This window comes from Carcharodon carcharias, chromosome 3 (genome assembly GCF_017639515.1).
Source record: "Carcharodon carcharias isolate sCarCar2 chromosome 3, sCarCar2.pri, whole genome shotgun sequence".
Lineage (NCBI taxonomy): Eukaryota > Metazoa > Chordata > Chondrichthyes > Lamniformes > Lamnidae > Carcharodon > Carcharodon carcharias.
Window position 1 is genome coordinate 47297027 of NC_054469.1, and position 288358 is coordinate 47585384.

The 288358-nt window shown below is 43.6% G+C and overlaps 1 protein-coding gene across 9 annotated transcripts; it reads left to right on the plus strand.

The window, feature by feature from the left end:
• Positions 1–35708: 35708 nt before the first annotated feature.
• Positions 35709–240430, plus strand: nrp1a (neuropilin 1a). 9 transcript variants are annotated; one of them, XM_041183365.1, is made up of 18 exons: positions 35713–36193; positions 36363–36751; positions 39321–39495; positions 88827–89008; positions 105957–106184; positions 137782–137937; positions 144674–144840; positions 157162–157320; positions 170461–170605; positions 173229–173560; positions 175110–175254; positions 181231–181323; positions 183620–183679; positions 231288–231458; positions 233265–233536; positions 234359–234455; positions 235780–235833; positions 237517–240430. In XM_041183365.1, exons 2-18 carry the CDS (start codon positions 36682–36684, stop codon positions 237801–237803), a joined length of 2793 nt encoding a protein of 930 aa, XP_041039299.1. In that variant the 5' UTR covers positions 35713–36193; positions 36363–36681; the 3' UTR covers positions 237804–240430. The 9 variants fall into 9 exon arrangements, with proteins under 9 accessions (XP_041039307.1, XP_041039306.1, XP_041039299.1 ...); XM_041183367.1 differs by having other exon boundaries at positions 181231–181302; XM_041183366.1 differs by having other exon boundaries at positions 36366–36751.
• The last annotated feature ends 47928 nt before the right edge of the window (positions 240431–288358 follow it).

Genomic DNA, 288358 nt, shown 5'->3' on the forward strand with positions numbered 1-288358 from the left:
CAGATTTTTTTTTAATTCAAGTTTTACCATCTGCCGTGGTGGGATTCAAATCCAGGTCTCCTGAACATTACCCTGGGTCTCTGCAACACTAGTTCAGTGACAATACCACTATGCCACCACCTCCCCTTTACTTTTCGATCAACGTCACATAACTGATATAAAAGCAAAAAACTGCGGGTGCTGGAAATCCAAAGCAAAAATAAAAATACCTGGAAAAACTCAGCAGGTCTGGCAGCATCTGTGGAGAGGAACACAGTTAACGTTTCGAGTCCGTATGACTCTTCAACAGAACTAAGTGAAAATAGATTATCACAAAACTGATTATCTGGTCATTATTACACTGCTGTTTGTAGCAGCTTGTTGTGTGCAAATTAGCTGGGGCATTTCCTGCATTGCAACAGTGACTACACTGCAACAATACTTCATTGGCTTTAAAGTACTTTGTGTGACCTGGTGAATGTGAAAAATGCTATATGAATTACAAGCCTTTTTAACTTTTTCTTCAGCTTTTATTCCAATCTGAGGTAAAAGTCTGTGCTTGGGACGATTCGCTTAACCAAACAAATGAACCGATCCCATTGAACTCATCTCTATTTTAACAGATGTGTGTCCTGGAACTTTCAAAGAAATTATACTATCATGTAGTTTTACCTTAAATTTTTGTTCATATTTTAAGTCTGCATACCAGATCTGTTTCCTGTTTGTTTCAATCTGCCTTTCAATTCTGTAGTCCTGGAACAGAAATTAAGGAACTTCCATCACAATAGGCCAAATATGTGACTTGAATTTAAACTTTAGCCATGACAATAAGTCAAATTCACATAGATCTCGTTTTCAGACCTTGCTGCCTGGTTATACTCACTTACAGTCAGTTTGAGTTAAAATAATGGAAAAGGAACTATAAATGATCACGCTAAGCATTTTAGGCTAATATATGCACAGTGAATTTCAAGGCTTTAACAAGAGCATACGGTGTTGTCTTTCTCGCTTGTTAAAACCATACAGCCTATTCTTATTTTTTCCGCTTATTTTTCATTATCTCCAGTCCACCTTGTTTTCCTTTCCTACCATTACATACGACCATCAAATCTGGAACTATAAAGTGGGATTTAACCAGACTGCAATGTGTGTAAATGCTAGAAAATTCGCACAGTTCACAAGATCTATATGAATCTGGCTTATTTTGATAGCTATAGTTTAAATTTAAATAGCATCTGTCTGGCCTGATGTGATGAAAGTTCTTCATTTTATATTGCTTTCTGTTTTTCAACTTACCCTAGTCCCCTTGGGCCCTGTTAAAAATTCCATCGCAAATTTATGGTATAGTATATTCAAACTTAGCTTTTTTTTTACTTATTTTTCTTTCTCTCCTGTTTTTTCCTGTTCTTCTGCCATTTCACAGCAATGCCATTCATCTGTCTAAATGGGACTGTATGTCTGTTGGTGATCATTTTACTTTCTCGTAAGATAATTCCTACCATGCATTATGAATGAATACATAAACAATTAATGCTTTCATGAAGCCATTAATTCATGTGGTACTTTTTTTTAAATATTAAGGGGATTATTTATCTCTGGGCCTTCTATTGATTGATTGGTCTAATTAGCCACAAAACAGAGATGATGAATGATTTTGTAACTTCTTCGCATACTTTACAAAATCACTTTAGATATTAGCCAGGTGAAAGGTCATTGCTAAAGCACACAAAATATGTAGATTGAACTTCAATGTTTGTAGTTTTGTAATGTCTAAAATTTAAATGAGCTCTTTCATTAGATCATCTAATTTCTGGCACCACACTTTACACATATATATCTGTATAAAATATGTATTATATATTTGTTTGTTCTGGCATTCTTCCATCAATGAAAGATGGTGCACATGCATCAACAGTTCCATTTCAGATGCGGTGTCTTCCGAAGCCACACCTTTGCTGATGACTGAAGAGGCCAACCCTTGAGAGGCAGATTCTGTCACGAGTGCTGCACATGAAGCGACCAAGTTTCATTGTGGGTTGTTGTTTCCGTCGTTGGCGTCAGTTGCCAAGCTGCTGTAGCCACTGGTCATCGTGGTGGTGCCCATCAGCCCACAGGAGATGTTGCCATTTTCCTCTGTCTTCAGCTACTCACTCCCAGGTGAGATAGTCCATGTTTAGGGCCTTCTTGTCACGATTGCACCCATCCTTGAAGCAGAGCTTTTGGTGTTCTGGCTCCAGCTACCTTCCCATACAGAAAGTCCTTGGGTATGCAACTGTTTTCTATCCTGTGGACTTGCCCAAGCCAATGGGGCTGCTTCTGTCTAATGAGTGCGAACAAACCTGGAAGCTCTGCTTTTGAGAGGACAGCCGCATTGATGGCTTTGTCCTGTCAGGAGATACCCATCACGCACCACAGATAGTGAAGATGGAAATAGTTGATCTTCTTTTCTTGGTAGCTGTAAGTTATCCATGTGTCACAGCCATACAACAAGGTCCTGAGAACACAGGCCTTATAGACCACCAGCTTTGTCCTAAGGGTCAGCTTCCATGTGCTTCTTGTGAGTCGGTCAAATATGGTAGCTGCTTCCCCTAAACACGTGTCAAGTTCTGCATCAAGGGATAGATTGTCTGTTACCGTGGACCCAAGGTAGCTGAATTTGATAACCGCCTCCAGCAGGGGGTCGTTTAGTGTGATCAGGGGCTGAGTTGCAATACCTTGTTCCATGATCAGTTTGCTCAACACTTACAGTGAGGGAGAACAAGTCACAGGCATAGGAGAGACAGCCTTTGGATCTGAGTTTCCACATGGGTGACTAACATGGCATTGTCAGCGTAAAGATCTCTGATCAGGATGTGGCATGTTTTTGTCCTTGCTTTCAGTCTTGATAGATTGTAGAACTTGTCAATTGATGTAGTATGCAAGTAAATACCTTCCATTTCTGCAGGGAAGGCAAAGGTCAGGAGTATGGAGAAGAAGGTGTTAAACAGTGGGGGCTAGGACACAGCCCTGTTTCACTCTATTGGTGAAGTACTCACTTACAGAAATAAACAGATGTCCCACTGGGCTGAACACTACTGCGAGTTATATTCCTGTGAGAGTACTCCTGTGGACATCTCCCAATCCATGTTTGGCACTCTCCCGCAGCTTCCTGTCACAGATGAGTTGGATGAAGAACCCTCATCAGTTGAATTCAAGAAGGCCATGGACAGCCTATTGAACAGAAGGGCACCTGGCAAGGATGGAATCCATGCCTGAGTGCTCAAGCATAGGAAGTCCCATCTATTGCTATGCCTTTATGACTTTCTCCTTCTCTGCTGGAAGGTAGGCTCCATTCCACAGGTGATGCAAAAATCATCACACTATACAAAAACAAAGGCACCTGAGGAGACTGCAGCAACTACAGGATCATCTCACTCTTTAGCGTCACTGGGGAGGCCTTTGCTACGATCATTCTTAAAAGACTCCTACTTGCAGACTGAGGATAACCGGAAGCACAGTGCAGCTTGAAGATGTACTGTGGACGTGATCTTCTCCACATACCAGCTACAAGAAAAATGTAGGGAGCAGGGTAGACCTCTTTGCCTTTAGCAGATCTCAACAAGGCATTTAACACCCTTGGCAGAGGAGGACTCTATAAGAATTTGGGGAAAATTGGCTGTCCAGCAAAGATCCTCAGTCTCATCCTACTCATTAAGTTCCACCCCATCCTTGAACTAAAAGTTTAACACTTAGGTCCATTATGTGGCTCAAAAGAGATTACTTCAAACAGTTGTTTGTATTCTTAGTTCAACTAAAGAGCCTGGAGAAACAAACAGAGGGATAAAATAGACAAATCAAAGACAACCGACTATAGATTATTAATTGCAGCCTTGAATAGGCTATACCATAAATTTATGCTTGAATTCCTAACAGGCCCAGTGGTGCATAGACAAGTCTGAAAACAAAAAACAATATAAAATGGAGAATTTTGTTTACATCAAACCAGATCAGTGCTACTTAAATTTAAATTTTGACCGTAAAAATAAGTCAAATTTGCAAGATTGACATGAACTGTGTGAGTTATCCAGCACTTACACACATTGCTGCCTGGTTAAATTCAACTTTATAGTTCCAAATTTGATGGATGATGTAGCTATAACATGGTAGAAAAGGAAAACAAGGTAGACTGGAGAAAATGAGAAATGAGCAGAAAAATAGGAATAAGCTTAGGGTGAAAACTGATACAATGTGCTCCAATGGAGTATATATATACCTGTTAAAGTCTTAGGGCTAAAAATTTGATTGTGCTAGTTTTCTGGCCAATTGCAGCATACGCATGAGGAAAAGAGAACAACCCACACCAGTGATGTGGAAACATCATCACTTAGTTCAAAACAAAACAGAATTACCCTGGAAAAACTCAGCAGGTCTGGCAGCATTGGCGGAGAAGAAAAGAGTTGCTGTTTCGAGTCCTCATGACCCTTCAACAGAACTGAGTGAATATTAGGACAGGGGTGAAATATAAGCTGGTTTAAGGTTGGGGGGGTGGTGGGGGGAGAGAAATGGTGGTGTGGTTGTAGGGACAAGCAAGCAGTGATAGGAGCAGATAATCAAAAGATGTCACAGACAAAGGAAAAAAAGGTGTTGAAGGTGGTGATATTATCTAAACGAATGTGCTAATTAAGAATGGATGGCAGGACATTCAAGGTACAGCTCCAGTGGGGGTGGGGTGGAAAGACTAGCAGGGCATACAAGATTTAAAAATAATGGAAATAGGTGGGAAAAGAAAAATCTATATAACTTATTGGAAAAAACAAAAGGAAGGGGGAAAAAAATGGAAAGGGGGTGGGGATGGAGGAGGGAGTTCAAGATCTAAAGTTGTTGAATTCAGTATTCAGTCCGGAAGGCTGTAAAGTGCCTAGTCAGAAGATGAGGTGCTGTTCCTCCAGTTTGCGTTGGGCTTCACTGGAACAATGCAGCAAGCCAAGGACAGACATGTGGGCAAGAGAGCAAGGTGGAGTGTTAAAATCGCAAGCGACAGGGAGGTTTGAGTCACTCTTGTGGACAGACCGCAGGTGTTCTGCAAAGCGGTCGCCCAGTTTACGTTTGGTCTCTCCAATGTAGAGGACACCACATTGGGAGCAATTATTTCAATATTTGTATCGTCACCAGCTCAGCTATTAGTACTGTCCATAACTCAGAGGATGGTATAGAATTGAGATCTGCAATTGATGAGTCACCAGGCACGATTGGGCTACAGCTAGATCAGGTGGGAAGGGCAGCTTCTGTGCCAACTCCCTCGAGGGTGAGTCACAGAAGAGTTCTGTTTCAGGGGGCCAAAATGGGGGCTTTGCTGGGGTGGTATCCTAGGGAATACTGATGAACATGCACGCCGAGATGCTTGGTGCATTGGCAGGCTTGCTAGACAGCCTCTTGTTACTGTCAAGGAGGAGTCCAGCTCCAATATTGGGCAGGAGATCGCACAGAGCTTGCAGCTCATCCTTTCCACCATGGAAATGATGGCTAACACCTTGACTGCGCTAGCAGACCCAGCTGAACCAATGTCTGGTGGTCACTGTCTCAGCTTCCACTACAGCTCAGGCAGAAGCTGCCCAATGTCTCAGTGCTGCGGTGAAAGCTTAGACTGAGGCCATGAGATTCAAGCTTGTTGTTATCATGGCTGTGGATCTCAGTGCTCCCACAGGAGCCCAGAAATCTGTCCTTCACCAGATCACTAATTGCTGAGGCACTGCCTCGTGGGAATAGCAGCAGTGGTATGGTGCACAAAACTGCTCTCTGCTCTCAAGGTGACACCATTCATGCTCCTACCACTGCCGTTCTGCTAGTGTTCTTGCTGTTGGCTGTTGTCCCTCAGCCAGCCAGCCCAGACTGCTGCCTCTCATGTCAAGGTGGTGCAATCCAAAAGCCAGGCCCTCAAAGCCCAGAGCTGTTGAGGTTGCCCTGCAAGGTCATCTTTGGTCCTCTCTTGTGATGATCAGCAGCTTTGCAGTGGCATACTGCAGCTTGTGTGTAGGAGCAATAGGACAGACAAAGACAGGCACAAAAATAAAGCGCAAAGAGAAGCAGTTCATTTCTGTTTGCATCAATGGATGTGTTGTTGGATAAAAATGTTATGGAAAGGTTTTTACTGGTGGCTTTTATTGTTGTTTGATGGTAAAGGGAACCCTGTGATGGGGTGTGTTCGATGCATGCAACAGTGGGCAATGGTGGGTGGTGTGAGGAGGTTGTACAACTGAAATTGGAGCCTGATAATCCACTCTCTAACAGCTTTTCTGTCTTCAAGGGGTCCAGGATGATTCCACCCTGCCTCTTCCTCTTGGTCCTCCTCCTGTGCCTCCTCCTCCTAGGTTGCCCTCTGAATTCCCTGGAGGTATGCCTACCTTATGGCAAAGCTGTGGAGAATGCAACAGACCACCACAAACTTTAAGGCCCCCTCCTGTGTGTACTGCATGATTACCCCCACCATGTGGTCAAGCCATTGGAAGCATTGTTTGAGCAGGCTATTTGCCTCCTCAATGATATTAGAAGAAACTCCATGGCTTTTCTTGTACACTTGCTCTGCTCCTGGGGGATGGTGGAGGAGGATTATCAGCTACTTACAAAGGGAGTTAGTTCTTGTTCCCGAGCAGCCAGCCTCTGGTTCCTCCAGGAGGCCCAAGGACAATGGGTAGGGCTAACTGGCAGAATATGAATGCATCGCGGCTACTGCCAGGATCTAGAGAGGTCACTGACATGGTATATTGGGAGTGGTAGCACGCCAACTGCACATGTACGGAATGGAAACCCTTGAGATTCCTGTACCTCACCCTGTTAACCTGGGGGCCTGCAAAGCCATATGTGGGTAGTCAATGGTGCCCTCTGCCATGAGGAATCCTGTTATCCTTGTAAAGTCATGTGGCCTTTCATCCTATTTGTCCCACCTCAGCGAAAAGACGAACTGTGCTTGTTTGGAGTGGAAGGCCTCCCTAACCTCCTGCATGCAGCAATGGATGTCAATGTCAATGTTCCCCACTCCTGCCTGGAGGGACCTGGAGATGTAAAAATTTAGGGTGACGGGGCAGAGTGGAGGGGAGTTGGGCATTCATGGTCATTGGCAGGGCTGCCCTGCCCTGCCCTGATGTGAGACTCCTGGTTGAGTTGAAGGCACTGTCACAGTTCAACGACAACCTCTTCGATGACCCTGAATTGCTCCTAGGTAAGATATAGGTCAGAGAAGTGCCTTTGAAAAACCCCAGATGGGTAGGGCCTTCTGTGTCAAGCCCTCCTCCTCCCCCTCTACTCCAATTCCTGACAGACCAAGAGGCACTGCCACCACAAGCCCTATCCCTGGGCCAGGTTATTCCTTTGTCCTCCGTGACTGTAAGCACCAACTTTCAAAAGTCAACCCCAAACACACAGCACAGTGTGTCCAAAAACCCAGCCTAGGCATAAGCAAGTCAAAAGCACCTTAGCTGCAACTTGTTGACTGGCCTTTAAATAGCACTGGTACAGGGCCCCTGATGGAGCTAAACCATTGACTGTTGTTGAGTGACATGAGAAATTTTTCAATGGACTTGGTGGTCCAAATTTGAAAAATGGGCTTTACATCAGCTGGTAGGACTGTATTACATTAGGATATCACCAGTTTCATTGCTTCTGGTGGTTTTAGGGAATGCTTGCATGAGCGCCTCACTTAAGATGGATTGCCATGTGGTGCTTCTGATCCAAATTTCCTGCCCTTAATATTCATTGTCGACATAATAGCTCATAGACTCTTAACATTTTCATTTATAGCTCATTTTCTTGCCATTTTAACAGAGGTGTCGCTACCTGTGGTGTATACTGCTTAGGCACCATTAAGCAGTCTCATAGAAATCACTAAGAAGTCTTTATTAACATTAATGAGCTATGCACATATTAACAGTACAGGGTACAGGTGTGGGCAGCTGCTGCATTTCGAATATAATAAAAAGGTCATTATATTGTGGAAGCTTTTTATGGACACAGGGAAAAGCTAAGCTTACAATTACTGTTTAACATTATTTATAAGGCTAACATAGGCAAACTTCTGCAAATGAGTTAACAGAGAATCTTTATGTGGTTCATGGTTTTGTGCTAATATTAGGAAGGTGACTTGTTAAAGGCCAGGCAACATGTGATTAAAGGCCAGGCCACACTTGTTATTTTCCCCCAGTTTGTGACCTTATTGATTACAAGTATTGTGAAAAGTTGTTTGCTTAAAACTCAAAGTAAGGTCAAAAGATAATGTCTTAATGTAATGCAATTGATGATTGCTGTTTGCTTAGAATATCATTGAATAAGTAGAAATTCAACAGTTTGCAATCACCCTTACGCAATTGTTGTTTGGTGGTACTGGGGACAGATGGGGGAGTTTGCTGAAGCAAGCAGCTCCAGAAGGAGATTGGCCAAACTTGCAATTGGGACCTTCCTGCTCTAGGGAGGGTTGCCAGGGGTGAAATGAGCTAATCATGGACCATCACTATCAGAGACAGGAACTAAACATGGACTATCAGGATCAGAGAAAGGAGCCAATCAGAAAGTGTGAACATGGCAAGGCAGGAAGCAGGGGCCTATTAAAGCACAGTGTTTGTTAAGCTTAAGGCCACCTCTACAGCCGGACAAGGAAGCAGGATAGCCTGGTCAGTTATCTGAACAGAGAACGGACAAGGATGGATCAACCACCTGATCCTGTCTGTTATCAGGGAAACCAAGCAACTAAGGCATGGGGTGAGTAGTCACTGGTATAAAGTATTACTGAATTGTCTGTAACAGAAATCAAATAATAAAGTGCAATTGTTTTGGGCGAAGTCTCGAGTTTTGGGTCATTGATATCCAGAGTAAACCTTCGAAGCCAGGTGGTAGGAATAGCCTACACAGGTATGGAGAGGACTCCATGGCATGTCCTTTCATGTTGCTACCTAGCGCTACAGTTCTGACCTAAACTCTAGGTCAGGTGCCTTATTACATTATCAGCGGACAGTACTGTACTCAGTCCCAAGTTAACCCTTAATGTACCGGATCTTTCTACCATACTTAACATATTAATTAAAAGCTTATTTTCTTGCCATTTCAGCAAAATTATTAAGTCATTAATTAAAATAGCAGACAAAGAAGCGACATCTAAACACGTTATGCATCAGCATGCTAATATTTGCACAGGCAAAGTATCTCTGACTATCAGAGTAAATTCACTGGTTCTGTGTTCCCTGTGGGGCCATTGTTTGAAGAGACTGTGGGTCAAAGATAGAACTGCAAGAAAGAATTCCTGATGCTCTGAGCTGGTCTCCTACTTGATTGTAGCTTTCCAAAATCAGTGAATTTACCCTACAACCTTTTGAAGTCAACCTCTTGTACACTTTGATGGCAACCTATTCCAACGTGGGATTGTTATGGCACAGTGGATGGTAAATGCTGAGCTGCTCAAATCCCAGAGGGAAACTTGAAGCAGCTGCCACAACTGTTCTGCAATTTATATTTTTATTTTGAGATGAGTGCCTTGAATTCAGCAGTGATAAGACCATCGAGTCTTAGAGGTTTTTTTGCAAAACTAAATTAAACATTTATTAATAGAAGAAAAGGTTTTAAGTACATACGCAGGTCTACAAATTACTACTATAATAACTTCTAAATCCCCTAATAATCTAGCCCCCAGTTACACCTCCATTCAGGCAACAGTAAAACAAGATAGATTTCAACAGACCCAGGCAAAGAATGCAATACCCTGGACAGGGATAATCACAATGAGTTTTCTTTGCTTTGGTTCCTGTAGACAGCAGCTTGATGCATAGAAGCTGGAGGTTTTTCACACTTGTTAGATCTTAGAATTCCTTCTCCTTACACATAATTTCATCTCCTTTATACAGGGTTCTCTCTTTTTAATATAAATTCCATTGTCCCAATATGTCTTTGCAACTTTACTTTTTCCATAATATAAATCTTCCATAGTACTCATGTTATCAGAAATCTTTGGGAAAAATAAACACACTATTTGACTTAGCCTCTGTTGGCTAGGTGTTGACACTTTAGCATCCCTTTGAAGTTCACAACTCCAGTTTATCTAAAAATGCAAATTTTCCTCATACCTTACATTCTAAACTTCAGCCATGTTTATGCATTTAGCATTTCACTAGCTTCTCTTTTGATAACTCAAAGCTCTAAACAAGCTGTCTACAATTCAATCAAAGCCCCCACACACACAACCTCACACAGGGAAACTAATCCAAACACCACTATTAATCTACCTTTACAATAAATTGCAATAATATTATGAAAATTATTACTCTTTTCATGACAGGAATAATAAGGTGCATTTTCTCAGTGTAAGTTAGCAATCAACTTATTTATTCTCACAATTTCAACAATAATCTATTGACTATTAATATGACACTAACTCCAGTTTCCCACCCAAATTTGTGAGTAAACTTCCTTGTGGTACTGGAAGAATTAATTGTTCCAAGTATATATTAGTTAATCCTGTTCAGTCTTTAAGTAGTACTGCTTTATGTAACTTTAAGTATTAAAGTATTACACAATATGTATCCGAATAGATAACTTTTTGCAATAGAACATACTCTTTTTAAGTGTACATTGTTGAAAAGTATATAAGAAATGTGAAAAACCCATTATACTCTTAATATAAAAGCATGATAGAGGCCAAATGAGAGAGATAAAGCAGGGACTAAATGATAGTAAATTACTTGCATGTGGAAAGGAAATCTGAGTAAAAGTGAGACCAAGAAAAAGATGGGAGTTATAAGCAAGACATACAAGGTACAGCTTAAAACCTTAAATAAACAATAGACAATTTGGTAAGACGGCTCTCCTGTTGAATAAATAAATAACCAGTCTAATTTATAAGAGAAGTGTAAGTATGGTGATTACTTTTATACATGTGTTACTAATGCTCTGTTATCACTGCTGGGGAATTCAATCAAGTATTTCTGCACTTAGTATGACACTGTAGTTTAGAAATTATTGTTGGTGATATTAGTGGATGAATGCTTAATGTGTTTGGTGTCCCCCTGCCATTTTAGTACAGGTGCTGATATATTTATTTTAAATAGAATTGCATCCTGACTAAAGTTGCAACCAAAGGCTGCATCAAGTGTTATCTGCTGCTCATGCCTAGGCTCATCTCTTATTTTAACGCAAACCCTCAGCTGAGTGTTTCCAGCATTTTCTGTTTCATTTGAAAGGGTGGTACTTTGGTTGAAAATTGCACTCCAGCAAACAGGAGGTTTTAACCCATCCTGTTTCTTCAAAAATGATTGCAATGATAAATGATGCATGGAAATATAAAGTTACAGCACATTTTTGAAAATTTACTAGAAGGGTTTAAATCTATACATCCTAATCGATATAATCATTAAATATGTTATTGTGCACTCCATTCAGGTCAGAACACTAAAAAAATTCATTGCTTGAATCAGTAAAGTCAAAATTGACTGACAGAAGCATTGTCTGCTTTCTAAGAGACAAAAGCACTTTTTGAAATTGCTGCTTGGTGTTTTCTTTTGCACTCCCTCAATCTTTGATATATATGCAGCAAAGGCTGATAGATTCACTTCATGATCCAAATGGGGAATGTTGTCTTATGTTAATTAATTATACCACTCCTATAAATTCTGCATGCCTAATCAGCTTTTCCTTGAGATCAAAAGTATGACGAGCTTTGAAATTTCTCCAGCTCAGTCTGGCTTTCTTTATCAATCAGCAAAATGTAGCCTTTATTACCATCCCCCAAACAGTGCAGGCTATCTACTCAATTTTCATACAAAAAGATTGCAAGAGCTGGAGAAAAGAGAGAAGAATTTTCCATGTGAGAAAAGGTAACAAGTAGAAATATAATATTAAAGTAAAAAACTACAAACAAATCTGGTGAGAGGCTAATTATCCATCACATTCATTACATTTAATGGGGTGAAATGATCTGAAATATTTTTACTGTAAGTTTTATGCTTTATTAAATCTTGTAGTACGAACAATAAACCTATTCACGCCTTTTAACAAAAATGGAATTGTGATGCTTTGTTTTGTTTGAAGGTGAGTTTCTTTCATTTAGGACATCATGTATAAAGAGAGATTGGCATCAACTTGAATCAGTATAAGCTAAACTGTATATTATCTGCCAGGTTTTTATTGATGGTTACCTATATTCATTTCAGGCACCAGTGATATCAGATTAACAGCCAGAAGTGTGAACTGAGTATTGCTGTCTTTCCAAAAATACAGAAGAGATTCAAATGAGGTATATGAACCTGATGTCAATCTTGTTCTTTGTAGCTTTGCACAACTACGAGGCTGGTGGCTGCTCAGACGATCGATGATTGCAAAAGAAAATTGGATGGGCACTTGAAGGGGAACAAACTTGTAGGGCTATGAGGATAGAATGGGGGAATGGGATGGACTGGACTGCTCGACAGAGCACCGGCATGGACTTGATGGGCTGACTGGCCTTTCCTGTAATGACTCTATGGGCTGGATCTAATGTAGCCGGTCACGGCGGGACACAAGGCTGCTGGACCTACTTAATTGTGGGAGAGGCCACACATCAGTCTCCTGGTGGCAGGAAAACCTACCATGGTTAAGTTGGAGGCTGGAAGGGGCCTGTGGAAAGAACTCTCCCATTTGTGGTGAGATATAAATCAGGCTCATTTTTGAGTCAATGGATACCAATTATCTCTGAGCCCACCGGAATTTCGTGGTGGCTCAGGGATTGCATGTGAATGGTATGGCTTTCCCATGCCTCCAGAAAGCTGTCAGGCTGCAGCCTTCTGGGTGGGATGGGGGGGAGGAGGTTAGGGTCCCTCTTTCAAAGGCACTTAATGCCTGATCAAGGGGCTCGGCATCAGGAATGGGGGTGGGGGAACACTGAAAGCCAGCTCCCTGTCCTTGCCTCCAAACTCCCTGCCCCCTTTTTCAGCAACCTGTTTAATATGCCTTTAAGGGATAGCAGCATGACATCACTAGAAGGGAAGTGCGTCATGTGATCCAGCCTTAGTTTCAATTTTGCTTTTGAGCCGAGCATACACAAACAGCCCTGCTGCTGATGTCTTCAAGCTTTGTACCTATGTATAACTTCTTATGTGCCTAGTCTAAATAAATGAACCCACAATTTGTTAACCCAATGCCTTATGAGTGATTGGTGCCTTTATATTATTATAACAATATGACACAGCCCACTTCCTGTGATGCTGATACCGCCCTCACTTACCTGAGTCCAGGGATCCAGTGGCAATGTCCCCGCAGCAATAGCGGCAGCAGCCACGCTCCCAGTGGTGCTGATGATCATCAGCCTCTGATTAGCTGATAGCTCTCAGCAAGCAGGATTTCCACTGCAAGGGTCCTAGGTCCTGGGGAAGGCCTGACACTGCTCAGTAAAGTGCCTGACAGGCATTAAATTCAGTCAGGCACCCCCCTCAGAAGTGATGCCAGTCTCCCACTGGTTCTCCAACTGTGGGCTGGGCTCACGTCAGTTCCATGAAACTTCACCCTATGACTCGATGGTCCTAAGAAGTTCATCCCAGACTCTGAATGTAGTAAATAACTGAGGACCAGTTATTTTTTGATTGTAAACTGTAAATCCAATTGAAAGTTTTATGGAGCCATCAGAACATTAATAAAGCACAGATTGAGAATTGGCATTTTTGGCCCTGTACAAATATTGGCCCCAAGAAGGGCTTTAGCCCATTTATTTAATATCCTACAGGAAAGGTCTGGAAAATCTCTTCTTAATCCCTAAGTGGGATAAAAATATCCCTGTAGAATTTCTAATTTCTATTTTCTATCTCTGTTATTAAATCCTGGCTAGTTTCAAAAGTCAGCACAGCAAAAATGTATCAATACTTCTTAAAAAGCAACACAGAAACAATCACGCTTTATAGAGTATTTGATTATCTTGTCTTTATTTATCCACATTACTTATCAAAGACTTGGGAGAAGGGAGAACTGTTAGTAACATCAACTAACATGGAGCCAGGAATGGAAATTAGTGCAGAGCAACTTGGTGGGTATAAGGTTAAAGGAGCAGGAGAAGGCCTCATGGTTGAGATGAGCTTAGAGAGAGCACAGTTGAAGATAGGAGAGAATCTAGAAAAAGAAATAAGACTAGAACTAAAGCTGAGGAGCAGGGGCAGCTCAGGAATGGTCTCAATCTTCATGATAACGAAGTTCATGAGATCCTTGCACTTATTGTTGGAGTTGAGAATGGAGAACAAGGGGAAGAGTGCTTTAAGTGGAAAAGAGAAGCCAGAGGTACCTTTGCATTCCTGGATGATCTTTGAACAGTGAGTAGTTTTGGCAAAGGAGAGCAAGGCTTGATAGTGCTTTATGTGGTCCAGCCACAACTGGTGATGAATGGTTAAAACTGTTGTCTGCCATTGATGTTCATATCTATGTCCTTTTGACTTAGGGGAATGAGAATATAACGGGGATTGACCAGAGTGAAAAGAGTAATGGTTTTGATGGAGACAAGGTCATCAGGGGTGGAGGTGAAAGTGTAATTGAGCAGATTGATAGCTGCGGAAATGTCATGATGGATGAAGGGGCAAAGGCCCTCTTGAGGGAGAGATTTTCCATGGGCAGGCACAAAAGGAAGTGGAGAGTGGGAACGGGCAGGGGTTATATTAGTGGAGAGGTGTTCAAGGATGTAATCAGAGATGGGAGTAGTGAGGCCACATGAGATAGCAAGGTTAAGCAGATGGCCATGAATATGAATAGGGGAGCTCATATGGAGGGTGAGATTAAGTGAGGATGGGAGGGCAGTGAACTCAAAGGAGAGAGATTATGATGACTTGAGATGGAGGTTGGTGCAGAGGGTGAGGGAAGAAAGCTGTGAAACCATCACAGTGAGCAACTTGGTGTGACACTTGGTTGGATGGTTGAGAACAAAGATTTTAAATTAACGGCATGAGGGATGGAATAATGTGAGATGATCAAGGAAGGAGAAGTTTCCAGAGGAATGGGGGGATAGACCAAGGTGTGATTTATTGATAAGGCTACACTGCCATGAGGCAGTTTGAGTGGAACAAGTGTTAGTATAGTCAGGTAGGGAGGGTTCATTAAGGGACAAAGTGTCATTATCCCTCAGCTTGGTCTTTTTTAAAGCCATGATGTTGGTGTGATCCAATACAACAAAATCGCTAAATCCTTCAAATTTGCCATTATTACCCTTTTACTCAAAAGCTTATCCTTGCCCTCTTTGACCTTGCAAACCAACTTATAGCCTCCCTTTTCTCTCCAAAGACACTGAACATGTTGTCACTCCCCAAATCCGTCAGCTTCATTTGTACAATTCCATATTCGATTCCCTCCAATCAGATTTCCTTCCCTGCTACAATACTGAAACTGCCTTTATCAAAGTCACAAGTGAGATTCAATGTGACCGTTAACAATGATAATCTACCCCTCCTTATCCTTCATGAACTGTTTGCAGCATTTGACATGGTTGACCACACCATCGTCCTCCAGTCCCTCTCCTCTGTTGTGAAGATGTTTGGGACTGCTCTTGTTTGGTTCCCTTCTTATTTATCAAATTCAAGCTACTGCCTTCAGTTCTTGCCAAAAACTCTGTTCGCTGGTCACCAATTCCATACCTCTCCCTGGCAACTGTTTGAAGTTGAATCATGCCATTCACAACGTTCGTGTTGTGTTTGACCTCAAGGTGAGCATCCCACCGCATATGCATTCTATTACTAACATTACCTACTTCCACCTCTGTAACATGGCCCAGCTCTGCCCCTGCCACAGTATATCTAAGTCTAAAATCCTCATTATAGGGCAGAATTTTCCCAGAATTGCATTAAGTGCGATAGGGGGCAGGTAAAATGGAGTCCTACCCACTGACGAAAACAACGGGTTTTCATGCCACATCGTCCTGAGCCTGCCTCGTTATTTATTCACTCCCCTGAAATGTGCCGTTTCCATGGCAAGCGAGCTCTCATTCACCCGCCTGCCATCACCCTGCTGTTGCATCATGCCGACCGCCATCTTTAAAAGGCAGCCGCAAACAAAACACTCATTGTCACCAGCTCACCACCGCTGCTTAAGAGACACGGCCAGCAGAGGAAGAAAGACTGCAGCCCCCCCATTTCAAGGACGGGTCCCTCGAGCTGGATGCTGTGGAGGCCCAGCGGGATGTGCTCTACTCTGGCTCTGGCCGCAGGATGGGCAGCAAAGTCACCAACCTGGCTTGGGAGGTAGTGGCAGCAGTGGTCAGTGCAAACGCCCTGCAGAGGAGGACAGCCACCCAGTGCCGCAAAAGGGTGAATGATCTCCTCCATTCCGGCAGGGTAAGTCACTCTTTTTATCACTCCCAACTCACACACTCACAAACCCATCACACATCCACAGGGCCCTCAATCACTGCCAGTACAAGGGACATCACCGTTCACTCTTTCACACACACCATCATTGTCCTCATCCCATCCATGGGACCACTCACCACCTACACAGGCCAGGCATACTTATTATCTGACCCTGCAGGCACCCTGATACATTCTCCCTATCTCTATCCATGCAGGACAAACTGGCACACAGCAGGATGGAAAGGTTGCAGAGAGGTGGAGGGATGCAGGTGATCAAATTTTTTTTTAATGTAGAGGTCTACGGTACAGAAAAAAGCCCTTCGGCCCATCAAGTCTGCGCCGGTGAACTATTCTAATCCCATTTTCTAGCACTAGGCCCATAGCCTTATATACCATGGCATCGCAAGTGTACATCCAAATACTTCTTAAATATTATGAGGGTTTCTGCCTCTACCACCCTTTCAGGCTGTGAGTTCCAGATTCCCACCACCCTCTAGGTGAAAAAATTCTTCCTCACATCCCCTCTAAACCTCCTGCCCCTTACCTTAAATCTATACTCCCTGGTTATTGATCCCTCTGCCAGGGGGAAAAGTTCCTTCCTCTCTACCCTATCTATGCCCCTCATAATTTTATGTACCTCAATCATGTCCCCCCTCAATCTCCTCTGCTCCAGGGAAAATAACCCCAGTCTATCCAGTCTCTCCTCATAACTGAAACTCTCCAGCCCAGGCAACATCCTGGTAAATCTCCTCTGTACTCTCTCTAGTGCAATCACATCCTTCCTATAATGCGGATTCCAGGACTGCAAGCAATATGCTACCTGTGGTCTAACCAGCGTTTTATACAGTTCCAGCATAACCTCCCTGCTCTCATATTCTATGCCTCAGCTAATAAAGGCAAGTATCCCGTGTGCTTTCTTAACCACCTTACTTACCTGTCCTGCTACCTTAAGGGACCGGCGGACATGCACACCAAGGTCCCTCTGATCCTCGGTACTTCCCAGGGTCCTACCATTCATCGTGTATTCCTGTGCCTTGTTTGTCCTGCCCAAGTGCATCACCTCACACTTGTCCAGATTAAATTCCATTTGCAGCTGATCAGTCCACCTGACCTGCCTGTCTATATCCTCCTGTAATCTAAGGCTATCCTTACTATTTCATGTCATCCGCGAACTTACCGATCAACACTCTTACATTCAAGTCTAAATCATTTATATATACCACAAACAGCAAGGGACCCAACACCAATCCCTGTGGAACCCCACTGAACACAGACATTCAGTCACAAAAACACCCCTCGACCATCACCCTCTGCTTCCTGCCACTCAGCCAATTCTGGATCCAATTTGCCAGATTGCCTTGGATCCCATGGGTGCTTACCTTAGTTATCAGTCTCCCATGTGGGACCTTATCAAAAGCCTTGCTCAAGTCCAAGTTGACTACATCAAATGCATTGCCCTCATCTACACAGCTGGTCACCTCTTCGAAAAATTCAATCAAGTTGCTCAGACATGATCTCCCCATAACAAAACCATGCTGACTATCCTTGATTAATCCCTACCTCTCCAAGTGTAGATTAATTTTGTCCCTCAGAATTGCTTCCAATAGTTTCCCCACCACTGAGGTTAGACTGACTGGCCTGTAAGTTCCCTGGTTTATCCTTTCCTTCCTTCTTGAATAACGGTACCACACTGGCTGTCCTCCAGTCCTCTGGCACCTCTCCTGTGGCCAGAGAGGTATTGAAAATTATTGCCAGCACCACTGCTATTTCTGCCTTGCCTCATTCAACAGCCTGGGATACATTTCATCCAGGCCTGGAGATTTATCTGCTTTTAAGCCTGCCAGACCACTTAGAACCTCTTCCCTTGCTATGCTAATTTCTTTAATTATATCACAGTTCTTCTACCTGATTTCCATACACACGTTGTCCCTCTCACTTGTGAACACCAACACAAAGTATTCATTTAGAACCCTACCTACGTCTTCCAGCTCCACACACAAATTACCACTATGGTCCTTAATGGGCTCTACTCTTTCCCTAGTTATCCTTTTACTCTTAATGTTCTTGTAAAATAACTTTGGATTTTCCTTTATTTTACCTGCCAATGTTTTTTCATGCCCCTTTTTGCTCTCCTGATTTCCTTTTTAAGTTCCCTCCTACACATTCTATACTCCTCCAGGGCCTCTGCTGTGTTGAGCCCTCGGTATCTGCCATAAGCCTCCCTTTGTCTTTTTATCCAATCCTGTATATCCCTCGACATCTAGGGTTCCCTGGATTTGTTGGTCCCACCCTTTATCTTCACTGGAATATGTTGGCCCTGTACTCTCCCTATTTCCTGCTTGAATAAATCCCACTGCTCTGATGCAGATTTACCTAAAAGTAGCTGCCCCCAGTCCACTCTGGCCAAATCATATCTGATCTTATTAACATCGGCCTTCCGCCAGTTCAGAACAGCAATCCTGCCCCACTCTCAACCGTGTCTCTGTGACAGCAATGACATCATACTTCCATGTGTCCATTTGTGCCTTCAAGTCATCTGCCTTATTCGTCAGACTCCTTGCATTAAAATAAATACCATTTAACCTTGCCAAACTCCCTTGTACCTTAACTGATCTATAATTTCTATGCCTTCCAGGCTCACTTGCTCTCTCTTCTAATTTTGGCTGTGCATCTCCCCCTGCTAAACCTCCTCTCAGGATCCCAACCCCCTGCCAAGTTAGTTTAAACCCTCCCCAACAGCACTAGCAAACCTTCCCATTCCCATTCTGGTTCAGGTGCAACTGGTCCACCTTGTACAGGTCCCATCACCCCTAGAAACGGTCCCAATGTCCCAGAAATCTGAAGCCCACCCTCCTGCACCATCTCTCCAGCTACGCATTCATCTGGAGTAACCTCCTATTTCTCACTCACTAGTGCATGGCACTGGAAGTAATCCAGAGATTACTACCTTTGAGGCCCTGTTTTTTAATCTATTACCTAGTTCCCTAAATTCTGCATGCAGGACCTCATCCCTCTTTCTACCTATGTCATTGGTTCCAATATGTACCACAATCTCTGTCTGTTTGCCCTCCCCCTTTAGAATGCCCTGCAGCTGTTCAGTGACATTCTTGACCCTGGCACCAGGGAGGCAACATACCACCCTGAAGACAAGTCTACAGCTACAGAAACGCCTGTCTGTTCCCCTTACTATCGAGTCTCCTACCGCTATTGCTTTTCCCCTCTTTTTCCTCCCCCAACCGTGCAGCTGAGCCAGTCACAGTACAATGAGTGTGGCTGCACTCCCCAGAGGAACCGTCACTCTCACCATTTTCCAACACAGAAAAACGGTTCTCGAGCGAGATGCACCCTGGGGGTTTCCTGCCTGCCACTTTTCTTCTGACTGATGGTCACCCATTCCTTCTCCGTCTGCACTTCCGTAAGCTGTGGGGTGACCACGTCTTAAAAACGAGCTACCCACGAAACTCTCAGCCTCACAGATGCACCTCAGTGCCTCCAGCTGCCGCTCATGCTCTGAAACTCGGAGCTGAAGTAGCTGCATCTGGTGGCACTTCCTGGACAGGTGGTCGGTCAGAGTGCAAGGAATGTCTAGGACTTCCCACATGTTGCAGGCGGTACATAACACGGGACTGAGCTGCCCTGCCATGCTTCCAGTTGAAAAACCCCCCCTTACTTTAAGTTAAATACAGTAAAAAAATGTTAAATTACTTATGTAATTTAACATGAAAAACACTTACCCACTACTCACCAATCAGCTCTCACCTTTGTGTTGACCTCACTTTTTGAAGCTTCCTCGCACTCGTGCTGATTCTGATCTCTTTGCCGCTCTCTCGCGCTGTCTTGTGATGTCAGTCTTGTTATGAGAGATTTCGAAAACAGAGCCATCCAGTTGGCCAGCGATGACTGGGACCAGTCCTGTGCTGACCATGAGGTTGGCGGTGCTCTACCTAGTGAGGATCCAGCAGTGTAAGATCCATCAGACAACCATGCTGTGAGTGATGTGTCCTCTTTCACAGGCCACTGCCATGCACTAATTATCTCCCGTTGCTTTCGCAGGCTCATCTGCCAAACACTCTAGTCCATGGCCCAGGGCCTCCAATCAAGCCCCAAAGAAACCTCTGAAGAGGAATCTGAAGGCACCCTTCCTGAAGTCATGTCACAGTGCTGACCCATACCTTCCACCAGCACAGAGACACACCTCGGTGGGACATAGCTTTAGAGTAGCCCCGGGATCACAATCTGGTGAGCACATTGCACCTTCTGATCCACAGCAGGCAGCGGCAGGGACTTCCCAGGTCCCCAGCACTTAGAGGACTGCTGAAGGCCAGAACGTTGCTGAGTCTGGGTCAGATGACAAGCCTCAGGACTTGGTCATGTCACAGTTGCTGGAGCTGCAAAGGCAAGCTCGGGAACATCAGGAAGGGATGTCCACTGCACTCCTCAGATTGCAAGACATGACGGAGGACTCTGTCTGTCTTCAGGCTGAGATGATAGCACCAGCATTGCAACGCACCAAGGTCAAAACTGGCAGGATGGCAGCCTCCATGGAGACCTTGGTCCAGGACTTCGCTTCTCCACTGCTGCAGCAGGTTAACTCCATCGCTGATGCCATAGTTGACTTCCAACAGTGTGTACAGGAAAGGGGTGTTGGGCAGCTCGATCTCACTCCAGCTACCCCTTCTGCTCATGGAGTCAGCCAGGGGCCCTCAGGCATAGGAAGGAAGATCAGCAGGTGCAGACTCCGGGGCCATCCACCCAGCTGACTATGGGAGTGACCAGCCCATCCGAATCCCCTCTTCCTGTGACCTCCACAGCTCCAGCTTCACAGGCCGAGGAGAGTGCCACTGCCACACAGCAGGACCCTGAAAGCAGGCAGGAGCCCACCAAGCCGAGGTCATAAGACACAGTCAATAGGCTGCCTCCACCTCTGCTGTGGATGTTCAGGGTGCACCAAGACGTAGCGGCAGGGCTACGAAAGTTAGGTAAAAGTAGTTGCACAGCCTGGCCATGTGTGTTGATCACTTGTACATACTGTTCACTATTGTCAATAAACTCCTAAGAATATCTCCCTGCCTGTTCCTTGTTCTGATGAGCAGTGTTCGTGTTACTCAGATGTGAAACCTTTCTGCACAAGATAAAGGCAGGTGCCTCAGTGCAGAGCCTCTTCCCTGTGTTCTATACAGCATTCTGACCACAGTGATGGTCCAGCCTCACACTCCCTGGAAACATTACTGATGCCTGCACCTTAGCGGTGCTGGTCATTGCTGCCAGAATGTAGTGAGCAGACATCAGAGTTCTCTCATTCTCTTGTTGTGCTCTCAGCACCTTTAAGGTGCGGCTGGCCCCCACCACAGCAATATCTGCGACCAGTGATGCTGTGCAGTAGCTCCTGAAGGGCTGAGGTGCTGAAGGCAGACACAGCATCAGATGAATCTAAAGTTTCATGGCTGCGTCTCTGAGATGGCGCTGGTCATGGAGCACAAGCGAGCTGCCCTTGGCCAGACAGGAGTCAGACATTCTCAGAGGCTATGTGAAAATCTATGGAGTCTCCTCACTGCCTGTCGTCATCAACCTCCTGCAATCAAGCGACTATTAGGACCTCCAGTACATCTCCATGACAGGAGCATTCTCACCAAATGTATGGCGCTGCCATAGGCCAGACTGGAACCAAATGTTCACAACTACAATGTGAGGGTTATGGGGACACCTCATTGCATGTTGTTATCACCCTCCACAAATCTGGCAACTACTAGGGCCTCCTGAGTGTGCCTACCTCATCTAGCCAGCGCAAGAGCCTCATCCCCGTCAACGTCACCACCGAGGGCCCCCTCATTGTCATCGCCATCGGCGTCCTCCTCATCCGAGGAGACCTCCACCTGCTGTATCCCCTCCTCAGCCAGCTCCTCTCCCTGTTGCAGTGCCAAGTTTTAAAGGACGCAACAGATGACGAAGATGTATGGCACCCTCTGCGGACTGTACTGCAGGGCTCCACCGGACTGGTCCAGGCACTGGATCTGCATCTTCAGCATCCCAATGGTCTGCTCTACTAAGTTGTGAGATGCTGCATGAGTCTCATTATAGTGTTACTCTGCTGCAGTCTGAGGCCGCCGCACAGGTGTCATCAGCCACGGCCTCTGCGGGTAGGCCTTGTCACCAAGGAGTCAACCTTGAAGCCTCTCTGGACCTGGGAAGACTGCAGGGATCTGCAAGTGACTCAGGATGTATGTGTCGTGTATAATCTCTGGAAACTGTGCGCACATCTGCAGGATGTGTTTCTGGTGGTCGCATACCAGCTGCACATTCAGTGAGTGGAAGTCCTTGTGGTTGATGAAGTCCACTGAGTGTAGAGACAGAGATCCGAGCACCACATGAGTGCAGTCAATCACACCCTGCGCCTGTGAGAATCCTGAGATCAGGGCGAATCCAATGGCCCTTGCATCCTGGCTGTCCCGGTCCAGGGGGAAATGCACAAAGTTGTGTGCCATGGAGAAGATGGCATCTGTGATCTCATGGATGCATTTGTGGGTGGCAGATTGTGAAATCCCACAGAGGTCACCTTTGGAGCCCTGAAAGGAGCCACTGGCAAAGAAATTGAGCACCGTGGTCACTTTCACAGCCATTGGCAGCGGATGCCCTCCATGTCCCCTTGGCACCAAGTCCTGCAGTAAGTGGCAGATGTGAGCCACCAGACAGCTAGACATGCACAATCGTCAGCGACACTGGTTCTCAGTCATCTGCAGGAATGGCAGGTGGCGTCTATAAACCCTGGCTCGCTGTCACTCCTAGGCAGTGTGTGTGGGAGCCCCATCATCCCCGTCTTGATGAGGTTGGTGCTCCAGGCTTTGCGCAGCCTGGAGCCTCAGTGGCTCTCTCCTCAGCCTTCTACAGTCTCTGTAGGCCACCAGGCATCCTGGAGGATCGCAACCTGCCTTTATGCCGTCGTGAAGCAGGTCACACCACATTTTCCATACACACCACATATCACACCCACCAGCAGTGGGCTGGGAAAATTCGGCCCTATGCCTTTGTCACCCCTAGATTTGACTATTCCAATGCTCTCTGGCTGGCCTCCCATCTTCTACCCATGCCTAAACTGGCGCGCATTCAAAATCTGCTGCCTGTATCCTAACTCATAGCAAGTCCCACTCACCCATTACCCCTATGGTTGCTGACCTACATTGGCTCCAAGTCCAGCAATGCCTCAATTTTAAAATCTCATCCTTGTTTTCAAATCTTTCATCATCTTCCACTGCCCATCTCTATAACCTCCTCCAGCCCAGGATCTCTACACTTATCTAATTCATGTATTTTAAGCATCTCCGATGTTTATAGATACACCATTGGCTGCCTCGACACAACGCTCTGAAATTCCCTCCCTAAATGTCTCTCTCCTCTTTTAAGATGGTCTACAAAACATATTTTTTTGACCAAGCTTTTGGTCATCTCTCCTGAAATCTCCTTCTGTGGCTTGGTGTCAAATTTTGATTGAGAACACTCCTGTGAAGCAATTTGGAATATTTTGCTATGTTAAAGGTGTTTTATAAATGCAAGTTGTTGTGACTTCCTGAACCATTTCCGATAAGAGCATAAGAATAAGCAAAATAAAAAGGCAATTGAGATTTGGCTGCTTTAGCATTTATGGGACTTCAATTAAAACTGCTACGAATGGACACTTTTCTTAATGGATTTATAGCAAAAACACATTACAAATCTTTTAATGAACAACAACCCAAAAGCATTATCCCTAAGAAAGTCAACATTGACAAGAGAGTTTATAAGAAAGTGTTTAACTATTATCTGTATTGATCCTGCACTAACAGCATATAGTAGTGTGATGGTTTGTATGGCAATAGCAGCTTCTCCAAAGTAATGAGTATGCAATCGATTGTAATTGGAGGTCGGTTGCATATGCATTGATTAACCAAGTTGAAAGTAAACAGCTATAATTGTAAGGTGATCATAATTGTCACTCACTTTTTTCCGATTGTGCTTGGTTGTTTTCTGATCAACTGCTTTCCTGGTGTTTCCAACTGTAAATGTTCACTGGATAAGGATTGTGATCACCCATCATAAACAAATTATTCTTCGCAAATACTAGTTTTTGAATTCTTGCAAACAGTGAGGCATGAAAGAAACAGGCTGTCATTTTATATGTTTATGATACTAAACAGCGTTTATGATGCAAATGAAATTTTGCACCACCACAATTTAAAAAATCAATTTTATGAATGAATGTAACACCTGCACTAAGATTTAGCACTCATCAGTCTAGAAGGGGCAAAACTCCAAATATTTTTGGCAGTGCTATTCCTTCAGCACTTATCAAATCATTTTATTATTTTGGCAATCATTGGTAATCATTTCTGATGGCATGTATACTGAATCTTCTTTGGCACAGTGCAAAATAAAACGTTCCTAAATTCTGTGCAAATCAAACCCACACAGACAAAAGGGTTTGAGGTTTTCCCACTTTGTGTTTCTAGAACATCAAAGAGGGCTGGTTGTCAGCCTCCATGAGATTGTTACTTGAACAGCATCAGAAAAGTTGCTGCTGCTTAAGGCAGGTTTATATTTTAATGTAAGAAACACCAGCATTGTCCTACTACAACTCAAGATATTAAATCAATCCAACATTTCCACAATACTACCAGTAATAAATTTTCATTAATTTCTTATCCAGCCTTTGATCCCATCCACAGAATTTTAAATGTAGATTTAATCATCACTTTGGTTGTTGGAACATACGTTAGACTATGGAAAATCTATGATTTGCCTATTAGACCCAAATGCAATTTCTTTAAGCCTTTCCATCAAGCAACAGTGTCAATTTTCTTGCAACTTCTTATGCCATCAATGTATCTATAAATAAGTAATGTATATAATAGTATTTCTTATTATTCTGAATGCTCAACATAATCAGAGTTTTTATTGTTAGACTGTGGGTAAGACAGAACCATACTGTGACATTTAACTGGATATATCTTGGTAGAAAAGCTATAGACAAAAACGTCCAGTAGAAATTTCTAATCACAAATGAACTGAACTAGCCAGACCAAATATAATCAGAAAAATCAAAGCTAATTGCACAGAGGTAAAGAACAAGTTCATTTTTTTTATTTCATTTAATTTAAATGAAAATAGATATTGTAAAAATGAAGTCAGGAGGAATCATTGATGGAAATGTGACAGAAGAAACAAAAATGTATTGACATTTCATTGGCTTCCAGTGATGATCCTATTGAATGTTAAATAATTAGCAGAAATTTAATTTGGCACTTCCTCTGAAATTGTCAAGAAAGGCAAATTAAATTTGTCACCATCTCCGGCTACATGGCAGCCTTCACCAGTTACCACTTCCTCTGGGCAAGGGCAGGAGTTCCATTTTTTTTTCCATTGGCAGCTACGTTATTTATCAACCTCAGCAGCTTGTTCCAAATTCTGAACTTCAAGAATTATCAAACAAGCTTTATTCAGTTCTACTTGTTCTCATTATGCAACTTACTCGTAAAAAAACATAATAATTTTCACACAGAAGAAGTGTTAGTGCATTAATTCACACATTTTAGATACCGTATTTCTGGACATTTTGAAATAGTTTGAGATAATTTTTCCTCAAGATGGCTCTTATAGTAATGATTTCCACATGCTTAAAAATTGGTTGTCAGGTTTTAAAACTCTTGTATGCATCGGATAAGTGGAAAGTGGAAATGTACCTATTTATTTATCGGTCAGAAGTTGGGTATGTTGCAGCAGTTGACTTATCTCCTTACTCTCCAAAGCCTCTCCACAACATTTAAGGCAGAAGCCAAGAATAATGTGGAATACTCTTCAATTGTTTGCATCAGTGTAGCTTCAACAACATTCAAGATGTCAGCTAGGACTAAGAAATCTGCTTGATTAGTGCCCATTCACTTATTTAAACATCCACTGCCTCCACCATCAGCATATTGTGGCTGCAGTATTATCTACAGGATGCACTGCAACAACTTGCCAAGAGTTCTTCTGTAGCAGCTCCCACACCCTCATCTATCACCATCTAGAAGGGTAAGGTCAGTAGGTGCTTGGGATCATCATCACCTCCACATCATTTTTTAAAATTTATCCATGGGATGTGAGTGTCACTAGCTAGGCCAGCATTTATTGCTCAACCCTAATTTCCCTTGAGAAGTTGGTAGTGAGCTGCCTTCTTGAACAGCAGTTCATGTGGTGTGGGTACACAGACAGTGCTTTTAAGGAAGGAGTATAAGGATTTGACCCAATGACAGTGAAAGAACTGTGATATATTTCGAAGTCAGGTGGTGAGTGACTTGGAGGGGAACTTCCAGGTGGTGGTGTTCCCATCTATCTGCTGCCCTTGTTAGATGGTGGCAGTCATGGATTTGAAAGGTGCTACCTAAAGAATGTCTGAGTGAGTTCCTGCAGTGCATCTTATAGGTGGTACACACTGCTGCCACTGTGCATCAGTGGTGGAGGGTGTGGATGTTCGTGGATTGGGTAACAATCAAATGGGCTGCTTTGTCCTGGGTGGTGTCAAGATTCATGAGTGTTGTTGGAGCTGCACTCATCCAGGCAAGCGGGGAGTATTCCATCACACTCCTGACCTGTGCCTTGTAGATTGTGGACAGGCTTTCGGGAGTCAGGAGCTGAGTTACTCACTGCAGAATTCCTAGCCTTTGACCTGCTCTTGTAGCCACAGTATTTATATAGCTAGTCCAGTTCAGTTTTTGGTCAATGGTAATCCCCAGGATGTTGATAGTGGGAGATTCAGCATTGGTAATGCCATTGAATATCAAGGGGCGATGGTTGGATTCTCTCTTGTTGGAGATGGTCATTGTCTGGCACTTGTGTGTCACGAATGTTACTTGCCACTTGTCAGTCCAAGCCTGGGTATTGTCCAGGTCTTGCTGCATTTGGACAAAGGCTGCTTCAGTATCTGAGGATTCGCGAATGGTGCTGAACATTGTGCGATCATCAGTGAACATCCCAACTTCTGACTTCATGATGGAAAGAAGGTCAATGATGAAGCAGGTGAAGATGGTTGGGCCTAGGATACAACCCTGAGGAACTCCTGCAGTGATGCCCTGGAGCGGAGATGATTAACCTGCAAAAACCACAACCACCTCCCTTTGTGCTAGGTATGACTCCAACCAGTGGAGAGTTTTCCCCCTGATTTCCATTGACTCCAATTATGCTAGAGCTCCATGATCCCACAGTTAGCCAAACGCTGCCTTGATGTCAAGGACAGTCACTCTCACCTCACCTCGGGAGTTCAGCTCTTTTGTCTATGTTTGAACCAAGGCTGTAATGAGGTCAGAAGCAGAGTGACCTGGTGAAACCCAAACTGAGCACCAGTAAGCAGATTATTTCTAAGCAAGTGCTGTTTGTTGGCACTGCTGATGACCCCTTCCATCATTTTACTGATTATCAGGAGTAAACTGATGGGACGGTAATTGGCTAGGTTGGATTTGTCCTGCTTTTTGTGTGCAGGACAATTTTCCACATTGCCGGGTAGATGCCAATGTTGTACCTGTACTGGAACAGCTTGGCTAGGGGCACAGCAAGTTCTGGAGCACAACTTTTCATACTATTGCAGAGTATAGACAGGGCCCATATTCTTTGCACTATCCAGTGCCTTCAGCAGTTTCTTGATAGCACATGGAATGAATCGAATTGGCTGAAGACTGGCATCTGTGATGCTGGGGACCTCCAGAGGAGGTCAAGATGGATCATTTATTCAGTACGTCTGGCTGAAGATTGTTGCAAATGCTTTAGCCTTATCTTTTGCACTGATGTGCTGGGCTCCTCCTTCATTGAGAATGGGGATATTTGCAGAGCCTCCTCCTGCAGTGAGTTGTTTATTTTCCACCACCATTCATGACTGGACGTGTTAGGACTGCAGAGCTTATGCCTGATCTGTAGTTGTGGAATTGTTAAGCTCTGTCTATTGATTGCTGCTTATGCTGCTAGGCACTCAAGTAGTCCTGTGTTGTAGTTTCACCAGGTTGACACCTCATTTTAGGTATGCCTGTTGCTGCTCCTGGCATGCCCTCCTGCACTCTTTATTGAACCAGGATTGATCCCCTGGCTTGGTGGTAATGGTAGACTGGGGGATATGCTGGGCCATGAGGTTACAGATTGTGGTTGAGTACAATTCTGTGACTGAAATGCCTCATGTTTGCCCAGTTGAGTTGCTAGATCTATTCAAAATCTATCCCATTTAGCACAGGGGTTATGCCACACAACACGATGGTGGATATCCTCAATATGAAGACGGGACTTTGACTCCACAACGACTGTGCGGTGGTCACTCCTACTGGTACTGTCATGGACAGATGCACCTGTGGCAGGCATGTTGGTGAGGATGAGGTCAAGTATGTTTTTCCCTCTTGTTGGTTCCCTCACCACCTGCCGCAGACCCAGTCCAGCAGCTATGTCATTTAGGACTCGGCCAGCTTGGTCTGTAGTGGTGCTATCAAACCACTCTTGTTGAATGACATTGAAGTCCCCCACCATTCTACGTCCATGCCACCCTCAGTGCTTCCTCCAAGTGGTGTTCAACATGGGGGAGCATTGATTCATCAGCAAAATGAGGTTATGAGAAGAGGATGTGGTAATCAGCAGGAGGTTTCCTTACCCATGTTTGACCTGATGACTTGAGACACCATGAGGGCAGAGTCAATACTGAGGACTCCCAGGGCAACTCTCTCCTGACTGTATACCACTGTGCCACCACCTCCGCTGGGTCTGTCCTGCCGGAGGGGCAGGACATAGCCAGGATGGTGATGGAGGAGTCTGGGACATTATCTGTAAGGTATGATTCCGTGAGGATGACTATGTCAAGCTGCTGCTTGACTAGTCTGTGAGACAACTCTCCCAATTTTGGCACAAGCCCCCAAATGTCACCAAGGAGGACTTTGCAGGATCGACAGGGCTGAGTTTGTCTATGTCGATGCTGGGTGGTCTGTCTGTTTCATTCCTTACTGACATGCATCTTGAGCATATATTGCCATTCCTTCATTGTCACTGGGTCCTGGAAATCCTGCAGCTGTCCACGGGGCAGGCCCACCGCCACCCTCTCAAGAGATAGGTATTAAATGCTGGCTTTCCCAGCAACACACCCAACAAAGAACAAAGGTTACCTCTCGCCCTTGTCTGCTGAAGGTACTGACTTTGAAACACAGTTTCATCAGCAACTGACTGCATCCTCGTCCCTCAGCCAAGAGCCCAGGCTTCATGTGCCAGCCTAGAATGTGCTGTAGGTGCAGCATCCAGAAGACATCACAGCCGTGCCAGATCCTGTTCTCAGCAGTTATACTATAAATATACTTTCCAGCAAGGATCACTGCATAATGATAGGGCCAGGAGTCTCTGGCTAATAGTCTTCTACAGGGGTAGTAAGGCTAATTGTACCACTCCCCAATGCAACCATAACTGACAGTAGTGAACTCCTCTTTCGGTCGGGAATCGAACCTGGTCACTGTGACTCAGTACCACTCCAGGAAATGTATTCACTTACTGAGCCTGTGGGTGAGCTAGAGGAAATAGATTTCACGCTTAAGGTGAGACTGTACCATTTGAATTCCAAGATCGCGTCCAAAATTTCTGATAGTCATCTGCTATTTTACATAATATTTCGTTCTACAGAGATCTGAAAGGAATGTGGGTGAAAGTTAAGAATATTGTAAACAAAGGTGCTGGGCATCTTTTGGAAGTCTAATGACATGAAATGACAGACAAGATGAGCGAAGAATTTGACAAACATCCACGAGAGATCAGGTGGAATTCAATGGCAGTTCTAGTCATGCGCTGAGAATAGGCATTTCCCTAAACAAGTATCGTAACTTGTATTTGTGAAACACTTTTCACAAAGCATATGTTCCAACATTCCTTGTGCAAGAGAATCCGATACTGAGCGGTATTGTGAGGGACCACGATATTTACTGTGACTGGCAGACTGGCTTAACCTGCCGCGGTGCACCTCCTGTTGGCTGCTACTGGAAGCTCTGCCGGGCGGGTTCCTGGGGAAGATTATAGCTGTTTGGCCTCACATCAGTAAAGGAGGTTGGGGACGAGGAGGGAATGCCCTGGAGTAAGGCGCAGGTCACATTTTTTGGAAAAGTGAAATAGTTTGCCATAACATTTTAATGTGTTTTTAAACTTTACAATTGCTTCTCAGGTAGGATATAATGAGTATTATCATCAGTGGAACAGGTTGAAAGCGTGCATGGGATTGTCCCTTGCTGCTGTGATCAAATCCTTGTTTCGCAATTGAAGTTGGCTGAATGCAGTTTTCTCCGTTGTTCTGACTCCCCTATACCACCCTCACCACCAACCACCTCTTCCCCCCACCCCCCCCCCCCCCACCCCCGCAACGCATAAGATGGAATATTTCGCTTCCATTCCGCGCTCCCTAACTAGGAGTCTGTCTATTAAGAGGTGAACATGCACCCGACCAGTGCCAGGCTGGAGAAGTGCAGCATGCAAATGCTTTTAAGATTCTGGACTAGTACAGTATTGTACTGTGTGTGTGTGAGAGAGAAATGTGCATAGTATTAGTGTGTTTGTGAAGTACCTAGAGGATTAGTGTGTGAAGTGTGAAAATCAGCGTGTGTGTGTGTTTGAAGTATGCATAGTAATACTGTGTATGTGAAGTATGCAAGGTAATTCTGTGTGCGAAGTGGGCACATTAATTTTGTGTGAAGTGTGCCCAGTAATACTGTGTGAAGTGTGCGCAGCAACACTGTGAGGGTGAAGTGTGCACAGCAATACTGCGTGTGTGAGTTGTGCACTGAACGGTACGTGTATGTGTGAAATATGCACAACGATACTGTGTGTGATGTGTGCACAGTAATACTGTGTGCTTGAGATATGCACACTAATGTTGCATATGTGTAGTGTGCACAGCAATACTGTGTATGTGAAGTGAAGTAACACTGTATGTGAAGTGTACACAGTAATTGTGTGTGTAAAGTGAGCACAGTAATTATGCATATGAAGTGTACACAGTAACACTGTGTGTAAACTGTGCACAGTAATACAGTGTGTGAAGTGTGCACGGTGATACTGTGTATGTGGAGTGTGAACAGTTACATTGTGCATACATGAAGTGTGCACAGTAATACTGTGTGCTTGTGAAGTGTGCACACTAATACTGTGTCTGTGTGAAGTGTGCACAGTAACACTGTGTATCTGTGAAGTATGTAGAGTAATACTGTGAATGTGAAGTGTGCACAATAATTCTGTGCGTGTGAAGTGTGCACAGAAATACTAGGCTGGATTTTCCACACCCGTCTGCCGCCGCGATCTTCTGATGATGCCGCAAGTCAATGGACTTCTGGCTGGGGCCCCGCCTCACCTGTGGTGGGTCCCGCCCACGACGGGGCAGGAAAATTCCAGCCACTGTGTGTGTGTGTGCGTATGTGTGTGCGTGAGTGTGCACAGTAATAATATGTATGTGAAATGTGCGCAACACAGTTTGTGTATGTGTGAAATGTGCACAGTGATACTGTGCATGTGAAGTTTGCACAGTGGTACTATGTGTGTGATGTGTGTACAGTAATTCTGTGTCTGTGTCTGTGTGTGAATTGTGCACAGAAATACTATGTGTATGTGTGAAATGTGCACGGTGATACTGTGTATGTGAAGTGTGTACAGTAATACTGAATGTCTGAAGTGTGTACAGTAATACTGAATGTCTGAAGTGTGTACAGTAATACTGGATGTCTGAAGTGTGTACAGTAATACTGTTTATGTCTGAAGTGTGTACAGTAATACTGTGTATGTGAAGTGCATACAGTAATATTGAATGTGTGAAGTGTGCACAGTAATACTATGTTTATATCTGAAGTGTGTACAGTAATACTGTGTATGTGAAGTGAGCACAGTCATTGTGTGTGTGAAGTGAGCAAAGTCATTGTGTGTGTGAAGTGTGCACAGTAATACTGTGTGTGTGCATGTGTGAAGTGTGCACAGTAATACTGTGTGTATGTGTGAAGTGTGTACAGTAACACTGTGTGTATGAAGTGGGCACAGCATGATGTAAGTGTGAAATGTGCACAGTGATACTGTGTATGTGAAGTGTATACAGTAATACTGTGTATGTGTGAAATGTGCACAGTGATACTATGTGTGTGTGAAGTGTGCACAGCATCTGTGTGTGTATGTGTGAAGCCTGCATAGTAATACTGTGTGCTTGAGATGTGTGTGTGGTAATACTGTGTGTGAAGTATGCACGGTAATACTGTGTGTGTGTGGTGTGCACAGTAATACTGTGCATGAAGTATGCAGAACCTCAGTGTCTGTACATGTGAGGTATGCACGGCAATACTGTGTGTGTGCGAAGTGTGCATGGTAATATTGTCTGTGTGAAGTGAGGTGAGAGTGACTGCCCTTGACATAAAGGCTGCATTTGACAGTAGGGCATCAAGAAGCCCTAGCAAAACTGGAGTCAATGGGAATCGGGGAAAACTTTCCGCTGGTTGGAGTCATACCTAGCACAAAGGAAGATGGTTGTGGTTGCTGGAAGTCAGTCATCTCAGCTCCAGGACACCACTGCAGGAGTTCCTCAGGGTAGCATCCTGGACCCAACCATCTTCAGCTGCTTCACTAATGACCTTCCTTCCATCATAAGGCCAGAAGTGGGGTTGTTCGCTAATGATTGCACAATGTTCAGCACCATTCATGACTCATCAGATACTGAAGCAGTCCATGTCCAAATGCAGCAAGACCTGGACAATATCCAGGCTTGGGCTGACAAGTGACAAGTAACATTCATGCTAGACAAGTGTCAGGCAATGATCATCTCCAACAAGAGAGAAACTAACCTTTACCCCTTGATGTTCAATGGCACTATCATCACTGAATCCCCCACTATCAACATCCTGGGGCTTACCATTGACCAGGAACTGAACTGGACTAGCCATATAAATATTGTGGCTACAAGAGCAGGTCAGAGGCTAGGAATCGTGCAATGAATAACCCACTTCCAGACTCCCCAAAGCCTGTCCATCAACTACAAGGTACAAGTCAGGAGTGTGATAGAATACTCTCCACTTGCCTGGATGGGTGCAGCTCCCACAAAACTCAAGGACCTTGACTCCATCGAGGACAAAGCAGCCCGCTTGATTGGCACCCCATCCACAAACATTCACTCCCTCCACCACTGACGCACAGTAGCAGCAGTGTCTACCATCTACAACATGCACTGCAGGAATTCACCAAGGCTCCTTCGACAGTACCTTCCAAACCTACGACCAATACTATCCAGAAGGACAAGAGCAGCAGATAAATGGGAACACCGCCACCGGGAAGTTCTCCTCTAAGACATTTACCATTCTGACTTGAAAATATGTCACCGTTCCTTCACTGTCACTGAGTCAAAATCCTGGAACTCCTTTCCTAACAGCACTGTGGGTGTACCTACAGCACATGGACTGTGGCAGTTCAAGAAGGCGACTCACCATCTCCTTCTCAAGGGCAACCTAGTGTGGGCAATAAAAATGCTGGCCCAGCCAGCTAAGGCCAGATCCCATGAATGAATTAAATAAACATGTTCACAGTAATGTGTATGTTGTGTGAAGTGTGTGCAGTAATACTATGTGTGAAGTGTGCACAGTAATAGTGTGTGTGTGTGAAGTGTGCACAGTAACATTGTGTGTCTGAAGTATGCACGGTAATACTGTGTGTGTGTGAAATGTGCACAGTAATATTGTGTGTCTGAAGTGTGCACAGTAATACTGTGTATGCACATACCGCATGTGTGAGTGAGAAGTGTGCACAGCATCAGTGTATGTGTGAAGTGTGCACAGTAATGCTGCATGTGTGTGAGAAGTGTGCATCGCATCAGTGTATGCGTGAAGTGTGCATGGTAATATTGTGTGTGTGAAGCATGCACAGTAATAATGCCTGTGTCTGAAGTGTGCACAGTAATACTGTGTGTGTGAAGTGTGCACAATATCAGTGTGTGTATGTGTGAAGTGTGCACAGTAATACTGTGTATGTGAAGTGGGCACAGCATGGTGTATGTGTGACATGTGCAAAAATGATATTCTGTGTGTGAATTGTGCAGTCACACTGTGTGTGTGAAGTGTGCACAGCATCTGTGTGTGTATGTGTTAAGTGTGTGCAGTAATACTATATGTGTTTGTGAAGTGTACACAGAACTGTGTGTATGTGTGAAATGTGCACAGTGATACTGTGTGTGTGAAGTGTGTACAGTAATATTGTGTGTTTGAGATATGTGCACAGTTATGCTATGTGTGAAGTGTGCACGGTAATATTATGTGTCTAAAGTGTGCACAGTAATATTGTGTGTCTGAAGTGTGCACTGTAATATTGTGTGTCTGAAGTGTGCACAGTAATATTGTGTGTGAAGTGTGCACAGTAATACTGCATTTGTGTGTGAAGTGTGCACAGCATTAGTGTGTGTATGTGTGAAGTGTGCATAGTAATACTGTATGTGTGGTATGTGAAGTGTGCCCAGTGATATGGTGTATGTGAAGTGTGTGCAGTAATACTGTGTGTATGAAATGTGCACAGTAATATTGTGTATGTATGAAGTGTGCACAGTAACACAGTGTGTATGTGTGAAGTGCGCCCAGTGATGCTGTGTATGTGAAGTGTGCACAATAATAGTGTGAAGTATGCACAGTGATATTGTGTATGTGAAGTGTTTTACAGTAATACTGTATGTGTGTGACGTGTGCTCAGTAATACTGTGTACATTAAGTATGAACAATAATACTGCATGTGTGACCTGCGCTCAGTGATACTAATTATGTGAAATGTGTACAGTAATACTGTGGGTGTGAAGTGTGTACAGTAATGTATGTGTGAACAGTAATACTGACTGTGAAGTGTGCACAATGGTACTGTGTATATGTGAAGTGTGTACAGTAATACTGTGTATGTGTGAAGTGTGAACAGTAATAATGTGCCTATGTGAAGTGTGAATAATAATATTGTGTATGTGAGGTGTGTACAGTAATGCTGTGTATGTGTGAAGTGTGTATAGTAAAAGTGTATGTGTGACGTGTGCACAGTGATATTGTGTATGTGAAGTGTGTACAGTAATACTGTGTGAAGTTTGTACAATCATACTGCGTATGTGTGAAATGTGCACAGTGATACTGTGTATGAAGTATGTACAACAATGGTGTGTGTGAGGTGTGTACAGTAATACAGCGTATGCGAAGTATGTACAGTAATACTGTGTGAAGTGTGCGAAGGCACTAATACAGCATTTTGTACAAGAAGTTATTTTTTCACAGCTAGATATATAACTGGGAATTGAAAAAAATGTAACCAAATCTTTTGGCAGTCCTCCGCACACTGGTTCATATTTTAAAACAACAGTGAGGGTGTGACTTTTTTTCAGTGAAGTATTCTCTCCGTCAAACCGTCTGATAACCCGGACCAGTTGAGCGGCTGTGTGGGTAGAGAGAACTCAGCCGGCTCTTTGCTGTTCATTCACTGAAAACTATCTTTAAAAAAAAGTCTGCTCGGCTGCCGGAGTCTGGGCGTTTTTTCTCCCCGTTCAATATGCTGGCTGGCTGACTGGCCTTTAACAGAATGCTGTTGAGGGAACCAAGGCGGCTGATTTCACTTTCTTTTCAACTCAGTTGGCTGAGGAGAGACACAGGAGTGTTTTGAGTGACTTGCGCCGTCATCACTTGGAGCGATTCCCCACCTCTCGCTCTCTTTCTCTCCCATCCTGTGTACATTCCCAGACCTGCTCTATTATGCTGATAGAGTTACGCCAATCTTCCATCCCCTGTGAGAATACACTTAATAGGGAACCTCGGCCACTAGAGTCAATTAATATCCATTTCTGAATGCAGGACTGGAGACTGGAGAGCGACTAAGATCATAGGTATACAAGAGTGCGATCAGCCCTTTACCGAGATTATTTCCAGGTACTATGCTTACCTTCACTGGGGCTAGTTTGGTGTCAATGTGACCGTGAGCAGAATGTTGTTTTTCGCCCTCGAACTTAAAGATTGTTTAAGATCTTTGTGGATTTGCCTCTCTTTTTATTTCTTAAAAATTTTTAATGGAAATTTCCTGTGTTTTGTTTTTTCCCAGCAGAGAATCGGTGCGTTTTGCCTCTGTGTGATCGTCTGTGAGGAGTCTCCCACTCTGTTTGTGTGTCTGTGTGTGTGTGTGTGTGCTGAGCTTGTGGAAGGCTTTTATTGGCTCGGGATTTTTAGGAAATGGCAACGCCACACATTGCAACAGGAACAGTGTATCCGCAAGCAGCGAGAGGAAACCGGAGCTAAATGATGAGGATGCACATCGCCCAGGTCCCCCCAAAGTAACCAATTCCGCTGAAGTCCGGGACTGTCCTTTTTGTTAGACCCTCTCTGTTCTCTCTGCTCGCTGTTTTCCTGCAATCTCCAGTGCCATGGGGAAGCACCGGCTCTCTCTCTACATTCTGGCCGTGGTTATCGGACTGTCCAGGGCGCACAGGAGCGGTGAGTATCTGGCGAATCCAAGCGGGCGCAATGTTAGTTCAGTGTGACTCCCTCCCCAGGACACCTTCGACCCAGCAACTTGAGACTTGATACAACACCGGGGGTGGGGGGGGGAAATCAGCGAATTAACAGGAACATCAGGGCGCACGGAGCGGAGTAAACATTGTCCAAAAGCAGGTTAATATCGGGGGTGGTTATATATGTTTAATTTGACAGCGAGAGGCACAAGAAGGCTGGATGGGATTTCTCTCACAGAGGGGAGGACATAGAGAGTGGGAGGGAAATGGATTTGAAGTGTCGTTTATAGAAAGTGAAGTTTGTCACTGATCTATATATACACGAAGACCTTAACAAGTGGCGAGACTGCTGAGTGCAGAGTGAAAACATTCAGCAAGTCCCCTCCAAATGTTTCGCTGCAACGGGTGGGGAAACCTGACCCTGAGAAATGTGTCAATTCACAGAGAGAATACACGAGCATTGAACGTGTTACATAGTGTTCAACACTGACTGAATACGCAATAGTGCGATCCCCCATGAGCTAGAATATTGCATTTGTCTCCCAGTGCACTCCTGCCCGTTTTCGAATGGGCCAGTGTTTCACTGTCGCTGGGACGCTGGACGGTCCCGAGTTGGTCAGCGCTGGAGTTTCAGCTTCTCCTCCCGGTTGCTCGTCTCGGTAACCTTTGCAGTAACGGCGGGGACACATGGACGAGCGGCTCTTTTAAACTTCAGCTGAATTAAATGAATGTCCATCTCGCTAATGGTAAAGAATGGCGAGTCTATGCTCCCTGGGTGGTGGGGGAGAGCTCGGCACTGCTCAAGTCTACAAAACGAGCTCTTCAGAATATACAAACCTAGTCTGGCCTGAGATTTTAAAACGGGGGTGGGGGGGAGGGTGGAGGGGGTTGGGGGTAGATCTGTATCGCAGTACTCAGCTGTTGCTGTCCGGCGCCTCTTAATTTGAACCATAGCCCCTCTGACAGCAGTGATCCGGGAATGAAGACACGCTGGCTCCTTCTTATCTGCACAGTGCCTCAGACAAGCTTGGCCACATCATAAACCGCTCGCCAATGTTTTTGGCTCGAATGCAAAAGAAGCTAACAAATCCACCCCCCCCCCCCCCCCACCCAGTATCGCAGTCAGATTCATTCATAAACCTCGGTCCCAACATGAAGACCTGCCCAGCCGCGGGTTAGTGCCAGTCCTACTCCCCCCTCCCTCTCCGCTGCTTACCGGGGCTTTCCCGATGTTGATAAACACCAGTGGCGACCCCAATACTCAAATGTCATTTTAGCCCCCATCACTGAAAGAGGAAGGGAAAGCAGCAGTGCCAGAGAGAGGGGATAACAGATCTGATATGGGGGAGAGGGGGCTTAAAATCAGAAACCAAAATAATAATAAACAAGATGGAAACAGGGTGGAGGTTGGGAACTGGGGGGTTTGGGGGACGGAGGGAGCTAAGACTGATGGTATTAAATGATGAAATATAGATTAATTGTTCTTCAAAAAAGTTTCCTCGCAAATTATTGCATCGTGCTTTTAATCGCCTGAGACGGTGTAAATATAAAAGTCCTGACTGGGGTCCACAGCCTCAATTCCCTTCCCTTACCAATCCCTGCTTCCAGCAGCGTCACTGTTTGGCTCTGGGTGCATGTTCCAAGCGGGAAACGCAAAGAGCTCCTCTCGAAGTGGAAGTCTGCTCAAGCTCCTTAACATTTGGCTGCATGCGTGAGGAATGCCATTTAACCGATCATAGGGCCATTCCCTCTCTGACTTTAGCCTTAGTGATTTTACCTTTTGTTATTGGAGACGAGTCAGCGTGACCTGGAATCTCACCCCCCCCCCCCTTTTTTTTCCACCCTTATCGATTGTGTAGTGGGAGTTGAAGAGAATTCGGGAATACGAAAACAAGGCGACCCCTGACCATCCAGACCAAAGCGACCTGGCCCTGTCAGGCACCACTTACGGGGTGGGGTGGGGTGAGGTTCAAAGGAAAACCGCTTCCTTATCGCGACCCTGCATCAACTCAAATTAGGACCGAACCCTCGAAACACCTTAAAAGTCACGCAGGAAAGCTATTTCGTGAATTTGCAGGTCTCCTATGATATTGGATCAGGCGCGATGTTTAAAATATTTATTTTTAAAACCCTCACATCCTCAGAATCCCCTCCTTCCTAATGCTTCGTAACTGATTCCCCTCCAGAACTAACGAGCGGAGACTTAAGAAAATCAGGATTCTGAGTCACAGGCACAGTCTCTCGCAAACAGGGATGTGTCATCCCTATTGTGTGTCTAGAAAACTGTTGCCCCACCCCCCCCCCCCCCCCCACCCCGCCGCCGCAACCGTCTTTCGTGTTTGAATCAAACAAAATACAAGTGCAGAGTTTCAGATTTGGCCGGGTATTTTATAGAATACACTATGATCAATGTTTCACGCAACCGAGTAAGATTGGAGAACCTGCGCAGGACAGTTTGTACCCTTATACTGAGGCGAAGATATGAGACGAGAGAGAGAGAGACAAAAAACAATCATTAGTTTGGTTTATTATGTGTGATTTTCCTTCTGTAGATCGATGTGGGGAATCTATACATATCACGAGCCCTGGATACTTGAACTCCCCTGGATATCCGAACTCTTACTACCCTCGGGAAAGCTGTGCCTGGGTGATCCAAGCACCTGAAGCTTATCAACGAATAATGATCAATTTTAACCCTCACTTTGACCTGGAGGACCGAGACTGCAAGTAAGTACTGGAAGCAGGGTCGAATTTATATACACTGACCTCTAGTGGTTACAAGATATTTATTGGCGCTTGCTGAGAGGGCGGGGTTAGGATAAACCCCATTTTCCTGTAAGAAAAGACTAATTTTCCACTTTACAGCAGAAATACAGGCATTGCAAATATTGCACCTGCTACTATATGTCAAAACACTTTACTATTTCCTTTTATGGGGCTCATTTGACTGCAGGTTCTGTTACAACCACCCAGGTATCAGTAAGAATTGTTAACTATTCCAAAACAGTTACTCCTTGATGGATGAAACCAATAACACGATTAGGCAAAAAAAAGATGATTTCCCAAGGAGGCAAAAGGAATGAACATTATGCCATTGTAATTGGCTTATTTGTAACTCCTCGGGTAATGATTTTGATGAAGCCTCACACCCCACAGTAGATCATCATAAGTATTGCAAACCAGTTTCTGTGTAATGCGAAGGGAACAACTGTTTCCACTTTGCTAACAGAAGCCGGTAGCTGTTCAGCAGCTTGAAATGTAATATAAACTATAATAATCCTCTACTTTCATCTAATATATTACAAAATATAGGGACAATATGCTTCAGAGATTAATTCAGATAGACAGCCATAAAGGTTGGAATCCGTTTCTGTGTAGTTTATATTAATAACTCTATCTCTACACATTATTCGGAAGGAATTTCATGAACTAATGTATATCTAAATGTGTTGCGCTGAGGATAGCTGGCATCTGGAGAAGTTTCCAATCCTTGATGAGTATAGTTGTCACGCATAAAAGGCATATGTTTCAGTGGCACAGGATATGGATCTAGCGAGCTGTGACAATGTTTTGGTATTTTCTTAGCTCAGGTCAAAAATGGCGTTTTGACAGTTTATGCTTTTATGTTTGTCATTTAATACATTTATATTATATTCACTACTTATAGAAAATATATTGTACAATGAACCACTCCAGAAGCTGACAACCCACAGAGTAGTGTTTTAGTTTTTCCTGTCATTTGCCACATAATGAGTATTTTGTCTGAGATGTTTTGAGTTTTAGTCATTTTGTTATTCTTTATTTAGCTCCCTTGTTGCAGTCATGTTTCTTGGTAAAATCCACACTGTTATCTGTCCCTCGTCTCACTGCTTTTATTCTTGAATATGAATGGTGTAAATTCCTGCTATATTTCAAAATATACTTTGTTTAAATACTTAAGCTTTCTCCATCCATGATAAGAATTTTAAATCAGCCTCAAAATTAAAATTATGCATCTAATATTGCAAAAGATATTCTGGTTGCATTGTTCTATCTAGATAAAGCTGTGCATCTGTGAATTTTGAATTCATAACAGTAAGATTTTACACCACTGTTCTTTCTGTGTTTCGAGAGAGAGTACCCCTGTCAGAACAATGTTTTCCAATTTAGCTGAGAAGCCTTTAAGAAAATTTGGTTCAATTGATTTCCTTGCTTATGATGGTATGTATTACTTATGTTGCTGATAGAAACAATTCTATATTTTTCAAGGTGATCAGTCATAAAATGTACTGGACTGTCAGAAGGCAAATCAGAAAATTATTATTGCAGTACTATTCATACGGTGCACTGTTCAAAGGAACTGATTGAAAGGAGGGATACTGGCTCTGAATAAGAAAGATTAAAGTGATTTGTTTGGATGATGAATGTATATTTGAATAGCTGAGAAGCAGAAAAAGGGTGAATGGTTCAGTGCTGCCACTCTCATATATGTTTTTAATGCTTTCTAAAAACATGGTTACTACCATGGAATTTTATTTATTATATATCTATATAGTTTTCCTCCTATGTGTATATTCACTATTTTGAAATGAAGTCTTATTACACAGTTTCCTACTGTTATTCTTTCAAAGCTCTTCAAAACTGTGACTGCTGCAACAGACCCCTGCCCACCCTCTAGTCTTTGCTCATGCTATGGTCCTCAGGCTTTTAAAGCCCAAGCTTGCCATCAACTAATCACTACTTCCTGGTTTACCTCATCTTCCATTTCACTCTTTTAGACTAGGTAATATCCTGCAAGACTTGGCTATTAACTTTGGTTTCCCAATTAAAACAATTATTACCTGAGCAGAGGAAGATTGCTGGTTTTCAAACCAACATGGTATTTCTTGGTTTTGCGAGATTTAGGAGCAGCATCAGTTATACCCATCCTACAAAGAACATTCCTTGCATGCTATGTGTAGAAAATGTCTTACACTAGTAATAAGGAAATGCTTGAAAAAGATCTGAAATCTGTACCAGGTGCTCTAAAAGTCACAGGAGTCTGTTGTATATTTTGCTTGTGGTTGTTGACTTTGATAACAAAATTTGGAAAAGTTGATTGGAAAAACATATTATGTGACAATGGTTTACCTGATCAGAAAATACTTTTAGAATACAATAGTTAGGGTATTAGGTAAATTGGGCATCATTGCATTTTATTTTTGTAGAATGCAGTTAAGACTCTCAAAACCAAGCCAACAGGGAATTCACAATTATACTGTTCCTATTGAGCCTGGAATGGCATGAATGTTCTCTCTTGTAAGGGAAAAAAATCATTGTGCCAAAAACTAAGGAAAGGTTGGTACCAACCAGGGCATAGGGAACAATAAGTGTATGGACAGGGTGCTGTTAACTCTAGCCAGATAAAATAGCGTAGTACAATACACTGATAAGCTTAATGTTGCTTATCTAGCTCGAACTATCCAACCCATTAGGGCATTTATTTGCCTGCAGGGTTATCTGGATCTAAATGGTACAAATCCACCCTTCAATCCCCCACTGCCCATCCCCCCAATCTCCCCCCCACCCCGCCCCACTCCTCCACATGGGACATGCCTACCCGTCTAGATGCCACTGATGATGATGCAAGCTAAGTGGCCAATCATCAATAGTGCCCTAGAGTGTTGTGGCTCTTTATGACTCAGCTATCTGGTTACTATCACAGAACATTGACATAGCTCCAGCATTCCATTGTGAGGTAGAAGCCCACTTAATGCTAATCTCCCCAAGGAGATTAGTTTCTAGTTGGGCATAAAAGAAGTAAGAAGGCACGTTTAATTCCTTACTATGCAGACAGTATGAATCCAGCAACGACTGAATAACCTTCCTTCAAAGCATGGATTCATTGGTGCATTCCTTCTGACCACAATATGGATGCACATCATACCATATGGTTTAAGGGATTGAGATCCAGCTGCAATTGTGAGTTTCTCCAATCATGGTAGGTACTGAACCCTTGATATTTTGCCATAATTTCTGGAATACAGCCTCCAAGTATTATCTCTTGGTAGCTATTATTGTCTTACATCAAATTTCCTCATCAGTAATACAACAGATAACTACCTCCAGTATCATGGAGGGTTTTATGCAGGGCTACTTGTTATGTGGCAACAACCTTAATGTCCTTAATATACCAAGTGTACTCAGCATTAAGTGTTAATACAGCTGCTCTTATGAGGGCTTTGACAATGTGATATGCCCATCTTGTGGCTGACTCTCCTTATCCAAGAAATTGACTGGCAGATCAGTGTAGGCTGAAGCACTCCCTCAACTATATCCTCTTATTGCTATACATCCACCTGATAGATTGGCCCTGGAACATGTAGATTGAAGGAATCCTTTCCATTACTTGCTTTGGAGTTCTGAAGCACATTTTGGGACTCCTTATATGTAAATAGGAGGATTTTTTGCCAGATAAACCAAAATTAAGAAGGAAAGGAATAGAAAGAACTTACACTTGCTTAGTGACTCTCAGGCCATCAAGATGTCCAAAAGTGCACAGGAGGGTCCACAATCAACAATATGATCAGTTAATTGATTTTTGACAGTGCTGGTTAGTGTAGGTTGGACATTCTACTGATCAGGATGTTTTATTCAGTAAAAAAAAAGTAAAAAGGATCACTCAGAGAAACATTGAAAAAGTCTAGGTAAACAAATGTAAACAGATGGCACAAACAAAAAGGACTCCAGTGGTGTTCGTCCGTGTCTGCATTTGTAAGTTCATCTGAACTGAGCTAACACTAAACCAATGCCAATCCTGATGTGTATTTGCATAATCTTTGGTCAGACCCAAGGTCAAATCCCCTGCTCCCTGTTTCATCTGTTGAATCTTTCAGTTCCACCAGTTGCATCCCTCCCAATGCTGAGGAAGTGATTCCATGTTCTACCTCCATCTGCTGTTACTGCTGCTTAGTTTTAAACAAAATACATATATCTTTACAATTATTGATGCAGATGATTCATGCTGTTGAAGTGACTAGTGGGAACATGTGCAATAATTTCATTCAGCCCCATTGGTTCGAATGTTACAGGTCCCCCGTTGCCAGGCCATATTACAAGAGGCAGGAGAGTTGGTGGATCAGTCACCTGCGGGAATTTTGTCCATTGTCAAGATGGACCACTGCCACACAGGGAGACTGCCCAGCCAAGCCTTGTAGTCTCCCAAGTGTGCTCCAGACGTCCCTCCTTTATGGGCACCCCATGGCCCATGGAGGACTCCCAGGCAGCAATTGCTGCCTCTGCAGCAACAGGATGGCCAGTGCTCCATGCATCCCCCCTCATCCACCGATCGCTGGGGCCTGGCAGCAAAACTCTGGCTTCCCCCGACCTATCCGAAGTCTCTTCGAGGATGCTCAGCCATTGAGGCACCCTCTCACTGCAGCAGCAGCCTCAACAATGGCCACAAGAAGATAAGAACATAATAAATAGGAGCAAGAGTAGGCCATTCAGCCCATTCAGTCTGCTCCGCAATTTGTTAAGATCATGGTTGATCTGATTTTGGCGTTAATTCCACTTTCCTGTCTGTCTCCAAAATCGTTAACTCCCTTGTCAAACAAAATTTTTTCTAACTCAGCCTTCAATATATTCATTGACCTAGTCTCCACTGTTCTCTTTGGAAGAAAATTTCAAAGACTAACAATCCTCTGAGAGAAGAAATTCCTCCTCATCTCTGTTTTAAATACAAGACCCCTTATTTTAAATGGCGTCCACTTCTTCTAGATTCCCCCATGAGAGGCAACATCCTCCAGTATCTACCTTGTCAAGCCCTCAGAATCTTATATGTTTCCATCATATAGTTCATTCTTCTAGACTCCAATTAATATAGGTCCAATCTGCTTATCCTTTTATCATAAGACAACACCCTCATCCCAAGAATCAGCCTGGTAAACCTTCTATGAACTGCTTCTTGTGCAAGTAAGGAGCCCAGAAATGTACACAGTACACCAGGTGTGGTATCACCAGTGCCTTAAACAGATATAGCAAGGCTTCCCTACTTTGATTCTCCATCATCCTTGTAATAAAGGCCAACATTTCCTTTGCCTTCCTAATTACTTGCTGTACCTGCATGCTAACATTTTGTGATTCATGTACAAGGACTCCCAAATCCCTCTTTTTCTGCAGCATTCTGTAGTCTCTCCCCATTTAATTATTTATAATTCCTTTATTCCTTCATGGAATGTGGGCGTCACGAGAAGGTCAGCATTTATTGCCCATCCCTAATTACCCGTGAACCAAGTGGTTTGCCATTTCAGAGGGCATTTCAATCACATTGCTAAGGATCCGGAGTCACATGTAGGCCAGACCAGGTAAGGATGGCAGATTTCCTTCCCTAAAGAGCCTTAGTGAACCAGATGGGTTTTTACAACAATTGATGTTAATTTCATGATCACCATTACTGAGATAAGCTTTATATTCCAGATTTATTAATTGAATTTAAATTCCACCAGCTGCCTCAGTGGGATTTGAACTTACGCCCCCAGGCATTAGCCTTAGCCCCTGGATTACTAGCCCGGTAGACTCTTTGCATCTTCTTCACAACTTGCTTTTATAGCTATCTTTGTATGATCTGCATCTTTGGCTACAATATGGCTGGTCCCTTCATCCAAGTTATTAAAATAGATCATAAATATTTGAGGCCCAGCTGGTCCCTGTGGCACTCCACTAGATACATTTTGCCAAGCTGATAATGACCTATTTATCCCAACTCTCTGTTTCCTGTTAGTAGCCAATCATCTATTCATGCTGATACATCACCCCCAGCATCATGAGCCCTTATCTCCTGTAGTAAGCTTTTATGTGACACCCTATCATATGCCTTTTGGAAATCCAAATACACTACATCTACTCGTTCCTCTTTATCCACCCTGCTTGTTGCATCCTCATAGAACACTAATAACTTCATCAAGCACAAGGGGAAGATGTTGGCATAGTGCTAATGTCACAAGACTAGTAATCTAGAGGTCCAGGCTAATGCTCTGGGAACATTTGCTCTCTCAAGGAATTGTTAAAGATCACATGACCCAATTTGAAGATGAATAGGAAAGTTATACCCAGTATCTTGGCTAATATTTATCCCTCAATCAACATCACTAAAAAAAAATGATTATCTGGTGATTATCACATTGCCGTTTGTTGAAGCTTGTTGTGTGCAAATTGACTGCTGCATTATCAACATTACAACAGTGACTACACTTCAAAAGTACTTCATTGGCTGTGAAATGTTTTGAGACTCACAAGGTTGTGAAAGGCACTACATAGATGCATGTCTTTTCTTTATAGCCAGCCCTCACATATTTGAATTCCTGAGCAAGGCTAGACCACATAGAGCTAAACCATATGACTTATACTGACCTGTCAACTTACATCAGACTTTCCTTGGCTTTGACATGCACCTATCATAAATACTGTGATTTCCACTGTCTCAGAACAGGGTAACTCTAGAAACCAAGATGCAATGTTACAATTAGGATCAAATGTCCTCAGTTGGGGAGCGATAAAGTAAAAAAAAAGTCAAGAAAAAAATTCTTGGAAGAACTCAATCCACATGTAGGGAATAGGTAAAAAGGTCAGGACAAGTGAATGTATTCTTTCTAAACAGTTAACACTCATTCAGTAAGTGAATACATTGTGAAATAATTTCACTTCAAAAGAGTGTCTCCTGTTTTATACATACAAAAGGAAAATGGTTGTTAATTTTAAAACCTTTTTAATACTTATATCTATGTTTTTCAAATATTTTAGTTTACTTAGTGAGCCACCTGAGAAAGCTCAGTGGAATGTCTTAAACATAGAAAGATTGAAAATAGAAGCAGGAGTAGGCCATTTGGCCCTTCGAGCCTGCTCCACCACTCATCATGATCATGGCTGATCATCCAACTCAATTGCCTGTTCCCGCTTTCTCCCCATATCCTTTGATCCCTTTCTCCCCAAGAGCTATACCTAACTCCTTGAAAACATACAATGTTTTGGCCTAAACTACTTTCTGTGGTAGCGAATTCCACAGGCTCACCACTCTCTAGGTGAAGAAATTTCTCCTCATCTCAGTCCTAAATGGTCTACCCTGTATCCTCAGACTGTGACCCCTGGTTCTGGTCTCCCCCACTATCGGGAACATCCCTCCTGCATCTACCCTGTCTAGTCCTGTTAGAATTTTATAGGTTTCTATGAGATCCTCCCTCATTCTTATGAACTCCAGCGAATATAATCCTAAACGACTCAATCTCTCCTCATATTTCAGTCCCGCCATCCCAGGAATCAGTCTGGTAAACCTTCGTTGCACTCCCTCTATAGCAAGAACATCCTTCCTCAGATAAGGAGACCAAAACTGCACACAATATTCCAGGTGTGGTCTCACCAAGGCCCTGTATAATTGCAGCAAGACATCCCTGCTCCCGTACTCGAATCCTCTGGCTATGAAGGCCAACATACCATTTGCCTTCTTTACCGCGCCTGCTGCACCTGCATGCTTACCTTCAGCGACTGGTGTATGAGGACACCCAGGTCTCGTTGCACATTCCCCTCTCAATTTATGACCATTCAGATAATAATCTGCCTCCCTGTTTTTGCTACCAAAGTGGATAACCCCACATTTATCCACATTATACTGCATCTGCCATGCATTTGTCCACTCACCCAGCTTGTCCAAATCACACTGAAGCATCTCTGCATCCTCCACACAGCTCACCCTCCCAACCAGTTTTGTGTCATCTGCAAATTTGAAGATATTACATTTATTTCCCTCATCTAAATCATTAATATATATTGTGAATAGCTGGGGTCCCAGCACCGATCCCTGTGGTACCCCACCAGTCTCTGCCTGCCATTCGGAAAAAGACCCGTTTATTCCTACTCTTTGTTTCCTGTCTGCCAAACAGTTATCTACCCATCTCAATAAACTACCCCCAATCCCATGCGCTTTAATTTTACACCCTAATCTCTTATGTGGGACTTTGTCAAAAGCCTTCTGAAAGTCCAAATAAACCACATCCACTGGCTCCCCCTCATCAATTCCGCTAGTTACATCCTCGAAAAATTCCAGTAGATTTGTTAAGCATGATTTCCCTTTCATAAATCCATGCTGACTCTGTCCGATTCTGCCACTGTTTTCCAAGTGCTCAGCTATTAAACCTTTAATAATGGACTCTAGAATTTTCCCCTCTACCAACGTCAGGCTGACTAGTCTATAATTCCCTGTTTTCTCTCTGCCTCCCTTTTTAAATAGCGGGGTTGCATTATCTACCCTCCAATCTGTAGGAACTGTTCCAGAGTCTATACAATCTTGGAAGATGACCATCTTTGCATCCACTATTTCTAGGGCCAATTCCTTAAGTAATCTGGGATGTAGATTATCAGGCCCTGGGGATTTATCGGCCTTCAATCCCATCAATTTCTCCAACACCATTTCCCAACTAATACTGGTTTCTTTCAGTTCCTCCCTCTCACTAAACCCTGTGTTCTCTAACATTTCTGGTGTGTTATTTGTGTCTTGCTTTGTGGAGACAGAACCAAAGTATGTATTTAGTTGGTCAGCCATTTCTTTGTTCCCCATTATAAATTCCCCTGTTAGGGGTCTACATTTGTCTTCATCAATCTTTTTCTCTTCACATACCTATGGAAAGTTTTACAGTCAGTTTTTATGTTCCCTGCAAGCTGACTCTCATACTTTATTTTCCCCTTCTTAATCAATCCCTTGGTCCTCCTTTGCTGAATTCTGAAGTGCTCCCACTCCTCAGGTCTCTTGCTTTTTCTGGCCAATTTGTATGCCTCTTCCGTGGAACTAATACTATCTCTAATTTCCCTTGTAAGCCATGGTATGGCCACCTTTCCTATTTTACTTTAGCGCCAGACAGGAATAAACAGTTGTTGCTGTTCACCCATATGCTCTTTGAACATTTGCCATTGCCTATCCACCATCATCCATTTAAGTAATGTTTCCCAATCCATCATAGCCAACTCATGCCTCATACCATCATAGTTTCCTTTATTAAGATTCAGTACCCTAGTCTCAGAGTCAACAACAACACTCTTTATCTTCATCTTGATGAAGGATTCTATCATACTATGGTCGCTCATCCCCAAAGGGCCTCGCACAACCAGATTGCCAATTATTCCTTTCTCATTATACAATATCCAGTCTAGGATCGCTTGTTGGTTCCTCAACGTATTGATCCAGAAAACCATCCCGTATACACTCCAGGAATTCCTCCTCTGTGGTATTGTTACTAATTTGATTTGCGCAATCTATATGCAGATTAAAGTCACCCATAATTACAGATGTTCCTTTATTGAATGCGTCTCAAATTTCCTGTTTAATGCCATTCCCAGCATCACCACTACAGTTTGGGGTCTACATACAACCCCCACTAACGTTTTTTTGCCCCTTAGTGTTTCTCAACTCTACCCATACAGATTCCACATCGTCGGAGCTAATATCTTTCCTCACTATTGCGTTAATTTCCTCTTTAACCAGCAATACAACTCCACCACCTTTTCCTTTTTGTCTGTCCTTCCTAAATCCTGAATACCCCTGGAGTATGAATGCTCTTTGCGTTAAGGCACAAAGCCTTAAGGCTTGTCTTTTTAACATTACTTGTCCCGTTCCTACTATTTTTCACAGAGGCCCTGTTTGATTCTTGCCCTTGATTTCTCTCTCACTTTTCTTATTCCCCTTTCTGTCTTTTGTTCTTGTCCTTGATTCCCCCTCCTCTGACTCCTTGCATAGCTTCCCATCCCCCTGCGATTTTAGTTTAAACCCTCCCCAACCACTCTAGCAAATATTCCCCTAAGTACATCAGTCCTGGTCCTGCCCAAGTGTAACCTGTCCAGTCTGTACTGGCCCCACCTCCCCCAGAAGCGGTCCCAGTGTCCCAGGGATCTGAAACCCTCCCCCTCACACCATCTCTTCAGCCACATATTCATCTGATATATCCTGCTATTTCTACTCTGACTAGCATGTGGCACTGGTAGTCATTCTGAGATCACTACCTTTGAGTCGGATGGAACCCCTGATGTCATCCCGCCCCATTTAAATTTTCAGGAAATCGGCTGTGCGCCCGCCGACCTGTCAATGGCCAATTGAGGCCATTGACAGGATCAATTATACAATTAAAGGACCTGCCCGTCCAACCTTAATGTTGGCGGACAGGCCAGGAGTCCCGGCGGCAAATAGAGAAAACATGAAACCTCATCCACCGGCAGGATGAGGTTTCATGTAGGGTTTTAAAAAGTCTTATAAACTTATTATCTAAACTATGAACATGTCCATCTCATGTGACATTGTCACATGAGGGGGACATGTTAGGAAATGTTTTTTTCTTCTATTTTTCATATTATTAAGTGTCAGTGATCTCCCTGAGGCAGCACGTAGCCTCAGGGAGATGTGTGCGCTTTCATGTGCATGCGCAAAAGAGTGCACTCTTGCTTTTGGGGGATTCCCCCCCCCCCGACCTGCACAGAAAGTGCATAGCACTTCCCGCTGGACGTCACGCTAGGGTCTTAATTGGCCCACCCATGTAAAATGGCGGCAGGGCCCGCTTCTCCGGCAGGGCGCCCGCCCAAGATTGGGTCAGGCCCGCCCACCCAATAGGCAGAAAATTCTGCCCAGTGTCTATTGACCTACTCTGTCTATTGTACGAACTCGGCCATCCCAAAACGAGCGTGCACCCTGGATCCACAAGTCCCAACAAACTGGTGATCAGGATCCAACAAACTGGCGATGAGGGAAAAGCCAGGAAAAAGTGAAGATACAATAAACTTGCTTCGAGAATAAAACAGTTTAACGAAAGAAATCAAGAGAAACGAAATTGGGCCATACCTCACACGGTAATTGTAAATAGAATTTCCGTCCTAATCATCGAAGTAATCCCCTCTCAGAATGCCGCAATTCGGAAGAATTGATCCTGTCGATCCAACCACAGGCGATTAAACACCTCGCATTCTTTTTCCAAGCGAACAACATTGACGGGGAAGAGAAGGGGTGAGCGATCCTCTTATCCACGTGTGGGAGTATAACCTATTGATTGATTTGAGGTCTGATGGCACCCGGTACCCCTGATTCGAAAAGTTTTGAGGAACTGGTGGACCTCGTAAAAGGCCCTTGGCCTCGGATGCAATGGTTCAAAGTTAACTCAAGAAATAGAGCTCCGGGGGGGAGACAATTGTTTGATATGTGGCAAGTTTGAAACAGTTAACAGAACATTGTGAGTTTGGCACATCTTTAACTGACATGCTCAGAGCTTGTTTAGTGTGCCGTGTAAACGGGGGCACAATTCAGAAGAGGTTACTGTCTGAAACAAATTTGGATTTTAAGAAGGCGCCAGAGATAGCACTGGCCATGGAAAGCGCAGTAAGGGATTTGAAAGCCATACAGGGAGCGCACAATGGTGCTGTCTTCCACTTTGGGCGGCAAGCCCCAGCTCAAAAGGGAGCGAAAATGCAAGACTCTGCCGAGAAGTGGGAAATAGTCACCACTGACAGAAAAACAAAAAGAAGTGGCTTAGCAGTGAAAACATGGAATAATGGCAAAAGAGGTGGAAACGAACAACATCATAAAGATTGGCAGTTTAAAAAAATTGAATGTTTTTATTGTCATGGAAACAGGCACCTAATGAGGCAGTGCAAGGAAAGAATCAGACAGACTTTCAAACAAAAGAAAAAAAACCCTGAGATCTACAATGCAGAAGAGCCTGAAGTAACAGATTAAGATATTTATTCGTTGTATAATTTGAAGGTTGGAGGACAGAACCAATATATGTAACAGTGAAGGTAAATGGCAGACCTATTAGAATGGAAGTTGACACAGGAGCTTCCACTACAGTGATTGGTGAACATGGCTTCAAATATCTGAATTGTGGTGAATATAAATTAAATTTGGAAGAAACAGATGCCAACTTAAAAACTTACACAAGTGAAGACATCCAAGTCAAAGGCATAAGCAGAGTTACTGTTCAGTCTGGAAGCCAATCAGTAAAACTACCCTCGATGGTGGTAGTGGGCGAGGGGCCAAACCCCCTTGGAAGAAACTGGCTAAAGGAGATTAAATTAGAATGGGCTGAAATTTTCCAGCTGAGAACGAGTGAGTTACCAGAGCTACTGCAAAAATACAACTCAGTCTCAAAGCGTGAACTTGGGAAGATCCAGGGGCTGCAAGCAAAAATTCATGTGGATCCAGAGGCAAACCCCTCAATTCCTGGAGGAAAGACCTGTACTTTATGCATTGTGGGAAAAGGTCAACACCAAACTGGACAGATTAAAGAAACCGGAGCTATACAACCTGTTTAGTTCTCAGAATGGCAGAGCCAATAATCCTCATCCTTAAACCAGACCAAAGTGTTTGCATTTGTGGACACTACAGATTGACAGTTAATTAAATGGCTAAACTGGACAGACACCCCATACCAAAAATCGAAGACCTGTATGCTAAGCTAGCAGGTAGAACCGCCTACGTGAAGCTTGAAATGAGTCATGCTTATCAACAATTAGAGTTAGAGAAGGCCTCCCGGGAATTTTTCACAATTAAAACACACAAAGGGTTGTACCAATTTACCCGTTTGCCTTTCGGCATCTCCTCAGCTTGTGCCATGTTCCAGAGAACAATGGAAAGTATAATGCATGGACTGCCCCACTTTGTAGTTTATTGATGATGTTCTGGTGAGAGGACTGACTGAAAAGGAGCATTTGGAAAACTTAGAAGCCTTAAAATGTTTCTTGCAGGTTGCAGTGAGTTTAAAAAAAGAAAAGTGCACGTTCCAAGTGAAGGAGGTAATCTATTTGGGTCATAGGGTAGATTCACAGGGCCTCCACCTGGTTGAGGAAAAAGTGAGAGCCATAAGAGAGGCATCTGCACCAAAGGACGCTTCAGAGCTCAAATCATTCTTGGGGATGATCAATTACCATGGGTGTTTCTTACCTAATTTGTCTACAGAACTGGCACCTCTGTATTACCTACAAGAAAACCAATGTTGGTCTTGGCAAAAACCATAGAAAGAAGCTTTCATAAAGGTAAAAAAATTGTTGCACTTGTCCAACCTATTAATGCACTACAACCAGAGGAAAGAATTGGTGTTGATATGGAGTGGGAGCAGTGCTCTCCCATCAAATGGGCGATAGCATGGAATGACCTATAGGATATGTATCAAGAATGCTCAAGAATGCGGAAAAGAGATGGTCGCAGATAGAAAAAGAAGCAAAAACAAAAATTGCTGGAAAAACTCAGCAGATCTGACAGCATCTGTGGAGAGGAAGACAGAGTTAATGTTTCGAGTTCGTATGACTCTTCACAACTGGATAAGACGAAGAATAAAATGAAACTGGGGGCAAGGACAGCTTAGAGATCGGGTGAGTCAGTGCTGCTGGAGGGAGAGGTTGAGTGTGCTCATATAGCAGCGCATGGCACTGAGTGTGGATCTCAGGATGCAGCGAGAACAGCAGTCCAAGGAGTGTTGTATGTCCCGGAGATACCTGTAATCCTGGATGGATTCGAAACATGAGGGATGGAACTTCAGTTGGAATTCACGTGGGGTAAGCCGGAGACGGAGACAGTCACTGAGAAAGGAAATATGGCTGTGAAAGTGAGCGTTAGTGAACAACTTGTCAAACACCAGGAGGGAAATGGAAAGCAATGAAGGTGAACAGGGCAAAAGAGACAAGCAGAAATCCTATCAGAGAGAAGAGCAGTATTTCTTCAAGGTAGGCATTCCTGGAAGAGAAGTGGCAGTCAATTAAACACTATGATAAGCAAAATACTTCGGATGCTGGAAATCTGAAACAGAAACAAAAACTGCTGGAAAAACTCAGCAGGTTTGACAGCATCTGTGGAGAGAAAGACAGAGTTAACGTTTTGAGTCCATATGACTCTTCTTCAGAACTTCACAGCAATAACTGATAGAAAAAGGTCTGTCAATCATGTTTGGTGTCAATAAATTTCACTAGTACGTACACGCCCGTCATTTTACTATTGTTTCAGAACACAAGCCATTGTTAGGGTTATTCAGCAAGGACAAGGCTATACCACCCATAGCCTCAGCAAGAATACAAAGATGGGTATTGAAACAGGCAGCGTGTGAGTATACTTTCATCCACAGACCTGGAAGTCAAATTGCAAGCGCTGATGCACTGAGTTGTTTTCCCTTACAAGAAAAAGATGAGGATGTCCAGTTCCACAAGAACTAGTTTATTGTTGAATTTCTTATATTCATCACCGGTATGTGCTAGACAGACAGAGACTGGACAAGTCGAGACCCAGTCTTATCCAAAGTATGAGAACAAGCTCTTCATGGTTGGTCACAAGAGCAGGCGTCTGACGAAATGAACCCGTATTTTAACAGAAGATGTGAAATAACCAGCCAGGATGGTATCTTATTGTAGGGAGCGCAAGTGATTGTTCCTCCAAAGGAAGAAAACCATTGTTAATTGAACTACATAGTGCACATCCAGGAATTTCCCAAATGAAGATCATAGCATGCAGTGAAGGCCTGGGATGGATGGAGAAATAGAGAGTTTAATGAAGAATTGTAGGCAGTGTCAACAAGTGCAAAAGTTACCTTCAACAGCTCCGTTACACCCTTGGGAGTGGCTAGGAAGGCCATGGGTACACATTGACTATGTGGGATATTTCATGGGAACAATGTTTCTGTTCATTGTTGACAGACATATATGAGGTGAAGTCACCAATGTCTTCTACTACAATTGAGAAGTTATGTCAAAGTTTTACCATTCACGGACCAGCATAAGTAGTCGTACCTGATAATGGCATGGCATTTACGAGTGCTGAGTTTCAACGGTTCATCAGCCTTAATGATATCACTCATGTAAAAACTTCACTGTACCACCTTTCCTCAAGGACTGCCCTTTTGGACTGGCCAAAAGGGTAATTCACACATTCAAGTCAGGCATGAAGAAATTAACTGGAGATTCCATAGCAACCAAACTAGCACGCTTTCTTTTCCATTATAGAACCATCTCTCACACAACAACAGGTATCACACCTGCAGAATTATTGATGAAACATCATCTCAGGACAAGATTGAGCTTAATTATGCCAAATTTAGGGGGGAAGGTGGAAAGGAGTCAGGTAAGTCAGGAAACTAGACATGACTACTGGCATAGTCGTGACAGGAAGTTTACTATAGGAGAGATGGTGTATTTGAAGAATTTTGGAGAAGGACCAAAGTGGTTATCGGTGAAATAAGTGCAGTGGCTGGACCTCTTTCTTACCACATGAAGGTGGAAGACCGAGTCATAAGGAGACATGTGGATCATATAAGGAGGAGAGAAGCAAATCACCAAGAAATGATTCCACCAGTGTTCACGACGGAGTCTACATTTCCTGTTGAGAAAACTCAGCTGAGTAAAGATGTGTCTGAAGGGTCAGATGTACCTGCAAGAGTTGAGGAAACAGATTTGCATGTGCCCGCCAAAGAACCTGATGTTCAGACAACTCCAGGAAAGGAGGTTCCTGACAAAGTTTCTGAAGTTCTAGACGTTCTACATGCATAAGGAAACCCCCAGAAAGACTGAATTTGTAAATTACTTATCTGTGTAAATAATTTGATATTTTGAGAAAATTGTAATTGCAACTGTAAAATATATTTCTGAGTAAAGGGGGAGGGATGTGGTAATCTGATGTGTAATATACCTTTAAGAAGAATGTTATAATGGAAGATCTTCGTGTCCAATAGAAGAGTAGCGCAGGCTACCTCAGTAGTCAGTAGTCTATAGTTGGGGTAGATACAGAGTTTGAGTTGAAAGCACACAAGTGTAACTGCTGAATACCTTTGTAAATAAACAGAATGTGTTCCACCTAACAAGTGTGTACTGATTTACTCTGTCTATTGTACCAATTCAACCATCCCAATACAAGCGTGCAACCCGGATCCATAAGTCCCAACAAATTGGTGACCAGGATCCAACAACGTCACATTGCTGGAGTTTTACTACATTCTTAAACCATTTACATTAAAGCAATCACGAACTTCATTTTGTGCATGCCTGTAAAAATGTGCGGTGGTGGGAATGGAATTTTTCAGTCCTGTTAGTTGTGAGTCATTCTTGACTGCTACTTACAGGTAGCATAATATAGCTCCAACCTCATAGTACAAACAGCTATTAAATCTAATATTCCAAATTGACATTGGATTCAGCATCGTTATCATGTAAATCCAATGTGCGTTTAGAATACAGCATGGGGTAATAGAACCATTACACTGTAGTGTTTCACTCTCAACTGAATATGTTAATTCAGCTCCTTTCACAGTCAGGTTCAATAGTTGCTCTGTCAGTTGCTTCAAAAATGCTTATAATACTCAGTGTTTTTAAAACAAAATGATCAAAACACATGGCATACACATTGAAATTATGTTGCGCTGGGCTCGAATGATTTAAAATAAATAGCTTAAAAATTCCACTGAAATAAAAGAGAGAAGAACGTTAGACTATTGTATGTAGCACTCCATATTATGAGTTGTAACTTTGTATTCTAAAGATGGTTTGAGTTTATTTGTGTTTAAATACTATTGCTTGTTTTGTAAAATATTCAAAGGTAATTGTTTGTTACTTATGTAACACTCAAATAAAAACACCACTATATCAGTAAATATATAAGAATTAGAATTGATTTTTTAAGAAAAATCATCTTTAGATGTGTTCCTGTCTGATATCTCTGCCCAGAAGTTACTATATTAACTATAAAGATTTACTAAGGACTGGGTTCTTCCAGCAAACACTAACCTAGGCTTTATAGGCTTTGCTAATTGGGTGTGATATTGGATTTAGCCATAAATCACATGAAAGTGCTACAGTTAGCATTCCATAAGCTTTGCTTGGGATGTTGGCCTCTTGACAGTAAACTGACGCATGACTGCACATCCTTCAAGGGAATCGCCCCGTTCACCTGAGGTTAACAGTTTATAATCGCTGCATTTAGAATTTGACACTGTTGTCTTCTTGAACCAAATTGGTCAAAACAGGGCTGAAGCTCAGGGCTGAAGCTCAGGGCTGAAAGAAGGTCATTGGGTTAGGCAGGAATTTCATCAGGTTAGTTCTGTTGAATAAATCATAGAGAAAGTAACCCTGACCTTAGGCAAACAAATTATTTAGCCAAATGTACTCACAAAGCATTTTCTTCTTACGCTTGTGTTATTGGTCAATTAATTTGAGAGCAACTCTGACTTTATTTAAAGCCAGATCATTTAGAAAGAATGAAATCAGAGATTAGGTTGCTAATATAGTTTTGTTAGTTATATCATCGCCCCACACGCACACATGCACACAAACACACACGCACACCAACGCATGCACACACAGACACACACACACACACATGCCCACAAACACACACACACACACACACACATATGCACACACACACAATTGTCCAGCAACTTTGGATTCTTTTCTCCACCTCTCACATGAATATCCCCTCCACTCTCTCAAACCTTTATGCATAACCACATGATTTCACAACAACAACAGCTTCAATTCACATAGCACCTTTAATATAGTAAAACATCCAAAGGTACTTCACATTACCAAACAAAATTGGACACTGAGCCACACAGTATATTATTACAGTTGACAAAAAGCTTGGCCAAAGAGGCTGTGAGGAGAGTCTTAAAGGAAGAGAGAGATGTAGAGAAGCAGAAGGGTTTAGGGGGAAATTCCAGAGCTCAGGGCCTAGGTAGCTGAAGGCATGGACATCAATGGTAGAGTGCTAAGAACTGGAGATAAACAAGAAGCTAGAATGGCAGAGCACAGAGATCTTGCAGGGTTGTAGGGCTGAGGAAGGTTACAGAGATAAGGTAGTAGGAGGTCATGGAGGGATTTGAAAGCAAGAATGTGAATTTTAAAATTGAGGTGTTACCAGGCCAGAAGCCGATATAAGAGAGCAAAGGGATGATGGATGAATGGGGCTTGATGTGAGTTTTGGATGGGCTCAAGTTTCTAATGCTAATATTATTTTGTGTTTCAGTTGACATAAAATATGCTTAATAAGGATGAGGTAGGTTAACTAGTGATTTTGTTGGCTAATACGGAGATGCTCCTTTAAATGCTCAGTTTGGGCCTGTCTTCTTTAGAGTTTCGAAGAATGAGAGGTGATCTCATTGAAACCTATAAAATACTTGAATGAATAGACAGGGTTTTTTCTTTTTTATTCACTCATGGGATGTGGGCTTTGCTGGCTGGACCAGCATTTATTTCTTATCCCTAGCTGCCCTTGGTGGTGAGCTGCCTTCTTGAACTGCTGCAGTCCATGTGGTGTAGGTACACCCACAGTGCTGTTAGGAAGGGAGTTCCAGGATTTTGACCCAACGACAATGAAGGAACGGCGGGTGGAGATGCCAGACTTAAAGTTGCCGAGAATGACATAAATCTTGCTAGAGTACAAAACATATATCATTTACAAAGTTTCTCAGGCACTCATCTTGAGAAAGGGCTTAGTTAACTGGTTCTTAGCTGGTGATTCCTCTGGCATTTGAACCAACATATTTCCAAGTCAGGATGGTGAGTGACTTGGAGGGGAACTTCCAGGTGGTGGTGTTCCCGTCTATCTGCTGTCCTTGTCCTTCTAGATGGTAGTGGCTGTGAGTTTGGAAGGGTAGATGCAGGTAAGATGTTTGCCCTGGTTGGAGAGTTTAGAACCAGGAGAATCAATTTCAAAATAAGGGGGAAGAAACTTAAGACCGAGAGGAGAAGAAATTTATTTCTTCAGAGGGCTGTGAATCTTTGGAATTCTCTACTCCAGAGGGCTGTGGAAGCTCAGTCATTGAGTAAGTTTAAAGTGGAGATTGACAGATTTCTAAATACCAATGACGTAAAGATATATGCGGATAATGTGGGAAAAAGGTATTGAAGTGGGTGTTCAGCCATGATCGTATTGAATAGTGGACCAGGCTTGATGGGCTGAATGACCTACTCCTGCTCCTATAAATTTGTATAGCATGTATGGATGGTGGAATTGAATAGCAGGTACTAGTAGTGAATTCAATGACCACATCCATCGGAAGAGTTGACAGTTCACTATCCAACATACTACCGGGCTAACATTTATTTTTCATTATCTCCCACTTAAAAGTTGTCTAAAACTGCTGGATTTGCTAATGAGATGGATAGAAATTGCTTTCAACTGGATTACATGGTCAAAGAATAATTGGGACTAATGCATTAATAAATCATTCTAGGGTCAATAATTAATTTAACTATGCGCAATAGGCCAGTGATCTGCTTTGTGAGATCAAAAGATATATGAAAAATGGGGAAGTAACAATGAAATAAAATCATGAAAAGAAAAGCTGGGACAAGGTGAATACTTCCAGTGAAACTTTGGCCCCACAAAACAAAGCACAACAGAGCAGAGAAAATACAAAGATAGTATTGAGGAGGATAATAAATAACGTAATCTTCTTTGGCCATTATGGCATTTCCAGCCCTAAGGGTGTTGTTACTGCTCATCAGGTCAATAATAAACACTTCAGTACCGGTAATAGCTGTAATACGCTTTGAAAAATGAAGTTAAAGGTCTTCCAGAGAGGCGGCACAATGGGGTGGAGATATCAGACTTCAAGTTGCCGAGAATGACATAAATCTTGCTAGAGTACAAAACATATATCATTTACAAAGTTTCTCAGGCACTCAACTTGAGAAAGGGCTTAGTTAGCTGGTTTTAGCTGGCGATTCCTCTGGCATCTGAACCAACATATTTTTTTTCCCAGTTATTGAACAGCTAACATGGTCTGAATATTAAAAACTCCACCAGCAGATAGCTGTACTGCTGGGTCATGCACAACACCTTTAGAGTGTGTTTGAAATTTTGCTAACAGTAGTGAATACAGAAAATCTTCACTAAGAAATTTATGATGCTGCCACATAAATACTCTTTTACGTTGAAACATTTTCATTATAGAGGAAAAAGGGCCAATCAAGTTCAACCTATGAGAGCTGGAGAATAAGGCGGGTTATCTGGAAATGTTATGTTTTACGCAACAGCATTGTCAGTGGTACCTCGTCCATTTGGTAGCCAACAATATCATAATGCTGCACTTCTACTTGTTGTGACTCCATTTTAAGGGAACAGCCAGGAATTTCCTCATAAATACTCACATTGCACAGCCCTAACTTTGCTGGAACTGCAACAAGGAACCCTTTCTATGCCTTACAGCCAATGAAACTATGGTGGTGAAGTGAGAGCAGCTGTGAGGAAACTCCAATTATGGATGTGTTTTTTGAGCACTTAGTATACATTTTTGAGCAAGTATAAATTGAGCAGCCAACTCAGCATGGTAATTCTACATTGTCATGTAAGGTGTTTGGAAAAAATGATGGCGTGGAGTTAATGGCATTATCAGTCTGGTGGCTAATGGTAACCAGTGCCAATTACAGATTGCATATACAATTCCCGGCATATATCAGAGAGAAATTTCAGACATTGCACTTAAGAGAGAGGAGGATAATTGATTCTTATCTGGTACATCTGTACTGTTTGTACAGTGGTAACATCTCCTGTTTTCCAACTGTTGCATTTGAAAGCTGTTTATACAAAGTAATCAATACCACACCAGCAAACATTTCAACAAATGCAAATGTTTCTTGTGAAATCAGGCACCAAACCACCCATTCAAAATTACCTCCAGTATCAATTTGAAATTTGGCTGATTTTCAAATTGTCTCAGCCTTTTTTTTTATCAGTTTGAATTGGCTCTTAATGACATTGATGATAATCATTATTGCAAGCTATCAACCTGCACAGCAAAATGCAAACAGCAGGCAGTTCTACAAAACACTATCATGTAGAAGTCCAGCTCTACACATTTCCAACTTTTCATGCGCTAATGTCTGTCAAATTGTCCCTCTGATTAAATGATTTCATTTCACAGAATCAGGATCACAGAATTTTAAAGGCAAAGAAGGAGGCCATTCAGCCCATTGTGTCTGCACCAGCTCTCCAAATGAGCATTATGACCTAGTGCCATTGTCCTGCCTTTTCCCCGCACCCCTGCACATTGTTTCCATTCAAATAATCATCTAACGCCCTCTTGAATGCCTCGATTAAACCTGCCTCCGCCACACTTCCAGGCAGTGCATTCCAGACCCAAACCACTCGTTGTGTGAAAAAGCTTTTTCTCATGTCACATTTGCTTCTTTTGCATTCACTTAAATCTGTGCCCACTCATCTTTGATCCTTTTACAAGCAGGAACAGCTTCTCCCTATCTACTCTGTCCAGCCCCCTCATGATTTTGAACAGGTTTATCAAATCTCCTCCTTTCTGTCAAAAATTTCTGGTAAAAGACTGCAAACAATGATGGAAAACAAAAAAGGGTACTTCCAATCGTAGAGAAAAGGAGAGAATGTTCTGCTTTTCGAACACATTTTTGAAGTGGGGAGAGGTAGCTGTTGAAAGAGAAAAGTATATGAGGTTCGTGTGCTCCGTTCAAGAATGACTAAAAAGTATCATAACCTGCAGCCTGTGCTGAAAAGATGTCAAACGTGTCACTTGAAGCAGAGAAAAGTAGGCATCTGATGATGTTCTATGATTTATTTTTACTCGTTTTTCAGAGACCTTTTAAGCAGCTTTATTTACAAACCATAGACACTTGACATTCGCAATTAATTATCCAAGGACAACAACAGCAACTTGCATTTGTATAACGTTTTTAACATCGTAAAATGTCCCAGTGCACTTCACAGGAATGTAAGTGGTATAAGAAGTGGCGCTGAGCTAAAAGAGATGTTAGGGCAGGTGACTGAAAGCTTTATTAAAGATCAAGGTTTTCAGGTGGAATATCGTGGAAAGAAAAGAGGGGTGACAGTGTTTATCATAATTCCAATTACAACACAAGAATGTAAGGATGATATAGGGGATTGTGAAAAAAGTGAATCTATTTCTGAATATACTCCGTTAGGAGTTTATTATAGACTGATGAACATTAGGATGGAGACAGTAAGTAATATGTAGACAAATTAGAGAAAAACACAGAAGCAATAGTGCTATTGTAATGGTTATTGAGCTCTGCATGCCAGGAACGTAGTTAGAACTATGAGACTGTTACTTGATCAAGATAAATGGAGTTGACTGTAATGCTGGAATTTTTTACCCTATTATCTTTGGTGGTACAATGAATTTCACAGTCTTCTCCGGGAGGTGGTACTTTTCAATCTCCCTCAGGACATTACGATGAAGAGTGAATGACGGTGCAAACCCGTGCTTGGACTGTCAGAAGGAATGGGTTCTAAGGCTGACTAACTTTTCCTCATTTCTGTTCTGTGTTCTCATGCATTGGAAGAAAAATAACATCTTTCAGCATCTTGAATCATCATAGCGACTTCAGTATTTCTCAGATCGTACTGGCAGATATTTTTAATACTCTGCTGTTTTTTAACTCCATTCATTAGTGACTTTAATGATTGTGAATAAAGAGAGCCCAAGCCTTGGTCTCTACAACAATGATAGTTTCTTTGCACAACTTAATTCTGCTGTACCTGGGAAACCTTTAATTTTATGTTTGAAAATCAAAGTCTAATGTTTCACTTCGTGTGTAAGCTGTTCCATACTTAATTTGTTGTTTTCCAATTGATCTTTTACATCCAATTAATCTTTTACATAAACTAAAGAAATAGTTTGAAGAAGCAAAATACTGTGGATGCTGGAAATCTGAAAGAAAACAGAGAAATACTAGTTCAGGACAGACAGCATCTGTGGAGAAAGAAAAATAGAGTTAACATTTCAGGATGGTGAGTTCTAACGAAAGGTCACAGATCTGAAATGCTAACTTGGTTGTAAATAATTTGGAGAAGTTGAAGTTTATGTAGGGCTGGGTTTGGGTGCTTAGTCAGAATATTGGACAAGTTGAATTTGAAGAGCCAAAGGCAACAATGAGTATCACAGAATTGGCAGGGTTGAGGTTTAAATTCCTCTGTGACTCTGCCTCTCCCTCTCTCTCTGTGCATCTTACAAAACCCATCTCAACTACGCTGTTCTTCTAATTTAAGTTTCTTGTGAATCCCCCTCTTCCTTTGCCTCGGCACCATTGGTAGCTGGGCCTCTAGTTGCCCAAACCCAAGGACTGGAGTACTTGCTCTAAACCCCTCTTCTGCAGCTCTCCCTTCTCCTTTAAGACCCTCCTTTTTGCCTAAGCATTCTCTTACCCCTTTTAACATCTCTTTTTTGGGGCTCGGGGTCCATTTTTATCCTTTCACCACTGTGAAGTGGTCTTTTTTCTATGATAAAATGTATAAGAGAAATGTATAAGTGTTATTTCTACATGTGTTTTATAAATGCTTATTGTTTTTGAGGTAAGGATAGAATAGGTGCCAATGTTGTTTTAGAACAGTTTCAATAATGAATGGGGATGTTAGGTTGAATTGATAATTGGTTCAAAATGACTGGGATGTAATCAGTGTGCTGGTATATGATCATCAAGCAGAAAACTATTGCTTATAATACTCAATTAACAGAATGTACCAGAGAACAGGTATTTGGGGATTGTACTTCTTGGTCTGAGAAAGAGGTGGTATCAGAATAATTGAACTTTTCAGAATAATTTCCCAGTGGCTGCCTCTGTATGTCTGGACAATTTTTTATCTTCAAGATGATTATCTGAAAAGAAGGAATGGTTGAGTAGGCTGGGCCTATATCCATTGAAGTTTAGAAGAATGGGAGGTGCTCTTTTTGAAACATATATGCTTATAAGGGGGCTTAATATAGTAGATGCTGAGAGGATGTTTCCCCTTGTGGGGGAATCTAGAAGTAGGGGGACACAGTTTCAAAATAAGGGCTCTGCCATATATGACGGAGATGAAGCGGAATTTCTTCTCTCAGGGGGTTGTTAGTCTTTAGAATTCTCTTCCACAGAGAACGGTGGAGGCTGAGTCATTGAAAATACTCAAGGCTGAGTTAGTCAGATTTTTGATTGGCATGGGTGTTAAGGGTTATGGGGGGCAGACAGGAAAGTGGAGTTAAGGCCACATTCAGATCAACCATGATCTTATTGAATGCAGAGCAGACTGGTGGGGCCAAATAACCTACTCCTGGTCCTATTTCTTATGATCTTATATAAGCTTTATCTCTCCCACTTAGAGAAATATCTATGAAGAATAATCACTCTCCTCTAAGCTACTTATCTTAGGCATGCCATTTATTGTTATCTATTGACTTTCTATGAGAATTAATCTTCCATCAAGCTAAACCAGCTGCTTTCTACTAGCTGAAATTTGAAGCATTATTATACAGTAACGTATTTAATCATCCCATTTATTTTGCTGATGATGGCAGCTAGGAATTGTTATTACCTGGCGTTAATTTTCAGTCTGCATCATAACAATAATTAAATAAAATGCTGCTTAATGGGAATACTTCTATTATCATATTTATTTCAATTGCAACTGTTGCCTACCTTCTGTTGCCCCACTACCCAGCTCCCACAATTTACCTCCTGTCCTCCCAAGTTAAATCTCTGACTTGCACTATTTTATTTGAGAGAGATGGTGGATATACTTGCCATAGAGGGAGTGCAGAGAAGGTTCTTCAGACTGATTCCTGGGATTGCAGGATTGGCGTATGAGGAGAGATGGGCCAACTAGGCCTGTATTCACTGGAGTTTAGAAGAATAAGAGATCTCATTGAAACATATAAAATTCTGTTAGCGATGGACAGATGGGATGCAGGCACGATATTTCCTCTGGCTGGGGGAGTCTAGAACAAGAGGTCACAGTGTCAGGATACGGGGTAGACCACTTAGGGCTGAGATAAGGCGAAACTTCACTCGGAGGGTGGTGAAACTATGGAATTCTCTACCACAGAGGGCTGTGGAGGCCAAGTCACTGAATATATTTAATAAGGAAATAGATTTCTAGACTCTAAAGGCATCAAGGAATATGGGGAGAGCGCGGGAGTACAGCGTTGAGATCGAGGATCAGCTGTGATCATACCGAATGGCAGAGCAGGCTCGAAGGGCTGAATGACCTACTCCTGCTCCTATTTTCTATGTTTCTGTGGGCAGGATTTCCCGCACCCGTTCATCTCCGCGATCCCTGAGTCCCGCCGCAAGTCAATGGATTTCTGGCTGGGGAGCCGTCTCGCCCGTGGAGGGCCCCATCCGCGAAGGGGCTGGAAAATCCTGGCCTATGTCTCAGGTTATTTTACAACTGGGCTTAGCTTTTGGGTTAGAATGCATTATTACCTTGAGGGTTTTCCTATTTTCATTCTTCATTGAGATCCAGCGAGCCCTTTGAGTTGCATGACCGTGGAATTTTAACTGTGGCATAACTGGAATATTTAGCTGGCTTCACAGTAAAATCCAGAAGTATGATCAGCGACCGATTCAACAGTGGCGCGCTGTTCTAATGATCAGCTACATTGTTACTGTGCCAGAGCGACATATCAGAAATAAGTTTCAGTCGAACTCTGAGAGCCTTTGGTTTTTTGGCCTGACTTTATGGATTAGGCCACATCAATTAAAGAAGTTTTCCATACCCTTTGTATTTCCGTCAGCACCTGGCCTCCCCACTGACTTTTCATTTGAATGCCGTTGTGCAGGTTTAGAAACTATTAGCAGCAATGCTTGACCTTTCCCCTGCAGGGCAGAACACCCTGTGGAGACAAATGACACAAAAAATAGCAAAGAATAAGATCAAAAAGGTAGTAAAATGTCAAGTGACTGGGCCACAGTTAAATTATTAAATGAAGCTCTCTGTCACTATTTGAACAAAGGTGGGACAGGGTCATAAATGTCCCTTCTCTTCCTGTTTTCTTTCATGTTTTTTTTTGGAATCATTTGGTGATATTTACAGCAATTTAGGTACTTTATAATGGTACAGGCTTGTTTCAACCATGGTCCATTAATTTTTCAGTCTCTGCAGGAGATACACAGTGAGAAGTCATAGAATATGGAATTTAGCCCACGTGAGTAAAGCCAAGGCAGTTCTGATTTGTGTAGTTCCTGCTCACCATTTCATAAATAATTCAATAATTCTTTCAACACCTTGCCATCAGGTACTCAGGATATAGCATAAGCATGATATATATAGAGAGACCTATATATAACTTACGAGGGAGTCAAGATCAAGTGCAGTATTCAGTTCCGACGAGCTTAAAGGTTAGACCAAGGTGGAGAGTGGAGAAAAGAGTAATGGAAGAAGACAGAGAGGAAGGAATGGGAGAAAGCAGCAAGAAATGGAGGAGGGGAGAGACACAAAGTGGTTGTCAGAGGGAGGGAAAGGAAAAGGGAGAGGGAGAGAATGGAAAGTTGAGGAGAGAGAAAGAGGAAGTGGGAAAATGCAGCAGGTTATTTAGTGATGTTAAGACAAAGTTTGGCAGGGATGTGGTGTGCAGCTGAAAGGGACCTTTGGGCCAAAGTGCGGCAGTGGTTTTGGAGGACCATTGGCATGAAATGATGCAGGTCCATGTTTCAATCCTCAACTGTGCTTACTTTTATTAAGATGTTCACTGAGCTCCAACAAAATATTCGGTGCACCACAGACCTTTAAAAATGGTGGAGGAGACCCAGATGCAGAAAAGCTGCACCTATTTCCCACCTGTGATTCACACAGGTGGGAAACCAAAACTCAGCAAGGCCATTTGAATCAAGGCTGAATGCAAACAAGCCCCATTTTGACTGGTCCAAGGACCTTAACCTGGAGTGTGGGAGTCACAAATTGATGGAGCAGATGTAAGTGTTCTTGAAGGGTGGATAAGGTCGATATAACTGTCATAATCCAAAGTTTTTTAAATACCCCTCTCTTTAGAATTAAAAAAAACAGGTTGCAATTGTCAGTGGGAGTTAAAAACATACTCCACAGGACTGATTTGATTACAAGCATAAGTTAGAAAAAAAGTAGTGGTTGGTCATGCAGTTTCAATAGAGGTCTTTGTTGATATTTCCCCAAGGGCTAGCATAATGTCATTATGAATGCTTGACTGTTTTTCAAAAGCTATAATAATAATCTCAGGAGTGGATTCTGAGTTCACAGTTTGATTGCCAGCTTAAGGAAGCTATTAAGGGATTGCATGGCTTTGATGTGGCTACTGAATAGAAGTTTTTTTGTTTTTATAAGAGATTAACCGCTTGAAGAGGTTTAAGAGCTTTGAATGGACTTTATGAATGGGGGATTTTTCACCATCAAATGTGTAGGAGTGAGAGCTGTATTAGATTAGTAGAAGTTTATTTTTTTCTCATCTGCACACGGCTGCTTAGGTCTGCCCATGGTGGTTACTAGGTGAGTGGCTATGGAGATGGCATGGAGGGTATGAGGCACCATGGGATGGGGTTGGGTGGGAGGCATCAGTTGGCTTGGAGAGCATGAGAGGCCATAGGAGGGGGCCATGAGTTGACATTGAGAGGGCATGAAGAGTATGAGGGGCCATGGAGGTGGGTGGGTGGTGAGTGGGTGTGAGGGGTGAGGACTGGAGGGCCTAACAACTTCTAAAACAACCAGTTTGAAGTCCTAGAGAACTTAATTGGGCCTTCTAACCAGCCCACCTTGGCAGTCGCTCATCCCCGTGACTGCATTCACCCTGCTTCCAGGGTCAGCGACCTCAGTCTACCCATAGGCCGCAGCCCCCCTATCCCCACCCCACACCGAGCAAAAATTGCACATTTCGAGTTACCGAGCAGGTCCAGCGAGTTGGGCAATTCCCTGACTCAAGCTGCTTGCCTTGATAGGCTAAATCCAGTTCCAGGTATCACTGTATCAATGCTTGTACATTCTATGTACCAGGTTGAGTTGGAAAACTATCATAGTTCACTCAGCTGAATAAACTGACTAAATAAGCGACCTCAGTGCAAAGAAAATATTCAGTAGTCTCTACTTTTAACACAAGGGATAGGAGTGTTTTTGTAATGCCATATATGCCTTAATATTGCTTTCACAGGGTTAGTCCACAAGGTTTTTCCCAAAATAGAAATATTGTGCATGAGTTAAATAGTCAAATAATTGAATTATGAAGGCAGACTAGGGAAAATTGAGCTTTTTCTGCTTGTACTGAGGTGGCTGGAAAGCTATTTCGCAAAGGTACCAAATGAAATACAATTGGTAAATTTGGGGCCATCATTCAAGTAAAGCCTAGAGCGGGAGGTACAAGCTGAAACTAATGGAAGGTCAACTTAAGACTGAGGTCAGGAAGAACTAGTTCAATGATCAACTTTTGGAATTGACTTTAGGTAGGGATAAGGAAAACAAAATCTTGGGTACAGCCAGGGTCACACATGCCAACACAGAAAAATAACAAAAGCTGAGCAATGGCGTGCAGAAGGTTAACCCCTCTTCCAAAAAACACCTCAGAATCACCTTAATCTAAGCAACTATATTGATAGTTGAGACTCATAACTCAAATTATAGGTATCCCAACCTTCCTTAACTTGCAGTGGAGGAAATAAACCACATGGGTGTGAATATCAGAAGAGGATAAAAGTGCTGAATTATTTTCTTGGATAGTTCAGGGGCAGGCACTCTCAACATATTGCATTTTGCATTAAATTGATGCACTCTGGTTAATGTTAAACACTGTTTTACTTCAGAGGGATGGGAATCTGAGCAAGGAGACACAGAAGAGGGAAGCAAAGATAGAAATGAAAGACAGAAAAGTAGAAAGCAAAAGTGGAAGGCAGAGGAAATAAGGGTTAGCAGCAAATCGGGCCATAGTACAAAAAAAGATGTGTAAGAATGTTAAAAAGACAAATCTAAAGGCACTGTATTTGAATGCATGGAGCATTCGCAATAAGGTAGATGAATTAACAGCACAAATAGATATAAACGCATATGATATGATTGCAATTACGGAGACATGGCTGCAGGGTAACTAAAACTGGGAACTGGCTGTCCAAGGGTAATTGATATTTAGGAAGGGTAGGCAAAAAGGAAAAGGAGGTGGGGTGGCATTGTTAGTTAAGGATGAAATCAGTGCAATAGTGAGAAAGGATATTGACTCAGAAAATCTAGATGTACAATCAGTCTGGGTGGGGCTAAGAAGCAACAAGGGGCGGAAAACATTGGTGGAGTTGGCTTTAGACCTCCAAACAGTAGAGTAAGGTAGGTGATGGCATTAAACAGGAAATTAGAGATGCATGTAACAAAGGTGCTACATGTGATCATGGGTGACTTTAATCTGCATTTAGGCTGGGCAAGCCAAATTAGCAATGACACCGGCAGTTGAATTCCTGAAGTGTGTACAAGATAATTTTTTTAGACCAGTACATCGAGGAACCAACTAGGCTATCTTAAATTTGGTATTGTGCAATGAGAAGGGGTTAATTAATAACCTTGTTGTGCAGGGCCCTTTAGGGAACAGTGCCCATAACATGATAGAATTCTTCATTAGAATGGAAAGTGAAGTATCCAATCCAAAACTTAGGTCTTAAATCTAAACAAAGGAAACTACAAAGGGATGAGGGGTGAGTTGGCTAAGATAGATTGGGAACTTCATTAATAACCATGAGGGTGGATAGACAATGGCTAATATTTAAGGACTGAATGCATGCATAGCAACAGTTATATATTCCTATCTGGCACAAAAACGCAACAGGTAAATCGGCCCAACCATGGCTAACAAAAGAAATTAAGGATAGTATTAGATCCAAAGAGCAGTCATATAAAGTTGCTAAAAAAGGTAGCAAGTCTGAGGATTTGGAACAGTTTAGAATTCAGCAGAGGAGAACCAAGAGATTAAGAGGGAAAAAATAGAGTATGAGAATAAACCTGCAAGGAACATAAAAGTGGACTGTAAAAGCTTCTGTAAGTATGTAAAAAGAAAAAGATTGGTGAAGACAAATGTAGTTCCCTTACAGTTCGAAATGAGAGAATTTATAATGGAAAACAAGGAAATGGCAGAGCAATTAAACAACTACTTTAGCTCTATCCTCACGGAAGAAGGCACAAATAATTTCCCAGAAATGCTAGGGAACCAAGGGTCTAGTGAGAAGGAGGAATTGAAGGAAATTACTATTAGTAAAACAATAGTGGTGGAGAAATTAATGGGACTGAAACCCAGAAAATCCCCAGGGCCTGATAATCTACACCCCAGGGTACTAAAGGAGGTGGCAATGAAAATAGTAGATGTGTTGGTTGTCACCTTCCAAAATTCTGTGGGTTCTGGAACAGCCTTGGCAGATTTCAAAAAGGAAAGAGGAAGAAATCAGGGAATTACAGAGCGATTAGCCTAACATCAGTAGTAGGGAAAATGCTACAGTCTATTATAAAGGATGTGATAACAGGAGACTTAGAAAATATCAACAGGATTAGACAAAATCAACATGGACTAATGTAAGGGAAATCATGTTTGACAAACCTATTGGAGTTTTTTGAGGACCTAACTAGTAGAATAGATAAGGGAGAACCAGAGGATGAGGTGTATTTGGATTTTCAAAAAGCTTTTGATAAAGTCCCACATAAGAGATTAGTATGTAACATTAAAGCACGTGGGATTGGCATGGATTGAGAATTGGTTAACAGACAGGAGACAGAGAGTAGGAATAAATGGGTGTTTTTCAGAAAGACAGGGGTGACTAGTGGGCTACTGCAGGGAACAGTGCTTGGGCCCCAGCTATTCACAATATATATCAATGATTTGGATGAAAAGACCAAACATATTATTTCCAAGTTTGCTGATGACACAAAACTAGGTGGGAATGTGAATGGTGAGGAGAATGTATAGAGGCTTCAAGACGATTTGGACAAGTTGAGTCAGTGGGCAAATACATACAGATGCAGTATAATGTGGGTAAGTGTGAAGTTACCCACTTTGGTAGGAAAAACAGAATGGCAGAGCATTATTTAAATGGTGCTAGATGGGAAATGTTGATGGACAAAGGGACCTGGGTGCCCTTGTACACTAATCACTGAAAGCAAACATGCAGGCGCAACAAGCAGTTGACCTTCATTACAAGAAGATTTGATTACAGGAGCAAGGATGTCTTACTACAGCTGTACATGGCCTTGGTGAGACCACACCTGGAGTAGTGCACGCAGTTTTGGTTACCTTACCTAAGAAAATATATAATTGCCATAGAAGGAGTGCAGAAAAGGTTCACCAGACTGATTCCTGGGATGGCAGGATTGTCGTATGAGGAGAGATTGGGCCAACGAGGCCTGTATTCACTGGAGTTTAGAAGAATGAGGGGTGATCTCATTGAAAGGTATAAAATTCTGATTGGGCTCGCCAGACTGGATACAGAGATGATGTTTCCTCTGGCTGAGTTGGGGGCCTAGAACAAGGGGTTGCAGTCTCAGGATATGGGGTAGGTCATTCAGGACTGAGATGAGGAGAAATTGCATTACTGCAAGGGAGGTGAAGCTGTGGAATTCTCTACCACAGAGGGCTGTGGAGACTAAGTCACTGAATATATTTAAGAAGGAAATAGATAGATTTCTAGACACTAAAGGCATCAAAGGGGTATTGGGAGAAAGCAGGAGTATGGCACTGAGACGATCAGCCACGATCGTATTAAATGGCGGAGCAGGCTCAAAGGGCCGAATGAGGAGCTCTTGCTCCTATTTTCTATGTTTCACAATTAACTGATTTTTAATCTAAAAAAAAGCAAATGATTATTGAGTTTTAACAGACTAATCAGAATATCAACTTTCCCAAATTTATCCTAGCAATGATATGTCACCACCTCTTGAGGTGAGGTTATACAATCTTCAAAGTGTGGGAAATTGGGATCCACTCTTAAGAGAAATCTAAGATATCTGGTTTGAAATAATCCAGGTTAAAAATGTTGAAAAAGACCAAAATGATCTTACCGCAGATGGCAAAGCTCTGCATCTGTCTTTCTGCCAGCACAGACCCTGGGAACACAGTTACTTCCCCATCGTCATTGTCAGGTGGGTGTGTCAAGGCCTGCACAGATATTTTGTGCCATTTTAACAAGTGCAATCAATCAGATCGTCCTGGGTGCTGATTGCATACCTTATTGTATAGCATCACTGAAAGCATGACATAGGATTTGTTCACCTATCATAGTTGCGCTTTAGGTTTGGGAAGCTGAAGAAAATCCACACCAATTACACTGTTTAGAATACAATGTAGCAATTTTCATCAAATACAAAGTTTACTCAGAAAATATTTTAATCGGGGTACATTCAAATGATGTAAATAAGAAGTTGCACGGCAACATTCTTTGATGCAACAAGTTGCTATGACCTGGAATGCACTGCTTAAAAGCATAGTGAAAGCTTTCAAAAGCGAATTAGATAAATACTTGAAGAGAAAAAGTTTTTAGTACTAAGGGGAAGAGCGGGTAAGTGGGTGAATGGGGCAAGCCAGCACTGGAATGGCCTCCTTCTGAGATATATCATTTTATGATTTTATGAAGTTGAGACGATTAAAAGTTTTACTCTCTCTCCTTCCTTCCCTACTGGTGAGAACATTCTTCAGCCAAGATAGCATTGCTAATATTGGGAGTTCATTGTGCATTCAATGCAGTGAATCTGTATCCCAAAATTTCTGGAATTTTCTGTTACTACGCAGCATTTTATGGCTTTAGCCTATTATAATTTCCTGTATTCTTCTAAATTGTGGTCTTTGTCGTCTATTCTTGGTGAAGAGTGAAGAAACGTTTTTCATAGCAGCTCAGCGGGTGTTAAACATGTCTGTATATAATTGGGCTGTAAATGTTAAATTAAGTAGGATTAGTCATCAACATTGAATAAAGTAACTGTAAGCTATTGTTTTAAACTTTGCATTAACTCAGAGGGAAACTGCGCCTTCATTTTATTATTGCAGATAGTTTGAAAGTGCACTTTCCATTATAGTTAGTTTTGGATGCTTAATAAACTAAGCTGCTGGAACCAGAAATTGTGCACAGTCACCCCACTGTTACATACAGGATAATAGATGGCTGGCACTGAGTTACAAGACAGTAATTCAATCAAGCAGTTCCGATGACATCATAAACCACGAGAGCAAAGCTCAAGCAATTTTATGAAGGTCAGCAAAAAGGCAGAGATTGAATTACAGCCTTAAACAGACCAGAAGCTACTTATTATCATACATAACATATAGTGAGTGGATTTTAGTAATGAAACTTTTTGTTGTTGCTGTTTTTATATGGTGCTAAAATTACTCAGTGTAGAAATCGCTCCATTTTTCACTTAAGGTGGTAAATGACATTCACGCATCAGACACATGGCAATTCTGTTTCACCTTTGATTAATTGATAAATTTTATATTCTGCTTGTTTAAGACCTTCTTTTGTTCTCAAGCAATAAGACATGGCTGAGAAGGGAATAAAGAGGATATTCTGCTACTGAAAATATATGCTATCATAAAACAGATATTCAAGGATTATTTTTGGAGGAGACAGTGAGTTAAGTAAATTATTTATACAAGTAGCTTCATATTCATGTGGTATTCTCCATGAGAAAGCTTTTTTCTAATAGTGAGTGCATGTTTTGATAAACATCTGTCAGTGAGGGTACAGGTTAAAGATCTGACATTGTGTTATGGGGATTAATACCAAATGTGCAATGCTGCAGAAAGCCTGTTCAGCATTAGTTTAAGGTCACTGTCACTGAAACCTGTGCAGTCTGTTGAGTAGTGTATTTATTCCATTTTTATCAAGTAGGGTGTTCCAGAGAATTCAGTCAAGGCTGTGGAAGATTTTTCCACTGATGGTACAATGAAAGATAAGAGAGTGGAAACCACGCAGAAGGCCAGAGTCCAGAGCACTGAAATGTTCAGGCAGGAGATTAAAGGCTGAAGACAGTTGCAGTGATAAAGTGGGACAAAGCCAATTTAGGGATTTGAAGAGGGTGACACATTTAAATTTGGGTACAGGGAGCCAAGGATTGAGTGATGAGTAAGTAGTAATTGGGCACAGAATCCAATACAGGTGGCAATGTTTTGGGAAATTCAGAGATGGGCAACCAGATGACTAATAGGAGAAGGAGAACCCATGAATATCCCCAACCTCCACCATGCTGGAGCCCAGTAAAGCTGAAAGTGTTTGCAAGAGTTGTCAGCCAAAAGTGTGATACCAGTATATAGCTAATTCAGTTCACCCCACATTAAAAATGATTGAATGCACTGCACTCAGCACACACTATGGGTCCTGACAACATCCCATTGATAGTGCTGAAGGTCTGTACATTGGAGTTACCTGCTCTCCTCACCAAGCTATTCCAGTATAGCTGTGACACAAGCATTTACGCAATAAAGTGAAAGATTGCCCAAGTATATCCAATCTACAAAGAAACAGGATAAATGTAATTGGCAAATTACTCACCTCTTATGACTCCTCCCAGTCATCGGTAAAATGATGGTAAGAGTCATCAGAAGTGCTATCAAGTGATGTCCACTTATCAATATCCCGTCCACTCACACTTGCTGTGGCTTCTGCCTGAACCAGCCTGCTTCAGGCTTCACCATGGCCTCAATCCAGATATGAACACAAGGGCTGATTGCTAGAGAAGTAGTGAGTATAGCTGATGTTGGCATTACTGGAGAATTCAATCGCGTATCACACCAAGGACTCCTGCCAAACCTAAATTTATTGATATGATTTAAAATTTTACATGCTGTCTAATTATTATTTTTTAATATTTGTTCTTGGGATGTAAGCATTACTGGCAAGGCCAGCATTTATTGCCATTGCCCTTGAGAGGGTGGTGATGAGTCGCCATTATGCAATTATTGCATATATTCCATTCATTTCAATGTTTGTGGAGAGTGGGAATGGGAGGACACTAAGTAGGATATTGGAATAGCTGAGCCTAGAGGCAACAAAAACATGGATGGTGGAGAGACTGAGGTATGGGCAAACAGGAGGCAATTTTGCCCTGGTGGAAAGATGCAGGGGCTTGATGGTAGGTAGAATGTGGGGCTTAAAGCTCAGTTGTCACCTTTAGATTTTGACAGTCATTTACTGCTCAATGATAGTCTGCACAGCTGCTTGAAATTGCTCAACCTTCATCTATATTCAGAACAGCTTTTATCATTGCATGAGTCAAGTGCTTTGTTCACTAGCTGTCACTCAAGTAGTACCCTCTACTTCATTGTTGGCCCCTTGAGGTCAAATTCATGAAGTGACCCAGCAGGATATGTATCCCTGATAAAACTTCTACTCACACAGTAAACTGATCGTCTTCATGAGTTACTTTGCCTCAGCCTCATCCATGAATCAGTTTCCTCCTCAAATTCATGCATAACACTGGTCCGGTGCTTGCTTCATCTGGTGTGGCTGAGGCAAAGTGCTGCAGTGATCGTATCATTAGTGAAGCAACTAGTTTAATTCTTTTGGATTTCTGTGGTGTGAAATTAAACTTGGTAGGGGATGCAATGCAGGCAGAATTGCTTTTGCCGGCCATTATATGCTCCGCCTGATATTCAATTCAACTGAAGCCAATGCAGCTGAAAATCGTGTGGAGCATGTAACAGGTGACTTATGAGATATAGCATAGAATCAGCTCATGAGAATTGTTAATATATATTATTGCCATGACAGCAAAGCATAAGCATTGAATTTAGATGGGTGAAAATAAGAATCTTTGATACAGAATAAACATGTGTGATTATCTGTGCATAAACCAGAAGTATTACAGCCTTCGAAACTGCAGCATTCTCAATTCCTGCTCAGCTTCCCAGCCTATGGTCTCTATTTATGTAAGGGCTTTCAGATATCACATACCACAATAATTCTTTCCCGTTAGCACCTGCTGCAAGCCATCTTCTCTAGTGAAGAAAACAGTGGTATTCCTTGCAAGAATATTTTACATGGAGAAGGGAAGGCTGCTCGTGTAAACTTGCTGGCATAACAAAATAAGATGTCAAATACCTTGTTAGCTGCAATGAGAAAAACAGAGTGAGCATTTTAAGATTTAAGAATATTCATTATTTAAGAATATTAAGGAATCGTCATGAAATTTATTTATCTGCTGTCACTTTGTGTATGTGATTTTGTAACCTATTGCAATATCCTCAAGCATTCTCATTAACTGTTCTTTCATGCTCCATTTTCAGCATGTTCATGGATAAAATTGGGTTTGCAATAGTTCTTTGTAAAGGTATTCAACCATGCTGACTTTCGCAACCTCCTTGGTTAATCATTTGAAACATTGCGAGATAATTGACAGTCAGACCACGTATAGCCATGTAAGAGGCTGACAGTCATCTTCACTGCTTAGTTTGGAATTCTCTTTCCTGCAATCATCTGCCATGCCTGTTGGACATGTCTTTATGGAGCCGCTGCTCAGAAGTGGAGAAGGCATGTGTGTATTTTCCTCATACTATCAATAATCATGTGAAATGACTTATCAGTGAAATGGGCCTTCCTGCACCTGATTCCTTCCACCAGCACTTCAATGTGTACACTCCATAACTGGCCCAATGCACTTACGTGCCCATTACATAATTAACAAGTGCTTCAGTACCATTATTGCAGATGTATCCTGAGAGCCATTCACTTTTGCATTGTAATGCATGTGACCTCCAACAATGCACTAGGGGTAACCTTGTATATTCCTGCAAGTGCACCAAAAAAATGAACTCTCATTAATCAAAACACAGTCAGTGCATTGAGTAACTTGAACCCCATGGAATCATTGTCAAACAAAATAATATAGTTTCGTTCGTGACCTTTGGCGTTTGCAGAATCTGAACATTTGTATGCTGTACTTCCAAATGATAGTTATCTACCATCGTAACAGAAGAGCATTATTTTTAAAGCAAATTTTATTGTACTGAATTGGGGCATACAGCTAACTTGCTTTTAACTACTTTATAAATATTGCTGGGCACTTTCTTCAAGACTGGTATTATGCTATTTATAAAATGGTTTGTAACAATAGAAAAAGTATTGCAGAGGGTATGTTTGCCTTACATATCATCTCCAATCTTCCTGCACACTTGTCCTTCACACCTCCACAGCTGAGGAAGCATGCCCCCAGGCTAATGTCAATACCCCTGTGGTTAGCTACCAGGATACATTAATCAGGTAGGTCTCTCCCTTCTGATTCCGAACTCTCCCACCTCCCCCACAATGTCCTCGTTTTTGGTGGATGGAGAACTAACCACAGCTTCTACTAGACATAGGTCAGAGACTGAGCAGGGCAGGGAGCAGGAGCTGGATATTAACCCAGATGAGGTGGAATGGGAACAGGGAGCTAGTTTGAGGTTGGAAAACCTGGAAGAGCAGGTTCTCTGTATGTACAGCCGAATTTAAAGATAAGATTGGGGAGTGGCAGAGGGTGGCAGGAAGAGGAAGATCAAGGAGGCTGGGAGTTTGGGAGGAGGATCAGAGACCAGAGCCAGTGTAGATCAGGGAGGCCGGGAGGGGAGAATGGATGGGAAGATCAGAGTTCACAGCAGGGGAACATTGGGGAGGCCTGGGTGATGGGGTTGGGAGGGAGTGTGGTGCTGCTGCACAGGGGAAGGTGATCGCAATCGGGAGTTGGAGAAGGTCAGAGAGGCTGGGGTGTGGACTGTGGGTTCAGGAGTGTAGAGTCAGGCAATATCAGGGAAGCTAAGTTCAAGGGAGATTGAAGGCCAGATGTGGATTGAGGAGGCCTCAGAGAGGAGATCAGAAGGTTTCAGGAGGAAGATCAATGGCTGAGGCTCAGCTGGCCAGGGTTAATTTTAAAACGGTGGTTAAATATGAAGCATGCAGGCTCATAATATTTAAATTGCCAGCCCACCTCCTACAAGCAGGTTGTTTTCCTGCCCCCTGTGCGGCCTCTCGTAAACCAGAGCATACATGCTGAGGTCCAGATTGAGAATTTTACCATTTTAACATCCCACCCGACCTAAACCTGCCAGTTTGGTGATTTAAAATTCTCCCCAAATTTCTGTTACTTTGTGACATTGCGTGTCCATGTTCAACTCCTCAGTGACACCCATGCGCTGTGAAGGTAAATCCAGTCCATTAATGAAGAAAACTGGTGTTTCTTAGCTTGTATAGTTGGCAATGGAATTACCATTAAAATTAGATTAGAAATTGTTTAAAATGCTGAAAGATTCTAATATAAATATGGGGAGGTTATCTGAGATGGCAGCTTGAGTGGTTTATAACCAAAACTCTTGGGGATTACATGATTGTCTTAAAATTTATTAATGCAACAGATTTGTACAGACATTCGTCCAGTATCTCCATATCTCTAATAGCTTTCAACATTTGACATGCTGCTGGTTATCACCTGCTTTTGCCACTGGAATTTTGAGCTTTGCCTTAATACCTCTACCTTCCATCAGACCAAACACAACTGCTGGTAGCAGTCCAGTTGGTCGCACTCTCATCTCTGAGTCAGGAGGCTGTGGATACAAGTCCCACTTCAGAAATTAAGCGCAAAAATCAAGACTGACACTCCAGTCCAGGGAGTCTTTTAGATGGGATGTTAAACTGAGGCCCCATCTGCCGACTGAGATTAGAGAGCAAAAGGATTAACATCAGAAGCGCATGATACTGATGTAATGATGGTGCAGCATCGCATGTTTGAGTAACAGAGATCTGGAGGGAGAAATTCCAACCTTGTGCAGAGTTCCCAATATGTACGTGGTAGCTGTAAATAAAGAGTAATGGTTTTAACAAACTACCGTCTCAAGCAGCTTACTTTGGGGAAATAGACAAACCACAAAGAACCCTGCCTACACTCTGAACACACAATGATACATGATGGCAGTGGACAGCGAGTAAAAGACCGAGGAAAACTTTAAGAAACAGCTCCAGACCTGCTAAGTCAAGAGATCCTTGAAAGAAGGATGAAAGGAACAGATTCAAGACTCACCAAAAAGTGGAAGCATTATGAGTGCAGCAGATGTAAGCTGAGGCACAGACCCAGAGTCTGGACAGCAGTGAGCAGAAACCAGAAGCAACAAGCAGCACCAGTGAAGCAACAACAATTCCAGAGTTCACTAGAAGCATGGAATCCACACTACCACACCCAGAACCATTTAGGAGTACTGAAGGCTCGCAACAGGCCCAGAACTGGAACAAAAATATAGACAGGAGCAGGAGTTTCTGTTTTATCAGATGAAGTAAAATGGCTCAATAGATTACATTACAACTCTCATTTATCAAACAAACAAACTATTCACAAGATATAGAACTGTTTCTAGCTTACACAAAAAGGATCAAAAAAACCAAGTCAGTACATTACTTTATGCAGTTAGATCTATTACTGACAACGTGATAGCAAGGCAAGAGTTGATGAGACTTATTAAGAAGTCCTGCAGGCGTTTGATTCATATTTCAGCATCTGTAGAAACTGAATTATCGAAAGGACAAAATTTAACAAGACCAGCATGGATTTGTTCATCAATGATCTATACAGGCTGGCAGGAAACTGTGATTATGGAATTTTAAGGAATAAAATGATTGGTGCCAGAATAGGGGTCCTAGACAAAGCATTTCCAAGTCTCTTATAGACAAGAGAGGAATAACACTAGCCAAGGCAGTGCAAGCTGCGAGGCAAACTGAGCTTAGAAAACAAAATTGGACATTTGTTCACAGACAATGCAGGGTCCCGTGAAGAAGATTGAGTGAGATCATTCTGACTGTAGGCCATAAGAGAGAAAATGTGCCAAAGCCGAAGCCTGCCAAAATGGGAAAGAACGCGCCAACCACCATCTTGAAATGTCTTAAGTGTGGTGGGAACAAACCACACAAGCAACAGAATATCCAGCTCAGGGAGTAGAAGGCCACAATTGTGTAAAAATAGGCCACTTCAAAACTGTCACTCGAAAACGCTGACAACCTGTAAAAAGAGGGAGAAAATATTAAAGCAGAGTCACATACAAGAAGTGGAAGAACCACAGAGAAAGGAAGTAACCTTCCTAGGGGAGGTAAATGATACTGAAAACAAATGCTGGAGTATTAAATTTGAAGTGGGTGGACACCCCACAGGGTTTAAATTAGGTACAGGAGCAGGAGTTTCTGTTTTATCAGATGAAGTAAAATGGCTCAAACAGATTACATTGCAACTCTCATCTATCAAATTACAGGATCCTGGTGGGACTACATTGAAAGTCAAAGGCCAACTCATGGCAAAGTTTAAGTATAAAGATGGAGAAATCTTTGAATCTCTCTATATCATTCAAAATCAAGAAAGCTCTCACTAAGCAGAAAGGCATGTTTAGAATTGAAGCTAATCTATAAAGTGGATGAAGTTGCTGATGATCATTACAGCACTACATTCAGGAATGAAGTTCCAAAATTATTCACAGTTCTAGGGAAAGACTGATTATTGCTGATCATGCATTGCCATGGAGAATGCACCACTGATGGTGACTGACAGTTAACTCCCAAGTATTGTTTGAAATTTAAATCAGGCAGCTTAGCCCTGATTGGTCAAAGCATTGCCCTGAGGAATGAGTCAGTGAATGGCTGTAACTTATTTTGTTTAGCTGAAACAGGCACAATGTATGTACATAAATAAGTGATTCTTATTCTCCATGGTAATGCCACTTGCCAACCAATCAGCACTCTTTTCACATACAGTATAAATTGTTGCTTTCCCCTTATATTGGAATTCTTGTGAGTCCCTGATGAATGCAAGACAAAAAGCTGAGGCATGTCTCTTTTTTCAGCAATAATGAAGACTGAGTACCATATCACCCTACAAGCTGATGCTAAACTAATTTGTCTCTTTACACCAAGGAAGGTCCCTCACCTACTCTTAGACAAAGGGTGAAATTGAGAAGATGCAACAACAAGGGTTTACCTCACCAGTCACCATGCCAACAAAACTGTGTTCAGGAATGGTTGCTGTCCCAAAGACAAATGGTTCCAAAGGAATCTGTGTGGATTTAACTCAACTGAAGAAATCAGTGGAACGTGAGATTCACCCGATTGGCTCAGTGGATGAGAGTCTTGCTGAACTAGCCAAGAGTACTTTATTCACCAAATTGGATGCAAATAGTGGATTTTTGTAGTTCCCTTTGGACATAGAATCCAGATTGCTGACCATATTTAGAATGCCAATCAGTCATTGTTGTTTCAATAGATTACCATTTGGAATTGCATCTGCTCTTGAAATTTTCTGCGGAACAATGTCCCAAACCCTAGAAGGATTGCAATGAGTAATATGCTATATGGACAACATACTTATACATGGCTCCACGAGAGAAGAGCATGATTGCAGAGTCAGAGCAGTCTGGAGAGCCTTACAGGATGCAAGCCTAACATTGAATAAAAAATGTGAGTTTGCCAGCCTAAGATCAAATTTCTAGGTCACAAAGTAGAAGCCACTGGGATCATGGTTACTCACAAAAAAACATAAGTAATCAGAGAACTTTCACAACCTAAGTGCCAAGTGGATGATCCATTTTGGCCTCCTCCGGAGGTCCCCAGCATTACAGATGTCAGTCTTCAGCCAATTCAATTCACTCCACGTGATGTCAAGAAACAACTGAAGGCACTGGATACTGCAAAGGCTATGGGCCCTCACAATATTCTGGCAATAGTACTGAAGACTTGTGCTCCAGAAATTGCTGCGTCTCTAGACAAGCTGTTCCAGTACAGCTACAACACTGACATCTACCCGGCTATGTGGAAAATTGCCCAGGCATGTCCTGTACACAAAGATCAGGACAAATCCAACCCGGCCAATTATTGCCCCATTAGTCTACTCTCGATCACATCAGTAAAGAAATGGAAAGGGTCATCAACAGTGCTAAGAAGCGGAACTTGCTAAACAGTAACCTGCTCACTGACATCCAATTTGGGTTCCACCAGGGCCACTCAGCGTCTGACCTCTTTACAGCGTTGGTTCAAACATAGAAAAAGAGCTGAACTCCCAAGGTGAGGTGAGACTGACTGCCCTTGACATCAAGACCACATTTGACCAAGTGTGGCATCAAGGAGCCCTAACAAAACTGGAGTCAATGAGAATCAGGGGGAAAATTCTCCACTGGTTGGAGACATACCTAAAACAAAGGAAGATGGCTGTGGTTGTTGGAGGTCAGTCATTTCAGTTCCAGGACATCACTGCAGGAGTTACTCAGGATAGTGTTCTTGGCCCAAACATCTTCAGCTGCTTCATCAATGACCTTCCTTCCATCATGAGGTCAGAAGTGGGGATGTTCACTGATGATTGCACAATGTTCAGCACCATTTGGGACTCCTCAGATACTGAAGCAACCTATGTCCAAATGCAGCAAGACCTGGATAATATCCAGGCTTCGGCTGATAAGTGGCAAGTAACATTCGTGCCACACAAGTGTCAGGCAACGACCATCTCTGACAAGAGAGAGTCCAACCATTGCCCCTTGACGTCCAATGGCATTACCATCACTGAATCTCCCACTATCAACATCCTGGGGGTTACCATTGACCAGACACTGAACTGGACTAGTCATATAAATACTAAGGCTACAAGAGCAGATCAGAGGCAAGGAATCATGCGATGAGTATCTCACCCCCTGACTCCCCAAAGCCTGTCCACCATCTACAAGACACAAATCAGGAGTGCGATGGAATACTCCCCACTTGCCTGGGATGAGCGCAGCTCCCACAACACTCAAGAAACTTGACACCACTCAGGACAAAACAGCCCGCTTGATTGGCACCACATGTACAAACATTCACTCCCTCCACCACGAACGGATGGTAGCAGCTGTGTATACCATCTGGTACCTCTCCAAGTCACTCACCATCCTTTCCTTTACTGTCACTGGGTCAAAAGCCTGGAACTCCCTTCCTAACAATGCTGTGGGTATACCTACACCACATGGACTCCAGCAGTTCAAGAAGGCAGCTCACCACTACCTTCTCAAGGCCAACTTATGATGAGCAATAAATGTGGCCTAGCCAGCGAAGCCCACATCCCATGAATGAACAAAAAAAAACCTGAGCTTCCAAGATCCCTCAGGATGGTCAACCAAGTAGGCGAGTTCCTACCAAATTTAGCAGAGGTCAATGAGCCTATGAGACAGCTGTTGAGACAAGTACCAGCAAAATGCTTTTGAAAAAAATTAAACAACTTTTAATCTCCTATGAAATTTTGGTGCATTAAGACCCAGAATTACCGGCCATGGTAGCAGCAGATGGATTGGCAACAGGTCTGGAAGCAATATTATTCCAAGTGCAGAGAGGCGTCAAATGTAGACCAGTTTACAATGCCTTAAGGTCATTATCAGAAACCGCTCAAAGATATGCCACAATTGAGAAAGGAGTGTTGGCAGTAATGAGGGCATGCGAAAAGTACTCAGAGTATGTTATGGGGGATTGCAGTTCAAATTGAAACAGATCATAAGCCATTAGCCACTCACCTTAAAAAAAATAGTGAAGATGCCACCCAGAATCCAGGGTTCTGATTAAGTTTAATGAGATATGACTCCATGACAGAGTGCATACAAGGGAAGTATCAAACGACAGCAAAGCACTGTCACGGATACCATCAGAAAGAACCATACAAGAGGATTTACACTTCATTGAGGAGGTGGAAGCATATACATCCCTAATTTTTCAGCACTTACCAGCCATTGCAAAAAAGTTGCAGGAAATAAAACAAGCACTGCGGCAAGATGACGAATGTCTCCAGATAACAGAATATTGTCTGGAAGGATGGCCTGACTAAAATCTCCAGTACTACACCAATACTTTGAACAGCATAAGCACCTCACAGTCATTGATGATTGAGTAGTCTTCAATGAGGGAATAGCCATACCAAGAGTACTTCAGCTTGATATTCTTAAAACAATTCACCCAGGTCACTTAGGGATAGCCAAATGTCATGCAAGAGCCCAGAAATCATGTCTGGTGACCAGGCATTACTTATTCTATAAAATAAATGATTTTTAGTTGTCTTACATGTGCAGTAAACAGTCAAGAGCAAAAAGGACGACAATCACCTTCTACTTTTCCATGAAGACCGTGGGAAAGCCTGGGAATGGACTTTGTTTGGTTTTAAAGAGAAAACATTCCTCATTGTCATTGAATACTATTCAAGGTGGATTGAAGTATACAGATTGCACAGCATCACGATGGAAGCAGTCATTCAATCACTGAAGAGAATTTATACAACACACGGCATTCTGGACATTGCAGTGTCAGACAATGGATCACAATGTGCTAATGAGTTATTCCAAAGTTTTGCAAAGGAATATGGATTTGTTCACGTAACCAGTTCACCTCATTATCCTCAAGCAAATGGAGAAGGTGAGAGAGGTGTATGACCCATCAAAGATTTGCTGAAGAAGAATTAATCTAGCCCTGAGTTATCAAATGTCACCACAAAAAAATGGTTTCTCACCGTCAGAGTTATTGGTGGGAAGGAGATTGAGAAAACAACTTCCATCTCTGGCACAGAAACTAAAATCTAATATTACCACAACAACCATGAGAGGGTAAAACTGCATCAGGAGAAACAAGCAGACTCATAACGTTAACCACAGGTACAGAGTACATGAGTTACCAGTGCTGAAGCCCAGGGAGAGTCTATAGGTATGAGGCCAACAGAGAGAATCATTGAAAGAACTCCACAATTGAGATCATATCGGACTGAGACAGAGCAGGGCACCATAAGGAGAAACCGCAACACCTTAATATCCTTGGAAAGAAAGCCAATAGAAACTTAGGTTTACTACTCAGATCCTGAAGAGAAAAAGGAAGAAGTAAGACAAAGCTCTACAGCCACCCAGGAGAAAAAAGAAGGGAGAGTACCGAATATCCTCAGAAAGAGATCGGAACAAGGTTGGGGAGATTGGGCAAAACACCTCAGAGACTAACCCTGTGAAGTCTGAGACTTTGCAGGGAGATGTAGGAGGATGTAATTATGATTGGGATAAAGACTTGGGGGAGAAGCAGAGTAATGGGTTAACATCAGAAGCACATGATGCTGATGTAATGATGATGTAACATCACATGATTAACAGAGATCTGGAAGGAGAAGCTCCAACCTCATGCAGAGTTCCCAATATGTACGTAGTAGCTGTAAATAAAGAGTAATGGTTTTAACAAACTATTGTCTCAAGTAGCTTACTTTGGGAGAATAGACAAGCCACAAAGAGCTCCGCCTAGACCCTGAACATGCAATTAAACAGAGATGAATATAAAAGAACCTATGGTGGTTTCTGGAAGAAGAGCAGGGGAGTTATCCCTGGTGTCCTGGCCAATATTTATCTCTCAATCAACATCACAAATATAGATTATTGCATTGATATTTGTGGGATCTTGCAATGTGCAAATTGATGCCATGTTTCCTACATTATAACAGTGTCTACACTTCAAAAGCACTTCTTTGGCTGGAAAGTACTTTAAATGCTCTGTGGTTGTGAAAGGTGCCAAATAAATGTAAGTCTTTATGTTTTCTGCAATAATTCTGTAGCATGAGTATCTCCCCTTTCCACTACCAATTACTGTAATTGACAGCTAGTATCTCATGCTTCTGTTGAGTTTACTTGTACTTATCTCCATCTCCAGCTGCTGCTGCTGACCTTCTTTGGCACAACTAACATCATGTGACAGGAAGTGCCTATTTATTTATAGCATTCAAATTAAATGATTGTCCTGTGAAACAATCCTGGGGCAGTTTAAGCAGAAAGTAAATTAAGTGTTGTTCAAAATTGTTTTGATCATGTGCATATTATTTACAAAATATATGTCACAAGGCTGTGATAGAGCTGAGGGGTTGCAGATCTTTGTGTGAGAGCAACTTGTGAGGTCTACCTTAAGCCTTGAGGTTGTGTGCTAAGTTTGTGGCAAACTATCCAGAAGCTGTCATTTTACATAACATATTAAATCCTCATGTTTGCACCCTCTGATATACCATAACATCTGATATAATGGCTCTCCTTTATACCAAGAAACCACACCAAAGATTCCATAGCTCAGTCCTTATACTCCCTGCTTTAACTTGCCTTTCGTATGATCTCTAAAGTGGCACTGTACAGATGATCCACTGTTTTAGAGTTTTGATTCCTTTTTGATGGATATGCTCAACTTACCTGTGCTGCAGTGTAGTAATTAACTGTAGCACTCTTCCATTCAGCTCACTTCAGATTTTTCTCATATTGTATTTTTGTTTTCATACAAGGTCAGAAATTTCCCCCTGTTGGGGGGTTTGTGTGGAGGCAGGCGAGAGCGGGCAAGAACCTGATCGGCGCCCCCGATTGGGTCGGCCCCGCCATTTTATGTGGGCGGGCCAATTAAGGGTGATGCTCGCCCGGAAGCGCTGAGCGCTCCTTTTGCGGGTGGGGGGAGGATTCCCTGAGAGGTTCCCTGCGCTCTTTTGTGCATGCACGCAAAAGAGCACAGAGATCTCCCCGAGGTACAGAGGTGCCTCAGGGAGATTTGTTTCAGTGCTAAAAGTTTTAATAAAGGTTTTTAACACTTTTAAAACATGTCCCCTCATGTGATACTATCACATGAGCTGGGACACTTCAAAGAATAAACGTATAAATTTTTATTAGATTTTAAAACACTTCATGAAACCTCATCCCGCCCGTGGATGAGGTTTCATGAAAAATGCGAAGGCCGCCTGACTCATTAAATTGAATTAATTAAGTTTTAAATGACCTTGATAGGCCTTTGACACAGTCGGCTGCGCGCCCGCCGAACTCAAAATCTAAGTGACATTTGGTGACATTGGGACGCCTGCCGACGTCGCCACTTGTCATTTTACGCATCGGCGAGTGGGCCCTGCCCCTGCTTACCAACAGGAAAATTCTTCCCCAAGATTATCTGAGTAATGCTCCTCTGAGGTCAACTTTACTTGTGTGCAACTTTGCAGAGTGGTACTATGCTGCTGACTTTTTAACTAGTTACCGACATTCTAAGTTGCAAAGAATTGACAACGCAAATCAGACCAGAGAGCATGGAGTGACAGTCAATAGGATGCTACTTTGCTATTTTTTCAGGTCCAGTATCAGGCGTTTCTGTTGTATATACATTGCTATTCCTTCTGTCAATACACAACAGTAATTGCTCAGAGCTGTTAGTATGTGACTGGAAAACATCAACTTAATGTTGACACTCTATTACTATCAAGCTACAAAAGTTGCTATTTCCCCAGTGTATATTATAAGGCTGCATGTGTAAGGTTTTGCTCCTGGCAAGGAGCTGCGCCACCAGCAGTGCATATCAGGAATTTGGGCAGCCCTTTCATAATTTATTATCTATGAACAGAACAGACATTTCCAAATACCAAAAATGCTCTCCCAGTAGATGAGGCTGCATTCCTAAAGTTCAGTTTTGTAAGTTAGCTTACATAATTCAATATAAAAATATTCCTTATCTTAAGTGCACTGACATACACACAAATGTACACATGAATCCATGCATGCAAATACAAACATGCAGTAACAGGTGTAAATATACACATGCACACACAAATACATACACACACAAAAACACATAGACACCAATATACACACATACCAATCAACACACACACACACCAATAAACACACAAACACATGCACATTCACTCCTGATGAGCTTGACTTGTTTGAATGTGGGTGCTTATTACTTTGTGTAGTCTATATTTGAAAACATTAATTTGTAAGGTTAGAGTAGTGACAGGTAACTACAGTTACAGTCCAACTGTAACTTGGACAGTTACAGTCCAAGTATAATAACTGGTCAGTTTTGGTTTTGTAAAATGTTATTTTAATTATTTCAATTACATTGGAAATTTGGTACAGAAATGACCACATATAATAATACTCGAAATTAAAGTGGAAACTTTAATCACATGCAGCTTCCTTCATGCTCCAGTGATGCTGGGAGTCTGTGTCTTGGACCTTACCGTCACTACTAAGCTGATGGATGGGAATTTAGTAGCAGCACACAGAGAAGTGAAAGTCTTGATTACATCTCTCAGAAAGTGTCACACAATTAATTCCAGTGACTGTTTTTATGTAGACGATGTAGCAGCCATTACAGTAACAAGACAACTTATATTTATATTGTACCATTAATGTAGGAAAACATCTCAAAGCATTACCAGACCAAAACTGATGATGAACCAGGGAAGGAGATATTAGGAGTGGTGACGAAATGTTTGGCTAAAGAAGTGAATTATATGTGGGGTCTTGCAGAAGAAGAGAGATAGAGAGATGGTTTGAATGAATTACAGAGCTTAGAGCCTAAAAAATTGAAGGCTCGGCCACCAATGGTGGAGCAAAGGGAATGGGGGATACACAAGAGGCTAGAGTTGGAGGAGCGCAGAATTCTCATGAGGATGTTACAGATATTACAACAGGGGCAAGGCCATGAAGAAATTTGAGCACAAAGGTGAGAATTTTATAATTGAGATATTGGGTGAGTGGGGGCCAGTGGAGGTTAGCGAGCACAGGGAGATGGGTAAATGGGACTTGATGCGAGTTAGGATATGGACAGCAGAGTTTTGGATGAACTGAAATATGGAAGGTGAAGGATGGAAGGCTGGCCAAGAGAGCATTGAAATAGTTAAATATAGACGTGACAAAGACATGGATGAGGGTTTTGGCAGCAGATGGTCTGAACAGGAGCACAGATGGCCAGTGTTATGTATGGCTTAATTAGATGGTCTCAATCAATGACAAAGAAACCTATCAAAAAATTTGTCACCTTGGGCTCTCCCTCTAACATGCAATGTTGGGGTAATTCTGAACCATAGAGACCAGGACCTTGGTATGTTCTAAGACAGCCAATCTCAGCCAACTGAAGGTGTGGGGACTACAATTGTCCTGTGTCCCTGGGGAAGGGAAGAAAAAAAAACTGTACAAGGTCATTGTTCCAGATTAGTATCCAGTGATATGCCTCATCATTCTACTGATACTAACTAACCCAGCACAGCTAAAGGAACCTATGACCTTCCAAACCTGTATGGCTCCGTACCCCAACACCTGCTGCATTTTCCCCTGCTACAATGTGTGTGCATATGAATGCCAAGTGAGGAGTGGGTTGACTCAGTTGTGATGCTTAGAACACCCAGAGTCTGAGCTCACACATGAAGTTTAGCTGGGTGGCTTTATGAATTTGGCATTCAGCAGGTTGCACCATGGGGGCTACCTTTCAAGATCTGTTGCAGTTTTAGTCTATAGTAATTCAGGTGCATGGAACAAAAAAGGCAAAGAAATAATGCTTATTGAATACATTAGCAATAGAATTCTTCTAATTAAATTGCCTGTGTTTTCCCTCAGGTACGATTATGTGGAGGTGCGTGATGGTGGAGATGAGAAAGCAGCACTACTGGGAAAATTCTGTGGAAAGATTGCCCCTTCTCCACAGATCTCCACAGGACCACTGCTATATGTAAAGTTTGTGTCTGATTATGAAACACATGGAGCTGGCTTCTCCATCCGCTATGAAGTTTTCAAAACAGGTTGGTTGCACTGACTTTGTTGCGCTGTTCCCATCAGTTTTACAACATACTTGAATTTTTTCAATTGGACTGAATGATTCACAGTTATCGCCAAATTAGTACTGTCTATATATTGTTATAAAATCTTGTATAGTGTGCACACTTACTGTCCGCAAACTTACTTTCTGTGGAAATTCAATAAGTAAGTCTAATTCCAAATGAGTATATTTTGACAGGCATCTGTTTGCACTGATAAATGTTAAACTGCAATGTAAAATAATGGATTTGTGAAGGACTTGGCTTTCAGTCTAGCTTTTCAGTCTTTTGGTCAATCCTCAGTCTGTTCAAACAGCAGAGTAATGTGCTTTGTTGCCAAAGCAAGAGTGAGATGAGATTGCTCTTGGGCCCTGTGCAAGAACCTCAAGCCCATAGCCTTTCCTCATTCACACAACATCTGTGATTGATCAAAAGTGCTCGAGGAATTTTAATGGGCACTCATGCAGCTAAACCTTCACTTCTTGGCGCTGTTCCCTTTTTAGTTTTCACATTCACCTTGATAGGCCTCAAGAAACTGCTGCCATTTCCTATAGACAGGAACTCGTTCTGGTAACTGAGAATGTTAAAAGTAATTCTTTACAAATCATGTAATTCTAGTTAAGTGCGTGCAATTTTAACTGGTACGATAAATTACATTCGGACATCCACATTAGGAGCAGGAATTGGCCTTTCGGCCCCTCGAGCCTGCTCTGCTATTCAGTAAGATCGTGGCTGACCTGGTTGCAGCCCGATACCACCACCCTGCCTACTCTCGATTGATTTATCTTTAAGATTATAATAAGTCAGTTGGATGTTACCATTAAAGTTTACCATTCTATTAAGTCCACCATAGACTACCTCTTGTGGTATTACAAACCTTGCTTTAAATTTATGGACAAACACTGAAGCTGAAAGCAAAGTCAGAAAAGGCACATTGTCATTATTCTCCCAGTTATAAAGGAAATAGAAACAATGGGCGGGATTTTCCGCACCCGCCCGCCACTGGGATCTTCCGGTCCCGGCGTAAGTCAATGGACTTCTGGCTGGGGCGCCACCTCACCCACGGTGGGTCCCATCCATGGCAGAGCCGGAAAATCCTGGCCTATGATACACTTAGAGGAGTAATGGCCCTCTCCCTCTCCCATCTTTTCATATTCCTGTGGAATTAAGTCTGGTGCATAGATTTCATTTGAAAAATGCTGAAAATGTGCCAAAACAACAAACTTTTCCTCTTTTCTTAATCCCTTGGTAAACATCTACATGCAGTACATGCCAGTTAATCATTCTCCAGTAAATAACAGTATTTGCTTAAATATATGTCTATATGTCTTAGTTCTGATGAAGGGTTATCCAGCCTTGAAACGTCAACTGTATCCCTCTCCACAGATGCTGTCAGACCTACTGAGTTTTTCCAGGTATTTTTGTTTTTCTTCCAGATTTCCAGCATCCGCAGTATTTTGCTTTTATCCCAATCTTTTTATAATCACTATCGTAAGCACTAAACATCTGCACAAATATATCTGAATTTCAAGGTGAGCAAAATAAAAGAAATGTAGAGCATGGAAGTTTTAGTACGAGCCTTGTCCATTGAGGGCAGAAACCCAGCTACGATTCAATTACCTCAAAAACAATAGCTCGATTTCTGTTTGCAGATCATTAACTGCATGGTTTTGTGTTCTGGAGTTTCTCATAAACAGATTTAGAAGTCGGCATGGTCTCTGATAAAATTTTGCTGCTCTTGCTGTTATACAGTTGTTTCAGCCTTAATGAGTTCAACAGAACTGTTATACTCCTTGCATAAAATGTCTGCTGTCAGAGATGGGTTAATGACTTTACGTCCAGGACATTTAAAGGACAAGTTTCTGAGGACTGTGTTTAGTACAAAGATACTTTAATGTTTGCCTAATAGGATCATTTAGATAAAAGCACTGTTTTGGTTACCATGGAGGTGGCCCCATAAGAGGCCTATACTGTGCTGCTTGTTAAAGCTCATTGAAAATGGTGATGTAAAGACTAACTTCAGCCAATTTTACCACCTCATATAAATCAACTTGAAATGCTAGAATTGAATGCGAGGATGCGGGGTGGCTTCTGAGTAATAGTGTTTCTCTTAAACCTTTTCTTTTTCCTAGTTATGAAGTCTATAGTTTACAAATGCTTTATTACTCAAAAGTCAATAATGATAGCAGGATCACAAGTACTTCTTTGGTAAAATGTTTTGAGTCAAAAATTGATTGCAATAAGGTAATCATCCACATTGATAAGGATTTAATTTTCTTCTATAGTCTGACAGGGATAGATAGACTTAATGCAGGGATAATATTTCCTCTGGCTGGGAGGTTGCAAACAAGAGGTCACAGTCTCAGGATACATGGTAGGCCATTTAGGATTGAGATGAGGAGAAACTTCTTCACTCAGAGGGTGGTGAACCTGTGGAATTCTCTACCACAGAAGGCTGTGGAGGCCAAGTCACTGAATATATTTAAGAAGGAAATAGATAGATTTCTGGATTCTAAAGGTACCAAGGGGTGTGGGGAGAGCACAGGAGAATGGCATTGAGATAGAGCATCAGCCATGATCATATGGAATAGCGGAGCAGGCTTGAAGAGCCAAATGACCTATTCCTGCTCATATTTTCTATGGGCAGAATTTTTCGCTTGGCGTGCGGGCGTGTGCCCGACATGCTCGAGTGTAAAACAGCGTGTGATGACGTTGGGTGAGCGTCCCAACGTCATGCTGCACTTGCATGATATTTCGCTCGTTGGGCGCACGTGGGTACCAGAGCCACGCCCGCCATTAATTAAGAGGCCAGTTAAGGCCATTAAAAAGTCAATTGACGCCAATTTTTTGTTGCCCGTGCAATTTTGTGCTTGTCGCACAGGCAAAACGGGCAGGCGGCCAGCCGACAATTTCAAAACCTTATCCACGGGCAGGATAAAAAGGGTCAGCAGCATTGCCAGTGTGTGTAGTGAGGAGTTTGGTAGATAGTTTGCTGCTGGTGACTTACTGGTATATGGCAGCCTCATCTCTGTCCGGGACTTCATTGTTTGCATTTCCAGGCTTCGTTTCAGGAGTCCTTGATGTCCCGAAGGACCCCGGAGGATTCAGACTGTGTGGACCCTTCCAGGTATCAGACAGTATTCCGTTACCCTGGTAATGGGGATTGTGGTCTCCGCTGGAGGCATCTCCTCTGAGGAGGAAGAGAGGGGCAGAAGGGAGAGGAGGCCAGGTGTCCCTATGCAGCTTCCAGGGGAGGGACTTGTGGGAGATCAGGCGCAGGCATAATGGGCGCAGGGCCAGCAGGTAGTCCAAGGCAGAAGGGGCTGCAGAAGACGCCACTATCCTGTTGCCAGGGTTTACAGGCGACAATGCAGCTACCTTAATATTCCCGATGTACAATGCTGAAGGAGGCTCTTCGTCTCGAGGGAGACAGTGACAGATGATTGGGCCTGAGATCAGTACTGACTGTGTGGATGGACACCCCATGCCAGTGGCCCTGAAGGTCATAGGAGCCCTCAATGTCTATGCCTTTGGCTCTTTCCAGTAGTCAGTGGGGGGCCTGTGTGGAGTGTCCCAATCAGCTGTTCACAGTTGCATCAAACTGGTGACAGAAGCTCTGTTCAGGCGGGCAGTGACTTTCATTCATTACCATATGGATGAGGCCAGCCAGGCTTCACGGCCATTGCTGGCTTCCCCCGTGTCCAGGGTGCAATAGACTGTACACATGTGGCCATCAAGGCGCCAGCGGGTGAGCCCGGTGCCTTTGTCAACAGGAAGGACTTCCACTCCATGAATGTGCAGATAGTGTGTGACCACAGGATGCAGATTCTACAAGTCTGTGCAAGGTACCCAGGCAGCTCCCACGACACCTACATCCTCAGACACTCTCAGGTGCCGGCGCTCTTCAGTGCTCCAGCCCGGCTGGATGGATGGCTGCTGGGTGACAAGGGCTATCTATTGAAAAGGTGGCTGATGACGCCTTTCCAGCATCCAAGGACAGAGGCAGATCAGCGTTATAACAGGAGTCATGCCTCCACAAGGGCAGTGATAGAGATGACCATAGGTCTCCTGAAGATTCACTTCCAATGCCTGGACGCTACAATACCCCCCAGACCGGGTGTCACTGATAGTAGTTGCATACTGCACTCTCCATAATCTGGCACTGGCAAAGTGGGGGGTCCCACTGCAGGAAGAGGATGTTGATGCAGCTGCACAGGCCACAGATGATGAATCCAGTAGTGAGTCAGAAGAGGAGCCCAGTGAGGAGAATGCTGGGAGTGTGGAGGCAGATCTCGGTAACTTCCAGGGAGGCAGGGCCACCAGGGACGTCTTCATCCAATGCTCCTTCTGCTAGGCTACCAAATAAGAACTACCACCTCATGCCAGGTCTGCCACCTCCATCCCGGATGTCTGAAATGGCCCTTTCCTTTGATCCCAAAATCTACTCAGTGCCTGTGCAATAAAGTTTCGAGCCATCCATATCCAGCATTACATACTGGCGTACCCTGAATCACATCAAATATAAAAGGCGAAGCATACTCGGGCCATTATGACAAAAGAAAATTTATCTCATGTTGACAGTCAAAACAGATTAATAGAACCTTCTCTGGTCTTCACCCCAGACCAGTTAAAAAAAACAAAACATTGAACAACAGAAGATCACCCTTGACCTGTCCCTCTTGTGCTCATGGTGCCTTAAACTTACATTTCCGATTGCTATGTCTTGATGCTCCCCCCTCACTGGCACCGGTATTGGAGACAGCTGCTGGCTCTGCTGTCTTTTACTGGCCTTGATGACCTTGGCTGTCACCCTCTGGCCTGTGGAGCCTGTGCTGGCCCCACCTGGGAGGGAGCAGCCAGTGGCAGGGCTGGCATCTCCCCAGTCATCACAGCCTCGTCAGATGCCCTGGTCACTGGCAGAGGGGCAGAGGAGCTGCTGCCGTCATCCAGCGTGCCCTGAGAAGAGCTCACAGAGACGAAAGGCAACTGGTGCACCAAACTGAGGTTGCTCTGGACCTCCCTGCACACCATTAATGGACGGGCACCTAGCTGGGATACTGGGTGCCTCATCAATCTCCCGCACGTACACTGACCTCCTAAGTCCTAAGGTCATTGCCTGTGTGAGGGCTTGCAGGCCAGACCGCAAGCCCAGGAACCTCTGATTCTGTTCCTGGAGCTGCCTCTCCTTGAGATTCACCACTCCTTCAATGGAGGAGGCAGTGTGCTCGGCAATGAGTGTCAACGCAGTGCTGATGCTCTGCATGGCCTCCTCCATAACAGAAACTGTGGCACGTCTACCCTCATTGATCTCCACCAGATCCTCCCACACATCTCGCTGGACATCCAGCATCTGCCACCTAATGGATGACTCCAGAGTCTCATCATCTGCTTTCGATTGAGCATTGACCTGGGTCTCTAGCAGTCCCTTGATTGCCGGTGCCCTGGGCACTCCCTGCCTCTGCCTGCTCCTCTAGCAAACATGAAGTGTCCTCATCACTGTGCACCGACACTCTAGCTAACGCCCATCAAAATGCTGGTACCTGCGCTGGTGTCTGGTTCAGAGAGCGGGTGTGATACAGGTGCATCTGGAGTTTGGCGGGCCTCTGGCGTTAGGGGTGGGTCCTCGGGGCCCTGCGATTGGGTGTGTGATGGCAAACCTAAGGGAGAACAATGACATGTCATTAGTTTAAGTCATCACACTGTCACTGTGCCAGGCACCCTGATGAGACCATTGAGATTTGCATCATGGTGCCATCGTCTTTCAATTATCAATGGGGGATCCAGTTTTGAGGCTCCCATCAATGATGAGATTACACAAGAATGTTTGCACCATCCGAAACACTCACCTCTGGGCACTGCATTCTTACCTGCATCTGATACCCCAGCTTCTCCGCAGCCGGTTGACTGGGGTGCGTGATGCTTCTCCAGCTCCAAGATGTCCTGCTTGTGTCTGGTTGGGATTAGGAGGTTAGCCTGTCTGTGACCTTCCAATGTTGTTTTAGGCTGTCCTCTCCTGAAAGGACGGAGGAACATTGATTAGTCCTCTCTCTACCTGAGCGCCATTGCAGCCTGGCCAACCCCAGCTGAGGAACACCTTGCAGGGCAGATCTGAGTCATGGCCCTCGACTCACAAGGCACTCTGCCCAAGCAGCCAGGGCTCACCCCGTTGGCCAGCTCCGGTGTCATTGACAATTAGCGCTCAGACTCTTACACTCCTGAGCTCCATGGGGCGGGGGGATCCAGCCCTTAACACTTCAACTCACTGATCCATGCCAACATGGTACTCATCCTTCTGGAGCGTAGCAAGTCATTAAACCTCTTGCGGTACTGGACCCAGGTGCACCGCATGACATCATGGCTGCTGACCAGCGCTGCCACCTCCTCCCAAGCCCTTTTTGTAAGGTGCGGTGGCCTCCTCCTTATATCCCTGGGGACAAGGATGTCCCTCCTGGCAGAGGACTGTGAGGTACTCGTCAGAAAACTGGGGAGTCGAGTGCCCACCGCCTGGTGCCTGCTGACATCACCGAAGATACCTTTGTCACTGGCGACCTTTCAGGGCTGACTGTGCTGGTTTTAACCGGCCACTGGGTCACCATTGGACCCGGCAGCTGATAGCCCCCATGATCTGCCTGCCCCTTCCTGACCACGGGGGAGCTGCTGTTCATACTTGAAGTGCCTCAATTGGCCCGCCAGTATGAAATTGCGGTTGGGGGCCGATCGCAGTTGGCGCGCCGTTTCCTGCCTGCTTCCATGCCCGCCAACCATGCCTGCCCACCAAACTCAAAATTCTGGCCTATGTTTCTATGTCTGTGATCCTCAGATGGATATTTGTGAAAATCAATCTAGTGTCCAAAATTATGGACCATTGGAGAGGGACAGGTCAGTTTTCCAGCCATTCTTTAATTCTCCTTGCTGAAGTCTTAAGGAATTCAGGGAAGCATAAAGAGAGAAGGAACTTCTAATTATGTAGCAACTTATATCTTCAGGCCACCCGAAGGTGCTTCACACACAATGAATTATTTTTTAAGTGCCATGATTGGTGTTGTGTAGGCAAATGTCGATATTTTGTGCACACCAAGGTCCCACGAATAGCAATTGGTAGTGCTGATTAAAGGAGGGACATTGACTAGGGCTCTCGGACAATTGCTTCCTCTTCTCCGAGTGGTGACATGGGATCTTTTATTTACTCTTAGCCTGACAGATGGGGCCTCAGTGTAACATTTCTTCTAAAAGAAGGCACTTCTGACAATACAGCAACTCTTGTGTACTGCAGTGAATTGTCAGCCTAAATGATGTACTCAATTTGATATTAACCAATCTATCTACAAGACTGCAGGGATTACATAGTTGACACAGTCATGATACTTCCCATTAACCTATCAGAATCTGGGATGTGACTACAAAACATAACTACATGCCCACATCCCTTGCCCACTCTTACCCACCCTTACCCACCTTTACTTCTGTTGAAGGGTCATGAGGACTCGAAACGTCAACTCTTTTCTTCTCCGCCGATGCTGCCAGACCTGCTGAGTTTTTCCAGGTAATTCTGTTTTTGTTTTTACTTCTGCACTGCCAGGGATCGAATATCAGCCACTTGAAATTTGACATCTGCATCTAGATAATTGGTTGCCAGATATTTTCATAACATTTGATCACAATCCACATATAGAACAGGTATAAAAGAGAAAGTACTAAAAAATGAAAACACCCACACTCAAAAGTACACATTGTGTCTCTGTGAATGATTAGTGGCATTTTTAAAGGGCTTGACTAACCAAGATTCAAAATGTGAACATTGGTAAATAAATCGATGATTGAGCAATTCGGAGCATTTCGGTATGTTACAGATCTCACAACTAGCTGTCAGGGACACTTGAACTTCAGACCTTCTGGTCAGTGATAAGGATCAGATAATCTGTTTTTTAAGAATTTGCTCTTGTTTATTTGTCGTTAATTTAATCTGTGCTGCAAAGTAGCAGTATAAACCACATTCATATCTAGAACAACCCCTTCATGTGCTGGCAGAGTATGTAACTCTGACACATAAAGGGGAAAGGTGGTTGATGCACACTGTATGGGTCTGTAGGTAGCAATTCATCAAAATTACAAGTAGTGGTCATTTCCTCATGGTATTCACTTATTAAACAGAAGCAGAGTTTTGTCACCTGTTTACTGGTGGGGGCAGGGTAAGAATTGTTACCAAAGATGAGTTATGCAGAATTTATTTAGTTATTATGAAAACTGCTTTTTCTTATCACTTGTTAACACTCAGTAGGAAGATTTCTGTTAGTTGTTGAGTCCACATATCTGCCTTGCCCCATTTCCAATTAAAATGACAGCCTGTAACTCTGCAGTTCCTTGTTCCTGCCACCCCCTACCACCACCAGCACCACCGCTCTTCAATACACCTCCCTCTCATACTTGACTGCCTTTCCTTTCCTCTTAGAAAGAACCATAGAAGTTCCCGTTTCACTTCCCAAATCCCCTCTCTCCCTCCCATTCCTTTGCTTGAGCTAAAGATTAATCACATGGTCTTGACTCCTCGGCATGAATAATTAACTTGTTGAGGAAAAAAGAAGTGTAATGGAAATAATTGGAAAGAAAATGCATTAAAAATTAAGAATTGGATATAGAAAACAATTACAGGTCTACAGAGAAAAGGGCAGGGGAGTGGGACTAGCTAAATTGCTCTTGCAGAGAGCTGGCACAAATACAATGGGCCAGATGGCCTCCTTCTGTGCGGTGCTCATTCTATGACTCTATGAAAAAGGCTGTGGGCTGGAAGCATTGCATGTTAGCTGAGATTCTTCTATTTAACTATCCTAAATCCAGCTTTAATCAATAAAGTTGGCAATTATTCTTTGCTGTTTCTTTTGTTCCCACGAATTTTCTCCCATAATCTGGAGACACTCACTCCATCTGGGATCTAGTTCCACTAGTGCAGTGATTTCTCTACCAAGTGGCTATTCTTCATATGTCAAGGGCAGAATTGAGCCCAAACCTGTTTTTCCTCAACATCTAGGGGAGGCCACTAAAAGAAAAGGAGGAATTTGCATTTATATAGCACCTTTAACAACCTCAGGATGTCCCATTGTGCTTCACAGCCGATGCGGTACTCTTTAAGTGTAGTCACTGTTGCAATGCTGAAAACACAGCAGCCAAAGTGTGCACAGCAAGGTCCCACCAACAGCAATAAATGACCAGAGAATCTGTTTTATGTTGGCTGAGTGATGGGTATTGGCTCGGACACCAGGAAGAACTCCCGTGTTCTTCTTCAGAATAGTGCTATGGGATTTTTACATGCACCTGAGAGGGAAATCGAGGCCTTGGTTTGACGTTTCATCCAACGGACCCTGACGTGTAGCACTCCCTCTACTGCACTGGAATGTCAGCCTAGATTATGTATGGGTTTGGTCTTGACCCCACGGTCTTCTAACTCAGAGGTGAACATGCTAAAACTGAGCCACGGCTGACACTATAAAGTATCACCTGATTGTTTTCCCCTCCCTTTTCTGGAAGAACTGAATATCTGCTCTCTATTGCTTCACTAGCTGAAATCAACTAGTTTAGCACAGACCAGGGATCAAACTTGTGACCACACAGGCCTAATAGTCACTTGTGCTTGTGCAGTTTGCCTAAGTCTTAATAGCTTTGATATTTCTTCTCACATACTTAATCAAGACTTACTCCACATTTTTAACATCTCTAAGTGAGTGAATGGGGTATTCCTTTCTTGACTGATCAACTCTGCTAAAAACTAACCACGCAGAAAACTCTGTAATTCTCAAATGCTTTTCCCTTAGTTATCTGTTTATTGGACTGTCAGTCATACGTGGATGTTCTGCTCCCTTAGCTATATACACATGGACAGCCATGCTAATTCGCTCACATCAAATACTCGATTCGCATGTGAAAATTAGGTAATGGCAAGGGCTATTTTCAGATGGGTGATTGACTGAGGTGTTCATTATTAAATGACCTAGGCACAGCATGCAGGCCGATAAATGGCAGCCTGCAGCTGAATGCCATTCCATTTTAGGGGGCTATGGGTTAAGTGTAAAGGAGGGCAGACACATTTTGGAAGTCACAGTGATTGTACACGCTGTTAACATGTAGACAAAAGCTCTTTTTATCAGGGTATTACAGTTCAAAGTGCAAGATTGACTGTCAAGTTTTTGAAGGCTAAATGAAAAAAGTACCCCTTAAGCTGCTAAAAGTTAATCTTAGTCTTAATTTGATTTTATGACACCTGGAGACATGATTGCCATTGCTATAATAACAATGAGAGAGAGAGTACTGTCAGTGAATATTACATGTCAAGATTCATTTAGTCAGAGTGCAAGTTGAAAGTTTAATATTAATTCAATAATAATACAAGCTTTCTCTTTGAGTATTGTCAATTAGAACAAATCACATTTGTTCTCTGCGCAGCTAACCTCTGTAATTTCTTACCAATTATCTAAAATTACTGGTCAATAGTTCTGAATGTAATTTACTTGCTTTGAGAATTATGCCATTTAATTTGAAAATCTGTCAAAGTGGGCAGTTATCACTTATATTTCACTTTACAAATGTAATCATTATCAATATACATCATTTAGACATAAATAATCTATGAATACACTGTACCCTGTATTTATATACCATACTTTATATACATAACCAATACCACGGTACATTATATAATACTCCATATTTACATTCTCACTTTACAAACACAAATGTATATCACCTTTACCTACCTCACAGCTACAGAACATAACTGTTACAATCCCTATAGAAATCAATAATATTTAAAAAGAAATTCAAACTTAGTTAATAGCTGAAAGAATAACACGACAAGATTTCAAGTTTTAAAACTTTTACCCTAATAAGTGACTAAAAACACCACTGACTAAACATTATTTTCTTTTTGTAGACAACTTATACTTTAAATTGCAGTAAGAAATGCTCCCCTTTTATACTCATCACACATTGCATTCTCCATGGAATTACCATCCATTTAGCAGACAGTTCACAGACATTTCCAGCTTCCAATGGGTTCACTTTTTCCTGTTTTGTCAAGTAGTAACTTTGAGTGACTGTTTCCAGGTGGTTCCCTTAGTTTTTGGAGATTTTCCAAATGCACTACCAGCAGTAAAGCCTGCTCCAAAGATTCTTCTCCCCCCTGGCCACAAATCTCCTGGGTTCCTTTGATGGCTGAGGAATGCATCTCCTTGACCAGAGACCGACTCCCTCCCGCATCCAGCTTTGGTAGCTCACGAAGGACTGGCAGCCTGTTCGCTCTGCTGACTACACCAACTATTGTTCTTTTCTTCTCTTTTTCTTTCTGTCCTATTACAAGTCTGTTTACTGTTAGCACAGCTGCCCTTGCCCTTTGCTCCCAGGTGTGAGAAATTCACACCTTGCTCAGCCAATGCCTTGACTAAGCCAGGTTTATTGTCAGGCAGAACATGACTCCTTCATTTTAACCTAAGTTTAAAGACACAGCCTAAACCATAATAACCTTATAAACCTCCTAATTGTAACATAACCTGTACATTCACTTCCTATGCATACAAGTATGCTTATCTTACCTGTACCAAGATATATCATTTATACACGTTCTCAATGAAAAAACTCACCCATGCATTCATCAACTATCTGCATATTGACAAATGCAATTCAGATTGGAAATCATATAGAATGGTAACAGCACAGAAGAAGGCTATTCAGCCTATCATGTCCATGCTAGTTTTCTGCATGAGAAACTCAGATAGTCCTACTCGCCAGCCTTTCCCCTATAGCCCTGCAAACATTTTCTCTTCAGGTGCCTATCCAATCCCCTTTTGATTGCAATGATTTAATCTGCCCCACAACATTAAAATGTTATTTTCAAATGGCTCTAGTAATATCGTGGATATACTGCATGCAGATTATGTGGCAACCCCATTTACAGCAGGATTAAATAATCTTCCATTTGTGTCCATAGGCTTGGAATTGTAATTAAACTTGAAATTGAAGTTTTAAAAAAATTTTCTGAAATTGTGTAGAAGGTGATTGAGACAGCACTTTGCTTTTTGTTAAGGAGTGTTATTGAACAACTTTATGACAACACAGATTGACCTACCTCCCCAGCTAATGGGCCAACAATTTTACTTTAGGGTGAGACCCCTTTTGTTTATTTCCCTTGTCCTCTCTGGGGTTTTTCTTTGCCACACGCAATCCTAGGCCTAAAGAACAGGCGAGCAGGCAGCTGGGCTGCACCTGGCTCCTGCTGTGTGTTGAGACATTTTTTCAGGGTCCACGGGATCAGGTACAGGGCAAGCAACTAGCACCGTTCTTCTCTGTTTATACTGCTAGCTCAATTCACTTAGCAATGCACGAGAAAAGTTTGAAACAAAAACAGAGAATGCTGGAGAGACTCAGGTCATGTCAAGCAACATCTGTGAGATAGCAAACAAGTTAACATTCAGGCACTGACCCTCATTCAAAACAGTAAGTTTCTTGTTTCGGTGGAAGATCGGGGAGGTGGTGGCATAGTGGTATTGCCAGAGACCCAGAGTAATTCTATGGGTTTGAATCCCACCACGAAAGATGGTGGAATGTGAATTCAATAATAATCTGGAATTAAAAGTCTGATGATGACCATGAAACCATAGCTGATTGTCTTAAAAACCCATTCAGTTCACTAGTGTCCATTAGGGAAGGAAATCTGCTAGCCTACATGTGACTCCAGGTCCACAGCAATGTAGTTGACTCTTAAATGCCCTTCTGAACAAGGGCAATTAGGGATGGGCAAAAGAATGCTGGCCTAGACAGTGATGCCCACATCCAATGAATGAATAAAAAAAAGTTGTGCCATCTGCCCTTTGGTTTTATTTGCTCTCACAATGTAGGCGATGCTGCCAAGGTTGCATTCATTTCCCACTCTCAGTTGCCTTGAGAAGGAGCTGGGCTTTTGCATTTAACCACTACAGTCCTTGTGGCAATAATACCCGCACAATGGTATTAGATAGGAATTTCCAAGATGCTGAGCCACCGACAATGCCCAGACATCAGGTGGCCTGTGATCTGGAGGGGAACATGATGGTATTCCCATGACATTACTGTCTTTCCTTCTTGATAGCAGAGGCTGCAAGGGAGGAAAGGTTGAAGTAGAATTTTTGAGTCATTGAGCTGCACCTTGTTAGAGCATACATGGCCACTGTGCACTAGAAATGGGGGTTGTGGGTACTGAGTCTACTCGTATAGAGGCTAATCAAGTGAATTGTTCTGTCCTGATTGGTGTTGAACTTCTTGAGTTTTTTTAGTGACTGCACTCATCCAGACAAGCAGTGAGTATCACATTCCAGAATTGTCAATCGACATGTTGGCAGTAGATCGGCACTTCAGTGAGGTTAAAGCACATCTGCCGTGTTGGCAGCTCCTAAGAGATTAGCAAGACTACCCTATAGCAATCCTGCTTCTGGTTTTCCCTTCCATACTGAAAGAAAGCAATAAATCACTCTTCAATGACTCCTCACAATAGCTGAGATTGGTGGCACAGATATGGAGCATCATAGGAGCATTCCCAATATCCTTTCACAGGGTGTCGCAGCTCTAATGACCTTTGGCATCGTGCAAATAACTAATTCTCCACAGGTTTTAGGTTTTACCCATGTTGATGGATATTTTGTTGATACTGTAATTTATTCTATTGGTGTTCTTGCTCATTTCACAGCATCGGAACATGATAATTAACTCCAGCAAGAATGAAAAATGATAACCAATTGCACTTAATTATCACATTATGTTTGGCACCGCGTGCTGCATCCAAAACATGTTTGAAAACAAATCTCAGCTCCAGGATAGTGCATCTGGCAAATATGCTGTCTAATGTGCAATTGTATCAACCAGACCAAGGAGGCCCCAGGCTCAATCCCAGCTATTTAAGTAACCTTAGTGCCACTGGGCAGAGAGGAGGAATAGCTCAGGGTGAATTCCAGCCCAGTTCCAGATTGCTATCCAATGAGTTCAGCTGTACATATAGGAACATTAGGAATAGGAGTAGGCTTCTTGAGCCCGCTCTGCTGTTCAATAAGGTCATGGCTGACTTGATTGTGGCCTCAACTCCATTATCCTGCACGCCCACCATCCCACAACCCCCATTGCCCTTGACTCCCTTGTAGATCAAAAACCTGTCTAACTCAGCCTTGAATATGTTCAATGACCCAGCTCCATGTTGCTCTCTGGAAGATAAACAACCCCTGGGAGAACAAATTCCTCCTTGTCTCCGTCTTAAATGGGAGACCCCTTATTCTGAAACTGGGCCCCCTAGTCCTAGATTCCCCATGATTCCTCTCAGCATCTACCCTGTCAAGCCCCCTCAGAATCTCATTCTTCTAAACTCTCCCTCCTTAGGCAGTCCCTCGGGATCAAGGATGGCTTGCTTTCACTGCTGTTTGATGGGATCGGAGGTGGTTGATGAGTCCAGTGTGATCTCCAGACTCTGCCACATACATGGGGCAGGTGATGCTTCGAGGTTTGGGTAGATGAGTTGTTTGGAAGTTTGTGTGCTCTCTCTGACGTTTCGGCTTCACCTCTGCATGTTGCCGATGAAGTCCCTCGACGTGTTTGGTGCCTTACCGAATGAACCTTCTCCATTTTGGTAGGTAACAGGCAAGGGACTCCCAGACGTTGGCAGGGATGTTTCTCCTTTTCAGGGATGTTTTGAGGACGTGTCTAAATCATTTCTGCTATCCTCCTGGGAGTCACCTGCCACGGCTAAGTTCTGAGTAGAGCAGATTCTTTGGGAATCTGTTGTCAGGCATTCGAATGACATGTCCCACCTAGCAGAGTTAGTTTTAATTGATCGGTACTTCAGCACTGAGTATGTTGGCTTGGGAGAGAAAACTGCTGTTGGAACACCTTTCTTGTCACTGGAGTTGGAGGATCTTGTGAAGGCACTTCTGATGGTACTTCTCCAGTGTTTTGAGGTGCCTGCTGAACTCCAGTGAGTATAGGCGCGATCTGCTCAACCTTTCATCATAAGACAACGCCCTTCATCCCAGGAATCAGTCCAGTGAACCTTCTCTGAACTGCCTCCAGTGCAAGTATATTGCTCCTTAAATAAGTGAAGGTTAGTGTGAGCACAGAGTCATCTTCAGCAGTGATGCCCCTCATGACCAAGAAGCCTGTTGGCACTCAAAGCAAAAGCAATTATAAATCCATCGAATAAGTAAAGCACTGTGCCTTGGTCATTCCTTGGTTAATGTGAAAGGCTAGCATTAGTCGGAGATGGAGAAACGGGATTGCTGGCATGTACACTTGCAAAAAGTCCTCCAACTCCTTATTGTTGCCGCTGTTCTTTATACTTGAAACGGTTGAAGTAAATCTCTGGAATGGTTTTATTTAAAAACTTTCTTTCAAGCTACAGAGATTTAATGATTCTTTGAGCTATTTCTGAGAAAAATGATGAGGCATTATATAAATACAAAGTTTTTCCTTTTCACTGCTGCTTAGAATAAGGAGGGAAAAATACATGCATATGCGCAAAACTTGCACTAACTACTGCAATTCATCAGTTTATTTCATTACAGCACTTTATAGTAACACCTGTGTCAACACGGTTCGACCTGTATCCCAGTGACAGGCACATGCTGTATGCATTAACTCTTCCACCCTGTGTATGAGTGCACGATAAGTCACATCTGGTGTGCAAACAGAATCACTCCCCGTGGAAACATATGCCAGGACTCCCTCAGCTCGTAGAGACTTGTGCATCCCACTGGTGTTAGTAAAATACTGCCACTCTCACATAAAACCTTCTTTAAAATTTAAATTAACAACAGGAAAGGTACAATTACTGCTTCTCCAGTGGGTAGCTGAAATTCCTAGACCATGCACATACCTATTTCTTTCACTCTGCGGTATCAGGAATGCCATTATATTTAGTGCTGGAAGTCACATAAAGCCAAGCTGTTAAACCTTAAGAAACAGGCTTTTATGTCAAAGGCCACAATTATTGTTCAGCAAGAAGGCTGTATTGGTCTCTACTTGATCATAATGTGCTCCAATTAATGAAGGGTTGGCACAATTATCAGGTGTGGGCTTATTGCATTTACCCCATGTACTTGCACTAAGCTAGGGTTGGCTGCATATAGTCTCCTGGCTCACCTATCTTTATCTGCACTACCCACTGATTAAATGCAGCAGGTCATCACTTGCCTGTTTTCCAGCAGGGTTGTTAATGCTTACATGTGGCAACAGTTATGTGAATGGAAACCCTGCCAATAGTTTTTTTTTAAATTCCATTGATAGGCATGTCAATGATATTCAAGACTATAGCCATGCGACATAAGGGGCAGAGAAATAATTGCAGACGCACAGGAGAAGCACACGTGTATCAAGTAATCATATTTGGGATGAAAGTCAACTCCAATTATACAACTAATTACTCCCAATTACTCCCCCTCAGACTCTTAGTTCACAGGGCCAGAAATCCAAGGCCCTTCCTAGAGCATTCCCACTGTATGTCCATGGGATTGCTGCGGGAGAGTTCTAGGACCTGGCAGGTGTAGGTCCTGACAGCTTCCATGACAGCTTCTTCAGGGCCTCGTTTTGGGCGGGGCTTCGCGATGGGGTCCAAACTGTTCATTCTTTTTCTAAGTTTAGGCTTTATTTGCTCTTGCTTGTGTACATTCCAGAGGTGCTTAGGTGATGGTTTTGGCAGAGATACCATCTCCTTAGTAAAAGCCACAAACATTGTTGTAATGTACTCATTGTGTTTCTATGGGGGAGGGAAGAGGAGGCAGAACGTGGCACAATAGTTCATGAGGATGGAGGAGATTATAGGGTAGAGACCTGCCTTGGGTGGTAACACAACGGCTGACAATTATACACCCCACCAGATATTCAGTTCCTACTCTGCAAGTTTTATTGATTGGTATCCATTGTTCTGTTTTTCCAGGGCCAGAATGTTCCAAGAATTTCACTGCAGAAAGTGCAGAGATAAAGTCGCCTGGATTTCCTGATAAATATCCAAATAATTTGGAATGCACCTACATGATCTTTGCACCAGCGACAGCAGAGATCCTCCTGGATTTTGCAAGCTTTGACCTGGAACCAGATGATAATTCACGGGAGGGAATGTTATGTCGTTTTGACAGACTGGAAATCTGGGATGGTTTTCCAGGAGGTAAGAAAGGAGAAATAATTTTTTGCTGAAGTTATATGTTTTATAGCACTTTTTATTTGAGAAGCGGTTGAAGCCACTTAGTTAATAATGCACTGATTAACAATTGAACTGAAGGGTATATACTCACCAAGTTATAATTAAAATGGTGTTAAAGAGAATAACACATGGTTTATTAGATGGAATGTTAGAGATTTCATTCATAATCTGTGAGAACATCCAGACCGGAAAATGTATTGCGTTTTAAAACTCTGCTTTAATCCGACAAATAGTTCTAAACAAAAACTTGCAGCTAGTTATTACTTACTTACTTTGCTGGAACTTTGAGTACTGTCTAAAACTGACTTAATTCACACAAATGGAAATTTTGAATAACAGCTAAAGTTATCTGTAGTTAAAGTCAACTGTTCTTTTCATCATAATGCTGTAAAGTCATTACCTCTAAACCACTTTGGATTTTGATATCAAGAAACCCAGGTGGGAGACCAAGACTTGAGCAAGGTTATAACAACAACAACTTCCACTTATATAGCTTCTTTAAAAGCAATAAAACATCCCAAGTCTTCTAAGAAGCATAGTCAAACAAAAAAGGCAAAGAAGGAGCTATTAGAACAGGTCACCAAACCACCAAATATGGTCAACGAGGGTTTTTAAGTGGAGCCTCAAAGGAGAAGATAGATAGAGAGGCCGAGAGATCGGTTTGGGATTGTTGGGGGGCACAGGGGTGGGTGAGGGGTTGTGGGCGCTGGTGGTGGTGGTGGCTGCTGTGGGTAGTGCATTTCAGAGCTTAGTGTATAAACTTCTGGAGGTATGGACGCCAAAGGTGGAGTAAATGAACTGGAAATGCACAAGAGGCGAGAGTTGGTAGGAAGTGGTGGCAAGTTGAGTCAAGAGTGAATAAAGAAGATGTGAATCAGTTAGTAGTGATTTAGTGAAGCCAAGTTTGGTTTTAAACCTGAAGGTTCTAGGATAGGAAAGCTGAGGGGGCTCAATTATTTCATAATAATGAGGTCCTGCAAAAGAGTTAAAGTAGGAGACTGTGGCAGTGAATATCTGTAGAGAATCTGCCACGTGTCTAGCAGAGCTTTGGAAAGTGTTAAAACAAGTGTGGATGGGTTTTTACAGCTCTTCCACCCAACACCTACAGTGGGCAACCAGAATCGCTCACAGAAACTCATCCCCTATGTGTGATGAGCCTTAATTTAACACAGAGAATACATTGGAAAGGTTTTTAGGATGGTAAATTGAACTTGGGAGGCATTAATCTTGGTAGTATTGATAAAGTAGAGCATTTTGAGATGATATTATGAGATGTAGACAGTTCATTAATTTTAAAATAATAGTTCTCTTTTGTGTCTCTGGTACAGTGATTTAGAGCCTTAAATGTTACAGAAATGACAACAGGAATTTGGGTCATCATTCTCGGGCTGCTGCTATCTCTTCACCTGAAGCTAAACTACCATTTATCTGTCCTCACCCCATATTCTTCATATGCTTCCTTTTCAAAGATATGTCCAATAGACTTTTCAATGATGTTAGAATCTCAGCTTCAGCAGCCACTTGTTCATGTTTTAATAAGCCTCTGTGTGAAATAATTGCTTTGAACCTCCTTTGTTCATCCACTGGAAATCTTTGTTACCAACTCACCAACCAGTCAGAAATAATTTTCAAACTATTTGCCCACTCAATACCTTTCGTTAATTTGAACAGCTTCCCCTGTAACCTGCTTGGTTCAAAAGAAGAAAGCAGCAATATTTCAAGTCTTTCATATAGCCATAACTTTTTGGTTCTTGTATTATTCTAGTAAATCTTTGCTGTAATCTTTCCATGGCTCCAATATGCTTGCCATAATGGAGTACTCAGAACTGCAGACAATGATTGAAAGTGGCCTTAGCCACATCCAGCTTCACATCCTTGCTTTTATATTTAGTGCCCCATGGACCAAATCCAGAATTTTAAATGCTTTTTATGACGTTACTACCTGTATTAACATTTTTAAATATCGATGCACCTGCATCTCTAGATTTCTTTGTTTGCCCATCTTGTGAAGCATTTTGCCATTTAGGGGATACTTACTTTCACTATTCCTTTTCCTGAAATGTGTGACTGCACATCTCTTTGCACCTGCCCACATCTGTCAGCTCGCTAGGTCCCCCTGCATTTTTCCTTATAGTTTTTTATGCCCCTTAATTTGATGTCAGTGAACTTTTTTTTATCTTTTCTCTTGCACCCATCTCCGGATCATGTGTAAAAATGGAAAACAAAAGAGATCCCAGCACAACTCCCTAGGGCTCAGCAGTGCTCACGTGCTGCCAATCTGAGAAACATTCATTCACCCTGTACTTTTCTGCTTTCTGTTCTGCAACCATAATATGGATTAGCCATCTAAAATGACTAAGAGCAGTAACTTTGGAAGACAGCAAGGAAAAATGAAGATCAGAATATCATTTTTCAGGGATGCCAGTCAGATGTATTTTTCCAAAACCTACGTGGCGGATGTTTCTAAGGGCAGAATATTGCCGTTGTCGTGCAGGCCCAACACACCGTCGCGTAAAATGACGTTGGGCGTGTGCCGGAGGTGGCTGCTCACCCACCGAACTGTCAACAGCCTATCAAGGCCATTAAGAAAGCAACTTACCTGATTAACAACACTGCCCGTCTAACCTTAAGGCGGCCTTCGTGTTTTCCAGGAAACCTCATCCACGGGCGGGATGAGGTTTCCTGAAGGTTTTATGAACAAATAAATTTTGGAAACTTCACAAACATGTCCCAGCTCATGTGACAGTGTCACATGAGGGGACAGGCTTAAATAATTTTTTACTTTATCTTTTGAAAACTTTTATTATCTGCTTAATCTCCCTGAGGCAGTGCCTCAAGGAGATTGCTGCGCTCTTTCACCCACATGCACGAAAGAGCGCAGGCCCCGACTCTCCCTCCTCCCCCCACCTGCACAGATAGCGCTGAGCACTACCAGCCACACATTACACTGGGTGGGCCTTAATCAGCTCCATGCCCACCCCCGCCCACTCCCTTCCAGACCACCCGCCATAGGTAAGACTCTGCCCTAGGATTACCACAATTGTTATAAACATATGGTCCATTGTAGAAGATAAGCAGTGAATCAAACAATTTGATAAAATTATATTTTTAAAAATAACTGAAATTATTTATTTTGCTTATGACAATTATTTGTAGCTACTAAATTATGAAGAGTTTGTATGTTTATCTGAAGGCGCCAGAATCTACAGCAAATGACAGCAAAATAATCTGTTTCCCATCCGAGTTAAAACACGTACCTGCACTTTGGAATGATAATTAGTGTCCAAACTGGGCTGAATAAGTAATTTAAACCACAATACAAGGCAGTGTTTGATAACATTAGACTTGGTCATCTAATAAATTACTACCCACTTGACTTATGTATGGAAAGGAATCAAAGACAGCTTGGCTGTTACTGGGGCACATCCCAAGTCAAATGCTTCCCATCAGCTGGCCCTCGGACTTTCAAATTAGTTGGTTACACAGCCCTCCACAACCCATGTGTCTGACGTTAAGGCCAAGGACAGCTGATGGTGACAAAAATTGCTATTTGGTTTTATTTGCAGAGTCAATCAGATTTTGCACTTTAATAATTGTCTGAACCCAAAATAGATTATCTCAGGGTTAGTTTCAGAAAGGTAATTTTACAAAAGTGTTTGATTCATTGCTTATCTCCTACAGTGTGCCACATGTTTATTGAAATCTTAGTTACCTTGGAAATATATTCAGGAAATATTACCTGATTGGCATTCCTAAACACAAATATATTGACCTTCATTTTCTTTGCTGTCTCTTATACAATACATCTTGGCACTACAACAGACTGACTGATCTCAGAACTCAATCTTTAACTGTTTGCTGAGGTATTATACCATTTTTGCATTGGCACAAAGTTGGCAATTTATCTCAACCCAATGTAAACATTCTTGATTAACAGCAATATATATAGTGTTATATTTACCAAGAAATTTCCTCTACCTCACCATTACCTCTCTTGACATTTCAGCTGCCTCTGAATTTTCTGACATTCTGGACTGGATGAGCAAATATTGGGAAGACTGCAGCCATTGTCTTCAGTCAATGCCACAAACCTTGCTCCATTGCCACTGAATCCATCCCTTTCCCTGGCAACTGAGGCTGAACCAGTCTGTAAATAACATTTGTGTCATATTTGACCACATATCTGCGTCATCACTAAGACTGCCTATTTCCACCTCAGTAACATCGCCTGACTCTGCCTCTGCCTCAACTCACCTGCTGCTGAAATCCTCATCCATACCTCTATTACCTCAAAACTTGATTATTCCGACGCTCTCCAGGCCAGCCTCCCATATTCCATCCTCTGTAAAAATAAGGTCATCTAAATCTTTGCTGCCCATGTCCTTATTTGCACCAAACCCTGTTCAACGTGTGCTCACTGACCTACATTGATACCAGGTTTTTCAAACCTCAATTTTAAAATTTCATACTTATTTTCAAATTTCTCCATGACCTTGCCATTCCCTAGCTTTGTAATCTTCTCCAGACCTAAAATCCTCTGAGATATCGCCACTCTTCCAATTTTGGCCTTTTGAGCATCCTATTGTAATTGTCCTGACATTGGTGGTCATGTCTTCAGTTGCCTTGGTCATAAGTTCTAGAATTACCTCCCTCACCCTCGGCACCTCTCTACCTCTCTTTTCCCCCTTTAAAGCATTCCTTAAAACCCTACAGCCAGAATTTTCCGGCTCCATTGGCGTGGGGCGTCAGGGCGAGCAGGAGTGGACAATATGGCAGGAAGGCAAAAAATTGGTTTCTCGTCATCGTGAAACGAGTTTGCAATTATCTGCTCCATCCATCAATGGCGGGTCGCATTTCCTACCACCACACGTCAGGAACCTAATTTCAATACTTTAGCATCATAAGCACTGCTGGTTGGAATGATCCCCAAGCTGGATCATCTGGGCACAACTCACAATTGTACATAAGCGATGTACCTACCTTGCTTCAGGCAGCACTCACGGTCATTAGCGCCAGGCTTTGCAGGCAGCACCACATCACCTTTAGGGGGTGCTCACAGTTAGGTCTCTACCTACCAGACCAACTGTGAGGCGGGTTTGGCTTTTCAACAGCTGCAGAGCTAGGGCTTGCTTAGGGGAGGGGGCGAAGTGGCCTTAGGCAAGAGAAGAGGCTTCAGGGTGAGGGTATTACTGGAGAAGGGGGGTATCTCAGGGTGCGTGTGAGAGCACATGTTGATCTGTGCAAGTGGCCTCAAGATGGTGAGGGCTGAGCAGGCAGTCTCCAGAGGGGGTGAAGCCAGATGGAGATGTGAGGGTTTGTGTGAGAGAGTGAGTGTGAGTGGTGATGTCCCTTGAGTTGGCAGTGAGTGAAGTGCCAGTGAATGTGTGATGGCCTTGTGAGTGTATGAGTTTAGAGTGATAAGATGGTTGCCTTACTCTGGTGGCACGGATGAGATCATTTATCTGTTATCTGCACTGGGTGGCTGACCTCCAGTGTGCAGCGTTGGCACTGACCACCTCTGCCACCACCTCCCAAGCTAGAACGGTGAGACTGATAGGCCTCCTGCAGTCACAGCGGGGGTAGAGGACATCGTGGCAGGCCTCCATGGTGTCCAGAAGCCTTCCCAGGAATGTGTCATTGAATCGGAAGGGGCGGTGGTGGTGGGTTGCATTCTTCTTGGCTTTTGGGGCCATGTTTTCACTGGAGCAGTCCTGGGCTGCAAGCATTGATAAGTGTGCACATGGCTGCAGTTTAAATATGGCGTCCTGCATGAGGAAGCGGCGAGTTAACAGTGTGGTGGGCAAATCAGAGACTGGCGGCCAGCGACCAGCATGTTTCGTGTGGCTGCATAATTAATGAGCCGGAAATGGGATGATACGGTGCGAAAACCCGACATCGTGGCCGGCGGGTAAAACGACTTTGTTCAAATCTGGGATGATTCCACCCTACCCCTTTGGCCAAATTTTTGGCCATCTGCCCTAATATCACATGATGTGGCTCAGTGTCAAATTTTGTTTGATAATGCTTCCTTGAAGCACTTTGGGATGTTTTATCACATTAAAGGTGCTATATAAATAAAAGTTGTTGTTGAATTGCAAGCGTGTTAGAAAGGCAGGGTGATAAGGGTAGAGAATACATTAATGGATGGTTACTTGGAGCAGCTGGTCACATTATGTATCTATTGTAAAAGCTGTTTATTCACAGGCTCCTTATTAAATCCCGATTAAATTTTCACCAAAGTAAACTACATTTATTGTGCATACTAACAGCTGGTTTAGATCATGGATTTACACACGTGTAACATAATCTCAGCAACTAGATGAGTTTTAAGTGATTGTTTTCACAGTTTATGAGGTAATCCAAACTCCCTAATATAGCTATATCTACACCCTTGTTAATACATTCCAAGCCATCAATTATAGAAAGCGTAGAAAATTTTTTTGTCAGATTTAGATTTGCTGTTTCAAAAATAATCACTTCTAGAAATCATGCTGCACTCTGTATCTGAAGAAATCAGTATGGAAAGCAGCAGAGATTTCTTTTAGAAATGATGTCTGAAAGCAACCCCCTGTGAGATGCAACTGTTTCTGTGAGTTTGAGAGTGTGGAAATGTCACCCCAAGGAAGCCAAGCAGTCTCGGATTAATGATGAATAATGTAAGATGTAAGGTAGAATGAGTATTCTGCTGGGTTTTTTTTTCATTTTCTTTCGGAGCCAGGGAAAACATTTCCAGAAAGTCTTTTCTCAGGAGATGGAATAGACTGGGTAGAATCCATGATAGAGTAGCCTGTACATGGCCTGTGACAGGATTGTGTGTGAAGAGTTGAATGGGCCTTTCTCTGTTTTATGCTTTTAATGGAATTAAATGGATTACATCAATGCTATTATATTCTTTGTTCTCTGTCACTGTGATTTAAAAGTCTGTTACTGGGGAGCAGGTGGAAACAGTGATGAGTAACATCGACAGCTGATAAGTGATTTAGCCCCAAGGATATTCCTTGGAGCTGCCCCATGGAGCAGCGTGAAGTACCTCCCCAAGAACTCTCTCTCCCTTCAGATACCTTGCCCTAAAAGGGCATTGGTGACCATGGACTTCCATGTGTTGGTCCATGGTTATGCCTGTCAAGATTTGCTGTTGCCTTCTGCAGGTCCTGGCTGACCAGGAGGCTCTCCCACTTTTACTGCCTGCCACAGATGCATTAGAAAGATTTGCAGGTTTATAATCAACCTGTTTGATCACAATATGAATGCACCTTCTATGGCCATTGAGACCCAGAGTGGGACTTGAACCTGGAACTTCTGGCTCAGAAGTAGGGAAACTATCACTGTGCCGCAAGACCTCCCCGACCTTCTGTCTAAGAACTAACAGAGAAGAAAAGAAAACCACACAGAATAAAAAAAGAGAAATGATACATCGGCCAGAATATTGCCGTGAGCATGCAGGGGTGGTCCCAACACGCTGGTGCGTAAAATGACAGGCGATGATGTCAGGCGTGTGTCCCGACATCATCACGCGTCATTCCGATATCTTGTTCGGCGGCCTATTAAGGCCATTAAAAAAGTAATTGAACTTATTAACAATGCTATAGTTCTGTCGAAGGGTCATGAGGACTCAAAACGTCAACTCTTTTCTTCTCCGCCGATGCTGCCAGACCTGCTGAGCTTTTCCAGGTAATTCTGTTTTTGTTTTTATTAACAATGCTGCCTGTTGAACCTTAAGGGCAGGTGATGAGCCCTAGTGGCCTTCACGTTTTTCAGGAAACCTCAGCCACGGGAGATTGCCTATGTCTCATTTTTCTTTTTTTATTCTGTGTGGTTTTCTTTTCTTCTTTGTTAGTTCTTAAACAGGAGGTGGGGAAGGTCTTGTGGCACAGTGGTAGTATCCCTACCTCTGAGTCAGAAGCTGCACGTTCAAGTCCTCTTTCACACATGCTGGAAAAAGAGCACTGGCCCCAACTCTCCCTCCTCGGCCCAACCAAACAGGCAGCATCAAGCACCACTAGCCACACATTGCACTGGGTAGGCCTTAATTGGCTCACTCCGAACAGTCCACCCACCAACAGAAAAATTCACCCCATAGAAGCAGAGGGATAGTAAGATATTGGAAAATAGAGAGGAACTGAAATCACACACAAAGGAAACACAGCAATGAAAAGAAATATAGAAAGGATTTGGAGAGGACCAAAATAATGTCAGGTTCCAACAGGACAAGCAAGAACCAGGAAAAAAACAAAAAAAAGACAAAAAAAACCAAAAAAAAAACCAAAAAAAAAAATATCTCCAATATTCTCCCTCCACCTGGACCCCTCCCTCTGGATTCTTACCTTCTCTCGATCTTTTCATTGAGAACTGTCGGCGCGACATTAGTCGTCTCAATTTCTCTGCTCCTCTCACCCATTCTAACCTGTCTCTCTCTGAACTTACTGCACTCCATTCTCTCAGGTCCAACCCTGACATTGTCATCAAACCCGCTGACAAGGGTGGTGCTGTTGTTGTCTGGCGCACTGACCTCTACCTCGCGGAGGCTGAGCGTCAACTCGCAGACACCTCCTCCTACCTCTCCCTGGACCATGACCCCACCACTGAACATCAAGCCATTGTTTCCAGGACTGTCAGTGACCTCATCTCCTCTGGGGATCTCCCTCCCACAGCTTCCAACCTGATAGTCGCCCAACCTCGGACGGCCCGCTTCTATCTCCTACTCAAAATCCACAAACAGAACTGCCCCGGTAGACCGATCGTCTCAGCTTGCTCCTGCCCCACAGAACTCATTTCTCGTTATCTTGACTCCCTTCTCTCTCCCCTTGTCCAGTCCCTTCCCACCTACATCCGTGATTCCTCTGACACCTTACGTCACATCAACAATTTCCAGTTCCCTGGCCCCAACCGCTTACTCTTCACCATGGACGTCCAATCCCTCTACACCTCCATCCCCCACCAGGATGGTCTGAGGGCCCTTAGCTTCTTCCTCGAACAGAGGCCCGAACAATCCCCATCCAACACTACTTTCCTCCGTCTGGCTGAACTTGTTCTCACACTGAACAATTTCTCCTTCAACTCCTCTCACTTCCTCCAAATAAAAGGTGTGGCTATGGGTACCCGCATGGGCCCCAGCTATGCCTGTCTCTTTATGGGGTATGTGGAACATTCCTTGTTGCAGTCCTACTCCGGCCCCCTTCCACAACTCTTTCTCCGGTATATCGATGATTACTTCGGTGCCGCTTCATGCTCTCTTCGGGACTTGGAAAAATTTATTAATTTTGCTTCCAATCTCCACCCCTCCATCATTTTCACGTGGTCCATCTCTGACACTTCCCTTCCCTTCCTTGACCTCTCTGTCTCAATCTCTGGTGATAGACTGTCCACCAATATCCATTACAAACCTACCGACTCCCACAGCTATCTCGACTACAGCTCCTCACACCCCGCTTCCTGTAAGGACTCCATCCCATTCTCTCAGTTCCTTCGCCTCCATCGCATCTGTTCCGATGATGCTACATTCAAAAACAGTTCCTCTGACATGTCCTCCTTCTTCCTTAACCGAGGTTTTCCACCCACGGTCGTTGACAGGGCCCTCAACCGTGTCCGGCCCATGTCCCGCGCATCCGCCCTCACGCCTTCTCCTCCCTCCCAGAAACATGATAGGGTCCCCCTTGTCCTCACTTATCACCCCACCAGCCTCCGCATTCAAAGGATCATCCTCCGCCATTTCCGCCAACTCCAGCATGATGCCACCACCAAACACATCTTCCCTTCACCCCCCTTATCGACATTCCGTAGGGATCACTCCCTCCGGGACACCCTGGTCCACTCCTCCATCACCCCCTACTCCTCAACCCCCTCCTATGGCACCACCCCATGCCCACGCAAAAGATGCAACACCTGCCCCTTCACTTCCTCTCTCTCACCGTCCAAGGACCCAAACACTCCTTTCAAGTGAAGCAGCATTTCACTTGCATTTCCCCCAACTTAGTCTACTGCATTCGTTGCTCCCAATGTGGTCTCCTCTACATTGGAGAGACCAAACGTAAACTGGGCGACCGCTTTGCAGAACACCTGCGGTCTGTCCGCAAGAATGACCCAAACCTCCCTGTCGCTTGCCATTCAACACTCCACCCTGCTCTCTTGCCCACATGTCTGTCCTTGGCTTGCTGCATTGTTCCAGTGAAGCCCAACGCAAACTGGAGGAACAGCACCTCATCTTCCGACTAGGGACTTTACAGCCTTCCGGACTGAATATTGAATTCAACAACTTTAGGTCGTAAGCTCCCTCCCCCATCCCCACCCCCTTTCTGTTTCCCCCTTTCCTTTATTTTCCAATAAATTATAAAGATTTTCCTTTTCCCACCTATTTCCATTATATAATAAAAAAAACCCCACTAGAGCTATACCTTGAGTGCCCTACCATCCATTCTTAATTAGCACATTCGTTTAGATAATATCACCAACTTTAATTTTAACACCTATGTGTTCTATTGTACTATTGTTGTTGACATCTTTTGATGATCTGCTTCTATCACTGCTTGTTTGTCCCTACAACCACACCACACCCCCCCCCCCACCTCTTTGTCTCTCTATCTCTCCGCCCCCCACACACACACCTTAAACCAGCTTATATTTCAACTCTTTCTTGGACTCAAACGCAAGTTCTGTCGAAGGGTCATGAGGACTCGAAATGTCAACTCTTTTCTTCTCCGCCGATGCTGCCAGACCTGCTGAGTTTTTCCAGGTAATTCTGTTTTTGTTAAGAACCAGGAAAGGCTATTTAGTCTATCAAAGCTATCTAGTTCACCCATCCTGATATCCCACTTGCATGCCACCTGCCTTACCTCTACTAGCTTGCTTGGCTAATGTGTTAACTATTGTTCACACCTTTATTAAATTAAAAACATCTTTCTTTAAAAATAGCTGTTACACAGAGAAATGAAATGGAGAAAAGGGGGTAGCACAGACACGATGGAGGTGCACAGAAATAAAAATAGCAAAAGAAAGTAAAAGAAACACAGAAAAGCAAAATAAGGGGCAGAAAGAGCAATAAAGGCCAGTAATGAGGCATGAGTGTCTCATTCACATGCAAATTAGTTGATATCCTCCAAAAAGATTATCAGTTGCTAAAAGGTTTATACCATTTTCTCATCAGCGAAGATGTTTTGGGCACAGATTGATTTGAATGGCAGAATAACTTATATGTCTGGCCCCATTCTGAGCCCTGAATGTGCTACAGCCAAGCAGTTATTTGGATATCTTGAACTTCTGAAACTGTGTCCAGAATCTTTCTGTTAGGAGAAACTGCTGATGATCTTTTAAGGTTTAAGTTGAACCACCTGGGGAGTTGAGCTCTGTGCGTACCCAAACATGCATGTGTGGTGCACCCTTTGTGACTGGCTCAGCGAAGCATTCAGAAAGAGCACTCAACTATCCGACCCTGCTCTGCCAATCACACGTCACAGCCCACAGTATAAAGACAATCCTTAGGAACAGGTTCATTTCTTATCTACACCATCTCTTATCAATTACTTATGTTCAGTGTCCAAACCTGTGAACACTCGGTTATTTTCTGAACTAAGTAATTTTAGTCATGAACATTTATAAGTTCAGCATAAGTGTTTCGCAATAAACCTCTCCTGATATAGCTTGCTGATGAGTTTATTAAGAAGTTTAATTGGTTCCATGTGGGGTGTAGTGAGATTGGGCCAGCAGCAGCTGCAGGATTATTGCAGAGCACTCCTGCTCCTCCTGGCTCCGCAGAAACAAAAGTATAAAAAAATTACCTTTCTGTTTGCATTCTCCGGACTTCCCCAGCTGATGGCGAATTTAAAACAGGTTCCTGAGGCATGCTCAAACACCCTGATTTACATATTTAGGGTATTGAATACTTTCTCAAGCTGTTGCCTAGACACCTGGAAGTCAACGGTTTCCAATTTTGACAGCTGGCACGATTCTGTTGTAAGTCGGCTGTGAGAGATCGTGATGCAAAGTTGCCTACCCACCCCACCATGTGCTAATATTTTGGGTAAAATTTGCATGCAAGGGAGAGTTTCTCCCCCTCAGATACTACTGTACTCTTATTCGCCTCCGGTTAACATTCCATTTTCTTAGTTTACTACATTCCTACATTGCCCCATTCCATTTGACAGCCTGTGTCTGGCTGAAATTCTCTGCACTTCTAGAAAATGTGACTGCTGCCCTCTTAGTATTGGGATTTTTCCAAATACTCATGGGGGCATCAGACCTCTTCCAGTTCCCTTCCATAGGTGTATAATAAGTCCTTCAATCTTCCCAATGTATGAACAATTATCAATCTAATGTCACACGCAATCTAATATTCGCCAGTGCTTTTATTCCTTTTCTTTCTTCTGATTAGCCTTTGTAAGGGACAACGGTAAGAACAGTTTTTGGCATGGGACTACTTAAGTGGTGCCAAATATTTATTCCATGTGTAAATGTTTTGTGTGTGTAAACTATCATGTATCGTTGTGTTTCCTTTTCTTGGAAATAAAATAATTGATGTACTCTCGAGCCCAGTCTGCCACACTGCCTTTATGCGTCCCACTGTGGCTGAGGTCAATGTTGTGACTGTTTTGAATGTCAGCTGAAGATCCTTGGGACTGAGGTGGCTGCTGCCTCCTTGCTCTGGGTCATGATGTGTCCCAACTATTGGCTGCACCCACTGCTACCAGAACTATCTGGTGATGCCCGTTTTCTGGCAGATGTAGAGTAATAAAGCTGGGTGCTGGGTGGCTCCGGGTGCGAGACAGCATCCTCCTCTGTGCAAGCTTTAGCCATGCCCTTGCTGCTGGGCCCTGTCTCACCATACACGCTAACTTATTTGACAGTCGACCCTATAGCATTGATGGGTAAATGTCCTTGACTTTTTTTAAATCTGATCTGACAGCATCTGAAAACCAGAGCAGGAAGCCAGTTGGATAGTGGAGACTGAGGCCTATGCCTATAGGTCTCCCCTGCAATGTCCATGGAGTTGTCACACACACTTCAGGGTGGACTACAATGCTCTGAATGCATCGATTATTCTTGTACAGATGTGGCCTGTGGACTCTTCAGAATGCCCTTCAACTGTTCCAGGCCACTTGGCAAATTGTCCACCAATCGTATCACGCTTCCCTGCCCAGAAAGCAAACTTGAGGCCTGCAGCCTTTTCCTGATCAACTGTGGAATGATTCAAAATGACCTTTTGGATGGCAGGGTTCCTGCTGTTCCTTTTCCTCCATCACCACCTGCTCACTAATGCTCTGTGAATAACCCATTGCTGCCATTGTCAATAGACAAGTCCCTCTGGCTGACTGTTTCTGAGCTGGTGTGTTGGAGATCCAGACCCTATGTCCAGTGAAAGTGCTCCTCTTGTACACCTAGAGAAAGGGATTTTGAAGAGACATTGCAACAACCGAATCACATGTAAAATGAGTTCCATTAAAATTTGGAAGAGCTTTTTGTACTTGAGTGTGTCCATTGATGTCAGTGAGTGGACAAGTGAACAGATAGCGTGAATAAACCCCGTTGACGTATTTATTTCTGATACATGGGATTAAGAAGACCCCTCAGCCCACATGATTGCATGTTTCCAGTTTACCTGGCAGAACATCTTCCCATTGCTTTTTTCTAAATTTAAGTCATGTCTTGACATGACAGACCCTTCTTGGCAGCTGCCTATGGCTATCAATCACTCTCTGGCTAAAGAAATACTTTGTGGTATCTGTCTTTACCATCCAATCATAGGTTTCACAAATATAGTCAGAACAATCGGCACCTCGGCAGGTGGGGAATAGAACAAAGGGTTAATCAGGAGGGTGAGCTGAATGACTGCTTCTCTTTCTTTCACTTGGTCCTGTTCTTGAAGGTGTTCAGGTTTTTGTTGATGCAAACTTCCTATCTTGTCATAGAAGCACCAAGTAATGCAGGTAGTCACCATTGAAAACCGAAGATTCCACCAAGCTTACTTCAACTCAGACAAAATTAATATTGCCGAGTAAAGATTACAGTATAAGAATGGTATGGTTCAAAACCTCAGAAAAGCTACAAAATGTAATTAAAAAAAGATCGACACATTAAAAGACTTTAACCTACATCACTTGCAATAATCAATTATGATAGATTGATATTTTCCTCTGCATCTCAGAAAGCGTGTTGCTGCACTAAATTTAGACTCCATTTTAAAATCAGGAGCAACAGTTGTAGTCTTATAAACACAAAAAAACTGCGGATGCTGGAAATCCAAAACAAAAACAGAATTACCTGGAAAAACTGTTGAAGGGTCATGAGGACTCGAAACGTCAACTCTTTTCTTCTCCGCCGATGCTGCCAGACCTGCTGAGTTTTTCAAGGTAATTCTGTTTTAGTTGTAGTCTTATGTTCTATTATCTTCTAATGTCTCTCAGTGAAGCTGAGAGCCCCTGGAGTGAGGTGTTCCAGGTAGTAGAGCATTCCTGATAATGTGAAGTGATGAACCCCTGTTGCTTTGCTGTCTTGAAGTGCATTGGTAATTGCTTGACACTATAGTCCAGTGGCTTTTGAGGCTTAGGACTATTTTCTTTTCTTTCCAAACTATCTCCAGTAGTATATGATAAAGAAGTTAAGAATGTAATTCTGTAATAGCACTTGTGTATATACTTCTCCATGGTAACTTGATATTTTGCCTTATGTTGTGCGTACCTGACATGCAGCCTATCCATTACTCAGTGTACAAATGAGACAGCCCAATATTCCTGATAACTGTGGTGGTCAAAGTGAATTTTTTTATATATGTATATAATGGAAGTGGTGAGAGCAGTTAGGTGTCTGCACATCACTGAAATTATTGCAAATAATTTAGCTTCCTGCTTGGTACAGTGAAATAAACTTACCTGAAATAGGCATATTTAAGGTATTCAAAAAGCAAATGCAAAATCACTGGAGGAAGCTGATTACTGCTGTGACTGTGCGTCAGGTTCTGACCGGGGATCAAATTTTCTTAATAAGAAGTGATCAGAGCTACTGGTCTGCTATTGATTGATTGTTACTGTGGAAATTCTCATTGGGGAAGTGAAATTCTTTTTTAACCAAAAAATAAAAGAATGCCCCTGGTTTATTTCTCTTTGATTAATGACCTGCTGATGAAATTGTTTCCTTGGAAATTGCATGTTTCAAATTTTCATTTACATTGATTGCGGAGAAAAACAAGCATTCTACTGATCTTTCCTTTCTTTCTTTTTAAATGAGAGGAAATTCAGGCCCCCAGGTTAGAAAACCAAGCTGTAACAGCATCTAACTGATTGGCAAACATCTGTGCCGTGAATTGGCAATTTCATATTCTTCATGAATATTCTATCAGGAATTTCCAATTTGGATCACGTGAGGCCCCTCACTCCACATTATAAGGTATGATCTAATGTCTGACATAACCCACTTTAGTTGCCACCAAATCAGTGGAACAAAAGACAATGCCCATGATTCCAGCTTTTAAAATGGGGTCTAAATTTACAGCAGTAGTAGGTTTTATGGGATGCACAGGCGGTTGTCAGCTTGACCACAATTGATTAGTGCAAGTGAAGTAGGTTAGTGTCTTCTAATGACTTGTCCCTGTTAATACATTCTTATTGTATTTTATTGCTTTTCATTTGTCATTAACCCGTGCGGACCTAGTAGTCTGTACTTTGTATAATTAATTAATTTTAAAATAAATGGAAAAGGAGTGTCATGTGAATGCATTGACTAATGTTGCAGAGCATGTTTTCAATCCATTATAGGCTATATTCAGGGCTCTGGATGGGACAGCTGGTTCATCTAATTCACTTATCTGAACATATTGCTCGCTGCTCTGTGTAAGGGGGTGGAGGGCCTGCATAACATATGTGTCCCTTTAGATGCATTTCACTTGGAGCAAAAGTAAATTACTTTTCAGCCCTATAAAATTAAGTTTCTATACTTTTGGAAACACTCCCTGCATCTTCTCCCAACTTTCCTCAGGGCACTAATGTTTACTGCGGTACAACTCCATATGCCCTAGCCACCTTCCGCTATCCAGCCCAAGTGACTATTCTGCTCATAGAATGGACTGGATGTACAGATCTTGATACCTTGTCTAGGCCTCGAATTCTTTGACGCAAGTATAATTTGATCAATGCTTCAGACAAAACTTCTGTATCTTGACTAATGTAAGGTCAAACCTAATAAAGGCCAGTAACCAATTTTGCTCCGGGTGTCCATTTCTTGTTAATTCTTGTTAGTTTAAAACAGTCTAAAAGACTGCAGTTTTCTATTTGCTGCAGGTGGAAAAGTCATTTTTTTTCTCACGTTATTTTATTAATTGTTGGCCTGACTTATATTGCCATTTCTCTATTCCACATATGTATATAATATATAATATATATAGGTATATATTATATATATATAGCAATGTTAATCCATGAAGAAATGCACATTTAAATTTGAAAATTAGGAAGAATAATGATGCAATAAGTTAAAACAGAGAGTGAAGCCTACGCCACTGCATCCAAAACGTTGTGACTTAGTGGGCGGAGGGGACTTTAGCTAACGTGAACAATCTTCAATCGAGTAATTGATATATTTGATTATATGAAACAATGACTAGGCCAAGCATGCTTGAACTTATTTTGATGCATGCCTTCACTTTAACCTATGTTTCCCAGGCTGTTTAAGACAGATAGTTTGCTTTAGGAAAGAATGAGGCGTTAATAATTCTGGTAGTCCAGTGTAACTTCTTATTCCAACAGCCTTTAAATCCATTTTTTCAAAAAAATGGTGTAACTTTCTCAAAGATAACATTCAATAGCAAGATATTGGCAGTGGCATGGTACCGTGTGCAGCAGCACTGAATTTTTGCACTGCTCAGCTTTATTTATTGAAGAAAACTTATGGCAATGGCATGACATTGTGTGTCCTTTCTGGCTCGGAGAAAAAAAAATCCTCCTTTCTCTGACAGTTGTTGAGGAGGAAGGGATGGTTGTTTTTGTGTAGGCAGGATTTTAATTTCTGATAAAACTGTTTGTGATTTTAAAGTTATTTGGATGACCTTACTTGAAAGGATGTCGAGTCCTTTTGTTTTTGCAGGTTGCCTGCCAAAAGTGCCAAGGCAGATCCTGTTTTCAAGCACCAATTGCATTTTTGACATGCCTTATAAGTGCATGCATTAAAAACACATCTAGCATTGTTGAAGTAGCTTTCTTCGATATTCCTTGCATTGGACGTATGTAGGGAGATGATATCGCCATGTACCATAGTCAAGTAATCAGATGCTGTCAGATATGTGACATTGTTTTCCTGCAATTTGAGAATGATTACAATACAAACCTTGTCTTAGTTACTGGCAAAAATCCTGCCAATGTAAATACAGGGTCCACTTTGCATAGGCTTATTCGGCCAAGATGCAAAAGTTTAGTGAAAACTGAAATGAAGGCAGCTATTGGAGCCAAATCATGACACTGGCTTCAAATGCTGTGAGAGCTCTCAAAACATCAATGAATTTGAATTAAGAAAAAACGTCAGCGAGGAGAATTAAAAATAGTTTTGGGACAAAATTAAAATGTTTAATAACAACTGTTGTTCCTATTTTAACTGATCGCCAATTGACAGTTTTACAACTTTTTTCAAGAGATTGCGGGCAACTGTCCAGCAAGTACAACTCGTCTTCAGAACTCACATATCCAATCACACGTTGGTTCCAACTTCATATCAGTGGAAAGTATGAGAAAAATGGCTCTATGATCAGTATATTTAAAACTGAATTTATGGCAGCTTTACTCCAACTCAAAAAGCTGATGTGTACATTTTGGAGACCAAGGCCTCCATGCTGGAAAATTAATATAGGAACAGGATGGAAGATAATGGCGAATATTCCGAGGACCTTGGAAAAGGGCTGGTCCTAATTGATTTTTGTATAACAGAATATTTTGACATGAGTTGATTTTACTTTACTGGCTGAAAGGAGGAGGCGTTTCCTCCAGTTTCTTCTGAGGTCCCTCCCAGCTTTGCAAAATCCTCCATTCAATGTCTGGGTCCTCGTGCACTTTTGGCATTAAATTGATCCTCCTCCACTAAGAGATTCTTTCCTTATACTGAGACCATCTCTCTTATATCAGTGTTCCACTGCAAAGAGTTCTGGACATTAGAACGACAAATGAAGAAGTACATAAAGCAAGAATACAATTAAGCAGGGAAGAAGGAAAGACATAGGATACCAAAAGGGGCCAGAATGAAGCAGAATCAGACGCAAAGGGTACATTTATATAGCACCTTTCACATGCTAATGAGCTCCCAAACACTTCATGGCAAATTGCTTACTTGTGATGTGTAGTCACTGTGAACTGTTGACAAACATAGCAGCCAATTTACATTTAGTGAAGTTCACAAACAGCAAATGAAACAAATGGCCTGATCAGCTGTTTCACTGTTGTGGGCTGAGAGATTATCGGTGGCCTTGTTCTTTTCTAGTGTCAGGAGATATTTTGCATCTACCTAAAGAGATGGGGGCCTCAGTTGAATGTCTGATCTGAAAAATTGCACCTTTAGTGATGCTGAAGTTTCTCGGTGCTGCACAGAAATGTTTGCTCCAGTCTTAGGTTTTAATTCACAATCTTCTTAGAAGCAAGATGTAGAACCACAGTGCCAAGCTGTCATTCTACTATTATAATAATAACAAAAAAACTGCAGATGCTGGAAATCCAAAACAAAAACAGAATTACCTGGAAAAACTCAGCAGGTCTGGCAGCATCGGCGGAGAAGAAAAGAGTTGAAGTTTCGAGTTTTGAGGACTCGAAACGTCAACTCTTTTCTTCTCCGCCGGTGCTGCCAGACCTGCTGAGTTTTTCCAGGTAATTCTGTTTTTATTCTACTATTATTGCCTGGTATTTTTCTAAATCTACTTGCGTTAGTTCAATTGTAGTTATTATATATTCATGTATGTCCTGCATTTTTCAACCTATATCTTAAACAGTGCTAAATTTTGTTAGCCACATATCTAATTATATAACCTAAAGACCTATTAGCTTAATAATTGAACATGAATGGAATGAACAGCATGAAACAAAATAGAAAAATGTCTTGTGAAAATATCTAAATGGGACAATTAACTTGAGAAGGATTTTGCCTGAATAATGTGAGGGAAATATTGAAGGATGAGACATCTCAATTTGACAGAGGGAAGGCATGAGAAATTCTGTACCTTAATTTCTGGAAGATTTTTGATAAATTGCTGCTTGGGAGACGGCTTTACAACTAAGCTCGATAGATATCAAGGGTAAGACATAGATATAACTACAGAATTGGGTAATGGGAAGGAAGGAGAAGTGTCCCAAGGGTCCATGCTGGATTTCCTCCTATTCTGAATATATATAAGTGATTTGTATGCATAGTCTCAATGCAAAGTAATTAATCTCACAAGCAGCAAGCTAGGAGGCAGTGGATAGAGAAGAGGCCTAAGAATTTATAAGGAAACCTTGACAGGATTTGAACTTGAGCCGATGGGTGATGAATGATGAATGATGTTTAATATGGATAATGCAGTGCACTGAATGTTGGAAGTAAAAATAGACCAATTAATTTGCTATAATTGGTATTGGTCGAGGGACTAATATTCACTAGGACAATGGGAAAACTTCATGCCCTTCTTTGACATTCAACTGAACCGCTTAGTTTAATATGTTACTCACAAAAGCAGGAATGGAATTGAACCTCTCCTGACTTGGCAGGAACAGAGTGGGCAAAACAGAGTTAATGTTGCTAGTTTTGGCAGTGGATGTGTGTCTGTCCCCCAGATTTAGGCAGGAGCCTTGGGAATAAATAATAATAAAAATAAAAATACCTGGAAAAACTTAGCACGTCTGGCATCATCTGGGGAGAGGAACACAGTTAACGTTTCGAGTCTATATGACTCTTCAACAGAACTAGGTAAAAATAGAAAAGAGGAAAAATATAAGCTGGTTTAAGCAGGAGGGTGGGTCAGGAGTGTTGACACCTCTTTGTCCTTTTGTCTAGGACATCTTTTGGCTATCTCCACCTATCACTGGCCCTCTATCCAGCTCTACCTGTCTAACACCGCCACCCCCCACCCCCCCCCCCCCGCCCCCCTTTAAACCAGCTTATATTTCACCTCTTTTCTATTTTTACTTAGTTCTGTTGAAGAGTCATACGGACTCGAAACGTTAACTGTGCTCCTCTAGGCAGATGCTGCCAGACCTGCTGAGTTTTTCCCGGTATTTTTATTTTTGTTTTGGATTTCCAGCATCCCCAGTTTTTTGCCTTGGGAGTAAATGCTAATTGGAGCCCCAGGATGCCAATAGGACTCCGATGTCATTTTAACTGTTGCCATTGTTGGTAAATTGTCATAGCTTCCCATTTGGGATAAAACGGGTCAGCAGCTAATGGGAAGGTAAAAGATGCTTCTAGTTATGTGGGAAGCTTACCTTTGTGAGGGCTTGAAGAGCAGGTGTGCTCCTCCAGCTCCCACTAGGAAATTTGCAGGCTCCCACATGCCCTTCCCTCCTGTGAGACCCTCCAGGAACTTCCTCTCCTGTCATTTCCTTGCAAGCTGGTGGGCAGCCCTTAGCTACCTGATCTTCCCACACTGGCAGCTGCTCTTCACCCTTGTTCCACCTCTTCCGGGTACGAATTGGGCCCTGGGGCTTTTAAATGAGGCCCAGAAGGTCACCATATGCTTCTTAGTCACCTAAAACTCACTCAGGGTTAAAATTGACCACAGAATATAAACTAGCTGTAAGAAATTCATTACAGTAATAGATATAGGGTAAGTTCATGGATTCTGTGCTCTTAGTTGGGAGCCATGGTGGAAGGGAATGAGTCGCTCACGCTAGGGTTATATTGTAATGTTGATTGTTTATTCGAGTGCAGCTTCCTAATGGGAGCCTGAGATCAGTGGTTTTACCATGTAGATACCATTTGACAACATATATTGTAATACCAAATACCCACAAGCTTCAGGTAGACTCCAGTAGTGCCTTGGTTTCCGCTGATTGGCCTCTGTAGTTTCAGTGGATCAGTAGGAACTCCAGATAGATGTGTAAGTGGGGTTTTCCCTGGTCATATGCTGGCATTATGACAGCAGATCAGGACAAACCTAACAAGGAAATTCCAGGGGCAGGGTTTTCAGCTCAGCATTGCGGGTGTGTCCCCGACACGCACGAGCGTGAAATAGTGCACGATGATGTCAAGCGAGCATCCTGACATCAACGCGCTCTTGCGCGATATTTCAGTCAGTGGGTGTGCGCAGGAGTTGGCAGCGCGCCCGCTGATAATTAAAAGGGCTGTTAAGCCCACTAATCCATTAATTAAACTGAATTTTTCCTGCCCATCCAACCTTATGGTTGGCGGGCAGCGAATAGGCCATCGGCCTTTGGATTTTTGAGGAAGCCTCATCCATGGGCGGGATGAGATTTCCGACGTTAATTAAAAATAAAATAAAGGTTTTTAGAGCTCATTTTCAACATGTCCCTTGCTCATGTGACAGAATCACACGAGCGGACATGTTTTCCTTTTTTTTAAAACCTTATTTTTAATGTGAAAAATCTTCAGCTCCCTGAGGCAGCTCTTCAGGGAGCTTTCAATGGGCGCACTACCGTTAATTGGCCAGCCAGCATGAAATCGCGGTCAGGGTCCGATCACTAGCGGCGGGCCATTGCGCGGCCACTCCCAGGCCCGCCCGCCCACCCACTGCGTCCACCTGGCGAGGGGAAAAGTCCTCCCCCAGGTTTAAGGCACTTAGCTCCATGAACTACAACGGGCTTGAATTGTTGCCCCCCCCCCCACCCCGTCCCCAAGTCCAGTTGTAGATCTTTACCTGGGCCAGTAAATGAAAAACTACCATTTCAGAAGGTGATATTAAATATGTTTCCCATTGAATGCTGTCCCTCAGTGTGGTAAGTGTGCAGTGTTCAACGGCAACAGCGGAGAAAATCATTAAAAGCCTATTCATGTAGCAGGAATGAAAAGACTTCAAAAGTTCTAACAAGGTTAAGTATCATGCAAGTCTTTCAAGGTTAAATGGTGCTGTTTTTCAACAGACTTGAAGATTAGCCAATGTCCAGTAGAGAAGCTTTTATTATTAGAGACATGCAAAGTACCAGGGGCTACATTCTGTAGCTCATCAGCAATCATTTCTTCATTATAATTACACTTTCCAGTCATTAATAATTACAGTTTATCCTTGCGATATGAGAGCTGATTGAGGAGATAAAATACATCACGTCTCCTTGTTCAGCTTTCTTGTCCATGTCCCTCTTTCAAACTTGAGCTTGCTTATGCTCGGCCAGGACGCATTCATTTGATAATCCCATAAATAAAATCTAAACATGTATTGTGAAAACCATAGTGAATCCTTTTACCGTTCTTCTTCAGCATCTTATTTTTATTTAGTCAGCTGGGTGTCAGGCCTGTGTGGATATATCTGTGTTATGAAGTCGCATCATTGAAACCAAGGGACAGGAAAACGAGCAGGCTGTATATGGGGCCTCCCTCCAATATTGCCTGTCTTATATTGTTGCTGAAAGTTACATTATCCCACTTGAACAAAAGTGCCACGGTTGTTTCAGAAACGCCCAAGTGAGACAGTTTGGGCTGCATTGTCCCCACAGAGGCAGAAGAACAGGGGTTGGTTCTGTTTTCGGGTCCCGAACCCGCCTTTGGTGGGAAAGTGATTAAGGTCTCCATTTTCAAGGAGCTGAGCCCTGTCCAGTTAAGGGTGACAGGCGATGGGCTCTTGAAACTGGAGGGCAGTCAGGTCTTCTAAAGTTAGAGGAGCACCCTGCTGCAGCAAAGGGTAGTTAACTGGGAGGGTGCCTTGACAAAAAAGGTGCCCTCTCAACTATATCTTAAAAATGTTAAATAAAGAAACGGAAAAAAAAATCAGCCATGCCAGCACTCTCTAGGGGACAGCATTTGGCTGCAGCGGCATGCAGGCAGGCAGGGAGGGCCTGGAAGTCTGCCAGGAGTGCTCCCATCCCGACCTGCCACTGGGTAGCTGCCTCCAGACAGTTGACTTGATCCCCAGATTGCACCAGGAAACTGAACACCAACTGGAAAATCCCAGTCAGCCTGCTTAACTCACCCTTATGTGCCGAATTGCCTAGGGAAGCGTGGCCTTCTCAGGCCCCAAATTTGGTTGACAACGGAAACTTAGGCCCAGATTTACGTCCCTGGGTTGGGTGCGCAGAATCAGGAGATTTCCCAGCTCGGCGAACCCCACCTTTAAAAATGGCCACCTGCAGGTCGTATTTTCAGTCGATGGCAGGTGGTGAAATAGGAGTCGGGGTGGGCAATGCTAGGATGAGTGCACAGGCTGCCAGGCACAGAGGCAGCCTGGGTGCAAGGCCTTCCTCTGTGCTCTGGCACTGTGTTTAACTTTTAAAAAAGTAATAAAACAAAAAACATCCCTCCAACCCTCACTGCCCCCACACACTCTCTAAGCCCCATGCGTGCCAACCTATGCAAACCCATGCTCCTCATACCCCCATGCCAACTTAGTGCCAACTCATGCCACTCCATACCCCCTACCCATCACCCTTTGCCCTTACCCCCACCCTGTATAAATCATTTTATTAAAATACATGCATCACATTTTACAGCACAGGCCATTCAATCCAACTGATCTTTTTCAGTATTTATGCTCCACTCGAGCCTCTTCCCATCCTACTTCACCTCATGCTATCAGTATGTCTGTCTCTTCTTCTGTCCCTCATGTATCTAACTTCCCCTTAGATGCATCTGAACTATTTTCTTCATCCAATCCATGTGACAGCAAGTAGTGCACTCCAATCACTGTCTCAGATCAAATTCTGTTCACCAATCATCCCTGTGCTCGCTGACCTACACTGGCTCCCAGTCAAGCAGCACCTTCTGCCTCATGTTTCCAAATCTCCCCATAAGCCTCACCCCTTCCTCTCTCGGTAAACTCTTCCAGACTCACAACCCTGCATGATATCTGCGCTCCTCTAATTCTGGCCTCTTGAGCATTCCCAATTTTAATTGCATCTGGACGCCAAGCTCTGGAATTCCCTCCTTAAATCTCTCTGCCTCCTTACCTTGCTCTGCTCTTTTAACTCACTCCTTAAAACCTACCTCTTTGACAAAGCTTTTGATCATGCGCCCTAATATCACCTTACGTGGATCAGTGTCAGTACTGATGTTGCTAAAGAGGTTTCTCCTGCATGCCTCATTGGATTTATTAATGACTATCCTATATTTATGACCCCCAGCTTTGGATTTGCCCACAAGTGGAAGCTATTTATTAAGCCGACCCCATCAATCCCCTTCATAATTTGTAAGACCTCTATTGGGTCGCATCGCATCCTAAAGAGCCCTGACATGTTCGGTCTTTTCTGACAGCTATAACCTCTTAGTTCTGGTATCGACCTCATAAATCTTTTTGTATTTCTCCAGTAGGGGCTATAATTCCCAGAATCAAGGCTTTTAGAAATCTGATGAATGGTTAAGAAGAGTAGCTAAGATAGGCCAGTAATCCTATCCATTCCAAAATATTGCACCATCACCGTTATTTTAGTATCCAAAAGCCTTATCTCATTCAGGAACATTCCTGTGAATGTTGCCCTTTCCATGCATGTTCCAGGGTGTGTACTTTCACCTGAAAATAGGTTTTTTTTGCAGCAGGAGAAACAAGGTACTGGAAAAGCCTGAGATTTGACAAGGTTGAAAAAGAAGCCTTTGTAGTAAATGTGTTTCAGATTGGGTAGGATGGGAACCATGTGAAAAAGTAATTGCAATACAGCTTATAAAAAAAAACTGTTAGCAGCAATTTCTGAATACAAGCTTGCATCAGACATAACCAAACTAGAGGAAAATGCTTCATAAAAATCATGTGTTGCGTTTGGTATTTGCAATTTGCGCATTGATTTATTTCAAAAATATAAGAAAATGAGCAATGCATTCCATATCTATAAAATTGCCAGTGACTTTTTACTTGAGCAAGTAATTGTAGAATATGAAATGCCAAGCTAAACACTCCAAATCCCAGCTGACATACATTATTTTAATAGTTAACAGTAGAACCGCTTTACAGTTTTGTATTGTACTGCCTTGGAACCACTTCCTGTGTGAAACCTTGCCCAGAAGTAAAGATTCCTTTGTTCTGGTATTAGCCTAAAGACAGACCAAAAGTTGGATGGTGGATGCCATTGGGATCGAAATTCTTGGGGTGGCATAGGGGCCAACATGGGTAAGGAGCAGGATTTCAGGAATTTGGAGCTGAACCTAAATCTGCATGGTTTACTCCTTGAAATCCCAAATGTTTTAGGAGGAGTGTGTTCATTGGAGCTACTCCTGGGCTATCCTGGGAATTCCACTCAGGAGACAATTTTTAGGCCAAGCAGCTTCCTTGACTGATGAAGACAAACATCAGCTCCATGCGCGGCTTCCAGTGGCCCCAAAAATGTTGCAGCACTAGCAGGGGTATCAATTACCTCCAAATGGAAAACCTACCTATAATTTGGGAAATGAAAATTCTTCTTTGTTCTGTTAAAAGCCTCTTGCTCCACCCACTGTTCCAATTTTCTACTGGGCATTCGGGACAGGCACCGCCCTCATAGCTTTAGAGGCAAGGGACACCCGTTCTGGTTGCTAGGCAGGGGTACTCAGAACCAAAGCGGGTAAATGCAGATAGTTTACAAATCAGCCATGATTTTAAGTGGTGGAAATTGCTCAAGCAGTTGAATGGTCTACTCTTGTCCCCAAGTTCCTATTATAATGACCTTATCCTCAAGATTTGCAACAGCAACAACGGCCGGATGAGTCATAGTTGGAATATCCAGCCTACTGCGCGCTCAGTGATTGCAGGGCCACTGAGTTTATATTGACAATTAACAGATGGATTTATGCAGCCATCGCTAATGCCTGTGCAAAGGGGATTGGAATAAACCCTCTTGTTGCTTCTCCTTTCTATATTCTCTTCTTCCAGAAGGCAGCTTCCTGGGTAATAAAAACATAGATGCATCTTTTATGGGCTACTCCTGCTACAGAACACTCTCTGGGGCTTACATCATTACGTATGTCTAATTGTGCTGACACTTATTACAGGAGTAGCTTCCTCGGTAATGCTTTCAAATCTACATCTTTTATAGTGGATTCCTAATTTATCGTTCTTGGGACTGGTTTATAGAACCCCTGAGGAGTGCCTGAGACACACGAGCCGAGAGCTGTAGTGGTGTCTTGGATTGACACCATGCATTGTCTGACAGTGGGTTAAGGCTGTCACTCCTAATTGCAGTCTCTTAACTTGATAATACAGGGCATATTATTCAACACGTGTAGGAATTAAAACCAGGCCTGCTCTGTACACTAGCGCTCAAGGCGATAGAAGGAGTGCAGGACGAGATATACAATCTGCAGTAAGGCCATTGTAGCCCTGAGTAAATGTCCCCTGCCCCCACCTCACCCCCTATTTCCTCCAAGCTCTCCTGAAGGAAGTGATTCATGCTGCGTATAGTTCCATAGGTCCCAGGCATTGTCTGATACCCTGCCTAAGTAGCTGTTATTTGCATGTGAACTTCACATGTCACCATAACAGGCATCACAACCAATTTATCCAGAATCAGGCTCTTTTAATATCGCTGAAAACAATACTTCCTGGAATCAAGTATAACTAACCATTAACATTCATAAATGAACCGTCAGTCAAATACAAACTGAGCCAAGCACAAAGTCAGTACATGTGTGAATGTTGAGTGTGAGGCTTTCTCTGCAGCCTGTTATGATTAAGGATAAAGGATAAGCCTATCAGTAATGGACTTAATTTATTGGCCACTGCAGTGGCTCTGTCCATCGGCTGGAAAGCCAGGGGATGGGGGTGGATGCGGGGTTTGGGGGAGCAAGACTGCTGCTGTTATTTCTAGGAGACCCTACACAATTGCATGCCTGTCAGGCAGTTAATTACCTGATTTTGGGGCTTCTGTCTCCATTAGGTCAAAGCTCCCACCTCCAAGAGCTGCTGGCCAATCCCAGCAGCACCACTGGGAGTGGTGGCCACTGCTAGTGCCGCACCTGGCCTGGACTAGCAACAATGGAGCCAGACAGAGCATGGAGGTAAGCTTGTGGGGCTCGCTGGGACCTGTGTGTGCATGTGTGTGTGTGCATGTGTGTGTGTGTGTGTGTGCATGCGCACGTGCCCACGGCTACTGATAGGATACCAGCGGCAGCGAGCTGAGGTCTTTAATTGGCCACATTAGGACCTCAATTGGCCTCCGGTCTGAAGAACGTCTCTTCTACACCTTTGACTGAATTGGAGGGCAGCAGGAAGGTGACGGCACTCCACCCCTCATCTTCCCTCCCAACTCTATGCGCTCATACATACCCACCAGCCCGCTCCCAAGGGTGGAACTCCCAGGGTAGATTTGTAGCTATAGTAGGCAGCTAAATTCCTGCTGCATAATACTTAAGCTACAAATTGATGAATTATATTTGATGAACTTACATAAGACACTGGTTAGACCTCAGCTGGAGTATTGTGCATAGTTCTGGGCGCCACACTATAGGAAGGATGTGAATGCATTGGAGAGTGCAGAAGAGGTTTAAGAGAATGGTTTCAGGGATGAGACACTTCAGTTATGAGGGAAGATTGGAGAAGTTGGAACTGTTTTTCTTGGAGAGGAGAAGGTTAAGACTTGACTGAAGTTTTCAAAATCATGAGGGGCCTGGACAGAGCAGATAGGGAGAAATTGTTCCTTCTCATAAATGGATTGAGAACCAGAGGGCACAGGTTTAAAGTGATTTGCAAAAGAAGCAAATGTGATGTGAGAAAAAAACTTTTCATGCAGTGAGTGGTTCAGGTCTGGAATGAACTGCCTGGAAGTGTGGTGGAGGCAGGTTCAATTGAGGCATTCAAAAGGGCACTAGATGATTATTTAAATAGAAACAATGTGCAGAGTTATGGGGAAAAGGCAGGGCAATGGCACTAAGTTAACATTCTCAGAGAGCAGTGCAGACATGGTGGGCCGCATGGCCTCCATCTGCACTGTAGCAATACTGTGATTCTGCGAAAAGGGCAGCCATCAAACCAAAACCTCGATCTTTTATTCATCTCTCCGTCACCTCTTCAAACTCTCCCACCTTGGCTCTACGTCTATTCCTTGCATCCATTTATTTCACCCTCTCTGTAAGTTATCTTGGAATGCTTTTTTTAATGTTAAAGGCACTTTTTGAAACAATTTGGCCTCCTGCAATTGTGCAACAATGAGTGCACTAGGATATATAATGGAGCAGCAATGAGTAGATTTCATTGATTGTCAGCATGGGATTACAGAATTGTATCTTCTCACATAAAGCTAGTGAGTTCCAATATTTTAATATAATTTGTACTCTTAGTTGCATATGAGAACATTATGATTGAGGAGAAATTAAAAAGAAATATATGGTACCAAGTTACTAATTGATGCAAGAAGCTGATAATAAGAATCATCCCAATCAGTAGAACCTCAGAAAAGCAAGATAAGCAAAGCTATTTTAATATGGAAACAAACCTGATGATTATGGTAATATCTCTAGCCCTGTGCACAGTCCTTCAATAAAAGTTGCAGACAATCAATGCTATGTATTGCCTGAAGAAATCATGGCAAATGTAACCCAAGAGTGTAATAAAGCCAAATAGTTACGACTTATATTCTGCTAGTAGTGGTGTAGAATTTCCCCACAGACTGCTGCAATAACCTCAAATGTATAATAATGCCAGGAATAGCTGGTTACGGGTTAGTCTAGCAGTTCTCCTGACAGTGTTTTCCTGGTGTTGTTTACAGAAATGCTACTTTTCACCAGCTGGGGATGGCTCAGTTTGGAATCTTACTTTCATACAAGCTCTGACGATGAAAACAAGATGGCATTTATATTGTAAACATGATCCAGCACGAACTCTGTTGTGTGGGATGTATATATATAGTGCAGTAAAAAAAACTGCTGATCGTTTTAAGAAAAATATCATTGAAGTAATCAATCAAGGCCATTTACTAAGTTGGTAACTAATAAGCTGGTTAAATATTAAGGGGAGAATGATGACTTTGTGAGATGGTCTAACATGGTTGATAGCGAATAGTCAGCCTGTTTTACACCATGCTGATTTGAAGTTGAGCCTTTTAGTGGGTTATGTTAGCCCTTTTGAAATAAATAGGCTTAATGACTATTAAAATACTGGACGATGGAATGTCATATGAACATGCTAAGCGATCATGTGCTTGTATTGCAAACAGCAATTTCTATGCTTCAATGTTTCTGCTGTGGCACTTACCATCTGCTTTAAATGCACACTGCCGATTTAGGGCAGCAACATGTGCACAGTCTTACACATTACCATTCCTCATCATTGTTCTGCTCATCCTCAGTAATTCAACATGCCTTAAGAAAACCCACACACACATACAAACACACACAGTTTACTGAATAATCCCAAAACCCAAGCAAGAAATTACAGTGACTTTCACTTAAATTGAGTGCTACCGAGGAATTTTTAATCTAGGGGAGGATTAGAATTCAAAGAGACTGTAAAGTATTTTAATAAACTTTCAGGTAGTGCTTTTCAAGCAGAACAGTACGTGACCAGAACGATCAGTGTTTGTTTTTCTACAGCCCTGAATCTCCAAGGCAGCTTTGTTCTTTGGAGCCTTTCTTTGGCTGCCTTCAGCACGCAGCTCTGATGTGACATAGTTTCTCTTGGGTCTTAAGAGTTCTCCGCATTATGTGTACTGATGCTGCCCTTTCCAATGAGCATTACACTTGATAATCCTGCAGGCCAGGAAGAATTCTCCATAAGTCCATAATCCTTTTTGTTGCCTTCTTTACAGCCCATGAAACAAAAAGAGCAATTTAGTCATTTTTGTATCCATACTACCTAACTGGAAAATCATATCACGGAAAACATCATCCACAAAAGCATTGTATGGGGGCTTACATGACAGCCGCTAGAGTTTAGCGCTTTTAAGCTTTCTCATTTGACACAGTATGTGTCTCTTTGCAATTCTGGGAGGAGTTTCGGAAAAAAATGGTTATTTCTAGGATGTTTATTTCTTCCCTTATGTTGTTAATTATTTTCTTCCTCCCACCATTATTGTTTCTCTCCTCTTGCTGTTCCTCTGGCGTGTGCATTATTTCCTGCCCATAAGGAGGTCGGGTTGGGGTGGGGGGGGGGGGGGGGGGGGGGGGGGGGGGGGGGGGGGGGGGGGGGGGGGGGGGGGGGGGGGGGGGGGGGGGGGGGCTTGGGGGTGGTGGGGAGTAATGGGGAGGTGATCTGCTCTCACTCTGCTGTCAGCATGATTCTGAACAGTCTCCTTATGTGCACATTAGAGAGGCCCCAGACTTTGCTGCTTTCTTTGTGAGGATGTGTCTTATCTCCCAATTAATGGCCAGAGAGGCTGTTGACTGAGGCAATATGAATCTAAACTCACGTCCTGCAGTGCCACTGATATACTGCACCATCTCTAGCCGCAGGCCTCGCTGGTTCCACATGCTGCACACAGGAACATCATTTCCACATGCTGCACTCACTGTGTAAAGATCAAATGGGGTTAATTTTTTTGGAGCTTCTGCTGTCACGCTATGATAACTTCAGTAGAAACCCCTATTATAAAAGCCAAAAATGAGAGAATATTGAGCAAATTCCTGGCGTAAGATTCATTGTACAATCTTGTTCTCTAAACTATTATTTGGCCATAACTTCAAAACTGTGCAACCCCTTACAATTCTTGGTTGGCCTTCCCTCCTGCAACATGCAGTTTTGAAAAGATAAGCTTGTTATCAGCTAACAAATATTTCTTAATGCTCCTCTCTTTCTCTCTTCAACTTTGCTGCTGTGTTAATGGATCTAGGCTTTCACTCAGTTTTTCTCAACATAAAAAATAGGTTCTGACGTTTATATTCACCCCCATTAGGGCTATTTTGGACACTTCAATTCTTCATTCTAGATGATGAAAACACAATACTACAGGAGAATGTTACTCCATTAAGAATCAATTAAGAAAGACTCAGCAGGTTGGGGTTTTCTTTCTCTCTAGAAAAGAAAAGACTGAAGGGTGACATGATAGAGTTCTTTAAAATTATGAAAGTGTTTGATAGAGTAGATGTCGAGAAGATGTTTCCACTTGCGGGCAAGATGGGAATAAGGAGCAATAAGGATAGTCATCAATAAATCCAGTAGGGAATTCAGGAGAAACTTCTTTAACCAGAGAGTAGTATGAATGTAGAACATGCTGTCACAAGGAGTGGTTGAGATGAATAGCCTAGAAGCTTTTAAGGTGAAGCTGGATAAACATGAAAAAGAAAAGAATAGAAGGATATGATGATGCAGTTAAAAAAAGGATGAGAAGAGACTCATGTAGAACGTAAGCGCCAACATGGACCTGTTGGGCTGCATGGCCTGTTTCTGTGCTGAAACTGCTTTGGGATACTTTGCCATCGGATAATTAAAGATTGTTAATCGTGCAAATGGAGGTTATTACTAAATGTATAACTGCTGCAACCTGCCCACCCCACCACAAAGAAAGCTCACAACAAATAATTCAGAACCTGAATGCAAATTTAATCATGTGTTTTTCTCTCTCTACTTCAGTTGGTCTTCATATAGGACGCTTCTGTGGGCCATATGCTCCTGAACACATTCGGTCACTCACCGGCATTCTGTCTTTAACGCTGCACACGGATACTGCAATCGCTCGGGATGGTTTCTCTGCAAACTATTCCATTATCCAGAAGAGTTTCTTTGAAAGTAAGTAAGAATTGCTTTATTAACATAAACCATTTGGGTGGCTTGAATCTCAAGATGTCACTGTATCAACATGCTGAATAAAATTACAGAAAGTGCTACAGTAATATTTATTCTAGGAAATGTACATACACCTATGTTCAACAGTATTGTTCACACAGCAAACCAAACCGTATGTTATCAGAAACATAGATGGCAAGGTATAAAATGCAATGCTGTTCAACAACTTCTACTTAGCACTTTCAATGTAGTAAACTACCCTCTTATGCATCACAGCAGTGTGATCAGAATGGCCTCCTCCTGAGTTGTAATTAACTCACTGGCCTGAATTCTCACCCTGGCAAAGCCAGGACATTTCCCAGCTCTGCCAACCCAAGCCGGGTGAAAGTGCCCCGAAAGTTGGAATTTTTGTCCCGGGGTGGCTGAGTTCCCTGGGAGTCAAGCAGAGAACCCTGGAGCAAGTGCAAAGGCTGCCGGGTGGGGAGGCGAGCTAGAAAAAGGCCTGCTTCACTTGGGTGAAGTTATTTTAAAAATAAGTAAAACAAAAAACAGCCCTCCAGCCCTCACTGCCCCCGACACACACATTCCCAATGCCCCATCCATGCCAACCTATGCCACCTCAAGCCCCCCACCCACCCCATAACCCCCATACCCTCCATGCCAACATATGCCCCTTCATCCACACCCCTTGGACCCCTATACTCTTCATGCCAACCTATGCCTGTACCCACCACCATGGACCTCCATCCCCCAAGCAACCCTATGCCTCTCTACCTACCCCCATGACCTCTCATGCCTCATATGCCCCTCTACCCACCCCCCATGGCCTCTCATAACCCATATGCCATCCTATGTCTCCCACTCATCCCCCCATGACCCTTTAAGTCCCTATGTAAATGTAATGCCAACTCATGCCATCCTATGCCCCTTTACCAACCACCCTTTTCCCTCACCCCATCCTTGCCAACTCACCTAGTGTCCACCATGGGCAAACCTCATGAGCCATGCTGACATAAAATAAAATTGTCTATTGATGACTTCACAATTTAAAAAAAACTCTCATTGATTTTTTTTAAAAACATTGGATACATTGAAATTCCTTGAACTAATCTCTTATGAAAATAAGCATTTCACTTAAGTACTTAATCTCCTACCAAAACAAACATTTCAATTTTCTGACCACTTGGAGCTATCAGTCAAACTGTTCACTTAACAGGCACCCCACTGTGATAATGTTAGGTTGTAAAATCAGCCATGCAGCACAAATCCTATAACGGAAGCCCTTAGGCTTATGTCAACAGACAGAGTGAAATGGCAAGTGCTGACATTTTTAACTCCACACATTCTTTTACAAAAATTAAAGCCCAGCAGAATTAAGTCCCTTGACAGCTTTGACAATTCCAAAGAGTTTTGACAGTTCTTTGAAGCTTTGACAGCTTTGACAGTTATTTAACGGCTTTGACAGTTTCAATAAGTTTATGCACTTTTTATGCACATTCATGTCTAATTTTATAAAGCCAAAAGGGCACCTGATCTCTCCCAAATGTGGGACCATATCCAAAGGAGTACCTTACCTCTCCAAAAGGGCACCCTGGCTATCCAAGTGAATCCACAAGTTTTGGACCTGCTCCTACCAAGTCTAACCTGCATGCTTTGGGTTTCAGACACCCACCTCACCAAAATCACACTAGTGGTGGCAACTGCTGATTTATATGGACAATTTAGAACCCACTCCCATATTCCCACCCTCCGTGAAAATGGCAGCAGTTGGATTGGGGTGCAGGACTCCTGGATCTGGGCCTTTGACTCTTGGTCTGGGCCTTTGACTCTCGGTCTGCATGAAAATTGAAGTCTATGACTTTAATTTGACACCAAGCCAATGAAGGTGCTATTAGAACAGGTGGGCAGAAGCTTGGTCAAAAGAGCTGCTTTTAAGGAGAGTCTTAAAGAAGGAGAGGGAGGTGGAGAGATTTAGTAAGGGTTCAATACAGGGGGCAATCTTAACCCCACCCTTGGAAGCCAAGTGGACATCTTGGTAGATGTTTTTGAGTTTCTGCATTACTTGGGAAGCAGTGTATTTATACAGATAAGAGAGAGAGAGAGTTTTTATTACTTGTCTTTTCACCATTGTATTTAGGTTTGTCAGCTCGAAAGCAGTCTTGGATATTGAATTCCAGAGAATTTGAGCCCACCGCGATATGGACTACTGCATGTCCATCATCATGTGTTTGGGAGGGAAAGCCCATGGTGGGCATAGGGTAACTTTTCCTCCTTGTGTTTGGTGTGTATAGTGCTGTAAGAGCGAACTCGCAATTATACAACATCTTACCATATCTTAGGGACAAGGCAACGTGATTCAGAGCTAACAAATCAATTTTCAAAGACAGTATCCAGCCCAGGGTTCTAAAGAAGAGTCATACCGAACCTGAAAAGTTAACACTGTTTCTCTCTCCGCCGATGCTGCTAGACCTGCTGAGTTTTTCCTCTGCTTTCTGTTTTGGTTCCAGTCATTGCTGGTTTGCAGGAAGGCATTGCAATTAATTAGCAAGAAGTTAACTTCCACAAGTAGAGCATGGGATGAATGGCCAATTATTCTGTTTTTGCTGATAGTCATTGAGAGAGAAATGTTGACCTGATTTCCTTTCCTGCAATTAAGTCTTTTATATCTGCCTGAATAGGAGGTCAGGGCCTCAGTTTAATGTCTCATCTGAAAGGCACCACCTCTGGCAATCTAGCATTGCCTTGGCATTGCGCCTTGGGATTTTATACCATCTTAAAGGCGCCATCTAAACTTGTGTTGTTGTTATTACATTGATGTTTACGACAGTGGTCATGGTTCATTTGAGCAGTACTGTAACTGTCTGTATTCCTTGCCTTCATCATGCTGCTCTCCATCTAGTGTCCCAGGGGAGAATTGACAAAAAGCCTCTTAATGCAGGCCAGATTCAGCTATGGCCGGAATTCAAAGTAGAATTTTCAGGCAAAACAGATGAAGTTTCAGATTCTGACAGTGTTAATTATGACCTTTATTGAACAAAAATTAAAGTGAAAGCTTTTAACACCATCAACCAGGAAGCAGTACTTCTTTTCTGACCGCCAGCGACATAATGGATCATGTCGAAATGACAGAAATGGTGCAAATTGTATAAACAGCCGTTTCTGATGTACAAGTCCAAATGTCTGACAAGTCAGCTCTTTGAAATTACATATGGTTGGGCATGACAGTTTAAATATGTACCTGGGGCAGTGTCATTCTCAATATTGCTAAAAGGTTTATACTGCAACACCACTTGGAGGATTTTAACATTTATCCTTTAATTCTTTCTGTTTGATTTCTTTGGCGCTTCTCTGATCAGAACAAAGAGCATTGCTGGTTATTTTACTGCACGTGCACTTTGAATGCCATCTGTTTCTGTCGTTCGACTGTCCACCGTAAAACTCTTTTCTGTCTCAGTGTGGAAAAAGACGCAGAAAGAATTTTTGACAATTGGCAATAAAACCAGGAAAGAATGTTTCTGGGGAAGTATAACATTAACAGTAAAAAGATTGGGAGACTAAAAACCAGTATTACCACTGACAATATTGTGTGCGCCAAGTTTACCATTTAAAGCTACAGTACCCCTTTTCTAAGGAAGCGCTGTCAGTTCCAGAGATAGTCTTAGAAACGCCAAGGCAGGCAATAATTTCTGTAAACAAAGATTTGATAACTGCGTAAAAGAAAAGAGCATTTCTTCTTTTCTAATACTTAAGTCAACATCTGGGCCTTATTTCTGAGGAAAATATTGCGGTACTTCTGAAAGGATTAAGTCGTGTTTAAAAGAAAAATAACCTGATGGTTCAGTTGGTAAATATACTGTAGTACTGACCCAGAAGGATTTGGGTTTGGTCTCTGAAATAAAAACAGAGACTGCTGGAAACACTCAGCAGGTCTGGCAGCATCCGTGGAGACAGAAGCAGAGTTAACGTTTTGGCTCGATGCCCTTTCGCCAGAACAATATGTTGACTGATCTCAGCTGGGTCAGGAATAGTTGTGCTGCAGCTGGCTTCTATATGTCCCTGAGCTAAGGAATGGAAAGTCATCCAAGGTTCCGACTATCCAGAACACCAACAACGATAACTTACATTTAGATTGCCCCTTTAACAGAATAAAAAATCCCGAGGCACTTCACAAGGATCATAATCGACAAAAAAATATACACAACACAGAGGAGGAGCCCTAAGGACAAAAGCTTGATCAAAAAGTGAAACTTTAAGCAAGCACCTTAATAGAGGAGAGATGGGTGCAGAGGTGATCAAGGATAAGGAGAGGTTAGCAGAGCTTAGGGCCTAGACATCTGAAAGTGTGGCTGCCAAAGATAGGATGAAGGCAGTGGGAGATGCCCAAGAGGCAAAAGGCAGGTGCGGAGAGTTATCTGGGCTGTGGGGATTAGAGGACTGCAAGGAGTCAGAGCTTGAGATGAGTGAGGCCATAAACTCATTTGAACATGAGGAGGACAATTCTAAAATTGATAAAATCATCACTGGTTCAGGTGCCAGTGTGGGTAAGTGAGCACAAGAATGATGGTTGAATAGGATTTGGTGTGAATTAGGCTATTAACAGAAGAGTTTTGGATAAATTGAAATTTATGGAAAGGTGCTAGAGGTTGAAAGCAGCCGCTTGCTGGAAAGAGCACATGTGGATGTTAGATGCAAACAAGCTCATCTGTGAAGCTCCCTATAAACAAGCATTCAAAACACATTGGCTTGAATCTTCCATTCCAACAACTTTACTTCATCAGAAGCCCAGAGGTGGTGGGGAGACAATGGTGTATTGATAATGTCACTGGCCTAGAAATCCAGGGGCCCGAGCTAATGCTCTGGAACACGGGCTCAAATCCCACCATGGCAGTTAGTAGAACTTATATTCAATGTATAATTCTGGAATTGAAAGTGACCATAAAACTATCATCGATTGTTGTAAAAACCCATCTTGCTCACTAATGCCCCTCACAGAAGGAAAACTGCCATCCTTACTTGGTCTGGCCTACATGTGACTCCAGATCCACTGCAGTGTTCAACCACATTGCTATTAGCTGCTCTCTGAAATGGCCTGTAAACTACTCAGTTCAAGGGCAGCTAGGGAGGGGCAACAAATGCTGTTAGTGATACCCACATCCCAAATCTTATTACAGTATTCCCACCAAATTCCAACCTTGTTCCTGGTGAAGTAACACCAGCAGAATGAGAGCAACAGTGAGAGATTTGGTGGCCATTTCCTAGTCTCACAAATCAAGAATGGGTGCCAGAAGACAGCCCATAACCTGTGGAATTGTACCTTTGTTTGAATCAGCACAACAAGAGGGCTGAAGGAAACTGACGGTGGAAAATGATAATTCAATTCAAAACATACTTTAGCATTTTTACCAAAAATTTGAATAGAATAATATAAAAAATGGAAATAATCAGTTACAGAGATTGAATCAAACAGAACAGAAGAAGGCCATTCTCCACATTATGCCTGTGTCAGGTCTTTGAAAGTGATATCCTATTCATCCCACCTAGAAGATGCGATGAAATAGTTTATACTACAGGTAGAGTATCACAAATCGACTCATAAACGCTTACCGCACAGAAGGAGACCATTCAGCCCATCGTGTCCGCGCCGGTCAACAAAGATCTGATTACACTAATCCCATTTTTCAGCACTTGGCTCATAGCCCTGGGGGCTATGGAAACACAAGTGAATATCTAAATACTTCTGAAATATTACGAGAGTTTCTGACTCAACCACCCTCTGGGTGAAGAAATTTCTCCTCAACTCCCCTCTTAACCTTCCATCTGTTACCTTAAATCTATGCCCCCTGGTTGTTGACCCATCTACTAATGGAAAAAGTGCTTCCCTATCCACCCTATCTATGCTCCTCATATGCCCCAAATCTGGCAACCTCAGGACCGAGTCCATGACAGATTTTAGAACTAGCCGGTTTTCGGGGAAAAAATTGGAACACCTTAATTCAGTGAATAGGGGATGCAGGAAAATCCACTGATAGATTGTAAAATGCTTTCGGTAAATGGTCATGTTGCTGCTGAGATTAATTCACTTCTCACATATTGGACTCGATAACTCTTTTATGCTTCCCCTACTTCTCCACATCAGTGGACGCTGCTTAAAATGAGAAAAGATTAATCGAACTGAAATTATGTTAAAATACCCTGTAGTTGCAACTGATAGCTATTTTTTTACTCATGTAAGATTGTACAGTACTCATTCAACTGATTTGGTCCAGCTGCAAGAAGGCAACCAATGCCCTTGAAACTTAAAGCGTTTTGGGAAGCAAGTGCAATGTTTGAATTTAAGTCTGCAGCATCAAAACTCAATACATGTACCCTGTACTGTAGCAAGAATAGGTATATGTCCTGATCCCAAGGACAATACAGAACTAAATATTCTACAACATTGGATTCTGCAAGAGTCTCTTGTTCTTCCAGGGTGAGTTCAACCACCTCTGTCTGCCACATCTACACTGTGTTGGGTGGAGTCAAGAGTCAAGGTTCTTTGGAGCACAAGAAGCACTAGGCGCATGATCCTAACCGGTACTTGGCAGCTCCCCAAACTTCTCTGAGCTGGGTTGGTTGGGGTCAAGGCTCGTTGGAGCTGGGGGGGTGGGGGGCGTGGGAAAGCATCTGGTTTTCAAACACCGCCGGTTTTTTGGGTAGTCAGATTTTTACCTGTATTGTGGTTTCTGTTTTTTATAACCAGACTTTCACTGTAACGAATCACTTGGCATGGAATCGGGCAAGATTCGCACAGATCAAATTTTGAGCTCCAGCAATTATAATTTCAACTGGTCCCCAGAAAGATCGAGACTAAATCACCCAGAAAATGCATGGACACCATCTTCGGACTCCAGCAAGGAGTGGATACAGGTAAACATAGTGATGAGATACCATTTCGCTCAGACAGTCATTAGTAATTTACAGTCATACAAGAAGGCTTGTGGCTGTGAAGAATTTTCAGTTTTCCAGTATAGATTAAAATGGATTTATTCAATATGAACATCAAACAAATCTTCTGAGCTGGTAACTTCCTCCTATAACTGTCACAAAACAGGGGCCAATGGAAAATTTCAGATACATTTTCCTTTTCAGTGAATGTACTGACAGAATGCAATATATTTGCACACTGTTACAAGTTCCATGTTTTTTTATCTGTTTAACTGGGTAAAATTTGTGTTCATTGTGTTGGGGAATGTCAATGCTGGGACAAGGGCACTCCAAAGTCTGCATCAAGCACTCTGAGATCGGGTACAGGTGGCAAAATAAAATATTTCAGATGCTGGAAACCTAAAATAAAAACAGAAGATGCTGGAAATACTCAGCAGGTCAGGCAGCATCTGTGGAGAGCCAAGTAAAGTTAACATATCAGGTCTGTGACCTCTCATCGGAGCACAAACTGGACATCATTTTGACTTCTTTATTCTTTCATAGGATGTGGGCAAGGCCAACATTTGTTACCCATCCCTAATTGCCCTTGAACTGAGAGGTTTGCTAGGACATTTCAGAGGGCAGTTAAGAGTCAAGCACATTGCTACAGGTCTGGAATCACAATTAGGCCAGACTGGGTAAGGACAGCAGATTTCCCTCCCTAAGGGGCATTAATGAACCAGGTTAGATTTCACTTGACGATAGATAAATGGCCACCATTACTAAGACTAGCTAGCTCAATATTTATGCTTTGTTAATTGAATTTAAATGCCACCAGCTGCCATGGTGGGATTTGAATCCATGCCCCATCTCTAGATTACTAGCCCTGTGACATTACCACTATATTACCCCCCACCTTGCGACTTTGTGGGGATGGGGGTGGGGGGGTGATAGTGAATCAGCAGCCCATTTTACACATTCCCCAATTTCTTTAGTTCCACTAATGTCAGTCCTGTCCATTTAACCTAGAGAAAAGTTTTGAATCCTTAATTAATTATAAAATTAACATATTTCAAGAAAATGAGAAAACAGAGCTAGTCTGCACAGATTTTGCTTGCTTTCACCAGCCTGCTTGGTAAACACGGTAGAGTGTTTTTCGGAGGAAACTGACATGGTCAATGGATAATGCAGTGAATGTAGGGCATTAAGAAAGTTTTTGACAGAAGACTATTAGGGAAGATTAAGGGTAGGCAATTAGGAGGATGAAAGCAAGCGGGATTAAAATTTGGTGGGAAGGGAGAATATAGCAAGGCAGTTTACGGGATTAGTGGATAAAACCAAAATGTCTACATTCAAAATCAGATGGATATGTCATTAATGGATAAGTAGATGAAAAGATATGAGAACAAGTTGGGTAAATATAAATAGGATTATTGGCTGGTATAAAAGATAAACACTGACACAAACTGTTGGGCCAAATCCTGTGTCCATGTTGTAACTTGGAGTGCAGAATTATGTTGATTAAAGAATAACACTGATTTGAAAAGGGGGCTATTGTGCCCCTCCCCATCCAATTTATCACCATTCCCCCCCCACCCCTTGCCTTTACTAGGGCAGATGGTGGCAAAGTGATACTTTCACTAGGCTAGTAACCTAGAGGTCTAGGCTGATGCCCTGGGGATATGGTTCAAATCCCACCATGATAGCTAGTCTCAGTAATGGTGACCATGAAGCTATCTGTGATTGTTGTGAAATCCATCTGGTTTACCAATGTCTTTGAGGGAAGGAAATTTGCCAGGTCTAGCCCACATGTGACTCCAGACCCATAGCAATGTGGTTGACTCTTAACTGCCCTCTGAAGTAATCTAGTAAGTCACTCAGTTCAAGGGCAATTAGGGATGGGCACCAAATGCTGGACTTGCCAGCGACACCCACATCCCAAGAAAAAAAAAGCAATGTTGGAGAAGAAGACAATGTCATTTCTGCTAAGCTACTTTTGAGTGACAGATTGTAGTGAACAGCAGCTGTAATGAGCTTGAGGCCTGAGGTGAATTAACAAGTTTTATTGCTTAGATATGAGTGTGATTATGCATAAATGTCAAGCCACAGTTAGAGGATGAAAAACTTAAGAGTTTTTATTTAATAAATTGTGCAGTGAAGAGTAATCCAAAACAATAGAAAATAACATGATATCTTTCTGCCTTTGGTAAAGAACAGACATTATTTCCACTGGGAATTTTCAGTCTGAAAATTCTTAAACCTGACAGAGAGAAGCTAACTTGTTACTGGGAGATTTCTAGGTGTCAGTATCCCAGTACAGGGAGGGTGAATTTCCATACTGGGGAGTTCTTCCATTCATCTGCCTGAACTTTGGGGCATAGCCATGAAAACTCCAGAAAAATGGCGTAGACACTGCTATTGCCATTTTCCTAGGGTTTCTCCAGCTTCTGTGCTGAGGTTATGCTGGTCAGTTCGGGGAACACCGCCCCCTCCGCTCCCCTGCCGAAAATCCACACCTAAAATGTTTGAGCACAGTAAACCTTCTAAATACTGTAGATAGGCCACGATGGCATGGTATCTGCTTGTAATGCCATTACGTTAGTAATTCTAGCCAGGCCTCAATTGTACCTTAATAATAAAAAAAAGGATTGGATCAATTCACAATTTCTTTAGCCCTCACAAATTCACTCTCGTGTTCAGTATGGAAGTGCAGCAGTGAGGGTTTCGTAGGAGGCTGTTGCTGACTGTTCCTGAAATTCAGCCTCTTTTGAATCTTCCCACTGGCGTGACAGCAGCCCTTTAAATCATTTTGCAACAGCTTTGGTATTATAAATAGCACAATTATCATAAACAGTCTCTTGCTGTGGATAGGTTGGTCATTGTTTTAAACTGTGCCAAGTAATTTCACAGAGAAAAATAAATGTATTTTTATTTATAAATATCCCAAAGAATAAAGAGTCATAATAGCTGTAATGTCACATTCAGGCCTAATCCCCAGAACAAATCTCCTGTCAGGGTAAAAGGTCCCACATCTGTTTTTAGTCTCAGGTCTCATTCTGCTTTTTGTATTGACTTTATAATTTAAAGCACCATTATTATTAATCCTTTACTGGAGGCCCAAGGAAAGGTAAACATGAAATTCATTACTGAATTATTCTATATTGATTCTGATTTGAGGCTATTTTTGAGATGCCAGAGAATTGTCATTTCTTTACATCAGCCATTTATTCAGTGTTGTATAAAACTGACTTTTTACTTTATGTCATTTCCCATTACTAATATGTTCAAGGCATGTGATTGTGGAACTTCATTCTTCCATCTGCACCAACACTGTTTAGAGGGCTACCATCTTTGTGAAAAACTGTTTGTCAACTCTTTTTTAAAAAATTTGTTTAGAAACACACAGGTGACAGCACAGAAGGAGGCCATTTGTCCTATTGCATCTGTGCTGGCTCTCTGCAAGAATAACTCAGCTAATGCCACTCCCCAATCCTGTCCCCAAAACCCTGCAAATATTCTAACATTAGGTACTTATCCAATATGCTTTGGAAAGCCACAATTGAATCTGTCCCCATCAACATCTTAAGGGCACTGCATTCCAGGTCCTAACCACTTGCATAAAGAAAATGTTTTCTTGTATCGCCTTTGGTTCTTTTGCCAATCACCTTACGTCTGTGTCCTCTGGTTCTCAATCCTTCTGCCAATAGGAACAGTTTCACTCCATCTGCTCTGCCTCAATCCCTCATAATTTTGAGCACCTCCGTCAAATCTCCTCGCAATCTTCTCCAAGGAGAACAATGCCAGTTTCCCCAATCTGTCCTTATAACTGAAGTCCCTCGTTCCTGTGGGTGCTCTCGTAAATCTTTTCTGCACCTTCTCTACAGCTTTCACAGCCTTCTTAAGGGACATGATATTGAGATCGAGCTAGTGTTTTATAAATGTTCATCCTTGGTTCTTCCATGCTTTTGTACTCTATGCCTTGATATATAAAGCCCGGGATCCCTGTACTTTTTTAACCACTTGCTCAGTCGCCCTGCCACCTTCGACGATCTGTGTACATGTACCTGCATGTCTAATAACATAGATCACACCTGTCGTTGTGTCCTACTTTTGTGATTCTTTAAAAATCAGTTATTGAGGAGATGTGAGCATCTTCCCTTAGCTCTTCACCCTCCCTGTTAGCCACACACCACTTCATGGGGTAGGATTTTTGGGTCAGTGAGGGGGCGGGGCCCTCTCGCCGATGCATAAAATGACGCGGGGTGACGTTGGGCGTGCATCCCAACGTCACCGCGCGTCATTTAGATTTTCAGTCTGGCGGGCGCGCAGCCAAGTCGGCTGCGTGCTCGCCGAACTGTCACAGGCCTATTAAGGCCTGTTAAAAACTAATTAAAACAACTAAATGATTTGCCCATCCAACCCCAGGGTTGGTGGGCAGGCAAAGAGCTCAGGCGGCCTTCACATTTTTCACAGAACCTCATCCATGGGCGGGATGAGGTTTCACGAAGTGATTAAAAATTCAAGAAAGATTTTCAAAAAAATTCATTGACATGTCCCAGCAAGGGGACAAGCTTTAAAAGATTTTAGTTTCTTTATTTTGATTTTTAAAACTTAAACAAATCTGCTTGAGGCACCTCTGTGCCTCAGGGAGATTTCTGTACTGTTTTGCGCGCGTGCGCGAAAGAGCGCAAACCCCGACTCAGGGAATACCCCCACCCCGCCCACACAGGGAGGACTCAGCACTTCTGGGTGAGTGTCACGCTGGGCGGGCCTTAATTGGCCAGCCCACGTAAAATGATTGTGCAGCCCTGATTGGAGGTGCCAATCAGGTTCACACCTGCCCCTGGCTGCCCCCACACAAACCCCCCGACGGGGGAAAATTTCTGCCCATTAACTCAGTGCCCTTTCATATAAACAGTCAATAAGTTTGAAACACTGTATCCAATATACTTCCTTTCATCTGAAAAAACCTGAAAGGGTTTCTTTTATCAGCTTGCCTGTGTTACATCTTTGAAGAAAAAGATCTCTAAATGTGCACAACAAATGTAATTTCCTACTTCAAGTTGTTTTTTAGAAATGCATGAATGTTGTGGAGCTTCAAAGAAGTAATTTTTTTGCTGCTAGATGAAGGATACTGATTGTCCATTGGTCAGAGGGAATATGCCCTTTCACTCTAATAATGGTGTCAGTGGAGTTATGAGATCGTCTTAGAAGGGATCTACGCCAAGGAGTTTAAAACCTCCAACTTATTTTTCAATTCAAATATCTGCCTGGAACCTACATGCTTTTAGGTTTGGCCATAATGTGCTGCAATTTAACATTTTAACTTAAATATCAATAAAAAAAATATGTGGGACTTTCTTTGGCGGTGCAGGGGCCGTTGAAAACTTTTGACTGGGGCAGGCCTGGCACCTAATCCATTCACAGTAAATTCATTTAGAGGGGCCCCTAATTTGCATACAGCAGGAGCTTAACACCCGAAATGCTTGCAAGGCTACCTGCACCAACCTGGCAGTGCCTGTAATTCAGGTGCTGATAAAGTATGGAGCCCTGAAATTGGGTCTTTTTTTTTTGCTTTTGTTGCATGCCCAGAAATGGGCACACCAAGGACCCCAAGATGTTTAAAGCCCCTTATTTTTAAGTAGACCATGACAAAACTATTTGGGATAATGAGCGACACTCTCCCCACTGGAACGTCGCAGAGCAACTGCATTCTTTAGCTAAAATTATTCAAACGTCTTCAAACATCAATGGCACGCTCAGGATAAACAAAAGATAAAGACTAATGCTAGAGTTTGATATATGATAGCTCCTATATCTAGGCTGCACGAAAGGGATGTCACATCTTTAAAGATGGAAGATGAACTAAGCCTTGTGCAGGAATTTGATACAGCCGGAAAGCTTTGAGAGGGCAGGATGCTGGAATTTTGAGGAAATCCCAAGTTGATATGTTCTGACATCCAGATGAATCTTGTTTCCTACAATAATGGAAGTCTGAATGAAGTAGACTTTCCAAGTTATCCCTTTTCCCTACCCAGCTATAGCATTTTACAGCATTTCATGTTTTGCAAGCAGTTTTACTCCTGGTGGGTATTGGTGAATTTAATTCTTTAAGGGCCACTTTTAGAGAGCCAGACGCCCTTCTAATTTTCTTTCCCTCCCTCTTGGGTCACTGCACATGTTTCTCGCTGAACAGAGGCCGGTGTTTTCGCTGCCCCTTCACCAATGCTACTTTCAAACTGCTTTTTTTTAAAACAGAAGACAGATGATGGTGCTCATCCAAAATGTGGAGGACCACAGATATGAAGTTCTAACACACTGCTATGTGGTAGACATTTTGGTTCACATTTCATTGTTTCACACAAAAATAATGGAGAGGCTTTTGGCTTCTTAGTGACTCAGTAAATATAGAAGCAAAATTCAAGGTCAATGTAAAGCTTTCGTGTTCAACTTTATCTGGCCACCATTTGGAAATTACTTCCTTGGTTAAAGGAGTTGGAAGGAACTGAGGGGGGAAATAAATGATTACAACTTGATTACAAGGCTCCATAATAATAGAATAAAAAAATCATACAGCATAGAAGGAAGCCATTCGGCCCATGTGCCTGTGCTGGCTCTTTGAAAGATCTATCCAATTAGTCCCATGCCACTGTTTTTTCCCCATAGCTCTGCAACTGTTTCCTTCATTGAACTAACTACCTTTTGAACGCTATTGCTGAATCTGTTTCCACCACCCTTTCAGGCAACGCATTTCGGATCATAACAACTCACTTGAATTAAAAAAAAATTCTCCTCATCTCCCCTTTGCCATAGCTGGTGCATTGCCCTGAATTTAGAAAGTCACAGAAGAATGTTACAAATGGCAGGGTTTAAGGGCCTCCCCCATGGTGAGTTTGGTGATGCGGGGGGTTGGGGGGGGGGGGAGGGGGGTGGCATTTAATCAGGTGAGAGGGGGTGGATGGGGACCCTGCCACCTTTCTGCCTCTGCTGCAATTAGGTCCGTGACAGGAAGGCTCGTGGACGGCCTTCCTGCCCCCCCCGCCACCAGTTGAAGCCCTTAAGGGGACAAAGGCACTCTGTGCCTGATTGAGGAACCTGGCAACAGGAAGTGGGGGGGGGCGTCTGCTGAGAGCCAGCCCCCTGCCCTTGTTGCCGATCCCTTCCCTATGACCCCACCCCTCAAACCTGGGCGACCATGCAGCTCTTATGAAATAAAATAAGGGACGTTGACTTGGGGGTGGATGGGACACTGGAGACTGTGAGTGTAGGGTGGTGCCAGTGACCATGAGAACAGGGGGAGGGGTGCTGCTGACCCATGAGAGTGGAGGGGAGGGTGCTGCTCAGCATGGTAGTGGGATGGTAGGAGGACACCTTAACAAGATCCCAAAGCTTTGCTTCTCAAACTATAATAATCTAATACATCATAGAAATAGAAAAACTGATTCGTACAACTGCTCTTATTTCATATACTTATCTTGATTTCAGTCAAGCATTCATACTCCCCATTGACAGAAGACTCAGTGAAGCCCCTCTCATCCAGCTTCTTGGCCCAGGATGGCTGCACATTCTCCCTGCTGCATTGCCCCCTAAATGTCAGCCACATATGCTCCCAGTTGCACATTGCCCCCTATAAAGATGGTGGCTGCACATAATTCCCGCTGCATATTGCCTCCTAGACAAATGGCTGCCTGCTTCCAAAGCCACCTTGTGGCTGTTGGCAGGACTGTGGCTGTGCAAATGTCTTTCGAAGTACGGGACAAATGTAGTCCTGGGAAGAATAAGGGTTGTGGGACAATGAGCTAAATTACGGCACGATCCTATAGAATATAGGACAGTTGGTCAGCCTACTGTGAATGCCTCCCGCCAGCACTCATAGAATTGCCAACCCTCTGGGAATAGCTAGGAGTCTACCGCAATCAACATCAATCTCCCAGTGGCCAAAGAAAGCATTCAGATTGAAATACACCTGCTTTCTTGTTTGCCAGTGTTCAGCCTATGCATGTGCATGATGATGTCATCATGCGCCATGCCATCAGCGGCAAAAAGAGCAGGAGAAACTCTCATCTGTGTTTAAAAGCAAAATACTGCAGATGCTGGAGATCTGAAATAAAAACAGAAAGTGCTGGACAAACTCAGCATGTCTGGCAGCGCCTGCGGAGAGAGAAACAGAGTTCGTGTTTGAATCCAATATGACTTCTTCAGAACCGAACTGAGTTGGGATTGAAACATGAACCCTGTTTCTCTCTCCACAGATGCTGCCAGACCTGAGTTTTTCCAGCACTTTATGTTTTCATTTCTCATCTGCATTTATTTGGTCTGTGCCATCTTTAATGCAGGTAGCTGACACTATGTGTGCCCCTCTGAAGAGCCTTCCCACTCAGTGCTTTGCTTGATGGTGGGAGGGAAAAACTTCTGACTGGGAGATCCATTCATTGAGGCAACATCGGGGAGGGGAATGGCGTGGGGTAGTGCTTTGAAAATAAAGTCATAATGAACAGACTTATTCCCTGTTTTCCTGAATCGCATATGGGATTTGCACAACATTTCCAAGGTGATGCATTACATTTTGAGCGGCAGTGACTCCCCCCTGCAGATGAAATGTTGCCTGGGCCAAGTGCTGTGGTGGAACACTCCAGTCCCAGGCCCGCGCTTCAGGGGAAGGTTCTGGTGTTGGCGCTGGCCAGAGCGGTGCAGCTATGTGTCTTGTCCCATTCGTCCTCTGGAATCTGTCACTCACATACACAGAGAGGGAGCCAGGTTAGTGAGCAGCCATTCTGCTGAAACTAACCCCATCCCCCTTTACTGAATGGAGTTTGTGTTCTGTCTCACTGACTCATTCCGGGAAGGTGCCACCGGTTCAGAAGTCTGTGGTAGAACTCTGCTCTTGAGCAGAAGGTAAGAGAAACTCACAGATTTGAGTGGAATATTTTTATTCCAGTATATAGAACATATTGATTTAATTGCACCTGACCACCTCCTGGACACCTTTACATTCCAGAGGGTTGAAACTTTGCCATCATTTCCTGCATTGAAATATCAGAAAAATTTCAACCAAGCTTCTTTGAAACACAATGCAGCTTGTTTTTTTAAAATAGTTTTCATGCTACTCCACCAGCTCTCTGTGATGTCACTTGCTGGAGCTTTCCATGATGTCACTTCCACTGACCTTTCCTGGAATATGCCCAGCCAGAGTTGGCAACCCTAATCACTCACCTGCGCCTAGGTCCATGGGTGATCCTGGGCCTCAAGTGGATGTAGTACCAACAGCAGCCAACCCTCCTCCTGGTGGCGCTGCAGAGAAGAGCTCCTGGCCTCTGATTGGACAGCACCTCTCAGTGGGTGGGACTTCTAACACCATGGCTCCTTGATTCTAGGGAAGGCCCGCCGTTGCCCAGTTAAGCACCCAACTGGAACTTAATTCGGCGGGCCTTCCTGAAAACAGGTGACACGAGTGTCTCGCCAGCTCTCCAACCAGTGGGTGAAACCCCTGTTGCCTCTTAAATACCGCCTACCGCCTAATATATCACCAATTAAGCGTTTATATTTTAGCAGCAGACACCTCCTGCTGAACTCCATTTCCACCAATATACTGCAGCTGTAATATGTACTATCTATAGGATACCCTGTAGCAAGACCTTAAGATTACTTCCACAGCACCTCCGAGCCCCAAGAGCTCTACTACTACAAACAACAAGAGAAGCAGGCTCATGCACGTTCCACTCCAAATCAAACACCATCATGGCTTGAGCATATGCTGCTAGTCTTTCATTATCACTGGGTCACAATTCTGGAGCTTCCTACTTAATACCAGCATGGCACGATTGGCACAAGGACTTGCAGCAGTTGAATGAGACGGCCCATCACCACCTTCTCAGGATAAGTAGGCACAGGCAACGAATGTCAGTGCAGCGTTGGAATCTTCAAACCAGGCAAATGTTGTCAGAGACTCCCCGCTGAGGTGCTAACTCCACTTAAATCCACTCACTGGATGTCTATTTTGTCCCTCATTATCCGACCACTGAGTGAATAGCCTTGAGGACAAATTGCCTTAGTAAATGCAACTCCTATTTGTTGCATTTGGAATGGCACACAGGGGTCAGAAGTCAAAGAGGAGCCTGTGACCTAGTTATCCACCTATCCAGCTGAAAAAATAATGCATTTATGCATTTGGCTATGGTTGTTCAGAGTTATCACAGAGTAAATGATCCAGACAGTACTAAAAGAGGTACATTGCTTCAGTTGATTTCATTTCTGATGTGACCTTCCCCATTTTAATTTTCAGACATACTTTTGAACAGATAAAAGCTCTAAATCAAAAATTCAGCATGCAAGAAGGAATTCTTCCAAAAATTCTCAAAACAAATGGAGCTCAGCTCATACCCAAGTGACTATATAAAAGTTAACTGCTGTGAGGCACCAATACATAAAAAATCTTTAGCTCAGTACCTGCTGTGCCAAAATGATGGATAATCTGCCTGGCCTAACCACAAATATCGTTATTAGCTCCTATTATATTACATTTACAATTCGGTTCCCCTGTCTTACAAAGGTTGAGATCCAAGGAAAACGAGACACCTTGTGCATTTGCTGTCTGGGCTGTGTGTCCCTATGCAATCCAGGTAGTTGACAATATGTTGCAGCTTGAACTCTGCAAAGGAAAGGAATCGGTAGCATTTATGTTTCATTTCCCTTGTATGTGAATCCAAATGATGACCAGATGTGTGACTTGCACACATAAACAAGGCTCCTACTAAGCTCCTTCTCAGGCCAAGTTTGAACTACATTTTCTTAATATTATTTTAATTGGAACTTTATGTAGAATCATACATTTGGGCAATGTGAAAGGCAAATGAAGTGTCAGGAGATGGTGAATAAATAATAAGAAATAACAACTGAGCAATACACCTTCATTAACATGTTGGACACTTGTACCTGCTTTGTAATACAAAAGTCACTTGATAATTGTTTCCCGTGCTCTTGTTTTGAGCTCCCCATGGCCATATTCTTCTATATTGTTCTTTCTCTCTCTCAAGGGGAGCTGATTAGCTTCTCTGTAGCTTTTAGTATTATGGAGCTACTTTGCTCATCTGCTTAAATAGGTCTTTTAATATAAAAGCCACTCACATCTGAAGCTGGGTTATTTCAGTGGTGGGATTTCTACCCAAACTTTTGGAAAAAATATTTTTCCCTTTTGAGTTCATGAATTGCTGCATCTTTAGTTAAACCAGACACACAGGTGAGCTTCACTCCAGCTGAAAACCTCGAGTGGCCTCCTTGTTTAAGTAAGCTGGCAAGGTTTAATCTCTGACACATTAATGTCAGGTCTTGGAGCACCCACAGAATTGACAATCAAGCAAACAGTGAATTCATGAATAAATAAACCAGGTCTTCCAGTGAATGAATTACACGACAGGCACACACACAGCACATAAACACACAGGCCTGAATTTTCAGCTCGGCGGGCCCAGGATCGGCCGGGAATTGGACCATCGACCACGGTCAGCCCCCAGCTGCGATTTCACACAGGCCGGCCAAGCAACAGTGAAGCACTGCCGGGTGGGGGTGGGAGGAGGGTGGGCGACGATGTCAACACGTGTGCGGGCAAGCACTGAGAGAAAGTTCCCTGAAGGCAGAGGGCTGCCTCAGGGAGCTGCAGACCCGAAAACGCTCCAATAACATTTTAAAAAGCAGAAAGAAAATGTCCGAGCAACCAGGCACCTGAAAATATAGCTGATAAAAACGCTGCCCTCAGATTTTTATTTTTATTTTATTTCATAGCAGAAACCTCATCCCACCCTCGGATGAGGTTTGATGAAAAATGTAAAGGCCGCCTGGCCGATGCGCCCGTCCGCCAATCATAATGTTGGATGGGGCGATGAAAAATCAGAGACAATTGCGCCGTTAATGGGCTTAACTGCTCTCTTAATTGTTGGCAGGTGCTCTTCCGACTTTTACGCGTGCCCGCTGAGCGAAATATCGAGTGCGCAATGATGTCGGGACGCTCGCCCGACATCATCTCTCGCGCTTCACGCCCGATCGGGTCAGGTCCTCGCCCGCCTGCCTGATCAACGTAAAATTCAGCCCATAAACACTGCACGGTAGCTGAATGCATATTTGACCCATTGCGCACACTGTAGCAAATGAACAAGAAACTCACTACTGAATCAGCAGACAGTTTTGTTTTAATATTTAAAATTTCACTTGACCGTTTGAAAATATTAATGAGAGTTGGCGCTGTATTAATACAGGTGACCAGTATTTATTGTGTAATGTAACAAGTTACACTAATGTCTAACAAGCTGTGGCTGCTTTTGATTGTTGCAGGTGGACCTGGGATTCCTGCAGCATGTCTCTGCCATAGCAACGCAAGGTGCTATCTCCAAAGAAACTCAGCGGGAGTATTTTATCCAAACATACAAAGTGGATGTGAGCTCCACTGGTGAAGACTGGATAACTGTGAAAGAAAGGAGTAAACAACCAAAGGTATGTTGTTCAAACAATCTTTTACTTTAAATACGTCAGCAAAAGTGCTCTTTTGAAAAAGAAATGCACGATATGAAAGTTGTCATTCAACTTGTTTGTTCCTTGAAATGCTAACTTTAGAGGACACAGCTGATCTTTTATCCATGTCTGTGACAAGAGCATGAATTGATGCTCCTTTAAGTCCTGAATTAAAGTTACCCTCCACAGTTAGAAAAGCTAAATCTGACCTACTAAAGGCTAAAATTCTCCAGATTCCAACATCGGAGAGGATTGTATATTGGATCTAAACATGTAGATAAGATTAGTCAAATCTGAGATTTTTTTTGGTTAATGGAATATGAATAAGGGACGTGCAGCAAGCAAGTTGATTAAATTACCTCGCCATCTCTCCTCCTGACAGCTGAGGCCTCACATTTTAAGCAAGACAATTATCCATGATTGAATGGATTGTATTTTTATTATCAATGGTTTCCTTTAATGTATACATTTTGAAATATAGGATATGTGGAAATGTAAACATTAGGCACAAATTGCCACAAAAGAATAAAAACACCTCATATATAACCTTAGGCAATAACCTCCTCCTCAAAGGAATGAGAAGCTCACGCTTTTTTAATGCTAGTCTTCATATATTTTCTTCAGTAGGCCATCAGCAGCAACAACAAATTTCATTTATAGAGCATCTTTAAGACAATGGGGAGAATTTTCTCCCCATCGGTGGGGGGGGGGCGGGGGGGGGCTGAGCGGGAGCGGGCGTGGGTGGCTATGCGCGCAGCCGATCGCCACCAGTGATCGCAGCATGCCGCCGTTTCACATGAGCGGGCCAATTAAAAGGCCCGCCCAGCGTGATGCGCACCCAGAAGCGCTGAGCGCTCCCTGTGCGGGCAGAGGTAGGAGGGAGAGCCAGGGCCCAATTTATAAAAATTATTCGGACATGTCCCCTCACGTGACAGTGTCACATGAGCCAGGATGTGTCTATGAATTTTATTAAAAATTTTTATTAAAGTTTAAAAACCTTCATGAAACCTCATCCCGCCCGCGGATGGGGCTCCATGAAAAATGCAAAGGCTGCCTGGACTCTTTGCCTGCCGCCAACCTGAAGGTTGGATGCACAGCTCTGTTAATTACTTCAATTGCTGTTTAAATGGAATCACTAGGCCTTTGACTGTTAGGCGGGCACACAGCCGACTCCGGTGCGCACCCGTCGAGCTGAAGATTGGAATGACATGTGTTGATGTCAGGCCGCATGCCCGACATTTTACATGTCACTGAGCAGGGCCCACGCCTGCTCGCCGACCCGAAGATTCTGGCCAATGAAACATCTCAAGGCACTTCACAGGAGCATTATAAAACAAAGTATGACACTCACCTACATAAGGAGATATTAGGTCAGATGATCAAAAGCTTGATCAAAGATAGATTTTAATGGGTGTCTTAAAGAGGGAAAGGGAGGTAGTGAAATGCAGAAGTGTTGGGAGGGAATTCCAGAGCTTGGGACCTAAGCAACCTGAAGGCATGGCCACCAATTAAAATTAAGTGATTAAAATTTGGAATGCACAAGAGGCCAGAATTAGAGGAGCGCAGATATCTCAAAAGGTTATGGGGATGGAGGAGATTACAGGGATAGGGAGGGGCAAGGCCATGGAGAGATTTGTAAAAAATTGATGAGAATTTTAAAATCAAGATCTTGCTTGACCAGGAGCCGGTGTAGGTCACAAGCACAGGAGTGATAGGGAAATGGGACTTGTTGTGACAGGGACAGCAAAGTTTTGAAAGATCTCAAGTTTATGGAGGGTAGAATGTGGGAGACCAGCCAGGAGTGTATTGCATTAGTCAAGTCTAGAGGCAGAAAAGACATGAATGAGGGTTTCAGCAGCACATCAGCTGAGATGGGGGCAAAGTCAGGTGAAGTTATGGAGGTGGAAATAGACAGTCTTCAGTGATGGTGCAAATATAAGGTCAGAAGCTCATTGCAGGATCAAATGTGACACCAAGATTGCAAACAGACCGGCTTAACCTCAGATTGTTGCCAGGGAAATGGATAGAGTCTGTCGAAGGGTCATGAGGACTCGAAACGTCAACTCTTTTCTTCTCCGCCGATGCTGCCAGACCTGCTGAGTTTTTCCAGGTAATTCTGTTTTTGTTTTGGATTTCCAGCATCCGCAGTTTTTTTGTTTTTATAAATGGATAGAGTCAGTAGCTAGGGAACAAAGGTTGGGCAGGTGTCTGAAACAATGGTTTCAGTCTTCCCAGTATTTAATTGGAGGAAATTTCTGCATATCTAGTATTGGATTTCAGATAAGCAGTCTGATAATCTAGCAGGAACAGTTGAGCGAGGTAGTGGTGATGTTGAGCTGCATGTCATCAGTCTACATGCGTCTGTCCCTATAAATCTTTATCTAACTGGAACCAAATGATCCCCACTTCCCATAATCTGCAATGGGTACCCTGACCCCCCAGACTCCCCATACAAAATCATCCTTAAATTTTACTTCTCCCCATTTGTCAAGATTAGTCACATTTATACTTATGCGTGAACAAGATAGAAAACGTCGTGAGATGATACCACCGATCGTACAAATCTTCAGTGTGTCAGGTAATTAATAATTGTAGTAATTTAAGTATTCAGCTCAGAATCTGATTTAGAAATCCATGTCTTCAGTGGCTGGCCCTTGATTGGAGGATGACATCTACTCAGGTTTGCAGGTTCTGCCATGGATCTTCATGTGACTGAACAAGCCGATTTTCAACCTGCAGATCATTGGGCAGTGGGATCTGGAGTGCAGGTTTTGCTTCCTTTTCTTAACTTCCTGGTCACCACTCTGCCTCATCATTAAGACGTTGTGACTCAAAACATGTTGTAGCTTGATAGACAAGTTGTCATTGTTTTGAACAGTTGGTATCAAGCTCCTCCCAGTCATTACTGTCAATGCTGCTGCACTTCCAGGAGAACTTCAGAGTGTCTTTGAAGTGTTTCCTTTGTTTTTTCCCTGGAATGTTGACCATTTGAGAGTTGAGAACACTGGAGCTGGCAGGGAAGACACTTTTCGGCCATGCAGGTAGAGTGTCCAGTCTATTGTAGTTGATTCTGCAGGAGTTTTGTCTGAATGCTTGTGGAGCTGGCTTCAAGAAGGACACTATATCCTTCAACAGTCCTTCCATTGAATCTGATGGATGTGGCAGAGGCATTGCTGATGGAATTCATCCAGCGCTCATGAACACTAATACACAGCCCAGGTCTCACTGCAGTACAGGAGTGTGGTGATGACAACTGCTTTATACTCTGGGACTTCTGTTGATTTGCGGAGGTCTTTATTGTGAAATACTTGCTGCTGTAGTTTGTAGAAAGCTGAGCTGGCGCAGCTGATCTGGTGTTGGATCTCCTTGACAATAGTGGCCTTTTGAGGGAATTGGCTGCCAAGGTATGGTCTTCAAAGCTGGTGGGCTTTTGTTGATGTCACGACCCCATGCACTCATCCTACTTGGGAGGATAAAGACCCCCTCCCATCGGTCCTCCACCCACCCAATAACTTCAGGAACACGATAATACTAACTTTCTTTAAGAAAGAAGATAAATCATTCTGTGGAAACTATTGAGGTATTTCCCACTTATCCTTAGCAGGGAAAACACGCATCCTCTGGAATCACCAGCTTCCTGTGACTGAGAAAATCCTCCCAGAGACAGAGTGTGGCTCCAGACCTTCCAGAGGAACCTCTGACATGGCCTTTGTTGGCAGACAAATCCAAGAAAAATGTCAAGAAAAAGACCAGGAACTCTTCATTGCATTCACCGACCTGACCAAAGCATTTGGCTCAGTAAATTGTGAGACTCTGTGGATTGTGCTCCAGAGAGTTGGATATCCAACATTTGTAATAATCTAAGCGCCATAGTGAAATCTGCACATTCAGCTGAGATGATGTTCCTTGTCCAACCACACCAGGAAGGTATTGGTTGATTGGCTACTGACCTCCTCCTTGTAGCAGTTAATGCTAAGCTTATGCATAGCATTAGGAAAACTCCAGTGGTACATTAATTTATAATCAAATGAAAGAGCCTGGAATAACTGAGACCTTGACAGTTCTCTCAAGACAGAAAGACAATTCTGATTTTCTGTCCTTTTGGCCTCCTGTATTGGCAGATATTTTTTTGATGATCAAAGAACTAGCCAGCTAAACAAAGCTATTCCATAGTATGGAGATCTGTTCAAACAAAGCCGATCTTTTACTGGCGGTACACTGGCCTTTTGGGTCTCTCAGTGCCCACTAGCACCGCTTGATTTAAAATCCAGCCTCTGGAGACCAAACACGACATGAAAGAAAAAGCCATGGGGCTGGGAATGGGGTCCAGATGTCAGGCAATCAAGGAAGAATTTAACAAGTTTAAACATATATTTTGACAAGACTTGTGGAGCTACAATTTCTTATACTCCAGAGATAAGAATGTGGAGAGCTCCAGAATTCACACTAAAATTGTTTAAATTGTCAGGATCTTGTTACCCTGTGTTAAAAATGTGCATTATAGGAACATTGTCTCATTGGTGGGCCATGATAAAGTTTGATTTTAAGACTGGAATTCTGTCACTTTGGTCTACAGCAAAGAACATTTAATCAATTTAATTCACAGGAGTTATTCACCCTTCCATTCTACGCACAGAGAACCCATCAGATTTCTAAGTTTGAGAATACAGATGCATTAACACGAAACCTTCGCTAAAGAACAACATCCTAATTTAAAACTGATCACATTTCTATAGTATATACCTGGAAATGATTGTTGCCAATATTAGCCAGCGGGTGCTTAATGCATTCACATGACCTCCCTCTGTTTGCTGTTTTAACAGAGGCATTAACACTTGTAAAATAATCTGAGGCTCTAATGTGAATCATTAAGCAGATTAATCACAAATCCTTTTATTTGAATAAACTCAAGCCACCTGTAAACTCTTAACTTAAATGTAACTAATTGAAAGATAGTCTCAACTGAAATCTTCTGTGAAGTAATGAGTGAATTATTACCAAAATGTATCTTAAAAAGGTTTAAGAGGTATTGTTGCATACTCCTGGGTGTTAAAAGCTCAGAATCATTTTATTGTGTGAGAAAACACAATGGGGCAGATTTAATCAAATTTGAATTGTTTTCAAACACATCAATATGAAATTGTAAACAAAAACAATTACCTGGAAAAACTCAGCAGGTCTGGCAGCATCGGCGGAGAAGAGCAAAGTTGATGTTTCGAGTCCTCATGACCCTTCAACAAAACTGGTTCAGAACAAAACAGAACCAGTTCTGCTGAAGGTTCATGAGGACTCGAAACGTCAACTTTGCTCTTCTCCGCCGATGCTGCCAGACCTGCTGAGTTTTTCCAGGTAATTCTGTTTTTGTTTTGGATTTCCAGCATCCGCAGTTTTTTGTTTTTATCTAATATGAAATTGTAATTGTTTCAAACAATCCCTAGGCGTAGCAGTCTGCCATAAGGTACAGATGCCATTCTCTTTAAGTAAAGATCATGCTACCTACTGTGGAATATGAAGAGGGAGAGCTTCCAAGGGTCTTTGAAATGTTTTCTTTGTCCTCCCCTGGACCACTGGGTGATCCAGTTGTTGCGTTGAGGAGCTCAGGCATTGGATGCTTTGAGAAAACAGGACCTGCTGGGGAAGCTGTTTTTCAGCCATTTGGACATGGTGTCCAGTCCTTCAAAGCTGATTTTTCAGGGGCTTTGCCTGAGTGCTTGTAGAGCTAGAGAAGGACATTAGCATTCATCTGACAGTCCTCTCACTGAATCCACAGGATGCAACAGGGGCATTGCTGATGGAGTTTCTCTAGTGCTTTTATGTGTCACTGATACACAGTACAGGTCTCACTGCAGTACAGGAGTGTGGTGAAGACAAATGCTCTGTACACTAGGACTTTTGTTGTCTTGTAGAGGACTTTGCTGTCAAACACTCACTGCCTAGTTTATAAAAGGCTGAGCTGGTGCAGCTGATCTGTTGTTGGATCTCCTCATCAATGCTGGCCTTTCGAGAGAGGTGGCTGCCAAGGCATGAGGAGTGCTCAACATTTTCCAGAGTCTCTCCTTCAACATATAGAGGAGGTAGAATGTTTGGCTGACCAGGCGTGGGTTGATAAATGAGTTTTGTTTTGGCATCATTCAAGCACAGGCTGAGCTTCTTGTGTGCAGAATTGAAGAGATCAAAAGTGATTTGTAAATCTGGTGCAGAGTGGGCAACGACACCGCAGTCATCTGCAAACTGTAGATCACGGGCATCTATGGTGGTCAGTTTAGTTTTGACATGGAGGCAACTGAGGTTAAAGAGTTTCCGTCTAGATGGTATTTAATACTCACACCAGAGGGCATTTGATCTTTGATAATATGATAGGCACTGTCAGATAAATTATAAATAGTATGGGACCTATCACACAGCCTTGCTTGAACCTGGTGTGGATTTTTAAGGTGCCTATTTCAGATCTCCCACTCAAGACAGCTGCAGGTATATCACCATGAAGCAGTTGCAAGATTGTGATGAAGTTTCCTGGACATACAAATCCTTGGAGCACAATCCACAGAGCCTTGAGATTTACTGAGCTAGATGCTTTGATCAGGTCAATGAATGCAATGAAGAGTTCCTGATGTTGTTCTTGACATTTTTCTTGGATTGTCTGGCAACAAAGACAATGTCAGAGGTTTATCTGAAAGAAACTGTGTCACTGGGAGGATCCCCTCAGTCACAGGAAGTAGGTGATTCAGGGGAATGTGTGTCAGGATTTTCCCTGCTTTGGACAAGGGGGAACCTCGATAGTTTCCACAGCATGATCTATCTCCCTTCTTGAAGATAGTTAGAACTGTCTCATTCCTGATGTCTGTCTATTTGTGGGGGGGTGAGGGGAGTTCTTTTTCCTCCCAGATCCGTAAGATGAATGCATGGAGCACTGAAGTGAGCAAAAGCCAACCAGCTTTGAAGACCTCAGCCGGAATATCACCAGGGCCACAGGATTTGTTGTTTCCCATCCATTTGATTGCTTATTGCAACCCTCCCATCAATGGTGGTTCACCCTCGGGTTCTTGAACAGGGTACTGGGGGAATCGCTGGAGATTATCAGCTGCCACCGTGGATGCACAGTCGAGTTGTTTGAAAATGTTCTTACCAGCATTGACAGATGGCATTGTCACCCTTACGAAGGGAAACACCACCCTGTGAGTGAATGGGATTTTGTCCATTTTTCCTTGGTCTATAGATGTCCCTCGTGGCTTGAAAAAAGATTCGCATGACATGATGGTCAGCATATTGTTGGTCTCGGGCTTTCTCTTCTCACATCACTTCCTTTATCTCTCTGGTAGAAGCCTGGATACGACTTTGTTTAACATGGGGACCTTGGGGCTCCATCTTTGTCCACATGATCTCGATGGGTTGATGGTCAGATTTTGGGGATGTGTCGAACCCCGATGACCAGAACTATCTTGCTGCTACAGCCTTCTGTGAGAAGCACAGCCTCCTTTCACCTGTTCTGCTGGTGAGGACTCTATGGACTGCACTTTGTCCGGCACCTTGCTACCATGGGCGGCAAGGAGCTTCCAATGGCATTGCTCAAGGGGTCATCGGAGCGCACGAGCCTCTCCACCATGTCAAGGTGGCGATCCACGGAGGGTTTACCTCCTTCGCACTGTACTGAAATGTCGGTTGGATTACCAGCTCAAGTCCTGGAGTGGGTTTAATTCCACACAACCTACTGACCCGAAGGTGTCTAACTGAGCCAAGCTATAAAATCTGGCCAACTGATATGTTGTTTTTTCCAAAAATAGCCTGACTTAACTTCTATCTCTGCTCATTCTGTAGTAATTTTTTATCCTCATTCCATGTGTGGTAGTTTAGTGAAGTGGTTCTCCTAATATTCAGCAACCAGTGAACAATTTTCATTCAATTCAAATCAAGGTCAGGATTTATTGTCCATCCCTAGTTGCCCTGAGAAAGTCATGGTGAGTAGTTTTCACATGTTAATGTGGGACTGGGATCACATGTTGGCCAGAGCAGGTAAGGATAGCAAGTTCATGTCCCTAAAAGGATATTTGTCGCATTTTTACAACAACCTTAACAGCTTTGAATTAATTTTTCAATCTGAATTCATATTCTCAAACTGCTGTATTGGGATTTGAACTCAAATTCCAGACCCTGGTACTGGTATGAGTCCATAAATTAGCCACTATGCTACCCTGCCCCAATAGTTAATGCTCTCTATAATTCAGCATAATAAGGCCCACTACAGTGAGTGATTTTAAAAGCAAAATACTGAGGATGCTGGGAACCTGAAATAAAAACAGAAAGTGCGGAAATACTTGTTAAGTCTGGCAGCATCAGTGGAAAGAGAAATAGAGTTAATGTTTCGAGTCAAATACAGAGTATTTCCAGCATTTTCAGTGAAAGGTTTTATTCGATATTCATTGTGGAGCAAAATAATAGCAGTTAGATACAGACTCAATTCATGGGTCTGTGGTTGGTAGTGAAATAATGTACTCCCTTGGGATGCGCACTTATTAATTCTTTAGACATTTCTTCAATGTTTGGCCTTTTTGTGGTTGCTTTGGGTTGGGAAGATCAATTTTAATTTTTTCTTCCTGTTGTTACATTCTGAGTATTATCACCATATAACTCAAACAAAAGTTAGCATGGAAAATTAGCAATCTTAGTGGCATCATTGTGCAGGTGTTATGTATATGTCACCAGTGATGACATTTCATGATTATAGTTATTTTAACAACATCATGATCAGGATTTTTCAGATGGCAGGTTTCCCTTCCCACCATCTGAGGATTCGGTGGCAAATCCAGTGACGTCAATACTGTCTGCCCCGCAGCCATTTTATGCTTCAATGAACGTTAGTTGACTGAGGGTGAGACTTCTGTCCCTCACTTGGCGGGGGGAGGGGGGGCGGTTGGGGGGGGGCGGAGTCCCACCTCAGGGAGTTGATGGTCAATCTGATTGGCTGGCAGCTCTCTAGTCCCAGAAGCTGCAATGGACAGGACTGGGACTACAAGCAGCCCCCAGAGTCCAAGCCTCGGGAGTCCAGGGCCAGATAAGATTGGGGACCTCAGGGTGGAGAGGGGAGATGAGGGCAGAGGGATGTGGGAGTGTTGGTGGAAAGGTCAGGGCAGGAGGAAGCACCCTCTGGGGCCAGTCCTTTTGTGGGAGGGTGACTGATCTTAAAAGGAGGCTGCTGATGGACAGACTCCACCACCTTACAAACCCGATGCCAGGGGAACGTAAAATTCTACCTCATCAACTGGAGAGTTTCCTTATCAGGAAAAGACAGACGATTCATTGGTCTAACTTCTAATAAAAAGGACTTGCACACTGTCAATGTGACTGTGACCAAATTAAAGCAGCAGCTCACTACTCCAGTATCAGTAACAGCTGTACAGAGAAGTAGAAGTAAACCAGTTGACTGGTTGGAGTTTCCTGCATGTCTCCGCAGGAACACAATTAGCTATAAATAGAGATCTTTATCCAGCCTGGGATTTGAGTTCCGCCACAGCTGATAAAGCTTCAAGATAGTGGACAATATATCCTGAAGTAATCCCACTTCGACAACACACTAAAGACATGGAAAATGTTGAGAATCCTCAGTACTGATTATACTAAGAAACTATTTTAGTCCTAAACACCATTCTTCTCTCTGGAGACCAAAATTCAAAATAGGTTTTAGTGATGTCTGATAAAGATCTAATTTCTTACTGCTGACTGTTAAATACCTCGAACAAAAGAAAAGATCCATCTGCCTCAGGGTAGACTTCAATAGATATCAGTCCACGATGCTACATTGCAGTAAGAGCTGAGATTCGTTTGGACTGAAAAATTGAAATTATCAGAGTTGTGTCGTGCATTGAAGGGCGTTCTTCTTAGGCCCAGTTTGAGCAGCAGTGGGAGTGTCTTTTATAATCACAGCACCTCACAGAATAGGCAGCAATAATTCATACTGGCAGCAAGTTAAAATTAAAATATTTTCTAAATTTTTCCTTTCCCTGAGTTTTCTCTCATTTTTGTTCCTTCTCTCCTAAATACGGTAAATTTAAGATAACAATTTTAGCGCCAGCTGAGGCTCAGTTAGTTGTGCTGTTGACTCTTGAGTCACAAGGTTCTTGGTGCAAGTCCTACTCCAGAGACTTAAACACAGAAATCAAAGCTGACACGCCAGTGCGGTACTGAGGGAAAGCTGCACTGTCAAAGGTACAGCCTTTTGGATGAAATGTTAAACCGAAGCTTTGTTTGCCTTCTTAGGTGGTCATAAAAGATCCCATGATGCTATTTTGAAGACGAGCAGCAGTTATTTTCCACTGTCCTGGTAATTACCCAGAAGCATGAGGAGCCTGTAGTTCTCCAGTAGTTTTGTCCATGGTAACACACTTCAGCCAATCATAATCAACTTACCAACCAATCAGCGCCCCTTTTCTCCTATTGTATAAATTATTATGATCATTTAAAATTTGGCATTCTTGCGTTTGTCTTGATGAGTGCAAGATGAAAAGATGTAGCAACATGTCTCTCTTTTCAGCAATATTCAAGTTCTGTACAACAGACTTACTTTCTGCGAAATGCCTTGAATTAAACATTCCATGTCCCAGATTTTTGCCAAGTCAGGCCTATTTGGGAGGCATTTTAAAATGGCAGGTGGGGCCCAATTCTGGGATTCATGACCCCATTCTCATTTCTGGCAATTTTCACCAGCACAGAATAACGGTGCTGCTGCATGTCCGCATGCAGCACTCCTACCCTTGCCGGCTCATTAAATATTAAGCATAAATAAACATTGTTTACTGAGACATGCTTTAGCTATCCTTGGAACTCAGCCATTCATTCATAATGAAGTCATCTGGCAACTGTATCAACAAAAATGGGCTAAACTGATGGCCATTATGAATGCTTGGCTGAACTCCAAGAATGAAAAATCGGCTTGCCTCTGAACAAGCAGTGTTTATACAGCTGCAAAGGGAGAGGCAGATTTGTTTGACTGATACCTTGTAATAACCTGCTATTTCTTTGAAGAGTTTTTTCACTTGCTGTGCGTTTACACAGGATCAAGAGGTCTGAAGTGATAAAAGCATTTGACATTGATACTATGGCTGGGATTTTCTGGCCCTGTTGTGGTGGGTATGGCGAGCCAGCCAAAATTCCATTGATTTTGGTGGGACTGGAAGATCTCACCAGACCAGAAAATCCTGACCTATGAATGTTTGTGGTTGATTGACTCTTTTATGATGTTGTAAGCTGGGCAGTTTATTTCAAATGATCTTTTCAAAGCTTCTGTTCATTGTGTTAGTTTCAGGATTATTGTAAAGACTTGTCAAACTTCACAATGGTTCATTGCTTCTCTATATAGTGGATACTGAGAGAGTGGGTATGGAGGATGCATGGGGGCATTGAAGAGGCTGGAGGGATATGAAGGAGCAAGGGACATATGAGGGAGTATGTGGTGGGGGTTTGAAGGCGTGACATTCATCATTACAACTAGATCAATGTCCCAGTAAGTGGGGGCGGGCTTTCCAGCCTACTGGCCTCACCATCTGTCTGTCTCCATTGTCACCTTGGATCTGCGCCCAGAGGCTGCAGGCCTGACTCCATCCCACCCCACCTCCTCATGTGATGGGCAGGGGCCTCTTCATGGAGGTGACTTTTCGAATTAGGAATTTTGTTGACACCCGATACCCATCTTCTTCACGAACTTCCAGCTCCATGTGGATAAATGCATTGTATTGTGTAGTGCTGAGCTTTACAGACCAAAATATTGCTACAACCCTCATAGAGATTAATAACTTTACATGAAATAGTCAAACTTCCAATTAATAGCTAAAAGAATGACCTGAGAAGATTTCATATTTTAAAACTTTTATTGTAACAAATGAATAAAAAGACAGTATTGACTGAACCCTATTTTGCTTTGTAGGCAACTCATGCCTTGAACGACAGAAAGGAATGTCCCCTTTTTATAATTATCACACATTGCACTCTCCACAGAATTACAGTTTTTATAGCAAACAGTCCACAGTTGCTCCCAGCTTCCAGTGGGTTTGCAATTCCCTGTTTCGGCGAGTAGTAACTTTGAGTGACCACCTCCAAGAGCTTCCCTTACTTTTTGGAGAGTTTCCTAAGTCCACTACCAGCAATAAAGCCTTTCCTGATTATTATTCTCCTCTGGCCATGCTGGGACAAATGTCCTGGATTCCTTAGATGGCTGCAAGATGCGTCTCCTTGACCAGAGACTGTCTCCCTCCTACATCTGGCTGCAGTAGTTCGCAAAGCCAAGCAGCCTGTTGCCTCTGCTGACAACACCAAACCTGCTGTCTATCTGTGATATTCATTGATTTGTAGGACACCTGTAACCTGATATCAAAATAGGCTTCTTCTGCATTCTTCCCCGCGGCAATGTGAGACACATTAGCCTTGCATTCAGGTAGAAATACTGATTAGTTATTATGGAGCCCAATTCCCTTTTATCTTAGAAATAAATGGACAGTTTACAGCACAACTGTTTACAATCCAATACTTTCAATACCTTTCTTGGGAGACACAGAATCTGCCCGTTGTAAACTCAGAGGCAGCTGCCATTGACTCCAACCATGATCGCCTCACACCATCACCTCAGTAACACAATCTGGGCCTCCCTTTAATCTTTAACACTCAAACCACCCAGACTTACTGTCAAGCAGTCTTCAGAACAGGTCACATGACCCCCTTCATGATACCTTAAGACACAGTCGCAAAACATAACAATCTTCTCAACCTCATACATGTAACGATATCGCCAATATCCAACCCTACTCTGTGGTGAGTCATCTGATATCAGCCAAGGTGAATGATATGGGCACTGTAATTTGGCTTTCATGTAGGGAGGAGCAAAGACCACTGGGATTCTTGCTCTTGATTATAATCAAGTGATTGCTACTGGAAAGTACGAATGTTGGGTTGGACCAGGCTTGGCTGAAATGCTGTTCCACAGTCAGACGTCATACCCCAGAAGGTTGCTGGCACTCAAAGCAGCACCAGTGCCCTTGGAGCCATGCCCTTGACAGGAGCTATTGTGCATGAGAGCAAAGAAAATTTGAAGAATAAGCAACTTGCCTTACAAATACACTTGTGATTTTATGTTTGCAGATATTTCAAGGTAACAGCAATCCCAAAGATATCGTGATCAGGCAGTTTCCCCAGACAATCCTGACGCGATATGTTCGCATAAGACCACAGACATGGAAGGGTGGTGTTGCGCTTCGATTCGAACTATATGGATGCAAGATTACAGGTAAAAAATCAACTTGTGAGACAGCTAATTTGATAAATAGTTTGTTCACTCAGGTAAACTCACGAAGAGTTAACTGTTTTCTGCAACACCAACCATCTTTTTTTTAAACTTCATTTTTGGTCAGTTGGATATATGGTAAAGGGGGAAAAATGTTCACCATGTTTAAAAGCCCCTGAAACAAGTTACTGAGAAATCTAAAAAAAGAATTATACTCATTCTTGGAATGTGAATGTTGCTGGCAACATTGAACTCAATGTTGAGACCAGAAGGCTGCTTCCCTAAAGTGCTTAATCGGAAGATGAGGTGTTGTTCCTCGAGCTTGTGTTGAGCTTCAAGCAGTCCCACCAGTCTAAATGCAGGAGCCCACAGGACCAGATAGATGTGGGGTCTCACGGTGGGGTGGGAGGGGAGGTTTCAAAGGTGAGGGGGAAGGGGTTGTGGGTCGTGATGGCAAAGCCAGGTGGGGAAGAAGTATTGGGGAAGAGGGAGGCTGGGGAGGGGTGGGGGGGGGGGGTGGTGGAAATAAACCTTGGATGGGTGGGTTGGGCACCCTATCTGGAAATATTCCCCTCCCCTTTTTCTAACACCCAAAGAGGGTGATCTGCCAGGGTCCTTCCATCATGAGCTCCTCCCGTTAATCGAAACATTGCGGCCAGGTGAGAAGCAGCCCTTAAGTGGCCAATAATTAATAATTTCCCATTAACTGCATATATGCATTGTTTGATGTGCATCGTCAGAACAAGAACACTTCCAATCTAGCATTGTGCAGGAGGTTGTCAGATCCATAACGCGATGGCTAATTCTCAAGATCCGAAAAATCCTGCCTTTAAAGTTTTGCTTAGTCCAGTGCTAATTACATCATTTCCCCCTTGTTATGTGGTTAATTCCCAAGATCCAAACATGTCTGTTTCCCCCATTAGTCATGCTTTGAGAACCTGATTGAGATTTTCAATTTGTGCCTGATTACAAGCAGTTTTATTCTGCAAACCCAAGACCCCATGGAACTGATCTGAGGTAGCCTGTATTCCAATGATGCCAACGGTCCTCATTTACATGGACAACCAGTGTTGCCCGTAACTTTAACTCTGCTGAGGAAAGTCAGTGGGGTTGAATTGTCATGACAATTCTCCTGCTTGCGTCACCCGGCAGATGAACGAGAGAATCCCACTCACTCAGAACAGTTACCACAGAATACCAAAGAGTTTTTATGTGCAGAATTCTACATGCTTGTGTACATTTTAGTAATCTCAGGCTTATTTTGAGAATTCTTTTTGAATTAGATTTTTTTTAACTTTTTGAGATTGTCTCAGCTTGTTTGAAACTGTTTTTGCTTCATTGGCATGTACTAGACACATGACACATTTACACCTGGCAGACGGGGTAGAATTCCAACTCAACAGACTAGGCAGGATTTAAACCTGGAACCTAAGACAGAAACGGATTGCATTAATGTAGTGTTTTTAACAACCTCAGCGTTTTACAAAATGCTTACTGAGGTATTTTTGGTGCAGTCACAGTTGTAAGGCAGACAAACGTGGAGCCCAAATTATGCACTTTCAGCTCCCACAATCAGCAAGGAGGGATAAATGTTAACCAGGGGAGTGGGGGAACTTTTTCCACATGGCTCCCTCTACGCTCTAACTCGTATCTGGTCTTAGCTGGTCCAGCAGTGGAAACTTTACTGGTGCATTGTGTGGCAAGCTACATTTTTTAGTTTATTAAACTCCAGCAGTGCCCTATGCCATACTTGGAACTCCCTAGGACTTGGCTCTGCCAGCCTGCACCCCAACTCTGTGGAGGAGATAACTGGGATATGTTGAGTTTCACTGCAGCAGGCTGAGGCCAGAAGTGTGAGCATGAGAGGAAGGTGGTGAATTAAAATGGCAAGCAGCCTGAAGCTTGAAGTCATGCTTGCGAAATGAGTGGAGGTGTTCTGCAAAGTGGTCACCCAGTCTGTGTTTTGGCCCACCAATGTAGAGAAGACCCCATTGTGAGCAGTGAATACAATAAACTAAATTGAAGGAAATACAAGTAAATCGCTGCTTTGCCTGGAGGAGTGTTTGGGGTCTTGAACGATGAGGAGGGCCAGCTGTTACAATTATTGCCATTGGATCATGGCCATTCTCAAAAGTTAATAAAAAGCACCTCAACTAGCCTGCCAAAGCGAATGAAACATGCTGCAAACCACTTAATATATGAAAATAAAAGAAGCAGCAGATTGCACAAGCATGCAATGAACCAGGTAATGTCTGAGAAGAAAAGTAGCCATCTAGTCAAAGAAGTCAGCCCATGCAGCAAACCAGAACTAAGGATGAAATGCCTTGGAGATCAAAATGACAGGGCATACTGCCGTGATTAATTTTTACCCACAACTGCATTATCACATTCAGAGAGCTTAATATTTAGCTTTCAAATAACTGATAGGAAGTAACACTATGCCACAGAATTCTACAGCTGCTTGTATCATTCCTGTGCTTGCCTATAGGGCTGCACTCTGCTTCAATTTAAGACTGATTTTTCTTGATTTTTTCACACTGGACTATTACCAATAGATTTTTTTTCAATCTTTCTAATAAAATATTACCTCTTTCCTCTCTAATGGCCATTTACCTTTGTCCTGCAGATTATCCCTGCTCTGGAATGCTAGGAATGGTATCTGGGCTCATCCCTGACAACCAGATCACGGCCTCATCCTCCATGGACCGTTACTGGGGTCCCGAACATGCTCGGCTTCTCACCAGTCGAGCAGGCTGGGCATTAAAACCGACCCCTCAATCCTATAATAACGAATGGATACAGGTAGACCTGGGAGCGGAGAAAGAGGTGCGGAGCGTGATCATTCAGGGCGTGAAGCAGAGGGACAATAAAGTGTTTATGCGGAGGTTCAAGCTTGGGTACAGCACAAATGGATCAGACTGGAAGTTGGTAACAAATCCTGGCAGCTCCAAACCGAAGGCAAGTAGACTATGATCACAGCCTTAGACATGGATAGTTCTTTTTGAAATGAAAGCAGGACACCGAGTCCCAGCATGTGCCAGCATGCTGCCACTAAAATTAACATTTTGCTTCCACAGTAACAAAGCAAGCATACATGCAGCCCTATGCCGGGAGCCTTGTGTCACATTTGCCATATTCCCAACATGTAAAATGATGGACATGTCTACATTTAAAAAAAAATTACTGTCTTTTTCCCTCTCCAGTCAGGATATATTTGTCTCAATTTTCTCTGCAACAGCACACTGCTACCACACAAAGTCAACATTTTGTCCTTGTGGATTACACTGAAAATGCAAAGTGCTTCCTTGTTTGGCAAAGCAGAAGACTCTGTACCAATTAGAATGCAAAGATTATCTTCATGAATGAGCATCTGGAGAATCTTTGTTTGGGAAATAAGAGCACTCCAAATCCTTTTCATCGTGCTGACATCCGGTGCATTTCAATAAAATTTGCATTAATGTATAACATGTTCATAAATAAATGGAAAAAGAAATGTTCCCAAACACTTTACTCGTATAAAGGACAATTTTAGGCAATGTGATGCCATTCAATTTGGATGTCATCGGTGCAGAGTAGGACCTGAAGTTATTCAATAGGGAAATGGTCTGGTTTCCTTTTTTAAATGGGTGTGGCCAGTTTTCAGTGTTTCATTGTTTGACTCTTGCACTTGACTCCAATAGTTGCCAGTGGGAATGACATATTCTTTACCATGGTACTGCTAATGGCTAGGGAAAGCCCGAGGAAATAACACAAAAGGAAAAAATGCGGAAACATGATTGCAGGGTAGGCATATATGTTTCAATCAGAAATTGCAGGTAGCTCATCTCACCTGGAAATGTAATAAACTACTGCCAATTTAGACAAAATAATTGTAAATGCCCGGTGTGATTACCTACCAAATTCACCGTGCTATGGAAGTAGCTCATGTTTGAATTTTTATGATAATTTATTAAATCATCCAAAGTTTCCATAAATAGGGGTCGAAATTGGCATGCATTGTGTCAATTTTCTGGGTGTAAAGCAGGCATAAAACATGCCAATTTGTCAGTGGGGCTGTGTGGGTTCCATTACTAAATTGGTGGCAATTGATGGCAACCATTTTTAGATTTGAATTTTTAAGAGAAATCTTTTGCAACACACTAGTTGATTTACAGCTATTGTTAAGAAATGAGACATGAAGAATTTTCCTTTGATGTATTGCTTTTCAACCCTGTGTCAGTGCTCAGTTTTCAATTAATGTTGGGATTCTTTGTGGAAAAGTCGAATTTACGGAATAATTTCAGCATCTGTTGTACGTAATTCCAGAATTATGTTCAAACTGTCATTTTTTGAAAATTGGGGCAATACTGTAATTACAAATGCTGCTAAGTTATGAAAATGTAATGCAGGTAATGCAGATGTAGCTCATTATATTTTCGTTTGAAAAATGAGCATATTTTCTCTCTGGTGTGCATTTCTGTTAATGGATTTAACTAATGCCTGAGAATTTTTTTTCCATATTGTCTAGACATTTGAAGGAAATACCAACTATGATACGCCAGAAATTCGGAAATTTGAACCATTGTTAACAAGATACCTTCGGATCTACCCTGAGAGAGCATCAGCGGCTGGGTTAGGACTACGTTTGGAGCTGCTGGGCTGTGAGATTGAAGGTAATGAGGGTTTTAAAATGCTCCATAGCTTCATTGAGTAGTGTATCCATCAGCAGGAACTGCCCTTGGGGCTGGGCTGGAGGATTGAAATATGATGAAATGCTTCAAATCGAAAGCTCCAGTCACTCTTAAATCTTCGTTTATTTCTCTTGTGTAAGGGCTGAAGATTTGCAATTTACCTTCATTGTTCATCAGGACAGGTGTTCCATTTGTCATAAGAAAGTTTGCCTAGAGGATATATATTTCAGTAGATTTATTTTAATGGTTACAATATTGTTGTAATGGCACCTGTATAAACCTTATTAATAGATTAGAGGATATTTGCAAAACAATGTCTGACATACACATAACTTTTTTATCTTTTTGGAACAATAATAATTTACAACAGTGAGACTAATTTAGATGAAGATCTCATTTGCACCAATAGATGTAATTTATCAAATATTGACTAAAAATATATTTGTATATCAACAGTGAAGCAAAACATTCTCCAGCTCCTCTGTGTGTCACCTCACTTATCATATAAGATTGCAGTTATGCAATACTAACTTACAAAAATGTTAATTCGTTTGTTTGAAATGCCTGTGGACACTATTTTAGCAATCTGTTCAAAATAAATGGGTTGATGCCTGCCTAAAAATAGCATTTATATGCTAATTGACACAGTGTGATTTCACCCCACTGGACTGCACAATGTCAATGGGTACAACCATAGAAAGTTTTTGTAACTCACAAACTTGGCTAATTAAACCTATGCTTCTAAAGATAACAACAAAAATACCCAAAACATATTAGTGTTTACCTTATGTCCTTTGCTTCATTCCCTATTATTAAGTAACACATTTAAATGATATAATTCTATTAATTCACATATTCAGTATTAGATCTAGATCTCCCCTTTCATTCTTCTGGTAAGTAAATAATTAGTCATAGTCCATAAAGGATCATAGGCATCTAATGATCTTGTATTATGCCCCTTGTTATACATTGCCAATCAGTAGAAACAATGGGCTGAATTTTCCCCCCCATTGGGGGGGAAGTTGATGGGCGGGCATACTTCCGATCAGTGCCCCTGATCGGAGGTGCAGCGCAATTTTACGTGGGTGGGCCAATTAAGGCAATTAAGGCCCGCCCAGCGTGACGTCCGCAGGGAAGCGCTATGCGCTCCCTGTGTGGGCGGGGGAATGCCTAAAATTAAGAGAGTGCTCTTTCGCGCATGCATACGAAAGAGCGCACTCATCTCCCTGAAGCTAAGTGCAACCTCAGGGAGATTGCCTCTACTTTCAAAAATATTAAAAATAGAAAACAAAATTTCCCTTACATGCCCCCTCATGTACATGAGTTGGGACATGTTCATAATTTCCAAAAAAACTTTATGAAATTTTTAAAACCCTACATGAAACCTCATCCCGCCTGTGGATGAGGTTTCATGTTTTTTCTACTTCCCGCCAGGGCTCCTGGCCTGCCCGCCAACCTTAAGGTTGTATGGGCAGGTCCACTAATTAGCTTAATTGTTCTATCAATGGCCTCAATTGGCCATTGACAGGTTGGCGGGCGCGCAGCTGATTTTGCTACGCTCCCGCCTTCCTGAAAATTTAAATGGGGCAAGGTGATGTCAGGAGTTCCACCCAACATCACCACATGTCATTTTACGTGTCAATGAGCGGATCCCGCCCCTGCTCGTCGACAGTAAAATCTAGCCCAATATTTCACTATTTACTTGAAACATTTCCTAATTCTGAAAATCTCTATTAGAGCCCCTTTAACCTTCTCTGCCTAACTGTAATCTTTCTTTATAGCTGTTTTGATAATGTTAGCCTTGGCTCCCGTGGTTGCATTCTCATCCTTGAGTCAGAAGGCTGCAGCTTCAAGGTCCCACTCCGGAGGCATGAGTAAAGAACATTAGGCTGACAATTCAGTACAACACCGAAAGAGTGGTACACTGTTAGAGGTGCAGTCCTTCCAATGAGATGTTAAACTGAGGCCATGTATGCCCTCTTAGGTCAGTGTAAATGATTATACTGCACTATTCAAAGAAAAGGAGGGACCTTCTCCCAGTGGCATAGCCAATAGTTATCCCTCAATGAACATCACTAACAAGCAAATCATCTGGCCCTTCATTTCACAACTTGGCTGCTGCATTTCCGACATTGACAACTGTGACAACACTTCCAAAGTACATATTCGATTATAAAGCAGTTTGGGATTTCCTGAGGGCACAAAAGGCTCTGTACGTTCTTCTTTTCTTTTTCTTTTTAAACTCTTATTCCTGGTATTATTCTAGTGAATATTCACTGCAGCTTCATGTCTCTAATACCCTACCAAATGGGGTGCTGTGTGCAATACTGTGTGCAATATGACTAAATTGTACGTGTTCTTGCATTTTTATTTTAAGTAAAAATAGGAATGTAAAATGTACAAAAACAATTCCCAATAGAGCACATTGAACTGTAAGTGTTAAGTCAATGCAAGACCAACCCACAATCGTCCAAATATTTCCAGGTGCTTAAAGGTTAGAATATATGATGCAGGCACAGAACCTAATGGGGAGGACTTTCTCCTCATTGGGCGGGCGCAGTGGGCAGGCCCTGGAGAGGACACATGACACTCTGCCGCCCGCCATCAGGCCCCGACTGCGATTTCACACTGGCCTGGCCAACTAACGGCCAGCCAGTGCGGATCGCTCGCTGAAACACTCAGTGCTGCCTGGTTGGGGGGAGTGGGGGTGGTGGGTTGGGGAGAGGAGGAGGGTGAGCGCGGAAGTCAGCGCGTGCGTGCGGGTGCGCTCAGTGAAAGCTCCCTGAAGGCACAGAGCCGCCTCAGGGAGCTGAAGATTTTCCACATTAAAAATAAAGTTTTAAAAAATAAGGAAAACTCATGTGACTCTTGTCACATGAGCAAGGGTACGTTGCAAATGAATTCTGAAAAGAAAGCATATGAGATACTTGCCTTTATTAACCGAGGCATAGAATATAAAAGCAGGGAGGTTATGCTGGAACTGTATAAAATGCTGGTTAGGCCACAGCTAGAGTATTGCATGCGGTTCTGGAATCCGCATTATAGGAAGGATGTGATTGCACTTGAGAGAGTGCAGAGGAAATTTACCAGGATGTTGCCTGGGCTGGAGAGTTTTAGCTATGAGGAGAGACTGGATAAACTGGGGTTATTTTCCCTCGAGCATAGGAGATTGAGGGGGGACATGATTGAGGTGTATAAAATTATGAGGGGTGTAGATAGGGTAGACAGGAAGGAACTTTTCTCCTGGTGGGATCAATAACCAGGGGGCATAGATTTAAGGTAAGAGGCAGGAGGCTTAGAGGGGATGTAAGAAATTTTTCACCCAGAGGGTGGTGGGAATCTGGAACTCACTGCTTGAAAGGGTGGTAGATGCAGAAACCCTCATAACATTTAAGAAGTATTTGGATGTGCACTTGTGATGCCATGGCATACAAGGCTATGGGCATAGTGCTGGAAAATGAGATTAGAATAGTTAGGTACTTTTTTGACTGGCGCAGACTCGATGGGCCTATTTCTGTGCTGTAGACCTCTATGACTCTATGAAAACTTTTATTTTATTTTTAATTAACATCGGAAACCTCGTCCCGCCCGTGGATGAGGTTTCCTCAAAAATCAAAAGGCCGCTTGGCCTATTCACCCGCCCACCGACTGTAAGGTTGGACGGGCAGGAAAAATTCTAGTTAATTAGTCAATTAATGAGCTGAACAGCCCTCTTAATTGTCGGTGGGCACTTTGCCGACTCCTGCACACACCCGCCGACCGAAATATCACATGAGTGCGCAATGACGTCAGGACGTTTGCCCATCATTATCATGTGCTATCAGGCGCGTGTTCGCACGCCGAGGTGAAGATTCAGCCCAGTGTATTTTTATGCCATCCTTTGCAGGGGAGTGGGAGGTGAGGGGGCACAGAGTTTGTAGCGATGTTTATGTGATTGTGGGTTACCCAGTGCCATTCTAATGGACCAGTTTAAACTAGTTTGCATGCATTATGATGTTCAAGAGTTGAACATCCCAACATTAATCTTTTCAGCAACTTTAATCAGTCGATCAGTTAAATTGCAGCTCCCTGAGTGTTTACATTAGATCTATGGCTCGTAGTAATTGAGCCAAAAAAAGGGTGAACTCAGGTACTGTTATTCCAGCTGTCACCACTTCATGACTCATTAAAATGCAGTATGATTCTATTAGAAAACAATAAAAGTAGGTCAAGTGCACAGCAGCTGAGAGTTCTGCATCTTTTCCATGAATATTTTGATAGACCAGTGTAGCCACTTTAATTTATGGTTCAACACCATTAATGTTGATGCAGTTTTGTGGTGAAACTCACAGTTTTTCCTCGATATATTCCGTATTTCAAATCCCATCTGGTATCAGAACACAGTCCTCCGTGAGGAACATTCTTAGTGCTACTGCTCACTACACTGAGCTCTGCATCACTGGAATAATTGTGTAATCCAAACCACTTGAGGATCCTTTTCTTTGGAGACCTACTCGAGTGAGACAGTGTCAGAGAGTTTTAGTTGCAACATGTTCCGTTGGGGAAAGTAGTGTGACTGTCATCCAGGCACAGTTCATTGGCATTTTTAATGAGCATATTAACACCGGCAATTATGAAAACATTAAACAGTAAAATAACAGCATGATATCAACGCATTTACTCTATCTCTTTACCATATGGTTCAGTCCACTAAAATCTTATACACAGTAAATCATGTTGACAAATTCCTGATATTTTTGCAGGCAGGTATAATTTAACCCTCAAAAATCAAATCTGTCTGCTCGGCTGCACAGTCTATTATACCAATCCATCTCCAAACAATGCAAGTTCTCAAGTGTTAGGAAGTGCTGCTTCCTAACAAATGATACCATACTACATTTATATTCAGGGAAGTAACTAATACCTCAGACCAAATTTTCAGAATTGAAAACAGTGTACTTACAAGGTATTTATTGAAGGCTTAAGTTCAAACAGAACAGCCAATCTCATTGAACTCATGATTAGGAAATCCCATGGAGACTGCACTGACGGCTCAGTGAGTTTATCCATTGAGCAGCTGAACCATGTAGGTTTGGGAGGTCCCAGATAGACCCCTGCATGATGGTGAGTCAGCTGATCTCAGCCAAGTGGGAGTGAAAAGCTTCAATTCAAATAAAAGAAAGAACTTCAATTTATGTAGCACCTTTCACAACCACAGGGTATCCTAAAGTGTTTGACAGCCATTAAATGTAGTCACTGTTGTAATGTAGGAAATGTTTGTACACAGCAAGCTCCCACCAACAGCAGTGTGATATTGATCAGATAATTTTCTTAGTTAGTGATGTTAATTGAGGGATAATTATTGTCCAGGACACCGGGCATACCTCTCCTGCTTTTCTTTGAAATAGTACAATGGGAACTTTTATGTCTGCTTGAGAAGGCAGATGGGTCCTCGGTTTAATATCTTACCTGAAAGAGGACACCACCAACAGTGCAACACTCACACAGTATAGTACCACACTGGAGTGTCAGCCTAGATTTTGTGCTCAAATCTCTGGAGTGAGACTTGAACCCACAACTCTTTGACTCAGAGGCAAGAATGTGACTACTGAGGCACAGCTTACTTTTATTTAAGTATCCCTATTGGTTAGTTGTCCACCAATCCTCACTTGATGTGGGCATTTGCAAACAGTGGGAAAACACAGGACTGGACTTAGTGGTAATGCCCCATATCTCTTTGTCAAGCAGTCCACCAGTACTTTCCCTGAAGGCTCACACATGAATAATAACTGCCATAGACAAGGTGAAACTGTAATCTTGTTTTTCAGAAGAGGAGGGAAGAAAAAAGCAAATATTGAAAATGGTCAGTGTTGTCTTAGTTTATTGATATGATGGTCTATGCATAATGTAGGCTTTTAGAGATAAGCATAAGTGTTGTAAGTGTTGCAAATTCTTAATACCTTCATCTTCTAATTGCAGTCCCTACATCCCCTCCGACCTTGGATTCAGATGAGTGTGACGAGGAGATTGGAAACTGCCACAGTGGAACAGGTGATGGCTTCGACTTTACAGGTGCATAAATCCTCCTAACACCCAACTGTAACCTTTCTCACTTGCTTCCTGTGTGCTCTGCTGTTAATGAGCCAAAAATCACTAAAACACATGTCTCTCATCCAACTAATAAACAGCTTATCCTTACAAATCTGCCCTCTATCAACACCTTCCTTCTGCTAATTGGGACTAATCCTTTAGTGTTCATTCTTCCTTATTAGGAACTGCAGCACCACTTCAGAAGAATAAATAAACAAGCAATAAACTGACAGTGAAGCATTTGGTGCAGGCTTACAATCAATGTATGGCTTGAATTATTGTTAACACTTAGTGGAAACATGCATTTCTGAATGAGTCCACGTACCCATTTGGAGTTTTGTCTTTCAGATTTCTGTCATTCTGCTGTCATTCAGATCTCTGTCTGTGATCTTTCAGATCTCTGTCATTCTGCTATCATTCAGATCTCTGTCTGTGATCTTTCAGATCTCTGTCATTCTGCTATCATTCAGATCTCTGTCTCTGATCTTTCAGATCTCTGTCATTCTGTTATCATTCAGATCGTTGTCTCTGATCTTTCAGATCTTTGTCATTCTGCTATCATTCAGATCTCTGTCTCTGATCTTTCAGATTTCTGTCATTCTGTTATCATTCAGATCTCTGCTGTCCATGAGAGGTTCCTCACCCAGAAGTCGGCCTAATTGGGAGGCTTGACTTCCAGTTGGACAGCGAACCCTCTCTCCCACACCCAATCTCACCTACTTCCCCTCATGTTAAAATTCACGATCCCCCCAACATAGTTCATTGGTGGACTGCAGCCGTTCAAGAAGGCAGCTTACCATCACCTTCTCAAGGCCAGTTGGGGATGGGCAATAAATGCTAGTTTTGTCAGCGATGTTCACATCCCATGAAAAGAATTTTTAAAAACTCTCAGTTTGGCCCATTGGAGCTTGATTAACTCTGACAAGACACTTTGTTCTTTATTCATATCCAAGTTTGCGCTTCCAGCAAAAATCGGCATTAACTTTGTGAGACCTCTGTTTGATCTGTCCTAGTTACAGTTGTCTCAGGCTGTACCCTGTTTTTTATGTCCCCCAATATACAGAGCAACAATTGCAAGTTGTCTGTGAAGGTATTTCTGTCAGGTACAAATAGATCTTTAAGAAAAGGCAAGAGCTTGTGGATAATGATCAGGAGGAGACCCCTGGCTGATCTGGTTTTGTTCTCCTTCCATTGTGGCTCTGTGTCTGCAATCCGATGGACATCTTTCTTGTTGATATCGCTAGCTTACTTTTTTCACAGCTTCCCTGCTTGCTGGGCAAAAATATGTCCTCATCTGTGAAATACAGAATGTCAAAAACTGGGGTGGATTTTTTTTTTAGTGCTGCAATTTTGAAGGTATCATTTTTGCTGGTGAAGTTGATAGTAATCTGGCAGTTGACGGCGATATTGTGTAGCAGCCGGAACAAGTCATTGAAGCTGCTTATAGTGTTCTGCTGCAGTTTTACAGAGAAATAATCTCCAGTCGGCTGCAAAGCAATTCTATGTTCAATAAATATTTTTTTTACAGGAATATATTTAAACAAGTTACTGTTTTGCTTGAGAAAGCCCAGAACTTTAAAAATCTGTTATTAGAAAAGCAGAGAAACAAAGGGGCCATTTTAAAGTTCTTCAGTAGGATCATTGATATTTCAAGGAGATCACTGTCTCTGACTAGCTGTTATTTTGTATCATGTGCAAATAACCCGGTGACATTCTTGCCTCTTAATATGAGTTATGTCATTGTTCTATACGTACATATGCAGAACATTGGAATTATCTTTTCCTCCTGCTATGTACTAAAATAAACATTAAAGCAAACAGTCAGGAAGGGTTTTAAAGGTTTTTCCTTTTTGTCCTTGGTCTTCCTACCTAATACAATGTGAAAAATGATGTCTGTATGAGTTCTAAAAATTCAATTTTACTCCCCAGAAGGAGGCCCCTCCATCCTCACCCCACTCATTTATTTCCCTCCTGTGCCTCTTACATCTCTACTCCCTCCATTCAGTCTCTGTTTGTTCCTATACATGAGACTAGTCCATCAAAATAGATGCAGATATTGAACCATTAACTAATATTAAAATGGATACTGCAAGCACTCAGAATTCATTTCCATGGTGATCCTTAACTTGTACTAACGGGGCAACCTTCATCCACTTTCTGTATGGTGGCACGGTATGCCCAATAGAATCAGATACCACAGATTGGAGGCACCGAGCCATGGCCCCAACCTCATCTGCCTGCTCTTCAACTGATTTCTGGTCTTATTCCTGCTTTGCAGGTGGTAACACTGCTCTAGGAACAGAGGAACCAACATTACCTGAAATACCAGTGTTCCCAGGTATGGAGCATGTTTGGTCAAAGTTAATGTGCATGCAAGAGGTGGGGAGAGGCATTTGGCACCCTCTTAGATGCACGGGTGAGAGATTGATGTTTTGAAGGATGTGATGGCAACTTGAGAAGGTCACCGCAGTAACAAGAGGTTCCAAAAATGTCCCTTGGGACTGAAGGAAGATTTATTAGATATCACAGAATCTTGGCATAGCTGCTTAGAGATAAAATCCTCAGAACCTGGCGGGTGAGTTTCCTACTCTGCTATCGTAAACTCATCAGAGATTTGGCTGAAACCAGGCTTACAACTGTGAACAAAGTTTCAGCTGGATTTCGGTAGAGGGTCCAGCAATGGAGCAGGAGAGACGCCAGGAAAATATATGCCCGGGTGCAAATGTAGGGTCAACTCTTTCAGTTATGGGTACCTTGTGTCCACATCAAACACTTGCAGGATAGGTACATTTTGGGTCAAAGGCTGAGAAAAGTACTCCTTTCTCTGCCCAATGAATTTAGCTTAATTTCAACCTCTGGAAACTAATCCCTGCAGGACTAAGTTGGTGATTCCATTTCACAGGTCTATTTATAGTTGTAGGAAGGTGCAGAAGACCTGGAGTGCTCTGGTGGTAGAATAATGAAATTCATGTTACTATGGTAACGGATTCAACTCCAGTTGGAGACTCAAACTTGCTATTAAAATATTGTATGACTTTTACTTTTCCTTAGCTAGGCTTCTAGGAGGGAAATTATGGAAAACTAAATCTTTTACTGCATGGAAGCACATCTCCTGTTTGTTAGAGTGTAGAATGTCAGACTCCCTTCAAGCTGCCAACTGACACATTTACATCCATGAGATATGCGGACTTTAAATCATGTTGGCTCACCCAAATGTGACTTACTTCAGTAGAAACGGGTAATGCATTAAATTCAATCTTACAATAATTTCACTTAGCGCTGGGCTAACTGATTTATCTGACATGTGTAAACATTTATGAACATATCCAAAATCAGTGACTGCCAAACAGTATATTGTTAATTTGCTGTATAGCAAAGTAAGGTTGTTTCCTATAAGTCTGGTTTATCTGTGAACCTAAGTGCAGCAATAAAGCCAGTGACCCATTTGCCTCTGCATCTGGCTGATGTTGCTGAGTGTTAGTGAAGTAGGGAGGATGCATAATAGAACAGAGAGAAATCAAAACAAAATCTTGCATTTTACAAAAGCAGGGAATACTAACAAAGCTGCTGGGAGCTTAAACTAGTCCACCTATTTTTGTGCACAGTATGAAGTTCTTAAAGGCACTGCAGTGATCACTCGTCCTTTGGTGCAGTGTGTATTATTATTCCAACAAAATCTATTTCTGTGCCTTTAATTCATTGAATTTAAATGGGGGCAATGGTCAATGCTCCATTAACTGCTGCCATGTTGTTTTATGCTGTGCTCGCAATACTAGTCATCTGCACACAGACCTCATGAAGCCAGTGCAAGCCCAGAGTAAGCCTGTTGGATTATCTATGGCTCCTGCCAGGGAAGGTTCAGTTTTGAAAGAAACCGAAGGTTCAGTTTTAAAAAAAAACAGGTAAGTCTTCCCAGCTGCAGTTCTGAATGAACCTGTCCTTCTGAGTGTGGGGGAGCTGCCAGCCGGGTGTAGCCTGTGTGGCAGCACTCGACAGCACCGGTGTGGCCCAAAAATTCCTGTCAAGGTGGCAGCCAGGCTAATAGAACTCACCACAACAGCTTCCAGCGAGAAGAAGATGTGCAATTAAATGTGAAATAGTGAAGCTACTGTCCAAGGTGTTAGCTTTGCGAAAATAACAACCACCACAGGTCCTGATAGACTTCATCCTAGGGTCTTAAGAGAAGTAGCTGCTGAGGCGGTAGCTGTATTGGTTTTAATTTTCCAAAATTCCCTAAATTCTGGAAAGATCCCATCGGATTGGAAATTAGAGAATGTGACTCCTCTATTCAAGAAAAGCGGGGAGACAGAAAACAGGAAACTACAGAGCAGTTAGCTTAACATCTGTCACAGGGAAATGCTGGAATCTATTATTAAGGGGGTCATAGCAGGGCATTTATAAAATCTCATTACAATCAGGCAGAATCAACATAGTTTTGTGAAAGGGAAATTGTATTTGACTAACTTAGAGTTCCTTGAGGAAGTAACAAGCAGGGTTACCAACACCCAAGGGAAGAAAATAAGGGACACTTTGGCATGGGCAATGGTTCGACTGGGAGGGGGGCAGTGGTAGTGGTGTTGGATGCCGGCAAACCTGTTATGGTGGCAGAGAGAGGGGGTTGCTGGCCAGCCTGTGGGAGTGGGGCGGGCCAGGGGCAGTGGAGCTGGTGAACATATAAGGGTGGGAGGGGGTGCTGTCAAATCTGTAAGAGTAAGTGGGGGGGTGGGGTTAGGGATTGCAAACCTGTGTGCAGAGTGGGGATTGAGCTGGTGGCGAGTGCCGTGCAACAGGCACATGAGCTCCGATACTGCCAGCTCGTGACACTAGCGTAGTTGCAGAAAATCCAGGACAGTTAGTGACACTGGAATCAAACAACATGGATAAAGGGGAGCCTGTAGATGTGGTGTGCTTGAATTTCTAGTAGGCATTTGATAAGGTCTCTACACAAAATAAGAGCTGGTAGTGTGAGGGGTAACATATTAGCATGGATAGTGGAATGGTTAGCTAATAGAAAGCAGAGACTAGAGATCAATAGGTCATTTTGGGTTCGCGAACTGTAACTAGTGGAGTGCCGCAGGGATCAGTGTTGAGGTCTCAATTATTTATAATCTGTATTAATGACTTGGATGTATGGTTGCTATATTTGCTGATGACACAAAGATAGATATATTTTGAGCACATGGGACAAAAAGCGTGATGCACCCTGATGGACAAGTTCTCACCATTTTGAATGATTGGTAGCAAGCTCCCTATAGTCATTAACGTCAATGCTGCTGCACTTCAAGGAGAGCTTCAGTCTTTGAATGTCTTTGAAGCATAATCTTTGTTCTCCCCTAGAATGTTGGCCATTTGAGAGTTGAGAAATCCAGACCTGGGGTGGGGGGGGGCAGCGGAAAGATACTTCTTGGCTATCCAGACAGTGGCCAGTCCAAAGTTGGCTTTGCAGGAGTTCGGGCCTGAATACTTGTGGAGCTGGCTCCAAGAAGGGCACTAATGCTTGTTCAATGGTCCAGAGGATGCAGCAGAGGCAGTGCTGATAAAAGCAAAATACTATGGATGCTGGATTACAGAAATAAATAACAAAATGCTGGAAAAACTCAGCAGGTCTGGCAGCATCTGTGGAGAGAGAAACAGAGTTAACGTTCTGAGTCCGTACGACTTCTTCAGAGGCACTGCTGATGTCATTTCTCTTACGCTCTTATGTGTTGCTGATACATAGTCAAGGCCTCACTGCAGCACAGGAATATGGTGATGGCAACTGCTCTGTACACTTAGGGCTTCTGTTGACTTGCCATAGTTGCCAAAGGCTGAGTGACACATCTGATCCGGTGTTGGATCACCTCGTCAATAGTCAATAGCCTTTTGAGAGAGGTGCTGCTAAGTTATGGGAAGTGCTCAACATACAACATATTCCAGAGTGTCTCCTTCAACCTATATGGGAAGTAGAAAACTGGCTGACCAGGTGTGGATTGAATGTATCAATTTTCTTTTGGCAACATTCTAGGATAGGCCAAGTTTCTTGGATGCAGTAGAGACCTGCAAATATGTCATCTGCAAACTGTAGATCATGTAGGTGTATGGTGGTCAGTTTAGTTTTGACACGGAGGCGACTGAGGTTAAAGAGTTTTTCATTTGGGCAGTATTTAATACTGACACCATAGGGCAGTTGATCTTTGATAGGGCGAATAGCCACTGTCAGGTAGTTTGTAAATAGTATAGGGATTATTACACAGTCTTACTTGTCACTGGTCCAGATTTTGAAGGTGTCTGTGTCAGTCTCCCATTCAAGACAGTTGCAGTCATATCATCATGAAGCAGCTGCAAAATTGTGAAGAAGTTTCTTGGACACCCAAATCTTACAAGCACAATCCACAGAGCCCCAAGATTTACTGAAGCAAAACTTTGGTGAGATCAATGAATGCAATGACAAATTCCTGGTGTTGTTCTCAACAGTTTTCTTGGATTTGTCTGTAGATGAGGCTGTATGCTCAGTGGTTGATTACGTTCAAGGCTAAGATCAGTAGATTTTTGGAATCTAAAGGAATCAAAGGATATGAAGATTGAGTGGGAAAATCAAGTTGAGGATGAGGATCAGCCGTGATCTTATTAAATGGTTGTGTAGGCTTGCTGGGCCGAATGGCCTACACCTGCTCCTATCTCTTATGTTCTTATTTGAAATGAATTGATTGGTTGGTTTTGTGTGGGCTGGAGATTCATGACTCAAAGCACAATTTCTATGTTTTTTTCTATGGCCAGAATTTTCCCGTTGGCATGCGGGGGCCAGCCCCACATGCTGACGGGTAAAATGACGCACGTGACATCAGGCGAGCATTCTGATGTCACCATGTGCCATCACGATATTTAGGTGGGCAGGCGCATGATGTTCTCAGATGCGCGCCCGTCAATAATTAATCATGTAGTTAAGGCCCTTGAGGCAGCAATTGACTGCAATTTTTTGGGGCCCATGCGATCTTCAGGACATTGCACAGGAGCAACAGGCAGGCGGGTAGAAGACATTTGTATAAACCTCATCCATGGGCAGGATAAGAGGAGTGAGTGGGGTCGTGAATGTTATCTGTCAGATATTTAATTGTGAACATTACTGATATTTGCCTGTGTGAGCAGGAATACTTAAAAACTCATACCAGTTGCTTGGACAGGAGTAACAGCCTTCAGGTCAGGACTCTACAGCGAAGATCGTTTTTGAGGCCTGCAGGTTTCAGGAAGCCTTCCCTTAGCCTGGGAATGGGAGTTATGCTCTCCACTGGAGGCACCTCTTCTGAAGAGGAAGGGAGGGCCAGGACGGGGAGGAGGCCAGGAGTCCACATTCAGCCTCCAGGGGAGCCACCTTTGGGAGGAGAGGCACAGGCACAAGGAGTGCAGGGCCACCAGGAAGTCCAAGGTGGAAGCGGCCGCAAAAGACGCCACTATCCTGCTGCCAGGGTTTACAGGCGGCAAAGCAGCTACCTCAATATGGCTGAGGTGCAGTGCTGAAGGAGGCTCCGTCTCTCAAAGGAGACATTCACCTCCATCTGTCAGATGATAGGCCCTGAGATCTGCGCCAACTGTGTGGGTGGACACCCCATGTCAGTGGTACTGAAGGTCACGGCTGCCCTCAACTTCTATGCCTCCAGCTCTTTCCAGGGATCGGTGGACGATCTTCGCGAAGTCTCCCAATCAGCTGTCCACAGTTGTGTCAAGCAGGTGACAGACGCTCTGTTCAGGCATGCATTGACCTTCATCCACTACCATTGGAACGAGGCAAGCCAGACAGAGCAAGTCAGAGCCTTTGAGGCCATTGCTGGCTTCCCCCGCGTCCAGGGTGCAATAGACTGTACACATGTGGCCATCAAGGCGCCAGCAGGTCAACAGGAAGGGCTTCCACTCCATGAACGTGCAGATAGTGTGTGACCACAGGATGCAGATTCTGCAAGTCTGTGCAAGATACCCAGGCAGCTCCCACAACATCTACACCCTCAGACACTCCCAGGTGCCGGGGTTCTTCAGTGCTCCAGCCCGGCTGGATGGGTGGCTGCTGGGTGACAAGGGCTATCCCCTCAGAAGGTGGCTCATGACGCCTCTCTGCCATCCAAGAACAGAAGCTGAGCAGCGGTACAATAGGAGCCACACTTCCACAAGGGCTGTGGTGGAGAGAACCATTGGTCTTCTCAAGATGCACTTCTAATGCCTGGACTGTTCAGAGGGCACACTCCAATACCCCCCAGATCGTGTGTCGCTGATAGTGGTTGCATGCTGCACTCTCCACAATCTGGCACTGGAAAGGGGGAACGCTCTGGATGATGAAGATGTAGATGCAGTCACTGCGGCTGCACAAATGAATCCAGCAGTGAGTCTGAGGATGAGCACGCACATGAGAATGGTAAGGGAGTAGACGCTGACCCGGACATACTCTGGGAGGCTTTAATACAAAGAACCTTCAGCTAGCACATCACATATGGACCTTGAACACACCCCAGGGCTGAGTGCTAAATCTGCCTGGATAGCAACATTAACTAAGGCCCTTGTTAATAAAGCTCAATGTCAGACAACTCACTCGTGGGTTCCCATCCACCTGCAGAAGTAAGGAAACACCCAGAGGCATGGTAATATATCAAAATTTATTGAGATTACAAAAGTAACTTCAGAAATAAAAAAAAGGTGTTGCACGTCACACTAAGTCTTAAATGAACTAATATGGAGCAACATAAAAGCACCAGTGAGAAATCTGTGGTGTGCCTAATGTGCTTTAAATTTACGCTTACAGGTATTACGTCTAGGTGCTGTCCCCACGCTGGTACTGGCATCTGAGACAGCCTGCTGACTCTGCTGTCCTGTTGGCCTCGATGACCTTGGCAGCTGTCCCCTGGCCCATGGAGCCTTTGGTGGCCCCACCTGGGAGGGAGCGGCCAGTTCCACAGCTGGCATCTCTCCAGTTGCTGCAGTCTCATCGGATACCACGGTCACTGGCAGAGGGGCGGAGGAGCTGCTGCCCTCACCCGGAGTGCCCTGAGAGAAGCCCGCAGATACGACAGGCAGCTGCTGCACCGACATGAGGTCACTTTGGACCTCCCTGCTCACCATAGATGTGCACCGAGCTGAGATACTTGGTGTCCAAACCATCTCCCACATGGGCAATAAGCAGCTGAGGTCAATGCCAGTGTGAGGGCTTGCAGGTCCGAGCACAACCCCAGGAAGCCCTGATTATTCTCCTGGAGGAGCCTCTTCATCAGTGTCGCCACTCTCTCCATGGAGGAAGCATGGCGCTCAGCTATGAGGTTCATTGCATCGGTGATGCTCCACATGGACTCCTCCAGCATGGGCACCATGCCACACATTGCCTTGTGTATCTCCGCCTGATCCTCCCACATACCCTGCTGCACCTCCAGCATTTGCTGCCTCTGGGATGACTCCAGAGGCACATCATCAGCCACCGACTGAGCATGTACCTGGTCCCCAGCAGTCCTCTGACACTGTGCCTCTGCCTGCACCTCAAGCGTGCGTGAAGTGCCCTCACTGCTGTGCCCCGGGACCCTAGCCGAAGATCTAATTGCCACTGAGGTACTAGTATCTGCGCTGGTGCCTGCCTGGCAGAGATGGTGTGACGCTGGTGAGTCGATTTCCTTTGTGCCCTTAGGTGTGAGAGGTGGCCCCTCTGCTTCCTCCTCCCGGCTCTGCTCCGGTGATGCTGAAAGGAAGAGCAAGGACATTTGATTGGTTAATGTGGAGACAATGTCAATGTCAACATGCCTGTCCCCCGGATCATTATGCGCTCATCCTTCCATAATCAATGGTCAACCCATGTTGCTAACTTCAATCACTGAACATTCAACAGTGCCATGGCTGCTGGGACGCACATGGTGAACTGAGTGCTCGGCAAACATACCTCCTTGTGGCACCCCAGCCTCACCACCACCGGTGGACCTGGGCGCATGGCGCTTCTCCAGATCCATGGCCTGCTGCTTGAAAGGAGTCAAGACGGCCAAATGGGCCTGGCCTCCACCCGTCCATATCCGTTCAGCGGAATTGTGCACAGTTTTCTCCTGAAAAGGAGAGAAGAGCACTGATTTGTCCAGCCTGCGCCTGAATTCCCATCGCATCCCTGCCAACCCGGCCAGAGTGGGACATTGCAGGACTCCAGTTCTTCATCACCCTGCAGCTGCCGCACACTCACACAAAGAAGCCAGGGCTGACACCCCCATCTCATTGCCCAAATGCTGCCTCCTTCACATGTGGCACCACAAGGTGTAACCTTGCTAAGCAAGGAGGCACAAGCACTTGGAACGCAAAGACCAGCAGATGGATTGGTGCCCCACCAACTGGAAGCTCCCCTCCCAGCATGTTAGCACCCTGACTTTGACATGATTCCCAGTTCCAGCACTCTGCCTATGTGCAGAACCTTGAGTTTCACCCCCATTCTATACTCTGGGTGTCAGTGTCACACATGCTGCGGGCGCAGAACCCATCTTAGCTCAACCCTCTCAGGGTGAACTAGGCATGGGCAATATCTGCTGGCACACCCAGCGAGGGATACAAGCCATGAAGGATTCAATGCCATAATTGTACTCAGAGTTGTTGGGTGGGGGGTGGGAGTGGGGGGAAAGGGTGACGGCTGCATTACATCCTCATCCAACATGAACTCACCCTTCCCGAGCACAGGAGGTCATTGAATCTTTTTTGGCACTGGACCCATGTGCGTCACACCACATCATGGGAGCTCACACTCTCGGCCACCTCCTCCCACGCACGCTTGGTCAGGTGGGGAGGGGTCTGCCTACCGTTCCTTGGAAGCAGGACCTCCCGCCACGCTGCCAGCTCCTCCAGGAGGGCAGCTAGGACTCATCCGAGAACCGAGGAGCACACTGCCCCGCCGCCCTATCCTCCGGCCTAGCCTGCCCCGCCGCCCTATGCTCCGGCCTAGCCTGCCCCGCCGCCCTATCCTCCGGCCTAGCCTGCCCCGCCGCCCTATCCTCCGGCCTAGCCTGCCCCGCCGCCCTATCCTCCGGCCTAGCCTGCCCTGCCGCCCTATCCTCCGGCCTAGCCTGCCCCACCGCCCTATCCTCCGGCCTAGCCTGCACCGCCGCCCTATCCTCCGGCCTAGCCTGCCCCGCCGCCCTATCCTCCAGCCTAGCCTGCCCCGCCGCCCTATCCTCCGGCCTAGCCTGCCCCGCTGCCCTATCCTCCGGCTTGGCCCGCCCCGCTGGCCTACATTCCGGACTTGCATGCTGCACAGTAGCCCTCTGCTGAGCCCGTCTGCCGACCATTGTGATCAGCCTTGCAAAGGCTGCCAGGCCTTCACTTAACTAGGCCGCCAGGTCGCCATTGGACCCAGCAGTCTGTGCACACCCACCGCCGCCTGCCTACTCCTGCTATCCTCGGGAGTCGAGACATACGCCAGTTGGGCTTTAATTGGCCCGACTGCGTAAACTGGTGGCGCGGGCCCGAGCATGAGCGGCGATCGGGTCTGCACCCATTCCCACTCGGTCTGCCCGACATGGGGAAAATTCTCCATTATGTCTGGTTTTGAATCAATGGTGATCAGCTTCAGACAGTCATTATTTGCGCTAGACAAGCGCAACCATAACATGAGCATGATGAACACATGACTTGCATCAATTTGGAAATTTCAGAATTAATTTTACATCCAAAATAGTTTCTGTGGCAACTCCTGCAGCCTTATTTTAATTTGATGAAAACACAGCTGGTAATACATGAAGATCTTACGTGGTATAAACAATGACCACAATACACACAGTTTAAGATAATATTTTTCCGTTGTTTTGGGTGTAACCTTGACTTCTTTTACTCTCATTTTAAAGCTACGGACTAACTACCCAAAACAAAGGGAGTGGCTGAGTGCAAAGTATGTGAAGTTTCACACCTTTTAAAGCTGTGTATGTGAGTAAAAAGAAAAACATGCCCCCACCCCACCATCCCTTCTTCCCACCACCAAACCACTAAGCCAGAGTTGAATCTTCATTTACAGTACAGCATTACCACCTCAGGCAGTGCAGGCCAGAACTGGAATTCTAATACAAGCAATGTAACATTAGGATGAATTCCAAGGCAGTGGGGGTGCCTCAGCATGTGACAAGCAAATGCAATTCCAAAATACAAACCTGGCACCAGAAAAGCTCTCCCGAAAAGACTCACAGCTGACCTCTGGCCTGTCAGGTATATATTGGACAACACCACTGAGGAGGTCAATTCTGCCAATCCTAACACAATAAATATCTGCATGGTCGTTTCCTGATCTGCTTGTGTTTTGACACTACTGTGCCATGGAACAATACACAAATTAGGTTTTTTTTAAATCTTGTAATCGAATGAAAAGCTATTTAAAAAACACAGATTTAATTAATGGAACTGCCTGTACACAAAGGAACTTTGCATTGTCCAAATTAAATCACACTATGATTACAGCAAGAAAGAATATGCAGACATTTTCAGATCTACATTTGACATTATTGCACATTTCTGATTCTGTCGACCACCTTCCTCTAATCTTCCTTCAGCAAGTTCTCATCACTTAGAATGTGGCCCACCCAACTTTATTGCCTTTTCTTGATGGTACTCACTGTCGATCTTTCCTCCTCCACGATGCAAAGGTACATTCCAGTGGGAAAGAAAGCCTCTGGGGAAAGCAGGCACTATCCATGGCTAACTAAGTAAGTTAAAGATAGTGTCAAATTGAAAGAAAAAGCATACAATTCTGCCAAGATTACTGGAAGGTTGGATAGAATATAAAAACCAGCAAAGAATGACTGAAAAGAAAAGGAGGGAGAAATTAGAGTATGAGAGAAAGCATTCTAGAAATACAAAGACAGCTAGTAAGAGTTTCCACAGGTATTTAAAAAGGAAAAGAGTAACTAATTGCAGAGCATTGGTCCTCTAAAGAACAAGTCTGGTGAATTAATAAGTGGAAATAAGGAAATGACCGATGTTGCTGTCCTCACTGTAGAAGACACACATAACATCCTAGAAATAATTGTAAATCAAGAGGTGAAAGGGAGGGGAGAACTTAAAACAATTACAATCACCAGGGAAAGGACACTGAGAAAATTATTGGAGCCAAAGGCTGACATTACCCCACGTCCTGATAGACCTCATTCTAGGGTCTTAAAAGAAGTAGCTGCTGAGATAGTAGAAAGTAGACAGCATCAGTTTTAATGTTCCAAAATTTCCTAGATTCTGGAAAGGTTCCATCAGATTGTAAAATAGTATTGAAGAAAGGAGGGAGACAGATTGCAGGAAACTACAGGCCAGTTAGCCTAACATCTGTCATAGGGAAAATGCTAGAATCTATTACTAAGGAGGTTATAGTAGGGCACTTAGAACATCTTAATGCAATCAGGCAAAGTCAACATGGTTTTGTGAAAGGAAAATCGTATTTGACTAGAGTTCTTTGAGGAAGTAACCAGCAACATGGATAAAGGGGGACTTCTAGATGTGGCGTACTTGGATTTCCAGAAGGCATTTGACAAGGTGCCACAAAATAAGAGCTTATGGTGTAGTGGGTGACAAATTAACATGGATAGAGAATTGGTTAGCTATCTGGAAATTGAGAGTAGGGATAAATGAGTAATTTTCAAGTTGGCAGGATTTGACCAGTGGAATGTCACAGGGATCAGTGCTGGGGCCTCAAAAATTCTTAATTTATGTCAATGACTTGGATGAAGCACACATAAGGTTACTTAATAAGGTAAGAGCCATTTTGCTGGGGGCAGTATATTAGCATGGATAGAGGATTGGGAATTAATAGGAGACAGAGAGTTGGGATAATGGGGGCATTTTCAGGATGACAACCTGTAACTAGTGAAGTACCACAGGGATTAATGCTGGCGCCACAATTATTTACAATATATATTAATGACTTGGATGAGGGGAGTGAATAGACTATTGCCAAGTTCGCGGATGATACAAAAATAGGGGGGAAGGCAAGTGGTGAGGATGACACAAAGGGATATAGACAGGTTAAGTGAGTGGGAAAAAACTTGGTAGATGGAATATCATTTGGGAAAATGTGAGTTAATGCACTTTGGCAAGAAGAATAGAGGAGCTGAATATTATTTAAATGGAGAAAGACTGCAGAAAGCTGCAGCACAGACGGATTTGGGGGGTCCTCATGCATGAATCCCAAAAAGCTAATATACATGTTCAACAGGTAATAGGGAAGGCAAATGGAATGTTGGCCTTTATTTCAAAGGGAATGGAGTATAAAAATAGGAAAGCCTTGCTAAAACTAAACAAGGCACTAATTAGACCACACCTAGAATACTGTGAACGGTTTTAGTCCCCTTATTGCTGTGACTAGTGGAGTTCCGCAGGGATCAGTGCTGGGACCTTTTGCTGTTTGTGGTATACATAAATGATTTGGAGGAAAATGTAACTGGGCTAATTAGTAAGTTTGCAGACGACTCTAAGGTTGGAGGAGTTGCAGATAGTGAAGAGGATTGTCAAAGGATACAACAGGATATAGATCGGTTGGAGACTTGGGCAGAGAAATGGCAGATGGAGTTTAATCCGGACAAATGCGGAGTAATGCATTTTGGAAGGTCTAATACAGGCAGGAATTATACAGTAAATGGCAGAACCCTTAAGTGCATTGACGGGCAGAGGGATCTGGGTGTACAGGTCCTCAGGTCACTGAAACTGGCAACGCAGTTGGATAAGGTAGTCAGGAAGGCATATGGCATGCTTACCTTCATTGGCAGGGGTATTGAGTATAAAAGCTGGGAAGTCATGCTGCAGCTGTATAGAACCTTGGTTAGGCCACACCTGGAATATTGCGTGCAATTCTGGCCACCTCATTACCAGAAGGATATGGAGGCATTGGAGAAGGTGCAGAGGAGGTTTACCGGGATGCTGCCTGGTCTGGAGGTTATTAGCGATGAGGAGAGGTTGGAGAAACTCTGATTATTCTCACTAGAGCGACAGAGATTGAGGGGTGAATTGATAGAAGTTTACAAAATTATGAGTGGCATGGACAGAGTAGATAGTCAGAAGCTTTTTCCCAGGGTGGAAGAGTCAATTACTAGGGGACATAGATTTAAGGTGAGAGGAGAAAACTATACAGGAGATGTGCGGGGCAAGTTTTTTACTCAGAGGGTAGTGAGTGTCTGGAATTCGCTGCCAGAGGAGGAGATGGAAGCAGGTACAATAGTGATGTTTAAGAGGCAGCTTGACAAATACATGAATAGGATGGGAATAGAGGGATACGGAACCCGGAAGTGCAAAATGTTTTAGTTGACGGGCAATATGATTGGCGCAGGCTTGGAGAGCCGAAGGGCCTGTTCCTGTGCTGTACTTTTATTTGTTCTTTGTTCTTTGAAAGATATACTGGCATTGGAGGCAGTCCAGAGAAGGTTCACTAGGTTGATCCTGGGTATGGAGGGATTTTCTTTTAAGGAGAGGTTCAGTAGGTTGGACCTGTACTCATTGGAGTTTAGAAGGATGGGAGGCGACCTTATTGAAACATATAAGATTCTTAAGGGGCTTGACAACGTAGATGCTGAGAAGTTAATCCCCCTTGTGGGAGAGTCTAGGAGCAGGGGGCATAATCTTAGAGTAAGGGGTCGCCCATTTAAGACAGAGATGAGGAGGAATTTCTTCTCTCAGAGGGTAGTGAATCTGTGGAATTCTTTACCGCAGAGAGCTGTAAAGGCTGGGTCATTAAATATATTCAAGGCTGAGATAGACAGATTTTTAATCAGTAAGGGAATCAAGGGTTATGGGGGAAAGGCAGGAAAGTGGAGTTGAGGATTATCAGATCAGCCATGATCTCATTGAGTGGCAGTGCAGACTCAATGGGCCAAATGGCCTACTTCTGCTCCTATGTCTTATGGTCTTTTGGAAAGGACCAAATGTATGAATCACAGAATCATAGAATTGTAAAGGTGTAGAAGGAAGCCATTTGGCCCATCATGTCTGCACCGGCTCTCTGGGCATTTCAACTTAGGCCAGAATTTTCCCGTTGGCGTGCAGGGGTGGGCCCCACACACACCGGGTAAAATGGCACCGGTGATGTCGGGCGAGCGTCCCGATGAAACCGCGTGCCATTGCAATATTTCGTCGGGCGGATGTGCGATGATCTCCAATGCGCGCCCGCCATTAATTAATGGGACACTTAAGGCTCTTGAGGGGCCAATCGACGGTTGTGGTGGAGAGAGCCATTGGTCTTCTCAAGATGCACTTCCGATGCCTGGACCGCTCAGGTGGCGCACTCCAGTACCCCCCAGATCGTGTGTCGCTGATAGTGGTTGCATGCTGCGCTCTCCACAATCTTGCGCTGGAAAGGGGGGACGCTGTGGATGATGAAGACATAGATGCAGTAGCTGTGGCTGCACACGATGAATCCAGCAGTGAGTTCGAGGATTATCACACACAGTATGCCCTGAGGGCGTAGACGCTGACTCGGGCATACTGCAGGGAGGCAGGGACACCCGGGAGGCTTTAATCCAATGAACCTTCAGCTAGCACACCAGAGATGGACCTCCAGGACAAGCCTGGGCTGTAGACTCCATAATCGACACCTAAGCGCAAAATCTGCCAGGTTAGGAACATTAGCTAAGGGCCTTGTTAATAAAGCTGAATGTCCCACAAAACGTTCATAACATTATTGGAAACCATCCACTTGCAGGAGAAAAGCCATGGTGACATGTCTGAATTTAATATTTCAACCAAAGAAAGTTAAGGAAACAAAATGACAAAGGTGTAAAAAGTCACACCAACTCATAAAGACCTCATCTCGGGCCAACAGAAAAGCACCAGTGAGAAACCCGTTCTGTGCCTGAGGTGCCTTATGTTTATCTTTTCTGGTGCTACGTCTTGGTGCTGTCCCCTCGCTTGGAGTGGCATCTGAGACAGCCTGCTGACACTGCTGTCCTGTTGGCCTCGATGACTTTGGCTGTCGTCCTCTGGCGCGTGGAGTCTGTGCTGCCCCGCCTGGGAGGGTGCTGCCAGTTCCACAGCTGGCATCTCCCCAGTTGTCGCAGCCTCACCAGATGCAACCGTCACTGGCAGAGGGGCAGAGGTACTGCCGCCCTCATCTGGAGCGCCCTGAGAGGAGCCCACAGAGATGACAGGCAGCTGCTGCACCGACGTGAGGTTGCTTCAGACCTCCCTGCTCACTGTGGATGGATGGGCACCAAGCTGGGAATCTTGGTGCCCAGACCATCTCCCAAATTGGCAATGACCAGCTGAGTTCAATGCTGATGTGAGGGCTTGCTGGTCTGAGCACATCCCCAGGAAGCCCTGATTGGTCTCCTGGAGGAGCCTCTCCACGAGAGTCACCACTGTCTCCATGGAGGACGCATGGCATTCGGACATGAGGCTCATTGCTTTGGCGATAGTCTGCGTAGACTCCTCCACCATGGACACCAAGCCAAGCATAGCCCCATGTACCTCCCCCAGATTCTCCCGCACACCCGGCCGCATTTCCTGTGTTTGCTGCATCGTGGACGGCTCCAGAGGCACATCATCAGGCATTGACTGAACATGTGCCTGATCCCCTGCAGTCCTCCGACTGCTGGCACCATGGGCGTTCTCTGTCTCTGCCAGCTCTTCCAGCGACTGTGAATTACCCTCAACGCTGTGCCCTGGGGCACTAGCCGATGTTCTAATTCTCACCGAGGTGCTAGTATCTGCGCTGGTGCCTGCCTGGCAGAGATGGTGTGATGCTGGTGAGACTTCAGGGCCCTCAAGTGTGAGAGAAGGCCTCTGCTCCTCCTCCCGGCCCTGCTCCGTTGATGCTGAAAGGAAGAAGAAGGACATTGGATCAGTTAACGTGGAGACAATGTCAATGTGCATTCCTGTCCCCTGGATCATTCTGCGCTCACCCTTCCATAAGCAATGGTCAAGCCATATTGCAAACTTCAATCACTGAATATTCATGACTGCCATGGCTGTTAGGTGAACGATAGTGACCTCAGTGCTGGGCAAACATATCTGCCCGTGACACCCCAGCCCCACTGACACCGGTGGACCTGGGAGCTTGGCGCCTCTCCAGATCTAGGGCCTCCTGTTTGAAGCGGCAGAGAATCACCAACTGGGCTGGCCGTCTGCCAGTCCTCACCCGCTCGGTGGCATTATGTGCATTCTTCTCCTGAAAAGTAGAGAAGAGCATTGATTAGTGCTACTTGTACCTGGACTGTCTTCGCAGACGGCCCACTCCAGACAGAGTGGGACATTGCAGGCTCCAGTGCCTCCTCACCCCGCTACTGCCGAACACTCACACAAAGATGCTAGGCCTGTTTCCCCCATCCCCCCAACCCCCTTGGCCAAATGCTGCCAACATCACATTTGGCACCACATGGTCTAACCTTCCATAGCAAAGAGGCACAAGCACATGGAGTGCAAAGGGCAGCAGATCGATCGGTGCCACGCCACCTTGAAGCTCCCCTCGCAGCCTGTCATCACCCTGACTTTGACATATCCTGGAGTTCCAGCACTGCGCCTGGGTGCAGCTCCTCCAGGTTGTTCCCAAAACTGTCATGTGGGTCTCAGTGTACCACATGCTGCAGGGCAGAACCCATCTCTTCACCACCCTCTCAGGGTGACCTCAGCATGGGCAATATCTGCTGGCCCACCCAGCGAAGGACACAGGCCGTTGATGACTCAATGCAGTCACCACACTCAGACTTGGCCGGGGGTGGGGTGGGGGGATGGGGGTGGGGGGTGGGGGAGGGGGACACGGGGTGGGGGGGGAGTGGGGGGGTGGGGGGACGTGTGGGGGGTGGGGGGGGGTTGGCTGTGTCCGCCAGGGGGGAAAGCCTACTTGCTGGGTTAAGTGACCAATGCCAAAATGGTACTCACCCTTCCCGAATGCAACAGGTTGTTGAAGCGCTTGCAACACTGGATCCAGGTGCACTTCACCATGTCGCGGGAGCTTACCATCTCCGCCAGCTCCTCCCAGGCACGTCTGGTCATTTCGGGGGGTCTCCTCCTCCTGTCCTGGGGAACCAGTACCTCTCGCCGTGCTGCCACCTCTTTGAGAAGGGCAGCAAGGCGATCATCTGAAAAACAAGGGGCACAGTGCCTCCCTGCCCCACCCTCCTATCTGGCCTGCTCACCAGCAGCGCTCTGGGGAGCAACTCCTCTGGCCACGATTCACAGCCTTTGAAAGGCTGCAGCAGCTTTTTAAAACAGGCCGGCGGGTCGCCATTGGACACGGTGGTCTTTGCAGTCCTGCCGCCGCCCGCCCACTCCCGCTGTCCTCGGGAATTGCGATTCACACTGGGCAGCCTTAATTGGCCCGCCTGCATAAAATGGCGGCGCAGACATGATCACAGGCAGCGATCATGTGTGCGCCCGCCTGCTCCTGCTCCCACTCCGCCCGCCCAATAGGCAGAAAATTCTGCCCTTAGTCTCCTCAGTCTCCTGCCTTTTCCCCATAACCCTGCGCATTGTTTCTACTTAAATAACCATCCAATGCCCTCTTGAGTGCCTCAATTGAACCTGCCTCCACCACACTTCTGGCAGTGCATTCCAAACCCTAACTACTCACTGTGTGAAAAAAAAATTCTCACCTCGAATTTGCTGCTTTTGCAAAATACTTTAAAACTGTGCCCTCTGGTTCTAGATCCGTTTACGAGTGGGAACAGTTTCTTCCTATCTACTCTGTCCAGGCTCCTCATGATTTTGAAATCTCCTCTTAGCCTTCTCTCCAAGAAAAACAGAAAAACTACTCCAATCTTTCCTCGTAACTGAAGTGTCTCATCCCTGGAACCATTCTCGTAAACCTCTTCTGCACTCTCTCCAGTGCGTTCACATTCTTCCTATAGTGTGACGCCCAGAACTGTGCACAATACTCCACTGAGGTCTAACCAGTGTCTTATATAAGTTCATCATAACCTCCTTGCTCTTATATTCTATGCCCCTATTAATGAAGCCTAGAATACTGTATGCTTTAGAAACAGCTCTCTCTACCTGTCTTGCCACTTTTAATGACTTATGTACATATACACCCAGGTCTCTCTGCTCCTGTACACCCTTCAGAATAGTATCCTTTAATTTAAATTGTCTCTCCATGTTCTTTGTACCAAAGTTTTTCACTTCACACTTCTCTGCATTGAACTTCATCTGCCACCTGTCTGCCCACTCCACCAGTGTGTTAGTGTCCTTTTGAAGTTCTACACTGTCCTCCTCATAGCTTACAATTCTACCAAGTTTTGTGTCATCTGCAAACTTTGAAATTGATCCCTGCACAGCAAGATCTAGATCATTAATATATATCAGGAAAAGCAAGGGTCCCAAAATCAACCCCTGGGGAACTCCACTACAAACCACCTTCTAGCCCGAAAAATACCAACTAACTATTACTCTCCGTTTCTTATCCCTCAGCCAATTTTGTATCCACGTTGTTACTGCCCCATTTATTCCATGACTTATAACTTTCCTCACAAGTTTGTTGTGTGGCACTGTATCGAACGCCTTTTAATGTCCATATACACCACATCAACTGCCTTGCCCTCATCAGCCATCTCTGTTACATCTTCAAAAAACTCCAGCAAGTTAGTTAGACACAATTTTCCTTTAACAAATCCATGCTGACTCTTCCGAATCAATCTACATTTTTCCACGTAACTATTAATTCTATCCTGAATAATTGTTTCTAGAAGTTTCCCCACCACCGAAGCTAAACTGACTGGCCTGTGCTTGCAGGGCAGAACTTTACAACCTTTTTTGAACAAGAGCATAATGCTTGCAATTCTCCAGTTCTTCAACACCTCCCCCGAATCCAGGGAACATAGAAAAATTATGGCGGCTAATTTTTAAAAAAATTCATTTACGGGATGTGGGCGTCGCTGGCTGGGCCAACATTTATTACCCATCTCTAATTGCTCTTGAGAAGGTGGTGGTGAGCTGCTTTCTTGAACTGCTGCAGTCCCTGTGTTGCAGGTAGACCCAGAGTGCTGTTAGGAAGGGAGTTCCAGCATTTTGGCCCAGTGACAGTGAAGGAACGGTGATATATTTCCAAGTCAGGATGGTGAGCAACTTGGAGGGGAACTTGCAGGTGGTGATGTTCCCATCTATCTGCTGCCCTTGTCCTTCTAGATGTTAGCGGCCGTGGGTTTGCTAATGACACAAAGATACGTTGATAAGTGAGTTGTGAAGAGGATATTAGGAGTTTGTGGGGTGATATAGATATGTTAAGTGAGTGGGTAAAAATGTGGCAGATGGAGTATAATGTGGGAAAATGTAAATTTGGCAATTTGGCAGGAAGAATAGAAAAACTATACTATTTAAATGGAGAGAGATTGTGAAACTCTGCAGTACAGAGATGCTACATGAATAACAAAATGTTAATTTGCAGTTCCAGCAAGTGAATAGACGGCAAATGGGACCTTGTTGTTTATTGCTACGGGGGACAGAATATAAAAGCAGGGATGTTTTGCTACAGTTGTACAGGGCATTGGTGAGACCACATCTGGAGTACTGCATATAGTTTTGGTCTCCTTACTCAAGAAAAGACACAATTACATTAGAAGCAGTTCAGAGAAGGTTCACTTGACTGATTCCTGGGATGAAGGGATCTCCTTATGAGAAAAGGTTGGACAGTTTTGGCCTGTAACCATTGGAGTTTTGAAGAAAGAGAGGTGATCTTACTGAAATTATAAAATCCTGAGAGGTCTTGACAGGATGGATGCTGGAAGGATGTTTCCCCTTGTGGGAGAGACCAGCACAAGGGAACACAGTTTAAAAATAAGGGACCTCCCACTTAGGATGGAGATGAGGAGAATTTTTTTCTCTCAGAAGGTTGTTGGTCTGTGGAACTCTCCCAAACAGCATTGGGGGCTTGGTCATTGAACATTGTTAAGGCAGAGGTAAATAGATTCTTGATCGACAAGGAAATCAATGGGTATAGAGAGTGTTTTTTTCATTCATGAGACGTGGGTGTCACTGTCTAGGCCAGCAATTATTGCCCATCCCTAATTGCCCTTGAGAAGGTGAGCTGCCTTCTTGAACTGCTGAGTAGACAGGAAGGTAGATATGAGGCAACAATCAGATCAGCCATGATCTTATTGAATGGCAGAGCAGGCTCAAGGGGCCGAATGGCCTACCTCTGCTCCTAATTTGTACGCTCAAATATATCTCACTACCTGGTTGTCCATTCACTTACATTGAATGGTTTGAAGATGATGTATTTGCACGTTGTATGAAGTAAGCTCACTACAGAAAGTTAAATCAAGTCAATTCAAGTCAAAATCCTTGGACCAGGGATGGTCCAGCCAAATTTGCTGATAGGAAAGTAAGTTGTGAAGAGGACATAAGGAGGCTGCAAAAAGATATAGATAAGTTAAGTGAGTGTGCAAAGCTTTGACAAATGGAGCATAATGTGGGCAAATGTGAAATTGTCCATTTTGGAAGAATAAAAGAAGCATATTATCTAAATGGTGAGAGATTGCAGAGCTCTGAGAGTCTGAGGGATCTAGTTGTCTTAGCGCATGAATCACAAAAGGTTAGTATGCAGTACAGCAAGTAATTAGGAAAGCTAATAGAATGCCATCATTTACTGCAGGGGAATTGAATACAAAAGTAGGGAGGTTATGCTTCAGTTATATAGAGCACTAGTGAGACCACATCTGGAGGATTGTGTACAGTACTGGTCAGGTTATTTAAGGAAGGATATAAATGCATTGGATGCAGTTCAGAAAAGGTTTACCAGACTAATACCTGGAATGGGCGGGTTGCCTTCTGAGGAAAGGCTAAGCTTGAATCTGCTGGAGTTTGGAGGAGTAAGAGGCGACTTGATTGAAACATATAGGCCAGGATATTAAGGTCGGCGAGTAGGGAGCAGGGCCTGCTCGCCGACTTGTAAAATGATGCGAGATGACATCGGGCAGAGCTCCTGACGTAACCCCGCCTCATTTCAATTTTCAGGTCGGCGGGGGCACAGCCGAATCAGCTGTGCACCCGCCGACCTGTCATCAGCCAATTGAGGCCATTTAAAGAGTAATGCAAGTAATTAATGGACCTGCCCGTCCAACCTTAGGGTTGGCAGGCAAGCCGGGATTCTGGCGGGCTTCAGAAAAAGCATGAAACCTCATCCACGGGCGGGATGAGGTTTCATGAAGGTTTTTAAAAATTTGATAAAAGTTTGAATAAAAGTGATGGACATGTCCCAACTCATGCGACAGTGTTTGTGCATTGACCATTTTTGAATTTGGCGCCGATCTCCCTGAGGCAACACTTAGCTTCAGGGAGATCTGTGCGCTCTTTCGAGCGTATGTGTGAAAGAACGTGCTCCCTGCTTAGGGGGAAAATTCTTCCCATAAGATCCTGAAGGGTCTTGGTCGCAGGGTGGATGTGGAGAGAATGTTTCTTCTTGTGGGAGAATCTAGAAATAGGGGTCACTGTTTAAAAATAAGGGGTTTCCCATTTAAAACGGAGATGAGGTGAAATTTTTCATCTCAGAGGATTGAGAGTCTTTGGAACTCTCTTCCGGAAAGGCGGTGGAAGCAGAGTCTCTGAATATTTTAGAGGCAGTGTGGATAGATTCTTAGTAAGCAAGGGAGTGATAGGTTATTTGGGGTAGGTGGGATGCAGATTTGAGGTTACTATCAGATCAGCTATGATCTTATTAAATGGCAGAGCAGGCTTGAAGGGGCGAATGGGCTACTCCTCAGCCTTGTTCATATGTTCATATGACCAATATAAAAGCAGTCTCTGGCAATCTCACATTCTCCATTATCGGAATTATTTGCCAATGTTTTCTTCAGCGTCTCTTTCATGCTTTTCTTCTGTACTATCAGCCTGTAAAAGGAGGCTCAAAGACATAAGGGTAGAAGTTACTAACAGTGATATTATTCTGCAAATGCTTCATGATCTCATACCAGATTGCTCTTTTTGTTGTGTTACCAGTGGCATTAGTCAAGTCGCAGCCCTTCTCAGGGCCTCAGGTGAAGGGGAGATAAGTCGTCCCAGGGCCACATTGCCTTGGTACCACTGCCTATGTAAACACATAGGGTGGAATTTAATGCCCTGCCCCATGGCGAGTTTGGTGGCGGGGCAGGATTTAATCGGGGGTCGGGGGAGGTGGGGAGGGTGATAGGTGGGGACCCTGCCACCTTCTTGCCTCCACCCCGATTAAGTCTGTGGTGGGAAGGCTCGTGGACAGCCTTCCCATCTGCTCCCAGTTGAGGCCCTTAAGTTGGCAATTAATGCTGACTTAAGAGCTTCATCCCGTGGCCACTGGTATTAACCCAGCAGCGGGTAGGGGACTCGCCATGCAGGAAGCTCGGAAAGCAAACCTGTCTGGAGTTGTCTGCGGGCCTCTGGGGGGTGGGGAAGGTGTTCATCGTTCAAAGACATACAATGCCTGATAGAGGGATCCAGCATCGGTTAGAAGGGGAAAGGGCATCTGAGAGCCACTCTCCTCGTTCTGCTGGCCCCTAATTCCCCCTTCCCCATGAGTCCCCTCCTGCCATCATTCACCTGTGGCCTGCATTCCACGATGATCCTGGGCCTTAGGTGCGTACAGGACCAGCAATAGCCACCACCTCTCAGAGTTACTGCTGAGCAATGAAGAGTTGCCAGCCACTTATTGGCCAGCAGCTCTTGATGGGCAATCCTTCCAACCCTGGGGTCCTTGATCCTGGGTAAGGCCTGCCGCTGTTCAGTTATATAGCAGCCCTTCCCAAATAGAGGCAACTCTCACCGGCTCCCAGCTCTCCAGCCAGCAGGTGAGACTCCCATCACCTATGTTAAATTCTGCCCATAGTACTTTAAGCATTTATCCCTCATCACCCCAAACTCCCTTGGCCTGTCTGTGTTTTAGGCAGGAGAAGGAAGGGAACTTGAATCATTTTTATTTTAGTCAGTATGTTCCCTGAGAACAGATATCTATCCTCTGATAAAGCAATGCCATGGAGTGATGTTAAGCTAACACGCCTGACAGGGAACTTTCAGGATCAGGGTCAACCTGTTTTACTATCCAACCAACTCTACATTGGCTCCATTGATTTAAAAAAATCTCCTAAACTATCATGAGTTAATATTCACTTCCTGCCAAGTATATATTAAACGGAAAGGCTGTATGCAATTAGCTTTTAGCTTTGGCTAAAAAAAAAATAAAGAGACTACATTTATTTACTGCTGATTTATCAATAAGCTTGCCACTTCTACCATTTATTTTGCTATCTCAGTCAGCAACATTGAATCTGCTGGCTGCGTCATCTCTACTGCATCCTCCCTCTCAAACTGCTGGAATTTTTGGTTCCAAGTGTCCTTTGCGGGCAGAAAACAAAAATAGCCAGTTTGTTTTTGTTTTCTGTGGCTTCTTTCCCTCCCACACAATAAAGAAAAGCAACATTGATGGTAGGAGGGCCGGTGATCAGAATGGCAGCACGAAATGTTTCATCAGAAATGGGCCCAGCAGATGATACAGACTTGAAGTGGGAGGATGTGATTATGGAAAAACGTTGTGCACAAAAGTTAGGCAATCAGAGACTGGGCAAGAATTGAGTCGGTGGGGGTGGACGGCGGGGGGTGGGGAGGGCGTGGGTTGGGGATGGGGCGTATGGCAGTGACCTGGGTTCTTGATACAGAGAAGAGGGCACATTCTGACCCTGAGAGGGCACAGCTGCCACAGTTCCATGATCCTGGCACGTGCTCAGGTGCAGAACACCCGCTGGCTGGACATTACTCTGGAGAACCACCATCAGAACACCTCAGAACCTTTAGCTCATTTTGATGGGGGGAACGGCACAAAGATTAATTACTTTGCTGCATCTTCTTCTTGCAGCAGACCTACCTGTCTGCGGGGCCTGGGGACAGGGCAATGTGTCAGAGCTCTTCGGCCAGCCTTCCGCAGGGGAGCTAAACAATTGCACCTCGAGGGAGAATGAGGTAGGAGGCCAAGAATGCCTTCTCCCATCTGACAACAGTGGGCCTGTCACATCTGTTACCCTGGCAGGGAAAGCCACAGGAAAGTTTGAGGCAACATGATGAAGTAAGAGATATGATTTAATGGCTTTCTTCTCCACTTTCCTCTTGCTTGCACCTGGATGTGATCTGGTGTAGTGGTTAGCAATTCCTGTTATTGAAAATAATTGGGATAGTATCCCCTCTCAGAAATAAAGGGGAAGGAGTGTTCTTTTTCACAACTTATCGAAAGGCATAAGAGCAGATTCATAATCGCTCTTATCTTTCACATCAGACCGGTAGGTTGGGCCAGCAGTAGTATAATTACTCGTGGAGTCTTTCAAACAGATTGGACTGATTAAAGAGCAGACTGAACTAAAATCTTTGTTACTCATCAACACTAGTAGCATCTTCAGCAGCTGTTGTTCAGTGATAGAAAACCATTATCTAAGATAATCACTTTCAGCTGTTAAATCACAATGGCATTTTCAAAACCTTGTTTATAAATCATGGCAGGATTCCTTACCATTTCTAAACATCACCTGACACACGGCTCCCAAAAGCTGGAGACAGCTCAAAGAAATCTGGGGCCTCCATGGAGCTCTGTTACCCAGTCACATTCAGTATGAGCGGCATCAAAATGGAGGATTCCATTTCTCCACAATAGGCTTGTTAATCACAGAATCATAGAATAGTTCAACACAGAAAGAAGCCATTCAGCCCAGTAAGTCTGGGCCAACTCGTCCGAAGAGCATAGAATCATAAAACATCATTGTTTGAATGCAGCAAGAATGAAGAAATGCAAAGACGATGTTCAAATGTTGCTGACTTATAAAAAGCAACATGTGCTATCCGTAGTAGAGTGCAGCTTTTACATGTTCGAATCTGCTGTTAAACCAGACAGTACTGCTTAATTGGCATTGCAATCTTATGGCCTAGCACATGCTACACAGTATTACGTAGGACATACCACAGAGAAATAAGCCATTTGGCCCAACCAGTTACACCCCACTCAATCCTCCTCACATTTTTCTCATCTAAATCTACCATCATAACCATCTATTCCCTTCTCCCTCATATACTTGTCTAGTTTCCCCTTAAATGCACCTGTACTATTTTCTCCAACCACTCTCTGTGGTAGCAAGTTGCACATTCTCACCAGTCTCTTTGGGTGAAGAGGTTTCTTCTGAATTCCTTATTAGATTTCCTGGTGACTATCTTGTATTGATGGCCTCTAGTTATGCTCTTTCCCAGAAGAGGAAACATTCTCCCTGTATCCACTCTATCAAAACCTTCCATCATTTTAAAGATCTCTATCGGGTCACCCCTTAGCCTTCTTTATTCATTAGAGTTGAGACCCAGCCTGTCAATTTTTTCCAGATATGTGTATCCTTGCTTTTCTGGTATCATCCTTGTAAATTCTCTCTGCACCCTCTCCAGTGCCTCTATATTCTTTTTATAATATGGTGACCAGATATGCATGCAGTATTCTAAGTGTGCCCTATGAGTACCAGGCGCGAAAATGTGAGGTTATGCACTTTGGTAAGTAAAATAGAGGAGCTGAATATTATGTAAATGGAGAAATACTGCAGAAGGCTGCAGCACAGAGGGATTTGGGAGTCCTTGTGCATGAATCCCAAAAAGCTAACATATAAGTTCAACAGGTAATAAAGAAGGCAAATGGAATGTTGGCCTCTATTTCAAAGGGAATGGAGTATAAAAATAGGGAATTCTTGCTAAAACTATACAAGGCACTAGTTAAACCATACCTGGAATACTGTGAACAATTTTGGCCCCCATATCTAAGGAAAGATATACTGGCGTTGGAGGCAGTCCAGAGAAGGTTCACCAGGTTGATCCTGGGTATGGAGGGATTTTCTTATGAGGAGAAGTTGGGTAGGTTGGGCCTATACTCATTGGAGTTTAGAAGAATGGGAGGCGACCTTATTGAAACATATAAGATTGTTAGGAGGCTTAACAAGGAAGATGCTGAGAGGTTGTTTCCCCTTGTGGGAGACTCTATGGTCAGAGGGCATAATCTCAGAGTAAGGGGGCACCCATTTAAAACAGAGGTGAGGAGGAATTTCTTCTCTCAGTGGGTAGTGAATCTGTGGAATTCTTTACCGCAGAGGGCTGTAGAGGTTGGGTCATTAAATATATTCAGGGCTGAAATAAACAGATTTTTAATCAGTAAGGGTATCAAGGGTTATGGGGAAAAGGCAGGAAAGTGGAGTTGAGGATTATCAGATCAGCCATGATCTCACTGAATGGCGGAGAAGACTCGATGGGCCGAATAGCCTACTTCTGTTCCTACGTCTTATGGTCTTATGCACCTACCCACAACCTCCATGACTAGTGGGGACAAGTTCACAAGACCAGAGGGTGAGAACACGCTTTCAGGGAACTCCCCCCTCCCCCAGTTGAAGATTACTGACACAAGGGGAAAGTGTCAGGAACCAATCCCACTACCCCCTTTCTGGCCTCCAGTGTCAGGGGATTGGTTGTAATACTTAACAAAATATTACAGCTCTCAACTCAGGAGATGCCAGGCCATGATTCCAATCTCCAAGTAATGCCCATTCAGTAAACCATTGAATCATTCTTAAATTTGGATACAAAATATCAAGAGGCCATTTCCATTTACAGTTGAAGCTTCTTGTATTTTTACACCTCAGATATCGACAGCACATAACTCACCATCAAATATAGAGCGCGATGCTTAAAAAGGGGTGGAACCACCAAGTACTTTGCATTTCAGATTGTGCCACCTTGATTGTACAATGCTGGCTGTGCGTCTGCCTGTGTTTCCTTCATGTGACATCTTAAGTGCAGTTTGAATGATTTACACAAGCTCCTCTAACAGTTCCTTTCATGGTGTATGTTGCTCATGTTTCTAGCCCTCATGACGGAATGCAGCCAGTAATTTGATCTGACTCAGTTCATTGTTGAAGAATTTCTTTGCAAAGGTCTGGCAGGGGTACAGTACAGGTGACCTTGGGAGGAAAAGTAAACATTGACACAGTAATAGTAGAACGCTCAAAAGCATGCACTTCACAATGAGCTGCTACCACTATCTGGTTTAAATCACAAATTTTATCACTTTGATGTAACTCATTGTTCCCCCTTTCTTGATTAGCTTTGTAACTTAGTGAATTTTAAATGCAACCCAAGTCATTTATCAATATTGATAATATCAATTGAAAGAAGATTCTAATCTGACCTATTCTTGTTCAGAGTGGAAATCTTCTTTTAAAGGTATTCAGGTGCATTTTACATTACATACTCATTTCCCATATCTTCCAAATTTCCTTTAAAGACTGAAACTGGTGGTTGGAATCTTCTGGTCGGGCCAGCAGTGGGAAGCTTGGCGGGTGTGGGAACTTAATTTAGCTGGAGCCAAAAGCCAGTTTCCCAATGGCGGGATGAACTTTAGTAATTGTGTCCTGGGGACTTTAAAGACAGGCTAAAGGTGAGTCGAACTTCCTGATGATCACTATTGGGAAGCTCTGTTGCATGGATTAACATCTCATACATGCTCATTAAAAGGCTGCCTCGATGGAATTAATTTCCCCTCCAAATTAATTTCCCTGCTAGGGAGAAATTTGAATGTTCACTTTTATGACCGCGCCCTGGTGAGGTGGACTTCTTCCGTGATTAGCGGTGAGTTGCCGCTGCATTGTCCTCTTTGGAGAGCATCTGTAAATGCCAGCCCACGTTTGAGACCGGGTGGTGGCAGCGCAAATTGCGTGGAGGATGACAAGGAAGGGAAGAAGGGTTCGCAGAGAAAGATGGAGCAGTGACCAGCAAAAAGCAGAAGCAGTAGTGCAGACTATCCGGGTGCCCTTCAAATATGGTGCCCACGCCTTCGACCCCATGAGGTAACAGCCTCGGCCACGAGAATCGGCGAGCTCCTCATGGATGCATACTCAAAAGGGCAAGATCGCATGTGGTCAGCTGTACCCCCCACCCCTGCTCCCACCCCCAGCGGAAATCACTCCCACTTCTGTGCCCACCATCAAACTTAGGCCAGAATTCTCCAGCCCCTCATGCTGGCGGGATCTTCTGGTCCTGCCGATGTAAATGAAGATTTCAATGGCTCACTGGCCCCGCCACAGAGGAACCTGCCGCGGGGATGCTGGAAAACTCTGGTCTTAGACTCCAGAACGGAAGACTTCAGCTACTTTAACTGATTTGATGAAATGTCCTTACTTTAAAGTTGTCAAAAAATGATACTGATACTTTTATCCAAGCTGTGAATCTTTTCCATTGTATTCCATTTACTTCTAGCCGTGTGATACCACCATGTCATTTTATTAGTCAGCCCTCTGCTCTAGAAGCTCATCAGTAAAATCAGTAGGTATGTGCCTTTGTGCACATTGTGTTGTAGGTCAGGATTGGTAACATAACAGTGCCTACAGAAATAAAGGGAATGGGTCCAGAAAATCCATGTTTAATTTAATTTAGGGTGGATAAAGAGGAGTCAGAAGATGTGGCGCATTTGGATTCCCAAAAGGCATTCGATAAGGTGCCACGTAAAAGGTTACTACACAAAATAAGAGCTCATGGTGTTGGCATGATATATTACCGTGGATAGAAGATTGGCTCACTAACAAGAAACAGAGTCAGGAGAGATGGGTCGCTTTCAACTTGACAGAATGTAACTAGTGGAGTGCCACAAGGATCAGTGCTGGGGTCTCAACTATTTACAATCTATTCTAATGACTTGAATGGAGGGGCCAACTATATTATAGCCAAATTTGTTGACATACAAAGATTAACGGGAAAGCAAGTTGTGAAGGGGATACTATGAGATACTATGAGTTGCCAAGCGATATAGATTGGTTAAGTAATTGGGGAAAAATTTGGCAGATGGAGTATAATGTGAGAAAATACAGGGTTGTCCACTTTGGCAGGAAGAATAGAAAAGCAGCATATTACTTAAATGAAGGGATGCTGCAGAATGTTGCGGTACAGAGGGATCCGGGTGTCTTGGTGCATGAACCACAAAAAGTTAGCATGCAGGTGCAGCAACAATTAGAAGGCAAATGCAGGAGGCTCCCAGGAGGACAATGGAGACACTTTAGGGATGTCCTCAAAACATCCCTGAAGAGGGCAAATACACCTGCTGACTCATCAGGGAGACCCTGGCTTGTGTCCGACCAAGGTCCCTCATGGCAGAAGGTAAAGTCGCACAGGATCAGAGGTGAGCTGGCAGGATGGATACAGAATTGGCTTGGTCATAGAAGACAGAGGATAGCAGTGGAAGGGTGCTTTTTCTGAATGGAGAGCTGTGACTGGTGGAGTTATGCAGGGATCAGTGCTGGGACCTTTGCTGTTTGTGGTATACATAAATGATTTGGAGGAAAATGTAACTGGGCTAATTAGTAAGTTTGCAGATGACACTAAGATTGGAGGAGTTGCAGATAGTGAAGAGGATTGTCAAAATATACAACGGGATATAGATCGGTTGGAGACTTGGGCGGAGAAATGGCAGATGGAGTTTAATCCAGACAAATGCGAGGTAATGCATTTTGGAAGGTCTAATACAGGCAGGAATTATACAGTAAATGGCAGAACCCTTAAGAGCATTGACGGGCAGAGGGATCTGGGTGTACGGGTCCACAGGTCACTGAAAGTGGCAACGCAGGTGGATAAGGTAGTCAGGAAGGCATATGGCCTGCTTGCCTTCATTGGCAAGGGTATTGAGTATAAAAGCTGGGAAGTCATGCTGCAGCTGTACAGAACCTTGGTTAGGCCACACTTGGAATATTGCGTGCAATTCTGGTCACCTCATTACCAGAAGGATATGGAGGTGTTGGAGAGGGTGCAGAGGAGGTTTACCAGGATGCTGCCTGGTCTGGAGTTTATTAGCTATGAGGAGAGGTTGGAGAAACTAGGATTGAAACTAGAACGACGGAGATTGAGAGGCGACTTGATAGAAGTTTACAAAATTATGAGTGGCATGGACAGAGTAGATAGTCAGAAGCTTTTTCCCAGGGTGGAAGAGTCAATTACTAGGGGACATAGATTTAAGGCAAGAGGAGAGAAAACTATAGAGGAGATGTGTGGGGCAAGTTTTTTACGCAGAGGGTAGTGAGTGTCTGGAATTCGCTGCCAGAGGAGGAGATGGAAGCAGGTACGATAGTGATGTTTAAGAGGCAGCTTGACAAATACATGAATAGGATGGGAATAGAGGGATACGGACCCCGGAAGTGCAAAATGTTTTAGATGACGGGCAATATGATCGGCGCAGGCTTAGGGGGCCGAAGGGCCTGTTCCTGTGCTGTACTTTTCTTTGTTCTTTGTTCAAAAGGTTCATTCTGGAAGGCACCTAATACATCAAGAGATTTCATAGGGAATGTGCAGAGGTTAAGTCGAGGTGTTGGAGGGAGCACACAAACCTCCAAACAACCCATCCACCCAACCCTCAAGCACTACATGCCCCGCACATGGCAGGGTCTGCAGATCGCACAGTGGACTTATCAGCCACCTCAGAACCTATTGACCCGAGTAGAAGCAAGGCATCCTCGATCCCAAGGGAAAGTCTTTTTTCTTCATTCTTCCAAAAAATGTTGGCACTGACTAGGCCAGCATTTGTTGCCCATCCCTAATTGCCCTTGAACTAAATAGCTTGCTAGGCCACTTTTAATAAGGATGGTTAAAAGTCAACCACATTGCTGTGGGTCTTTAGTCACATGGAGGTCAGACCAGGTAAGGGCTGCAGATTTCCTTCTCTAAGTGACATTAGTGAATCAGGGTGGGTTTTTACAGTTCTCTGGTCACGATTACTGAGACTAGTTTTCAATTCCAGATTTATTAATTGAATCTAAATTTTACCAGCTGCCATGGTGGGATTTGAACCCATGACCCCATGGCATTAGCACAGAGCTCTGGATTACTCTACCCAACTCCCCAACTGCCTTACAAGAAAGATCTTGATAATAAATTAATTGAAGGCTGATTTTCTTCCTTGAGTTAGGAGTTTTAGAATTAAAGAAAACAGGTCATGAAGCTTCAATCACAAAGACTGGCATAGAATATATGGCATAAAGAGATAATCTTAGAACTTTATGAATCACTAGTTAGGCCTCAGCTGGAGTATTGTCAACAATTCTGAGCACCACATTTGAAGAAAAATGTAAAGGGCCCAGAAGAGGTTTGCCAGAATGTTAGCAGGAATGAGGGACTTCAGTTATGAGGAGAGGTTGGATAAATTAGGACTGTTCTCCTTAGAACATCGATGGTGAAGAAGTAGTAGAGGTTTTCAAGATGATGAGAGGTTTTGATGGAATAGTTAGAGAAAAACTATTCCCACTAGCAAGTGTTTTACTAGCCAAAGGGCATAGATAGATTGGCAAAAGATCTGAAGGGAAGATGAGGAGAATGTCTATAACTCAAGGTTGTCAGGATCTGGAATGCTCGACCTGAAAAAGTGGTGGAAGCTGATTCTATAAATAATTTTAAAAGGGAGTTGCTCCTGTATGACAGGCCAGATGACCTCCTTCTGTGCTGCATGATTCCGTGAAGGGTAGGCATAAGAGAGCGATTAAGTTTGATATTTCTAAAAGCGGTAAAGAGACACAATAAAATAAATATAGTCTAGTACCCGATTTACTATACATAGGAACACCACATTCTGCTTACCTCTTTCCTAGCAGAGTTACATCTTTAAAAGATCGATTTATGAGGCTGTCACAAACTGTGCCAAGAAGCTGCAGTGCTGTATTTTATTAAGAGATACAAATTTTTATGTGGGAAGGGAGACATCATGCTTTATGTTATTACATTTACTTCAAAGCTCTATCAGCAGATTCAATCAAGTTTAAAATGTCATGTTCCTCTTGTTATTTGGAAAGTTTAATAAATACATTCACTACATTTGTTTTGTGATTTTGGAACCTAATAGGGAGCATGATAAGGTCAAGGTACAGGCCTGGCTGGTGGTTAGGCTTCTGATGTTCTCTTGGCTGCTGATGGAAGTTCATTGAAAAGCTTAATAAAGGATACAACCCAATCATAGCACGTATCATGTGAGATTGTGTTGTGTAGTATTAGTAAGAAATACCTTCAAATAGGTTAATATGTTTTCAGACAGAGAAATTCTAAATGGGCACATTTATACATTTATTACCACAGTCATTTCAACCCTAACAGTAGAACAAACAGATTGTCCATTCCAAACCCTGTAGTAACTCCCTTGCAATGTAAAGCTTCATCCATTCCAGTAAACTCATAGTGTAAAAGTGAGAATGTACTTGAAAGCCAGTGAACCCAGTGTAGAACGTATATATAATAATATGGGGATAAAGACTCATGGGGAGATGTGAGCAAAGGGCTAACTCTAATGATAGCTACTGAGCATGTGTGTAAAGAGCTATGTCATGATGTCACTCACTGAGAGAAGATACGTGTGAAGCACCTCAGAGAGTAGCTGTAGCTATGTCCTGATGTTCTATAACAAGCAGCACTGGAAAATAGAACCTTGACTCAGGGTGAGAAATGGCCAAGACTTTACCCATGCCAGAATCATTTCAAAGTATAGAGGGTCTCAGACAGGCTGAGCAATGGCAAAAGTTGTGAAGGCGTTTTACCCAGTACCACAATGCTTCAGGCCTTGCGAGTAAAAATAATTTGGATCAAGGTAGCACTTTGTTAAATGCTGTCGGGAGCATTGCAAATGATGAGCTGACAAAACAGGGGGCGAATGAAGAGACAGCTTCCAACAAGGATGTTGTTAGAGCTTTTGACCCATACTTCAATCTCCATAAAAATATTGTGATAGAGAGGGCAAAATTTAATTGATGCAGTTAAAAACAAGGTGAAGGGATCAACTCATTCATCAGCAAGTTGTACTGCCTAGCCAACAATTGTGAATATGGAAAATTAAAAGATGGCTAATCAGGGATAGAATAGTCACTGATGTTTTAGATGAAAACCTCTGTCTTTTTACAACCTCAGGTAGATTTAACTTTAAGTAAAGCTGTATAGCTGGCACCAGTACTGGGGAAAGTGGGGGCGGGACTATTGGTACGGCCTACAGCTGAACAGTACTTAGGCTGGTGTTCCAGCGAGCCACAAAACAAGGCAAATAGAGAGGGTTTAAACCAAATAGCGGAAGCAAGAGATCTAGTTTGAGAAGATGTGGTAAACCAAAGAGCAGAGGCAAGGCAAAAGAGAAATGTACTAATAAGGGAAATGATAAACAGACTATGACCAGAAGGGACAGAGAGTGCAAATCTAAGAGTAAGTCAGCAGATAACATTAGACATTACAAAGATAATAAAAGGACAAAACTGAAGGGTCTGTATCTGAATGCATGCAGCACTCAAAACAAAACAGATGAACTGATAACACAAATAGAAATAAATAAGTATGATCTGATAGCCATTATAGAGTCATGGCTACAGGATGACATAGATTGGGATCTGAATATTGAAGGGCAAGTGACATTTAGGAAGGATAGGAAGTTAGGAAAAGGTGGAGAAGTGACTCTGTTAATTAATGATGGTATTAGCATATTGGAGAGGGATAACCTAAGTTTAGAAAACCAGGATGTAGAAGCGGTTTGGGTTGAGATGAAAAATCATAAAGGCAAGAAGTCACTTGTGGGAGTGGTGTAAAGGCCCCCTAATTGCAATTAAATGGTAGGACAGAGTTTGAAGAAAGAGGTAATGAGAGCTTGTCAGAAAGTCAAGGTAATAATCATTGGAGATTTTAATCTGCAGATGGACAAAGGTAGCCTAGATGAAGGGTTCATAGAATGCTTTCAGGATACTTTCTTATAATAGCACATCCTGGAGCCAACCGATAGCAGGTTATACTAGACCTGGTATTGTGCAATCTGATAGGATTAATTGATAACCTCATAGTGTAGGCACCTGTAGGTATCAGCAAGCATAATATGATTGAATTTTACATTCAGCTTGTTGGAGAGAAGAGTGGGTCCAAAACTAGTATTTTAAACTGAAATAAGGGCAATTATGAGGGCACGAAAGCATGGCTAGCTGAAGTGAACTGGCAAATGACATTAAGGGATGGGTCAATAGGGATGCAGTGGCAGACATTTAAAGGGATATTTCAGAATGCACAAAATGGACACATTCCAATGAGAAAGAAAAATTACAAGGGGAGGGTCCACCATCCGTGGTTAATTAAAAAATTTAAAGACTGTATCAAACTTAAAGAAAAAACATAAAACTACACGAAGACGGGTGGCAGGTCAGAAGTTTCGACAAAACGTAAAGAACAACAAAAATGACATTAAGATTATTAAGGAGGTAAAATTTAGAGTACAAGAGAAAGCTAGCTAGAAATATAAAAACAGATGGTAAGAGTATCTGTAGATAATTAAATAAGAAAAGAGTTAACAAAATGATCATTGGACTTTTCAACTTTTTTCAAATTTTTACAATTTATATAAATGACTTGGATGAAGGGACTGAAGGTATGGTTGCTAATTTTGTTGACAAATCGAAGATGGGTAGAAAAGTAAGTTGTGAAGAGGACAAAAGGAGGCTACAAAGTGACATAGACAGGTTAAGTGAATGGGCAAAGACCTTGGCAAATGGACTATAATGTGGGCAAGTGTGAAATTGTCCATTTTGGCTGGAAGAATAAAAAGGATGCACATTATCTAAATGGTAAGAAATTGTAGAACTCTGAGATTCAGAGGGATCTGGGTGTCCTAGTGCATGAATCACAAAAGGCCAATATGCAGGTACAGTAAGTAATTAGGAAAGCTAATAGAATGTTATCATTTATTATGAGGGGAATTGGATTACAAAAGCAGGAATGTTATGCTTCAGTTGTACAGGGCACTGGTGAGACAACATCTGGAGTATTCTGTACAACACTGGTCTCCTTATTTAAGGAAGAATTTAAATGCATTAGAAGCAGCTAAGAGAAGGTTTACTAAACTAATGCCAGGAATGGGCAGGTTGTCTTATGAGGAACAGTTGGACAGGATAGACAGATGAGGAAAAATGTTTTCTCTCAGAGGGTTGTGAGTCTTTGGAACTCTTTTCCTCAAAAGACAGTGGAAGCAGAGTCTCTGAATATTTTTAAGGCAGAGTTAGATAGATTCTTGATAAGCAAGGAAGTGAAAGGTTATCGGGGGTAGGCAGGAGGTTACAATCAGATCAGCCATGATCTTATTGAATGGCGGAGCAGGCTCAAGTAGCCGAGTGGCCTACTACTGCCCCTAATTCATATGTTCATATGTATGGCCAGACAGACCGAAGGGCGGAGGCAGAGTAGAGTCTTTGTACAGGGTGCAAGGGAAATCCCGCAGGAACAGCCCGATGAAGTTGTTCAGTTTGTGGATGGTAAAATTGAAAGTACAGCAATGCAGCAACCAGGGAAGTTTCCACACTGTGGCAGGAAGAAGGTCCAGAGGCATGAAGAATGCCCCACCCAAATCGTGCAGTGCAATGGGTATGGTGAGAAAGGCCATTTTAAAGTGGTATGCCATTCCAGAAAGCCAGTGTTTACAAGACAGAAAGAGAAACCTGTGAGAGGAACCTGCTTTCAAGAAATACTGGACCTCGACAACCTATTGAATTCAAACCAAACGCGGGAGCTGGAGCTCAGTTTTATCTGACAGTTTCATGGCTGAGCAAAATAACTCTGTACCCGTCCGCTATTCAACTCCAGGGTCCAGGCTGAATAAAGCTAAATGTTAAAGATCAGCTTGTTGCAACACTAAAGGACAAAGTTGGGGAAATTTCTGAAACATTAAATGTTATTCAGAACCAAGAATACTATTTGCTGAGCAGAAAAATCTGGCTAGCTCGAAACCTGCTTATTAAAATTGGTGAAGTCAACGATCGGGAAGAGAAACCGTTCATTGAGGAAGTTGAAGCCATTCACAGACAGAAGCAGAAGGAGCCAATTCTGTCCTCTTCCTCTTCTCCATTCATGTCTTGGAAATGCCTTGGCATGGACTTTTTTGAATATAAAGAGAAAACATTTCTCAGCGTAGTAGACTATTATTCCCGCTGGATAGAGATGCACAAACTACATGACCTCACGTCTGAAGCCATTATTGCCCCCTTGAAGAGGATGTCTCTACACATGGCATTCCAGATATTGTCATCTCTGATAATGGGCCACAATTCATCGACTGTTTCCGATCCTTCGCAGTGTCATTCGGATTTGTGCATGTCACGAGTTTGCCGAAGTACCCTCAGTTTAACAGAGAAGCTGAGTGAGGAGTGCGTATTGTAAAAGACTTACTAAAGAAGAATGATGACTTTGAGTTTATAGCCCTACACTGTTGCAGAATGGTTTTGTCCCATGCTATCTTCTGATGGACCACAGACTAAGGACCCAACTTCCTTTCATTCCCCACACATTGCTACCAAATATCACGGTGGAAGACCATGATTGGACTAGCAAAAAGGAATAAACTTACAGAGCAAGTTCAGCCTGTACTTTCACACGGCTCACAATCTTCCCACTCTCTAAAGGGGAGGGATAATGTGGATTAGAGACCAGCATCGAGAAGGCACTGTACTAGAGACGCCACAGCAACCGATTGTATCTAGTCCAGACAGTCAGGCATCGTTTGAAGGGACAGAGCTGCCCTAATTTCAATGGAAAGAAAAGCATTAACAGGATGGGCTGTGTAGCCTGGACCTCAGGGGAATGTAACATCCATAGAACCACAAATGATGGAAACCAGGCATGATAACCCCCAGGAACTGACCTCAGAGAAGATGGATTCACAACTATCTCAGAAGGAACTTTGCATTACTTCGGAAAGACTGATGAAAACTCTTAAAAGCAGAGACTTTGGGTGCAATGTAGGAGGATGTGTATATAATAGTATGAGGATAAAGACTCAGGGGGAGATGTAAAGTAAAGGGTTAACTCTGATGATAGCTGCTGAGCATGTGCGTAAAGAGTTATCATAGTGATGCTACTCACTGAGAAGACGAGTAAGAAGCACCTAAGACAGTAGCTGTAGCCATGTCCTAATGTTCTATAATCTTGTAAATAGTTGCTGATGTAAATAAAGGCATTTTGAATGAAAGACCATTGCCTCCAGCAAGATGTCTTCTAGAGTAAGAAACCAAGGAATCCTGATATAAACCCACAATACAGATCCAGAAGCCACTACCCTCTTAATAATGGAGGCGAGGTCATGAAAGGGGTATAAGTGTGTCTTGACGGAGTTTCAGCTTTGTTCCCGGAGCAGTTCATTGCAAAATGTGATTCCAGCAATTACACTGGGCACTGAAAGAGCTTGTTCCATGGGGAATTTTTCATCACTTCCACCATTGTACATGGCGAAGATTACAAATCGGATAAAATGATAACTGTCTGCCTTTAAATTGTTCCGAAACAGTTTGCAAAATGAAAGCAAGTCATTTACCAAGCAGCAGATGAACCCATGCTGACCAGAAGTGACCCTTTGTTTTTGAGGGCGGTGGGGGGAGTTATTTTCAAAGTGTTGCAACATGAACTAAGGATTCTGCTTCAAATGCTGGGTCAGGCCATGGTCAGGAGGTTTTGCAAGTCTCAGAAAGCTGCTTGAACCAACAAGTACAGAGGCTATCTGTTCATGATGGGAGGGCAGTGATTGCCTGAACTCCACTTTCTGAAGTAAAAGTCTGAATAGCTGCAAGTCAATGTATCACAGTGTTAAAGGAACTAATTTCCAGAGCTATGAAATGTTCTGCAAGATTTTTTTTAATCTTCGCTATTAGGTGCTGTTGTGCCGGAAGCAGCAGCTGTGTGGTTGGTGAGATAAAAGCATCACTCAAGGCACTTTCAAATTTCAATAAGGCTTACCAGTAATGCAAAGTAGTCTACCCCATATGTTTAGCTCCTTGTTTCACTTCAAGAAACAACCAGTTATTGAAATGTGCAAGTGCAGCCTCAAGTCAATTCAGCAAAAGCCTCAGACAGTGACTAGTATTCCAGCTCTCCACTGCCCCCAAGTGTACAGAGAGGGAGGGAGAGAGCTACACTTTCCCCAAGGACAAGAATGGGATTCTGCTTATATGGACATTTAAACAAAATGCATGCAATTCTCAGCACATTAGTGAAAAAAATCTCATGCCTTCAATTAGTAGGTATTTCTGAATATAAATGACCCATTTTTCATGGTAATTTTCTTCAAGGTGTTGATGACAATTATAATTGAGAGTTGGAAATATCCTTTGTGCCTAAGTATGTAAATCTAGGAGTTAGCATCTGTGATACTAGCAAGCAGACAGGTTTGTGTGATATTCCTCTGTCCTCTGTTTAAGACAGTCAGTAACATTTTAAACAGCCCTCCATCTCCACTAAACAGCATGTCCTACAAACAAGATTGGCATCTCTTAAGTATCAAAAAATGGACATTTCCCACCCAATATTTTGGTTATAAATTGAAATGGGGGAAAAGATCCTGAACCTCCTACTCTATTGATCAGTATGGGATGTTTGATGTAATAAATATGCTGCGTGCTTTTCTGATACAGAAACACACCAGCTTGTTTAAGACCCTCCGAATCAAGCCAGTAAGAAACTCATACACAGTCTCTGTTTATCTAATATGAGGTACACACTCTCACCAGATAGGGCATAAGTTTAAAAATTATGGTCCTGGGACCTGATGGCTCCCCAGTGGAATCTCAAGGGTCAGGAGGTCACTAGCTTTCTGTCTTTCTGTCATCAGATTTCAATGTTTGTTGACTTACCCGCACAGTACACCAATAAAAACAATGCTTGCCATGACACCATTGTTATCTTTTGGGTAGCTAATGGTTGTCTTTTGGAAGTTAGACCAGGGCACAATCAGGAACGTGTCAATATTTCCAAAGGATCCCCCACACAGCAACGTCTGAAAGGCAAATTGTAGGGACACTCCCTACTTAACTCTATGTCTAGCGAGATTAGGAGCAGTTAGGCATTAGCTGATGTTTAGGGACCCCTGAGTGTGTACCGCTTAGATTTACTGAGCTAAAACACAAAGCGCACCATGAGGATTCCTACAGCTTGCTCAGTAAGGACCCAAAAGCATTGGGAGGCTTTTTACAGCGTTTTCTCTAGCCAAGAGGGAGAATTCTCATCTCCTGTAACAGATCTAGTCCTCCAGGTGACTCCTTTCCAATTGTCATCTTATACCTTAAAGAGACTCTGCTTACAGGTTTCTAAAGATAATGAAAGGACTGTCTCTAATGCGTACATTAACTGGAAATATTTGAAATTTAAAATAGAATACTTAGAAACATCTAACTTTCGAATTGATTTTGATGTAGGTCAGCCTCTAAATTGTATTAATGGTGCATTAAAAATAATCTATTACTTGTTTAAGGGAAAAAAATCTATTAACTTACAGATGATATCAGAGATCCTTCACTTTTTAATAGCTTGAAGTTGGAGGTGAATGGACACTAAATTGTTTTGCAGTTGGCAACTTCTGATGGGAATAATTTAATGCTTTTTAAGTTAAGTATATCTCCTATTACATAAGGTTCCAGAAATTTCTGGTAATTTCACCAGCAGCTTTCTGGAGGAACAATATTTCATTCAGTGAAGTAAATTAATTATCTCGTGATAAAGGAGACAGTCTGACTGGTAGAGTTGTGAGGGAGGGCAGGGGGCTGGTTCGACTCCACCCAGCAGAAACTGGGAGAGTGTGGGTAGATGGATACAGGGATTGATAACACAGGCAGTAGATCTATCAATAGTTTGCCCCATCAGCACCTACACTGCCACTGGTTTAATAGGTGCTGAGTTTTCCTCCTAACTCAGACGGGAGACTTGTGAATGCATTCAAATTGAGGTCCTATTACGTCCATTTCCACAATTTACTGGGAGGCTCATTCGCTTTGCCCACCAGAGCTCACTGGCCAATAAGTGGTGGGCCTCACAGTTAGGTGTAACAATTATTTACAGTTAATTCTGTGGGACAGCCGGGAGCAGGATCCCACAAAGAAATAAACCTGGGCAGTTGCTGCTCCATCTTCTCAAGGGCAACTAGGGATGGGTAATAATGCTGGCCCAGTCAGTGAATCCCGCGTCCTAAGAATGAATCTTTAAAAAGCTCTAATCATCATCAATCACCCTAACCCCCACCATCGCAATTGTGACACCCCCCCCCCCCCCCCGCCCCCGCAACCATTCCTCCTTCCACCTTTGGGCTGCCTGATTTTGCACTGGCACAAATCCGGCGAGCCACATCAAGATGCCTGCTTGGGGAGGGCTGCTCGCTAATTCTATTTAAATGAGATCCGAGCCTCAGAGAAGTGCAGGCCCATCAACCAGTGCGTGTCCCTGGCATTGGGCCTGCTTGTTTAACCAATTATTAGCCCAAGTGATAGAATACCTCAGTAGGATTTGCAGCATAGAAGGAGGCCATTCAGCCCTTTATGCCTGCACCAGCTCTCTGTAAGAGCTACTAGGGGCAGATGGTGGTGTAGAGGTAATGTCACTAGCCTAGCGATCCAGAGGCCCAGGCTAATGCTCTGGGGACAGGGGTCCGAATGCCACCATTGCAGCTGGTGGAATTTAAATTTAATTGATAAACCTGCAATTGAAAGCTAATCTCAGTAACAGTGACAATGAACCTATCGTTGATTGTTGTAAAAACCCATCTGGTTCAGTAATGTGCTTTAGGAAAGGAAATCTACCATCCTTACCTGGTCTGGCCTACTCCAGATGCGCAACAATGTGGTTGATTCTTAACTGCTCTCTAAATCGGCCCAGCAAGCCACTCAGTTCAAGGGCAATTAGGGATGGGCAACAAATGTTGGCCATGCCAGCGATGCCCACATTTCATTGAAGAATAAATAAAAAGAAACTGGTTTAATCCCCTGCCCTTTCTCAATCCATTCTTTTGAATTGTACCACAGTGCAATCACTGTGGAATACTTGGCTTGAGTCAGTCTCTTAAGTCTCACATTTTTCTCAATCAGGGCTGCTGCTGTGAAGGCAAATAGAAGCACAGAGAGCAATTCCAAATCAATTCAGTGCCTTATATTAAAGCTAATGGCAATAATGAACGCCAATTTATGTCTGGTGCCCAAGTATAACACAATCTGCTTCGTCCATATTAAAACAAGGTTCTGGCACCTTCATGTTCATTACTGACTCAGTGAACCTACATACATATGAACATGCATATGAACGCACATACGAACTAGGAGAAGGAGTAGGCCACTTGGCCCCTCGAGCCTGCCCTGCCTTTCAAAAAGGGTCATGGCTGATCTGATTGTAACCTCAACTCTACATTCCCGCATACCCCGGATAACCTTTTACCCCCTTGCTTATCAAGAATCTACCTAACTCTTCCTTAAAGACATTCAAAGACTGCTTCCACTGCTTTTTGAGGAAGAGAATCCCAAAGACTCGACTCTCTGAGAACCTGGGTGCATCCATTTTTATGTACATGGGCCACATTTTCCCCCCGTCGGGGGTGGGGGGGGGGAAGTGTGGGAACGGGTGTGAACGGGCGCGCTTCCGCCATTTTACGTGGGCAGGTCAATTAAGGCCCGCCCAGCATGATGTGCTCCAGGAAGCGCTATGCGCTCCCTGTGCGGGCGGTGGGATTTCCCTCAGCCGGGAGTGCGCTGTTTCACGCATGCGCACGAAAGATTGCACCGATCTCCCTGAGGCAAAGTGTTGCCTCAGGGAGATCGGCACTGATTTAAAACTTTCAATAAAGATTAGAAAAAAATTTCCCTGCCTTGTCCATAACTTTTATTGCATTTATTTTATTTTATTCTGCATTTTTTAAATCGCTCAAGAAACCTCATCCCGCCGGTGGATGAGGTTTCATGCTTTTTCACAAGTTCCCCTGGGCTCCTGGCCTGCTCACCACCCTTAAGGTTGGATGGGCAGGACCATTAATGAGTTCAATTGGTTTTTTAATGGCCTTAATAAGTCGTTGACAGGTCAGCGGGCGCGCATTCGAGTGGGATGCGGGTCCGCCAAACTGACAATCTAAATGACACGGGATGACATTGGGACGCCTGCCTGACGTATCCCCGCGTCATTTAACGTGTTGGCGAGCGGGCCCTGCCCCCGCTCGCCAATCGGCAGGTGCTGGCCCATACGTTTTCACTCAGTGTGCATCAGTCCTAATGTCAGGGGATTAAGAGCATTGGAGCAGCAACTCTTTGGGTCATGATGACCTGGATTTTCCCAAGGGTTTCAGAGCTCGGAACCAAATGGGCACCCTGAGCCCGCACTTGACAGCAGTGAGACCAGCTTAGCAATCTTCCCGGAGGTGGTATCCTTCTTGTCTGCCTCCTCGTTCACCATCCAATTAATAACAGCGGACAGGCTCTCAATGTTACAGATCCAGTCAGAGGGCCGGCAGCTCTGAAGTCTCAACAGCTACATCAAACAGAGGCTCCCTCATTGGGCTGCACAGTATTGAAATAATGAACAGAATCTAAGCTGGAGGGATGGAAGGGAAACCCTTCTGCTGGCCCAGCATCAGGTTGCAGCCTTTCCTGCCCTTGGCCTGGCCAGTGGGGTGGTGCAAAGTGCATCTGTTCTGATGTGTTTTTCTGAAACACCCCCCTCCCCTCCCCCACCACCGAGTTTGCACTCAGACCTATTTGTATATTGCCAAACACACAATCTGCCGTGATCCTGTGCAATCAGGCAGCATTTTAAAATGTAATTTTTTAAAAAGTGCTTTAAATTAGTGCAGCTGAAAATGGGTTTATCAGAAAACATAAGCATCTTAAGTCACTGTGCCAACCCACCACCTTGTGAGTAACCTGATTTCAAATTACTGAACACTACGTTTAAAACGTATGCAATATTACTTTTTAGTTAGATTGTGGTTCACTCGTCAGTTCTTTAGATAAATATATATTTTTTTAATCATTCAAAGCCTTTCCAAATAGACCTCTTAACATCCTTGTGCCCATGAGAACCAGGTTAATTTTTGGAACCTTCTCCAGGGCCTGAAAATGAGCCTAATTAATGTGACTCTCAATGTTGGTTCATTCTGGGCGTGTGACCTGTTTCTTGGTGAAAGTTTTGTTTCTGGAGAGATATTTTAAAAACTAAAGGAAACGATCATGGAAACAAGAGTTGTACTGAATGCAATTTGTGCTTAAAATACCAGGACCTTTTTGCACCAGTTCCACTGATATTGGGTGAATAGTGTTGAAATAACCAGTACAAAAAAAAAGCAGTAACACCAGCCACATTTCTTTATTGCTAGTTATGCAGTGGGATTGGAAAAAAATATTTTAGCTGGAGTTCCTGATAACTGGATTATTTGCTTGACACAAGTATGAGCCTACAATAGAAAACAAGTCTACATATTAACAGCAGCAGTTACCTGGGGCAGAAATTTTCACTCGGCGAGCGGGCACGCACCTGACCCGCTTGAGCTTTGATGTCGGCTGAGCAGCGCGCCCACCGACAGTTAAAAGGCCTGTTAAGGCCATTAAACGATCAATTAACTTAAACTTTTCACTGCCTGTCCAACCTATCCGTTGGTGGGCAGGCGAAAAGGCCAAGCGGCCTTTGCAATTTTTTGGTTGAAACATCATCCATGGGCGGGATGAGGTTTCCAAAAACACAATGAAAACTTTAATTTTTCATTAATAACATGTCCCTTGCTCACGTGACAAAGTCACATGAGGGGACATCCTTCATTACATTTTAATTTTAAAAAAAAATTTTTTTCATACCTCTTCGTTTCCCTGAGATCGCTGTGTGCCTCGGGGAGATTATGAAGCGCGCACCCGCACACAAGCGTGAAGGTCACGCTCACCCTCCTCTCACTCCTCCCCCCCGCCCGCACAAGCAGCGCTGCCGCTTGCGCCTCACAGTGGGCGGGCCTGAATTGGCCCGCCAGCGTGAAATTGCCTTCTGGCCCCGATCACGGGCGGCTGCCCCCAGCCAGCCCCCGCTAACCTCACCCGATATGGGTGAAATTCTGCCCATGGATAGATTGACGGAGCTGGGACTGTTCTCCTTAGATGAGAAGGCTGAGAGGAGATTTGACAGAGTATGAAATCATGAGGGGTCTGGGCAGAGTAGAAAGGGAGAAACTGTTCCCATTGGTGGAAGAGTCATGAACCAGAGGACACTGATTTAAGGTGACTTGCTAAAAAAACAGAGGCGACTTGAGGAAAATCTTTTTTATACAGCAAATCGTTAGGATCTGGAATGCACTGCCCAAGAACATGATGATGGCAGAAGATTCAATTGTGGCTTTCAAAAGAGAATTGGATAATTATCTGAAGAAGAAAGATTTGTGGGGATACGGGGAAAAGGCAGGGGAGTGGGACCAGCTGAGTTGCACTGATAAAGAGCTGGCACAAGATATGACAGGCCAAATGGTCTCCTTCTGCAATGTAACCATTCTATGGGGCATGGAGCCTCCAGCTCCTATCACCCCCAAACTTTCCTCAGGGAGGTTGCCTCCACTGACAGTAAGGCCACAAATTTGTCTCTAATTGGGATCTTGACCAGTGTAATTGGTTGCCACCTGGCTGGGAATAGGCAGTCAATCTAATCCCAGCCAGCCCTTGGGAAAGTGCCCCAGTAGCAGGAATGTACCCAGGAACCATCCTAACACGAATCCCCTCTCTTTTCCCGATACCCTTACATCCAAATCTGCTATCACCAGGCCTGTAAAACTTAGCCTTTTCTGTCTGTGGGTTTCACTAAATACAGTCAATTGAGCAAATCTTGACATCCTCATTTATATCCTGACCAGAAGAATTCATACTGTCAGCAATCTCATTCCTAAATTTCAAAGTATGTGCTTATAATTTCACAAGTAACACTGAACAGTGAAGCTCTTCTTCATCAACATGCACAATATTGTTACACAGGCTAACCAAAGGAATTCTCATCCGACCCTTTATAAGATCTATTTTCCTGGTGGTCCCTTAGCAGATTGGTTTAGATTTATGAGTCTGTGCTACAGGAAACTGTCAATTTATCCTTTCACTGTACTATCGACAGCCCTGAGAGATTGTGAGGAACTGTAATCAACAAAGGAGAGAAGGTCAATGGAGATCTAATCAAAGTGAAAGATTTTTTCTCACTCATCAGTTAATCAGTTCTAGGGGGGGAACATAAATTAAGATTAGCATGAAAAGCATTAAGGGAGAGGTTTGTGGATCATTTTGTTTCACACATATGGTTATTAGAATCTGGAATGAATTAACATCAGCGGCATTTGAAACTAAGTTAATCGTTACTTTTAAAAGTCAATTTCATAAACAGTCAAAGAAAATTGTAGTAGTTCCCTGGTCTCATTTCAGTTTTTTTAAAATTATGATCTAAGAATTTTGTTAATTGTTCAATATGGAATCATTGAATAGTGCAGCACAGAAGGTGGACATTCATCCCATCGAGTCTGCGCTAGCTCTTTCAAAGAGCAATCCAGTTAGTTCCATTCCCCTCAGGGCCCTTCAATTTTTTTCAGATATTTATGGTATAAATACTATAATATACTCAAATAGCATCTCTCTTGGCCTTCACTGCTCTCTGGTGAACAACCTCAGCCATTCTATTCCACCCACGTAACTGTAATCCCTCATCTCTGGAACCATTTTAGTGAATCTCTTCTGTAGTCTCTCCAAATCCTGGTGCTCAGAATTGGACACAAAATTCCATCTGGATCCAAAGTGGAGTTTTCAATAGATTTAGTATAACTTCCTGCCTTTTGTACTCTGTTCTGAAGAAGAGTCATATGGACTTGAAACGTTAACTCTGTCTTTCTCCCCACAGATGCTGTCAGACCTGCTGAGTTTTTCCAGCAATTTTTGTTTTGTGGCTTTTGTGTTCTATTGTGTTGGATTTTGGCTCAGAAGTGGGGAGGAAGCCTAGGCGGGGGGAAGAGGGAATGGCTGTTTGAGGTTTGAAAACCCACAAGCGTGGACTCCCTGAATGTCCTGCAGGCAGCACAGGGCGTCTTTAAATTTTACCTGTAGGTTTCTCACCCATAGCCAGCCCGATTGATAGGCTGGAGGCCAGTCTGGTGAGAATGACAACACAAGACTGCAACTAAGCTTTCTTGAGGGCAGGTAGGTTTAGTAGTGCGGGTGCTGGTGGTAGAGGTGGTGGAAGAGTGGTCCAATCGTATGGCTGAGGGTAATATTCTCTTTGGATACAGGAGGGCTTTGATCACCACAGAGATGGTGGCTGGGGAGAGGTTTCCATTCACAGGGAGGGCTCTTGCCACAGGGGGTCCATCCAATAGTGGTTAGAGGTTGAATCCAGTGGTTTTTTTGGGATGTCCAATGGCGGAGGGGCAAGGGAGGCACCCAGATCAGGGCAGGGTGTTTTCTGGATTTTTGGGGTGGTGTTGGGGGGAGGCGCGTGATGGGAGGTGCGGGAGGAGATATTCCTGTTTCTCCTGGTCCACAAGCAAAAGTGCTTACCTCTTGAATTCAGCCCCTCTTGCCTCCTTTCATCTGCCATGTTTCATGAGACCTGGGGCAGGATTTTCGGGTCGTTGGGAGGGCCCAGGAGCAGCCGGAAAACAGGCCGCGCCAACCGCGGTTTCACGGCTGGCTGGCCAATTAACAACCAGCCAGCGTGAAAGGCGCGCTGAGAAGCTCGGCGCTGCTGGGAGGAGGGTGAACACTGAAGTCAGCGCAGGCGCTGGGGAACGCGCAGTGAAAGCTCCCTGAAGGCAGAGAGCTGCCTTGGGGAGCTGAAGTATTTTAGACCAATGAATAAAGTTCTTAAAATTCTGGAAAAAATGTTCACACAGCCGGCTCACTCGCCTTAACATGTAGGTTTGAAAAATTCTGCCCAAAAATTTTTATTTTTTTAATTTAAGTACGGAAACCCCATCCTGCTCGTGGATGAGGTTTCCTCAAAAATCCAAAGGCCGCCTGGCCGATTTGCTTGCCTGCCAACCATAACACTGGACGGGCAGCGAAAAATACAGGTTAGTTAATTGATTAATGGCCTTAATAGGCTTTTAATTGTTGGCGGGCGCACTGCCAACTCTCGCATGCACCCGCCGACCGAAATATCACGAGGTATATTACACTCAGGCGTGTCGGGCACGCGCCCGCACGCTGAACGGAAGGTCCTGAAAAACCCAGCAACGTGAATTAAAATTAGAATGATTCGTTGAAATGAGGGCACGCAGAATCACTTCAATATTTAAATGGCCAGTCCCTCCTGCGAGCTGTTTAGTCACCCTCCCCTCATCCCACGCCCGTTAAAATCGGAAGTAGGTGGGTTCAGTTCCTGGTTCAGATTTTTAGAATTTTAACCTCTGGTCTGACCTCAGCCCACCCAATTTTTGGAGTTAAGATTCAGCCTTCTCCTTTATTGACAATGTTTTTCCTTTTAACGGCTTCTGGCAAATTCACACAATGTCCAGCATCCCACATGCTTTATTAACTGCCTCTTAACCTATCCTCCTACCTTCAAAAATTTGTGCACAAGCACTCCCCCAACCACCCCCCCCCCCCCACCCCAGGTCTCCCTGTTCTTGTTCCGCCTTTAAATTTGTACCATTTTGCCCCTCCTCATTCTTCCTTCCAAAATGTATCAACCCACATTTTCTAACCTTTTCACTGAGTGTATGACATGTAAATTGTGCTTCTTAAACAGCTGCAACTACATCATGAATTGAATGCGTACCAATGTGCACTTTCTTTGGGTGTGACACAGTGCAGCATATGGCTCAACTCTGGCCTTTTACAACAAGCCAATCATGCACTTGTTATCATGATTAGCCTGTACCATCTCTATAACTGTGGTTATGGAGGGAAAGAATAGAAATATCTCACTCACATCATTGAAAAACGGTGCATCAAGAGAAGGAAAAGGCAAGTTAAAACTTTCAGGGAAAAACAACATCGTGGCAATAAAAATCTATAACATTGAAATTGTGCCGTAGATCTATTTGTGGCTGCCATGGTTACACTTGACATTAAAGAGACGCAGCCTCCTTTCTGTGAGTTGGCAGGAATCTTGCTTGTTCTTGATTGAGCTGTGTTTACAAAATCAGATCGATGACAGCTGGGATCCTAGGGAGACCATGTAACATTCACTATAGATGAAGTATCAAATAGCCTGAGTTCTCTTCACAGCCTGACCATATAGACTGTTACCTACTTTCTTCATCTGCATGAACTGTATTGCAGGTGGCTTCTACCCCTCTGATGAGATGCCCGGTTTGAACTGTAAGTTTGGGAGTACAGCCCTGAAGAGTTTCTGTGAATGGCGCCTTGATAAATCCGCAGATTTTCTGTGGAAAGTACATTTGGGGAAAGGAGAATCCATTAATACCAGACCGGCAGGAAATTACACAATGGGTAAGGCCAGTGAGGCAACTTTCTGTCCATCATGTTCCATTCAGCACCATTTTATTTTACTACTGAAAAACTCTTCTTTGGATAATGTTCAGAACTGTCTCAGCTCATCTGCTACTGAAATGCTCATCCATGTCACCTCTAGACTTGATTATTCCAATCCTGTATTGGTTGGCTTCCCACCTTCCACCCTACATAAACTTGGAGTAATCCAAAATTCTGCTGTCCATGACCTTATTCGCACCATGTTTTGTTCACCCGCTAGCCCCATGTTCTTTTTGAAAAATTAATTCATGGGATAAGGATGTCGCTGGCTAGGCCAGCGTTTATTGCCCATCCCTAACTGCACTTGAGAAGGTGATGGTGAGCTACCTTCTTGAACCGCTGCTATCCCTGTGGTGTAGGTACACCCACAATGCTGACCTATATTGGCTCCCGGTCCAGCAGTACCTCAGTTTTAAAATTCTCAAACAAAAACAAAAATAGCTGGAAAATCTCAGCAGGCCTGACAGCATCTGCGGAGAGGAATACAGTTAACGTTTCGAGTCCGTATTACTCTTCATCCTTGTTTACAGATCTCTAAGTCCTGGCCCCTCCCTATCTCTGTCATCTCCTCCAACCCTACAATTTGCGAAATATCTGCCCTCTTCCAATTCAGGCCTTTTGTGCATTCTGGATTTTAATTGCGGCACCATTGGTGGCCACGCTTCAGTTACCTAGGCCCCAAGCTCTGGAATTCACACAGTAAACCTCTCCATCTCTCTACCTCATTTTCCTCCTTTAAGATACTCCTTAAAGCCTACCTCTTTGATCAAACTTTTGGACACTGGTCCCAACATCTCCTTGTGTGGTTTGGTGTGCAATTTTGCTTGGTAATGTTCCTGTGAAGTGCTTTCTGACATTTTTACTATGTTAGAGGTGCAATTTAAATGCTAAGTTGCTGCTGTTGCTTAACCAGAACACCTGATTGAGTTTGAGCTTTGTTTGGGGAATCTAAAAGATACTTATGTTACTCTTGACCAATCAGGAATCAGCTTTGCATGAGATACAACTTACTATTATAGAACGAAAACATTCACATTTGCAATATCCAAATCGAGATAAGTGCAGCTTTCCAACTATCCACATGCTGCTAGGTGAATTTTATTGTTTTTTTTTAATTACAGCATTGAACTGTAAAGATAATTATTTTGGGCTGCATCAGCGATTCAGCTGGTTAAGTGACTGGCTGATTCATACAGATGGAGATGTCAGGTTTAATCTCTGTTTTATGCTGGACTATCTGATCTCACCTGGGAAAGTGATAGCAGGCCTCATTGCCCCTGATCCATGAGGGAAATCATTCATTACTACCCAGCACTTTCTGCTGGAAGTGCAGGCTTGTGAACATTGGGTCAGATTTGACTGGAATACAGGATAACACCATGAAAAAAATGCAAGATATCTAAGCTGGGAGCAGCATTCCCAGTTCCAGAAACCGGTACAGATTGAGATGCCTCTGGGGGTCACATTGTATCTCTGCAGCTGAGACGGAGAAAAGGAGGGATGTTCTTTGTGATAAGCAACAGATCAGGTTTTGAATAGTGAACAACTGGAGGTCGATAAATGTTCAGTGTTCTGGCATTTTGCAGGTCAGGGAGCAGCTAGAACGTTCTATTAAGACCTTGACTGGTGGGTATACAGTTATTGATAGGATAGCTGGTACACAAATGCGGAAGCAGTGGAAATATTTTCCTCTTCTGCTGTGCCTTCTTGTGCATTGTAACTGAAAGATGTTTGAAGGAATTAATCTTTTCTTGGTTCTTGCAGGAAAAGACCATTTTATTTATACTGAAATGATTGGACAAAATGAAGAACAAGTTGCACGGCTATGGAGCCCTTCTTTGGAACCTGCTTATTATGGACGTTGCCTGGTCTTTCGGTACCAAATCCGTGGAACTCGTGGCAGCAGTTTAAACGTGATTCAGAGAAAGCTAGCAGACGATTTCAAGCCTGATGTCCTATGGACCATGAGTGGACCACAGGGCAACCACTGGCGAGAAGGTCGAGTGCTCCTTCCGCGATCATTAGGCATCTATAAGGTAACTTGAAGGGTCTGTTAAAAAGCAACATAATAATTTAAATTCCATATAAAACTTAAATATGTTTTAATCACACAACCAAAGCATCACCCAGCGCAGACATGTGTCTGCCCACAGGTCAAAACTCTCAAGTTATGAGGAGACAGTCAGAGAACCAAACTTGCTCTCACTGGAATAAGCAAGTTTGAGAGGGAACACGATCCAGATCGTGTATAGATATCAGAAGGTTATTTAATTTAAAATGTGACTTACAGGTGGAAAAGTAGCAAGGGTTAGAATAATTAGTTTTTTGCCCAGTGTACTGGATATGTGGGATAAATTCCAAAGTCTGTATTATATTGATAACTTTTAAAACAGAAATGTAAAATAAAAATGAATAAGAATGAAGTTTAAATACTGTGGTAGTTCAAGGAGGCCTTCCTCCTTGCCTTGGCCCAAACTTGTGGAATGATGCCCTCCAATGTATATGTAACCAATTGTCTCTCTCTAATGGAGAGAGATGTCTATGGTCCTTTGTGGACTATGGCTAGCTACTTACTTACTAAAATGCATAGGAAAATGTAGAGAAATAGATGATCTCATCAAGAAAATTCCAGTTGTCTGGTTGTCGGAATACAACCTGTCAGATTTGAATAGCACAGGATGGAATCTTAAATTGCTGTCCAGGTGTTTTTGACTTGGTCACTTTCAGGAAGCAGGGTGAAATTTTACTGGAGTTTTCCATTATTGTGTACAATACAGTTTGAATTTGACTGTTTGATTTTAGAAAGAATTTGTCACAAGGTGACTATGACATGCTTTTAAAAACTTCTATTTTCAAAGGTGGGATTGGAAGTGATGGTTGGGAAAGGAATCCGGGGAGAGGTGGCAGTGCACGATGTGGAAATAGTGAGCATCCAGAATATAAATGATTGCATGGGTAAGTTTTCTGCAAAGTGTGTTGTTCTGGTTCACATACAGAGTAGAGCATTAAGGCAAAGCTCCTTCAGGCCATGCACTACTGTTGGAGCCTTGCACTCATTAGGCAGCTTATTGGCAAATCACAGGGGCCCCAGCCTGCAATTTTCCATTCATGAATTACAATGGAGAGAAAATGGTGGGCAGTGATTTTCCAATAATCTTCCCACTGGATGGGAGGGTATGGAACAGTGGTGGGTCCCAGAGTATATTCCAAGCTTAGTTAAGTGTAACTTTGCAGACTCACTTATTTATCAATGACAATGGTCTTCAGTGTTGTCCCTCGACAGCAGGAAGAAGCGTTCCACATTGGATGTTTTCTTCCCTGATTAGTCTAAAGCGCTGCAGCATGTCTGATTGTCATGTGTGGCAGTGCCCACCATACTCCTACCATTCCTCGTTCACATTTGTATGCAAGACTTACTCTTGCTGTCTGAAACATCAACAAAATCATAACTTAATGCCTGACCTAATGGGAAAAAAGCACTCTGTTGCATCCAGAAGGCCGAGAAGAATATGAGACCATAAGACGTAGGAGTAGAAGTAGGCCACTCAGCCTATCGACTCTGCTCTGCCATTCAATGAGATCATGGCTGATTTGATAATCCTCAACTTCACTTTCCTGCCTTTTCCCCATAACCCTTGATTCCCTTACTGATTAAAAATCTGTCTATCTCAGCCTTGAATGTACTTAACAACCCAGCCTCTATAGCCCTCTGCAGTAAAGAATTCCACAGATTCACCACCCTCTGAGAGAAGAAATTCCTCTGCTTTGAGCTGAATTCATGTAGAACAGACTCCTAACAAAAGAATTTGAAGTTGTTGATTAACCTCTTCAAGATATCTGGCTGGAATCAGGATTGAAAGGTCCTAGGGACGAGTGTAGCTCGAAACACAGTAATCCTCAGCTATGAGGTTGAAGAATGTAAGTTTGGAGGGCAGTAGGTCAGACTTGGATGGCTTTCGTGTGAGTCTCAATGAATATTGAGAAGTTATGATGCTAACCATTGTGGATCAGCAAGTACTTATGCAGGAGATTAAATCAATGGAGTTGAGTCCATGAATAGGTAGACTGTACTTGGACTCCATAAAAAACTAACATCTGAATCCTTCACCGCCGCTAAATTAACTGCTAAAATCAGTCAGCGATGCTATTGGGACCCTTTTAAATATCATAATTTATGCTGAAATATAACAATAGATATGGTAGTTCTGCAGAGAAGAAATTCAGGGCATGAATTCAGAAAGCCTTGCTTGTGCTGATGTAGTATTTTAACTTTCAATAGCTCCCAGGGATGTCTTTCCAGGTCTGGATGGTTCCACATCAATCTTTCCCACTGGTAAGTCCTTTTATCAGTTGCTGTAGCAAGTGAAACAGAGCATTAACATGTTTATTACCCAAAGCCACAGGCTGTGCAAGATGAAGATCTGTACTGGTGCTTAGAAAACGGTTTTAAATGTTCCTCAACACATGGCCAGTTACATTTTCTTAAGCTTGTCAACCATAACATTAGTTACAGGAAATTAATCCTGAAAAAAATCCAACAGTATGTCTTAGGCCTTCAGGCAAGTTAGTCAATTGGGTAGGGAAACATTGCAACTAGCCATAAAGAATCAATTGTGCTGGGAAAGTAGAAGGGAAATCCAAGTCATTAGGATTCACGTTAAGCATGTACAAGCCCTGTGCCCCATTTAATGATCCAGCACTTAGCCTGCACATAGCATTTTCAATCTCGGAGAGGATGCTGGGGGAGCAGTAATTAGAGCAACCTTTGACAGAAGAAAGAGTAGGACACATTCAGTCATTCCTTCAAAGGATCATAGGAACAGGAACAGGCCCTTCAGCCCATCAAGCCTGTTCTGCCAATCCATTCGATCATACCAAATCTCCAAATCCATTTTAGCCAACTTTGTTCAAAAGCTTGATTCTCTTAGGACGTTGCAATTTTAATGAGTTCTCAAGAAAAATATGTGGAAAATGATTGAAGTTAGATACATGTTAAAGTGGTTAAAAACAAAACAAGTTATGCTTCTAATAGTAACTGGGTGCTACAATTAGACACCATTCTAACACTCCTGGGAGCTGTTGCTATGGGGAGGATTTTATCCGAATGCTCTGTGTAATAGGCATTGCAAACTAACATGAGCAGATTTTCTCTAGTCTGTATTTGTAATTGCTTTCTCTTTGAACATTGCTGAACACGCTAGAAAAGATAGAGTTTCCTTGGTTAATGAAATGGTGGAATAGATTCAATAGGTTAAATGGCTTTGTCTGGTTCCTATGTTTACAATTTCACTGGGACTGGAAACACTGAGTAGAGGAAACATCATTTGTTTACGATGTCACCATATTCAGCAAATGGGAGAAATCATCCTCCATTTCAAATCCAGCCCAGAGTGACCAGTTAAAAATGTAAAATGACTGCTGAGCTAGCTGGGCTCTGTCTGTGATCATACAGGAAATGAGATTTGGAAGTTTCAACTGAATGGGTGTGGGCCTGCACTCAAAACTGACCTAATTCAGTTTTAATATGCATCTTGCTCAAAAAGTGAGGTTGGTGTGGGAAATGAAAACATCTTCAATGAAGCAGCAATGAGGGTCTCTTTTGTGACTGGGGTTTAAAGCACAATTGTGGAGCATGGGGGGACTTTAGTCTGCATCCAACCTGTGCTGTACCTCATGCAGATGAGTTCGATACTGATATTGAGTTCCGGAACTGGAATAGTTTTCCAACACTGTCATCCTTTATCCTTATCTCTACAAAAGGGCACAGAGAAATAAAGGGAAATGTATTTCTGGTGAAATACTGTACTTTATTGTCCTCTAAAAGATTGACCATATAGTACAGTATCACTAACAGAGACCCACAAAACATTTGTAGTCAAATTGGCATCCCTAACATCATCTCATCCAACCCTCCCATGCTATCCCATGCTATTTCATCATTTCCAAAACCACCCCATCATGAAAAACCCAAAGGACTAGGCTTTTAAAAGGTTATTAACGTATTTTTTTATTTCAGCTGTGGACCTGGAGGAGCCTACGGACAAAACCTTCTTTGAGAACTCTGGAGGTCCTGGAAATGTACTGAAGACCCTTGACCCTATCCTTATTACAATCATAGCTATGAGCGCATTGGGAGTCATTCTGGGGGCTATCTGTGGGGTTGTCCTGTACTGTGCCTGTTGGCACAGTGCACTGGCTGACAGGAATCTATCTGCTCTTGAGAGCTACAATTTCGAACTTGTGGATGGAGTGAAGCTGAAAAAGGACAAACTGAGCTCACAGAACTCGTACTCTGAGGCATGAGAAAGAAGCACTCAAGGGGTTTAAAATGACTGCGGAAGAATGCCTGAAACTGTGGAATTCTTTGAGGTTTTTTTTGTAATTGTTTGTCTTAGGAAAGACAAGAAGAGCTCTGGATAATGCTGGTCTGTGACTGAGCCAAGCTTTTCTCAGGAGCAACTGTTAAAGCAATCAAACGGGATGCTATGTAAAAAAATGAATTATGTACAGTCTGCTTTTTAATTTTTAAATTAAAGTTTTAAATAAACAAATGCTGGTGTTGAGACCAAGTGAGATCATTTTACAAGTATTTATCGTTTTCTGTAAAGAGTTATAAATTTGTATCATTCTATTTGTATAATGACTTAGCTTCATAAAATATGTTTCCAAAGGGCTTTAAAAACCTATGTTTTTGTATATTAGTCCAGATTTTATACTTTGAGTATACAGTATTTTGATTTTCCCACCCCCTTCCTACTTGGAGAACAATTAGCATAAAGCCTCATTGGACACTGAGGGGGCCATGACCTTTATAACAAGGGTAAATGATATGATTTGATAACATGCTACACAGGGCAACTGTCTGTACGCTGATAACATTGTGATTGGCTTCAGGCCAGTGGCCTGGATCAACAATTGCTTGCACTGAAATACGCGCTATGAAGTTGATTTTTTTTTCCTTCTCTGTTAGAAGAGTGTGCTGTGAGAACAGTGTTAGAGACAGATTTGATTCTACATTATTTCTGTTTATGCAATATCAGTTTAAACAAAAAAGGAAAAAAAGTTTTGTTATTGAAGAAGTATTAAAGAATTATATGGTTGACATGTTTCTTGTATGGTATTGTTTCACGTTTTGTATCGCTGTGAGAGTTTCTCTTCTGGATCGTTTTTCCTAAAAGTTTTTTATTGGCATTATTGCTTGAGTAAATTGTTGCTTTGAAAAATGAAGAGAAAAAAAGCCTTAACTCAAATGTTTGTATTCTTGACACACAGAAAGCCTAGACAATTCACACTGTTGTGTTGTATCTTGTACTCAAATCTATGACTACTGCCTTCCAAAGATTCAATTAAATTTAATCTTTTCCTACAGTACTCTATTTGTGGTTTGTTGTGGTGGGACCTCGGAGTACAGTCTACTCATGAGCTGCAGTGTCCCACAATTTCCTGAATTGACCATTAAAGGCCACCCGAGTCCCCCACAGTAGCAATTCCTGTTTATTTAACATTTCCTGATATTCAGCAGGGTCAGAGTTCATGATATGTGACAGTAGCACCAAGTCCCGCCAAAATAGATAAGCAATTGGAGATGTCGCTTGATCAATTATCTATAAACAGTGGGGCTGCTATAGCCTCACAAATCAATACTTAAATTTTTAATACTCCATTCCTGAATGAATGTTAGAAGAATCTGAAAATACATTGCGAGTATTTTTTTTTTAAACCAGCTATTGTGGAGCACTACAGATTCAAATGAATAACTCAATTTGTCTTGTGTGATTGCAAACAGCATTCCTGCAACAGGAATTTATAATGAAATTCCTGGTGTACTGCTAACTAAAGTTTTTAATATTATAAGTATACTGTTAGCTTATCCTAATGGGTGGAAGGCATGATCCAGAGTGAGATGTATGAAGTAAATAACAAAAGAGATACAGAAAAAAGGAATATTTTATTATTTATGACTGAAAACAGTATTCAGATAGCATCCTGTAGGATTTGTAAAACAGTTTAGGGACCTATGTGGAGCATGGTAGATTTGCTGCCCCATATGTCTGGTCCACCACTGATGACTTACCTGACTGATGAATGTTGAGAGAGCTGGGGTTCAATACTGTTCCCTCTCTGTCTCTCCCTCTCTTGCAGTTCAGTGAGTGAAAGCAAAGAAATGCAATTAGGAGACAGGGCTAACCCTCCGTGATGTAATCAAAAGGGTCCCTGTGGGAAAGTGCTTGGTCTCTGTCTTACAATTGTCCAGAATGGTATAACTGAAACTGGGAGCTCAGCATGTGGAGAATCACTGGAATAGGCTTCTATCACATGACTCTGTGGCTTAAAAGTAGCCCATTGGCAAAACCTTGCTTGAGATGATTGTGCTCAGCAGAAAGTTAGCAAGGAGCATTGAATTAATGGGAAATATTACTTTGTGAATGGACAGGAAATTGCTCCAAGGATTTCCATTGATTTAGCAAAAATCAGACATCCATTTATGTTTTATTTGTAACAGCAACCTCAAAATAATTGCATATAACGTGCGGAAATGGAGTGCACTTAATTCAATGTCCCGTGGAATGTAAGACAAATACTTACAGTAAGTTAAAACACTGATTCTAAACTTAAAGCCATTCTATATCTTAGTAGACATTCCAACAATGATTTTTGAAGTAATGTAAAAAAAAACATTGAAAATGATGTTCCCACGCCATAAGCTTTTCTACACAAGTTTGGGCAAAAATGTCTGGGAGGTCTGAATGAAAATATGGAGACTCACTCCTGAGAAAGTTTGGATGTAAAACAGTTGAGACCACCTTAAAAAAAAAAAAGCTGAGCGTCCTTTCTTTCTTTGTAATTTTCATATTTGTTTGTATTTTATCGAAGGAAGATCTGTGATATGTATATATTTCTATGCTGTGTATTAAACAGAAGGGTTTTCACAATGGCTTTCCTGCCTTTTTATTTCTTTTCTTTCGACAACAGTCCTGCAAATTTCAAACAATTGGAGAGTAAATTAAGTTAAGGACATTTCCTGGAACATTAAGACATTATTCCCAGCTGATAAATGGTTCATTTGCCAGATTGTCAAACAGAAGAGCAAAATGTTCATAGCCAAAATACTAATACTATTACATCATAAACTGCCACTGTTGGTTATTCCCTATGTCACACACTAGCGGAATAATTCAATGTGTTTAGGCATTTTCTTCCAAATGGTGATTGCCACCAAGCAAATTGACAGCTGACTGAGAGTTTTCTGCAGTTGCATTTGTACAAGAGGAATTTGATAGCCGTTCTGGAAGAAAAACAGCCAAACACTGCACTTAATATTGTTCTCAGTAAATTGTGTGTTAATCTGAGTAACAGGTCAAAAAAGTAATGCAAAGGCTGGTGCATGGGAATGGTGGCCGTGTGAAGATCCAGACACCATAAAGAATTCCAAGATCACAAGCTAAATACAAGTAAGAGCAGCTCTCAATATGTACATCCACCTTACAACAGCTTACATTTATATGAAGATAAGAAAGTCCCAAATTGATCAAAATCACATTGAATGTCTGCACATCATGGTTGTGTTACTAGACTAATAACCCAGAGGTGTGGGCTAATCATCCCATGGCAGGAATTCAGAATATACTGGTGGCTGGGAATTTAAACTTGGTTAACTAAATAAATCTTTAATGAAAAGCTTTCTCAGTAATAGTAGCTGTTAGATGACAGTATTGTCATAAAAACCTATCTGACTCACTAATGTGCTTTTGGAGAGGAAATCTGTCATCCCTACCCAGTCTGGCCTATGTTTGACTCCAGACCTACAGAAATGTGGTTGACTCTTAACTTTCTGCTCACCTAGCCTAACCTAACCTAACTAGATATTCAGTTGTAACAAACCACCGTGAAAAAGTCTAATAAGAATAAAACTGGGCAGTTGGTGGTAAAGAAACATACATTTGGGAGAGTAATCCTAAGAGTTCCCAACAATGGCTCTGGATCCCGTTCTGTCTGATTGGTGATGGGTCAAACATGGGCAAGGAAACCACCTGCTTGCCACCTACTGCCGCATCCCCTCCCAACCCCCCAGCTAATGAATCAGTACCCCTCCATGTTGAACACTTGAAGAAGTACTGAGGGTAGCAAGGGCACAGAAGGTACTTTGGGTGGAGGAATTTCAATCCCCATCACCAAGCGTGGCACAGTAGCACCATGACTGATTCCCGAAGGACATATCTGCCAGACTGCGCCTGCAGCAGGTGATGAGAGAACCAACACAAATGGAAAACCTATTTTACCTCAATCCTACCTGTTGAAAAAGCATTTTGGGCAGAATTTTACGTCCTGCGGGCGGGCATGTGCCCGACCCGATTGGGTGTAAAATAGTGCACAATGACGTCGGGCAAGCGTCCCAACATTATCGCGCGATATTTTGTTTGGCAGGAATGAGCAGGTGCCATTAATTAACAGGCCATTTAAGACCGTTAACGATCCAACTGACAGCGATTTATAGTTGCCCGTGTGATTTTGCGCTTGTCGCAAGGGCAAAACAGACAGGCGGCCAGCCGACATTTTCAAAAACCTCATCCGTGGGTGGGATAAAAAGGGTCAGCAACATTCCCAGTGTGAGTAGCGAGGAGTTTGGTAGATAGTTTGCTGCTGGTGACTTGTTGGTACTTGGCAGCCTCATCTCTGTTCAGGGCTTCATTCTTAGCATTTCCAGGCTTCATTTCAGGACTTCTTGGTGTCTGCAAGGCCCCCAGAGGATTCAGACTGTGTGGACCCTTCCAGGTATCTGACAGCCTTCCTTTACCTCGCTAATGGTGATTGTGGTCTCTGTTGGAGGCACCTCCTCCTCTGAGGAGGAGAGGGGCAGAAGGGAGAGGAGGCCAAGTGTCCCTATGCAGCTTCCAAGGGAGCAATCTGTGGGAGGAGAGGCACAGGCACAAGGGGGGGGTGCGGCAGGGTCAGTAAGTAGTCCAAGGTGGAAGGGGCCACAGAAGATGTCACTATCTTGCTGCCAGGGTTTACAGGCAGTGATACAGCAACATAGCTGAGGTGCAATGCTGAAGGAGTCTCTGCCTTTCAAGGGAGACAGTGATCTCCATCTGTTAGATGATTGGGCGTGAGATCAGCTCCGACTGTGTGGGTGGATATCCCATGCCAGTGGCTCTGAACGTCATAGTGGCCCACAGCCTCTATGCCTCTGACTCTTTCCAGGGGTCAGTGGAGGATCTGTGTGGAGTCTCCCAATCAGCTGTCCACAGTTGCATCCAACTGGTGACAGAAGCTCTGTTCAGCCGGGTATTGATCTTTATTCTTTACCATACGGACAAGCCAGGCTAAGCAAGCCAGAGGCTTCACAGTGATTGCTGGTTTCCCCTGCATCCAGGGTGCAATTGACTGCACACATGTGGCCATCAAGGTGCCAGCAGGTGGGCCAGGTGATTTCACCAACAGGAAGGGCTTCCACCCCATGAACGTGCAGATAGTGCGTGATCACAGGATGCAGATTCTGCGAGTCTGTGCAAGGTACCCTGGCATCTTCCTTGACACTTACATCCCCAGACACTCCCAGGTGCTGAGGCTCTCCAGCGCTCCAGTCCGACTGGATGGATCACTGCTGGGTGACAAGGGCTATCCATTGAAAAGGTGGCTCATGACATCTCTGCAGCACCCAAGAATCGAGGCAGAGCAGTGTTACAATACAAGTCATGCCTCCACAAGGGCGGTGGAAGGGAGGACCTTCGGTCTTCTCAAGATGTGTTTCCAATGCCTGGGCCATTCAGGGGAAGCACTGCAATATCCCCCCAGAGCAGGTTTCACTGATAGTGGCTGCATGCTGCAGTCTCCACAATCTGGCACTGGCAAGAGGGAACCCACTGCAGGAAGAGGATATTGACACAGCTGCACAGGCCGCAGATGATGAGTCCAGTAGTGAGTCAAAAGAGAAGCATGGTGAGGAGAATGCTGATGACGTGGAGCCAGACATCAATAATCTTCAGGAAGTGAGGAGCACCAGGGACACATTGATCCAACGCTCCTTCAGCAAAGCTACCAAAGATCAGCTTCAAATGCATGTCAAACCTGCCTCCTCCAACATGGATGTCTGAAAGGATCTCTTCATTTGAACCCAAAAAAACTGAGTGCCTGTGCAATAAAGTTCAAAGCCACATACGTCCAGCATTACATACTGGCGTACCCTGCACCCATAAAATAAAAGGGTGAAGCGTACTCAAGCCATGATGGCAAAAACAAAATTTATCTCATTTTGACAATTCCAAATTGTTTACATAAGTTTCTTTGGTCTTCAGTCCCAGACCAGTATTGATAAAGTAAACATAAATGAATATAAAATCGCCCCGTGACCTGTCCCTCTTGTGCTCATGGTGCCTTTAACTGATGCTTGCAAGTGCTACATCTAGGTGTTCTCCCCTTGCTGGCACTGACATTGGAGGCAGCCTACTGACTCTGCTGTCTTGCCGACCTTGATGACCTTGGCGGTCGTCCCCTGGCCAGTGGAGCCTGTGCTGATCCCTCCTGGGAGGGAGTGGACAGTGCCACGGCTGGCATCTCCCCAGTCACTGCAGCCTCACCAGAAGGTACGGCCAGTGGCAGAGAGGCGGAGGAGCTGCTGCCATCATCCAGAGTGCCCTGAGAGGAGCCCACAGAGATAACAAGCAGCTTGTGCACCAATGTGAGGTCACTCTGGACCTCCCTGCTCACCAGTGATGGACGGGCACCTAGCTGGGATACTGGGTGCCTCATCCATCTCCCACATTGACACTGACCAACTGAGCTCAGTCCCTGTGTGAGGGATTGCAGGTCCGAGTGCAACCCTAGGAATCCCTCATTCTGTCTCTGGAGCTGCCTCTCCATGAGAGTCGCCACTCTGTTAATGGAGAAGGCAGTGCACTCAGTCATGAGGGTCAGTGCAGTGCTGATGGACTCCCCCATAACGGAGACCATGGCATGTGTACCTTCATGAATCCCCACCAGGTTATCCCACACGTCTCGCTAGGCATCCAGCATCTGCCGCCTAATGGACGACTCCAGGGGCTCATCATCTGCCTTTGACTGAGCATCGTCATGGTTCCCAGCAGTCCTCCGACTGCTGTTGCCCTGGGGACTCACTGCCTCCACCTGCACCTCAAGCGAGTGTGAAATGCCCTCACTGTTGTGCACAGAGATACTAGCCACAAACTAATGCCCACCGAAGTGTTCATATCTGCGCTGGTGCCTGGTTCAGGGAGCGGGTGTGACGCAGGTGCATCAGAAGCTCGATGGTCCTCCCATGTTAGGGGTGTCCCTTCGGGGTTTGCAGAATGAACGCCTGCTGGTGAACCTAAAAGGGAGAACAAGAACATATCATTAATTAAAGTCATCGCATTGCTACTGTGCATGCCAGATACCCTAATGAGACAATGGGGATCTGCATTTTTTTAAATTATTCATTAATGGGATGTGGGCTTCGCTGGTTGGGCCAGCATTTATTGCCCATCCTTAGTTGCCCTTGAGAAGATGGTGGTGAGCTGCCTTCTTGAACCGCTGCAGTCCACGTGGTGTACGTATACCCACAGTGCTATTGAGAAGGGCCGTCCCACCTGCTGTATTACAGTGACATCGTCTTTCAATGATCAATGGGGACTCCAGGTTCGAGGCTCACATCAGTGAAGACACTACAGTAGAATAGCTGCACAATCTGAAACTCTCACCTCTATGCACTGTGATCTTACCGTCATCTGGGATCTCCACCTCTCCACACCCGGTTGCATGTGAAGTGTGCCGGCTCTCGAGCTCCAGGGCGTCCTGCTCAAACCTGCTGAGCAGCAGCAGGTTGGGTGGGCCTCTGCCTGCACGTACCCTCTCTGCTTGGTTATGGCTTGTCTTCTCCTGAAAGGACAGAGGAGCATTGAGTAATCCACCCTCTTCCTGCAGCGCCATTGCAGCCTGGCCAACTCTAGCTGAGGAACACCTCCCAGGGCACATCCGAGTTGTGGTCCTCGAGCCGCAAGGCACTCAGTCCAAGCAACCAGGTTTCACCACCTTGGCCAGCTCCAGCATGAATGACAGTTGGCATTCAGACTCTACCGCCCCTAAGGTCCACGGGGGGGAAACCCAGCCCTTAACCCTTCTGTGCACTGACCCATGTCAACACGGTACTCACCCTTCCTGAGCACAGCAGGTTATTGAACCTCTTCTGGCACTGCACCCATGTGCACTGCGCCACATCATGGCTGCTTACTATTGCCGCCACCTCGTCCCATGCCCTCTTGGTGGGGTGCAGTGGCCTCCTCCTCCTATCTCTGGGGCCAAGGGTGTCCCTCCTGGTAGCCACCTCCTTCAGGAGGACGGTGAGGCACTCATCCGAAAAGCAGGGGTGGACAAGTGCCCGGCTGACCTGCCCTCCCGCCTGCCATGTCCAGCTGCTCTCGACTCCATTGGGAGCGCTGAACACACATCCTGTCATGGCAGCCTTCCCGGCAGCCGACGGCCCCCTCCACCACACCCCCCCAGCTGCCCGCCCCTTCACGGCCAGTGTGCCACCGTGTTTCACGCTGGGTGGGCCTTAATTGGCTTGCCAGTGTGAAATCGCGGTCGGGAGCCGATCGTAGGAGGCGAACCATTTTCCAGCGGTTCCTGGGCCTGCCCACCGCGCCTGAAAATCCTGCCCCTTATCCGTGATAATATTGCTAGGAGTGACCACCGCACTGTCCTTGTGGAGATCAAACCCTATCTTCATGCTCAGCACATCCTTCATCATGTGTGGCACTACAAATACGCTGGAAGGGATAGATTCAGAACAGATTTAGCAGTTCAAAACTGAGCCTCCAGGAGGCACTAAGGGCCCTCTGCAGAAGCAGAATTGTATTCAGCCACAATTTATAAACATGGCCCAGCATATCCTTCACTCTATCATTCCAGTCAAGCCAAGGGGTCAGCCCTGGTTCAATGAGGAGAATAGGAGAGCATGCCAGGAGCAGCACCATAACTCGGACCTCTGGTGCTAGGAATCAGCCTCATAGCTATTCTCTATGCTGCCTCCAATGTCTGAACATCTCTCGTCTGTCTCAAGGGAGCCAATGATCCGCACCTGGATTCCAGCAAAGCTGCTGCAATTCAGACACTGGTCTACCGTTTTATCTGGTGTGGATACCCAAAGCCTGTTGTACACCTGTTGCACACAGCATGATAGAAAGCAGTGATGAAGCATCAATGGATCTCGCAGGTTACATGTACAGCTTGGCTCAGTTAGTTTTTTTCTTACTTCTGAGTCAGAACGTTGTGAATTCAAGCCTCATGGCACGTAAACCAGGCTGACAGCTGTGTGCTGTGCTGAAGCAATCCTGTATTGTTGAAGATATAGTTTGTTTGGGATGGCAAACGTAGGTCCCACCTGGTGGTCCATGTGGATATAAAAACTGTGGCATCATTCGGAGAAATTTTTTGTGGTGCTTGAGCTAGCATTCCTCTTTAAAACACCACCAGCAAAATGGATTATCTGATATAACAGTGCGGTGCCTCACATCAAACAAGTAATTAAATGGTTATGAAGCACATCAGCAATTCTTTGTGATAAAGTGCACACTAATGTCAATTCATACTTTCATCCACAAGCAAGCCTCAATAGGGCCTCACATTTCATTCAACACATCGTACCAAAAAAATGTTTTTTATGCAAGTTTTACTTTCCCTTTGAGCATCCAGTTGGAATGGGAGCAGCGGTAACTCCTAGGTGGAAAAGATCTTCAAATAGCAAAAACTTTGCATGTTTTGGCAAGTCGCTATTGTTGCAAATTTTTCTCACAGTTTTAATATTTTGAGTTATAATAGTTATTTCAGAAAAATAGTAGTGAGTATAGTTTCCTTTTACTTCTTAAAGCAGGCTTGTTGTTAAAGCATAGCATATTGTGAATTAGGCCGGTACAAGATAAAAGCAGGATGTCACCAAATCAGCAAGCCTTAGACCATGGGGCTGAAAACAATGCCGAGGAAGTTGTTACACTGTCCATTCCATCGACTTCAATGTGTAATGAACAGCTGATTTGCTGCCACCATTCTCCTCCACTGTAAATAATTAAAATCAGCCCTTATAAGTTCAAATCTTGGCTAGCAACCTACCAAAGATGAAGGAGAGCTGCCTCATATTCTGTAGGACAACGGGGTGCAAGTTGCAAAGCATTGCAATGTGCAGAACAGCTGTGAGCAAATTGGAAATAAACAGAGGTGAGAAGATTGCTATTTTTAGGATTTTATAGTATCTAGCTAATGTCAACTATGACTAGCTATTTCACCTTGTCCAGAACAGAAAACTAAAGGACACAGCCTTCACTTGATGAGGGGATAATTCAAATCCAATTTGCAGAAGTACTCTGTAAGTGAGTGGTAAATCTGTGGAACATGTTCCCTTGAGAGATGGTGGAAGCAATTAGTATTGATTCATTCAAATACAAGTTAGATACCTTATTTCAGAAAATAACATATTGGGATACAGTATAATAGTAATTTGACATATGATACATGCTTGGGGGTAAAAAGATGACTTTTGGATCTTTGGTTCCCAAAGCTCTGCACCGTTGGGATTTACTTGTGTCATTTCTGGGCTGTTTGTAGACTAATTGATAGATTGATTGCAATGATTAGTCAACAGCTCAATTATTGTATCATGCGACTACCACAATGGTAGAAGACAAATTAGATGAACTGTGGTCTTTTTTCATCTCACAATTTCTATAGTCCTATAATCCACTCAGAAACTGGCATTTTCACTACCTTCACAATCTTTTCTGCAAATCTGTGATATTCAGTGAACTGCACTACACACAGTTAAGTGTAGAACTTTACATGATTTCTCATGGGATGTTGTGCCACAGTGAGTCACTTATGCCAGTAATAAATCCACACAGAGGATGATTTAAATTGTATCACAGCTCATCCATAACACATTTACTGTTTTTTTGGCATAACTACAAGGGACGGCAGGATAAAGACTCCAATTCCTGCTGGTGTCATTCATTGCAAGAACAAAATGCAATTCAATCACCCCATCCTCAAAATTGTGATGCTTTTTCTTCTTTTCAATACTGAAGTCTTATTAACCTAAGGTGGCATTAGCTGCTTTTACAATAAATGCTATGAGGTTTGAACGGTGACTTACTGGCAGCTTTGGGAACACATTGGCTATGAATTTCTGTGCGGGTTGTCACGATCTCCTGATGTAACTTTGGCAGGAGATTGACAGGACACCCAGGGAAAAGACATAAATGGTCATCCATAATCATTTCTCTGAAGGATGTTCCGATCTACAAAGTTTACAGCAAGAGATTGAGACAACCCTTGTGGAAAGTTATTCAAAAAAATGACCATATACACTTGTATTCAGCTATAGTTTAAAGTATATTTAATTTAAAATCAGACACTGAATATGCGTCAAACTCAGCTCCGCCCCCTTTCTTGCACTCAGCTCCGCCCCCTTTCTTGCACTGATTTCTTCCCAGGAGAAATGTTCTTTGCTCATGTTTTTATCATTTATTATGCTCATTAATCCTTATTTCTCCTCTCCTCTTGGAGTACAGAACTCATTTTGACCATTTCTAACTTGGACCATTTGATCTGGGAGATTTGGGAAGGGTGAATTGTAGGAAAGGCCAAATTGCAGTAGGAAAATCAGGGGAATGATCCTGGACTGCATAAGTGGTGCAAACAGCTTCTGCTTTTTGAGACAATCCATGCTAACTGGTAGAGTTTTAAAAGGAGGCAGGAACAGAGACACCTGGGGAAGGTTTGGAGGAGGAGATGGTGGCATAGTGGTAATATTGCTAAACTAGTAATCCAGAGATCTAGACTAATGCTCCAGACACATGTGTTCAAATCCCACTATGGTAGGTGGTGGAATGTAAATTCAATTAGCAAAATCTGGAATTGAAAGCTAGACTCAGTAATGGTGACTTTAAAACTATCAACTGTCATTAAAAACCCATCTAATTCACTAAGATCCCTTAGGGAAGGAAATCTACTATCCTTATCCTGGTCTGGCCTACATTTGACTCTGGGTTCAATTCCTACAATGGTAGATGGTGAAGTTTGAATTCAATAAAAATCAAGAATTAAAAGTTTGATGATGACCATGAAACCATTGTCGATTGTTGTAAAAATCCATCTGGTTCACTAATGTCCTTTAGGGAAGGAAAATCTGCTGGTCTAGCCTACGTGTGACTCCAGACCCACAGATTGACTCTTAAAAGCCCTCTGACCAAGGGTAATTAAGGATAGGCAATAAATGCTGGGCTAGCCAGCATGCTCACATCCCATGAACAAATATATAAAAAAAAGATCCACAGCTAAGTGGCTGACTTTTAAATGACCCAACAAGCTACTCAGTTCAAAGGCAATTAAGGATGAGCAACAAATGTTGGCTTTGCCAGCAAGATCCCATGTTGGAATAAAGAAATAAAATCTTTGAAGGTGGCAGGCTAGATTCACAAAACAGCTTTATAAATAAAGGCATAAAGTTCAAAAGCTAAGAAGTTTTGCTAAGCACATATAAAACAATCTGTCCAATTATGGACATCACTCTTTAGGAAGGATGTGAAATCTTTGGAGGTGGTACAGGAGAGGTTTAATAGAATGTGTCAGGTTCACAATTATGTGGATAGACTGGAGAAGTTAGGGTGGTTCACCTTAAAGAAAAAGTGGGGGGAGGGTGTAAGAGGAGAATTGATAGGAGCGTTTAAAATCACGAAGGGTTTATCTAGATAAATAAAGAGAAGCTATTTCCAATGGCTGAAGGGTCGATAATCATAGGGCACAAATTTAAAGTGAATGGCAAAAAAAAACTAGAAATGAGATGAGAAGTTTTTCATGTGAGTAGTTAAGATTTGGAATGCACTGATGGATATGGATTCAACAGTAACCTTCAAAAGGAAATTGGATAAATATTTACCTCCTACCTAAAATCCACAAACAGGACTGTCCCGGCAGACCGATCGTGTCAGGCTGTTCCTGCCCCACGGAACTCATTTCTCGCTATCTTGACTCCATTATCTCTCCCCTTGTCCATTCCCTTCCCACCTACATCCGTGATTCCTCTGACATCCTACATCATATCAACAATTTCCAGTTCCCTGCCCCCAACCACCTTCTCTTCACCATGGACGTCCAATCCCTCTACGCCTCCATTCCCCACCGGGATGGTTTGATGCTTCTCCGCTTCTTCCTCGAACAGAGGCCCGAACAATCCACAACCACCACTACTCTCCTCCGTCTGGCTGAACTTGTTCTCACACTGAACAATTTCTCCTTAAACTCTTCTCACTTCCTCCAAGTAAAAGGTGTGGCTATGGGTACCCGCATGGGCCCTAGTTATGCCTGTCTCTTTATGGGGTATGTGGAACATTCCTTGTTCCAGTCCTACTCCGGCCCCCTCCCACAACTCTTTCTCCGGTACATTGATGATTGCTTCAGTGCTGGTTCATGCTCTTGTGTGGACCTGGAAAAATTTATTAATTTTGCTTCCAATTTCCACCCCTCCATCATTTTCACATGGTCCATCTCTGACACTTCCCTTCCCTTCCTTGACCTCTCTGTCTCAATTTCTGGTGATAGACTGTCCACCGATATTCATAACAAGCCTACCGACTGCCACAGCTACCTCGTCTACAGCTCCTCACACCCCGCTTCCTGTAAGGACTCCATCCCATTCTCTCAGTTCCGTCGCCTCCGTCGCATCTGTTCTGATGATGCCACTTTCAAAAACAGTTCCTCTGACATGTCTTCCTTCTGAAGTTTTCCACCCACGGTGGTTGACAGGGCCCTCAACCGTGTCTGGCCCACCTCCCGTGCATCCGCCCTCACACCTTCCTCTCCCTCCCATAACCGTGATAGGGTCCCCCTTGTCCTCACTTATCACCCCACCAGCCTCCGCATTCAAAGGATCATCCTCCGCCATTTCCGCCAACTCCAGCATGATGCCACCACCAAACACAATTTCCCTTCACCCCCCCCCACCCTCTCCCCACTTTGCAGCATTCCACAGGGATCGTTCCCTCCGGGACACCCTGGTCCACTCCTCCATCACCCCCTACACCTCAACCCCCTCCCACAGCACCTTCCCATGCAACCACAGAAGATGCAACACCTGCCCCTTTACTTCCCCCCTCCTCACCGTCCAAGGGCCCAAACACTCCTCTCAAATGAAGCAGCATTTCACTTACACTTCCCTCAATTTAGTCTACTGCATTCGTTGCTCCTAATGTGGTTTCCTCTTCATTGGAGAGACCAAACGCAGACTGGGTGACCGCTTTGCAGAACACCTTTGGTCTGTCCACAAGCATGACCCAGACCTCCCTGTCGCTTGCCATTTCAACACTCCACCCTATTCTCATTCTCACATGTCCGTCCTTGGCTTGCTGCATTGTTCCAGTGAAGCTCAATGCAAACTGGAGGAACAGCATCTCATCTTCCGACCAGGCACTTTACAGCCTTCCAGACTGAATATTGAGTTCAACAATTTTAGATCATGAACTCTCTCCTCCATCCCCACCCCCTTTCCGATACCACCCCCCCCTTTTTTTCCAATAATTCATATAGATTTTTTTCCCACCTATTTCCATTATTTTTAAATGTATTTCCATCCATTGTTTTATCTCTACCTTTTACCTATTTCGATCCCTTCCCTTCATCCCACCCACCCCCCTAGGGCTATCTGTACCTTGCGTGTCCTGCTTTTTACCCTTAATTAGCACATTCCTTAGATATTGTCACCACCTTCAACACCTCTTTGTCCTTTTGTCTATGACATCTTTTGGCTATCTCCACCTATCACTGTCCCTCTATCCAGCTCTAACCCTATCCCCCTCCCCTTAAACCAGCTTATATTTCACCTCTTTTCTATTTTTACTTAGTTCTGCTGAAGAGTCATAAGGACTCGAAACGTTAACTGTGTTCCTCTCCGCAGATGCTGCCAGACCTGCTGAGTTTTTCCAGGTATTTTTATTTTTGTTTTGGATAAATATTTGTAGGAAAAGAATTGCAGGCATATGGAGAAAGAGCGGTAGCATGGAACTTAACTTGATTGCTCTTCGGCACCAAATGGCCTCCTCTATGTATTTCTATTCTGATTCTATAATTTGCTACCCAGGGGAAATGCAGTGCTGGAGACCTTCCTATAAAGACCTGGAATTTTGAGGTCAAATTATTCATTTAACAGAGATTACCTTATACTTGCAATAAGCAATTTAATTCCCACAACTGCTTTAAATGTTCTGTCTAACATCTCAGTTATGCTGGCTAATGGAGTGTGAACTCTTTAAAATCAGCTTGAGTTTCACATCCAGTGCCCAATATAATCCATAGGACCTATAAGTATTGGGTCATTGCTTGCAGAAACCAGGCTCATGGGTTCAGCTGGCTTCAGCACACATTTGTATATGTTACCACAGCCAAAGGAAACTGCACAAATTAACAGTCCAAGGAATGACATATACATTTAAAATTGAATAACCTTGGCTTAGTGGTAGCATACTTACCTGGGCCAGAAAGTTATGGGATCAAGTCCCACTCTAGACTTAACCACATTCAGGCTGAGGCTCAATCTGCCCTCTCAGGTGGGTGTGAAAGATATCAGGGTACTATTTGAAGAAGAACAGGGACTGGTATCCCAGCCAATATTCTTCAACGAGCACCTAAAATAGACGATCTGGTTTAAGGAGTGTGCAGGGAGAAAGGCGACTATGCCGGAGTGAGACGGAGACCATATGAGTAGCAAATTAGGCTCACATGATAAATCTTTTTCAGATTTAACTATAAATTAAGAATCAGGATCTGACATATGTAGACTATTTCTACCACCTGGGTTTAGAGGTTTACTCCGGATAGCAATGACCCAAAACTCGAGAATTTGCCCAAAACAACTGCACTTTATTATTTGATTTCTGTTACAGACAGTTTAATAATCCTTATACCAGTGACTACTCATCCCGTGCTTTAGTTGCTTGGTTTCCCTGAGAAGCAGACAGGATTGGGTAGTTGATCCATCCTTGTCCATTCTCTGTTCAGATAGCTGACCAGGCTATCCTGCTTCCTTATCCAGCTGCAACGAAGGCCTCGAGCTTAATGAACACCAAGCCTAAAGAGACCTCTGCTTCCTACCTTGCCATATTCTCACTTTCTGATTGGCTCCTTTCTCTGATACCGACAGTCCATGTTTGGTTCCTGTCTCCGATAGCGACATTCCATGATTGGCTCATTTTCACTCCCAGCAACCCTCCCTAGAGCAGGAAGGTCCTGATAGTAAGTTTAGCCAATCTCCTTCTTGGTCTGCTTGCTTCAGCACCTCGTCCATCTGTCCCTAGTACCACCAAACAACAATTGCGTAAGGGTGATTGCAAACTGCTGAATTTCTACTTATTCAATTATATTCTAAACAAACAGCAATCATCAGTTGCATTACATTAAGGCATTACCTTTTGACCTTACTTTGAGTTTTAAGCAAACAATTTTATCCAATACTTGTAATCAAAAAGGTCACACACTGGGGAAAAGCAGTTGGCTAAAGTGGTGCTAATTACTGTTGCAGGAATCTAAACTAGCTAGTGACTCATCTGCGGGTCAAGAAAAGAGACAGATTTTTTTCAAACACACAGTCAGTTAGGGGTGCGTGAGGAGACAGGCAACTCTGCTGAAGTGAGATGGAGACTGAGTGAATAACGAATTAGGCTCATACGGGAATTTGGTGCACTGGGGAAGAGGTGTAGCATACATAGGAATTATTCTAAGTCAGTAACAGGAGCAGTTGGGCAGAAATGGATTTGTGTGTAGACCTCACCTTCGGAGCTGAGTTTAAAAAAAAACAAAACGGCATCACAGGAAAGCCGTAAGTTCATTGGTGGGTAAGAGACTGCTGTTAGGAAGTGTCGTTAAATAGCTATAAATTAGAAAAGTATTATTTTTAAAGAAGTAGCTATTTGGATTTGAGTAAGAAACTCTAGGAATAAGGGGAAGTTAGGGCCAGTTACGTAAATAATATAAGTAAACCAAAGTAAAATAAAGTTAACATAAGGGAAGTAAAGTTAAGGCATGGCCAGGCAGCTTGGTTGTGTGGAATGTGAGTCCTGTAATATGTGGGAAATTGTGGACACTATTGGGTGATGCAGACGTCCAGCACAGGTTAGGAGCACAGGGGCAGAAAGGGAATGGGTGACTGCCAGGCAGTCCAAGAGAACCAGGCAGGTAGTGCAGGAGTCCCCTGAGGTCCTGTTTGCTAATTGTTTCTCTGTTTTGATGCTGGTGAGGCTGTTGGTTCCTTAGAGGAGTGCAGTCAGAGCCAAGTTTATAGCACCATGAGTGGCTTGGCTGTACAGAAGGGGAGGAAGAAGAAAGAAAGAGCAATAGTGATTGGGAGTTCATTAGTTAGGGGAACAAACAGATGTTGCTTTGGCAACAAACATGACTCCAGGATGGTATATTGCTACCCTGGTGGCAGGGTCAAGTATGTCAGTGAATGGCTGCAGGACATTCTTCCGGGGGAGGGTGAAAAGCCAGAGTTCATGGTCCATGTTGGTACCAATGGTGGGAAGAGGGATGTGGTCCTGGAGACAGAATTTAGGGCGCAAGGTCAAAAATTAGCAGGCAGAACATCAAAAGTAGTAATCTCTGGATTGCTCCCAATGCCATTTGCAAGTGAGTACAGAAGTAGGAGGATGAGGCAGATGAATACATGGCAGGAATCATGGTGCAGGAGCTGGGCACTGAAGTACACAATACTCCAGATGTGGTCTCATCAGTGCCCTGTATAACTGAAGCATAACCTCCCTACATTTGTAATCAATTTCCCTCACAATAATTGATAACAATCTATTAACTTTCCTAATTACTTGCTATACCTGCATACTAACTTTTGTGATTCATGCACTAGGACACTCAGATTCCTCTGAATAAATAGTCAAAGGGTGGTAAAAGGAGGTGTAGGGCTGATTAGGGATCAAAAAGGGGATTTACACATGGAGGCAGGGGGCATGGCTGATGTATTAAATGAATACGTTGCATCTGTTTTTCCAAGGAAGCAGATGCTACCCAGGCCTTGGTGACAGAGGAGGAAACTGTCTATATATGTGTTCAAAATTGATAAGGAGGAGGTATTGGATAAAAGGTCAGTACTTAAAGTTGCAAGGTACTGGTACTGGATGAGGTGCATCCAAGGATATTGAAGAAAGTGAGAGTGGAAATTGTACGGGCACTGGCCATATCCTCAGTCTTCCATAGACTCAGTGGGTTGCCAAAGGACTGGAAAATTGCAATCATTACACCCTTGTGCAAAAATGGCTGTAAGGATAAGACCAGCAATTACAGACCAGTCAGTTTAACTTCAGTAGTGGGGAAGCTTCAAGAAACAATTATTTGGCATAGAATTAATAGTTGCATGGAAAAATGTGGGTTGATTAGAAAGAGCCAGCATGGATTTCTTAATGGAAAATCTCTCTTAACTAACTTTCTGGAGTTTTTTGAAGAGGTGACAGAGAGGATTGATGAGGGTAATGCTGCTGATGTGATCTATCTGGACTTCCAAAAGGCATTTGATACAGTATCATACAACAGACTTATGAGATAAGTTATAGCTCATGGAATAAATGGGAAAGTAGCAATGTGGATACAAAATTGGCAGAGTCATAGGAAACAGTGAGTAATGGTTAATGGATATTTTTCAGGCTGGAGGATGTTTGTAGTGTAGTCCCTCAGGGGTCAGTATTGGGGCTTTTGTTGTTCCTGATATATATATTATTTTACTCATTCAAAGGATGTGGGTATTGATAGCTAGGCCAGCATTTATTGCCCATCCCTAATTGCCCTTGAGAAGGTGGTGCTGTACTGCCTTCTTGAACTGCTGCATTCCGTGTGGTGTAGATACAGCCACAGTGCTGTTAGGGAGGAAGTTCCAGGATTTTAACCCAGTGACACTGAAGGAACGTCAATATATTTCCAAGTCGGATGGTAAGTAACTTGGAAGGGAACTTCCAGGTGGTGGTGTTCTATCTGCTGCCCTTCTCCTTCTATATGGTAGTCGTCATGGGTTTGGAAGATGCTGTTGAAGGACCCTTGGTGAATTCCTGCAGTGCATCTTGTAGATGATACACACTGCTGCCATTGTGCATCGGTGGTAGAGGGAGTGAATGTTTGTGGATGTGGTGCCAATCAAGCAGGCTGTTTTGTCCTGGATGGTGTCAAGCTTCTTGAGTGTTGTTGGAGATGCACTCATCCAGGCAAGTGGGGAGTATTCCATCACATTCCTGATTTGTGCCTTGTAAATGGTGGACAGGCTTTGGGGAGTCATAGAAACATAGAAAATAGGAGCAGAACTATGCCCTTCGAGCCTGCTCCACCATTCATTAAGATCATGGCTGATCATCCAGCTCAATAGCCTGCTCTGGCTTTCTCCCCATATCCTTTGATCCCTTTTGCCCCAAGAGCTATATCTAACTCCTTCTTGAAAACATATCTTGTTTTGGCCTCAACTACTTCCTGAGGTAGCGAATTCCATAGGCTCATCACTCTCTGGGTGAAGAAATTTCTCCTCATCTCAGTCCTAAATGGTCTACCCCATATCCTCAGACTGTGACCCCTGGTTCTGGACTCCCCCACCATTGGGAACATCTTCCCTGCATCTACCCTGTTTAGTCCTGTTTGAATTTTATAGGTTTCTATCAGATCCCCACTCGTTCTTCTGAACTCCAGCGAATATAATCCTAACCGACTCAATCTCTCCTCATATGTCAGTCCTGCCATCCCAGGAATCAGTCAGGTAAACCTTCGCTGCACTCTCTCTATAGTAAGAACATCCTTCCTCAGATAAGGAGACCAAAACTGCACACAATATTCCAGGTGTGGTCTCACCAAGGCCCTGTATAATTGCAGCAAGACATCCCTGGTTCTGTACTCTAATCCTCTCACTATGAAGGCCATCATACCATTTGCCTTCTTTACCACCTGCTGCACCTGCATGCTTACCTTCAGCTCAGGAGTCAGGAGGTGAGCTACTCACCACAGGATTCCTGGCCTCTGACCTGCTCTTGTAGCCACAGTATTTATATGACTAGTCCAGTTTAGTTTCTGGTCAATGGTAACCCCCAGGATGATAATGGGAGATTCATTGATGGTAATGTCATTGCATGTCAAAGGGTGATGGGTAGATTCTCTCTTGTTGGAGATGGTCATTGCCTGGCACTTGTATGGCGTGAATGTTACTTGTCGCTTGTCAGCCCAAGCCTGGGAGTCATCCAAGCCTTGTTGCAATTGGGCATGGGCTGCTTCAATATCTGAGGAGCTGCAAATGGTGCTGAACGTTGTACAATCATCAGTGAATATCCCCACTTCTGATCTTATGATGATCTAGATCTTGGTGTGAAAGGGACAATTTCAAAGTTTGTGGATGGTACAAAACTTGGAAGCATTGTAAACTATGAGGAGGACAGTGTAGAACTCCAAAAGGACATAGGCAAGTTGGTGGAGTGGACAGGTCGGTGGCAGATTCAGTTCAATGCAGAGAAGTGTGAGGTAATTCATTTTGGTATGAAGAACATGGAGAGAGAGTATAAAATAGGGGATGCAACTCTAAAGGGTGTGCAGGAGCAGAGGAACTTGGGTGTATATGTGTATAAATCATTAAAGGTGGAAGGAGAGGTGCAGAGAGCAGTTAATAAAGTATACAATATCCTAGGCTTTAATAATAGTGGCATAGAGTACAAGAACAGGGAGTTATGCTAAACTTGTATAGGACACTAGTTAGACCTCAGCTGGAGTATTGTGTACAATACGGGAGCAGGTGCAGACGGGCACGTAGCCAATCACCACTCGTGATCGGCTGCGCACCGTCATTTTACGAGGGGGGGCCAATTAAGGCCCGCACAATGTGACACGCACCTGAAAGCGCTGAGCGCTCCCTGTGCAGGCGGGGGGAGGAGGAGGCTGAGTCGGGGCCTGCGCTCTTTCGTGTATGTGCGCAGAAACCTCGCTGAGGCAAAGCGCTGCCTCAGGGAGATCAGTTTTATTTTTGAAAATTTTGATAAAGAAAAAGAATTTTTTAAGACATGTCCCCTCATGTGACAGTGAGCTGGGACATGACAATGAATTTTATTATAAATTTTTATTAAACTTTAAAAACCTTCATGAAACTTCATCCCACCCATGGATGAGGTTTTATGATAAATGCAAAGGCCACCAGGGCTCTTCGCCTACCGCCAACCATAAGGTTAATTACTATTTAAACAGCCTTAATAGGCCTCTGACAGTTTGGCGGGTGTGCAGCCGACTCTGGTGTGTGCCCGTTGAACTCAAGATCTGAATGACGTGTGGTGACGTTGGGACGCACGCCCGAAGTCACCAGGCGTCATTTTACATGCCGATGAGCAGGCCCCATCCCTGCTCACTGACCCGAAGATTCTGCCCTGTGATTCTGTGGTCACTTGTGTCATCTCTGTTTCTGGGACTTGCTGTGCATAAATTGAGTGCCGAATTACATTACCCGAGTGAGTACACTTCAAAATTATTTCAATTATTGTAAAGTACATTCGGATATCCTGAGATCATGGTAAATGCCAGACAAATACTAGTTTTTTTTTTATACAAAGTAAAGAACAATGGAACAGGAATCAGAAACTATGTGCATGTGGTACAAATTAGAAAAGAAATGAAAATGATTTTGATGTGGCTATTACAAATATAATGTTATGGTTGTTTTTTTTAAATCAGTAAGACTAATTAAGATACATCTTGGGGTCATATGCTTGTAAGGCAAAACTGGTTATTTTAACTGGGCATAATTCCACATTTAGAACTTTGAGAGCACTTCAATAAAAATTGGATTAATTAAAGAATATTCTTAGGGAAACAATAAAGTTAATTCCAAAGTTTTAAGACTAGAGAAAGTTGAATTGTATGACATTAATGAGAAATGAGCTGTTAAGCTCATAATAAATTTCTTTCCTAATTTATAGAAAGTATTAATGCCTTTAAACAAGGTAACACGATTGTTAAAATAGTACAAATGTAACGTTAAATTGTATAGGAAAATGTTTTCATTTTTGTGTTAAAGATTTATTTTGAAAGATGGGTTTGATTGTTTGATAGTAGACTGCTTCAATTCTAAGAAAAAATTGTGACAAGACAAATGCTGATTGGAGTCACTCAATATTTAGTTATGACCCATTACAACTATCGTGATTGATACCTCTAGACAATGTGGCAAACAGTTTACTTTTTTTTTAAATGGAACGGAAATTCCTACAAAAAATTGGAGAATATCTCTCGTGAAAAGTTTCCCATGATTTTTTAGCTTTCAAAAGTGGCTGAGACAGAAAAAAACTGGCCAGTAGCTGGGATTATTCAATTGTTACTAATGAGACACTGAAGACGCTAATTGGCTGGTCTGATATTTGTGTACTTTGTGTGGGTAACCTCCATGGGCCTGACTAACCTCCAAGTGAACTTTATAAAATGCAGAAAGCAGACAACCAGAGTTGTGTATTCCCAAGAACTGTGAGTGAATTTTGGTATGGTGTGGGTGGCTTAACGTTCAAATACTTTGACCTGTTTGTATTGACCTATTGGTTTATTTATTAACTTATTTTCAAACTGGAAATTGTTTGGCTTTGCCCTATGTTTTCATTAATATTATCTTTAAAAATCTGGTTATTCAAGTAACATATAATTATTAAAGGCCCATACATGACAGTTTGTACTTGGCATCCTATGAGTGTGTCAATTTTCCAACACAATGGAAGAAAACATCTGTTGGGAAGATATCCAGTCCTCCCAATAACAGAGAAACATAAAATGCCTGGTGTTAGCAGTTCTATTAGAGGGGAAGTGAAGGAAAAAAGGAAATGAAAGAACAAAACTGCCATGAGATTCAAAGTTCCCTGCCCCTTCATAAACTTTGCTATTGTCAAAGTTTCCATTTGATGCACCAGAAATCACATAGAAAATACATTTGTTTCTCAGGGTCTTTTTGCTTGGCCACAGAACTTTAACATGTTCTTGCTCCTGTCATCGAGTACTTCAGCGCTTTCTTCACACTAAATCTAATGGCATTGCTGATTGGATTCATTGATCCAGTGGCATTTGAACTAAAATTGCACCAGACGGTATTAAAGAAGTTTGGTGACTAGCTGATTATATTGTCTACAGAATTGAAGTGTTGACCGTTTCCACCCCATGCAGAAGAAAGACAGAACCTGCATTTCTACAATGTTTTTCACACCCTTAGGATGACCCAAAACTGCTCACAGGCAATAAATTACTTTTGAAGTGTTGCTGCACTTGTTTTTAGGCTAACATGGCAGCAAACCCCCCAACATCCCCTCCACCCCCAACAATTTGTGCTGAAACAGGAATGTGATGAATATTAATTTAATCTTTTCTAATGGTGTTGAGGAAATAAATGTTGTTCAGGACAGTGGGAGGGCTCCCTTATTCTTCTTTGAATAGTATCATGGGATCTTGCAGCTTCCTGAACAGGCAGACAGAACCGTGGCTTAAGTCAGAAGTCAGCACTTCTGATAACGAAGCATTCCCTCAATACACCGCAGCAAAGTGTCAGATCAGATTATGCACTGAAATCCCTGGAGTGGGACTTGAGCTGATGAATGTTTAACTCAAATATAAGAATGCTACCACTGAACCGAACTGATGCTGGAAAGACCATATTTAAAATTAGTTTCGCAATCTTAATGCCACACAGGGCAAGGTATAAGACAGGCTGGTGAGAACATTAATCTCCATCATATCATGCTATGCTTGACCTGTCACTGCTTGATGCTGATATTGTAGACTCAAAATAGAAAAGTATTTCATTTTTTCAGAAATAACCTCCCTAGGATAAGTTGCTGAGGCAAGTGGGGTAATTCCAAGGGCTGATTTTCTGAGTGTTCATTAAAGATAAGGAACCCAAATGGCCAGACGCCTATATTGGAAAAATTCCAAACAGCACTCCAGTGAATTTTCCAATGGCTAGGATTGTCCATGCCCCCTGGCATCGGGCGTGTTCAGTGGCATGAGTGGACATTATAGCAAGAAGGCCAGAAATCAGTTTCATGTTTGTGAAACAGTTTGTGATCGTCCGCTCAGTCTGTCAAAGGCGGGATGCATTCCCTGCCATCGGATGTCGGGAGCCTCATTGTAATGCGTCTGTATATCATATACAGCCAGCCCATCAGGCTCATCTCCCCCCGTCGACCCCTGCTGGATTGTCCGCCCACGTCGGTGGGAAAACATGGGGGGAAAGCAACAGTGACATGCAGAAGACAGGACTTACCTGCCAGGGCCTTGCTCACATCGCAGATGTCCGAGGAGCAGAAGATGATGGAGCCTGACACCAACGGGATCCTGGAGGAGTGTCCATGGCATGCTGGGTGGATTCCCATGGACATGGCTCTGCTGTGAAGCAGCTCACAGAAGTTGGAAAGTCGCCGTTGATGCTCATAACGGATGATGGTCGATGGAGTGGAAAAGGAATGTCTGGGATCGACAGGGAGAGGAAGAGGTGTTGGGGGGCATTGAGTTTGGGATGGGGGTAATGAAGGTGTTGGGGAGGTGAGGTTGGGATGGGGGAATGAAGGTGTTGGGGAGGTGAGGTTGGGATGGGGGAATGAAGGTGCCGGGGGTGAAGTTGGGATGGGAGAGGGAGTGCGGGGAAGGAGGGGGTAACAGGAGAAGGTGGAAGCTGCGCAGGTAGGCATAAGAGAAGGAGTTCAGAGTAGAGAAGGAGTGCGGAGAGGGGAAAGCGTTGGGGCGTGAGGTTGGGAGGGGGGGAATGAAGGTGTCAGAGGGGTTGAGATTGTGCGGGGGAGAATGAAGGTATCAGGGGTTGAGGTTGGGAGGGGGGAGGAAATGCGGAAGGGGGTAACAGGAAGAAGATGGCAACTGCAGAAGTAGGTGTAAGAGGAGGTTGAAGGTATAAGGGAAGGAGTTCGGAGGGGACAAGGTGTGTGGAAAGCGGAAGGGCTCCAGAGTGAGGAATGAGTGCGGAGGGAGTAAGGGTGAAGGAAGGAGTCGGGAAGGGGGAAGGAGTAAAGCGAGAGGAAGAAATGAGGGTGTCTGAGGGAGTCAGGAAGGGGGAGGGAATAAGGCCGGAGGAAGGAGTGGGGCTGGAGGAAGAGATAAGACTGGGCAAAGGAGTCGTGAGTGGGGGAAAGACTAAGGGTTGTGAAAGAAGTAAGGATATCTGAGGGAGTCAGGAAGGGGGATGGATTAAACAGGAGTGGGGGGAGTACAGGGGGGCTGGGAGGACTATGTGGGCGTGAAGAGGTTCCAGAGAGGGGAAAGGTTTCCAGGGGGGAAGGGATCTGGAGGGGAGGGCTGTGTCCAGATGAACGTGCGAGGCAGGGATCTGATGGGTCAATGATTGCTTCCTGGGGAGCACACTGAGGGCGGGCTTGGTATAAGGGAATGGTGAGAATGACCGAGGGCAGAGGCAGTAGGGTGGGAGGGTGAGGGTTCGATGGTAATGGTAGAAGGGACAGCGAGGGTGCTTGGTGGAGACTCGGAGGCAGACACGGATCCTGGGGGTGAGAAGGCGAAGGGCGAGAAGGTGAATGTGGACGGGGGTGGGATTTTTGGGACAGAAGGGAATAAGCACATTCAACTGGACATCCCCGAAGGAAAAGGTTTGTGGCTGGTAGGTCACAGAGGGGAGGTGGGAGGTGATGCCGGGGGGGCTCAACAGTGATGGGGGAAATGAAATGCACGACTGGGGTAGGGGGAAAGACAGGAGAGTGCACAAAAAACCAAATCCATATGATGCTGTCCAAATTGAAAGTGAAACAAGAGTCGTGGCAGGTGAGATCAGGTGATGCATGGGAGTGTGATCAGTGGGTGGGTGGAGATGTAGGTCAGCTCAGATGGACAATTGGAAAAGAACCCCAACAGGCAGCATTGAAAATGCTCGATATTGAGGTGAGTGTGATATGTGAAGGATCCGTGTGCCTGGGAGAGTGCTTGCACGAGGCCCCAAAAGACCCTGACACACACACGCTTATCCCTCTAGAATCACTTGTGTGCCAGCTACCCCCTCTGCAGTGACAGAGGATGAGGTTGAGGGGGTCACAGGCAAAGGGGACTTGGAGGGATAGGACAGACTCTGATATTCCTGAGTGGGTGACGTAGGCTTGTTCAGCTACTGCTTCTCTTCACTTCAGGTGCCCAGGGCTGCAGCCTGACTCCTTGAGGGCAAGAAACACCTGGAAGGACATCAAGGTGCCCCGTTTCCCTCTCCCATTGACACTGCAGGAACTCACCCATGGCTCCCACAATGGAGTACAGTTCTGCACCTTTTTTCACATTCTGCTGGACTAGGGTCTCCATGGCGTCCACCATCCTCCCCATGGAGACCTCCATACACACACACGTGGGAAACACTTAATCAGAGAGCAAGCGGACACATTCCTCTGACTCATGTGCCACTCTGAGGGCTTCCGACAGTTCTGTGAGATGTTCCTCCGCCTTCTGCTGATTCTCCAGGATGAGTTGGAAGGCCAAATCTAAAGGCTCGTCATCTGACTCGGGACTCACAGATACCTGACCCCCAGCAATCCTCCGAGTGCCGGGGGGCTCTCACAAACCTGCCTCCTGCTGCTGTGGATATGTGTCTGTGCAGTGACCACCAGGTTGTGAACCTGAGCCTGCTCTAGATCTTGGTTCCACAGAGGAGGTTTGTGCGTCTCTGCATTAGTGCAGGGTGTGGGTGTGGCAGGTCCTCCAGGCTGCTTATTTCCAGCACTTCAGTGGAGGAGGAGTCCTCTTGGCTGGAAGTGAGGACCTGGATGGGGCTGAGGGACAGTCTGGCTGATGATGTCGGACACTTGGCAGAGCTCCCTGTGAACCAAGGTAGAGATAATTAGTGCATGCAGCAGAGTCAAAAGCAGGGAGTGTTGAGAGAGGGATAATGTGGTGCAGGATCCTCATGAGGGTGTTCACCGCTGACCTCATCGTCACCGCAGGCATGGTCCACGTCCTCATCAGTCAGCGCGATGGCACGCTCTTCAAAGTGAGTGAGGGGCCTAATGTGGGCCACTCCACCCTGATCCAGTTGCGAGCTCGAGAGGGTATGAGCCTGATGGAGATGTGAGGTTGTGTGTGAGAGTTAGTGATGTTGTCCCTTGAGGTGTGAGATCCCTATGGATGTGTGATGGGTTTGTGAGTGTGTTGAGTGATGAGAGGAGTGAATTACCTTGGCAGAATCGATGAGACCATTCATCCTGTAGTGGTACTGGATGGCTGTCCACTTTTGCAGGGCATTGGCACTGACCACCGCTACCACCACCTCCCAAGCTGGATTATTGATGCTGCTGCCCATCCTGCGGCCAGAGCAGGGATAGAGAACATCACGGCGAGCCTCCACTGCGTCCAAAAGGCGCTCAAGGGACGCATCATTGAATCTGGGGGCTGCAGTCTTTTTGCCTTCCAAGGTCATATATTTGACAATACCTCTTTAAATCACAGATCGACATCATGCCCCATTCATTTATTTGATGCAAAACATTTGCATATTCATTGTTATGCCCAGTAATGGCATGTCCTTTTTATAACTTTAAACATGGACTGCATTCAGTATATAATTTTCAAAAACTGTTTTTTATTTAAAAATGGACACTAACAAAACTGCTAAGATGACTGCAAAGGTCAGATGACTTTTGAAATTTCTGCAAAGACAAAGGAATAACTCACGTCTGAACAAGCCTTTGGAAAGTTCTCAAATGCAACTGGGTACCAGCTCAATGGAGGAGATTGATCAGACTGGCTACCAGGCATGCCAGGGTGTGAGGATGGACTATCAAGTAATATCTTCTAGTGAACTAATTGTAGCTGGTATGTTGGCATGTTATCAATCATTCCCTGCATTGTGCATAAAACACCCTGACTCCAACCCCTTTTGTGGACAATGATGGACCCTGAACCTTGCTATCACAAGACCAAAACTGACTTCAGATCACAAATACTTTTATCCCAGGAGCCAGGTAGAAACCAGGGTAGTCTTTGAACAACAACTGCAGAAAGAAAAACAGATGGGAAGCACTATCTTTGCCTTTAAAAACCTGGTGGCTGTAATATCTTAAAAGGTCTCTCAGCCTGTTTCCTTCTCAAATCCATCAATACAGAAACTTGACCTCCTAGCAAGAAAAACACATGTGACTAACTTCATGAGCTGGTATACATCTACCTCTTCAAGGGAACCCTGCAATAATGCTGATATATGGCTCCAGTTGTTAAAACCACCTGTGCTACCCTTCAGGACTAGAAATGCCTTCTTCAATGGGATTGCAATGACTCCTTTTCCTACAATGAGCCAAACACATGAACTAGAAACCATTATTCAGTTTATCTTTCTCATCTGCGTGTACATGTGCGCGCAGGTGTGCATGCATGTGTGCGTGTGTGTGTGTGTGTGTGTGATGTATCATCTAGACTTTTGAGGTGAATGTGTGAATAAATAATCCTCCTTATTTAAATCCATGAAAGCTTGCTGCTGATTGCTTAAATTATTTACACATGCAAAGGTTAAGAAGCATGCATAACTTCCTTTCCAAAGCCACACTAATTATATGAATATACGAACAAGGAGCAGGAGTAGGCCATTCAGCCCCTTGAGCTTGCTCTGCCATTCAATGAGATCATGGCTGATCTGATAGTAACCTCGAATCTGCATCTCTGTCTACCCCTGATAATCTATCACCCCCTTGCTTATCAAAAATCTATCCACCTCTGCCTTAAAAATATTCAAAGACTCTGCTTCCACCATTTTTTCAGGAAGAGTTCCAAAGACCCTCAACCCCCTGTAAAAAAAAAACATTTGCCTCTTCTCCATTTTAAATGGGTGACCCCTTATTTTTAAACAGTGACTCCCTAATTCTAGATTCTCCCAGAAGAGGAAACATCTTCTCCACATTCGCCCTGTCAAGACCCCTCAGGATCTAATATGTTTCAATCACGTCACCTCTTACTCTTCTGAGCTCCAGCAGATACAAGCCCAGGCTGTCCAACCTTTCCTCATAAGACAACATGCCCATTCCAGGTATTAGTCTGGTAAACTTTCTCTGAACTGCACCAATGCATTTACACTCTTCCTTAAATACTGTACATTATATGGTCAGTAAGGGATAGGGTACAAGGGTTTTGGGTCTTCCTGCCCCTGGCCATAACAATATAATGTCAGTACCTGTTGCTGCTGCAGATTGGAATACAGGAGTGTATTGCCCTTTATTTGAATCTAGACACAAAACAAAAATCAAGTCACTCCAAAGAAGGGCTATTCCATGTTTGAACCATTTTGATTTATTAGACTCTTATGTAAATATAACAATTACAATCTCTAATCTCAAAGGTGAAGTAAGAATTTTGGCTCCCGTTAAAAGTAAAAATTAAAGCTGCAAATGCCGGAAATCTAAAATAAAAAGAGAAAATGTTGGAAGTGCACAGCAGTTGTTCAGCTTTTGAGAGAAAAAGATATGTTAGTATTTTGATTTGGGATCCTTCTTATCTTTTCCCTTTTGGATCCTAGCCAGCCTGCTGAGCATTCCCAGCATTTTGTGTTTTCACTCCCGTTATACTGCACTATTTAAATTGTGCTTCTTTTTTGGTCTGGAACAACTGCTAATTAATTCTACATTTAATGGTGTATAAAAGTAGTTCAATGTTTAAAATAATATTTACAATATATGTTTCATCTTCACCTTTGAGTTAGAAAATTATGGGTTCAAGCTCCACTCAAGAACCTAAAGAAGGCATGTGGGTGCTGAACTACAGGTCATACTGAGGATAAGCTTCAGCAAGAACTAGCTAGGCCGAATGGCCTGTTACCGTGTTGTGATCTCTATGTAGTGCAAAGTATATTGCTTAAGCTTTGGCATGAGATGTTAAACTGAACCTTAATTTTCCTGTTCAGATGGTTATTAAAAAACAAACCCATGGCACTGTTTGAAGAAGGTTGCTGTGAGATGCTAGCCAGCAATTATCCTTCAGTCAACACCAACTATAAGCAAAACAAAAACAGAATTACCTGGAAAAACTCAGCAGGTCTGGCAGCATCGGCGGAGAAGAAAAGAGTTGACGTTTCGAGTCCTCATGACCCTTCGACAGAACTTGAGTTCGAGTCCAGGAAAGAGCTGAAATATAAGCTGGTTTAAGGTGTGTGTGTGGGGGGCGGAGAGATAGAGAGACAGAGAGGTGGAGGGGGTTGGTGTGGTTGTAGGGACAAACAAGCAGTGATAGAAGCAGATCATCAAAAGATGTCAACGACAATAGTACAATAGAACACATAGGTGTTAAAGTTAAAGTTGGTGATATTATCTAAACGAATGTGCTAATTAAGAATGGATGGTAGGGCACTCAAGGTATAGCTCTAGTGGGTTTTTTTTAATAATGGAAATAGGTGGGAAAAGGAAAATCTTTATAATTTATTGGAAAAAAAAAGAAAAGAAGGGGGAAACAGAAAGGGGGTGGGGATGGGGGAGGGAGCTCATGACCTAAAGTCGTTGAATTCAATATTCAGTCCGGAAGGCTGTAAAGTCCCTAGTCGGAAGATGAGGTGTTGTTCCTCCAGTTTGCGTTGGGCTTCACTGGACAGACATGTGGGCAAGAGAGCAGGGTGGAGTGTTAAAATGGCAAGCGACAGGGAGGTTTGGGTCATTCTTGCGGACAGACCGCAGGTGTTCTGCAAAGCGGTCGCCCAGTTTACGTTTGGTCTCTCCAATGTAGAGGAGACCACATTGGGAGCAACGAATGCAGTAGACTAAGTTGGGGGAAATGCAAGTGAAATGCTGCTTCACTTGAAAGGAATGTTTGGGTCCTTGGACGGTGAGGAGAGAGGAAGTGAAGGGGCAGGTGTTGCATCTTTTGCGTGGGCATGGGGTTGTGCCATAGGAGGGGGTTGAGGAGTAGGGGGTGATGGAGGAGTGGACCAGGGTGTCCCGGAGGGAGCGATCGCTACGGAATGCCGATAAGGGGGGTGAAGGGAAGATGTGTTTAGTGGTGGCATCATGCTGGAGTTGGCGGAAATGGCGGAGGATGATCCTTTGAATGCGGAGGCTGGTGGGGTGATAAGTGAGGACAAGGGGGACCCTATCATGTTTCTGGGAGGGAGGAGAAGGAGTGAGGGCGGATGCGCGGGAGATGGGCCGGACACGGTTGAGGGCCCTGTCAACGACCGTGGGTGGAAAACCTCGGTTAAGGAAGAAGGAGGACATGTCAGAGGAACTGTTTTTGAATGTAGCATCATCGGAACACCTCTATGAATTTCGGGCTCGGCATGATACTGAACTCTTCTTCCGCCGTCTTCGTCTCCGGGCTCACTTCTTTGGGCAGGAGTCCTCTCCCAGTTCAACGGATCCTTTTACCCATCTCCAATATTCTCCCTCCACCTGGACCCCTCCCTCTGGATTCTTACCTTCTCTCGATCTTTTCATTGAGAACTGTCGGCGCGACATTAGTCGTCTCAATTTCTCTGCTCCTCTCACCCATTCTAACCTGTCTCTCTCTGAACTTACTGCACTCCATTCTCTCAGTCTTGACACTGTCATCAAACCCTCTGACAAGGGTGGTGCTGTTGTTGTCTGGCGCACTGACCTCTACCTCGCGGAGGCTGAGCGTCAACTCGCAGACACTTCCTCCTACCTCTCCCTGGACCATGACCCCACCACTGAACATCAAGCCGCTGTTTCCAGGACTGTCACTGACCTCATCTCCTCTGGGGATCTCCCTCCCACAGCTTCCAACCTGATAGTCGCCCAACCTCGGACGGCCCGCTTCTATCTCCTACCCAAAATCCACAAACAGAGCTGCCCCGGTAGACCGATCGTCTCAGCTTGCTCCTGCCCCACAGAACTCATTTCTCGTTATCTTGACTCCCTTCTCTCTCCCCTTGTCCAGTCCCTTCCCACCTACATCCGTGATTCCTCTGACACCTTACGTCACATCAACAATTTCCAGTTCCCTGGCCCCTACCGCTTCCTCTTCACCATGGATGTCCAATCCCTCTACACCTCCATCCCCCACCAGGATGGTCTGAGGGCCCTTAGCTTCTTCCTCGAACAGAGGCCCGAACAATCCCCATCCACCACTACTCTCCTCCGTCTGGCTGAACTTGTTCTCACGCTGAACAATTTCTCCTTCAACTCCTCTCACTTCCTCCAAATAAAAGGTGTGGCTATGGGTACCCGCATGGGCCCCAGCTATGCCTGTCTCTTTATGGGGTATGTGGAACATTCCTTGTTGCAGTCCTACTCCGGCCCCCTTCCACAACTCTTTCTCCGGTACATCGATGATTATTTCGGTGCCGCTTCATGCTCTCGTCAGAACTTGGAAAAATTTATTAATTTTGCTTCCAATCTCCACCCCTCCATCATTTTCACGTGGTCCATCTCTGACACTTCCCTTCCCTTCCTTGACCTCTCTGTCTCAATCTCTGGTGATAGACTGTCCACCAATATCCATTACAAACCCACCGACTCCCACAGCTATCTCGACTACAGCTCCTCACACCCCACTTCCTGTAAGGACTCCATCCCATTCTCTCAGTTCCTTCGCCTCCGTCGCATCTGTTCCGATGATGCTACATTCAAAAACAGTTCCTCTGACATGTCCTCCTTCTTCCTTAACCGAGGTTTTCCACCCACGGTCGTTGACAGGGCCCTCAACCGTGTCCGGCCCATCTCCCGTGCATCCGCCCTCACTCCTTCTCCTCCCTCCCAGAAACATGATAGGGTCCCCCTTGTCCTCACTTATCACCCCACCAGCCTCCGCATTCAAAGGATCATCCTCCGCCATTTCCGCCAACTCCAGCATGATGCCACCACCAAACACATCTTCCCTTCACCCCCCTTATCGGCATTCCGTAGGGATCGCTCCCTCCGGGACACCCTGGTCCACTCCTCCATCACCCCCTACTCCTCAACCCCCTCCTATGGCACAACCCCATGCCCACGCAAAAGATGCAACACCTGCCCCTTCACTTCCTCTCTCCTCACCGTCCAAGGACCCAAACACTCCTTTCAAGTGAAGCAGCATTTCACTTGCATTTCCCCCAACTTAGTCTACTGCATTCGTTGCTCCCAATGTGGTCTCCTCTACATTGGAGAGACCAAACGTAAGCTGGGCGACCGCTTTGCAGAACACCTGCGGTCTGTCCGCAAAAATGACCCAAACCTCCCTGTCGCTTGCCATTTTAACACTCCACCCTGCTCTCTTGCCCACATGTCTGTCCTTGGCTTGCTGCATTGTTCCAGTGAAGCCCAACGCAAACTGGAGGAACAACACCTCATCTTCCGACTAGGGACTTTACAGCCTTCCGGACTGAATATTGAATTCAACAACTTTAGGTCATGAGCTCCCTCCCCCATCCCCACCCCCTTTCTGTTTCCCCCTTCTTTTCTTTTTTTTTCCAATAAATTATAAAGATTTTCCTTTTCCCACCTATTTCCATTATTAAAAAAAACCCACTAGAGCTATACCTTGAGTGCCCTACCATCCATTCTTAATTAGCACATTCGTTTAGATAATATCACCAACTTTAAATTTAACACCTATGTGTTCTATTGTACTATTGTCGTTGACATCTTTTGATGATTTGCTTCTATCACTGCTTGTTTGTCCCTACAACCACACCAACCCCCTCCACCTCTCTGTCTCTCTATCTCTCCGCCCCCCACACACACACCTTAAACCAGCTTATATTTCAGCTCTTTCCTGGACTCGAACTCAAGTTCTGTCGAAGGGTCATGAGGACTCGAAACGTCAACTCTTTTCTTCTCCGCCGATGCTGCCAGACCTGCTGAGTTTTTCCAGGTAATTCTGTTTTTGTTTTGGATTTCCAGCATCCGCAGTTTTTTTGTTTTTATCTCTTTTTTGTTTTTACCAACTATAAGCAGATGGAATGTGTTCAAACTGTCTGTCATCATTGTTCACTAAAGACTACACTTCAAAAGTAATTGATTAGGTGCATAGTATATTTTGGGATATGCTAATGGTATGAAATGTTTCATGTAAAACAAAGTCCTTTGTTTCTTAAAACTGAATTGGACCATTTGCCTAAGAATTAGATGCAAGTTTCTAAAGGCATTGGGTGATCAAGTATATTTTGACATAAGATTTACTCTTTGCTATAATAAAGGCCATGGAAATGCCAAGTGAGGGATGCTACAGGTCTAATTTGATGAGTGTAAGTTTGTAATGTTAGCATAGTGTCCTGGAGTTTATTCAATTAATGAGAAGAATTTTTTTGAATGTAAGTTTTGAAAAGATTTATCAGAGGCTTTAGCCTCAGCTTGTTTGTCTTCCTCAGCATATTGAATAGGTTTGGTCGGATCTGTGATAAGACAAAATTTTATCTATTTTGTGCAAAAAAAAGATTTGATGAGTTAAACGAGCTTTTCTTAATCTATACTTTCCTACATCCCAGTCAGATGATATTGAGCCATAAATTAGTGTAACAGGATGTCTAACAGTTTCTGGTCTAATTGGACTGGCATTCACATGTTTAGGTTTTCAGATTTCTGTGCGGCAAGTTAGACCATAAGACCATAAGATGCAGGAGCAGAATTAGACCATTTGGCCCATCGAGTCTGCTCGACCATTCAATGAAATCATGGCTGATCTGATAATCCTCAACTCCACTTTCCTGCCTTCTCCCCATAACTCTTGATTCCCTTCCTTATTAAAAACCTGTCTATCTCAGCCTTGAGTATACTTAACGACCCAGCCTTTACAGCTCTCTGCAGTATTGAATTCCACAGATTCGCTACCCTCTGAGAGAAGAAATTCCCCTCATCTCTTTCTTAAATGGGTGCCCCCTTACTCAGAGATTATGCCCTCGGGTCCCAGACTCTCATAAGGGGAAACAACCTCTCAGCATCTACCCTGTCACACCCCCTAAGAATCTTATATGTTTCAATAAGGTCGCCTCTCATTCTTCTAAACTCCAATGAGTACAGTCCCAACCTACTCAACCTCTCCTCATTAGAAAATCCGATCATACCCAAGATCAACCATGTGAACCTTCTCTGGACTGCCTCCAATGTCAGTATATCTTTCCTTAGATAAGGGGACCAAAATTGTTCACAGTATTCTAGGTGTCATCTAACTAGTGCCTTGTATAATTTTAGCAAGACTTCCCTATTTTAATACTCCATTCCCTTTGAAATAAAGGCCAACATTCCATATGCCTTCCCTATTACCTGTTGAACTTGTATGTTAGCTTTTTGGGATTCATGCACAAGGACTCCCAAATCCCTCTGTGCTGCAGCCTTCTGCAGTCCTTCTCCATTTAAATAATATTCAGCTCCTCTATTCTTCCTGCCAAAGTGCATAGCCTCACATTTCCCCACATTATATTCCATTTGCCAAGTTTCTGCCCACTCACTTACCTGTCTATGTACCTCTGTGAACTCCTTGTGTCATCCTCACCACTTGCCTTCCCACCAATTTTTGTATTAACCGCAAACATTCACTTCCCTCATCTAAACCATTAATATGTATTGTAAATAATTGAGGCCCCAGCACTGATACCACCTCCAGGGCAGGTACAAAGTTAGATATGAAGTAAAGCTCCCTCTACACTGTAGCATCAAACACTCACAAGTCAGATACAGCATAGGTTTGAAATGGAGCTAAATCCCTCTGCACTGCACTAACAATGTGCCTCAGCCACACTCTCAGATATAAATAAGAAGACTGATACATAGGTACAGTTACTGGTATATCGTGTACCTACATTTCAGTATGTTGAGGACAAAGCTGACAATGGCTCCCCTTGAAGGCTGGGGTGCAGTGTACATCACCCAGTGAAATATTCAGGGGTTCCACCACTGAAGCTTTGTACCGTTTCAAATCTTCAAGTGTTAAAGCGCTGACTGAATTTTTAGCAGCTGCTGAAAGTTTGAGCTGATAATGGCTTAGCGAGGGCAACAGGGCATTTATGACTTGAGTGAACAGGGCAAGTCACTGTATCTCCTTAACCAATCAGATTGAAGGATTGTTAAATTAATAGTGCAAGGACTAAGAAAGAAATGCAAATTAGAATGGGCGAATTCAATGTAAAATCTGGTGCAAAAAGAGAAATAAAAAGAGGAAAAGAGAGATTGGATTGAGAAAGGGAAAAAAAGAGACAGAAATGAAAAGTTTACATTTTTAAAATCTCTAGTCATAAGGGAAAATCTAAAGGCATGAGATTTCCAGCTTGTAATAGTTAATTTTCAGTGCCAGAGAGGTTAACTGGCAATAATTAACATTGATCAGGTTGCTAAAAGGGTACTTAGACTGGAATGGGAAAGATTGAACATTCTGTGGTGAGCTTAGTTTGTATTTTATATGTAAATACGGAGAATTCGCACCCCTCAATGCATGCAGATGGTGAGGCAGATGGTGAGATGCCATTTTCATGAAACTAACAGTGAAGTGGCAGAACTCAGACAGCAACTTCTGGATTTCTATATTTAACTGAACATCTGAACCTTGCCTCAGCTTGTACCATTTGCACATAAATAACGGTGAGAGCCTGCCATTATTTGACAGCAAAATCTAGGCAAATAAAATTGTTATCTGATGTTAAATGTAAAACCTATTTATAACAAAAAACTTTCTCCTATGAAATAACACAATGCAGCAATAATAATTGGTGTTCATATTTGGTAATGATGCATGAAGATGTACCAGTAGCAGAAGAGTTCATGCTTAACTGCCATCTCAGTACAGAAAATAGGTTTTAACAATCTGAAACCTGTAAGAACATAGGAACAGGAGTAGGCCATTTAGCCTGTTGAACCTGCTCCGCCATTCAGTCAGGTCATAGCTGATCATCTACCTCAATGCCACTTTCCTGCACTATCCCCATATCCCTTGGTGTCATTAGTGTCCAGAAGTCTATTTATTTCTGTCTTGAGCTCAATGATTGAGCTTCCACAGAGAATTCCAAAGATTCACCATCCACTGAGTGAAGAAATTCCTCCTCCTTTCTCCTTATTCTGAGGTCTTTTGGATCATGGAAGTTTTTTCAGAAACATCTGCTGTTGTTGAAACTTGTTGCATCCAAAGTAGATGTAAGATTATTTTATCGGGTTCTTCTCTTGCACATAACTTGTGGTTTTCTTTTTTAAGAACCATTTATTTCTCCCCCCAAGCAGAAAAAAATAGACAGTGTTGTTAAGTATATCATTAGAACCGTCAATCTCACTTTTCAACAAATGTCGATCCAGCTCCATTCAAAGAGTGGATAATTAACCCTATATCAGCTGCCATCTCTCAGAATCTGTTTCATATCTCCACCAACCTGTGAGGAAATTTATTTCTCTCTAATTTTTAACCTTAGTGGGGGTTAATGAATTTTGTACTTTGTCTCATCCTATGTTCATTGTCCAAGGAATCTAGATTATTTCCATGCTATTTACACCTTCTGTTATTTTGAAGACCTTCTTAACCTTATAGTCTCCCATGAAAATAAGTTTAACTGATTTCACAATTTAGTCCACCAAAATCCTGGAATTATCACTCGCCCCTGAACCCTCTTTCAATCTATCTATACCCTTTTCGAGTTGAGGTAATGAAAACTGTATAAGTCAAAAACTGAGTCTCCATTGCCAACTTGAAGTCTCGTGAGACACAAGCCCAAATTTTTCTACAGTTTAATGTATGTATAATCATGACGACAACAGTGGAGTTTCACAATTTCTCTCCATCTCAATCATTTTACCATTTCCTAGTTTCACAACTACAACCCCATCTCTCACACTTCTATTCTCAGTGTTTTCCCTGATGGCTCAATCTTTACCTTTTCACTTATTCCTAATGTCTGCCACCTCCCCACTCCCCAACCCAACTAGCCTCAGCTTCTATACCCCTGGCCTCACTCAGTCTCCTGGTGCATCTCTGCTTTAAAACCCACTCCTGCACATATCTGCTGCAGACATAAGCAATTTAATCCCAGAACACATTGCCAGCTGCAAAGCTTGTGATGCACTAGTTCTTTCGGATAAACTATTTACTATGTATTATATTGAATATAAAGTAGCTGACATTGAGTTTAAAACTTTGTATGAAAAGGGTTTTGCTCTCATAGCCTATGACATAATCAGAATCACTTGATTGAATTACATCTTTACTGGTAGTTGTTCATTATCCAACGCTTCCAGTAATTCTACTGTCTGACAGTCCCTCATTCAGAATGCTTTCAGCAGACAGAATGCACTAATTGGTTAATTTTTATTGTTAATAACCATCAGGAAAAATAAAACCCTTTCAAATTCTTTGATAAACTGAAGCCAAGTAGACATATCTACCCTTACATGAAAATATTAATGGCAGACGATCTGTTTAGCCATCATCTATTTTTCTACCCTTCTTAGGTAGGGAGGTGATGGCTATGACACTACTAGTAGAGCTATTCTATTTCTTTAACAAGTTAGACTATCTTACCATTTGATGAAGAAATAAAGCAGTTGTATATCGTTTTGTCTGGTGTGATGTGGTTGCCAATACACAGCATGTAACAAATGTAGAGGTAAGAAGATTTGTTCTGTATAATGTATGTAAAAAGAAAACTGTAAACATATTCTTTCTGAATGATGCTGGAACTTTGCTGCATGTGGTTTGTAGAGGAAATCTCCCCACTTTTGAGCCCATTTCCATTCTCTTCCACTGCACAACACCTCGTCAGCAAACTTATTGTTTCATGACTCACAGCAAAAGCCTGCAGAATAATCTTATCAGAGTCCAAAGTCATCTATTCACAAATAGAGGTTTGTATCCACACATAGGCTGGAATTCTCCCAACCAGGATAAAGTCCTGTGGCAGTGAAAGGGACGGAGAGTGTCTCCCACTGCAGAGGCCGAAAGGAAACCATGCCATATCTTCCAGCCCCGACGTAATTAATTATGCATCCAGGGGTTTGATGCCATCTTCCATTGTGGATCAGGCTTGATGGCGTGTGTCCTGACATATTTAAAAAGTACCCGGACATCCACAATGTTAGACCAATAACAGAGATGTCTCCAAGATCACCCAAAAGCTCCGAAATTTACTGACGCCTCCCTGTGCGTCCTTCTGGACCATGTCAAGGTGCGCAGGAATGTGCTGTACTCACCTGATGGGAGGAGGAGGCCAAGCAGGGTTACCCACGCTGCATGGGCGCAGGTGGCCAATGCTGTCAGTGCCCACGGGGTTCACAAGAGGTCGGCAACACAGTGCAGAAGAGCATGAACTGCTCTGCCAGGGAAAGTCTCATCAGATGGTTGGATAGGCTACAAAGAGTCAAAAATGTCAACTCCCAAGGCCCATTGGCAACAGCATGCCCTGCCTCACAGTCCCACTTCAGTGCATCCACACTGTGGCAGAGTGCCCACTGTGCCTCCTTCAACCTTCAGCAGTCATGGAACACTGCATGGAAGAGGGGTGGGTAAGGGGGCAGGGGAGAAATCAGCTTAAGTGCAGAGGGAACGAGCAACCTCTGTAAGTCACATGCCTGTCCGAGCCTTATGCTTATATATGGGTGTGCTCAGTGCCCTTCTGCCCAATTGACACCAGTGATGACATGTCACAAAATTGTCCATCTTACAAGGGGAGGCATGATAAATGAACCAACTTCTGCTGCTCTAATCCATGCAACATGCAACTCCTCTCAAACACGTTTTCTCCTTTGAGGAGGAGAAGCTCCGTCACAATCGCAGAGAGCGTGAGGAGACGGGAGGGGAGCCACCATTTTTCAGGTCTCTGACAGAATTCAAGGAAAGGGCATCTGAGCTTGCAGGAGCAGGACAGAGCCATTGGCAATGGGGGGCTCCACCTTGGGCATCCGCCTGGTGAGGATTCATCCGTTCAATGCAAACCTGTGGGTCGAATGTGCCTCCATGTTGCAGGCAGCTGATGCTGTCACTTGCACTCTTCTATCTCAACAGATGCCTCCAGGGAGAGACCAAGGCGTGAGGAGGAAGACTCCCTCAGGGGCCAGCCCAGAGATATGCAGGAGGGAGCAGAAGAGGAGAGCTCCACACCTGTAGAGGCACCACAGTGGTCACTAGCACCCCCCACCAGCTCGGGAACACACACTTCGGTGGGTATTAGTTCTGGTTGAAGAAGGGTCTCACAATCTGGTGGTCACTGCATAGACACATGTCTGCAGCAGGAGGAGGAATGTTCAGCCAAGCTCCCGGCTGGGGAAGAGGCATCTGTGAGGCCCGAGTCAGATAAAGAGCCTCTAGATTCAGCCTTCCAACTCACTGTAGAGGGTCAGCAGAAGGTGGAAGAATGTCACACAGCTGTTGGAAGCCCTGAACAGAGTGACAAGCGAGTCAGAGGAGTGCATCCGCCTGCCCTCTGAAGTGGTGCCCACATGTGCATGCACGAGGATCTCCACGGGGAGGATGGTAGATGCCATGGAGACCCTGGGTCCAGCAGAACATCCGGTTTCTGCTGGAGTTGCACGCAAATCTGCACTCCATCGCCATTGCCATGGGTGAGCTCATGCAGTGGTAACTCGAGAGGGGACTGGGGCACCTCGACATCCCTCCAGGTGCCCCTTCCCCTCAAGGAATCAGGACGGGGCCCTCGGGCACCCAAAGGGAGGAGGAGTGGCAGCTGGACAGCCCTGAACCATCTACTCAGGACTCATAGAGGTTGTTTGCTCCTCCGATCCCCTTTGCCTGTGACAACTTCGACCTCGTCCTCTGTCACTGCAGAGGGAGCAGCTGGCCCGCAGGGTGACAGCCAAAGCAAACTAGGTCTCGCCAAGCCTCGGGTCTCCAGTGGATGGCCACCAAGGTCATCAAAGGCAACAAGGCCAACCATTGCACACAAGCTGCCTCCATCCCTACTGCAGATGTCAGGGAAACACCTGGAAGAAGTGGCAGACAACATAAAATCAAGAAAATTCGATTCAAGTGGTTTTACAGGTGAACCCTGTCACTGCATTAGTTGTAAATGTATTCACTCTCAACACTGTACTGTTGTTTTTCAGTGTCATTATACAGGATTCATGAGACTCCAGCCCCCACCCCCATCAACTCCTGACTCTAACAGTTCAGTTGCACGCAGCTGGACCACGAGTGATTCTGAAGAGAGAAGGGTGTGTGTGTGGCAGGGGCTTTCAGAGCCTCATGCAGGCACTCCCCTGCGTACACAGAGCCTTTATCCATCACACTCATCTCAATGTCCCGAGCATTTTTAATGCTGCCTGCTGGGGTTCTCTTTCAGTTGTCCATCTGAGTTGACCTACATCTCCGCCCACCCACTGGACACTCTCCCATGCAGCACCTATGCCCGTCCAACAAGGATGGCAGTGGTCAGATTTTTCTTGAGCTCTCCTGCCATTTCCCCTCCCCCAGTCGCCCAGGTCCTTTCCCCCATAAGAATAGACCCTCTTGGCATAACCTTCAATCTCCCCACTGTCACCTTCCAGCCCGAACCCTTCTCATTCGCGGATGTCCAGGTGAACATGCACATTCCATACCTTCCAGAGAACCCCACCTCTTGAACTCCCCAACTTCCTCCTTCCACCCCTAAGGTTTGTGTTTGCCTCCAAGTCCCCACCAACTGACCTCTCTACCCCTTTTACTGCTATAGATACAACCTCACCCTCCCACCCTACTGGCTCCCTCTGCCCCTGTTATTCTAAACATTCCGTCTTGCCACACCCATCCAGAGTTTGCTCCCCAGGAGGCAGTTATTGACTCTACAAATCCCTCCCTTGCACGTTCACCTGGACATTCAACAGCCTACCCCCCCTACTGTTATATCTTCCTTCCTCCACCCTCACCCCCTCCTTCCCCCCCACTTCCCCCGTTGAACTTCACCCACCCCAGCACCTTCACCCCTCCCTTACATCTTCAGCCCCCCCCGCCTTCCAACTTCATCCAACCTTCCCTAAGAACTTCCTCTCCCTTCACAACTAAATCTCCCTCATCCCCCCCCACGACCCCCAGCCCCCTTTGCCACATCCTTACCAGTGCATGGCGAAGTCTGGGAAGTTCTGAAGCAGGTCTGCAGCATCAGCAAGGTCCATGAAAATCCAAAGCTTCAGCAAAGTCGAAGCTGCTGTGTGGAGGCCTCCCACCTTCCAAGAGCTGCTTCACGGCAAAGCAATGTGCTTGAGGATCCACCCATCATGCAATGCCACCTGTTTTGCGAGGCTCCAGTAGCTGTGGCCTCCAGTATCATCTTCTCCTCGGATGTCCACAATCAGAGCAAGGACCTAAAGGTGAGGCCTGACTTCTGCACGTCACGCTTGTCCAGGCGTATTGTTTTTTTGGCATTTTTTCCCACTGGCATAACGAAGAATCGGGTGTGGGGTGACAATTCTGGTGGGGTCTTCATTAACATCCCATTAGCGGGATGCCAATCAGCTGCACACTAGCCTCCAGTGGGATCCCCGATCCGCATGGCTGGCAGCATCGGAAAATCCCGCTCATAATTCATGCCCACGTGAAGCCAATTTCTAGGCCTCCCACCCACCATTGATCCTGCCAGCTATGGCATGGGAGAATTCTGGCCATAGTATTCGAAAGGCCTCTGGGAAGATGCATTAAGGCAAGGAGATGAATCTGGAATCTGAAATCTGACAATCAAGTTGCATCTTCACAGAAGTACCTCAGGGGAAAAAATTGTGATTTTATTATCGGAAACAGGAAAGGATCAGCCCTGAACACTGCTTGGTGGGGAGAGAGGTCACTTCAACTTTGAATTATTATTTCCCATTCAAAATCCCAATTTGCACAGGATTATTACAACTTCTTGACATAAAAGAAACAAGATTTACATTTATATAGCATCTTCCATGACCACCAGATACCCCAAATGCTTCACAGCCAATGAAATACTTTTAATTATAATCACTGTTGAAGGGTAGGAAAGATGGCAGCCAATTTGCACACAACAAGATCCCTCAAAAAAGCAACATGAGAATGACCAGCTAATCTGTTGTTAAGTTGTTGAATGGGGCATAAATATTGACCAGGGATTGCTCTCATGCTCTTCAAAATAGTTCCATAGGATCTTTTATGTCCATCCGAGAAAGCAGAAAAGCTTGGTTTAATGTCTTGCCCAGAATGCAGCACCTCTGACAGTGCTGCACTGAAGTCACAGTCTAGGTTTTTGTTCTCAAGTCTCTGACTCAGAAGTGAGACTACCAGCTGAGCGACAGCTGGCGATGGGAGATTTGTTTTAGATTGGTCTAGCTTGATGTTTTGAAAGGTCACCTTCTGTGCTGCATACTTTTATAGTTCTCTAAGTGATATTGGTTACTGAGAGCAAAGTTTCATGAGGCTTCTCTTTCTTTACTTTCTTTACATTAGCATGACAGCCAGCAATACAGCTTTATTGGCAGCGCCGAAAGCCATTGTGGCTGAAATATTCAATAGGCTGGATTTTGTGCCCCAGCTGGGTGCATTTTGGGCAGGGGGGCATGTAAAATAGGATGGATGCCAATCCCGCCATTGTACTGCCCACCCCGAGCTCACCCTCATAATACCGGAAGTAGGCGGGTGTCAAAATTGGCAGCCTGCCTGCCATATTAAAATAAATAATCAACAGTGAATTGAGCTTGTTAACAAGCCAAAATACCCAATAATACGTTGCTCATGCCATAATATGGTTGGTGTGGGCAGCTGGGGGCAGAGTGAGTGGACTTTTTGAAAAAACTTTTTAAAGGCCGGGAGGGTAGTGGGGGTATTATCTTCGAGGGTTGCTCTTTGCACATCGGGCGGCACTGGCCCTAAGATAGTATCTCCATTTCTGCCTTCCGCCTGCACTATATAACACACCCACTCCCTAAGCTGCCCAAACCCTTTCCACCCAAGGCCTCAGACTTACCTTGCTCCAGGATAGATTGGGTTGTCTTCTTGGGCTTGCTTGCAGTGCCCGCTAATGCACTCCTGGCGCTGCCGCCACTGCCAATCTGATTGGCCAACAATTCCTGAGGGTGGGACTTCCACTCCAATGAGGGGCAGAAGTCCCACTGGCAGCCAATTTAACCTGCCCACGGCGGGTGTTGTGGCTGCGGGGTGGGCCAGCGTCCAGTGAGTTGGCTCCAAGCCTACTTTGCTTTTGACGGTGGGGGGCAAGCCCAACTCCAACCCCAACCCCAATCTAACCGCCATCCCTACCCCACCCCCACCCTGTACTGTGCTGCCCACTGGTTCATTTCCTGGAGCATCCTCGTAGTGACTTCTTCCAAAGTTCAACATAAATCATAGAATCATAGAATGGTTACAGCACAGAAGGAGATCATTCAGCCCATCATGTCTGTGCTGTCTCTCTGCAAGACTAAATCGCCCTGTGTCTTTTTCCTGTAGCCCTGCAAATGTTTCCTCTTCAGTCTGGATGAGTGGCTCCAACAACGCTTAAGAAGCTCAATACCATCAAGGACAAAGCAGCCCCGTTTTATTGGCACCCTGACCACCACATTAGACATTCACTCCCTCCACTGCCGACACGCAGTGGCAGCAGTGTGCACCATTTACAAAATGCACTGCAGCATCTCACCAAGGCTTCTTAGGCAGCACCTCCCGAACTCACAGCCGCTACCATCTAGAAGGACAAGGGCAGCAGATGCACGGGAACACCACCACCTGCAAGTTACCCTCCAAGGTCCACACACCATCCTGGCTTGGAACTTTATTGCAGTTCTTCACTGTTATTGAGTAAACATCATGGAACTCCCTTCACAACAGCTCTGCGGGTGTACCTGTGCCACGTTGACTACTGTGGTTCAAGAAAGCAGCTCACCACCACTATCTCAAGGACAATTGGAAGTGGCAATGAATGCTGGCCCAGCCAGCAACGTCCGCATCCTGCGAAAGAAAATTAAATTAAAAAAAATAATGATCCAATTCTGCTTTGAAAGCCTCAACTGAATCTGCCACTATCACACTCTCAGACAGCCAGATCCTAAACACTTGCTGCATAAAAAAAGCCCTTCCCCATTTCGCTTTGGCTTCAATTGGTGTCCTCTGGTTCTCAATCATCCCAGTAATGGGAACAGTTTTTCCCTATCCACTCTATCCAGACCCCTCATGAACTTGAATACCTCTATTAAATCTCCTTGCAATCTTCTCTTCTCCAAGCAGAACAGCACTAGTTTCTCCATTCTATCTATGTAACTGAAGTTCCTTAACTCTGGAATCATTCTCTTTTACCTTTTCTGGGTCCTCTCTAATACCTTTCATACCCTTCCTAAAGTGCGGTGCCCAGAACTGGATACAGTACTTCAGTTGAGGCCAAACGATGTTTTATACAGGTTTTTCATAACTTCCTTGCTTTTGCACTCTATGCCCCTATTTATAAAGCCCAGACTCTTGTATGCTTCTTTGAACCACACTCTTGACCTGCCGTGACACCTTCAATGGTTTATGCTCATATATCCCCATCTCCCTCTGCTCCTTAGAATTGTACCTTTTATTTTATATTGTCCCTCCCTGTTCTTCTTACCAAAATGAATCACTTCACACTTCTCTGCATTAAATTTCATCTGCCAGCTGTTCACCTATTCCACCAACCTGTCTCTGTCCTTTTGAAGTTTAACACTATCCTACTGACAGTTGACAATGTTTCCAAGTTTCACGTCATCGTAAATTTTGAAATTGTGTCCTGTACACAGAAATCTAAGTCATTAATATATATCAAGAAGATCAGGGCTCCTAACTCCAACCTCAGGGGTACTCTGCTATAAACCTTCGTCCAGTCCTAAAAACATCCATGAACCACTAGTCTCTGTTCCCTGTCACTAAACTAATTTTATATCATGCCCAGAATCTTTGGGTCAGCGAGCGGTGGGGGGTGCCACCACTCACCGACACGTAAAACGACATGCGGTGACATCGGGCATGCGTCCTGATGTTACTGCATGTCATTCTGATATTCTGTTTGGCGGGCGCACTCCAGAGTCAGCTGCGCGCCCGCCAAATTGTCAAAGGCCTATTAAGGCCATTTAAATATCAATTAAAATACTTAACTGAGCTGCCCATCCAGCCTTAAGGTTGACGGGCAGGCGAAGAGCCCAGGAGGTCTTTGCACTTATCATGGAACCTCATCCACAGGCGGGATGAGGTTTCATGAAGGTTTGCAAAGTTGAATAAAATTTTTCAATGAAGTTCATTGACATGTCCCAGCTCATGTGACACTGTCACATGAGGGAACATGTCTTAAATTTTGTTTTTCTTCTTTGTTAAAAATTTTTAGAAATCAAACTAATCTCCCTGAGACAACTCCTTGCTCAGGCCTCGACTCAGCCCACTCCTCCCACCTACACAGGGAGCATTCAGCGCCTCCGTGTGCGCATCACGCTGGGTGGGCCTTAATTGGCCCGCCCACATAAAATGGTGATGCGCAGCCAATCGTGGGTGGCAATTAGCTTCACTCCCACCTGCACCCGCTTCCATCCAACCACCCCCCCCCACCACCAATGGGGAGAAAATTCTCCTCCATGTTGCTACTGCCCCTTTTATTCCAGGCGTTTTAACTTTGCTCAGAAGTCTGTTGTGTGGTACTTTATCAAATGCCTTTTGGAAGTCCATGTACATCACATCAACAGCATTACCCTCATCAATTTTCTCTGTTACCTCATCTAAAAAACTCAAGCAAGTTAGTTAAGCATGACCTGCTCTTAACAAATGCGTATCAGCTTTCCTCTGTTAACTTGCATTTGTCCAAGTGACGTTTAATTTTATCCAGAATTATCATTTCTAAAGGTTTCCACACCACTGAAGTTAGACTGACTAGCCTGTAGTTGCTGGGTTTATTCTGACACCCTTTTTAAAAAGTATTAAAGTGTTACCTGAATTTGATCAGTAGTGAGGTTAAAAGAGAAAGTATACTCTTAGCTGTCAGTACACAGCACTCCCCCACATGCATTAACTTTAAAACAAAATGAAGTTATGTCAAAATATCTTTAATTTTGTGAATCATTTCCTTTCCCATGCAGGCCAACCATTTTGGGTGGTGCTTCAGGCAGATCTGCTTTTGATTCATGAGCAAGAAAGGTCAGTGTCAGTTAAGCAAGACTTTTTATAGTCAAGGGTTTCATAAGAAGCCACCCAAATCTGAACGAAGTACAAAGTTAACCACAAGTAAACCTACAGAAGAATGAAAAATATTAAAATGCTTTACACAAACCATTGTGTTAATACTCATTTTTACAGGGATGAGGTGCAGTACTAAAAACAGAAACACCTAAGCCACAAAAACAACATTAATTTGCATTTATAAAGCACCTTTGATTAATAAAACATCCCAAGCTGCTTCACCGGAGAGTTAAGCAAAAATTTGATACTGAGACATAAAAGGAGATATTAGGGTACACTACAAAAATCTTACTCAGAAAGGTAAGTTTTAAAGACCATCTTAAAGGAGGAAAAATAGAGAGGCAGAGAAATTTAAGGAGTGAATTCCAAAGCTTAGAACCTATACAACAAAGGAATGATGGAGCAATTAAAACTAGGGATGCTCAAGTAGCCAGAATTGGAGAAGGACGGCTATGCTGGAGGGGCTGGAGAAGGTCACAGACTTAGGGAGTGGTGAGGCCATAAAGGGTTTCAAAAACAAAGATGGAAATTTTAAAATCAAGGAGCACATTTTTTAGCTCGGCGGGTGGACGCATGCCCGACTTGCTCGAGCGTAAAATGACGGGCATTGATGTCGGGCAAGCGCCCCGACGTCAACGTGAAGTCGGCGTGATATTTCGTTCGGCGGGTGCACTCCGGAGTTGGCAATGTGCCCACCAACAATTAAAAGGCCTGTTAGGACCATAAAAAAGATACTGGAACAAAATTTTTCGCTGCTCGTCCAATCTTACGGTTGACGGGCAGGCGAAAAGGCCAAGCAGCCTTTGCACTTTTTGGGAAACATCACCCATGGGCGGGATGAGGTTTCCTGAAACAAATGAAGATAAAATAAAAAATTTAAAATTTAATTAATAACACGCCCCTGCTCATGCGACAGACTCACATGAGGAGACATGTTTTATTACATTTTTCATTTCTTTATTTTTTTAAACACTCTTCATCTCCCTCAGGCAGCTCTGTGCCTCAGGGAAATTCTGAAGCAAGTACTTTTGTGCATGCATGAAGCTCGCATCCGCCCCACTCACCCTCCTCCCCTCCCGCAGAGGCAGCGCTGACCACTGCCGCTCACTGCCTGAATTGGCCTGCCTGCTTGAAATCATGGTCCGGCCTCAATCGCGGGTGACAGTCGGCTTCCTGACCAACCCCACCTGCTCCCACCGAGCCCGCCCGACAAGGGCAATATTCTGCCCAAGGAGCTTCTCAATCAGGAGCCATTGTAGATCTGTGAGTAAAGAGGTAATGGATGAAGGGGACTTGGTGCGAATTAGTGGGTGACCAGCTAGGAGTTTATTGGAATAGTCAAGGCCAGAGACCGATAACTTTTGGAAAGATATTTGAATTTCCAGTGAGCAACTGAAAGGAACCGTACAAGATTTCAAGCTTTAAGGCAAATCAGCGAAAATCAATATTGACTAAACATTACCTAGTAGGCAACTAATATTGTAAACTACAGAAAAGGTAAGATATTGACCATCCTGAAGAAGTTGTATTCAACTTGAAATGTTAGCTTTGTTTTTCTCTCCACAGATGCTATCAAACCGGCTGAATATTTCCAGCACTTCCTGCTTTTATTACAGAAACGATACCCCTTATTAACATCTTAACACGACTGCTAATGCCAGACTGCATATAGATACATTACAGCATGCTCTCCACTGTATTACTGTTTTTACAGGAAACAGTCTAAAGCCACTTTCAGCTTCCAGTGGATTCACTTCTCCCCATTTGGCTGAGTCAAAACATTCAGCAACCAATGAAGGTCCTTTCCCTCAGAATTCCTGAGAATTCCCAAACTGAATCTATGCAGTAAGGCCCACTCTAGTGATTATTTCTCCAGACTTCACCAGGGCAAATCTTCCAGTCTTGTTAAACCTCTGCAGGCTCCTTCTCTTTGACCAGTGGACAAGCTTTCCCCAGCATTTTGCCTGGTAGTTAACAGAGAAAACAGCCTTTTCCCTCTGCAGACCGCAGCACCTGCTCTCTCTCTCTCTCACACTCTCTCTCTTTTTCTTGGTTTCTCTCTCACTCTCTGTTCCTGTTTAAAGTCTCTGAGACAAAAAGTTTACAATACCAAGAACGTTTGCTTCTCTGCCTTTGTGTTCAGATGTTAAACCTGGTATTTGTATTTCAATAACATCTGACCTGGGTCCCCAGACCCCATGATAATCAAGCTACACAGGTTGGTTTTTGGACAGAACGCATAGCAGATCGCACGGTCCCTTTCATTATTCTATTTCACTTTGAATTCAAGGGACAGCCCAAAACTTATAAAGCCTCGCATTCATAACACTAGAGACAACTGAGGCCTGAATGAGGAATTCAAGCCACAGATGAGCTGATGCAGAGACGAAGTCGGGCAGTATTGCTGAGGTGTAAATAGGCAGTTACGGTAATGGTATGAGCGTGTTGTCGGAACGTCATCTCAAATATGACAACAAAATTCCATACAGTCTTGTGCAATCTCAGGAAGAGGGAGTTCCATACAGTCTTGTGATAGGGAGAGGGATAGAGAACATTTTGTGGGAGACATCGAAGGGAATGGCTTTAGACTTCCCAATATTTATTGGGGAAACTTCACCTCATCTACTATTGGATGTCAGAAAAGCAGTTTTATGATTTAGAGATAGTGGAGGAGTCAAGAGAGGTCGTGGTGAGATAGAGCTGGGTGTTGGCAGCATATATGTGAAAACTGATGTGTTTTCAGATGATGTCGCAAAGGGACAGCATAAAGATGACATATAGTGACCAAGGATCAATCCTTGGAGGACACTAGAGGTAACTCTGGTGTGAAAATGGGCCGAAAAACCATTGCAGGTGGTCTGCTATGACTAGATAGATAAGATGGATCCTGGAATGTGCAGTTGTACCTATTTGGACAATGGTAGAGGTGTGTCTCAGGAGGAGAGATTGCACCATCGGGAGGTGAGCAGTCATTGAGGCAGTCTGAGTCAGGCCAGTCTTTGAGGGAATTCATAGGCTAGATTTTCAAAAGTGAAGGGTTAAAAGACAGAGTTTTAATAAGATATTGTAACTCAAAGGGGTCATTGACATCTGGATCAGTTGAGAAACCCATGGGATCTGTCTTGGTTGCATGTGCCATTTAATGTGCAGTATGGTGTGTTTGACCACAGTTTGCCTATTAATTCATATTTACCTTCTGTTAATTCTGAACATTAGAGAATAAGATAGATGTTATAAATTGTTTTACTTTTCTGACTTTGCATGATAAAGTTTATTTTGTTTGTTTAAAATGGTGAAATCTTGGGGCTTTATTCTCCTGGTGGTAACTGGGATTTCAAACTTTGTGTACTTTAACCAAAATGTTACTGGTCCCTAATTGGATTATAACAGTTTAAACAGAGCCTCCATGAGCCGCAGCAAACAGAATTCTTGACTGAAACTATAGCAGTCTCCCAATAAAATCAGGATTATCACTTCAGTAAAATGCATTGAGCGGAATGTATTTAAATAATACAAATTATGTGAGTAAAATCAATCCCAGTCACTTATAAGTGGTACGATCTCCAGGTTGAATTCAAGGTGGAAGCATCCATTCATCTCCATTGTGATTGGGACTTGTGGTGTCAGTATAGCAGCCAAATAGGAAAGCCATTCAATGATATAAAAGACTATCACTTAGATAATGTGCCTGTTCTTTTAAAGAACTACCCAATTACTCTCACCTCCCCTACTCTTTCCTCATAGCACTGCAAGTTCTTCTTTTGCAACTATGTATGTCCAATTCCATCCTGAAGTTATTATTGAGTCTGCTTCCACCACTTTTTCTGGTAGTGCAT

What these genes read in the sequence shown, in the direction of transcription:
- nrp1a (XM_041183365.1), top strand. Translation starts at nt 36,682, where the DNA reads ATGGGGAAGCACCGGCTCTCTCTCTACATTCTGGCCGTGGTTATCGGA. An exon ending in TGATGGCTTCGACTTTACAG is followed by an intron (nt 181,324 to 183,619) that starts GTGCATAAATCC and finishes CCTGCTTTGCAG; the next exon opens with GTGGTAACACTGCTCTAGGA. An exon ending in CACATCAATCTTTCCCACTG is followed by an intron (nt 235,834 to 237,516) that starts GTAAGTCCTTTT and finishes TTTTTATTTCAG; the next exon opens with CTGTGGACCTGGAGGAGCCT.